This window comes from Heterodontus francisci, chromosome 1 (genome assembly GCF_036365525.1).
Source record: "Heterodontus francisci isolate sHetFra1 chromosome 1, sHetFra1.hap1, whole genome shotgun sequence".
Taxonomy (NCBI): Eukaryota; Metazoa; Chordata; class Chondrichthyes; order Heterodontiformes; family Heterodontidae; genus Heterodontus; species Heterodontus francisci.
Window position 1 is genome coordinate 169,448,943 of NC_090371.1, and position 288,358 is coordinate 169,737,300.

General features: G+C 44.5%; 2 protein-coding genes across 4 annotated transcripts; both read right to left on the reverse strand.

Moving 5' to 3' along the window:
• Positions 1 to 52,575: 52,575 nt before the first annotated feature.
• On the reverse strand, positions 52,576 to 191,723 carry plac8.2 (placenta associated 8, tandem duplicate 2). 2 transcript variants are annotated; one of them, XM_068014071.1, is made up of 5 exons: positions 191,669 to 191,723; positions 61,110 to 61,260; positions 57,062 to 57,186; positions 53,368 to 53,496; positions 52,576 to 52,726 (listed from the first exon to the last, which is right to left on the reverse strand). In XM_068014071.1, exons 2-4 carry the CDS (start codon positions 61,216 to 61,218, stop codon positions 53,398 to 53,400), a joined length of 333 nt encoding a protein of 110 aa, XP_067870172.1. In that variant the 5' UTR covers positions 61,219 to 61,260; positions 191,669 to 191,723; the 3' UTR covers positions 52,576 to 52,726; positions 53,368 to 53,397. The 2 variants fall into 2 exon arrangements, with proteins under 2 accessions (XP_067870172.1, XP_067870117.1); XM_068014016.1 differs by lacking the exon at positions 191,669 to 191,723 and adding an exon at positions 78,423 to 78,460.
• A 21,928-nt stretch (positions 191,724 to 213,651) lies between these two features.
• Positions 213,652 to 287,103, reverse strand: coq2 (coenzyme Q2 4-hydroxybenzoate polyprenyltransferase). 2 transcript variants are annotated; one of them, XM_068014212.1, is made up of 7 exons: positions 286,804 to 287,103; positions 281,679 to 281,845; positions 240,741 to 240,862; positions 237,942 to 237,994; positions 226,771 to 226,904; positions 225,425 to 225,613; positions 213,652 to 213,867 (listed from the first exon to the last, which is right to left on the reverse strand). In XM_068014212.1, the coding sequence occupies exons 1-7, from the start codon at positions 287,021 to 287,023 to the stop codon at positions 213,709 to 213,711; spliced, it is 1,044 nt and encodes a 347-aa protein (XP_067870313.1). In that variant the 5' UTR covers positions 287,024 to 287,103; the 3' UTR covers positions 213,652 to 213,708. The 2 variants fall into 2 exon arrangements, with proteins under 2 accessions (XP_067870313.1, XP_067870265.1); XM_068014164.1 differs by lacking the exon at positions 237,942 to 237,994 and adding an exon at positions 237,375 to 237,460 and having other exon boundaries at positions 286,804 to 287,102.
• Positions 287,104 to 288,358: the final 1,255 nt, after the last annotated feature.

The window sequence follows — 288,358 nt, forward strand, 5'->3', positions numbered from 1 at the left end:
CGCTTTGTATGCCTTAGTTTTTGATTGGATACTCTCCTTGACCGCCTTTGTTAACCACGGGGGGTTCATCCTTCTCATCGAGTCCTTTTTGACCGGGATGAATTTTTGCTGAGTGTTTGGGTGGAAATAAGGAATAGCAATATAAAGAAACCACGGGTGGAAGTCGTCTCTAGGCCCCCGAGGAGCTGCCTCTCGTAGGACAAAGTATTAATCAGGAAATAATGGAGGTGTGTAAGAGGGGCACTGCAATTATCATGGGTGATTTAATCTGCATATAGACTGGACAAATCAAATTGACAAGGGTAACATGGAAGACAAATTTGTAGAGTGCATCATGGATTGTTTCTTAGAACAATAGAACCTACCTGGGAACAGGCTATTTTAGATTTGGTAATGTGTAATGAGGTAGGATTAATAAGAGATCTCGTAGTTAAGGATCCACTAGGGGGAAGCAATCATAACATGGTAGAATTTCAAATTCAGTTTGAGGGTGAGCAACTCAGGTCTCAAACTAGTGTCTTCAACTTAAACAGGGGCAATTACAGAGGTATGAAGAAAGAGTTGTCTAAAGCGGGCTGGGAAAATAGACTAAAGGGGAAGTCAGTAGATGAGCAGTGGCAAATCTTGAAGCAGATATTTCATAAAATTCAGCAAACATTTATTCCAGTTAGAAGAAAGGACTCGATGAGAACAATGAACCACCCGTGGATAACAAAGGAAGTTAAGGAGAGTATCAAATCAAAAACAAAGGCGTACAAAGCGGTGAAAATTAGTGGTAAGCCAGAGGATTGGGAATTTTTTAGAAACCAGCAGCAGATGACTAAAAAACTAATAAAGAGGGAGAAAATTGATTATGAGAGTAAATTGGCAAGAAATATAAAAACAAACAGTAAGAGTTTCTATGGGTATATAAAAAGGAAGAGAGTAGCTAAAGTAAGTGTGGGACCCTTGGAGGGTGAGACTGGAGAATTATTAACAGGGAAATGGCAGATAATTTAAACCAATATTTTGCATCGGTCTTCACGGTGGAGGACACTATAAACATCCAACAATAATAGATGAGCAAGGTGTAAATGAGAGGGAGGAACCTGTAGCAATCTCTATCACGAGGGAAAACGTGCTGGACAAACTGATGGGACGAAAGGCAGAAAAGTCGCCAGGGCCTGATGGGCTGCATCCAAGGGTTTTAAAAGAAGTGGCTGCAGAGATAGTGGAGGCATTGGTCATAATATATCAAAACTCACTGGATTCCGGGAGGGTACCAGTGGATTGGAAAACCGTGAATGTGAAGCCCCTATTCAAGAAAGGAGCAAGACAGAAAGCAGGAAACAGTTAGCTTAACATCTGTCATTGGGAAAATGCTTGAGTCCAATATTTAGGAAGAAATAACAGGACATTTAGAAAAACATAATTCAATCAAACAGAGTCAACATGGCTTTATGAAAGGTAAATCATGTTTGACAAATTTGTTAGAGTTCTTTGAGGATATAACAAGCAGAGTTGATAAAGGGGAACCGGTAGATGTCGTGTCTTTGGATTTTCAGAAGGTGTTCGATAAGGTGCCACATAAAAGGTTATTGCACAAAATAAGAGCTCAGGGTATTGGGGGTAATGTGTTGGCATGGATTGAGGATTGGCTAACACACAGAAGGCAGAGAGTCAGGATCAATGGGTCCTTTTCAGGTTGGAAAACCATAACTAGTGGGGTGCCACAAGGATCAGTCTTAGGGCCTCAACTATTTACTATCTATATTAATGACTTGGAAGAAGGGACAGAGTGTCGTGTATTCAAATTTGCTGACGATATAAAAATAGATGGGAAGGCATGTTGTCATGAGGACACAAAGAACCTGCAAGGGGATATAGATAAGTTAAGTGAGTGGGCAAAAACTTGGCAGATGGTGTTCAATGTGGGAAAGTGTGAGGTCATCCACTTTGGTAGGAAGAATCAAAAGGCAGATTATTATTTAAATGGAGAAAGACTGCAAAATACTGCAGTACAGAGGGATCTGGGTGTTCTTGTACATAAAACACAAAAAGTTAGCATGCAGGTGCAGCAAGTAATTAGGAAGGCAAATGGAATTTTGGCCTTTATTGCTAGGGGGGGTTAGAGTTTAAAAATAGGAAAGTCTTGTTACAACTGTACAGGGTGTTGGTGAGGCCGCACCTGGAGTACAGCGTACAGTTTTGGTCCCCGTATTTAAGGAAGGATATACTAGCATTGGAGGCAGTTCAGAAAAGGTTCAGTCGGCTGATTCCTGGAATGAAGGGGTTGTCTTCTCAAAAACGGCTAAACAGGTTAGGCCTTTATTCATTTGAGTTTAGAAGAATGAGAGGTAATCTTGTTGAAACAGATAAGATTCTAAGAGGGCTTGACAGTGTAGATGTTGAGAATATGTTTCTACTAGTGGGGGATTCTCAAACTAGGGGACTTAGTTACAGAACAAGGGGTCACACATTTAAAACTGAGGTGCAAAGGAATTTCTTCTCTCAGTGGGTGGTGAATCTCTGGAATTCTCTACCCCAGAAAGTTGTGGAGGCTAGGTCACTAAATGTATTTAAGGAGGTGGTAACTAGATTTTTGAAATCTCGGGGTGTCGAGGGTTATGCAGAGCAGGCCCGAAAGAGGAATTGAGGCCTCGGCCAGATCAACCATGATCTTATTGAATGGCGGGGCAGATTTGAGGGGCTGAATGGCCTACTCCTGCTCCTATTTCTTATGTTATGAAATATCTGCTTAAATGTCTGCCACTGCTCATCCACTGATCTTCCCCTTAGTCTATTTTCCCAACCCGCTTTAGACAACTTTCTTCATACCTCCGTAATTGTCCTTGGTTAAGTTGAAGACATTGGTTTGAGACCTGAGTTGCTTGCCCTCAAACTGAATTTGAAATTCTACCATGTTGTGATCGCTACCCCCTAGAAGATCCTTAACTACGATATCTACCTCATTACACATTACTAGATCTAAAATAGCCTGTTCCCAGGTAGGTTCTGCAATATATTGCTCTAAATAACAATCCCTGATGCACTCTACAAATTCAACTTCCATGTTACTTCTGCCGATCAGATTTGTCCAGTCAATATGCAAATTAAAATCACCCATGACAATAGTAGCGCCCTTCTTACACGTCTCCATTATTTTCTGATTTATACTTTGTCCTACAGTGAGGCAACTCTTCGGGAGCCGACAGACAACTCCCACAGTGACTTCCTCCCCTTGCTATTCCTTATTTCCACCCAAACTGATTCCAAATCATGATCTATTGCACCTACATCACTATTCACCACTGCACTGATCCCTTCCTTTATCAACAAAGCTACCCCACCTCCTTTTCCTTTTTGCCTATTTTACCCGAACGTTGAATACCCTTGAATATTGAGTTCCCAGTCTTGGTCACCCTACAACCATGTATCTGTAATAGCTATCAAGTCATATTCATTTATTTGTTTTGATGCCGTCAACTCATCTATCCTGTTACAAATGCTGCATACATTCAGATAAAGAGCCTTAAGCTTTGACTTTTTGCCATTATTACTCATTCTGGTTCTAATTTCTGCTGCACTCTTCTGCTTATATTTTCTACCCCTTCCTGTCACACTTTGATTACTGTTCGCCCCTTCACTACCCTGCACCTCTGCTCTCTCGTTTCTTTTTGATTTTTTAAACTTCCCTTCAATTGAACCCTCCGCTCTCCCCTCCCCCCCCCCCCCCCCCCCCACTAATTAGTTTAAAGTCCTATCTACTACCGTAGTTATACCATTCGCCAGAACACTGGTCCCAGCATGGTTCAAATGAAGCCCGTCCCAGCGGAACAGCTCTCTCCTTCCCCAGTCTTGGTGCCTGTGCCCCATGAATCAGAACCTATTTCTCCCACACCAATCTTTGAGCCACGCGTTTACCTCTCTAATCTTATTTACTGTATGCCAATTTGCACATAGTAATCCAGAGATTATTACCTTTGTGGTTCTGCTTTTTAATTTAGCCCCGAGCTGCTCATAGTCCCTCAGCAGAACCTCTTTCCTAGTCCTACCTATGTCGTTGGTATCTACGTGGACCACGACAACTGGATCCTTCCCCTCCCACTCCAAGTTCCTCTCCAGCCCAGAAGAGATGTCCTTAACCTTGGCACCAAGTAGGCAACACAGCCTTCGGGACTCCCTGTCTTTGCTGCAGAGAACAATATCTACTCCCCTAACTATGCTATCCCCTATTGCTACTACATTTCTCTTTTCTCCCCCACCCCCCCCCCCACCCCACTTGAATACCGCTCTGAACCACGGGGCTGTGGTCAGTTTGCTCATCCTCCCTGCAGCCTGTGCCCTCGTCCACATCGGGAGCAAGAAGCTCGTACCGATTGGATAAGGGCACTGAGTGAGGCTCCTCCAAAGCTAAATTCTGGATCCCCATACCTGCCTCACTCGCAGTCACACCCTCTTGTCCCTGACCACGGTCCACAGTTGATGTAATTTATCTAAGGGGTGTGACTGTTCCCTGAAACACAGTATCCAGTTAACTCTCCCCCTCCCTGATGTGTCGCAGTGTCCTCAACTCGGACTCCAGCTCATCAACTCTGAGCCGAAGGTCCTCGAGCAGCCAACACTTGCTGCAGATGTGACCACCATGGATCACACTGGCGTCCACCAGCTCCCACATACTACAGCTGCAACACATCGCCTGCCCAGCCATCTCTATTCTATTTAATTAATTAATTTGAATGTTAAATATTTGGATGTTTGATGCTATGTTTGATTTAAAGTAAATTAAATTAAAAGTACCTGTTTAAACAATCAATTGTAATTAATACTTCAAGTCCTGCTCTGTGTTTATACTCTTATCATAACACTTACTGTTACACTACCACCATTGAAAACATTTTAATTATCCAGCTCCTAATTTGAACCAATGCCCTCCCTGCTGGTCCCTCTCTCTATATTTTATAATATATATGGCAAATTATAAAATTCGCCATAGTTTTTAGTTTTTATACTAATGAATCGATCAAGTCTTATTTTATATTTGATTCAGTTTGATTAAATTAAAAACTTACAGGTATACTCACCCCGGCCTGCTTTTTGTTTCCCTGCGCTCTCTGGTGATTGTGATGCCACTTTTCGATTTTTGATTTGCCTTCAAACCTCCCGCTCTTCTACCGTTGCTTCTCTCCAGCCACCCTTGCTGTTTTTGCATGGTTTAGGGAATTAGCAGGAATAGTTGCTGCTGGGAAAAGGAAGAGAAAGGCTGAGGGGAGAGTAGGAAGCAGGCCAGCACACAGCCAGAGACACAGCATAGCTGAGGGAGCACGCAGAAAATCAGGCAACCGTTTAAAAGAGCACCGGCCCAGAGAGCAGAGGCGAGAGAAAGAGACTGAGAGAAGGGGGAGAGAGAGGGAGAGAGATGGACACAGAGGGGGAGAAAAAGAGATCACGATCACTCATGTTTTAAATCGGATGGTGTTTTGATGGCATTAGGTTGACTATACACTTTACATACAGATTAATTGCCCCATGTCCGTGGCTGAGTCAATTTTATCAAATGTCCGTGGTGTAATATGTTGGTGCCTATCCCTGTTCAAGGCCCAGCTGAAATCAGCTGACTGACCATGGAACCTGATAGTTCCTGTGGTTTATCAATTTACAAACTGACCTATTGATGGGACAAGTGCTCCTCTGCTTTATCAGATGGGATCGGAACTTGTTCTCTGGAGATTCTTGGATGCAAACCCCTTTCCTGCTTTAATATTTGGTTGTACTGTGTATGTCAACGTATTATAGGTTTGTGTTTTTTTAATGTTAAGTTATTTTATGCTTTCTCTTGTTGAACACAGAAGCAAGTTTTTATTTATTTGTTCATGGGATGTGGGGGTCGTTGGCAAGGCTAGCATTTATTGCCCAGCCCTAATTGCCCTTGAGAAAGTGGTAGTGAATCACTGCCTTGAACCACTGCAGTCCATGTGGTGTAGGTACATCCAGGAGGGAGTTCCAGGATTTTGACCCAACGATGATGAAGCAACTGGGATATATTTCCAAGTCAGGATGGTGTGTGACTTGGAGTTAACTTGGTGCTTCCCTCGTTCTTCTAGGTGGTAGAGGTTGCAGGTTTGGAAGGTGCTGTTGAAGGAGTCTTGGTGAGTTGCTGCAGTGCGTCTTGTAGACAGTACACACTGCTACCACTGTGCGCCGGTGGTGGAGGGTGTGAACGTTTAAGGTGATGGATAGGGTGCTGATCAAGTTGACTGTTTTGTCTGGATGACGTTGAGCCTTTTGGGTATTGTTGGAGCAGCACTCATACAGGCAAGTGGAGCGTATTCCATCATACGCCTGACTTGTGGTGTATAGATGATGGACAGACATTGGGCAATCAGGAGGTGAGTTATTCGCTACAGAATTCCCAGCCTCTGATCTGCTCTTGTAGCCACAGTATTTATGTAGCTGGCCCAGTTAAGTTCTTGATCAATGGTGACCCTTGGGATGTTGCTGGTGGGGCAGTCAACAATGGTAATGCTGTTGAATGTCCATTGCAGCAGCTTATTCGGAAGCAGAGAGTGCTGAGCGAGTGATCAGCTGGGAAGGTCAGTTTCAACTTAAACTTAATTTTCCTTTTGTTTTCGGCGGACCAGGGGGCTGCTGGGTAAGTAAAAACCTATATATTTGGGCTGTTTCTGAACCCGAGACACTACACCTGCAGTGTCTTCCACCCGCCCTCCTCCTCTAACCAAAAAAAAGGACTCGGTGGTGTGTAGATAAGGTAAGGCTTTTTCTATTTCTCTTTTTTTTATCGTGAGATTGGTAAAAACTTGTCATTCCTTTTTCATTTATCTAAGTTAAGCTTAAGATTAAAAATGGCAGGAGATCTCAGACCCGTCTTATGCTCATCTTGCTCAATGTGGGAGCTCAGGGACATGGCTGATGTCCCTGACTCCTTCACGTGCAGGAAATGTGTCCAGCTGCAGCTCTTGTTAGACCGCATGATGGCTCTGGAGCTGCGGATGGACTCACTTTGGAGCATCCGCGATGCTGAGGAGGTCGTGGATAGCACGTTTAGCGAATTGGTCACACCGCAGATTAGGATTGCTGAGGGAGAAAGGGAATGGGTGACCAAAAGGCAGAGAAAGAGCAGGACGGCAGTGCAGGTGTCCCCTGCGGTCATCTCCCTCCAAAACAGGTATACCGTTTTGGATACTGTTGAGGGAGATGGCTCACCAGGGGAAGGCAGCAGTAGCCAGGTTCATGGCACCGTGGCTGGCTCTGCTGTTCGGAAGGGCGGGAAAAAGAGTGGAAGGGCGATAGTCATAGGGGATTCGATTGTAAGGGGAGTAGATAGGTGGTTCTGTGGTCGAAAACGAGACTCCCGAATGGTATGTTGCCTCCCAGGTGCACGGGTCAGGGATGTCTCAGATCGGCTGCAGAACATTCTGAAGGGGGAGGGTGAACAGCCAGTTGTCGTTGTGCACATAGGCACCAATGATATAGGTAAAAAACGGGATGAGGTCCTACAAGCAGAATTTAGGGAGTTAGGAGCCAAGTTAAAAAGTAGGACCTCAGAGGTAGTAATCTCAGGATTGCTACCAGTGCCACGTGATAGTCAGAGTAGAAATGAAAGAATAGTCAGGATGAATGCGTGGCTTGAGAGATGGTGCAGGAGGGAGGGGTTCAGATTTTTGGGACATTGGGACCAGTTCTGGGAGAGATGGGACTATTACAAATTGGACGTTCTACACCTGGGCCGGACTGGAACCAATGTCCTTGGGGGTGCTTTTGCTAACGCTGTTGGGGAGGGTTTAAACTAATGTGGCAGGGGGATGGGAACCAAATGAGGAGGTCAGTGGACAGTAAGGAGGTAGTAACTAAAGCCTGTAAGGAACTCGATAATGAAGTCAGCGTGACTAAGGGAAAGAGTAGGAAGGGAGCAGATGATGTACGCAAAGGGACTGGTGGTCTGAGGTACATTTGTTTTAATGCAAGAAGTGTAGTAGGTAAGGCAGATGAACTTAGGGCTTGGATTAGTACCTGGGAGTATGATGTTATTGCTATTACTGAGACTTGGTTGAGGGAAGGGCACGATTGGCAACTAAATATCCCAAGATATCGATGCTTCAGGCGGGATAGAGAGGGAGGTAAAAGGGGTGGAGGAGTTGCATTACTGGGGAAAGAGGATATCACAGCTGTGCTGAAGGAGGGGACTATGGAGGACTCGAGCAGTGAGGCAATATGGGCAGAACTCAGAAATAGGAAGGGTGCGGTAACAATGTTGGGGCTGTACTACAGGCCTCCCAACAGCGAGCGTGAGATAGAGGTACAAATATGTAAACAGATTATGGAAAGATGTAGGAGCAACAGGATGGTGGTGATAGGAGATTTTAATTTTCCCAACATTGACTGGGATTCACTTAGTGTTAGAGGTCCAGATGGAGCAGAATTTGTAAGGAGCATCCAGGAGGGTTTTCTAGAGCAGTATGTAAATAGTCCAACTCGGGAAGGGGCCATTCTGGACCTGGTGTTGGGGAATGAGCCCGGCCAGGTGGTTGAAGTTTCAGTAGGGGACTACTTTGGGAATAGTGATCACAATTCCGTAAGTTTTAGAATACTCATGGACAAAGACGAGGGTGGTCCTAAAGGAAGAGTGCTAAATTGGGGGAAGGCTAACTATACCAAAATTCGGCAGGAGCTGGGGAATGTAGATTGGGAGCAGCTGTTTGAAGGTAAATCCACATTTGATATGTGGGAGGCTTTTAAAGAGAGGTTGATTAGCGTGCAGGAGAGACATGTTCCTGTGAAAATGAGGGGTAGAAATGGCAAGATTAGGGAACCATGGATGACAGGTGAAATTGTGAGACTAACAAAGAGGAAAAAGGAAGCATACATAAGGTCTAGGAGGCTGAAGAAAGACGAAGCTTTGAAAGAATATCGGGAATGTAGGACCAATCTGAAACGAGGAATTAAGAGGGCTAAAAGGGGTCATGAAATATCTTTAGCAAACAGGGTTAAGGAAAATCCCAAAGCCTTTTATTCATATATAAGGAGCAAGAGGGTAACTAGAGAAAGGATTGGCCCACTCAAAGACAAAGGAGGAAAGTTATGCGTGGAGTCAGAGAAAATGGGTGAGATTTTAAATGAGTACTTTGCATCGGTATTCACTGAGGAGAGGGACATGACGGATGTTGAGGTTAGGGACAGATGTTTGATTACTCTAGGTCAAGTCGGCATAAGGAGGGAGGAAGTGTTGGGTATTCTAAAAGGCATTAAGGTGGACAAGTCCCCGGGTCCGGATGGGATCTATCCCAGGTTACTGAGGGAAGTGAGAGAGGAAATAACTGGGGCCTTAACAGAAATCTTTGCAGCATCCTTAAACACAGGTGAGGTCCCGGAGGACTGGAGAATTGCTAATGTTGTCCCCTTGTTTAAGAAGGGTAGCAGGGAAAATCCTGGCAATTATAGACCGGTGAGCCTGACGTCAGTGGTAGGGAAGCTGCTGGAGAAGATACTGAGGGATAGGATCTATTCCCATTTGGAAGAAAATGAGCTTATCAGTGATAGGCAACATGGTTTTGTGCAGGGAAGGTCATGTCTTACCAACTTAATAAAATTCTTTGAGGAAGTGACAAAGTTGATTGATGAGGGAAGGGCTGTAGATGTCATATACATGGACTTCAGTAAGGTGTTTGGTAAGGTTCCCCGTGGTAGGCTGATGGAGAAAGTGAAGTCGCATGGGGTCCAGGGTGTACTAGCTAGATGGATAAAGAACTGGCTGGGCAACAGGAGACAGAGAGTAGTAGTGGAAGGGAGTTTCTCAAAATGGAGATGTGTGACCAGTGGTGTTCCACAGGGATCCGTGCTGGGACCACTGTTGTTTGTGATATACATAAATGATTTGGAGGAAAGTATAGGTGGTCTGATTAGCAAGTTTGCAGACGACACTAAGATTGGTGGAGTAGCAGATAGTGAAGGGGACTGTCAGAGAATACAGCAGAATATAGATAGATTGGAGAGTTGGGCAGAGAAATGGCAGATGGAGTTCAATCAGGGCAAATGCGAGGTGATGCATTTTGGAAGATCCAATTCAAGAGTGAACTATACAGTAAATGGAAAAGTCCTGGGGAAAATTGATGTACAGAGAGATTTGGGTGTTCAGATCCATTGTTCCCTGAAGGTGGCAACGCAGGTCAATAGAGTGGTCAAGAAGGCATACGGCATGCTTTCCTTCATCGGACGGGGTATTGAGTACAAGAGTTGGCAGGTCATGTTACAGTTGTATAAGACTTTGGTTCGGCCACATTTGGAATACTGCGTGCAGTTCTGGTCGCCACATTACCAAAAGGATGTAGATGCTTTGGAGAGGGTGCAGAGGAGGTTCACCAGGATGTTGCCTGGTATGGAGGGCGCTAGCTATGAAGAGAGGTTGAGTAGATAAGGATTATTTTCATTAGAAAGACGGAGGTTGAGGGGGGACCTGATTGAGGTGTACAAAATCATGAGAGGTATAGACAGGTTGGATAGCAAGAAGCTTTTTCCCTGAGTGGGGGATTCAATTACGAGGGGTCCGAGTTCAAAGTAAGAGGGGAAAAGTTTAGGGGGGATATGCGTGGAAAGTTCTTTACGCAGAGGGTGGTGGGTGCCTGGAAGGCGTTGCCAGCGGAGGTGGTAGAAGCGGGCACGATAGCATCTTTTAAGATGTATCTAGACAGATACATGAATGGGCAGGAAGCAAAGAGATACAGACCCTTAGAAAATAGGCGACATGTTTAGCTAGAGGATCTGGATCGGCACAGGCTTGGAGGGCCGAAGGGCCTATTCCTGTGCTGTAATTTTCTTTGTTCTTTGTTCCTTGTTCTTTGACAAGAGGTTAGATTCTCTCTTGTTGGAGATGGTCATTAACTGGCACTTGTGTGGCATGAATTTTACTTTGCTACTTAACTGCCCAAGACTGGATGGTGTTCAGGTCTTGCTACATGCGAGCATGGATGGCTTCATTATCTGAGGAGTTGCAAATGCAACTGAACATTGTGCAATCATCAGCAAGCATCTCCACCTCTGACCTTATGAGGAGGGAAGGTCATTGATGAAACAACTTAAAATGGTTGGGCCTAGGAAACTATCTTGACCTCCTGCAACGATATCCTGGGACTGAGATGATTGGCCTCCAACAACCACATCCGCCATCTTTTGTGCTAGGCATGACTCCAGCCAGTGGACAGTTTTTCCTGTTTCCCACTGACTTCAATTTTGCTAGGATTCCCTGATGCCACACTTGGTCAAATGCTGCCTTGATATCAAAAGTAGTCACTCTCACTTCACCTCTGGTATTCATTTCTTTTGTCTATGTTTGGATCAAGGCTGTAATGAGATCAGGTGCTGAGTGATCCTGGCGGAATCCAAACTGAGCATTGGTGAGTAGGTTATTGGTGATTTAGTGCCACTTGATAGCATTGTTGATTGTGCCTTCCATCACTTTGCTGTTGATTGAGAGTCGACTGATGGGGCAGTAATTGGCTGGATTGGATTTGTCCTACTTTTTATGGACAGGACATACCTGGCAATTTTCCACTTTGTCAGGTAGATGCCAGTGTTGTAGCTGGACTGGAACAGCTTGGCTAAGTGCATGGATAGTTTGGAGCACAAATCTTCAGCACTACAGCTGGGACGTTGTCAGGGCCCATAGCCTTTGCTGCATTCCAGTGCGATTTGCAGTTTCTTGATATCACGTAGAGTGAAGCAAATTGACTGAAGATTTACCTTTGATCAAGCTTTTGGTCACCTGTCTTAATAATAAGAGAACAGGCCATCTTTGGTTTAGTAATGAGTAACTAGTCTGAAATAGTTAATAATCTAACAGTAAGAGAACACCTAGCTAACAGTGACTATAATGTGATAGAATTTGGTTTTAGGTTTGAGAGTGAGTGGTGAGTCATGAACCAAGGCTTTAATTGAATGAGGCAGGAACTGACCACAATAGACTGGGCAGAACTATTAATGGATAAATCTATGGATGAACAGTGGGAGATTTTCAGAAGTGTTTGGTAAAATGTAATACTTGAAATACCCTTAAAGGGAAGGAGCTCTGCACGTGTAATTACACAACTTTGGTCAACAAGGGAAGAGAGGGATAGTATGAAAGTAAACGAAAAAGGTTTATAAGAAGGCAAAGGACAGTAGAGATCCTGCGGAATTGGAGAGATATAAAGGACAGAAAAGAGATATAAAGAAAGTGGTAAGAGCTGCCCAAAGGGAATATGAGAAAAAGTTTGTGAGGGATATCAAGGACAAGACTAAATATTTTCACAAATATTTTAAGAGAAAGAGGTTGGTTAAGAGTAATACGGGCTTCTGAATGACAGACACAGGTGATATAGGTAATTGGAAGTCAGAAAATGACAGACTTTCTAATAGCTACTTTGTACCAGTCTTCACAGATAATGAAGATAAAGTACCAGAGATGCAAGAAAAATCAAAGGGAGGAACTAACAAGATATGTTTTTAAAAAAGGTGCTGGAAAAACTGATAAGACTAATGATAGATGAATCTCCAGGGCTTGATGGTTTTCATTGCAGGAAGAAGTAACTTCCTTGATTTTGTTTTGAACAGCTTAATCAACCTGTCCTGCCAACTTCAAAGATTTGTGTATGTGAACCCCAAGTTTCTGTTTCTGTGCTCCATTTAAAATTGTTCCATTTCCTTCCAAATTGCATCATTTTACACTTCTCTGCATTAAATTCCATCTACCGTTTCACCAGTCTGTCTATGACGTTCCAAAGTCTGCAACTGTCCTCCTCATTGTTTACTACATTTCCAAGCTTTGTGTCATCTGTAAACTTTTAAATCATGCCCCGTTCCTAAATCCAGGTTATTAATATATATCAAACGAGCAGTGATCCTAATATTGACCTCCGGGGAACACCACTGAATACTACCCTCCAATTTACTACTTCCTGCTTTCTGCCTTGCAGACTATTTCATATTCATGCTGCCACTGCTCCATTAATCCCAGGTCCTTCAATTTTGTTAACCAAATCTATTGTGTGACACTTATGAAACACCTTTTGAAAGTCCATGTATGCAACATCAACTTCATCATTCTTCGTTATTTCATGGAAACACTCAGTCAAGTTAGTGAGATACAATTTGTCTGTGACAAATCCATGTTGGCTATGATTTATTAATCCATGTTCTTCCAAATGGCAATTAATTTTCTTCCGGGTTGTGGTCTCTGGAAGTTCCCCCAGCACTGGTGTTAGGCAGACTAACCTGTACTTGCCTGGTTTAGTACTCTCCCCATTTTTGATCAGGTTGTAACATTTGCAACCCCCCAGTCCTCTGGTATTTAACAAGTATTGAAAAATTGTGACCAAAGCCATTACTTCCACCCTTACTTCCCCCAGCAACCTGGGATGTATCCCATCTATTTCCAGTACCGTCAACTATTCTATTTCCTCCTTCATCTATCTTTATCCTATTCAATTTCTCTAAATCCTATACCAATGACTTAGATGAGGAGAGCAATGACATGGTAGCTAAATTTGCAGATGACACAAAGGTAGGTAGGAAAATATGTTGTGAAGAGGACATAAGGAGGTTGCAGACCGATATAGGTAGGTTGAGTGAGTGGGCAAAAATATGGCAGATGGAGTATAATGTGGGGAAATGTGAAGTTGTTCACTTTGACAGGAAGAATAAAAAAAGCAGAGTATTACTTAAATGGAGAACATCTGCAGAATTCTGAGGTGCAGAGGGATCGTGGTGTTCTAGTGCATGAATCACAAAAGGTTGGTATGTAGGTACAGCAAGTAATAAAGAAGGCTAATGGAATGCTATCCTTTATTATGAGAGGAATTGAAAATAAAAGTAAGGATGTTATGCTTCAATTATACAGGCAGTGGTGCGACCACATCTTGAATACCAAGGGCAGTTTTGGTCTCCTTATTTAAGGAAGGATGCAAATGCTTTGGAGGCGGTTCAAAGGAGGTTTACTAGATTGATACCTGGGTTGTCTTATGAGGAAAGGTTGGACAGGCTGGGTATTTTTTCACTGGAGTTTACAAGAGTGAGGTTTATAAGATCCTGAATGGTCTTGACAAGGTGGATGTGGAAAGGATGTTTCTCTTGTGGGTGAGTCCAGAATTAGGGGGCAATGTTTTAAAATTAAGGGTTGCCCTTTTAGGACAGAGATGAGGAGAAACGTTTCCTCTCATAGGGTGTGCGACTTTGGAACTCTCTGCCTCAGAAGGTGGTGGAGGTGGGGTCATTGAATATTTTTAAGGCGGAGGTGGACAGATTCTTGTTAGGCAAGGGAATCAACGGTTATTGGAGGTAGATGGGAATGTGGAATTCGAAACACAATCGGATCAGCCATGATCTTATTGAATGGCGGAGCAGGCTCAACATGCAGAATGGCCTACTTCTGATCCTAATTCCTATGCTTAAATGTTTGTCCTCCTTTACTGTGGTATTGGCAGCATCTGTTACAACCAGGTGAGGAAGGGTTCTAGGGCTCCCCTCTTGACCTTTTCCTGGTTTGGCTGTAACAGGATTTAACTTTTAGAGCGCAGTGTTTCTAGCTTCCCATCAGTGAGTCCTTGCTCACCGCTCTCTAATTGTAATCGTAAAAGAATCAACCAGACAGGTTATCTTAGGTTTAAACAAGAAAGGTGTAAGTTTATTAACCTTAAAACTCTAACTCTGTTAAAATACTAAAAATACGCGACACAACGATGCTAGCATGCATACGCGATAAACACACACACAAATAGAAAAAGAGCAGGAAAAATAATTAAAGGGGAAAGGTTTGAAGTAGTAGATGGAATTCAGCTACTGGTTTTGGGTTGGATGTAAAGTCTTAGCTTGAAGTTAAGTCTTTCAGTTCTCATTGGGGACGAGTGCACACTTTCAAACTCATTTAGATAGTACCAGAAGGCTGCAGGATTCTTCTGCCTTGCGGCTTGAATTACTTCTGTGGATCTCTGGAATTTTGCATGAGAGAGAGAAAGAGGTCTTGCTTCCTTCTTGAAGTTCAATTGCAGTCTGTCGCAAAACTTTTCTGTGAGCACTATTCAATTAACTCCCAGTTTGACCAGCAGCTTAGTCATGTGACCATCTGTTTGTTTGCAACAGCAGCTTCTTGAGGGTTGATGGATTTCAAAGCTTTCCAGACATCACTGATCATCACTATTGACAAAACCCATCTGGAGAGCCTTAGATTATAGGACGATCCAGATGGGCTGGTAAGATGGACGGAGCAGTGGCAAATGGAATTTAAACCTGAGAAGTGTGAGGTCAAGCATTTTGGGAGGACTAACAAGGCAAGGGAATATTCAATGGATGGTAGTACCCTAGGATGTACAGAGGGTCAGAGGGACCTTGGTGTACTTATCCATAGATCACAGAAGGCAGCAACACAGTTAGATAAAGTGGTTAGGAAGGCATATGGGATACTTACCTTTATTAGCTGAGGCATAGAATATAAGAGCAGGGAGGTTATGATGGAGCTGTATAAAACACTAGTTAGGCCACAGCTGGAGTACTGTGTACAGTTCTGGGCACCACACTATAGGAAGGATGTGATTGCACCGGAGAGGGTGCAGAGGAAATTCACCAGGATGTTACCTGGGCTGGAGAATTTCAGCTATGACGAGGGACTGGATAGGCGAGGGTTGTTTTCCTTAGAGCAGAGAAGGCTGAGGGGGGACATGATTGAGGTATACAAAATTATGAGGGGCATTGATAGGGTAGATAGGAAGAAACATTTTCCCTTGGTGGAGGGGTCAATAACCAGGGGGCATAGATTTAAGGTAAGGGGCAGGAGGTTAAGAGGGGATTTGAGGAAAATCTTTTTCACGCAGAGGGTGGTTGCAATCTGGAATTCACTGCCTGAAGTGGTGGTAGAGGCAGGAACCCTCACAACATTTAAGAAGTATTTAGATGAGCACTTGAAACACCATAGCATACAAGGCTACGGCCAAGTGCTGGAAAATGGGATTAAAATAGATAGGTGCTTGATGGCCAGCACAGACACAATGGGCCAAAGGGCCTGTTTCTGTGCTGTATAACTATATGACTCTATGACTGTGACTCTTTCTCCATTGGACTGGAAACATGCTAATCCAAGCTTGTTCTCCAGTGCACATTTCAGGAATTCCTCCCCATGCTTGCCCTTTACACTCTCCCCCCAGTCTATACTAGGATAATTGAAGTCACTATAATCACTACTCTGTTATTTTTGTATGTTTCTGAAATTTGGCTGCAAATAAACACCTCCGTCTCCTTCCTGCTATTACCTATGGCTGCGTTTGCTGTCAATGCAACTACTAGGTGGTGCAGTACTGGCACATGTGCAAACGCAGCCTCATCCACTGAAACATCACTGTCTGCGACGTCTCAAGCAGTTGCTGGTAATAAAGATGGCGCTGCTCAATTTATCACAAAAAACAAATTAAACCCAACCCGCCTCAATGGTTGCGCTCACCGCCTCCATCCCACGCCCAACTGTACCCTGCTCCCTCCCACCATTGCCGCAACCTCATGCGCCTGTCTTCTTGCCACTTGCTCCCCGCTGCCTTCCCTCAGCCACTCACTCCCGGCCTCCCCATTTCCCCGCCCCCTCCACCACCACCCCCCCCCCCCCCCCCCCACTCAGCTACACGCTCCAACCTGCGCCGCTTCCCTCCTTTCAGCCATTCATTTGCGCTCCAGTGGCACATTCCCCACTGCTTCTTCAGACAGTGCGGTGAGAAACGATCAGCCGAGGGAAAGGGGTGGAGCAGCCGAGGGGGGGAAGTGGTGATTGAAGCAGGGATGGCAGGACGGAGTGTGGCACTGTTCGGGTGGAATGGAGGTAGCTATTGAGGGGGGAGGACGTCATTGCTTGGTGGCATCATTTGTAGGCATGTGCGCATTCATACTGGCAAGCTGGCAAATGTTCACACACACTGATGATGTCCGCGATCGCTCTGTGCACGCTCTGCACTGTCAGGAGTCACTTTAATTACAATAGTATGTAATCAGCGGTGTAACTTCTTCTGCTCCTTAACTCTAATCAATTAGATGCTGTCTTTGAATGCTCAAGTATGTCATCCCTTTCCAGGGCTGTAACAGTATCTCTATCAACTATTTCATGGTTTGCATTAATTTTCTAGAGGTAACTTTTAAATTTGAAATTGAATTTTTTAATGCAAGACAAATGATCACACCTGGTTTGAGAAGCTGACAAACAAATCTGGGGTGGTTACAAATCAAAGGGTAGCCCATGTTTATTTAGTAACATCATAATGGGGGCCATCAGAGTTTAAATTATTCGTACAATTTCCCAAAACAATGAGAAGATTTAAAGTTGGAGGTAATAAGCTTAAATTGGTATCTGGGACATCCCATTATATCACATTTCTATTGAGATAGATGTTGCTAGGGAGATGGGTCAGAGGTGCTTTTTGATCTGTGTGTTTGCTGAGGCAGTCAGTTGACTTTGGGACAAGCAGTTTGGCTTTTGGAAACGCAGGTTGCATTTTAGAAAGGCCCATGCTCAAGCTGGGAAATCCAGATTTGCCCGGTGTTAAAGGTGATCTGAAGGATTTGTCTTGTGGCGTAATTCGTTCAGAAATAACTGGGAATTTGATTTTCTCCTTTTATAAGTTAAAGTCCCCAACAGCATCAGAACAACTGGCACCCATCTCTTTTTTTACTTCCTTATTTCTCCTGAGTACATTGTAGCCAGGAATGTTAAGCTCCCATTTCTGCACTTGTTTGAGCCAGATATTTCTAATTGCCACTATATCATAATCCTATGTGGCAGCTTGTATCGACACTCGGTGCATTTATGCAGATTCAGTCTAAACATATCTTCGTCTGCCTTAGATTGCTACCTGGTCTGGCCCTTTATTGTTACACTGGTATGAGGTGACTCTGGAGATCTTCCCTCTACAACTTCCAACGTCATAGTCCCACAAACTCTGGACTGCCCACTTCTACCACCATCCCAAAATCCACAACCAGGACTGTCCTAGTAGATCCATCGTTTCAGCCTGTTCCTGCCCACTGAACTTATTTCTTTCTATCTTTCCTCCCCTGGTTCAATCTCTTCCCACCTACATCCGTGACTCTTCTGGCACCCCACGGCATTTCCACAATTTTCAGTTTCCTGGCCCTAGCCGCCTCCTCATCACTATGGACATCCAATCTCTCTACACCTCCATCTCCCGCCAGGACAGTCTGTGAGCTCTCCATTTCTTCCTTGAACAGAGTCCCAACCAGTCCCAATCCACCACCACCCTCCTCTGCCTGGATGAACTTGTTGCACATTGAACAACTTCTCCTTCAACTCCACTCACTTCCTTCAAATAAAAGGTGCTGCTATGGGTATCTACATGGGTCCTAGTTAAGCCTGTCTTTTTGTGGGGTATGTTGAATATTCCTTGTTCGAGTCTTACTCAGGCCCCCTCCCCAACTCTTTTTCCGGTACACTGATGACTGTTTCAGTGCCGTGTCCCTGCTCCCACCCTGAACTGGAAAACTTCTTCAACTTTGCTTCCAATTTCCACCCCTCTCTCACCTTCACATGGTCCATCTCCGACACTTTGTTTCCCTTCCTCGACTTCTCCGTCTCCATCTCTGGGATAGGCTGTCTACTAATATTCGTTATAAGCCCAGTGACTCCCATGACTACCTTGACTATACTTCTTCACACTCTGCCTCCTGTAAGGACTCCATTCCATTCTCAGAGTTTCTCCATCTCTGACACATCTGTTTTTAGTTTTTTTTAATCCTACACTAATCCCATATTCCTACCACATCCCCACCTGTCCCTATATTTCCCTACCACCTACCTATACTAGGGGCAATTTATAATGGCCAATTAACCTATCAACCTGCAAGTCTTTGGCATGTGGGAGGAAACCGGAGCACCCGGAGGAAACCCACGCAGACACAGGGAGAACTTGCAAACTCCACACAGGCAGTACCCAGAATTGAACCCGGGTCGCTGGAGCTGTGAGGCTGCAGTGCTAACCACTGTGCCACTGTGCCGCCCTAATGAATGCTCTGATGAAGCAACCTTCCACAACAGCGCTTCTGATATGTCTTCCTTTTTCCTCAACTAAGGATTTCCCCCCCACTGTGGTTGACAGGGCCCTCAACTGTGTCTGACCCATTCCCTCCACTTATGCCCTCACCCCTTCCCCTCCCTCCCAGAACTGTGACAGGATTCCCCTTGTTCTCACTTTCCACCCCACCAGCCCCCACATCCAAAGGATCATCCTCCACCATTTCCACTACCTCCAGTCTGATGCCACCACAGAACACATCTTCTCCTCCCCTCCCCTGTCAGCCTTCCAAAGGGATCATTCCCTCCGCAACACCCTGGTCCACTCCTCCAATACCCCTGACACCTTGCCCCCTTCCCACAGCACCTTCCCATGCAAACGTAGGAGGTGTAATACCTGCCCTTTTGCTTCCTCTCTCCTCATCATCCAAGGCCCCAAGCACTCCTTCCAGGTGAAGCAGCAAGTTACTTGTACTTCCTTCAATTTAGAATACTGTATTTGCTGCTCACAATGCTGTCTCCTCTACACTGGGGAGAACAAATGCAGATTGGGTGACCGCTTTGCGGAACACCTCCTCTCAGTCCACAACTAAGACCCTGAGTTTCCGGTTGCTTGCCATTTTAATTTGCCACCTTGCTCTCATGCCCACATTTCTGTCCTTGGCCTGCTGTAGTGTTCCAGTGAACATCAACGCAAGCTTGAAGAATAACACCTTAACTTCCGATTAGGCACTCCACAGCCTTTAGGACTCAACATTGAATTCAACAATTTCAGACAATGACTGGCCTTTTTATAATATGATTTTATTTTATTTCTTTTTTTACCATGTGCCTGTCTTAAACTTGGTTTTTCATGTTTGTACTTTTGGACAGAGCTGTTCATTATTCTGCCATTAACACTCTTTCTGGACTAATGATTTGTCTTTCACCACAACTATTAGCACTCCCTTTGTCTTTGTCCCATGACATCTTTGTCATTTAATCTCTCCTGCCCTCTGCCCTATCACACACTTTTCCTTTTGTTCTCTTCACCACCACCGCCCCCCACTCCACCTTCACTTGCTTAAACCTATTACATTTCTAACCTTTGCCAGTTCTGATGAAAGGTCACAGACCTGGAATGTTAACTCTGCTTCTCTCTCCACACATGCTGCCAGACCTGCTGAGTATTTCCGACACTTTCTGTTTTCATTTCAGATTTCCAGCATCCACAGTATTTTGCTTTTATTTTACTATTTAATGTGTGTTGGACTTTGGTGGTTTAGACAGTTAAGTGTTCTGGGTGGCGATGCAGTTATCTTAAACTTGAGTCATAAGGTCAATCATTTTGTTACCTTTGAAACCTAAATATCTTTACTCCCCTTCTGATGTGCATGGGATGAATGGAATTTTATTACTTTACAACCTGGCTTATGGTTTTCATGAGTAAGTACATAGTTAGATATGATCAATAAATTTTGATATCATTTCCTTTATGTGTATGTCCAAATTATTTAGTTAAGAGAACAAAATAAGTCCCAACACAGATCCATGGGATATGCACGAGCAAAGAAAGAAAGTCACTTACACATCGCCTTTCATCTCAGGAGGTCCCAAAGCATTATACAAAAAATGAAGTACTTTTGAAGTTCTTTTGCAGTGTAGTCACTGTTGTAATATATGAAACATGCCAGCCAATTTGTACACTGCAAGATACCACCAGCAGCAATGTGATGATGATCAGATTATCTGTTTTAGTGATGTTGGTTGAGGAATAAATATTGGGCAGGACACCGGTGATAATTCCCCTGCTGTGCCATGGGGAATTCAATGCTCACCTGTGAGAGGAGTCAGGCTCTTGGTTTAACATCTCGTTTGAAAGATGGCACATCCAACAGTGCCTCACCCCCTCAGTGCTGCACTGAAGTGTCAGCTAGATTTTGCGCTCAAGTCTCTGGACTTCTGACTCAAGAGGTCGGTGTGCTACCACTGACCACAGCTGACATGTAGTCACAATGGATTGAATGACCTCTTTCTGTTCAGTAAATTTCTAAAATTCTATGGATCCATACATAGTACATGAAGGACAGAAACAGGCCATTCGGCCCAACCAGTTCATGCTGGCATTTATGCTCCACTCGAGCCTCCTCACATCTTTCTTCATCTAAATCTATCTTCATAACCCTCTATTCCCTTCTCCCTCAAATGCTTGTCTGGCTTTGATTTAAATGCATCTATACTATTCGCTTCAACCACAAATTGGCACAAAAATGAGCAAAAAGGCTCATGAGAAACCTAGTGCCAGCTGAAAAAGGGTTATTAAAGAAAAACATCTGTGTAAAAATGGTCTTAAAACATTGAATGAATATTCTCACTAGATCTTTTCAATTTACTGGTGTATGCTGCTCAGTGTCCAAACAACCCAATTTACATGGGCAAGATTTTTATTGCTGTGATTATCACAAGTCGAAGTAAATAGATGTTTTTGGATTGACAATATGAAGCTCATGCATATCCCATGGATCTGTGTTGGGACTTATTTTGTTCTCTTAACTAAATAATTTAGACAGACACATAAAGGAAATGATATCAAAATTTATTGATAATATTTCACTATGTAACAAGGAAAAAGGAAGACGAATGCAAGAGACTGTACCTCTTTGACTAAGCTTTTGGTTATCTGACCCAAAACGTCCTTATTTGGCTCAGTGTCATACTTTGTTTTATAATGCTTCTATAAAGCACTTTAAGACATTTTATTATGTTAATGGTGCTATATAAATACAAGTTATTGTTGTGAAGAGTGCAAATCCCTGGGCAACACCACTTGCAACATCCTGCCAATTGGAGAATAAACCCTTTATCCCTAGTCTCTGTCTTCTACCTCCCAAACAATTACCAACTCATGTCATAAGGTTCCCTCCATTTAAATGTGTCTCATTTTGCTAATCTCTTGTGCTAATCTTATCAAATGTCTATATGGACTTCCGGAAGACAACATTCAGAGATATCCCTCTATTCACCATGCTAATGGCTTTACAAATTCAACTAGTTTCATAAGATGTGACCAACTGTTCACAACTCCATGCTGATTCTCTGATCAAATGATACTTGTCCAAGTGTTCAGCCATTCAGTCTATTATGATAGATTTCAATAACTTTCCCACAATTGATGCTAAACAGGTCTTTAGTAAACATGTGTGGCACAGTGGCGCAGTGGTTAGCACCGCAGCCTCACAGCTCCAGCGACCCGGGTTCAATTCTGGGTACTGCCTGTGTGGAGTTTGCAAGTTCTCCCTGTGTCTGCGTGGGTTTTCGCCGGTACTCCAGTTTCCTCCCACCACAAAAGACTTGCAGGTTGATAGGTAAATTGGCCATTATAAATTGCCCCTTGTATAGGTAGGTGGTAGGGGAATTTCGGGACAGGTGGGGATGTGGTAGGAATATGGGATTAGTGTAGGATTAGTATAAATGGGAGGTTGATGGTCGGCACAGACTCGATGGGCCAAAGGGCCTGTTTCAGTGCTGTATCTCTAAATAAAAAAAAAATAAACTGGTTTCTCCTCCCTTTTTAAATAACAGAGTGATGTTTGCAATTTTCTAATCCAAAGACACCATTCCTAAATCTGGGGAGCTTTAGAAAATTATGACTAATGTATCTTCAGCTTCCTGCCCTATTTCTGTTGTGGGATGACCTTAAGAAGCTATAAGTAAAGGTCACCGGCAGAAATAATGTTGCATCATACATGACCAGGGAGTTGTGGGTGTAGTCCGACAGATTGAGACATGCATTGGTGTGCTCCTGCAGTAGTTGAATGTCTGTGTATGTATGTGTGTGTGTGTGTGTGTATATATATAAATATAATTTATAATGTTTCTGTTCCAGTTTAATTATCATAAAAATCCACATTTCCTTTGAATATTACTTGTAGTCCTATGAGTCTTACAATAGCTCACATATCAAAGAAGAAAGTAATATCACAGGGTGGCAATATTTGGGATTTATTTTTCTGACTACCACATATTACATCATGGCTACATTTGATTTTTTCTGAAGAATATATCAAAAGCAAACAAAGAACAGCTGATTTCCTACCTGGAATGGCTGAAGATTCAGGTGGAGAGTACAGACAGGACCTCAGGTGCTGTTGAAACTCTGAGTACAATAGATAATTTGCCAGGGGATTGGAACTTTCATCTGGCAGTGGGTCAAAATAATTGAAAAGAAGTAGCTACAGCCATAACTGCTTTAGTTTACCCACTTTTTTGCTTTGTGGGTGGGGCTTAAGCCAAAAAGAGTGGGAAGTGCTCAACAGCACCACTGGGGGTCTAGTACAAAGCAAAAGGCTGGCTGTGGCAGCTGCTGATATTGCAAGCTGCAGCCTTCTTTAAAAACAAATTGCTCTCAGTTTTTAAAAAAAAAGCTCACTGAGATTTTAAAAAAATCAGACAAACTGTATAAACAAAGAATAGCTCTTTTGGTTTATAAAAATACAAGCTGTGCGAACAAAATGCAGCTGTTGTCCTCTCACTCTTAAAAGGGACAGACCTGCAAAAAAGCAAACCCATCTGTATAAGGAAACCTGTAAAAAGTCCTATATCAGTAAAAAAGCAGAATCATCCTGAAAATGCCTTTCAGAACTGGAAGGCATCAGACATAGCATCTGAATTTAAATTGTTTTAACAAAGGATGGAACTGTGCTTTCTGGATCAATAAGTGAGCAAACCAGAGAAACAAGCTATCAAAATTAAGATCGCACTGGGCACGAGGGCCTGAAATGGATCAACACATCAGGATTGTCAGCTGAGGATCATAAGGACCCTAGCAAACTATGGACATTCCTGGAGGAGCAACTCAAGGTGAAAGTAAATTTCTGAGCTTGAGCTTATGACCTTCCAGCAAAGGCAAGATGAGTCCATTGACCAGTTTGTTGTAAGGTGCTGAGACAAAGCTCAAGAATGCAACTTCACAGATATTGAATTGCCAGAGTAGGTTATAGAGCCGGTAATGTCATCCACCCCACTAAAGGCCTTTCAAAAGACCTGCTGCCTACAATGGTTCTTCAATCAAGCGCTTTGGAGCGATAACCTTGCAGTGCAGGTATGAGAGCTCAGAATGGCTACCACACGTTTTATATTGTAGACACAACTGGACCAGCAGTCTATCAGAGACCTGAAATGGCTTTACCTGGACAGGTTTGATGCCATATTGCACATGAGGGAGGATGCAATTCCTACTATCAACACTCCATGGAAATGCAGTGTGCACATTCAAGAGAAGCTTAAAGTGGAGTTGGATGAGATGGAGCACAATGGAGTCATCCACAAGTGCACCAGCATTCTGATTGGTGCAGCTCTATTACCTGTGTGCTAAAGAAAGATGGCAATCTCAGGATTTGCTTAGCCCTGCAAGGACTGAATTTAGCCCTCAAGAGATGCCCACACAAAATCCTGACCCTGGAGGAGCTGAATCCTAAGTTTATTGGTGCTAAGTATTTTTCAAAGCTCGATGCAATGCACAGCTACTGGTTTGTCCAATTAACTAAAAAGTCACAATGTTCAGAATGCCATTCGGGAGATACTGTTTCAGACCGTTAACGTTTGTTCTGTGCATCAGCCGAGACATTTTCCAACAATAACAGAAAATGTCCTGGGCTGTACCTGTATGGCCGATGATATTGCAGTGATGGGGTGGACCAAGGCAGAGTATGACCAAAACTTGCATTTGCTAATGCTGGCTGCTCATCTTGAGGGCCTTGTGTTCAATAGCAAGAAGTGACATTGGGCGAATCAACTTCTTTGGGTTGATATATTCCACCACAGGGATATGCCCAAATCCAGCTAAGATTGAAGATGTCAGAGCCATGCCAACTCTTCAGGACCGGGAAGACCTACGACGGTGTCTAGGGCTGTTCAACTTTTTGGCCCCGTAAATCCCCAATTCCGCTGCGCGTGCAGCACTGCCTAGGGAACTGCTGTGTAAAGATACCCCTTACTGGTGGTAGCAACACCACCAGCAGGTGTTCGAGTCCTTAAAGTTAGCTCTGTCAAGTCAAGACAGCATGCTACAGCATTACGACCTGATCCAGAGACATTGCTCGAGGTTGACACATCCCAGAAGGGATTAGGTGCTTGCATCATGCAGGAAGGGAAGCCAATCACCTTCACCTCGAAGAGTTAGTGACAAATCCAATCCAATTCCTCTAACATCGAGTGTGAAACCTTAGCTTTGGTTTTTGGTATCGCTAGGTTTCACAGCTACTTGTTCCGAAAATATTTAACTATAGAGACTGACCACAAGACAATTGAAACCATATGGTTCAAACCGCTCATGAGTGCTCCTCCGTAGTTGCATAGACTTTTGGAGAAGGTTGAGGGCTACGATTGTGATGCACGATATAAACCGGGCAGCAAAATGGGCACATCCGATACTCAGAGCAGGTTACTGAACCCAAATAAAGATGCAGATATCTCACCAGATTTGTATGTCCATGGTATGGATACTGAGATTGAAGATGTCCTCAAGATCGACCTCATGAGTTTTGGACCCCACAAATGTGAGGAACTAAAAGATGAAACAGCACAAGACCCTAGCCTATCATTGTTATGGAAGGTGATTGTGGAAGGATGGCCTGGTACCAGCCAGGAAATAACCGAGTATCCATGCTGTTTCTGGTCGTATCGAGATAAGCTCGGTCTAGCACCAGGGTGATTTTCAAAGGGAAGCAAGTCCTGATACCTGAGGCTCTGCATTCTGATATTCTAACCCGACTGCATCAAGGGCATTGAGGAATAGAACGTACCAGATGGCTTGGCAGAGACGGTCTACTGGCCAGGAATCATCAGTGATGTTGAGATGGTGGTGAAATCCTGTGAGGTATGTCAAAGTTGTCAGCTAAATCAACAGAAGGAACCCTTGATCCCACATGAAACACCTTCAAATCCATGGGTGAATATTGGAACGGATTTATTTCACATTCAAGGTGATGATTTCCTCCTTGTTACGGATCACCTTCACCCAAGTTTCTGATCATCGGGCAGCTGCAAGATATGTCAAGTGCAGTGGTTGCTGTTACGGTCATTGCTCTGTTCAGCCTATCTGGCGTGCTGAAAGAAATCATCGCTGATAATAGGCCGCAATATGCAGGAAGACCATTCTAAGAGATGTGTGCCAGATGGGGAATCCATTAGGTGACATCGTCGCCGCATTATCCAAAGTCCAACGGCATGGCTGAACACAATGTGCGCACCATCAAATCACTAATTTTAAAGTGTAGGCAGACAGAAGAATATGTCAAGGTTGCAATGCTGCACCTCCCGGCTACTCTATTGGACATGGACTTAACGTCACCTGCAGCGTTGATGTTTGGAAGGCAGGTAAGAACTACCCTGCCCAGTCATTATCTCTCTCAGTTTTTCACAGTAAAGGATATACATCTTTCTAAACAAAGGAAGAAAAAGACATTGTATGACAGGCAAGCAGGACCAGAATTAGCTCGATTGCGAGTAGGACAGAAGGTCAAAATCCTCAATCATGCATCGGGAACTTGGTATCCTTCACAGGTTGCTAGGATATGCGACCAGCCAGATCGTACGAGGTCCAGACACACAGTGGTGCGATTCTCAAATGGAACCATTTGAGCTCTATGACAACACTGCATGTGACAACCCTGTGGCATCATGGACATGTTCAAAGACAAAGCCTGAAGATGAACGAACAGAGGCTACGAGCACAGAGGAAGAACATGCTAACCAGTGTTCCGAGTCACCTGAGTCTCAGAAGAGTCGTCAAAACGAGCTCAGCTCTGAGAAGAGGTTACAATAAGTAAGCAAACCTTCTCTATGTTTTAGAGAGTATTACATTTACTTACTTGTAAATAGTGCTTTGGTTTAATCATGTATAGTTATTCCAAACTGCAACATCATTCTAGAGTTTACATATGATTTTATCTTTAGAGAAAAGGGGGATAATGTGGCAGAAGCTGTAAGTGAATGTCACGGGAGGAAGTGATGTCATGTCACATATGACCTTGGAGTTGTGGGTGTAGCCTGACATAGTGAGATGTGTATTTGTGAGCTTCTGTATGGATATATATGTTCTAGTTAAGTTATAATAAATATCGATGTTTTCTTTGGATATTACTTGTAGTCCTGTGAGTCTTACAATAATTCACATACTAAAGGAACAAGTAATATTACAATTTCTTTTAATACCATGGGGTGGAAACCATCATGTGCTGGAGATTTGTCTGAGATTTGTCTATATTGAGTCCCATTAGTTTCTCCATTATCATTCTTTAAAAATTTGCATTAAATCTACTAAGTTCCTCCTCTTGGCATTTTTAGATTCCCTTCACTGCTGGTATTTTGCCCTCTGCTTCCATTGTGAAAATGGATACAAATTTTAATTTAACGAGTCTGCTATTTCTTTATTAGCTATCGTAGGCTAATTTGCATATATCTTTAATGCACCCACATTGCTCTTTTAACACTCCCTCTTAATAAATTTTTAATTTTTGTTAGCTTTAATATCCCATGCAATTTTGTTTTCATATTTCTTTTTGCATCTCATTACTTATTTATATTCCTTTGTTGCTTTTTATAGCTCTTCTAGTCTGCTGGGTTTCCATTTTTCCAAGCATTGTGTAAGCCTTTTCTTCTAACTTGATGCTGTCTTTATCGCATTTGTTGACCATGGTTGCTCAGCTACATAAGTGGAGCCTTTACCTTTCAGGGATGTGTGCTGGTTTTGTGTTGTACCAAATACTTTGAATATTTCTCATTAACAGTTCAGCCCAGTTTACTGTGGTGAATTCATTTTTCATCCATTCTTAGTTTACTTTATTTAAATTTAAAACCTTGGTTTGTGACTCTCCCTCCTCCCTCTCAAACCTAATATAAAACACAATGATATTACAGTCACTATTTGTAAGATGCTCCCTTACCATTAGATTGTTCGCTAACTCTGGTTCATTGTTCATCACTAAATCTATGATGGCTTGTTTCCCTATTGGTTCTAAAATACATTGGCGTGGAGTTTTCTCTCGATCGCATTTTTTTTCAGATCAATTCGACCAAAATTGACCAAACAAGCGCAAAAGATTGAAGAATTTCAAGCGCAGATTACTTCCAGTGCAAATTGAATTTCCGTGATCTTTTGTGCTAGTTTAATAACATTGCGCTAGAAGCTGACCCTGCCCAAAAAACTGAACATGCCCACAGATCAAATTAATCACCATGGCAGGTTGCTGCTAATTGCGCCCATTTGCGAGTTTTTGAAGAGGCTCTAAACATTACACTTTTTTTATAAATGCACAAGGACACTAAATAGGCATGTTGTAAAAGCTTTTGAGTTTTTTTAAATTTACAAATATAAATAACATTTCTAAATACCCAATGACATAAGGGGATGTGAGGATAGTGTGGGAAAAAGGCATTGAAGTGGATGATCAGCCATGATCATATTGAATGACGGAACAGACTTGATGGGTTGAATGGCCTACTCCTGCTCCTATGTTCCTATAACTAGGAAAAGGATCTCTATAGTTTTTTTGGTCATTTTAAGTGATTTAAAATGGTGCACTAGACACTGATTAAAAATACTTATTCTTTGTGATAAACCCCTTTTCAGCTGTTATCACTCTTAAATGTATTAAGGAATTATTTTAAAGCAAAATATTAAAATAAAGTTTTAAAACAATACCCAATTGTGCTGGTTCATGGCAGATTTTATGCTTGCTGATATGCAAATGAGTTTGAGTAGAAACTTGAGAAACTTTGCAAAACTAGCACAATTTTGGTTGCAATTTGCACCTGGATCTCTGATTGTGCCCAAAGCCAAAACTCCAGGCCATTGTTGTAGAAAATTCTCTTGAATGCATTCAAGAAATTCATTATTTTTACTACCTGAGCTGTTCTGCTTCTCCTACTCTACATAAAAATTAAAATCTTCCATTACAACATTGTTTTTGGTACCTGCATCCTGATCTCTGTATTTATACATCCCTCCCCCACCACTACATCACTACTATCAGGTGGTCTGTAGACAGGGTATACCAGAGTCTTGCATCTTTTTCTGTTCCATAATTCTACCCATAGTATTTCCACTGCCCAATCACCCTTATTGAAATTCCTTCTTTCAGCTGCTGTAACAGTGTCTTTCATATATTCTTGCACATCTCTGTGATTTCTCTGCAGATTTGTTCCTCTCTTTCTCTCTCACTATATGGAGGCCTGTAGAATACCCCTAGTATCATGATCACCCCCTTTTTACTTCCCAACTCTAAATAAGTGGATTCTGTCTTTGCCCCCTCAAGGACATCCTCCATTTTCAACACTACAATGTCTTCCCAAATCAGTACTGCCACCCCACTTCCCTCTTTGCTTCCCTGTCTTTTCTGGACACTTTCTATCCTTGTATATTAAACACCCAGTCCTCACCATTTTTAAGCCAAATTTCCATTATTGCCAACACATCATATTCCCATACTGCTATTTGTGCTTGTAGCTCACCAACCTTATTCACCACACTTTGCGCGTTTACACACATGTATTGAAATCCTGTCTTTGCATTCTTCATAGTCCTTCTCCGTCCACTCCCATCTAATACGGAACTACTCCCTTCTCTAGTACTGTCTAACACTATCACATTATGCACCTCTTTTCTAATTCTATATGCTGGTGCCCACCCACCCGCTAATTTAATTTAAACCCTCCCCAACCACACTAGTGAATCTCCCCACGAGGACATTGGTCCCAGTCCTGTTGAGTTACAACCCATCTCATTTGAATCGGTGCCTTCTGCCGCAGAACTGGTCCCAATGCTCCAAGATTCCAAAGTCCTCCCTCCTGCACCATGCTTCAAGCCACGCATTGAACCTCCCTATCTTCCTATTTCTACTCTCATTAGCACATTGCACTGGGAGTAATCCAGAGATTACTACCTTGGAGATCCTACTCTTTAACTTACTCCATAGTTCCTGAAAATCTGACCATAGGACCTCAATATCTGCCCTTGCTATGTCATTGGTACCAATGTGTGCCACAACTTCTTACCCCTGCAGAATATCCTGCACCTCTCCATGATGTCCTTTACCCTGGCACCAGAGAGGCAATGCAGAACTCACAATGGTTACAGAAATTCCTATCAGTTACCCAACTATGGAATCACCTATAACAGCTGCACTTTTGCACTTTGCTGTACAGTCCCTTGCCCATTGGTGCCATGGTCTGGACTGCACTTCTCTAAGGTGTCCTCACTCCCAGCCGTCTCCAAAGCTGAGTACCGGTTTGTGGGTAGCACACACCCCAAAGACTCCTGTAATTCCTGTTTCTTCCTACACTTCCGGATGGCCACCCACCTACTGCCTGTGGGGTGACCACCTCCTAGAATGTACGATCCAGGAAACTCTCCTGCTCCCTGATGCTCCGCAGTGATTCCAGCTGTCCCTCAAGATCAGAAATCCTGAGCACTAGCTGAAGCAGCTGGGGACACAACCTCTACGTGTGGTTCCCCCAAGACAAGTGAAGTGTCCTGAAGTTCCCACGTGGCACAGGAATTGCAAACAACAGGTTGCAGCTGCCCGTCCATGATCTAAAAAACTCCCTCTATTCCCTTTTTAAACAATCTGATTAGTATCCTGTTTATACTTTCGATTTTAATTAATACCTCTAGTCCTGCTCTGTGTTTACACTCTTATTACAACACTTACTGTTACACTACCCTGACAGAATATTTTAAATTTACCAACTCCTAGTTTGAACTATTACCCTCCTGCTGGTCTCGCTGGTTGTCTCTCTACGCCGTTCTTTTAAGCTCCCACTGGTCTCTCTCTCCCCCTCTCTCTATCTCTCTGTGCTGCCACTCTTTTAAGTTCCCTGCTGGTCTCTTCAACTATAGAGTGGTGATATTTGGGGACTTTAATTACCCAAATATCGATTGGGATAATTTTAGAGTAAAAGGTAAGAGGTGGGGGAGGAATTTCTGAAATGTGTTCAGGAGAACTTTCTTGATCAGTCTGTTCTCAGTTCAACTAGAAAGGAGGCATTTGCTGGATCTGGTGCCACGAGATGAGGTAGGCCAAGTGGACCAAGTGTCTGTGGGGAGCACTTGGGTAAGAGTGATCATTGTATCATAAGGTTTAGACTCGTAATACAGAAAAACAAGGAACAAAATAAGTTAGAACATCCAGATTGGAAGAAGTGTAATTTCAACGCGAAGAGAAGGGATCAAGCCAGGGTAAAATGGAATCAAAGACAGATAGGAAGAGATGTATGGGAACAACAGGTATCTTTAAGGAAGAGATGCTTCAGGTACAGGGTAGGAACAGTCCAACAAGGGTAAAAGGTAAGGTAACTAAAAACAGGGCTCTTTGGATAATGAGGGAGATAGAGATTATGATGAAACAAAAAAGGGGGTGTATGATGCATGTCAGATGAATTCTTCAAGTGAGCGTAGAGGAGCTGGACCTGAGTGAGAGCACAGGACTAAACAGCTTCAGGAGTTGAAGTGTGCTGACTGAATTTGAAAAAATTCAAACTGTGACATCACAGGAAAGCTGTAAGGTGATTGGTTGGTGAGTAACTGCTGTTAGGGATTATCTGTAAATAGCTAGTTTGTACACTACTGTTCAAGTGCATGTGTAAATAGTGTTAATAGCTGAAAATTAGAAAAACATAAAACTAAAATTTATGTAGCTACTTTATAATTAAGACAGGCAAGCAGAAAGGAAGTAAAAAGCTGGTGAGTCTACTGTTCTGTTTTATTTTAAGTGGTGAGGTTTATTGTATTACCAAGGTTTAAATTAGTGTAGTAAGTGCAGATGAGGAGAGGCATTAATTAAAAAGTATTTGAGCAATTAATTAATTATTTATTTAAAACACAGTAAGGATGACAGGGCAGGTGATGTGTTACAGCTGCACTATTTGGGAGCTTGTGGACACCAGTGTGATTCACAGCAACCACGTCTTTAGTAAGTGTCTATACCTGGAGGAGCTTCGGCTCAGAGTTGATGAGCTGGAGGCTGAGCTACAGACACTGAGATGCATCAGGGAGGGGGAAAGTTACCTGGACACTTTGTTCCGGAAGGCAGTAACACCCCATAGGACAGGGTCTTCTGATTTGGTCAGTGGTCAGGGACAGGAGGATGTGACTGCGAGTAAGGCAGATAAGGGGAATTGAGAAGGCAGAAGTGGAGGAGCCTCAGACATTCTTTCAGCTTGAATGGATGAGAGCGGGGGTTACAGGGTGGATGAGCAAACTGACTATGGCACCATGGTACAGGAAGCAATTCATGAGGGGAGAGTAAATAGGAATGTAGTGGTAGTAGAGGATAGTATAGTCAGGGGGATAGATACCATTCTCTGCAGCCAAGAGCGAGAGTCCAGAGGCTGTGTTGCCTGCCTGGTGCCAGGGTTCGGGCCATCTGCTTGGGGCTGCAGAGGAACTTGTAGTGAGTGGGGGAGAATCCAGTTGTCGTGGTCTATGTGGGTACCAATGACATAGATAGGACTAGGAACGAGGTTCTACACAGGGAGTATGAGCAGTTAGGGGCTAAATTAAAAAACAGAACCTCAAAGGTAATAACCTCTGGATTACTACCTGAGCCATGAGCAAATTGGAGGGTAAATAAGATTAGTGAATTAAATGTGTGGCTGAAGATTAGTGTGGGAGGAATGGGTTTCAATTCATGGGGCACTGGCACCAGTACTGGGGAAAGTGGGAGCTGTACCGTTGGGATGGTCTTCACCTAAACAGTGCTGAGATCAGTGTCCTGGTGAGTCGTATAACTTGGGTGGGATCAAGGGATCAAGTGAGGGAAAATATAATAAATTAAATAGAGAGGACAAGACAAGAGAGCAAGGTAGCAATAAGGGAAATAATAATCAGAGCATGGCAGGAAGGGACAGATGTACAGAATTAAGAGTGTGCAAGCAGCTAAGGCCAGAGGTTGTGTAAATCGTAAAAAAGACAGAACTAAAGGCTCTTTATTTGAATGCACATAACATTCAGAACAAAACAAATGAATTGATAGTTCAAATAGAAATAAATATGCATGATCTGATAGCTATTGCAGAGACATGGCTGCAAGATGACAAAGGCTGGGACTTGAATATTCAAGGGTAGATGACATTTTGGAAGGACAGGAATCTAGGAAAAGGTGCAGGGGTAGCTCTGTTAATTAAGGATGACATTCATTCAATAGAACCTTTATTCTAAAAATCAAGATGTAGAGTCAGTTTTGGTCGAGATAAAAAATAGCAAAGGTACGAAATCACTTGTGGGAGTAGTTTGTAGGCCCCCTAACAGTAACCGCACTGTAGGACGGGGTATACAGGAAGAAATATTGGGGCGTGTGTGAAAGGTGTTTTTTTTGTATTCATTTGTAGGATGTGGGTGTTGCTGGCTAGGCCAGCATTTATTAACCCATCCCTAATTGCCCTTGAACTGAGTGGCTTGCTAGGCCATTTCAGAGAACATTTTAAGAGTCAACTACATTGCTGTGGGTTTGGAGTCACATGTAGGCCAGACCAGGTAATGAAAGCAGACTTCATTCCCTAAAGGACATTTTTACAACAATGGACAATGGTTTCATGGTCATCATTAGACTAACTTTTTTTTTAATTCCAGATTTATTAATTGAGTTCAAATTTCACCAACTGCTATGGTGGGATTTGAATCCATGTCCCTAGAGCATTAGCCTGGGCCCTGGATCTCTAGTGCTGTGATATTACCATTACACCACCTCCTCCCCCAACTGGGATAAATATGGGTGATTTGAATCTACAGATAGATTAGAGGAATCAGATTGGCAAAGGTAGCCTGGAAGATGAGTTCATGGTGCGTTTCCAGGACAGTTTCTTAGAGCAGCACATTCTAGAGCCAACCAGAGAGCAGGCTACTCTAGATTGGGTAATGTGTAGGATTAGATAATGAACTCATAGTAAAGGTGCCCCTAGGTAGCAGTGATCACAACATGATCGAATTTCACATTCAGTTTGAGGTTGAGAAAAGTGGATCTAAGACCAGTATTTTAGACTTACATAAGGGTAATTATGAGGGTTTGAAGACAGAGCTGGCTAAAGTAAACTAGGAAATTAGGTTAAGGGATAGGTCAGTAGAGATGCAGTGGCAGACATTTAAAGAGATATTTTATAGCACCCAGCAAAGATGCATTCCAGTGAGAAAGAAAGACTCTAGGGGAAGGATGCACCATCCATGGCTAACTAAGGAAGTTAAAAATAGTATCAAATTGAAAGAAAAAGCGTAAGAGTATTGGCAGGTCAGAAGATTGGATGGGATATAGAAAAAGCAAAGAATGACAAAAGAATAATGAGAGAAATTAGAGTATGAGAGAAAGCTAGCTAGAAATATAAAAATGGATAGTAAGAGTTTCTACAGGTATTTAAAAAGGAAAAGAGCAAGTGAACTGATTGTAGGTCACCTTGTGAGTGAGTCTGGGGAGTTAATAATGGAAAATAAGGAAATGGTGAAGGAATGGAACAGGTTTTTTGCATCTGTCTTCACTGTAGAGAACAAAGAACAAAGAACAGTACAGCACAGGAACAGGCCATTCGGCCCTCCAAGCCTGCGCCGATCTCGATGCCTCCCTAAACTAACACCTTCTGCACTTCCGGGGCCCATATCCCTCTATTCCCTTCCTATTCATATATTTGTCAAGATGTCTCTTAAACGTCGCTATCGTATCTGCTTCCACCACCTCCCCTGGCAGCAAGTTCCAGGCACTCACCACCCTCTGTGTAAAAAAACTTGCCTCGCACATCCCCTCTAAACTTTGCCCCTCTCACCTTAAACCTATGTCCCCTAGTAACTGACTCTTCCACCCTGGCAAAAAGCTTCTGACTATCCACTCTGTCCATGCTGCTCATAACTTTGTAAACCTCTATCATGTCGCCCCTCCACCTCTGTCGTTCGAGTGAAAACAATCCGAGTTTATCCAACCTCTCCTCATAGCTAATGCCCTCCAGACCAGGCAACATCCTGGTAAAGGTCTTCTGTACCCTCTCCAAAGCCTCCACATCCTTCTGGTAGTGTGGCGACCAGATTTGCACACAATATTCTAAGTGTGGCTAACTAAGGTTCTGTACAGCTGCAACATGACTTGCCAATTTTTATACTCTATGCCCCGACCGATGAAGGCAAGCATGCCGTATGCCTTCTTGACTACCTTATCCAGCTGCGTTGCCACTTTCAGTGACCTGTGGACCTGTACGCCCAGATCTCTCTGCCTGTCAATACTCCTAAGGGTTCTGCCATTTACTGTATACCTCCCACCTGCATTAGACCTTCCAAAATGCATTACCTCACATTTGTCCGAATTAAACTCCATCTGCCATTTCTCCGCCCAAGTCTCCAACCGATCTATATCCTGCTGTATCCTCTGACAATCCTCATCACTATCCGCAACTCCACCAACCTTTGTGTCGTCCGCAAACTTACTAATCAGACCAGCTACATTTTCCTCCAAATCATTTATATATACTACAAACAGCAATAAATACTGTTTAATAAATAATTGTGAAGCAAGAGTTGAAAGGGAGGGAGAAAGTTAAAACAATTACCATCACCAGGGAAAGAGTACGGAGAAAATCATTAGAACTAAAAGCTGACAAGTCCCCAGGTCCTGAAAGATTTCATTCTAGGGTCTTAAAAGAAGTGGCTGCTGAGATGGTGGAAGCATTGGTTTTAATTTTCCAAAATTCCTTAGATTCTGGAAAGGTCCCATCAGATTGGAAAATAGTGAATGTACCTCTGCTATTCAAGAAAGGAAGAAGACAGAAAGCAGGAAACCACAGGCCAGTTAGCTTAACATCTGTCATGGGGAAAATGCCAGAATCTGTTATTAAGGAGGTTATAGCAATTCATTTAGAAAATCTCAGTGCAATCAGACAGAGTTTTGTGAAAGGGAAAACATGTTTGACTAATTTATTAGAGTTCTTTGGGGTGACTTAATTGAGGTGCACAAAATTATGAGGGACCTAGATAGAGTAGACAGGAAGGACCTGTTTCCCCTAGCGGAGAGGTCAGTTACCAGGGGACACAGATTTAAGGTAATTGGTAGAAGGATTAGAGAGGATATGAGGAAATACCTTTCACCCAGAGGGTGGTGAGTGTCAGGAACAGTGGAGGCAGAAACCCTCAACTCTTTTAAAAGGTACCTGGACATGCACCTGAAGTGCTGTAACCTGCAAGACTACAGACCAGGTGTTGGAAGGTGGGATTAGATTGGGCGACTAGTTTTTTTCAGCTGGGGCAGATATGATGGGCTGAATGGCCTCCTTCTGTGCCATAATTTTTCTATGGTTTCTATGATTTTTTCTAAGTACCAAGCAACGTGGATAAAGGGGAACCTGTGGATGTGGTATATTTGGATTTCCAGAAGGCATTTGACAAGGTGCCACATCAAAGGTTACGAACATACAAATTAGGAGCAGAAGTAGGCCATTCAGCCCATCGAGCCTGCACCGCCATTCCAAAAAATCATGATTGATCTGTTTGTGTTTCGAATTCCACACTCCCATCTACCCCCAATAACCTTTGATTAACAAGAATCTATCTACCTCGGCCTTAAAAATATTGAATGACCCCGCCTTCGCTACCTTCTGAGACTGAGTTCCAAAGTTACACAACTCTCTGAGAGAAAAAATTTCTCCTCATCCCTGTCATAAAAGGGCGGCCCCTAATTGTAAAATAGTGCCCCCTAGTTCTGGACTCACCCACAAAAGGAAACATCCTTTCCACATCCACCTTGTGGATCTTATATACTTCAATCAAGTCTACCCTCACTCTTCTAAACTCCAGTGAAAACAAGCCCAGTCTGTCCAATCGTTCCTCATAAGACAACCCACTCATTCCAGGTATCAATCTAGTAAACCTCCTCTGAACTGCCTCCAATGCATTTACATCCTTCCTTACATAAGGAGAACAAAACTGCACACAGTATTCGAGATGTGGTCTCACCAATACCCTCTATAATTGAAGCATAACCTCCTTAGTTTTATTTTCAATTCCTCTCATAATAAAGGAAAAGCATTCCATTAGCTTTCTTTATTACTTGCTGTACCTGCATACTAACTTTTTGTGACTCATGCACTAGAACACTTAGATCCGTTTGCATCTCGGAATTCTGAAGTCGTTCTCTGTTGAAGTAATACTCTGCTTTTTTATTCTGCATGACAAAGTGAACAACTTCACATTTTCCCACATTATACTCATCAACCTCCTCATCATACAACATACTTTCCTACCTATCTTTGTGCCATCTGCAAATTTAGCTACCATGCCATCGCTCTCCTCATCTAAGTCATTGATATAAATTATAAAAAGTTGAGGCCCCAGCACAGATCCCTGCAAGATTCCACTCATCACATCCTGCCAATCAGAAAGGGACCCATTTATGCATACTCTCTGTTTTCTGCCAGCCAGCCAATCTTCTATCCCCCCCATACCATGATCTCCTACTTTGCACAATAACCTTTAATGTGGCACCTTGTCAGATACCTTCTGGAAATCCAAGTACAGTACGTCAACGGGCTCCCCTTTATCCACGGCGCATGTTACTCCTTCAAAGAACTCCAACAAATTGGTTAAACATGATCTCCCTTTCACAAAACTATGCTGACTATTCTTGATTACCTTGAGTTTTTCTAAGTGCCCAGCTATAACCTCCTTAATGATCGATTCTAACAGCTTCCCCATGACAGATGTCAAGCTAACTGGCCTATAGTTCTCTATTTTCTGCCTCCCCCCAACCCCCCCCACCCCCCGGCTCCCGGCTTCTTGAATAGAGGGGTTATATTCATTACTTTCCAGTCTGAGGGAACCTTTCCAGAATCTAGTGAATTTTGAAAAATTAACACCAACACATCTGCTACTTCATTAGACACCTCTTTTACGACCCTAGGATGAAGCCCATCAGGACCCGGGGACTTGTCAGCCCGCAGCTCCATCAATTTGCTCAGTACCGCTTCCCTGGTGATTGTAATTTCACCAAGCTCCTCTCTTCTTTCTACGTCCTGATTTACAGCTATTACTGGAATGTTACGCAACAAAATAAGAGCCCATGGTGTCGGGAGCAACATATTATCATGAATAGAGGATTGGTTATCTAACAGGAAACAGAAAGTAGGCATAAATGGGTCATTTTCAGGTTGGCAAGCTTTAACTAGTGGAGTGCCACAGGGATCAGTGCTGGGGTCTCAACGATTTACAACCTATATCAATGACTTGGATGAAGAGAAGAATGGACAGTTGCTAAATTTACTGATGACACAAAAATAGGTAGGAGAGTAAGTTGTGAAGAGGGCATAAGGGGCTGGATTCTATGAGCTCGCTGCTGATCTCGGGCATTCCGTCCGCGACAATGGCATCAGCTGTCTGTGTGCAGGAGCTGATGCAATTATAAAGGGCAGTCATCCCTACCGGGATATTTAAATATTCAAAGACATGTCCACCCAAAATTAAATAAACAATTTTCCAACATCCCTTTCCCACCCACCCCCCATAATAATTACATTGACTATTTGCCCTTCCCCCCCACAAAAACATTTACCTTTAACATCTGACCTTCGCACCCCCCCCACCCCCAAACCTGCACAAATTTTAAAATACAACCCTTCCCACCATCCCCAAGACCAGTGACATTTATTTGACCCCTTCACCTCCACCCCCGCCTCCCGCACTGATAATCATACTTCCTCTCCCCCATCCCCACCAGTGTCGCGCCTTGTTTCCCCGGACAGGGATCTGAAGGCGCAGGAGTGCCAGCTGCCGTGCTGAAGATCGCGGTCGCCCCTCGAGATTGCAGGTAAGTATATGTTAATGTATTAATTTAATTAATTTGCATATGTTGATTGTGGTCTCATTGCCCAATGGCAGGATCGGGGTTGAGGTGGTGCACCACGATTCCTCGCTACTGCCGGGAGGATCAGGCCGGGCCCTGCTGATGTCAGGGCCATGGCGGGCTTCATCCAGAACCAACTTCAGACCACCCTCCTGCCACGGATCTCAACATCGAGGGCTGCTTAAAATCCAGCCCAAGGAGTCTGCAAAGGGATATCGATAAGTTAAATGAGTGGGCAAAGATTTGGCAGATGGAGTATAATGTGGGAAAGTGTGAACTTGTCCACTTTGGCTGGAAAAATAGAAATGCAACATATTATTTAAATAGATTGCAGAGCTCTGAGATGCAGAAGGATCTGGGTGTCCTAGTACATGAAACACAAAAGTTAGTATGCAGGCACAGCAAGTGATTAAGAAGGCAAATGCAATGTTGTTGTTTATTTCAAGGGGTATGGAATATAAAAGTAGAGATGTTTTGCAACAGGTGTACAGAGCATTGATGAGACCACATCTAGAGCATTGTGTACATTAATGATCTCCTTACCTAAGAAAGGATATAATTGCATTGGAAGCAGTTCAGAAAAGGTTCACTCGACTGATTCATGGGATGAGAGGGTTATCTTATGAGGAAAGGTTGGGCCTGTATTCATTGGAGTTTAGAAGGATGAGAGGTGATCTTATTGAAACATATCAGATCCGTGGGGACTTGACAGAGTGGATGTTGAAAGGATGTTTCCCCTTGTGGGGCAGACTAAAACTAAGGGGCACAGTTTAAAAATAAGGGTCGCCATTTAGGACAGAGATGAAGAGAAATTTTTTTCTCTCAAAGGCTCGTGAGTCTGTGGAACTCTCTTCCCCAGAGAGTGGTGGAGGCAGGGTCATTGAATGTTTTTGAGGCAGAGGTAGACAGATTCTTGACAAAGGGAGTCAAAGGGTATCAGATCGGGGGTAGGCAAGAATGTGGAGTTGAGTCCACAAACAGATCAGCCAAGACCTGATAGAATGGTGGAGGAGGCTTGAGGGGCCAAATAGCCTCCTCCTGCTCCTAGTAAGTACATTCATATGAGAAGGAGGCCATATACGTTGAGAGGGGAGGTGAAGAGGAAAATAAGACTGACAAAGAGAGAATATGAGAATAGAATGGCAGTCAACGTAAAAGGGTACCCAAAAATCTTCTTCTGGCATGTAAATAGTAAGTGGGTGGTGTAGGTGGGGTGGGGCCTATTAGGAACAAAGAGGGTAATATATGCTTAGAGGCATAGGACGAGGCTAATATACTTAATGAGAATTTTTTTTATCAGTATTCACTAAGGAAGAGGAATCTGACAAAATATCAGTGGAAATGAAGAGAGTAGAGGCAATGGATAGAATAAAAATTGAGAGGGGGAGGTACTAAAAAGTTGGCAATGCTTATAGTAGATAAGTCACCTGGTCTAGATGGTTTGTATCCCAGTTTGCAAAAGGAATTGGGGATGGATATAGCAGAGGGGCTTGCCATATTCTTCCAATCTTCCCTGGATACAGGAGAGGTACCAGAGGATTGGAGAGTGGCAAATGTGACACCCTTATTCAAGAAAGGATGTAAGGGTAGTCCCAGTAACTACAGGCCAGTTAGTTTAACATCACTGGTGCGTAAGGTTTTGGAAACAAAAATCAGGGGGAAAAATGGAAACAAAGATTTTATGGTGGGACAGTTGACGAGCAGTAGAGGACTTTCAAAGCAATTTTTCAAAGTGCTCAGCAAAAGTATATTCCAGTGAAAAGGAAGGACTGGAAGAAAAGGGGTAATCTGCCATGGGTGTCTAAGGAAATAAGGGAGGCTATCAAATTGAAAGAGAAGGCATACAAAGTGGCCAAAAACAGCATGAAACTAGAAGATTGGGAAAACTTTAAAGGTCAACAGAAAGCCACAAAAAGAGCTATAAAGAAAAGTAAGATAGAACATGAGAAAAAACTAGCACAGAATATAAAGACAGATAGCAAAAGTTTCTATAAATATATAAAACGCAAAAGAGTGGCTAAAGTAAACGTTGGTCCTTTAGAGGATGAGAAGGGGAATTTAGTTATGGGATATGATGAAATGGCCGAGGCATTGAACAGGTATTTTGTATCTGTCTTCACAGTGGAGGACACTAATAACATGCCAGTAATTGACAAAGAGACGAACGTAGGTGAGGACCTGGAAACAATCATTATTACGGAAGAGGTAGTGTTGGGCAAGCTAATGGAGCTAAGGATTGATAAGTCTCCTGGCCCTGATGGAATGCATCCCAGGGTACTAAAAGAGATGGCGGGAGAAATAGCATGTGCACTGGCGGTAATTTTCCAAAATTCGCTGGACTCTGGGGTAGGCCCAGCAGATTGGAAAACAGCAGATGTGACGCCACTGTTTAAAAAGGGAGGTAGACAAAAGATGGGGAATTATAGACCGGTTAGCTTAACCTCTGTAGTGGGGAAGATGCTTGAGTCCATTATGAGGGAAGAAATAGCAGGGCATCTCGATAGAAATTGTCCCGTTGGGCAGACGCAGCATGGGTTCATGAAGGGCAGGTCATGCTTGACATATCTTTTGGAATGCTATGATGACGTTACGAGCAAGGTGGACAATGGGGACCCAGTGGATGTGGTGTACCTAGATTTCCAAAAGGCCTTCGACAAGGTGCCGTACAAGAGGCTGCTGCATAAGATAAGGATGCATGGCATTAGGGGTAAAGTATTAGCATGGATAGAGGATTGGTTGACTAACAGGAAGCAGAGAGTGGGGATAAATGAGTGCTATTCTGGCTGGCAATCAGTCACTAGTGGTGTGCCTCAGGGATCGGTGTTGGGACCGCAATTATTTACAATTTATATAGATGATTTGGAGTTGGGGACCACGTGTAGGGTGTCAAAGTTTGCAGATGACACTAAGATGAGTGGCAGAGCAAAGTGTGCAGATGACTGTGAAACTTTGCAGAGGAACATAGATACATTGAGTGAGTGGGCAAAGGTCTGGCAGATGGAATACAATGTTAATAAATGTGAAGTCATTCATTTCGGTAGGAGTAACAGTAAAAAGGATTATTGCTTGAATGGTAAAAAGTTGCAGCATGCTGCTATGCAGAGGGACCTGGGTGTCCTTGTGCATGAATCGCAGAAGGTTGGTCTGCAGGTACAGCAAGTAATTAGGAAGGCAAATGGAATTTTGTCCTTCATTGCTAAAGGGATTGAGTTTAAAAGCAGAGAGGTTATGTTGCAGCTGTATAGGGTACTGGTGAGGCTGCACCTGGAGTACTGTGTGCAGTTTTGTTCTCCTTACTTGAGAAAGGATGTACGGGCACTGGAGGGGGTGCAGAGGAGGTTCACTAGGTTGATTCCGGAGTTGAGGGGGTTGGTTTATGAGGAGAGACTGAGTAGATTGGGATTATATTCATTGGAGTTCAGAAGAATGAGGGGGGATCTTATAGAAACATATAAAATCATGAAGGGAATAGATAAGATACAAGTAGAGAGGATGTTTCCACTGGCAGGTGAAGCTAGGACAAGAGGGCATAGCCTCAAGATTAGAGGGAGCAGATTTAGGACTGAATTGAGAAGGAACTTCTTCACCCAGAGGGTTGTTAATCTATGGAATTCCTTGCCCAGTGAGGTAGTTGGCGCTACTTCAGTAAATGTTTTTAAAGCTAAGGTAGATATCTTTTTGAACAATAAAGGAATTAAGGGATATGGTGAGAGCGCGGGTAAGTGGATCTGAGTCCACGAAAAGATCAGCCATGATCTTATTGAATGGCGGAGCAGGCTCGAGGGGCCGGACGGTCTACTCCTGCTCCTAGTTCTTATGATCTTATGAAATCAACAGACACTTGGAGAGGTTCGAGTTAATTAAGGATAGTCAGCATGGATTTGTAAAAGGACGTTCATGCTTGACTAATCTCATTGAATTTTTTGATGAAGCTACAGTGAAGGAGAATGAAGGGAATGCAGTGGATGTTGTTTATATGGATTTTAAGAAAGCATTTGATAAGGTATCACATAAAAGGCTGGTTAACAAAATTGAGGCTCATGGAATAGGAGGGTCAGTGTCCAATTAGATTTTTAAAAATTGGCTTAAGGACAAATACAACAGCGAGTTGTAGTAAATGTTTTTCAAACTGAAGGAGGTAGACAGTGGTGTTACTCAAGGGTCAGTACTGGGACCACTACTTTTTTTGCTGTATATAAATGACTTAGATCTTGGAATACAGAGTAGAATCTCAAAATTTGCCAATGACACCAAACTTGGAGGTGTGGCAAACAAAGAGAACAAAGAACAAAGAAAATTACAGCACAGGAACAGGCCCTTCGGCCCTCCAAGCCTACGCCGCTCCAAATCCTCTATCTAACAGTGAGGATCATCTGAACCACCTGCAATAGGACATAGATAGGCTAGCAGAATGGGCAAAGAGGTGGCAGATAGAATTTAAGGTGATGCATTTTGGCAGAAGGAATAGGGAGAAGTAATATATACTTAATGGCACAGTTCTAAAGAGTGTGCAGGGATAGAGGCAGCTGGGGGTGCATGTGCATTCATCTTTAAAAGTGGCAGGACATATTGAGAGATTGGAATCTTGGCTTCATAAATAGAAACATTGAGTACAAAAGCAGGAAAGTTATGCTGAACCTTTATAAAGCTCTGGTTGGGCCCCAACTGGAGTATTGTGTCCAGTTCTGGTCACCACACTTTAGGAAGGATGTGAGGGTTCTTGAGAAGATGCAGAGGAGATTTACCAGAATGGTTCCAGGGATGGGAGATTTTACTTACAAACTTAGGTTAGAGAAGCTGGGGTTGTTCTCCTTAGAACAAAGGAAATTGAGGGGAGAATTAATAGAGGTGTACAAGATTATGACAGGCTTAGATAAGTTAGACAAAGAAAGGCTGTTCCCATTAACTAATGGTACCAGGACTAGGGGACACAGATTGAAGGTTTTGGGCAAGAGATGCAGGGGGAATATGAGGAAAAACTTTTTTATGCAATGGGTGGTATTGACTTAGAACTCGCTGCCCACGAGGGTGGTGGAAGTGGAGACAATCAATGATTTCAAAAGGAAATTGGATGGCCACTTGAAGGAAATAAACTTGAAGGACTACAGGGATCGAGTGGGGGAGTGGGTCTGACTGAATAGCTCCATGGAGAGTGGCATTGACTCGAAGGGCCAAATTTGCCATAAATGACTCTATATTCAATTTTCATATTCCTCTTCCTTTCTGAATTTTCTCAATATTTAGCTCTCAATTATGTTCTTATGTTCAGGTTGTAGCCAGGTCTCTGTAATGGCTAGTACATCATACACTTTCAGCTGAATTTGTGCTTCGAATTCAGTTGTTTTATTTCTTGTGCCACATGCATAAGTGCATATCACTCTTATTAATCTGTGTAACTGTTGCACGCTGCCCATACATCCTCCTGATCTTATTCTCATACTTTTGGACTGAGAGTGTGGATTTTCCAAGAAGAGTTAAAAAAACCTAAGGCTGTATTTAATAGAGAAGGGAAAATTAAGGAAAAATCTGAAAACTGTTCAAATTTCTGAAAGGGCTTGAGAGAATAAATGATCAAAGATTATTTTCGCTGATCACTGATTGATGCAGAGGGGCATGGGTGGGGGGAGAGAATTTTTTCCCGCACAATTGTGCAATGTGTCTTCACAAGTGACTGCAACTCAAAAGAATGTTAAATACATGAAAAGGAAACATAATGGACCACGATTTGTTGTAGCAAGGCAATGAACTGCATCTACTGCTAGTTAGAGATGTCCTTGCCTGCTAAATGCAATAATATTTTGTGCTGCAAGTTGCTGAAAGTGCAAACTGATAACATCACAATGAAGGAAACTGGGCATCTGGAACCTGAGTGAACAGGAAAGCAGCTGTCTATCTCCATAACCAATCAAATTGAAGGATTGGGAAATTAAAAGCGCATGGGCTGAGAAAGAAGTGTAAATTAGTGTGTGTGAATTCAGTGCCAACACAAGAAATAGGGGCAGAAATAGACCATATGGCCCATTGAGCCTGTTCCACCATTCAATATAATCATGGCTGATCTTGGGCTTCAATTCCACTTTCCTGCCTGTTCCCCATATCCGTTGATTCCCTGTGAGACCAAAAATCTATCTATCCCAGCCTTAAATGTATTCGATGATGGAGCATCCACAATCCTCTGGGGTAGAGAATTCCAAAGATTCACAACCCTTTGAGTGGAGTAATTTCTCCTCATCTCGGTCCTGAATGATTGGCCGCTTATCCTGAGACTGTGCCCCCACGTTCTAGATACTCCGACCAGTGGAAACAACCTCTATCAAGCCCTTTCAGAATCTTGTATGTCATAGAGTCATAGAGTTATACAGCACAGAAACAGGCCCTTTGACCCACTGTGTCCGTGCCGACCATCAAGCCTATCTATTCTAATCCCATTTTCCATTACTTGGCCCATAGCCTTGTATGCTATGGCATTTCAAGTGCTCATCTATGATGTCTCAATTAGATCACCTCTCATTCTTCTAAACTCCAGAGAATATAGGCCCAATTTACTCAGCCTCTCATCACAGGACAACCCCCTTATCCCAGGATCCAATTTAGTAAATCTTTGCTGCACCACCTCCAGTGCAAGTATATCCTGTCTTAAATGTGGAGACCAAAACTGCACACAATATTCCAGGTGTGGTCTCACCAAGGCCCTGTACAATTTTAGGAAGACTTCTTTATTCCTGTACTCCAATCCTCTTGCAATAAAGCCCAACATGCCATTTGCCTTCCTAATAGTCTGCTGCACCTGCATGTTAACTTTGTGCATTCCTTGTACGAGTATCCTCAAGGCTCTCTGAACATCAACACTTACCAGTTTCATACCTTTTAAAAAATATTCTGCTTTTCTATTTTTGTGACCAAAGTTAACAACTTCACATTTCCCTATACTATACTCCGTTTGCACTGGAGTGCTGACTTGGGTTGCATTAGAGTGCTATCGTGGAACTTTGGTAACTGAGGAAGTTCGGTAAGGAGGGAGCGAGGAGCTCCTTTATTTCCTACCTGTCCTCAGAGTGAGGGGAGCCGAGAGCTTCCAAAAAGCACAGCTGACTGGGAGAAGACTCGGAGGGCGGAGTTCCAGACCGGTAAGTATAAAAAAACTTACCTCTGGTAAAAAAAACCTGAAAGGAATGTCACAGGAAAGCTGTGACCTGATTGGCTGGTAGGGAATTTTATTTTACTGAATTTGAAAATAAAACATTGATAAAAATTGATTAAAACCCTAATTAACTAACAAATAGAGTAACTAAACCAGAGGGAGGAGATTAAAGTATTTACTTAGCATTTAATATTTATAGTAGGAATCTAGCACTAGGGACCATATAGTTAATTATAACAATTTAGTAAGGATTTAATAAGTATTTATTTATTTTAAATTAATTTATTAATTAGTGCTAGAAATGTCAGTTAGAGGGGTGAAGTGCTTCACCTGTGAGATGTGGGAGGTCTGTGACGCTTTCAGCGTTCCGGACGACTACATCTGCAGGAAGTGTACCCAGTTGCAGCTCCTCACAGACCGTATGGATCGGTTGGAGCGGCAACTGGATGCACTTAGGAGCATGCAGGTGGCAGAAAGTGACATAGACATGGGTTTTAGAGAAGTGGTTACACTCAAGGTGCAGGCAGATAGATGGGGGACCGCTAGAAGGGGCAGGCAGTCAGTGCAGGAATCCCCTGTGGCTATCCCCGTCTCTAACAAGTATACCGTTTTGGATACTGTTGGGGGGAATGGCCTATCAGGGGAAAACAGCAGCAGCCAGAACAGTGCACCACGGCTGGCACTGTTTTTCAGCAGGGAGGGACAAAGCGCAGAAGAGCAATAGTTATAGGGGACTCTATAGTCAAGGGCACAGATTGGCGCTTCTGTGGACATGAAAGAGACTCCAGGATGGTATGTTACCTCCCTGGTGCCAGGGTCAAGGATGTCTCTGAATGGACAGGGGGCTTTCTGAAGGGGGAGGGTGAACAGCCAGAGGTTGTGGTACACATTGGTACCAATGACATAGGCAGGAAGAGTGACGAGGTCCTGCAGGGGAAGTTTAGGGAGTTAGGTAGAAAGTTAAAAGACAGGACCTCTAGGGTTGTAATCTCTGGATTACTCCCTGTGCCATGTGCCAGTGAGGCTAGAAACAGGAGGATAGTGCAGTGAAACACGTGGCTGAACAGCTGGTGTAGAAGGGAGCGTTTCAGATATCTGGACCATTGGGATCTCTTCAGGGACAGATGGGACCTGTAAAAGAAGGACGGGTTGCATCTAAACTGGAGGGGCACAAATATCCTGGCTGCGAGGTTTGCTAGCATCACTCGGGAGAGTTTAAATTAGTGTGGTAGGGGAGTGGGAACCAGAGCAGTAGGACAGCAAGTGAAATAAATGAGGGGGAACGAGTAAATAAGGCCAGTAAGACTGAGAGGAAGAGCAGGCAGGGAGATGTTGCGGAGCACAGCGGGACTGGTGGTCTGAAGTGCATTTGTTTCAATGCGAGAAGTATAACAGGTAAGGCAGATGAACTTAGAGCTTGGATTCGTACTTGGAACTATGATGTTGTTGCTATTACAGAGACTTGGTTGAGGGAAGGACAGGATTGGCAGCTAAATGTTCCAGGATTTAGAAGCTTTAGGCGGGATAGAGGGGGATGTAAAAGGGGTGGGGGAGTTGCATTGCTTGTTAAGGAGAATATCACAGCTGTACTGAGGGAGGACACCTCGGAGGGGTCGTGCAGCGAGGCAATATGGGTGGAGCTCAGGAATAGGAAGGGTGCAGTCACGATGTTGGGGGTTTACTACAGGCCTCCCAACAGCCAGCGGGAGGTAGCGGAGCAGATATGTAGACAGATTTTGGAAAGATGTAAAGGTAACAGAGTTGTAGTGTTGGGTGATTTTAACTTCCCTTATATTGACTGGGACTCACTTATTGCTAGGGCTTGGATGGGGCAGAATTTGTAAGGAGCATCCAGGAGGGCTTCTTGAAACAATATATAGATAGTCCAACTAGGGATGGGGCTGTACTGGACCTGGTATTGGGGAATGAGCCCGGCCAGGTGGTCGAAGTTTCAGTAGGGGGGCATTTCGGGAACAGTGACCATAATTCCTTAAGTTTTAAGGTACTTGTGAATAAGGATAAGTGTGGTCCTCGGGTGAAGGTGCTAAATTGGGGGAAGGCAAATTATAACAATATTAGGCAGGAACTGAAGAATTTAGATTGGGGGTGGCTGTTTGAGGGTAAATCAACATCTGACATGTGGGAGTCTTTCAAACGTCAGTTGATTGGAATCCAGGACCAGCATGTTCCTGTGAGGAAGAAGGATAAGTTTGGCAAGTTTCGGGAACCTTGAATAACGTGGGATATTGTGAGCCTTGTCAAAAAGAAAAAGGAAGCATTCGTCAGGGCTGGAAGGCTAGGAACTGACGAATCCCTTGAGGAATATAAAGACAGTAGGAAGGAACTTAAGCAAGGAGTTAGGAGGGCTAAAAGGGGTCATGAAAAGTCATTGGCAAACAGGATTAAGGAAAATCCCAAGGCTTTTTATACGTATATAAAGAGCATGAGGGTAACCAGGGAAAGGGTTGGCCCACTCAAGGACAGAGAAGGGAATCTACGTGTGGAGCCAGAGGAAATGGGCGAGGTACTAAATGAGTACTTTGCATCAGTATTTACCAAAGAGAAGGACTTGGTGCATGATGAGCCTAGGGAAGGGAGTGTAGATAGTCTCAGACATCTCATTATCAAAAAGGAGGAGGTGTTGGGTGTCTTGCAAAGCATTAAGGTAGATAAGTCCCCAGGGCCTGATGGGAGCTACCCCAGAATACTGAGGGAGGCAAGGGAAGAAAATTGCTGGGGCCTTGACAGAAATCTTTGCATCCTCATTGGCTACAGGTGAGGTCCCAGTGGACTGGAGAATAGCCAATGTTGTTCCTTTGTTTAAGAAGGGTAGCAAGGATAATCCAGGAAATTATAGGCCGGTGAGCCTTACATCAGTGGTAGGGAAATTATTAGCGAGGATTCTTCGGGACAGGATTTACTCCCATTTGGAATCAAATGGACTTATTAGCGAGAGGCAGCATGGTTTTGTGAAGGGGAGGTCATGTCTCACTAATTTGATTGAGTTTTTTGAGGGAGTGACAAAGATGATTGATGAAGGAAGGGCAGTGGATGTTATCCATATGGACTTCAGTAAAGCCTTTGACAAGGTCCCTCATGGCAGACTGGTACAAAAGGTGAAGTCACACGGGATCAGAGGTGAGCTGGCAAGATGGATACAGAACTGACTCGGTCATAGAAGACAGAGGGTAGCAGTGGAAGGGTGCTTTTCTGAATGGAGGGATGTGACTAGTGGTGTTCCGCAGGGATCAGTGCTGGGACCTGTGCTCTTTGTAGTATATATAAATGATTTGGAGGAAAATGTAGCTGGTCTGATTAGTAAGTTTGTGGGCGACACAAAGGTTGGTGGAGTTGCGGATAGTGTTGAGGATTGTCAGAGGATAGAGCAGGATATAGATCGGTTGGAGACTTGGGCGGAGAAATGGCAGATGGAGTTTAATCCAGACAAATGTGAGGTAATGCATTTTGGAAGGTCTAATGCAGGTGGGAAATATACAGTAAATGGCAGAACCCTTAGGAGTATTGACAGGCAGAGAGATCTGGGCGTCCAGGTCCACAGGTCACTGAAATTGGCAACGCAGCTGGATAAGGTAGTCAAGAAGGCATACGGCATGCTTGCCTTCATCGGTCGGGGCATAGAGTATAAGAATTGGCAAGTCATGCTGCAGCTGTGCAGAACTTTAGTTAGGCCACACTTAAAATATTGCGTGCAATTCTGGTCGCCACACTACCAGAAGGACGTGGAGGCTTTGGAGAGGGTACAGAAGAGGTTTACCAGGATGTTGCCTGGTCTGGAGGGCATTAGCTATGAGGAGAGGTTGGATAAATTCGGATCGTTTTCACTGGAATGACGGAGATGGAGGGGGGACATGATAGAGGTTTATAAAGTTATGAGTGGCATGGACAGTGTGGATAGTCTGAAGCTTTTTGCCAGGGTGGAAGAGTCAGTTACTAGGGGACATAGATTTAAGGTGAGAGGGGCAAAGTTTAGAGGGGATGTGCGAGGCAAGTTCTTTACACAGAGGGTGGTGAGTGCCTGGAACTTGCTGCTGGGGGAGGTGGTGGAAGCAGGTACGATAGTGACGTTTAAGAGGCATCTTGACAAATACATGAATAGGATGGGAATAGAAGGATACGGTCCCCGGAAGTGCAGAAGGTTTTATTTTCGGCAGGCATCAAGATTGGCGCAGGCTTGGAGGGCCGAATGGCCTATTCCTGTGCTGTACTGTTCTTTGTTCTTTTGTTCTTGTTGCTCGCTCACTTAACCTGTCTGTCTCACTTTGCAGCCTCTCTAAGTCCTCCCTGCAGCTTACCTTTCCACTGAGCTTTGTATCATCAGCAAACTTAGATACATTACTCTCTGTCTCTTCATCCAAGTCATGAATATAGACTGTAAATAGCTGAGGCCCCAGTACTGATCCTTGTGGCACCCCACTGTTCACTGCCTGCCAACTTGAAAATGCTGTATTTATGCCCACTCTTTACTTCCTCTCTGTTTACCAATCCGCTAACCATATTACCCCCAACACCATGAGCCCTTATCTTGCCTATTAGTTTTTTGCGGCACCTTATCGAATGCCTTTTGAAAATCCAGGTATACTACATCTACTGCTTCCCCTTTATCTACCTTTGTTACAGCCTCAAAAAACTCTAATAACTTTGTCAAACTGGATTTCCCTTTAGTAAAACGACGCTGACTTGTTCTAATCATACTATGCTTTCCCAAGTGCAATGTCAAGACTTCTTTAATAAAAGCTTCCAGCATCTTCCCAATGACTGATGTTAGGCTAACTGGCCTGTTGTTCCCTGTTTTCTCTCTGCCTCCTTTCTTGAAAAGCGGTGTAACGTTTGCCAACTTCCAATCTGATGGGACCATTCCTGAATCTAAGGAATTCTGGAAAATCATAGCCAGCACATCCACTATCTCTGCAGCTATCTCTTTTAGAACCCTAGGATGAAGGACATCTGGTCCTGGGGACTTGTCAGATTTTAGTCCCTCAAGTTTCGCCAATACTTTTTCTCGGCTGATATCAATATCCTTAATTTTCTCACTCTTTTTAGCACCTTTGTGACTGCCTATTTCTGGTATGGAACTTGTGTCTTTTACTGTGAAGACAGACACAAAATATTTGTTCAATGCCTCTGCCATTTCTTAATTCCCCATGATGATTTCTCCATCTCTGCCTCTAAGGGACCAACATCTACTTTAGCTACTCTCTTCCTTTTTATGTACTTATAAAAGCTCTTGCAATCTGTTTTTATATTGCTGGCTAGTTTCCTCTCATTCTATTTTTTTTCCTTTTTATCAACTTTTTGATTCCAGGTACAGAAAGAGAAATGAAGAAAGGGAAAGAAATATTGGATTAAGAGAGAGTGAAAAGATAGAAAGGAAAAGTTAAAAAATTTGCGATTTTAAATGTTAATTTTTTAAAATATCCAACTAGCATTAAACTTGAAGGAATGATGGTCCACAATTGCAATAGTTCATTTTCATTGCCAGAGGTGTTCAGTGGGAATAACACTTAGCACATCGTTGAAAGAATATCTGACAGCTAATCAGGCTTAATTAAATATGCACACTTCAGACTGTATCTGGAAAGAGCAAGGAAATGGGATTAGAATAGATAGTTCTTATGTGAGCTCGCACCAGCACAGGCACGATGGGCTGAATGCCTTCCATTTGTACCAACATTTCTATGATGTTCTGGTCTCATAGCACCCACCATTCTAAATGATTCTTATAGTAAAACATACAAAGTTAAATTTGTATTGTTTTTATTTGAATACAAAATTAATTACACTGGATTTGCTGTAATCTGCAATTTCTCAAAACAGTTGTACACAATAATAACCATTTTTCTCTTTTCTTGGTTTATTGGGTATTCTAAAGATGACATAAGGAGGCCGTTTTCCTTCTGTATTGCAGAATTTAACAGAAACTCAGTATGCTGCGAGAGGACATTTAAGGATAGAAATTCCAGTCCTGGGTGGGAGGTGGGGTGGGTTGGTCGGGAGAAATTGCATTTTGGGGCAGATTCAGCAATGTAGCAGTCATCATTTTTTTATACTGTCAATGTGATCATTCAGGTCATTCGAATTGTTGCTGTACGAGTGACTTTTCTTTGAAAAGCATTATTTTTGTTTTAATTTCATGATCTATGTGCTATTAAATATGAAAAAAACAACAAAGAATGTTCATTGAATGAAACTAGTTTCACATTTGGGGGCTTCATGGGAAATGACTGCAAAATAATTCTAGAAAATTGCAGATTTGAGATCTGACGTGAAGAAATGAATTCTCAGTTTGAAGCAAGTTTAATTGGGCTATTCTGGGTTCATTCACTAACATCTGATTTTTGTCTAACTTGGATCAGCCTGGTTTTGAGTTGGTCTGTTTCTTTCAACAACATTGATTTTATCTACATTTTGGGGAAATGAACTCTTCCATCAGAGAGAAAATCTGTGGCACTGTTCTGTACATCTCGAGAGCAGATCCAGAGCATCGCTGGTACAAGCTGAGGAGAGTTCCCATGCAGGCTATGAAATAGTATGTGACTCTGGGGATAAACATCTCAGGGCGATGACTAAAAAATTTTAAAGGAAAAAGAAATTACTGAAATATTGTGTGTCAGATTTTAATCAGTTGTTGCTGCAATGTTTGATTTGTTTGCTTCCGTTGCTCATTCCATCAATCTTCATTTTGTATCAGAGGAATTATACCTGCCAGTAAAGAAAGCTCATTAGTGGAAAGTAAGAATAAAATCAAAGTAAAGCATTTTGTATGAACATTTACAGAACATAAGAAATAGGGGCAGAAGTCGGCCATTCAGCCCTTTAAGCCTTCTCCACCATTCAATATAATCAAGGCTGATCTACGACCTCAATTTCACCTTCTGAAACTGATAGAAAAGTACTCCTCTTCCCTTCTAACTCTTCTGTTGGCGCTGACCTTATGCTTCCACAGGCACTAGCAGTCTCTGGTACTTTGCCTAACTGCACATCCTTCATGTATCAGTCTAAACAGAGCAGACTTTTGTGCACGACTAAGTCCCACAAAGAATAATAAGATGAGTGATCAGTTAATCTGTTTTGCTGGAGATGATAGGGAAAAAGGGAAGTTCCCCAGGAGAATCTTCCCACTATTTTCTGAATAGTACCATAGAATCTTTAACATTTCACTGATTGAGCAGATGGAACCTTAGTTTATTGTCTTATCTGAGATATTAATCTCATGTTGATCTTGATTTTCTATGTATATCCTGAAGTGGGTCTTGAATCCTCAAGCTTTTGATTCAAGATGACAGTACTGCCAATTGAGCCAACCTGACACAGAAGATTTTTAACTGGTTTCCTCTACTTACCATATGATCTGCAATATATCCAGAAAACCTCTATCTAATTCGGCCTTGATTATTTATTTCTCTTTTAATTTGGCAAAGAGAGCATGGGAGGCAACATACAGAGTTCCAGTAATCATTGCAGAGGGATCCCTGTAAAAAAATTTAAAAAGTACAATAAATAAACACTAACATATTCACAGCTACTCGTACTTATTTTTATATATTTCCGCAATCTCTCTTTATTTTGTCATCAATCCACTTCTTCTTGTGCAGCTTGGGTGTGGGAGAGGGAAACAATGGGTTTAGGTTGATCTGGGCTCTAGACTTCATTGTTATTCCTTAGTCTGAGAGGAATGCCAGCTGATAATGTCACTTTTTCCTGTATCTAAAATTGAATTTTTCACCCTTCCAATATAATGCAATAATTAATTGTATTTATATGGCACCTTGTTACCACACAGCATTCAAAGTCCTTCGCATAAGAAATGTTTTTGCAATGTCCTGCCTGTTGTTACATAGGCAAATGCATTAAATATTATGCAGACATCATGCAAAATTCTAATATATCAGATTAGTGTGTTAGAAGTGATTAATGATTTGTTATATCCTATGCCAGATAAGTTATCATGCCTGGACTTGGAGACGTAGTTGACCAAAATCCTAGTGAACCCAAGATGCTGCAGATTTCTCTGGTATATTAGTGATTTAAGATTAGAAGGTAAAAACTGTCATCAATACTACTGCTTTGCTCTGTTAAAGATTACATCTGATGGTCTTTGCATCAATCCAGTGGACTTCTCTCATGGGCATGAGACTCCCTCATTAGTGATCATTGTGTCCTCTGATGGGTGTTCCTGGGTCCTTAGCAACAGCTTGCAGATTTCCAGGTTTCTTCTGCTGGATATTCCAGTCTCCATTAGGAACTGTCCTGTTTTTCCCTTAGTTGAGGCTCCATTATCAATAGTCCATGCTTCTTCTAGTAAATGAACCAGCCTCTCTGAAGGATGCTTACTCCAAGACCACCCACTTCCTATATACAATTGTTTCTTAGGAAACTAGTTTATGTATATCTGTGACATCACTGAAAGACTTACATTAAATAAAACTGTGAAATTTTGCCATTTAAATTATGAGGAAAGAAGGGAGAGAAACCTGAAAAACCTAAAAATGAAGGAGAACTAAAAATTTCCCCTATACTGTTTTGCTTTTCAGTTGAGGGATTTATATTACTTTCTTTCTGACCTGTTTCTAGACAAAGTTGGGTTTACGTTCAGGATTACAAGCTATGTACAGATAAAGCTGTACCCTAGTTTCATTGGTGGAGCTCTTTCATAATATTTGAAAAAGGAAAATGCTGTATTGTTTTATGTGTCATCTCCTATAATTCTCAGTTAAATATTTACCCATTTATTCCCAGTCATTTGTATCACTCTCAGGCTTCAGTCCCAAGTTTCTTATCACTATCTTGCTAGTCCTCAAGTTCTGGTTTAACCATGCTTGTACTGATAGACTTCTGGTTTGTATGCATTTCTTTCATTGTTAATTTTACTGGATTGTATAAAAAATTAAATAAAAATATGTTAAAATAATAAAGTAATAAGGGATTACCGAAAATTATGAAGTCTTTTGAAGACATTAATGCCACAACAAACCAGCCTTGCTTTATGGTGTTGGTTGTCAGTATGCAACCGTATGTACTTACTGACTGCAGGAACACAGAGCTACAGTATGTGCTCTGAAATGGTTCAATCATTGTATTATGAAACAGTAAAACTTCAAACAGACATTGATATGTTAGAGAGGGTTCAGGAAGAGTGACAACAATGATTCTGGAACATAAAATTCAAATTTATACAACTTGCATTTATATTGCATCTTTAATATAGTAAATGTAGCAAGGCACTGTACAGAAGTATAATCAAACAAACATTGACACAGTGAGCTTAAAGTCTAGATGACAAGGTACACTTGCCAATGGTGGAGAAAAAGAAGTGGGGAATACACAAGAGGTGAGATTTGGAGGAATGCAGAGTTCTGGGAGGATTGTAGGACTGGAGGACGTTACAGAGATAGGGACGGGCAAAGACATGGAGGGATTTGAAAACAAGAATAAGGATTTTAAAAATCAAGGTATCGGTGGACCTGGAGCCCATGCAGATCAGCGAGTACAGGGGTGATGGGTGTATGGGACTACATCCTTTAAAAAGTCCTTGGATGAGCACTTGGCACGTCATAACATTCAAGGCTATGGGCCAAGTGCTGGCAAATGGGATTAGGTAGACAGGTCAGGTGTTTTAATGCATCGGTGCAGACACGATGGGCCAAAGGGCCTCTTCTGCACTGTATTATTCTGTGTGTGTGACTAGATATGAGTTAGAACATGGGTAGTAGAGTTTTGGCTGAGCTTAAGTTCATTGAGGATGGAAGATGAGAGGCTGACCGGGAGAGCATTGGCATAGTCACGTCTGTAGGTAGCAGAAGTATGGATGAGGGTTTCAGCAACAGATAAGCTGAGGCGAGGTGGAGACAGACAATAGTAAAGAGGTGGAAGTAAAGGTCTTTGTAATGGAGAGGATATGAGGTTGCAAGTTCAGGGTCAAATAGGACAAGGTTATGAACTGTCTGGTTCAGTCTGACATAGTGACCAGGAAAGGGCTGGAATTGGTCACTAGGGGATAGAGTTTGTGGTGGGGTTCAAAGACAATGGCTTCAGTATTCCCAGTGATTAAGTCAAGGAATTTTCAGCCCATCAAGGACTGGATCTGACAACATAGAGTCAGTGAAGGGCTTGAAAGAGGTGGCGATGAGGCATAGCTGAGTGTCGTCAGTATACATGCGGAATCTGATATGTTTTTGGATGATGTTGCTAAGCAGCGGCATGTAGATGAGAAATAGGAGGGGGCTAAGGATAGATCCTTGGAGGAATCCAGAGCTGCCAGAGGGGGGTGAGAAGAGAAACCATTGCAGAAGGTATTCTGACTATGACTCAATAGTTAAGAATGGAACCAGGTAAATACAGTCCTACTCAGCTGGACAATGAAGGAGAGGAGTTGGAGGAGGATGGTGTGGTGCAAAAAACTTGCAGAGCTGATATTGTTTTCATTGAAAAAGAAAATGAGAAAGGGACATGATCCATATATTTAGAATACTGAAGGGCAGAGGTGATGTCTCTGTAAATAAGCTATTTGATTTAATTTGCAAATGCAAAACTAAATGGCCCAGGTTTAAAAAGGATGAGCTTCATGCAAGACTAAAGATTAGAAGAAACATTTTCCATATAAAGTGGTAGATATGTAGAATAACTTTCTAGCAAAAGCATTTGTGGATTATATCTTCAGATAGGAGCTGGATAAGTATCTGTTGGGAATGGGATCGGTAATGATAGGGATAGGTACAGATTGACATGACAAATTCTCCACAAGTTCCTGTGCTATTGTGTTGGGGGCTGGTGGTTGGAGTAAGAATGGTTTCTGGAGATTGGCAGGTCAAAGTTTAATTATGAACATGTGACAATAAATAAATATTCTGGAGTTTTGCTTATTTATCTTTGGGAATCAAGGAATATTTATGCAGAATTTTCCCTCAGGAAATTAAATGAGAAGGGTAGCATCTATAATAGGATAGATGTTCTGTTTTAAAAAAATATGGGCTTAAGAACCAAATGGCTTTTTCTTATTTCATCCTTTTATATATTTTTATAATCTGACCTACTTACAGAAATGTTGTATTTTGTTCTGACGAGAGTTCTCATGGCCATGGAAGTACCACAGAGACAACACTCGCCCATGTTTCCTGCAATTTGACAGCCAAGGCAAATTGTACAGAACAAACCACAGCAACCTAGAAATAACAAGAGACAGCATAAAATACAAAGATATCTCAAATTCTGTTGGAGAGAAATTAATGTTTTGGGTGCAGATTATACTTCAAAACACAAATTTGAAAAAAACATCCTCACTCAAAATGATGGTGCATTTTCCACTGATGCTGCTAAACCTGCTGAGTGTTTCTAGCATTTTCTGTTCTTTTTCAGATTTGAACATCAGCAGTATTTTGTTTTTTGTGTACAAACTCTCATTACTGTAACTGAATGAGATGCACCATTTAACTGACAGTAGTGACCAAGCCTTACTTTTCTGCTTCAGTAAAATTCCTGTCTTTAATAGCTGGCACTGGGCAGGGGGTGTAGTGGGGGGGTGGGGAGGCAGGGGGTGGGTGGTGGTCTCAGTTGGCTGGCTAGCTAGTATGTAATGTAGAAAACCACCAACAACCTGGGTTCAGTCCCCATACTAGCTGTGGTAGTTCATGGAGGCCTAGTTGCTCACCTTACCCCACACTTGAGGAGTAGTGACTCTCAAGCTATACATCACCAACTGTCTCTCTTTAATAGAGAGCAATGACTCTGGCTAGAACAACAATAGTTTGTACTTTTTTTCCCTGAAGAATTGATGTTTCTTTTACACAAGAAAGTAGGATTTTGTCTTTGTTAAAATCAGATATTTTTAAACAAGTTGCATTTATATAGTGTCATTAATGTAGAAAAACATCCCAAGGTGCTTCACAGGAGCATAATCAGACAAAAAGTGACACCATCAAAGAGGATATTAAGATGGGTGTCTAAAAGCCTGGTAAAAGAGGTAGGTTTTAAGTTGAATCTTATAGAAGCAGCGAGAGAAACAGAGCTGGAGAGACAGCGAGGGATGGAAGATCATTCCAGAGCTTAGAACCTAAATGGCTGAATGCACAGCCATCAGTGCTGGGGTGAAGTTGGGGATGTACACAGGCCAGAGTTGGAGGAACGCAGAGTTCTCAGAGGGTTGGAGAGCTGGAGGAGGTTATAGAGATAGAGAGGGGTGAGGCCATGAGGGATTTGGACAGGAGGATGAGAATTTTAAAATGAAAGCATGAGTGGACCGGGATCCAATGTCGTTTAATGAGCACAGGGGAAATGGATGAGCGAGACTTGGCGTGGGCTACGATAAGGGCAATAGAGTTTAAAATGAGCTTACGTTAATGGAGGTGGAAGATTCGGGGCCAGCCAGGAGAACATTAGAATAGTTGAGTCTGCAGGTACAAAAGCCTGGATAAGGCTTTTGGCAACAGATAAGCTGAGGCAGAAGCAGAGAGAAGCGATGTTATGGAGTTAGAAGCGGGCAGTCCTAGTGATGGTGAGGATATGGGATCGGAAGCTCAGTACAAGGTCCAAAAAGGATGCTGAGGTTGCAAACAATCTGGTCCAACCTGAAACAATGGCCAAGAGGAGGGATGGAATCAGTGGCAAGGGAACAAAACTTGGGTTGGGGGCTGAAGATAATGACTTCAATCCTGAAATTGTAGCTTGTCTACAATGGATGTTGGTGGCAATGGAGGGGTTGAGAGAAGTAGTGATGGTAAGATTTGCATTAATTATATACCTTTCATGACCTCAGGACATCCCAAAACAATTAAGTACTTTTGAAGTGTAGTCCCTGTTGTAACATAGGAAATGCAGCAGCCAATTTGCATCCCACAAGGTCCCACAGACAGCAACAAGTTAATGACCAGATAATCTGTTACGTTGTTGAGGGATAAATATTGACCAGGACACTGGGGAGAAGTCCCAGTGCTTTTCTTCCACTAACACTAAGATTATTTACAGCCACCTGAGGGAAGGCAGGGCATCTGTTTAATACCTAATCCAAAAGGTAGAACCTCCAGCAGTGCAGCACCAGAGTATCAGCATAGACTTTGTACTCAAGTCTCAGAAGTGGGATTTGAACCCACAAAGCTCTGATCCAGAGGGGATAATGTTACCACTGAGCAATGAGTTGACACCTACATATGTGCATGGAGTTTAGAATGGTGGTTTCTAACAACCAAGTAGTAGTCCAATGGCAGAAGTTAGTTGTATTGTAGTGGGAGTCGAGATAGAACACTTTACAATGAAAGGAATGTTGTCCTTATTTTACAGCCTATGATGCAAATGCTTAATGTACTCCTATCAAACTCCTTTCACTGTTTTTTTTGATTGAAGAATTTGATAGACACACGTTAAGCATGAATATAACCATACCTACAGTCATTTGCAGGGTTATATTTGCAGTATAGAAAAATATTGAAATTAGTCTTTTCAATCAGTTCCCAGGCACAGTTCTAAAGTTTATAGTGATCAATAGAATGGGACATTGTGCCTTGATCCTGTCCGTATACAGATTACAAATTGAGAAAATATTGTCCAAAGCATTTAAAGAACTTGGGATGGAATTTCCATGGGAGTTTTCCCAATCGCCTGCCATTTCCAGTGGAAACCCTATAGTAACACTGCAGTTTATGCCGTTTCTCCAAGGTATCCACCAATCTTCCAATAAAGTTACGGCAGGAGATTGAGAAACCCTGATGGAAATTCTGGGCATTTATTCTGTATAAATTGAATCATAAGTTGGGCTGCTGAGCTTTCAAAATATTTTGAGGGAAGGATTTTTCGTCCAATTTTCCTCCTATTGCTCATTTCTTTATCTTTACTAGGTTATAATTCTTCAGGTATTAGCAGCTCCTCAGTACATCATTCACGGAGCCATTCTTCATGCTTGAGTCCAGACAATGAGCTCAATCCTATCCTTACCAGACATCCACAGATGCACTTTCAAGTTGGAGTTGCTGACAGTAGCCAAGGTTGGGAATGTTGTCCAATTTTCTTGTCCTTAGTCATATTTCTGAGGTAATTTGCTGCACCCCAACTACTGCTGTGGCTGAGATCAACTAACTCTATTTGAGATTTTCTTGATTTTCTTGTTTATTTGCCTTTGTGTCACAACTTGTGATATGTTCACCCACTAAGTCATCAGGGGAGCTGTGGGGAGTTTCTGAATGAATTGAAAGTCAAGAAAAATCAAAAACTCTAACCCAAACAGTTGGAACTTCTGTTGCCCCACCCACGCTTTACTTGCTTAAAATCCTTTACATTTCTGATAGTTGCCAGTTCTGAAGAAGGTTCACTGACCTGAAACGTTAACCCTGCTTCTCTCTCCACAGATGTTGCCAGACCTGCTGAGTTTTTCCAGCACTTTCTGTTTTTATTTCAGATTTCCAGCATCTGCAGTATTTTGCTTTTATTGTAATAAGTATTCGTGTAACATACTCTTTTGACTTCCTCCAGGGCTGGAAACAGATACAGTTGGCCCTGTATAATGCTCTTACAGGCAAATAAAGTTAATCAGTGGAGCGAGGGTGGAGGGTAGGATCACAGATCCTACCACTACCATGAGGATCACCACTAATATATTGTACAGCCCCAAGGCAAGGGGACAGGCTGCACTCAGCTAATTTACATAATCCTTTCTTAATGGGATAGTCTTTTACTTAAATTTTGTTTGCATTAAAATATTTTGACTTTTTTGAACTGCAGTTACTATTTGAATGGCCTTGTAGTGGAAAGAATCTAAATAATTAATGAAACAACAGCTCCGTATATTGTACAGGCATGTCAGATAAACAGCCATAGGCTGGTTTGGTTACTGGGTGATTTGTATGCAGCTTTTTAAGACTTTTGTATACAGAGTGGCCATAGTCACATAAACAAAAGGAAAACAAATTGCATTTATGTAGCGCAATTCACGTCCTCGGGATGTCCCAAACACTTTACAGACAATGAGGTACTTTTGTAACATAGGAAAGGATAAAGGATGTTTGAAAGAACAGAAAATGAACTAGAGAACAGAAAAGACATTTAAATATGACTATGTCAGACGTTCCAAAACTATATACATAGATAGGGATTTTCTTACATATTCCAAAATCATCGCAACAGCTGCACAGTCCGGTGCTCCAATCCCTTTGTCCTGTGGAGACAGGCTGGGTCATTATCACTACGTTTCCTGCTCCAAACCGTGCCATTTTGTTTTTTTTCTTTTTGTTTCAAAGGGACACACACAAAATCTAGAAACAACAAAGAACTATTTTCGTGAAAAATGGGTGATAACAATGAATTCTGATACACAGCTCTAAAACTCTATTTCACTGCATTCTCCTAAGCCAAATATCTCAAGCAACCCCTCTTACTAAACATTTGCATCTACAGTCATTACTCTTCTCCTTAGAAAAAAACATTGGACTTGTGGGGAAAGCAACCACAATGGCAGTGCATTGGACTCAGCTAGAAAATGTGACCCTTAGTCCCAGCTAATAACACATTCACATCCAACCTTTCCCAAACTGGTGAGTGTCATCTGGGACAATTACCTGAAAAATGCCGCCTACCTTTCGTAGTGGTGGGGAGGGGCAGCTGGTGTTGTGAACAAGGACAATGAACCGTAACAGTTTAATTCATGAAATTAGTGTCATTGTGAAGAATTAATTTTAGTTGAGATGAAAGTCAAGAAAAATCAAGTTAAATTCACTGTCTAAATGAAGACAGACAGCAAGTGAAACACTGAGCACAGCAGTGCTCCAAGAAACAAGTTACAAGTGTGTGTTATCTTTCCTAGGGAGGTAATAATTTATTTATTCTTTCTTTCTTTTGGGCCTCCTTATCTCGAGAGACAATGGATACGCGCCTGGAGGTGGTCAGTGGTTTGTGAAGCAGCGCCTGGAGTGGCTATAAAGGCCAATTCTGGAGTGACAGGCTCTTCCACAGGTGCTGCAGAGAAATTTGTTTGTCGGGGCTATTGCACAGTTGGCTCTCCCCTTGCGCCTCTGTCTTTTTTCCTGCCAACTACTAAGTCTCTTCGACTCGCCACAATTTAGCCCTGTCTTTATGGCTGCCCGCCAGCTCTGGCGAATGCTGGCAACTGACTCCCACGACTTGTGATCAATGTCACACGATCTCATATCGCATTTGCAGACGTCTTAAAAGCGCAGACATGGACGGCCGGTGGGTCTGATACCAGTGGCGAGCTCGCTGTACAATGTGTCTTTGGGGATCCTGCCATCTTCCATGCGGCTCACATGGCCAAGCCAGCTCAAGCGCCGCTGACTCAGTAGTGTGTATAAGCTGGGGGTGTTGGCTGCTTCAAGGACTTCTGTGTTGGAGATATAGTCCTGCCACCTGATGCCAAGTATTCTCCGAAGGCAGCGAAGATGGAATGAATTGAGACGTCGCTCTTGGCTGGCAAACGTTGTCCAGGCCTCGCTGCCGTAGAGCAAGGTACTGAGGACACAGGCCTGATACATTCGGACTTTTGTGTTCCGTGTCAGTGCGCCATTTTCCCACACTCTCTTGGCCAGTCTGGACATAGCAGTGGAAGCCTTACCCATGCGCTTGTTGATTTCTGCATCTAGAGACAGGTTACTGGTGATAGTTGAGCCTAGGTAGGTGAGCTCTTGAACCACTTCCAGAGCGTGGTCGCCAATATTGATGGATGGAGCATTTCTGACATCCTGCCCCATGATGTTCGTTTTCTTGAGGCTGATGGTTAGGCCAAATTCATTGCAGGCAGTCGCAAACCTGTCGATGAGACTCTGCAGGCACTCTTCAGTGTGAGATGTTAAAGCAGCATCGTCAGCAAAGAGGAGTTCTCTGATGAGGACTTTCCGTACTTTGGACTTCGCTCTTAGACGGGCAAGGTTGAACAACCTGCCCCCTGATCTTGTGTGGAGGAAAATTCCTTCTTCAGAGGATTTGAACGCATGTGAAAGCAGCAGGAGAAGAAAATCCCAAAAAGTGTGGGTGCGAGAACATAGCCCTGTTTCACACCACTCAGGATAGGAAAGGGCTCTGATGAGGAGCCACCATGTTGAATTGTGCCTTTCATATTGTCATGGAATGAGGTGATGATACTTAGTAGCTTTGGTGGGCATCCGATCTTTTCTAGTAGTCTGAAGAGACCACGTCTGCTGACGAGGTCAAAGGCTTTGGTGAGATCAATGAAAGCAATGTAGAGCGGCATCTGTTGTTCACGGCATTTCTCCTGTATCTGACGAAGGGAGAACAGCATGTCAATGGTCGATCTCTCTGCACGAAAGCCACACTGTGCCTCAGGGTAGACGCGCTCGGCCAGCTTCTGGAGCCTGTTCAGAGCGACTCGAGCAAAGACTTTCCCCACTATGCTGAGCAGGGAGATTCCACGGTAGTTGTTGCAGTCACCGCGGTCACCTTTGTTTTTATAGAGGGTGATGATATTGGCATCGCGCATGTCCTGGGGTACTGCTCCCTCGTCCCAGCACAGGCATAGCAGTTCATGTAGTGCTGAGAGTATAGCAGGCTTGGCACGCTTGATTATTTCAGGGGTAATGCTGTCCTTCCCAGAGGCTTTTCCGCGATCTAGAGAATCAATGGCATCACTGAGTTCCGATTTGGTTGGCTGTATGTCCAGCTCATCCATGACTGGTAGAGGCTGGGCTGCATTGAGGGCAGTCTCAGTGACAGCATTCTCCCTGGAGTACATCAGAGACGCCATCTATGAGTCAGCTTTGACCACCTTTGCAGCAGCTTTTTCGGGAGCAGAGTGTGAGCGAGTGAGCAGCTGGGAAGGTCAGTTTGAAAGTAAATTTAATTTCCTTTTGTTTTTCGGCGGAGGCCAGGGGGCTGCTGGGTAAGTAAAACACTATATATTTGGGCGGTTTCTGAACCCGAGACACCACACTTGTCGTGTCTCCCACCCGCCCTCCTCCTCTAACCAAAAAAAAAGGACTCGGTGGGGTGTTTATAAGGTAAGGCTTTTTCGATTTCTCTGGTTTTATTGTGATTGGTAAAAACTTTTCGTTCCTTTTTCATTTAACTAAGTTAAGCTTAAGATTAAAAATGGCAGGAGATCTCAGACCCGTGTCATGCTCCTCTTGCTCAATGTGGGAGCTCAGGGACATGGCTGATGTCCCTGACTCCTTCACGTGCAGGAAGTGTGTCCAACTGCAGCTCTTGTTAGACCGCATGACGGCTCTCGAGCTGCGGATGGACTCACTTTGGAGCATGCGCGATGCTGAGGAGGTCGTGGATAGCACGTTTAGCGAATTGGTCACACCGCAGATTAGGATTGCTGAGGGAGAAAGGGAATGGGTGACCAAAAGGCAGAGAAAGAGCAGGAAGGCAGCGCAGGAGTCCCCTGCGGTCATCTCCCTCCAAAACAAGTATACCGTTTTGGATACTGTTGAGGGAGATGGCTCACCAGGGGAAGGCAGCAGTAGCCAGGTCCATGGCACCGTGGCTGGCTCTGCTGTTCAGAAGGGCGGGAAAAAGAGTGGAAGGGCTATAGTCGTAGGGGATTCGATTGTAAGGGGAGTAGATAGGCAGTTCTGTGGTCGAAAACGAGGCTCCCGAATGGTATGTTGCCTCCCAGGTGCACGGGTCAGGGATGTCTCAGATCGGCTGCAGAACATTCTAAAGGGGGAGGGTGAACAGCCAGTTGTCATTGTGCACATAGGCACTCATGATATAGGTAAAAAACGGGATGAGGTCCTACAAGCAGAGTTTAGGGAGTTCGGAGCCAAGTTAAAAAGTAGGACCTCAGAGGTAGTAATCTCAGGATTACTACCAGTGCCACGTGATAGTCAGAGTAAAAATGAAAGAATAGTCAGGATGAATGCGTGGCTTGAGAGATGGTGCAGGAAGGAGGGGTTCAGATTTTTGGGACATTGGGACCGGTTCTGGGGGAAGTGGAACTATTACAAATTGGACGGTCTACACCTGGGCCGGACTGGAACCAATGTCCTTGGAGGTGCTTTTGCTAACGCTGTTGGGGAGGGTTTAAACTAATGTGGCAGGGGGATGGGAACCAATTGAGGTCAGTTGACAGTAAGGAGGTAGTAACAAAAGCCTGTAAGGAACTAGATAATGAAGTCAGTGTGACTAAGGGGAAGAGCAAGCAGGGAGCAGATGATGAATATAAAGGGACTGGTGGTCTGAGGTGCATTTGTTTTAATGCAAGAAGTGTAGTAGGTAAGGCAGATGAACTTAGGGCTTGGATTAGTACCTGGGAGTATGATGTTATTGCTATTACTGAGACTTGGTTGAGGGAAGGGCATGATTGGCAACTAAATATCCCAGGATATCGATGCTTCAGGCGGGATAGAGAGGGAGGTAAAAGGGGTGGAGGAGTTGCATTACTGGTCAAAGAGGATATCACAGCTGTGCTGAAGGAGGGCACTATGGAGGACTCGAGCAGTGAGGCAATATGGACAGAACTCAGAAATAGGAAGGGTGCGGTAACAATGTTGGGGCTGTACTACAGGCCTCCCAACAGCGAGCGTGAGATAGAGGTACAAATATGTAAACAGATTATGGAAAGATGTAGGAGCAACAGGGTGGTGGTGATAGGAGATTTTAATTTTCCCAACATTGACTGGGATTCGCTTAGTGTTAGAGGTCCAGATGGAGCAGAATTTGTAAGGAGCATCCAGGAGGGTTTTCTAGAGCAGTATGTAAATAGTCCAACTCGGGAAGGGGCCATACTGGACCTGGTGTTGGGGAATGAGCCCGGCCAGGTTGTTGAAGTTTCAGTAGGGGACTACTTTGGGAATAGTGATCACAATTCCGTAAGCTTTAAAATACTCATGGACAAAGACGAGAGTGGTCCTAAAGGAAGAGTGCTAAATTGGGGGAAGGCCAACTATACCAAAATTCGGCAGGAGCTGGGAAATGTAGATTGGGAGCAGCTGTTTGAAGGTAAATCCACATGTGATATGTGGGAGGCTTTTAAAGAGAGGTTGATTAGCGTGCAGGAGAGACATGTTCCTGTGAAAATGAGGGATAGAAATGGCAAGATTAGGGAACATGGATGACAGGTGAAATTGTGAGACGAGCTAAGAGGAAAAAGGAAGCATACATAAGGTCTAGGCGGCTGATGAAAGACGAAGCTTTGAAAGAATATCTGGAATGTAGGACCAATCTGAAACGAGGAATTAAGAGGGCTAAAAGGGGTCATGAAATATCTTTAGCAAACAGGGTTAAGGAAAATCCCAAAGCCTTTTATTCATATATAAGGAGAAAGAGGGTAACTAGAGAAAGGATTGGCCCACTCAAGGACAAAGGAGGAATGTTATGCTTGGACTCAGAGAAAATGGGTGAGATTCTAAACGAGTACTTTGCATCGGTATTCACCGAGGAGAGGGACATGACGGATGTTGAGGTTAGGAACAGATGTTTGATTACTCTAGGTCAAGTCGGCATAAGGAGGGAGGAAGTGTTGGGTATTCTAAAGGGCATTAAGGTGGACAAGTCCCCAGGTCCGGATGGGATCTATCCCAGGTTACTGAGGGAAGCGAGAGAGGAAATAGCTGGGGCCTTAACAGATATCTTTGCAGCATCCTTAAACACGGGTGAGGTCCCGGAGGACTGGAGAATTGCTAATGTTGTCCCCTTGTTTAAGAAGGGTAGCAGGGATAATCCAGGTAATTATAGACCGGTGAGCCTGACGTCAGTGGTAGGGAAGCTGCTGGAGAAGATACTGAGGGATAGGATCTATTCCCATTTGGAAGAAAATGGGCTCATCAGTGATAGGCAACATGGTTTTGTGCAGGGAAGGTCATGTCTTACCAACTTAATAGAATTCTTTGAGGAAGTGACAAAGTTGATTGATGAGGGAAGGGCTGTCGATGTCATATACATGGACTTCAGTAAGGCGTTTGATAAGGTTCCCCATGGCAGGCTGATGGAGAAAGTGAAGGCGCATGGGGTCCAAGGTGTACTAGCTAGATGGATAAAGAACTGGCTGGGCAACAGGATACAGAGAGTAGCAGTAGAAGGGAGTTTCTCAAAATGGAGACGTGTGACCAGTGGTGTTCCACAGGGATCCGTGCTGGGACCACTGTTGTTTGTGATATACATTAATGATTTGGAGGAAAGTATAGGTGGACTGATTAGCAAGTTTGCAGACGACACTAAGATTGGTGGAGTAGCAGATAGTGAAGGGGACTGTCAGAGAATACAGCAGAATATAGATAGATTGGAGAGTTGGGCAGAGAAATGGCAGATGGAGTTCAATCAGGGCAAATGCAAGGTGATGCATTTTGGAAGATCCAATTCAAGAGTGAACTATACAGTAAATGGAAAGGTCCTGGGGAAAATTGATGTCCAGAGAGATTTGGGTGTTCAGGTCCACTGTTCCCTGAAGGTGGCAACGCAGGTAAATAGAGTGGTCAAGAAGGCATACGGCATGCTTTCCTTCATCGGACGGGGCATTGAGTACAAGAGTTGGCAGGTCATGTTACAGTTGTATAGGACTTTGGTTCGGCCACATTTGAAATACTGCGTACAGTTCTGGTCGCCACATTATCAAAAGGATGTGGATGCTTTGTAGAGGGTGCAGAGGAGGTTCACCAGGATGTTGCCTGGTATGGAGGGCGCTAGCTATGAAGAGAGGTTGAGTAGATAAGGATTATTTTCATTAGAAAGACGGAGGTTGAGGGGGGACCTGATTGAGGTGTACAAAATCATGAGAGGTATAGACAGGGTGGATAGCAAGAGGCTTTTTCCCAGAGTGGGGGTTTCAATTACTAGAGGACACGAGTTCAAAGTGAAAGGGGAAAAGTTTAGGGGGGATATGCGTGGAAAGTTCTTTACGCAGAGGGTGGTGGGCACCTGGAACGCATTGCCAGCGGAGGTGGTAGATGCGGGCACGATGGAGTCTTTTAAGATGTATCTAGACAGATACATGAATGGGCAGGAAGAAAAGAGATACAGAAACTTAGAAAATAGGGGACATGTTTAGAGAGAGGATCTGCATCGGCGCAGGCTTGGAGGGCCGAAGGGCCTGTTCCTGTGCTGTAATTATCTTTGTTCTTTGTTCTTTGTACCTACGGCAAAAGTGCGAAGAGAAATGCAGACTGGTTTCAATCTCATAATGAAGAGCTGGAACCTGTCATAGCCGCTAAGCGCATTGCACTGTTGAACTACAAGAAAGCCCCCAGCGATTTAACATCCGCAGCACTTAAAGCAGCCAGAAGTACTGCACAAAGAACAGCTAGGCGTTGCGCAAACGACTACTGGCAACACCTATGCAGTCATATTCAGCTGACCTCAGACACTGGAAACATCAGAGGAATGTATGATGGCATGAAGAGAGCTCTTGGGCCAACCATCAAGAAGATCGCCCCCCTCAAATCTAAATCGGGGGACATAATCACTGACCAACGCAAACAGATGGACCGCTGGGTTGAGCACTACCTAGAACTTTATTTATTACATTGTCACTAATCCATAGTAAAAAGTTTTGGATTAACAAACAGGCTTGTTTTGGTTTTGCACATTTTTATTCCTCTTCCAGATCAGGACAGCTCCCTGCATTTGTTTTTTCACGTTAAACAAATAGTACATATCAACCTGTTATACTGGAGGCAGGAAACTGTGACATTCCCATCTTGTGCTGTGCTATTCAACTCCCTGGTGATCAGCCCTTCCCAGAATAGATATAGTGGAGAATTTAAACCCCGAGCATGTGTGGGTTGGGGGAAGTAAATATTTTCAAAATCTCCAACCCTGACTCCAAACCACCTTTAACCCGCCTACTCACTTTAAGTTGGAGGGTGAGAAACCCATCCACTCTCTGGATGTGAGTTGGTCGTTGAAATCTTTTAAGGCAGCTGTGTGTCTTTATTTTAATGGAATTTATTTATTTATATTCTTCTGGTTTCTGGAAGATAAAAGGAGAAGAAAAGGGCTGGATTCATGAGGTAAGTGCTTTTATTGCACTACTTGTGGATCAGCAGGAGTAGGAATGTTTCCTCCAGGTCCAACAAGCTTAACTTCACATGATTAGAGTCCCATGATGTCCGATTCATTCCCCACACTCCCCTGCGATGTTCGTTTTCCTCTGCACTTCCCCAATCCCAATTACCTGGCATTTACTCCCTGGCTGCTTTCCTGTCCAATAGGCAGCAAGCCTGTCAAACAGAAAACCTGTTGAGAACATGTAAAAGATGTCCGACAATTAATTTCTGCAGGAAGTCCAGGAATTCTATACTTCTGGGTTTCCCATCTGAAAACACAGCCCTTTACTCTCCTCCCGGCCTCAAGTATATATCAGGGTAATGGATTCAGTGTTGGGAAATACTCTTTTTCCTGCCACTAGTGTTCAGGATCAGTTAATAAATTGAAGTAATGTGCAGTGTAAGGACCTTCAAATTCAATCATGTTCGATGTTGCAACAAGCTGAATGTATGAAGAATTACACTTGTTAACAATTGAAAATATATATGGCCCAGGTTGTTATTTTTCAGCAGCATCTACCTTTGCTTAATTGTCATTAATTAAATATTTTCACAACACAGCTAGGGAGACAGTTATTTTCTGTAAATGGAAATGCTCCCCATTGGGAGCCATTGATTACCACACCACCAAATTGTGCCTTTCTTTTTAAAACACTCCTAAGTTCAAAGGTTCAGGAAGCTTTTCTCTCATTTTCTTTCTCTTCTCCCTTACAAATTGGAGTTTTCGAACGCAGCTCAATTGGTTGTGACCTGATACCTCAAGTCACTTTGGCAAATCTAATTGACCCAATACAGAAGCTGTATATTAACATGCCTCTGTCCTGCTTCAAAGAATCATAATAATAAAATGTGAGCAAAGAATATGTCTCAATTAGAAAAGGAGAACCATCCTTTGGCGAACATTACAGCGCAGTACAGGCCCTTTGGCCCGCGATGTTGCGCCGACCTGTGAAACCATCTGACCTACACATATGTCTATCCAATGACCACTTAAATGCCCTTAAAGTTGGCGAGTCTACTACTGTTGCAGGCAGGGCGTTCCACGCCCTTACTACTCTCTGAGTAAAGAAACTACCTCTGACATCTGTCCTATATCTATCACCCCTCAACTTAAAGCTATGTCCCCTCGTGTTTGCCATCACCATCCGAGGAAAAAGACTCTCACTATCCACCCTATCCAACCCTCTGATTATCTTATATGTCTCTATTAAGTCACCTCTCCTCCTCCTTCTCTCCAACGAAAACAACCTCAAGTCCCTCAGCCTTTCCTCGTAAGACCTTCCCTCCATACCAGGCAACATCCTAGTAAATCTCCTCTGCACCCTTTCCATAGCTTCCACATCCTTCCAATAATGCGGTGACCAGAACTGCGCGCAATACTCCAGGTGCGGTCTCACCAGAGTTTTGTACAGCTGCAGCATGACCTCGTGGCTCCGAAACTCGATCCCCCTACTAATAAAAGCTAACACACCATATGCCTTCTTAACAGCCCTATTAACCTGGGTAGCAACCTTCAGGGATTTATGCACCTGGACACCAAGATCTCTCTGCTCATCTACACTACCAAGAATCTTCCCATTAGCCCAGTACTCTGCATTCCTGTTACTCCTTCCAAAGTGAATCACCTTGCACTTTTCCGCATTAAACTCCTTTTGCCATCTCTCAGCCCAGCTCTGCAGCCTATCTATGTCCCTCTGTACCCTATAACATCCTTCGGCACTATCCACAACTCCACCGACCTTAGTGTCATCCGCAAATTTACTAACCCACCCTTCTACACCCTCTTCCAGGTCATTTATAAAAATGACAAACAGCAGTGGCCCCAAAACAGATCCTTGCGGTACACCACTAGTAACTAAACTCCAGGATGAACATTTGCCATCAACCACCACCCTCTGTCTTCTTTCAGCTAGCCAATTTCTGATCCAAAGCTCTAAATCACCTTCAACCCCATACTTCCGTATTTTCTGCAATAGCCTACCATGGGGAACCTTATCAAACGCCTTACTGAAATCCATATACACCACATCCACTGCTTTACCCTCATCCACCTGTTTGGTCACCTTCTCGAAAAACTCAATAAGGTTTGTGAGGCACGACCTACCTTTCACAAAACCGTGCTGACTATCGCTAATGAACTTATTCTTTTCAAGATGATTATAAATCCTGTCTCTTATAACCTTTTCCAACATTTTACCCACAACCGAAGTAAGGCTCACAGGTCTATAATTACCAGGGCTGTCTCTACTCCCCTTCTTGAACAAGGGGACAACATTTGCTATCCTCCAGTCTTCCGGCACTATTCCTGTCGACAATGACGACAGAAAGATCAAGGACAAAGGCTCTGCAATCTCCTCCCTAGCTTCCCAGAGAATCCTAGGATAAATCCCATCTGGCCCAGGGGACTTATCTATTTTCACACTTTCCAAAATTGCTAACACCTCCTCCTTGTGAACCTCAATCCCATCTAGCCGAGTAGCCTGAATCTCAGTATTCTCCTCGACAACATTTTCTTTCTCTACTGTAAATACTGACGCAAAATATTCATTTAACACTTCCCCTATCTCCTCTGATTCCACACACAACTTCCCACTACTATCCTTGATTGGCCCTAATCTAACTCTAGTCATTCTTTTATTCCTGATATACCTATAGAAAGCCTTAGGGTTTTCCCTGATCCTATCCGCCAATGACTTCTCGTGTCCTCTCCTTGCTCTTCTTAGCTCTCCCTTTAGATCCTTCCTGGCTAGCTTGTAACTCTCAAGCGCCCTAACTGAGCCTTCACGTCTCATCCTAACATAAGCCTTCTTCTTCCTCTTGACAAGCGCTTCAACTTCTTTAGTAAACCACGGCTCCCTCGCTCGACAACTTCCTACCTGCCTCACAGGTACATACTTATCAAGGACACGCATTAGCTGCTCCTTGAATAAGCTCCACATTTCGATTGTTCCCATCCCCTGCAGTTTCCTTCCCCATCCTACGCATCCTAAATCGTGCCTAATCGCATCATAATTTCCTTTCCCCCAGCTATAATTTTTGCCCTGCGGTATATACCTGTCCCTGCCCATCGCTAAGGTAAACCTAACCGAATTGTGGTCACAATCACCAAAGTGCTCACCTACATCTAAATCCGGGTTCATTACCCAGTACCAAATCCAATGTGGCATCGCCCCTGGTTGGCCTGTCTACATATTAATTTCTAGGTAAAGTAGAGACTTCTTTGATTACTTAGAAAGATAATCTGTGAGCCTCATGACAATCAATTTTGCATTAATCATCTAACTGTGTTTCAAAATTACAATTCAGTTCTTATGGTTTGTTAGTTTTGTCAAAAATTCAGTTGACTAGAGCATAAAACCATCTTATCAACTATTACACAGTGGCAGTTTTTGTGACAATTTGCAATACTATATTATCAATGTTGTGGTGAATTTTGTGATATTAGGAATGGCTCCCTCTTATCAGAAGCTGGCTTTGTGGTTCTGAGATGAGGCAAGCTTCTTAACACAGAAGCATGTCCGTGAACTTTTTTTTAACCTTTTCGGAAGATGAATCCTTTTATAAAATTTTTAATGCCTCATTCATAGGAAAATAAATCTTTTACTTTATAACCCCTCATTATGGCCAGATTCTTTTCCAGTGCAAGGGTGAACAGTTCAGTTTTGTATATATTATTGGAAGCATTGTTGGATAAAGTTGTTATGGAATAGTTTTTATTTGTGGTGTCTTTTATTTCAGGGTTTTGTCTAAGTGGACACTGAGATGGTCCATAGCCGGGGAATAGAAAAGTGGGAAATTATGGAGCAGCGGTGATGTGGGGATGATTTCAGGGAAATTGGAGTCTGATTAGCCCCTCATGGACAGTCCGCCTGGAATGAAAGTGTCCCAGGTGCATCCTCCTCTTCCTCCTCTTCCTCCTCTTCCTGTTTCAGAATGCTGATAGTTTGCTCCATTATATTCCTGATCGCAGCATTGCTCTCATTGTTTGAACACTATCATGTGTAATCGAATGACAGAGGGGAGTCATGGGCCACATGTATAGAGGGTAGTCCTTGACACCAAGCAGCCACACTGTGGTTCATTGTGTTGACTCGATGATGGCGAAAGAAGCTGACTGGTGCAGAATAAAAGCATCATGGCTGCTTCCAGGATAGCAAACACTCACCAACCTGGAGCTCTGTGCCTGGTCATGCACCAACTGCATGTTGAGGGAGTGGTACCCTTTGCGATTTCAGTACATCTTCCCATTGAGATATGGTGCCTGCAAAGCCACATGCGTGCAGTCCATGGCTCCCTGCACTATTGGGAATCCCCCTATCCTGGCAAAGCCATATATCCACTCCTCCTGCTTCTCTCTGCTTATAGAGAAGACTATGGCGTCCCCTATCTTTGTGTACAGGCCCTGATGCAGTGATGTGCAGTGACCTGGAAGATGTTGGCGATGTTGCCAGCTCCAGCCTGGAAGGATCTGAGGCGTAGAAATTGAGGACGACGGTGATCTTGACGGCTGCTGGCAGCACCTCCTTGCTCTGTTCTGTGGCTGCAGGTCCGGTTCAAGAAAGTTGCAAAATTCAGTGACTACCTGCTTGGTGAATTGCAACCACCTCAGACATTGCTCCTAGCTGAGGTGGAGGTAGGAGAAGTGCTCTCTGAATACCCTGGGTGGGTAAGGCATTCTGTTGCGAGCTCTCCTCCTCCTCGCTTTGCACACAGCTTCCCCTCTCTGATGCCTGTCCATTTCCCTGTCGTGCTGCAGCCCAAGAGGGACTGTAACTATAGCCCCATGGCTAAGAGTAAGCTTCCTGCTTAGAGGCCTTCAAACTCCACACAATTTGCAAAGGTCCAGCAACTTCTAACTGAAAGAACTAGTGTGAGCTCCTCCAGCAGCACAGTACACAGTACTTTCACTAACTTTGCAGCAGCAAAAGAAAGTCAAAAGCACCTCACCTGGAAGTCCCATGCTGATGCCTTTAAATAGTGCTTAGTGGGGGGTGGGGTGAGGGGAGATCCCTTGAGCAGCTGAACGCATTTCCAGCTGTGCATTTACGAGAGAGTGTTAACAGGATCTGCGAGGTTCAAAATTGCAGGTCTGGCCTCAATCAGTGTTAGATGCTGAGTGAATCATAATCTGCCCACTCTGCATGTTTCTGGTGCAAGCATTGCATGCCCATGCTATTGCCCTTCCAAGCATGTCGTTTGGCAGCGCTAAAAGTGGTTGCAAATGGATCAGACGCCATTTTTAGCCTCTTGGTTCTCTCATCGTGCCAACACCAGTGACGCTATGGAGCTCATTATTATAGCCAAACAATCCAAGAAGAACCTACATTATAGGCTGTATCTATATAGTTCAATTAAACAACCAGGAAGATATATTGACCTTGGAGGAAGTGCAGTGGGGATTTACCAGCATGATACCTGGACTCTAAAGGTTAAATTACAATGAGAGATTACACACAATTGCGTTGTATTCCCTGGAACTTAAAAGGCTAAGGAGTAGTTAGGATATTAAGGGGAACGGATAGTTTATCTCTATGGTATTTCCACTGGTTGATGAGTTAAGGGGTTGAATTTTATCAGCCCTCCGACGTCGAAAGTTGTGGCAGGGGGGGCCCTGAAAATTCTTCCAGGAGCGGCCCATCACGACCCCTGACGCTGGGAAGGCCCCGCCGCATTTTACCAGCAGCGGCAAGGCCTCAGTGCCACACCCCACCACCCCCCCCCACCCGCCACTTGGCGGCAGGGCTTTCATTTTAATATTGAAATCAAATTAAATAAATGCAAATTACCTTACCTTAACCCGACGGCTGTCCCATACCAATATTCTGCCCGGTGGCTGGAACTCCCACGCCTTCGGATCTCCATTTGGAGGTCCGAGGTATGACACTGGTGATGAGGGGGAAGGACTGACATTTTCAAGTCAGGAAAGGGGAGTGCGTGGGGGTGCGGTGAAAACCGTTCCGATTGTTCATGGGGATGGTGGGAAGGGGTTGAGGGTCAAAGGTGCTGAAGTTGGGGAGTGAACATTCAGCATAGCAGAAGGTGGTTTTTTGGGGGGGATAGGTCATTTTATTATTGTTTACTCAGTGGGGGGCGGGGGTGGGAGAGGGGTTTCAAAGTTACAGTTAAATTTAATTTCCATTTTTAATTGCAGCAGCACCTTTAAATATTACAATTACCAGTAAGGGCTTGAAGCCCTTTAAAAATGGCTCCAGCGCCTGCGCAGTGGCGCCGGACACCATTGCCGGGGACAAAGCGGCCACCCCCTCTACATCATCAGGGGTGGCCGTTCCGCCCCCTCCATTTAAATGATCCCCACGTGAAATATCGCGGGGGCTCAGCAGTGCACAAGTCGTGCGTGCGCCATGCCTTCTTTCAAGAGCTTATAAAATTCAGCCCTAGGACTAGAGGGCAAAGTCTAAAAATTTTATTTATTTTATGATACAGCACTGAAACAAGCCCTTCAGCCCGCCAAGTCTGTGCTGACCAACAACCACCCATTTATACCAATCCTACAGTAATCCCATATTCCCTACCACCTACCTACACTAGGGGCAATTTACTAAGGCCAATTTACCTATCACCTGCAAGTCTTTGGCTGCAGGAGGAAACCGGAGCACCCGGCGAAAACCCACACAGTCACAGGGAGAACTTGCAAACGCCACACAGGCAGTACCCAGAATTGAACCCGGGTCCCTGGAGTTATGAAGCTGCAGTGCTAACCACTGCACCACTAGACCTTTTAGGAGTAAAATTAGGAAACACTTCTACACATTAGGGTAGAAGTTTGGAACTCTAACACAAATGGCAATTGATGCTAGATCAATTATTGATTTTAAATCTGAGATTGATAGATTTTTGTTAACCCAAGTTATTAAGGGATATGGGGCAAAGGTGGGTATATGGTGTTAGGTCACAGAAGATCAGCCATCATCTTATTGGATAACAGAACAGTGGCTAAACGGCCTACTCCAGTTCTGATGTTTCTAAAGCGTATAACTACCTTAACAGATACTGGCAAAAAATTGCTGCAAATACTCAGCAGGTCTGGCAGCATCTGTGGAGAGAGAAGTAGAGTTAATGTTTCAGGTCAGTGACCTTTCATCAGAACTGGCAAAGGTTCGAAATGTAATAGGTTTTAAGCAAATAAAGCGGGGGTGAGGCAAGAGATAACAAAAGGGAAGTTGTTGATGGGACAGAGTAGAGCATGGCTACCCAATCCGACCCGAACCCAATGGGACCCGACGACATGGGTCGGGTCGGGTCGCTCTTCTGGGTCTGGCATTCGGACTTGGGTCGGGTCGGGCCAGGTTGGACACACTCTATCACCACCTCCGGTAAGTGTCTCCAATGTTAATGTACAGTTTGGACTTGAAAGGTTGTTTAGTTATAGTTATTTTAAGCTTGTGCAGCTAAGCAACAAAGTGAAAAATGGATGCTAGGTTAACTGATGGTCGGGCGCGGGAAAAAATGAAAGGACTCGGGCTGGGTCTGGTTCGGGTCAGATGTGGTTCTGTCGGGTTGGGTTTCATTTGCAGACCCGAGCCGGCCTTTAGGGCAGAGGGTCACAGAGAATAACTGGCAAGAAGGTCATGGAGCAAAGGCAAAGGATGTGTTAATTATATGCTGAAAGACAAAGTGTTAGTGCAGAGAGGGTGTTAATTGACAGAAAAAGAACAGCCCTGGCCAAAAGCACAAGCATGAAAAAAAAAATGGGCAGGTACATGGCAAAAAAAATGGATGATGAAACAAACTCTCCTCACTATCCAAGGCCACAAACAATCCTTTCAGGTGAAGCAGTGATTTACGTGTACAGCTTTCAATTTAGTATACTGTATTTGCTGCGCACAATGTGGTCTCCTCTGAGTTCCGAAGAAGGGTCACTGACCCGAAACGTTAACTCTGCTTCTCTTTCCACAGATGCTGCCAGACCTGCTGAGTGAATCCAGCATTTCTTGTTTTTGTTTGTGGTCTCCTCTACATTGGGGAGATCAAACGCAGATTGGGTGACTGCTTTGTGGAACACCTCTGCTCAGTCTGAAAGCATGATCCCAAGCTTTCAGTTGCTGGCTATTTCAACACTCCCCCCTGCTCTCATGCCCACATATCTGTCCTGGGCTTGCTGCAGTGTTCCAGTGAACATCAACGCAAGCTCGAGAAACAGCATCTCATTTACTGATTAGGCACGCTACAGCCTGCTGGACTGAACATTGAGTTCAATAATTTCAGAGCATGACGGGCCGCCCCTTTTTATTTTTAGTAATATTTTTTCTTTTTTCTTTTTTATTTGTTTATTTTATTTTAGTCATTATTCATTTTTTTCTACATGTTTGTGCTTTTGGCCAGAGCTGCTCTTTTTTCTGTCAATTAACATCCTCTCTGCACTAACGCTTTGTATTTCACCACACCATTAACACACCCTTTGCCTTTGCTCCATGACCTCCTTGTCAGTTATTCTCTGTGATCCTCTGTCCTATCAACAACTTCCCTCTTGTTATCTCTTGCCCCACCCCTGCTTTATTTGTTTAAAACCTATTACATTTCTAACCTTTGTCAGTTCTGATGAAAGGTCACTGACCCAAAATGTTAACTCTGCTTCTCTTTCCACAGATGCTGCCAGACCTGCTGAGTATTTCCAGCATTTTTATGTTTTTATTTCAGATTTCCAGCATCTGCAGTATTTTGCTTTTATATTAACAGATACTAGACTGTTCTCACTGCCTGATTCACAAATTAAATGCTTATTACAACATCAGCTCCAGAATCTATTTCTTATCACAATTTTAATCAAACATACAAAGCTAAATTTTCCCTAAAATATGCACAAGCTTTATAATATCTTTTTAAAGTTGCTTTTGCATAACTTCTGACTTTGAGACTCTAATCAATTCACTGGTGTGTGTTTATCTTGGTCAAATTAAGGAACCTCCAGGTTGTACCATATAATAACCAGACAGGTTTCTCTTACAGTGAGATGCAAACAGTATTCACTTTCTTCAACTTGATCCCCAGCGCAGACTCTACCAGCCTCTTCTCTTGAGAATAAGTATCCTCACTGCACACCCAAAGTTCAGAGTCAAGGCAAGGTACTATGAAAGCCCTGTTCATATTGAGGGCACTTCAATTTGCTTAGGACAGATCAAGGTTTAAAGCTATTTTTATGAATCTCTAAGACTAAAGTGCAGACTCTGATTCCTCCATTAACTTTCTGTAGTTCAGCTGCCCCAGCACTGAAAAATCTCAAGGCTGCCTTTTTCAAGAAAGAGTCAGAAATAAGCTTATCCAGAAAAAAATGAAACAGATTTGAATTAATTCCATTCGAACCCATTCTTTGCTGATATACTAGGTACATTAACACATTGGTAAACATTTAATACATTTCCCATGATGTCGGCTGCATCTTACTTCAAAAAATCTAGATCTGGTTTAATTTTTTAGTTGCCAATGTTTATTAAAAAACTCACCGCCTTTAGTAAGGAAATGGATCCTGGAGAAGCTTCCCTCTCTACTACGTTGAAAAATAAGTTACGTTTTCTATCCGCACTTTTATATAGGCTTAGTAAAGCAAGGGGTTGGCCCTTTGCCAATTAGCTTTTCTTGTTAGATTATTAAGCTTAACACATGTTTGCGCAATGAGAAATCATGGTGGTGACACACCCCATTTTTGCAATATTTGCATTGAGTACTTTTATAATGTTATACCTTACAATATAGTATGAAGCAGCTGAAGAGATTCAACATGCGGGGCTAGGGGCTCCACCAGGACTCTGCCTGAAATCGGGCAGTGGACAATGAGGGGAAGTTCTGCCAATAAGCTCAGCTGCTGCCTCCCCTCCATGATCTGGACTTTCCTCTTTCCAACTCTTGCTGAGAATGCTGCTGGCCACTCCTTTCCATTTTATCACCTGCAAATGTCAATGGGCAGGGCTTTCATACCTATAATGAAGACAAAGCTTCCATGATGTTGCTGCAAATGAAGGGGGTAGACTGCAGAGTCACAGCTGTCAGTTACCACTTGTCTTTGGAGACTGAGCTCAGATGCTACACGTAAGTACAATGTTCCTCAAAGATTCCTCTTTTCAGGTAAGTACCCATGCATTGTGAGCCCCACAATTCCAAAGCCATACATAGGTAGACTTCACCTTGGCCTCCTTTGGAAAGGTGGCACATCCTGAGCCACTTCCCTGGCTCCATCACACAGTGCCACATTATCACTAACACTCAAAATTTTCCCCCAGGTGAAAGTATCTGAAGTGTTTCATGAGATTGAAAAAACAAGTAACACAGAGGCAAGATTGAGAAGGTGGTGGCAAAGGAACATGAGACAGGATCTTGATTTGGGAACTCATGGGTGGGCTTCACGTCCGTATCCTGCCCCTCATCATCATCCTCACCCTCATCATCAGAACCATCATTGTAGTTGACAAATACAGTTGACCTTCTCTCCTTTTCCTGCCCCCTCTGTTGCTGTGTCATGATGAATCTGCAGGAAAAGAGCATTTAAGCTAATGTCAGGCAAACCCCCAACCTGCCAAGACTGAGGCACACATTATTTCACCACATGAGCAAAAACTTAAAATTGCAAGCCCTGACTGGAAGGACATTTGCGCAGTACCAGACAATGTTGAAACAATAGGGACCCAGCAGTTGCTTCCCCAATACACAGAAGTGGTCAGACCAGTTTTAGTCACATGACTAACTGGCTGTTGCAGAGAATTTGAACTTCCAACAAAGGATTTGAAGAGACAAAGCCATGTGCTCATGGAGTGAGGATGGCTGTGCTCCTGGAACTGAAGCAGAGCCCTCTCTGCCTGCCTCCATCACTTTTCCACGGAACTGAATCTTGTGAAAACATGTGAAACTCAAACGGAGAAAGGTTTCCTACGTGAACAAGGTTTTAAAAAGACTACTGGGTCCCAATGAAACAAGGACTACAGCAAGCTTGAGAAACAGGAACAAAATATTGCCTCAAACTGTTCTACTTATCTTTTCTTCTGCTCTTTTCTATCCCTTTTCTCATGTGTGTATCGCGTGTGCATGCTAACGTGGGCGCGTCGTATATCCGTAGGTGTTAACCATATTAGAGTTTAAGTTTAAGGTTTAATAAATGTAATCTTTCTTCTTTAAACCAAAGAAAGCCTGTTTGTGTTCATTTCTTTGCCCTATAATTGGAAAGTTGTGAACAAGGATTCACAAAGGGGGAGCTCAAAACACAGTGTGTTTAAAATTAAACCCTGTTACACTAAGACCAGGTGAAGATAGTAAGAGACCCCTAGACACCATTTGCAGCTGGTTGTAACACGAAGAATAGATGAGCATTGGGATTCTGGAGACAAAAAAGGGTTTGGAAGCTAGTGGCTGTGTGTCATTTGACAGGGATTCCATGACACTAACCTGGCACCACCAATGTCCTACTGATCTCGTCATCTCCCATAAATGGAGAACAGAGTGCCACCCCAGCAGCTCCAAGGCCTGCTCTTTGTATGGTTGAGTTATTTAGCATCAGAGATTTCCCCATACATCCCTTACTTCTGACGGACATTGGGCTGTATTTTATAGAGCCCAGGACATTGGGATCTGTGGTGGGGCTGGCCTGAAGATGGCACCAGATGAGGCCTGCCACGGACCTCGACGCCGGCAGGGCCCGGCCCAATATTACTGGCGCAGCGAGGCCTCGTGGTGGCCCAACCCCTCCCCACCGCTTGGCGATGGGACCGCTATTTAAATAAACTGAAGTACCTGAATTAATTACTCTGCTGTCGCCTCCAGATGTTCCGTTGCAATCTTTGGCCCGGAGTCCAGCACTCCGGAGCCTTCGGATCCCCATCCAGGGAAATGAGGCGCAACACTGGTGGGGAGGGGGGAGGAGGTAAGTTTCTGAATGCGGGGGTGGGGGGGCGGGGATGGGGTCAAATTAACGTCATGTGTGTAGGGGATGGTGGGAAGGGTTATAGTTTAAAGTTTGTGCAGCTTGCGGAGGGGAGGTCATATGGTAAAGGTAAGTGTTTTGGGGGAAGGGCAAATAATTAATTTAATTGTTATTGGGGGTGGGAGAGGGGCAGAGAGATGTATTCATTTAATTTCAATAAATCTTTCTTTAAATATGTCAATTTGCCAATAAGGCTAACAGCCCTTTAAAAATGTTGTCAGCTGCCTGTGCATTGCCGGGGACAGACAGCTCGCCCCCTCCTCGTGATCGGGGCGGCTGCCCGCCCCAGCTATTTAAATGAGCCACTGCGCTTGGAATCGCGGCGGCTCTTTGGTGTGTGGCCTACGTTGGCGGCGGGCTTATAAAATCAGCCCATTGTGTGTAAATTTCTTCTGCAACAAAATTGCATGTATTTAATGAAGGCTAGCAACTGAGGGTGCCTTCCAGGTGGCATCAGACAACTGATGTAAGAGATCTTACTCTGTTAAAGGGGAGAAGTGGTTTTAAGATTTTTTCTACAAGTAGCTGTTGGTAGGAGAAATAGCAACACATACTGTAATATCGCATGTTAGTGTCCCACTTCAATAAAGTATGAAGGGTTACTTGTGCAACTGTGGGATTTCTGGTAACACTCTTGCCTCTGTCAGAAGGTTGTAGATTCAAGGTCCACTCCAAAGACATCAGCACCTAATCTAGGTTGGCACTTCGGTGTGGTACTGAGGGAGTGCTGCATTGTCAAAGATGCTGCTTTGCTTCAAATGCAGTAGTATTTCCTTTTTCTTAGTTCAGCATATTTGTATTTATTTTCTAGCCACTGGAAATTTCCATTAGGACAGGGGAGCACAGATAAATCAGTATCTTATTCTCTGGAGTGAGGTGACCTCCAAATCTTCCATTATCTTAAAGTGTGCACCACAGGTATGCAAAATAATCTGTTTTATCCTTCATAGGAAAAGGAGTAGGCCATTCACCCCCTTGAGCCTGTTCTACTATTTAATTAGATCATGACTGTTCCGTAACTCAACTCCATTTTCCTTGCCTTTGCTCCATATTCCTTGATTCCCTTACCTTATAAAATTCTGTTGCTCTCTTGAAAATTTCAATTGACCAAGCATTCACAATGTTTTTAGAGTCATAGAGAGATACAGCACTGAAACAGGCCCTTTGGCCCACCAAGTCTGTGCTGACCGTCAACCACCCATTTATATTAATCCTACATTAACCCCATATTCCCTACCAGCTACCTACACTAGGGGCAATTTACAACAGCCAATTTACCTATCAACCTGCAGGTGTTTGGCTGTGGGAGGAAACCAGAGCACCTGGCGGAAACCCACGTGGTCACAGGGTGAACTTGAAAACTCCACACAGACAGTACCCAGGTCGCTGGAGCTGTGAGGCTGCGGTGCTAACCACTGCGCCACTGTGCCACTCCCTTTTGGGGGAGAGCATGCTCGATTTCTACTCCCCGTTCTATGAAAAAGTGCTTCCTCATTTAACTCTTGAATAAAGTGGATGCCTTGGATCTCTGGTGCCACTCTTGCCTCTGAATCAGAAGGTGGTGGGTTCAAGTCTCAGTCCAGTGACTTGAGCACATAGTCTAGGATGTTGCTTCAGTGCAGTACTTAAGGAGCTCGACTGTTTTTTGGTTGAGACATTAAACTGAGGCCTATCTGCCCATTCTGCTGCATGTAAAAGATCCGAGGACACTATTTGAAAAATATTGAGGACTTCTCCTGGTGTCCTGTACAATATTTCTCTTTCATCCAAGACCACTAAAACAGATTATCTTGTTATAGTTTCATTGCTGCTTGTGGGATCTTACTTGTCAAATTGGCTGCCAATTTTCACGACATTAATGTAGTGACTGCACTTCAAAAGTACTTAATTGTAAAGTGCTTTGGGACATCATGAGATTGTTAGAGGTGTTACATTTTTTAAAATTCATTCATGGGATGTGGGCGACGCTGGCTAGGCCAGCATTTATTGCTCATCGCTAATTGCCCTTGAGAAGGTGGTGGTGAGCTGCCTTCTTGAACCGCTGCAGTCCATTTGGGGTAGGTATACCCACAGTGCTGTTAGGAAGGGAGTTCCAGGATTTTGACCCAGCGACAGTGCAGGAACAGTGATATAGTTCCAAATCAGGACGGTGTGTGACTTGGAAGGAAACCTGCAGGTGGTGGTGTTCCCGTGTATTTGCTGCCCTTGTCCTTCTAGTTGGTAGAGGTCGCGGGTTTGGAAGGTGCTGTCTAAGGAGCCTTGGTGCATTGCTGCAGTGCATCTTGTAGATGGTACACACTGCTGCCACTGTGCGTCGGTGGTGGAGGGCGTGAATGTTTGTTAATAGGGTGCCAATCAAGTGGGCTGCTTTGTCTGGATGGTGTCGAGCTTCTTGAGTGTTGTTGGAGCTGCACCCATCCAGGCAAGTGGAGAGTATTCCATCACACGCCTGACTTGTGCCTTGTAGATGGTGGACAGGCTTTGCGGAGTCAGGAGGTGAGTTACTCACCTCAGGATTCCTAGCCTCTGACCTGCTCTTGTCGCCGCGGTATTTATATGGCTACTCCAGTTCAGTTTCTGGTCAATGGTAGCCCCTAGGATGTTGATAGTGGGGAAGTCAGCGATGGTAATGCTGTTGAATGTCAAGGGGAGGTGGTTAGATTCTCTCTTGTTGGAGATGGTCATTGCCTGGCACTTGTGTGGCGCGAATGTTACTTGCCACTTATCAGCCCAAGCCTGGACATTGTCCAGGTCTTGCTGCATTTCTACACGGACTGCTTCAGTATTTGAGGAGTCACGAATGGTGCTGAACATTGTGCAATCATCCGCGAACATCCCCACTTCTGACCTTATGATTTCCGCACAATTATGCAATGTGTCTTCACAAGTGACTGCAAATCAAAAGAATGTTCAATACATGGAAAGGAAACATAATGGACCATGATTTGTTGTATTAAGGCAATGAACTGCATCTACTGCTAGTTAGAGATGTCCTTGCCTGCTAAACGCAACAATATTTTGTGCTGCAAGTTGCTGAAAGTGCAAACTGATAACATCACAATGAAAGAAACTGGGCATCTGGAACCTGAGTGAACAGGAAAGCAGCTGTCTATCTCCATAACCAATCAAATTGAAGGATTGGGAAATTAAAAGCGCATGGGCTGAGAAAGAAATGTAAATGAGTGTGTGTGAATTCAGTGCCAACACAAGAAATAGGAGCAGAAATAGACCATATGGCCCATTGAGCCTGTTCCACCATTCAATACAATCATGGCTGATCTTGGGCTTCAATTCCACTTTCCTGCCTGTTCCCCATATCCGTTGATTCCCTGTGAGACCAAAAATCTGTCTATCCCAGCCTTAAATGTATTCAATGATGGAGCATCCACAATCCTCTGGGATAGAGAATTCCAAAGATTCACAACCCTTTGAGTGGAGTAATTTCTCCTCATCTCGGTCCTGAGACTGTGCCCCCGTGTTCTAGATACCCCGACCAGTGGAAACAACCTCTATCAAGCCCTTTCAGAATCTTGTATGTCATAGAGTCATAGAGTTAGACAGCACAGAAACAGGCCCTTTGACCCACCGTGTCCGTGCCGACCATCAAGCCTATCTATTCTAATCCCATTTTCCAGTACTTAGCCCGCAGCCTTGTATGCTATGGCGTTTCAAGTGCTCATCTATGATGATCTATGATGTCTCAATTAGATCACCTCTCATTCTTCTAAACTCCAGAGAATATAGGCCCAATTTACTCAGCCTCTCATCACAGGACAACCCCCTTATCCCAGGATCCAATTTAGTAAATCTTCGCTGCACCGCCTCCAGTGCAAGTATATCCTGTCTTAAATGTGGAGACCAAAACTGCACACAATATTCCAGGTGTGGTCTCACCAAGGCCCTGTACAATTTTAGGAAGACTTCTTTATTCCTGTACTCCAATCCTCTTGCAAAAAAGGCCAACATGCCATTTGCCTTCCTAATAGTCTGCTGCACCTGCATGTTAACTTTGTGCATTCCTTGTACGAGTACCCTCAAGGCTCTCTGAACATCAACACTTACCAGTTTCATACCTTTTAAAAAATATTCTGCTTTTCTATTTTTGTGACCAAAGTTAACAACTTCACATTTCCCTATACTATACTCCGTTTGCACTGGAGTGCTGACTTGGGTTGCATTAGAGTGCTATCGTGGAACTTTGGTAACTGAGGAAGTTCGGTAAGGAGGGAGCGAGGAGCTCCTTTATTTCCTACCTGTCCTCAGAGTGAGGGGAGCCGAGAGCTTCCAAAAAGCACAGCTGACTGGGAGAAGACTCGGAGGGCGGAGTTCCAGACTGGTAAGTATAAAAAAACTTACCTCTGGTAAAAAAACCTGAAAGGAATGTCACAGGAAAGCTGTGACCTGATTGGCTGGTAGGGAATTTTATTTTACTGAATTTGAAAATAAAACATTGATAAAAATTGATTAAAATCCTAATTAACTAACAAATAGAGTAACTAAACCAGAGGGAGGAGATTAAAGTATTTACTTAGCATTTAATATTTATAGTAGGAATCTAGCACTAGGGACCATATAGTTAATTATAACAATTTAGTAAGGATTTAATAAGTATTTATTTATTTTAAATTAATTTATTAATTAGTGCTAGAAATGTCAGTTAGAGGGGTAAAGTGCTTCACCTGTGAGATGTGGGAGGTCCGTGATGCTTCCAGCGTTCCGGACGACTACATCTGCAGGAAGTGTACCCAGTTGCAGCTCCTCACAGACCGTATGGATCGGTTGGAGCGGCAACTGGATGCACTTAGGAGCATGCAGGTGGCAGAAAGTGTCATAGACATGGGTTTTAGAGAAGTGGTTACACTCAAGGTGCAGGCAGATAGATGGGGGACCGCTAGAAGGGGCAGGCAGTCAGTGCAGGAATCCCCTGTGGCTATCCCCGTCTCTAACAAGTATACCGTTTTGGATACTGTTGGGGGGAATGGCCTATCAGGGGAAAACAGCAGCAGCCAGAACAGTGCACCACGGCTGGCACTGTTTTTCAGCAGGGAGGGACAAAGCGCAGAAGAGCAATAGTTATAGGGAACTCTATAGTCAAGGGCAAAGATTGGCGCTTCTGTGGACATGGAAGAGACTCCAAGATGGTATGTTGCCTCCCTGGTGCCAGGGTCAAGAATGTCTCTGAATGGACAGGGGGCTTTCTGAAGGGGGAGGGTGAACAGCCAGAGGTTGTGGTACACATTGGTACCAATGACATAGGCAGGAAGAGTGACGAGGTCCTGCAGGGGAAGTTTAGGGAGTTAGGTAGAAAGTTAAAAGACAGGACCTCGAGGGTTGTAATCTCTGGATTACTCCCTGTGCCATGTGCCAGTGAGGCTAGAAACAGGAGGATAGTGCAGTGAAACACGTGGCTGAACAGCTGGTATAGAAGGGAGCGTTTCAGATATCTGGACCATTGGGATCTCTTCAGGGACAGATGGGACCTGTACAAGAAGGACGGGTTGCATCTAAACTGGAGGGGCACAAATATCCTGGCTGCGAGGTTTGCTAGCGTCACTCGGGAGAGTTTAAATTAGTGTGGTAGGGGAGTGGGAACCAGAGCAGTAGGACAGCAAGTGAAATAAATGAGGGGAAACTAGTAAATAAGGCCAGTAAGACTGAGAGGAAGAGCAGGCAGGGAGATGTTGCGGAGCACAGCGGGACTGGTGGTCTGAAGTGCATTTGTTTCAATGCGAGAAGTATAACAGGTAAGGCAGATGAACTTAGAGCTTGGATTCGTACTTGGAACTATGATGTTGTTGCTATTACAGAGACTTGGTTGAGGGAAGGACAGGATTGGCAGCTAAATGTTCCGGGATTTAGAAGCTTCAGGTGGGATAGAGGGGGATGTAAAAGGGGTGGGGGAGTTGCATTTCTTGTTAAGGAGAATATCACAGCTGTACTGCGGGAGGACACCTCGGAGGGGTCGTGCAGCAAGGCAATATGGGTGGAGCTCAGGAATAGGAAGGGTGCAGTTACGATGTTGGGGGTTTACTACAGGCCTCCCAACAGCCAGCGGGAGGTAGAGGAGCAGATATGTAGACAGATTTTGGAAATATGTAAAGGTAACAGAGTTGTAGTGTTGGGTGATTTTAACTTCCCTTATATTGACTGGGACTCACTTAGTGCTCGGGCTTGGATGGGGCAGAATTTGTAAAGAGCATCCAGGAGGGCTTCTTGAAACAATATATAGATAGTCCAACTAGGGATGGGGCTGTACTGGACCTGGTATTGGGGAATGAGCCCGGCCAGGTGGTCGAAGTTTCAGTGGGGGAGCATTTCGGGAACAGTGACCATAATTCCGTATGTTTTAAGGTACTTGTGAATAAGGATAAGTGTGGTCCTCGGGTGAAGGTGCTAAATTGGGGGAAGGCAAATTATAACAATATTAGGCAGGAACTGAAGAATTTAGATTGGGGTTGGCTGTTTGAGGGTAAATCAACATCTGACATGTGGGAGTTTTTCAAACGTCAGTTGATTAGAATCCAGGACCAGCATGTTCCTGTGAGGAAGAAGGATAAGTTTGGCAAGTTTCGGGAACCTTGAATAACGCGGGATATTGTGAGCCTCGTCAAAAAGAAAAAGGAAGCATTCATAAGGGCTGGAAGGCTTGGAACAGACAAATCCCTTGAGGAATATAAAGACAGTAGGAAGGAACTTAAGCAAGGAGTCAGGAGGGCTAAAAGGGGTCATGAAAAGTCATTGGCAACAGGATTAAGGAAAATCCCAAGGCTTTTTATACGTATATAAAGAGCATGAGGGTAACCAGGGAAAGGGTTGGCCCACTCAAGGACAGAGAAGGGAATCTACGTGTGGAGCCAGAGGAAATGGGCGAGGTACTAAATGAGTACTTTGCATCAGTATTTACCAAAGAGAAGGACTTGGTGCATGATGAGCCTGGGGAAGGGAGTGTAGATAGTCTCAGTCATCTCCTCCTTTTTGATAATGAGGTGTTGGGTGTCTTGCAAAGCATTACCTTGCAAAGGTAGATAAGTCCCCAGGGCCTGATGGGATCTACCCCAGAATACTGAGGGAGGCAAGGGAAGAAATTGCTGGGGCCTTGACAGAAATCTTTGCATCCTCATTGGCTACAGGTGAGGTCCCAGAGGACTGGAGAATAGCCAATGTTGTTCCTTTGTTTAAGAAGGGTAGCAAGGATAATCCAGGAAATTATAGGCCGGTGAGCCTTACATCAGTGGCAGGGAAATTATTAGCGAGGATTCTTCGGGACAGGATTTACTCCCATTTGGAAACAAATGGACTTATTAGCGAGAGGCAGCATGGTTTTGTGAAGGGGAGGTCATGTCTCACTAATTTGATTGAGTTTTTTGAGGAAGTGACAAAGATGATTGATGAAGGAAGGGCAGTGGATGTTATCTATATGGACTTCAGTAAAGCCTTTGACAAGGTCCCTCATGGCAGACTGGTACAAAAGGTGAAGTCACACGGGATCAGAGGTGAGCTGGCAAGATGGATACAGAACTGGCTCGGTCATAGAAGACAGAGGGTAGCAGTGGAAGGGTGCTTTTCTGAATGGAGGGATGTGACTAGTGGTGTTCCACAGGGATCAGTGCTGGGACCTTTGCTGTTTGTAGTATATATAAATGATTTGGAGGAAAATGTAGCTGGTCTGATTAGTAAGTTTGCGGACGACACAAAGGTTGGTGGAGTTGCGGATAGTGTTGAGGATTGTCAGAGGATACAGCAGGATATAGATCGGTTGGAGACTTGGGCGGAGAAATGGCAGATGGAGTTTAATTCGGACAAATGTGAGGTAATGTATTTTGGAAGGTCTAATGCAGGTGGGAAGGATACAGTAAATGGCAGTACCCTTAGGAGTATTGACAGGCAGAGTGATCTGGGCGTACAGGTCCACAGGTCACTGAAAGTGGCAACGCAGCTGGATAAGGTAGTCAAGAAGGCATACGGCATGCTTGCCTTCATCGGTCGGGGCACAGAGTATAAGAATTGGCAAGTCATGCTGCAGCTGTACAGAACTTTAGTTGGGCCACACTTAGAATATTGCGTGCAATTCTGGTCGCCACACTACCAGAAGGACGTGGAGGCTTTGGAGAGGGTACAGAAGAGGTTTACCAGGATGTTGCCTGGTCTGGAGGGCATTAGCTATGAGGAGAGGTTGGATAAACTTGGATTGTTTTCACTGGAATGACGGAGGTGGAGGGGCGACATGATAGAGGTTTATAAAGTTATGAGTGGCAAGGACAGTGTGAATAGTCAGAAGCTTTTTCCCAGGGTGGAAGAGTCAGTTACTAGGGGACATAGATTTAAGGTGAGAGGGGCAAAGTTTAGAGGGGATGTGCGAGGCAAGTTCTTTGCACAGAGGGTGGTGAGTGCCTGGAACTTGCTGCTGGGGGAGGTGGTGGAAGCAGGTACGATAGTGACGTTTATGAGGCATCTTGACAAATACATGAATAGGATGGGAATAGAAGGATACGGTCCCCGGAAGTGCAGAAGGTTTTAGTTCCGGCAGGCATCAAGATCGGCGCAGGCTTGGAGGGCCGAAAGGCCTATTCCTATGCTGTACTGTTCTTTGTTCTTTTGTTCTTGTTGCTCACTCACTTAACCTGTCTGTCTCGCTTTGCAGCCTCTCTAAATCCTCCCTGCAGCTTACCTTTCCACTGAGCTTTGTATCATCAGCAAACTTAGATACATTACTCTCTGTCTCTTCATCCAAGTCATTAATATAGACTGTAAATAGCTGAGGCCCCAGTACTGATCCTTGTGGCACCCCACTGTTCACTGCCTGCCAACTTGAAAATGCCGTATTTATGCCCACTCTTTACTTCCTCTCTGTTTACAAGTCCGCTAACCATATTACCCCCGACACCATGAGCCCTTATCTTGCCTATTAGTTTTTTATGCGGCACCTTATCAAATGCCTTTTGAAAATCCAGGTATACTACATCTACTGCTTCCCCTTTATCTACCTTTGTTACAGCCTCAAAAAACTCTAATAACTTTGTCAAACTGGATTTCCCTTTAGTAAAACGACGCTGACTTGTTCTAATCATACTATGCTTTCCCAAGTGCAATGTCAAGACTTCTTTAATAAATGCTTCCAGCATCTTCCCAATGACTGATGTTAGGCTAACTGGCCTGTTGTTCCCTGTTTTCTCTGCCTCCTTTCTTGAAAAGCGGTGTAACGTTTGCCAACTTCCAATCTGATGGGACCATTCCTGAATCTAAGGAATTCTGGAAAATCATAGCCAGCACATCCACCATCTCTGCAGCTATCTCTTTTAGAACCCTAGGATGAAGGACATCTGGTCCTGGGGACTTGTCAGATTTTAGTCCCTCAAGTTTCTCCAATACTTTTTCTCGGCTGATATCAATATCCTTAATTTTCTCACTCTTTTTAGCACCTTTGTGACTGCCTATTTCTGGTATGGAACTTGTGTCTTTTACCGTGAAGACAGACACAAAATATTTGTTCAATGCCTCTGCCATTTCTTAATTCCCCATGATGATTTCTCCGTCTCTGCCTCTAAGGGACCAACATCTACTTTAGCTACTCTCTTCCTTTTTATGTACTTATAAAAGCTCTTGCAATCTGTTTTTATATTGCTGGCCAGTTTCCTCTCATTCTATTTTTTTTCCTTTTTATCAACTTTTTGATTCCCAGTACAGAAAGAGAAATGAAGAAAGGGAAAGAAATATTGAATTAAGAGAGAGTGAAAAGATAGAAAGGAAAAGTTAAAAAAATTTGCGATTTTAAATGTTAAATTTTTAAAATATCCAACTAGCATTAAACTTGAAGGAATGATGGTCCACAATTGCAATAGTTCATTTTCATTGCCAGAGGTGTTCAGTGGGAATAACACTTAGCACATCGTTGAAAGAATATCTGACAGCTAATCAGGCTTAATTAAATATGCACACTTCAGACTGTATCTGGAAAGAGCAAGGAAATGGGATTAGAATAGATAGTTCTTATGTGAGCTTGCACCAGCACAGGCACGATGGGCTGAATGCCTTCCATTTGTACCAACATTTCTATGATGTTCTGGTCTCATAGCACCCACCATTCTAAATGATTCTTATAGTAAAACATACAAAGTTAAATTTGTATTGTTTTTATTTGAATACAAAATTAATTACACTGGATTTGCTGTAATCTGCAATTTCTCAAAACAGTTGTACACAATAATAACCATTTTTCTCTTTTCTTGATTTATTGGGTATTCTAAAGATGACATAAGGAGGCCGTTTTCTTTCTGTATTGCAGAATTTAACAGAAACTCAGTATGCTGCGAAAGGACATTTAAGGATAGAAATTCCAGTCCTGGGTGGGAGGTGGGGTGGGTTGGTCGGGAGAAATTGCATTTTGGGGCAGATTCAGCAATGTAGCAGTCATCATCTTTTTATACTGTCAATGTGATCATTCAGGTCATTCGAATTGTTGCTGTACGAGTGACTTTTCTTTGAAAAGCATTATTTTTGTTTTAATTTCATGATATACGTGGTATTAAATATGAAAAAAACAACAAAGAATGTTCATTGAATGAAACTAGTTTCACATTTGGGGGCTTCATGGGAAATGACTGCAAAATAATTCTAGAAAATTGCAGATTTGGGATTTGACGTGAAGAAATGAATTCTCAGTTTGAAGCAAGTTTAATTGGGCTATTCTGGGTTCATTCACTAACATCTGATTTTTGTCTAATTTGGATCAGCCTGGTTTTGAGTTGGTCTGTTTCTTTCAACAACATTGATTTTAACTACATTTTGGGAAAATGAACTCTTCCATCAGAGAGAAAATCTGTGGCACTGTTCTGTACATCTCGAGAGCAGATCCAGAGCATCGCTGGTACAAGCTGAGGAGAGTTCCCATGCAGGCTATGAAATAGTATGTGGCTCTGGGGATAAACATCTCAGGGCGATGACTAAAAAATTTTAAAGGAAAAAGAAATTACTGAAATATTGTTCGTCAGATTTTAATCAGTTGTTGCTGCAATGTTTGATTTGTTTGCTTCCGTTGCTCATTCCATCAATCTTCATTTTGTATCAGAGGAATTATACCTGCCAGGAAAGAAAGCTCATTAGTGGAAAGTAAGAATAAAATCAAAGTAAAGCATTTTGTATGAACATTTACAGAACATAAGAAATAGGGGCAGAAGTCGGCCATTCAGCCCTTTAAGCCTTCTCCACCATTCAATATAATCAAGGCTGATCTACGACCTCAATTTCACCTTCTGAAACTGATAGAAAAGTACTCCTCTTCCCTTCTAACTCTTCTGTCGGTGCTGAAATTATGCTTCCACAGGCACTAGCAGTCTCTGGTACTTTGCCTAACTGCACATCCTTCATGTATCAGTCTAAACAGAGCAGACTTTTGTGCACGACTAAGTCCCACAAAGAATAATAAGATGAGTGATCAGTTAATCTGTTTTGCTGGAGATGATAGGGAAAAAGGGAAGTTCCCCAGGAGAATCTTCCCACTATTTTCTGAATAGTACCATAGAATCTTTAACATTTCACTGATTGAGCAGATGGAACCTTAGTTTATTGTCTTATCTGAGATATTAATCTCATGTTGATCTTGATTTTCTATGTATATCCTGAAGTGGGTCTTGAATCCTCAAGCTTCTGATTCAAGATGACAGTCCTGCCAATTGAGCCAACCTGACACAGAAGATTTTTAACTGGTTTCCTCTACTTACCATATGATCTGCAATATATCCAGAAAACCTCTATCTAATTCGGCCTTGATTATTTATTTCTCTTTTAATTTGGCAAAGAGAGCATGGGAGGCAACATACAGAGCTCCAGTAATCATTGCAGAGGGATCCCTGTAAAAAAATTTAAAAAGTACAATAAATAAACGCTAACATATTCACAGCTACTTGTACTTATTTTTATATATTTCCACAATCTCTCTTTATTTTGTCATCAGTCCACTTCTTCTTGTGCAGCTTGGGTGTGGGAGAGGGAAAAAATGGGTTTAGGTTGATCTGGGCTCTAGACTTCATTGTTATTCCTTAGTCTGAGAGGAATGCCAGCTGATAATGTCACTTTTTCCTGTATCTAAAATTGAATTTTTCACCCTTCCAATATAATGCAATAATTAATTGTATTTATATGGCACCTTGTTACCACACAGCATTCAAAGTCCTTCGCATAATAAATGTTTTTGCAATGTCCTGCCTGTTGTTACATAGGCAAATGCATTAAATATTATGCAGACATCATGCAAAATTCTAATATATCAGATTAGTAATGATTTGTTATATCCTATGCCAGATAAGTTATCATGCCTGGACTTGGAGACGTAGTTGACCAAAATCCTAGTGAACCCAAGATGCTGCAGATTTCTCTGGTATATTAGTGATTTAAGATTAGAAGGTAAAAACTGTCATCAATACTACTGCTTTGCTCTGTTAAAGATTACATCTGATGGTCTTTGCATCAATCCAGTGGACTTCTCTCATGGGCATGAGATTCCCTCATTAGTGATCATTGTGTCCTCTGATGGGTGTTCCTGGGTCCTTAGCAACAGCTTGCAGATTTCCAGGTTTCTTCTGCTGGATATTCCAGTCTCCATTAGGAACTGTCCTGTTTTTCCCTTAGTTGAGGCTCCATTATCAATAGTCCATGCTTCTTCTAGTAAATGAACCAGCCTCTCTGAAGGATGCTTACTCCAAGACCACCCACTTCCTATATACAATTGTTTCTTAGGAAACTAGTTTTATGTATAGCTGTGACATCACTGAAAGACTTACATTAAATAAAACTTTGTGAAATTTTGCCATTTAAATTATGAGGAAAGAAGGGAGAGAAACCTGAAAAACCTAAAAATGAAGGAGAACTAAAAATTTCCCCAATACTGTTTTGCTTTTCAGTTGAGGGATTTATATTACTTTCTTTCTGACCTGTTTCTAGACAAAGTTGGGTTTACGTTCAGGATTACAAGCTATGTACAGATAAAGCTGTACCCTAGTTTCATTGGTGGAGCTCTTTCATAATATTTGAAAAAGGAAAATGCTGTATTGTTTTATGTATCATTTCCTATAATTCTCAGTTAAATATTTACCCATTTATTCCCAGTCATTTGTATCACTCTCAGGCTTCAGTCCCAAGTTTCTTATCACTATCTTGCTAGTCCTCAAGTTCTGGTTTAACCATGCTTGTACTGATAGACTTCTGGTTTGTATGCATTTCTTTCATTGTTAATTTTACTGGATTGTATAAAAAATTAAATAAAAATATGTTAAAATAATAAAGTAATAAGGGATTACCGAAAATTATGAAGTCTTTTGAAGACATTAATGCCACAACAAACCAGCCTTGCTTTATGGTGTTGGTTGTCAGTATGCAACCGTATGTACTTACTGACTGCAGGAACACAGAGCTGCAGTATGTGCTCTGAAATGGTTCAATCATTGTATTATGAAACAGTAAAACTTCAAACAGACATTGATATGTTAGAGAGGGTTCAGGAAGAGTGACAACAATGATTCTGGAACATAAAATTCAAATTTATACAACTTGCATTTATATTGCATCTTTAATATAGTAAGTATAGCAAGGCACTGTACAGAAGTATAATCAAACAAACATTGACACAGTGAGCTTAAAGTCTAGATGACAAGGTACACTTGCCAATGGTGGAGAAAAAGAAGTGGGGAATACACAAGAGGTGAGATTTGGAGGAATGCAGAGTTCTGGGAGGATTGTAGGACTGGAGGACGTTACAGAGATAGGGACGGGCAAAGACATGGAGGGATTTGAAAACAAGAATAAGGATTTTAAAAATCAAGGTATCGGTGTACCTGGAGCCCATGCAGATCAGCGAGTACAGGGGTGATGGGTGTATGGGACTACATCCTTTAAAAAGTACCTGGATGAGCAGTTGGCACGTCATAACATTCAAGGCTATGGGCCAAGTGCTGGCAAATGGGATTAGGTAGACAGGTCAGGTGTTTTAATGCATCGGTGCAGACACGATGGGCCAAAGGGCCTCTTCTGCACTGTATTATTCTGTGTGATTCTGTGTGTGTGACTAGATATGAGTTAGAACATGGGCAGTAGAGTTTTGGCTGAGCTTAAGTTCATTGAGGATGGAAGATGAGAGGCTGACCGGGAGAGCATTGGCATAGTCACGTCTGTAGGTAGCAGAAGTATGGATGAGGGTTTCAGCAACAGATAAGCTGAGGCGAGGTGGAGACAGACAATAGTAAAGAGGTGGAAGTAAAGGTCTTTGTAATGGAGAGGATATGAGGTTGCAAGTTCAGGGTCAAATGGGACAAGGTTATGAACTAAAAGCAAAATACTGCAGATGCTGGAAATCTGAAACAAAAACAAGAAATGCTGGAATCACTCAGCAGGTCTGGCAGCATCTGTGGAAAGAGAAGCAGAGTTAACGTTTCGGGTCAGTGACCCTTCTTCGGAACTCGAAGTTCCGAAGAAGGGTCACTGACCCGAAACGTTAACTCTGCTTCTCTTTCCACAGATGCTGCCAGACCTGCTGAGTGATTCCAGCATTTCTTGTGTTTGTGTTTTGGTCAAGGTTATGAACTGTCTGGTTCAGTCTGACATAGTGACCAGGAAAGGGCTGGAATTGGTCACTAGGGAATAGAGTTTGTGGCGGGGTTCAAAGACAATGGCTTCAGTATTCCCAGTGATTAAGTCAAGGAATTTTCAGCCCATCAAGGACTGGATCTGACAACATAGAGTCAGTGAAGGGCTTGAAAGAGGTGGCGATGAGGCATAGCTGAGTGTCGTCAGTATACATGCGGAATCTGATATGTTTTTGGATGATGTTGCTAAGCAGCGGCATGTAGATGAGAAATAGGAGGGGGCTAAGGATAGATCCTTGGAGGAATCCAGAGCTGCCAGAGGGGGGTGAGAAGAGAAACCATTGCAGAAGGTATTCTGACTATGACTCAATAGTTAAGAATGGAACCAGGTAAATACAGTCCTACTCAGCTGGACAATGAAGGAGAGGAGTTGGAGGAGGATGGTGTGGTGCAAAAAACTTGCAGAGCTGATATTGTTTTCATTGAAAAAGAAAATGAGAAAGGGACATGATCCATATATTTAGAATACTGAAGGGAAGAGGTGCTGTCTCTGTAAATAAGCTATTTGATTTAATTTGCAAATGCAAAACAAAATGGCCCAGGTTTAAAATGGATGAGCTTCATGCAAGACTAAAGATTAGAAGAAACATTTTCCATATAAAGTAGTAGATATGTAGAATAACTTTCTAGCAAATGCATTTGTGGATTATATCTTCAAATAGGAGCTGGATAAGTATCTGTTGGGAATGGGATCGGTAATACAAAGATAATTACAACACAGGAACAGGCCCTTCGGCCCTCCAAGCCTGCGTCGATCCAGATCCTCTCTCTTCATGATAGGGATAGGTACAGATTGACATGACAAATTCTCCACAAGACCAATGGTTCCTGTGCTATTGTGTTGGGGGCTGGTGGTTGGAGTAAGAATGGTTTCTGGAGATTGGCAGGTCAAAGTTTAATTATGAACATGTGACAATAAATAAATATTCTGGAGTTTTGCTTATTTATCTTTGGGAATCAAGGAATATTTATGCAGAATTTTCCCTCAGGAAATTAAATGAGAAGGGTAGCATCTATAATAGGATAGATGTTCTGTTTTAAAAAAATATGGGCTTAAGAACCAAATGGCTTTTTCTTATTTCATCCTTTTATATGTTTTTATAATCTGACCTACTTACAGAAATGTTGTATTTTGTTCTGACGAGAGTTCTCATGGCCATGGAAGTACCACAGAGACAACACTCGCCCATGTTTCCTGCAATTTGACAGCCAAGGCAAATTGTACAGAACAAACCACAGCAACCTAGAAATAACAAGAGACAGCATAAAATACAAAGATATCTCAAATTCTGTTGGAGAGAAATTAATGTTTTGGGTGCAGATTATACTTCAAAACACAAATTTGAAAAAAACATCCTCACTCAAAATGATGGTGCATTTTCCACTGATGCTGCTAAACCTGCTGAGTGTTTCTAGCATTTTCTGTTCTTTTTCAGATTTGAACATCAGCAGTATTTTGTTTTTTGTGTACAAACTCTCATTACTGTAACTGAATGAGATGCACCATTTAACTGACAGTAGTGACCAAGCCTTACTTTTCTGCTTCAGTAAAATTCCTGTCTTTAATAGCTGGCACTGGGCAGGGGGTGTAGTGGGGGGTGGGGAGGCAGGGGGTGGGTGGTGGTCTCAGTTGGCTGGCTAGCTAGTATGTAATGTAGAAAACCACCAACAACCTGGGTTCAGTCCCCATACTAGCTGTGGTAGTTCATGGAGGCCTAGTTGCTCACCTTACCCCACACTTGAGGAGTAGTGACTCTCAAGCTATACATCACCAACTGTCTCTCTTTAATAGAGAGCAATGACTCTGGCTAGAACAACAATAGTTTGTACTTTTTTTCCCTGAAGAATTGATGTTTCTTTTACACAAGAAAGTAGGATTTTGTCTTTGTTAAAATCAGATATTTTTAAACAAGTTGCATTTATATAGTGTCATTAATGTAGAAAAACATCCCAAGGTGCTTCACAGGAGCATAATCAGACAAAAAGTGACACCATCAAAGAGGATATTAAGATGGGTGTCTAAAAGCCTGGTAAAAGAGGTAGGTTTTAAGTTGAATCTTATAGAAGCAGCGAGAGAAACAGAGCTGGAGAGACAGCGAGGGATGGAAGATCATTCCAGAGCTTAGAACCTAAATGGCTGAATGCACAGCCATCAGTGCTGGGGTGAAGTTGGGGATGTACACAGGCCAGAGTTGGAGGAACGCAGAGTTCTCAGAGGGTTGGAGAGCTGGAGGAGGTTATAGAGATAGAGAGGGGTGAGGCCATGAGGGATTTGGACAGGAGGATGAGAATTTTAAAATGAAAGCATGAGTGGACCGGGATCCAATGTCGTTTAATGAGCACAGGGGAAATGGATGAGCGAGACTTGGCGTGGGCTACGATAAGGGCAATAGAGTTTAAAATGAGCTTACGTTAATGGAGGTGGAAGATTCGGGGCCAGCCAGGAGAACATTAGAATAGTTGAGTCTGCAGGTACAAAAGCCTGGATAAGGCTTTTGGCAACAGATAAGCTGAGGCAGAAGCAGAGAGAAGCGATGTTATGGAGTTAGAAGCGGGCAGTCCTAGTGATGGTGAGGATATGGGATCGGAAGCTCAGTACAAGGTCCAAAAAGGATGCTGAGGTTGCAAACAATCTGGTCCAACCTGAAACAATGGCCAAGAGGAGGGATGGAATCAGTGGCAAGGGAACAAAACTTGGGTTGGGGGCTGAAGATAATGACTTCAATCCTGAAATTGTAGCTTGTCTACAATGGATGTTGGTGGCAATGGAGGGGTTGAGAGAAGTAGTGATGGTAAGATTTGCATTAATTATATACCTTTCATGACCTCAGGACATCCCAAAACAATTAAGTACTTTTGAAGTGTAGTCCCTGTTGTAACATAGGAAATGCAGCAGCCAATTTGCATCCCACAAGGTCCCACAGACAGCAACAAGTTAATGACCAGATAATCTGTTACGTTGTTGAGGGATAAATATTGACCAGGACACTGGGGAGAAGTCCCAGTGCTTTTCTTCCACTAACACTAAGATTATTTACAGCCACCTGAGGGAAGGCAGGGCATCTGTTTAATACCTAATCCAAAAGGTAGAACCTCCAGCAGTGCAGCACCAGAGTATCAGCATAGACTTTGTACTCAAGTCTCAGAAGTGGGATTTGAACCCACAAAGCTCTGATCCAGAGGGGATAATGTTACCACTGAGCAATGAGTTGACACCTACATATGTGCATGGAGTTTAGAATGGTGGTTTCTAACAACCAAGTAGTAGTCCAATGGCAGAAGTTAGTTGTATTGTAGTGGGAGTCGAGATAGAACACTTTACAATGAAAGGAATGTTGTCCTTATTTTACAGCCTATGATGCAAATGCTTAATGTACTCCTATCAAACTCCTTTCACTGTTTTTTTTGATTGAAGAATTTGATAGACACACGTTAAGCATGAATATAACCATACCTACAGTCATTTGCAGGGTTATATTTGCAGTATAGAAAAATATTGAAATTAGTCTTTTCAATCAGTTCCCAGGCACAGTTCTAAAGTTTATAGTGATCAATAGAATGGGACATTGTGCCTTGATCCTGTCCGTATACAGATTACAAATTGAGAAAATATTGTCCAAAGCATTTAAAGAACTTGGGATGGAATTTCCATGGGAGTTTTCCCAATCGCCTGCCATTTCCAGTGGAAACCCTATAGTAACACTGCAGTTTATGCCGTTTCTCCAAGGTATCCACCAATCTTCCAATAAAGTTACGGCAGGAGATTGAGAAACCCTGATGGAAATTCTGGGCATTTATTCTGTATAAATTGAATCATAAGTTGGGCTGCTGAGCTTTCAAAATATTTTGAGGGAAGGATTTTTCGTCCAATTTTCCTCCTATTGCTCATTTCTTTATCTTTACTAGGTTATAATTCTTCAGGTATTAGCAGCTCCTCAGTACATCATTCACGGAGCCATTCTTCATGCTTGAGTCCAGACAATGAGCTCAATCCTATCCTTACCAGACATCCACAGATGCACTTTCAAGTTGGAGTTGCTGACAGTAGCCAAGGTTGGGAATGTTGTCCAATTTTCTTGTCCTTAGTCATATTTCTGAGGTAATTTGCTGCACCCCAACTACTGCTGTGGCTGAGATCAACTAACTCTATTTGAGATTTTCTTGATTTTCTTGTTTATTTGCCTTTGTGTCACAACTTGTGATATGTTCACCCACTAAGTCATCAGGGGAGCTGTGGGGAGTTTTTGAATGAATTGAAAGTCAAGAAAAATCAAAAACTCTAACCCAAACAGTTGGAACTTCTGTTGCCCCACCCACGCTTTACTTGCTTAAAATCCTTTACATTTCTGATAGTTGCCAGTTCTGAAGAAGGTTCACTGACCTGAAACGTTAACCCTGCTTCTCTCTCCACAGATGTTGCCAGACCTGCTGAGTTTTTCCAGCACTTTCTGTTTTTATTTCAGATTTCCAGCATCTGCAGTATTTTGCTTTTATTGTAATAAGTATTCGTGTAACATACTCTTTTGACTCCTCCAGGGCTGGAAACAGATACAGTTGGCCCTGTATAATGCTCTTACAGGCAAATAAAGTTAATCAGTGGAGCGAGGGTGGAGGGTAGGATCACAGATCCTACCACTACCATGAGGATCACCACTAATATATTGTACAGCCCCAAGGCAAGGGGACAGGCTGCACTCAGCTAATTTACATAATCCTTTCTTAATGGGATAGTCTTTTACTTAAATTTTGTTTGCATTAAAATATTTTGACTTTTTTGAACTGCAGTTACTATTTGAATGGCCTTGTAGTGGAAAGAATCTAAATAATTAATGAAACAACAGCTCCGTATATTGTACAGGCATGTCAGATAAACAGCCATAGGCTGGTTTGGTTACTGGGTGATTTGTATGCAGCTTTTTAAGACTTTTGTATACAGAGTGGCCATAGTCACATAAACAAAAGGAAAACAAATTGCATTTATGTAGCGCAATTCACGTCCTCGGGATGTCCCAAACACTTTACAGACAATGAGGTACTTTTGTAACATAGGAAAGGATAAAGGATGTTTGAAAGAACAGAAAATGAACTAGAGAACAGAAAAGACATTTAAATATGACTATGTCAGACGTTCCAAAACTATATACATAGATAGGGATTTTCTTACATATTCCAAAATCATCGCAACAGCTGCACAGTCCGGTGCTCCAATCCCTTTGTCCTGTGGAGACAGGCTGGGTCATTATCACTACGTTTCCTCCTCCAAACTGTGCCATTTTGTTTTTTTTCTTTTTGTTTCAAAGGGACACACACAAAATCTAGAAACAATAAAGAACTATTTTCGTGAAAAATGGGTGATAACAATGAATTCTGATACACAGCTCTAAAACTCTATTTCACTGCATTCTCCTAAGCCAAATATCTCAAGCAACCCCTCTTACTAAACATTTGCATCTACAGTCATTACTCTTCTCCTTAGAAAAAAACATTGGACTTGTGGGGAAAGCAACCACAATGGCAGTGCATTGGACTCAGCTAGAAAATGTGACCCTTAGTCCCAGCTAATAACACATTCACATCCAACCTTTCCCAAACTGGTGAGTGTCATCTGGGACAATTACCTGAAAAATGCCGCCTACCTTTCGTAGTGGTGGGGAGGGGCAGCTGGTGTTGTGAACAAGGACAATGAACCGTAACAGTTTAATTCATGAAATTAGTGTCATTGTGAAGAATTAATTTTAGTTGAGATGAAAGTCAAGAAAAATCAAGTTAAATTCACTGTCTAAATGAAGACAGACAGCAAGTGAAACACTGAGTACAGCAATGCTCCAAGAAACAAGTTACAAGTGGGTGTTATCTTTCCTAGGGAGGTAATACTTTATTTATTACATTGTCACTGATCCATATTAAAAGGTTTTGGATTAACAAACAGGCTTATTTTGGTTCTGCACATTTTTATTCCTCTTCCAGATCAGGACAGCTCCCTGCATTATTTGTTTTTTCACGTTAAACAAATAGTACATATCAACCTGTTATACTGGAGGCAGGAAACTGTGACATTCCCATCTTGTGCTGTGCTATTCAACTCCCTGGTGATCAGCCCTTCCCAGAATAGATATAGTGGAGAATTTAAACCCCGAGCATGTGTGGGTTGGGGGAAGTAAATATTTTCAAAATCTCCAACCCTGACTCCAAACCACCTTTAACCCGCCTACTCACTTTAAGTTGGAGGGTGAGAAACCCATCCACTCTCTGGATGTGAGTTGGTCGTTGAAATCTTTTAAGGCAGCTGTGTGTCTTTATTTTAATGGAATTTATTTATTTATATTCTTCTGGTTTCTGGAAGGTAAAAGGAGAAGAAAAGGGCTGGATTCATGAGGTAAGTGCTTTTATTGCACTACTTGTGGATCAGCAGGAGTAGGAATGTTTCCTCCAGGTCCAACAAGCTTAACTTCACATGATTAGAGTCCCATGATGTCCGATTCATTCCCCACACTCCCCTGCGATGTTCGTTTTCCTCTGCACTTCCCCAATCCCAATTACCTGGCATTTACTCCCTGGCTGCTTTCCTGTCCAATAGGCAGCAAGCCTGTCAAACAGAAAACCTGTTGAGAACATGTAAAAGATGTCCGACAATTAATTTCTGCAGGAAGTCCAGGAATTCTATACTTATGGGTTTCCCACCTGAAAACACAGCCCTTTACTCTCCTCCCGGCCTCAAGTATATATCAGGGTAATGGATTCAGTGTTGGGAAATACTCTTTTTCCTGCCACTAGTGTTCAGGATCAGTTAATAAATTGAAGTAATGTGCAGTGTAAGGACCTTCAAATTCAATCATGTTCGATGTTGCAACAAGCTGAATGTATGAAGAATTACACTTGTTAACAATTGAAAATATATATGGCCCAGGTTGTTATTTTTCAGCAGCATCTACCTTTGCTTAATTGTCATTAATTAAATATTTTCACAACACAGCTAGGGAGACAGTTATTTTCTGTAAATGGAAATGCTCCCCATTGGGAGCCATTGATTACCACACCACCAAATTGTGCCTTTCTTTTTAAAACACTCCTAAGTTCAAAGGTTCAGGAAGCTTTTCTCTCATTTTCTTTCTCCTCTTCCTTACAAATTGGAGTTTTCGAACGCAGCTCAATTGGTTGTGACCTGATACCTCAAGTCACTTTGGCAAATCTAATTGACCCAATACAGAAGCTGGATATTAACATGCCTCTGTCCTGCTTCAAAGAATCATAATAATAAAATGTGAGCAAAGAATATGTCTCAATTAGAAAAGGAGAACCATCCTTTGGCGATTACAACTGCATTTGATCGGCCACACTCCCCAATGCTTGTGTGACCCCAATGAGTGTCATATTTTATTATTGTCATAAAAACAGAAAATGCTGGAAACACTCAGCAGGTATTGGCAGCATCTGTGGAGAGAGAAACAGTTAACGTTTCAGTTCTGATGAAGGATCGCAGAAATTGAGCTTTCCTGAAATTTATGTTTTTATTTCAGATTTCCAGAATCTGCAGTATTTTGCTTTTGTATTTGTTTTCTTATTGATCTGGTTAGGAAATTAGCTGAGTGTCAGGAGACAGGGAGTAGGCATAATGGTCAGGCACTCAACTTTGTAAGAGATGAATAATGATGTCCCACAGGGATCTTTGTTGGGGCCTCAATTATTCACAATATTTATTAACAACTTCGATGATAGGATAGACAACCAGAAATCCAAGTTTGCCAGTGACACAAAGATAGATGGCATTGTAAGCAGTGCAGATGGGAGTATAAAATTACAAAGAGATATTGATAGATTAACTATGCAAAACTGTGGCAAATGGATTTCAATGCAGGCAAAAGTGAGGTCATGCACTTTGGCCCTAAAAAGTTTGGAATTCTAAATGGTGAAAAGCTAGAAACAGTGGAGGTCCAAAGAGACTTAGAGGTCATGAACAGATACAGAAAATAATGAAAAAGGCAAATGGAATGGTGGCCTTTGCATCTGGAGGAGTAGAATACAAGAGGGTAGAAGGCATTCTATAACTATACAAATCCCTAGTTAGACAAGACCTGGAGTACTGTGTGCAGTTCTGGGCAGCACACCTTAGGAAGGATATATTGGCCTTGGAGGGAGTGCAGTAGAGATTTACTAAAATAATACCTGGACTCCAAAGGTTAAATTATGAGGATAGATTAAACAAACTAAAGTTGCATTCTCTGGAATTCAGAAGATTTTACTTCCCATTTCCTTTGCCCTACTATTTTCCTCTCCCTCTTAATCCCACCTTTCTTTCTTCCTTTCTTTCTCTGTATTTCACTTTCTGCACATGATTTCGTATTGAATTCAATGTTGTAGCTGACACTTGCCATTTCAGACACAATTTTACTAGCCCCTTGACATCAGGAGTCATCGTGGGGGGCCTTGTAAAATACCTGAAGGATCAGCCTGCCATGACCCCTGACGCCGAGAAGGCCTCGCGCATTTTACCGGCGGTGGCGTGGCCTCGGTGCGTTCCCCCCCCCCCCCTTCTGCTTGGCGAAGGGGCCTTCATTTAAATATTAAAATTAATACAGATAAGATGCTAATCAATGTACCTCGTCCTGGTCCCTCCATTGCCAGGGTCGCAGCAGCCGCCCCCTCTACGTCATCGGGGGTGGCCGCTCTCCCCCTCCACTTAAATGAGCTCCCGCACAAAATATCGTGTGGGCTCAGCGGCAGCACCTTCATGTCGGAAGGCTGCCGAGTTCAAAGCACGCCATCGCGATATGCGGCATGCTAATAAAATTCAGTGCTGTACACCTCTTTAATGATTCTTTAATCTGATTGGTTAAGGAGATACACAATTGCTTGCCCTGTTCATACAGATCCCAGATTCCCTATAGAGCAGGGTTGTCCAACTTACGGCCTGCAGGCCAGAATCCGGCCTGCCAAAGGTTTCCATCCGGCCCGCGGATTTAAACTGTTCCCAGGGCCGTTCCTCATCCTCACCATGCCAGAACCGGCTTTTAAACTATTGCGCTGTCAGTTTCACAGGTTGCAGAGAGTGGAATCCTCTTTTAAAGTTCTTTTTAAAGTCAGTTCTTTTAAAAAAAGATCATTATCAGTTTCACAGGTGACAGTCACTTACATCAGGAACAGTCGTTTCCCAATAGACTCGGGGTTTTCCAGCGGGTTCTGACTATTTTTTTTTAAAACCCGCTCACAGCCACCAGCTTAGATACTGGCATCGTGCATACATTAGAGGGTCGTATTGAGGAGGGATTGGCACGTAGTGAGTCACTGGGCATGAATGGGCTGCAGACAGGCCAGGGGAAAGGTTAGCATATGTGCCAGCTCCCTGGAGGGCGAGGTCACAGACTGGTTCTGCCGCAGAGAGCTCAGCTGAAGGCTTCGATGGGGCAGTGTACAGAAGAACACATGAATATGCACACAGAGATGCACTGGCAGGCCTGCCGTAGAGCCTGTTGTCACTGTCAAGGAGCACAGCGGAGTCTGGCTGCAATATGGAAGCACAGAGCTTGTAGCCCATTCTTTTTAGTTTGGAAGTGGAAATCAACTCCCGAGCAGAGACCCAGCAATGATGCAGCATCTGATGGCTGATGTCTCAGTTTCCAATGCAGTACAGGGAGAAGCCACCTGACATCCCTGCTGTAGTGGCAGATCAGACTGAGGTCATTACAGTCTGAAGGCCCAGAGCTGCTTGAGGTCATCCTGCAAAACCATTTACAGCCTTCCACCAGCCATGCTGCAGCCAGTGGGGTAACACTGCTTAGGAGAACTAGGCCAGGCAAAGGCACCCACAATACAGGCGCTAAAGGAAATTGCTGTAGTGGATTATAATCTTAGCCCCTTTCTGGGGCTGTCCCAGATCAGGTATACTTCTCAGATGATCACTCTCAATTTAAGATTGAGAAAGACAGATCCCAAAGACACATGAATGGGTCTGAAGGACTGATCTAACTCTCCCTAAAGCAAAGGAACCAGCTGAGAATATTATCATCCTCCAAATGACCTTTTTAACAAGTTTCAGCCAGATTATAATAACCTGGATATTATGAGGGTGCAGGCATCTCTCCTCAGTAATATACCTCCCCACTAAAGAGGTGGGTTCAAGAACTAGCAATACAGAAGACTATGTGAGACAATATAAATTCTAATTTATATCCAAGTTTATTAAAGAACCTAAAGGGCGGCACAGTGGCGCAGTGGTTAGCACCGCCGCCTCACAGCTCCAGAGACCCGGGTTCAATTCTGGGTACTGCCTGTGTGGAGTTTGCAAGTTCTCCCTGTGTCTGCGTGGGTTTCCTCCGGGTGCTCCGGTTTCCTCCCTCAAGCCAAAGACTTGCAGGTTGATAGGTAAATTGGCCATTAGCAATTGCCCCGAGTATAGGTAGGTGGTAGGGAAATATAGGGACAGGGTGGGGATGTGGTAGGAATATGGAATTAGTGTAGGATTAGTATAAATGGGTGGTTGATGGTCGGCACAGACTCGGTGGGCCGAAGGGCCTGTTTCAGTGCTGTATCTCGAAACTAAACTAAACTAACATGCAATTCACAGTCCTAGGCACAACCATCTTCAATGACCTTCCCTCCATCATCAGGTCAGAAGTGCGATGTTTGCTGATGATTGTACGATGTTCAGTACCATTTGCAACTCTTCAGATACTGAAGCAATCCATTCCCATATGCAACAAGACCTGGACAACATTCAAGCATGGGTTGATATGTGGCAAGTATCATTTGTGCCACACAAGTGCCAGGCAGTGACTATCTCCAACAAGAGAGAATCTAACCATCTCCCCTTGACATTCAAAAGCATTACCATCACTGAGTCCCACACCATTAACATCCTGGGGGTTACCATTGACCAGAAACTGAACTGGATCAGCCACATAAATACTGTGGCTAAAAAGAGCAGGTCAGAGGCTGGGAATCCTGTGACGAGTAACTCACCTCCCGACTTCACCAAACCCTGTCCACCATCTACAAGGCACAAGTCAGGAGTGTGATGGAATACTCTCCACTTTCCTGGATGAGTACGCTTCTAACAACACTCAAGAAGCTCGACGCTATCCAGAACAAAGAAGCCTGCTTGATTGGCACCCCATCTAAAACATTCACTCCCTCCACCACCAGTGCACAGTGGCAGCAGTGTGTACTATCTACAAGATGCACTGCAGCAATTCACCAAGGCTCCTTTGACAGCACCTTCCAAAGCTGCAACCTCTTCTGCCTAGAAAGATAAGGAGAGCAGATGCATAGGAACACCACCATTTGCAAGTTCCGCTCCAAGTCACACCTCATCCTGACTGGAAATATATCACCGATCTTTCACTGTTGCTGGATCAAAATCCTGGAACTCCCTCTCCAACAGCACTGTAGGTGTACCTGCACCAGATGGATTGCAGCGGTTCAAGAAGGGAGCTCACCACCACCTTCTCAAGGGCAATTCGAGATGGGCAATAAATTCGGTCCTAGCCAGCGACACCAACATCCCATGAAACGAATAAAAAAGAAAAGTTGGTGAGACAGTCAATTGCAATGTTAATAGTTCTGGGAAAAGATAGAAAGTACAATCTTGTTTCTAGTAGAGAATTCAATTTTAAAATCTAGGTATTGTTACAGTAAAATATTTAAGTAGGATATCCAATTATTAAAGGAACATTTATTTTAAACTTCCAAGTAGAAAACTATTGAGTTAGCATGATATTTCTGTCCCAGTTAAGCTGAGAATTATCATCGCCTCACTCCAATACTCATACCTTTACAGTGAGAGACGTCCCCAATGAATCTAAAAATCCAATGTGTGCTTCTAATATTTATATTGTTTTCCAAGTCGCATGACTAATTTCTTACGTATGAGGGTGTTGCCTCAACTGCAAGTAACTTTGTTCCCCCATAATTTCCCAAATAAGGCTGGATAACAGTTAATTTATAGATAAGATCCACCCTCTTTAATTCTACGAAAAGTTTTATGACAATTAGAATTAGAATTAGAACATTACAGCGCAGTACAGGCCCTTCGGCCCTCGATGTTGCGCCGACCTGTGAAACCATCTGACCTACATTATTCCATTTTCATCCATATGTCTATCCAATGACCACTTAAATGCCCTTAAAGTTGGCGAGTCTACTACTGTTGCAGGCAGGGCGTTCCACGCCCCTACTACTCTCTGAGTAAAGAAACTACCTCTGACATCTGTCCTATATCTATCACCCCTCAACTTAAAGCTATGTCCCCTCGTGTTTGCCATCACCATCCGAGGAAAAAGACTCTCACTATCCACCCTATCCAACCCTCTGATTATCTTATATGTCTCTATTAAGTCACCTCTCCTCCTCCTTCTCTCCAACGAAAACAACCTCAAGTCCCTCAGCCTTTCCTCGTAAGACCTTCCCTCCATACCAGGCAACATCCTAGTAAATCTCCTCTGCACCTTTTCCATAGCTTCCACATCCTTCCTATAATGCGGTGACCAGAACTGCACGCAATACTCCAGGTGCGGTCTCACCAGAGTTTTGTACAGCTGCAGCATGACCTCGTGGTTCCGAAACTCGATCCCCCTACTAATAAAAGCTAACACAGCATATGCCTTCTTAACAGCCCTATTAACCTGGGTAGCAACCTTCAGGGATTTATGCACCTGGACACCAAGATCTCTCTGTTCATCTACACTACCAAGAATCTTCCCATTAGCCCAGTACTCTGCATTCCTGTTACTCCTTCCAAAGTGAATCACCTCGCACTTTTCCGCATTAAGCTCCATTTGCCATCTCTCAGCCCAGCTCTGCAGCCTATCTATGTCCCTCTGTACCCTACAACATCCTTCGGCACTATCCACAACTCCACCGACCTTAGTGTCATCCGCAAATTTACTAACCCACCCTTCTACACCCTCTTCCAGGTCATTTATAAAAATGACAAACAGCAGTGGCCCCAAAACAGATCCTTGCAGTACACCACTAGTAACTAAACTCCAGGATGAACATTTGCCATCAACCACCACCCTCTGTCTTCTTTCAGCTAGCCAATTTCTGATCCAAAGCTCTAAATCACCTTCAACCCCATACTTCCGTATTTTCTGCAATAGCCTACCATGGGGAACCTTATCAAACGCCTTACTGAAATCCATATACACCACATCCACTGCTTTACCCTCATCCACCTGTTTGGTCACCTTCTCGAAAAACTCAATAAGGTTTGTGAGGCACGACCTACCCGTCACAAAACCGTGCTGACTATCGCTAATGAACTTATTCTTTTCAAGATGATTATAAATCCTGTCTCTTATAACCTTTTCCAACATTTTACCCACAATCGAAGTAAGGCTCACAGGTCTATAATTACCAGGGCTGTCTCTACTCCCCTTCTTGAACAAGGGGACAACATTTGCTATCCTCCAGTCTTCCGGCACTATTCCTGTCGACAATGACGACATAAAGATCAAGGACAAAGGCTCTGCAATCTCCTCCCTAGCTTCCCAGAGAATCCTAGGATAAATCCCATCTGGCCCAGGGGACGTATCTATTTTCACACTTTCCAAAATTGATAACACCTCCTCCTTGTGAACCTCAATCCCATCTAGCCGAGTAGCCTGAATCTCAGTATTCTCCTCGACAACATTTTCTTTCTCTACTGTAAATACTGACGCAAAATATTCATTTAACACTTCCCCTACCTCCTCTGATTCCACACACAACTTCCCACTACTATCCTTGATTGGCCCTAATCTAACTCTAGTCATTCTTTTATTCCTGATATACCTATAGAAAGCCTTAGGGTTTTCCCTGATCCTATCCGCCAATGACTTCTCGTGTCCTCTCCTTGCTCTTCTTAGCTCTCCCTTTAGATCCTTCCTGGCTAGCTTGTAACTCTCAAGCGCCCTAACTGAGCCTTCACGTCTCATCCTAACATAAGCCGCCTTCTTCCTCTTGACAAGCGCTTCAACCTCTTTAGTAAACCACGGCTCCCTCGCTCGACAACTTCCTCCCTGCCTCACAGGTACATACTTATCAAGGACACACAGTAGCTGCTCCTTGAATAAGCTCCACATTTCAATTGTTCCCATCCCCTGCAGTTTCCTTCCCCATCCTACGCATCCTAAATCCTTTCCCCCAGCTATAATTTTTGCCCTGCGGTATATACCTGTCCCTGCCCATCGCTAAGGTAAACCTAACCGAATTGTGGTCACAATCACCAAAGTGCTCACCTACATCTAAATCTAACACCTGGCCGGGTTCATTACCCAGTACCAAATCCAATGTGGCATCGCCCCTGGTTGGCCTGTCTACATATTAATTTCTAGGTAAAGTAGAGACTTCTTTGATTACTTAGAAAGATAATCTGTGAGCCTCATGACAATCAATTTTGCATTAATCATCTAACTGTGTTTCAAAATTACAATTCAGTTCTTATGGTTTGTTAGTTTTGTCAAAAATTCAGTTGACTAGAGCATAAAACCATCTTATCAACTATTACACAGTGGCAGTTTTTGTGACAATTTGCAATACTATATTATCAATGTTGTGGTGAATTTTGTGATATTAGGAATGGCTCCCTCTTATCAGAAGCTGGCTTTGTGGTTCTGAGATGAGGCAAGCTTCTTAACACAGAAGCATGTCCGTGAACTTTTTTTTAACCTTTTCGGAAGATGAATCCTTTTATAAAATTTTTAATGCCTCATTCATAGGAAAATAAATCTTTTACTTTATAACCCCTCATTATGGCCAGATTCTTTTCCAGTGCAAGGGTGAACAGTTCAGTTTTGTATATATTATTGGAAGCATTGTTGGATAAAGTTGTTATGGAATAGTTTTTATTTGTGGTGTCTTTTATTTCAGGGTTTTGTCTAAGTGGACACTGAGATGGTCCATAGCCGGGGAATAGAAAAGTGGGAAATTATGGAGCAGCGGTGATGTGGGGATGATTTCAGGGAAATTGGAGTCTGATTAGCCCCTCATGGACAGTCCGCCTGGAATGAAAGTGTCCCAGGTGCATCCTCCTCTTCCTGTTTCAGAATGCTGATAGTTTGCTCCATTATATTCCTGATCGCAGCATTGCTCTCATTGTTTGAACACTATCATGTATAATTGAATGACAGAGGGGAGTCATGGGCCACATGTATAGAGGGTAGTCCTTGACACCAAGCAGCCACACTGTGGTTCATTGTGTTGACTCGATGATGGCGAAAGAAGCTGACTGGTGCAGAATAAAAGCATCATGGCTGCTGCCAGGAGAGCGAACACTCACCAACATGGAGCTCTGTGCCTGGTCATGCACCAACTGCATGTTGAGGGAGTGGTACCCTTTGCGATTTCAGTACATCTTCCCATTGAGATATGGTGCCTGCAAAGCCACATGCGTGCAATCCATGGCTCCCTGCACTATTGGGAATCCCCCTATCCTGGCAAAGCCATATATCCACTCCTCCTGCTTCTCTCTGCTTATAGAAAAGACTATGGCGTCCCCTATCTTTGTGTACAGGCCCTGATGCAGTGCTGTGCAGTGACCTGGAAGATGTTGGCGATGTTGCCAGCTCCAGCCTGGAAGGATCTGAGGCGTAGAAATTGAGGACGACGGTGATCTTGACGGCTGCTGGCAGCACCTCCTTGCTCTGTTCTGTGGCTGCAGGTCCGGTTCAAGAAAGTTGCAAAATTCAGTGACTACCTGCTTGGTGAATTGCAACCACCCCAGACATTGCTCCTAGCTGAGGTGGAGGTAGGAGAAGTGCTCTCTGAATACCCTGGGTGGGTAAGGCATTCTGTTGCGAGCTCTCCTCCTCCTCGCTTTGCACACAGCTTCCCCTCTCTGATGCCTGTCCATTTCCCTGTCGTGCTGCAGCCCAAGAGGGACTGTAACTATAGCCCCATGGCTAAGAGTAAGCTTCCTGCTTAGAGGCCTTCAACCTCCACACAATTTGCAAAGGTCCAGCAACTTCTAACTGAAAGAACTAGTGTGAGCTCCTCCAGCAGCACAGTACACAGTACTTTCACTAACTTTGCAGCAGCAAAAGAAAGTCAAAAGCACCTCACCTGGAAGTCCCATGCTGATGCCTTTAAATAGTGCTTAGTGGGGGGTGGGGTGAGGGGAGATCCCTTGAGCAGCTGAAAGCATTTCCAGCTGTGCATTTACGAGAGAGTGTTAACAGGATCTGCGAGGTTCAAAATTGCAGGTCTGGCCTCAATCAGTGTTAGATGCTGAGTGAATCATAATCTGCCCACTCTGCATGTTTCTGGTGCAAGCATTGCATGCCCATGCTATTGCCCTTCCAAGCATGTCGTTTGGCAGCGCTAAAAGTGGTTGCAAGCGGATCAGACGCCATTTTTAGCCTCTTGGTTCTCTCATCGTGCCAACACCAGTGACGCTATGGAGCTCATTATTATAGCCAAACAATCCAAGAAGAACCTACATTATAGGCTGTATCTATATAGTTCAATTAAACAACCAGGAAGATATATTGACCTTGGAGGAAGTGCAGTGGGGATTTACCAGCATGATACCTGGACTCTAAAGGTTAAATTACAATGAGAGATTACACACAATTGCGTTGTATTCCCTGGAACTTAAAAGGCTAAGGAGTAGTTAGGATATTAAGGGGAACGGATAGTTTATCTCTATGGTATTTCCACTGGTTGATGAGTTAAGAGGTTGAATTTTATCAGCCCTCCGACGTCGAAAGTTGTGGCAGGGGGGGCCCGGAAAATTCTTCCAGGAGCGGCCCATCACGACCCCTGACGCTGGGAAGGCCCCGCCGCATTTTACCAGCAGCGGCAAGGCCTCAGTGTCACACCCCCCCCTCCCCCCCACCTGCCACTTGGCGGCAGGGCTTTCATTTTAATATTGAAATCAAATTAAATAAATGCAAATTACCTTACCTTAACCCGACGGCTGTCCCATACCAATATTCTGCCCGGTGGCTGGAACTCCCACGCCTTCGGATCTCCATTTGGAGGTCTGAGGTATGACACTGGTGATGAGGGGGAAGGACTGACATTTTCAAGTCAGGAAAGGGGAGTGCGTGGGGGTGGGAGAGGGGTTTCAAAGTTACATTTAAATTTAATTTCCATTTTTAATTGCAGCAGCACCTTTACATATTACAATTACCAGTAAGGGCTTGAAGCCCTTTAAAAATGGCTCCAGCGCCTGCGCAGTGGCGCCGGACACCAATGCCGGGGACAAAGCGGCCACCCCCTCTACATCATCAGGGGTGGCCGTTCCGCCCCCTCCATTTAAATGATCCCCACGTGAAATATCGCGGGGGCTCAGCAGTGCACAAGTCGTGCGTGCGCCGTGCCTTCTTTCAAGAGCTTATAAAATTCAGCCCTAGGACTAGAGGGCAAAGTCTAAAAATGTTATTTATTTTATGATACAGCACTGAAACAAGCCCTTCAGCCCGCCAAGTCTGTGCTGACCAACAACCACCCATTTATACCAATCCTACAGTAATCCCATATTCCCTACCACCTACCTACACTAGGGGCAATTTACTAAGGCCAATTTACCTATCACCTGCAAGTCTTTGGCTGTAGGAGGAAACCGGAGCACCCGGCAAAAAACCACACAGTCACAGGGAGAACTTGCAAACTCCACACAGGCAATACCCAGAATTGAACCCGGGTCCCTGGAGTTATGAAGCTGCAGTGCTAACCACTGCACCACTAGACCTTTTAGGAGTAAAATTAGGAAACACTTCTACACACAAGGGTAGAAGTTTGGAACTCTAACACAAATGGCAATTGATGCTAGATCAATTATTGATTTTAAATCAGAGATTGATAGATTTTTGTTAACCCAAGTTATTAAGGGATATGGGGCAAAGGTGGGTATATGGTGTTAGGTCACAGAAGATCAGCCATCATCTTATTGGATAACAGAACAGTGGCTAAACGGCCTACTCCAGTTCTGATGTTTCTAAAGCGCATAACTACCTTAACAGATACCGGCAAAAAATTGCTGCAAATACTCAGCAGGTCTGGCAGCATCTGTGGAGAGAGAAGTAGAGTTAATGTTTCAGGGCAGTGACCTTTCATCAGAACTGGCAAAGGTTCGAAATGTAATAGGTTTTAAGCAAATAAAGCAGGGGTGGGGCAAGAGATAACAAAAGGGAAGGTGTTGATGGGACAGAGTAGAGCATGGCTACCCAATCCGACCCGAACCCGATGGGACCCGACGACATGTGTCGGGTTTGGGTCGGGACGGGTCGCTCTTCTGGGTCTGGCATTCGGACTTGGGTCGGGTCGGGCCAGGTTGGACACACTCTATCACCACCTCCGGTAAGTGTCTCCAATGTTAATGTACAGTTTGGACTTGAAAGGTTGTTTAGTTATAGTTATTTTAAGCTTGTGCAGCTAAGCAACAAAGTGAAAAATGGATGCTAGGTTAACTGATGGTCGGGCGCGGGAAAAAATGAAAGGACTCGGGCTGGGTCTGGTTCGGGTCAGATGTGGTTCTGTCGGGTTGGGTTTCATTTGCAGACCCGAGCCGGCCTTTAGGACAGAGGGTCACAGAGAATAACTGGCAAGAAGGTCATGGAGCAAAGGCAAAGGATGTGTTAATTATATGCTGAAAGACAAAGTGTTAGTGCGGAGAGGGTGTTAATTGACAGAAAAAGAACAGCCCTGGCCAAAAGCACAAGCATGAAAAAAAAAATGGGCAGGTACATGGCAAAAAAAATGGATGATGAAACAAACTCTCCTCACTATCCAAGGCCCCAAACAATCCTTTCAGATGAAGCAGTGATTTACATGTACTGCTTTCAATTTAGTGTACTGTATTTGCTGCGCACAATGTGGTCTCCTCTACATTGGGGAGATCAAACGCAGATTGGGTGACCGCTTTGCGGAACACCTCTGCTCAGTCTGAAAGCATGATCCCAAGCTTTCAGTTGCTGGCTATTTCAACACTCCCCCCTGCTCTCATGCCCACATATCTGTCCTGGGCTTGCTGCAGTGTTCCAGTGAACATCAACGCAAGCTCGAGAAACAGCATCTCATTTACTGATTAGGCACGCTACAGCCTGCTGGACTGAACATTGAGTTCAATAATTTCAGAGCATGACGGGCCGCCCCTTTTTATTTTTAGTAATATTTTTTCTTTTTTCTTTTTTATTTGTTTATTTTATTTTAGTCATTATTCATTTTTTTTTACATGTTTGTGCTTTTGGCCAGAGCTGCTCTTTTTTCTGTCAATTAACATCCTCTCTGCACTAACGCTTTGTATTTCACCACACCATTAACACACCCTTTGCCTTTGCTCCATGACCTTCTTGTCAGTTATTCTCTGTGATCCTCTGTCCTATCAACAACTTCCCTCTTGTTATCTCTTGCCCCACTCCTGCTTTATTTGTTTAAAACCTATTACATTTCTAACCTTTGTCAGTTCTGATGAAAGGTCACTGACCCAAAATGTTAACTCTGCTTCTCTTTCCACAGATGCTGCCAGACCTGCTGAGTATTTCCAGCATTTTTATGTTTTTATTTCAGATTTCCAGCATCTGCAGTATTTTGCTTTTATATTAACAGATACTAGACTGTTCTCACTGCCTGATTCACAAATTAAATGCTTAGTACATCAGCTCCAGAATCTTTTTCTTATCACAATTTTAATCAAACATACAAAGCTAAATTTTCCCTAAAATATGCACAAGCTTTATAATATCTTTTTAAAGTTGCTTTTGCATAACTTCTGACTTTGAGACTCTAATCAAATCACTGGTGTGTGTTTATCTTGGTCAAATTAAGGAACCTCCAGGTTGTACCATATAATAACCAGACAGGTTTCTCTTGCAGTGAGATGCAAACAGTATTCACTTTCTTCAACTTGATCCCCAGCGCAGACTCTACCAGCCTCTTCTCTTGAGAATAAGTATCCTCACTGCACACCCAAAGTTCAGAGTCAAGGCAAGGTACTATGAAAGCCCTGTTCATATTGAGGGCACTTCAATTTGCTTAGGACAGATCAAGGTTTAAAGCTATTTTTTTGAATCTCTAAGACTAAAGTGCAGACTCTGATTCCTCCATTAACTTTCTGTAGTTCAGCTGCCCCAGCACTGAAAAATCTCAAGGCTGCCTTTTTCAAGAAAGAGTCAGAAATAAGCTTATCCAGAAAAAAATGAAACAGATTTGAATTAATTCCATTCGAACCCATTCTTTGCTGATATACTAGGTACATTAACTCATTGGTAAACATTTAATACATTTCCCATGATGTCGGCTGCATCTTACTTCAAAAAATCTAGATCTGGTTTAATTTTTTACTTGCCAATGTTTATAAAAAAACTCACCGCCTTTAGTAAGGAAATGGATCCTGGAGAAGCTTCCCTCTCTACTACGTTGAAAAATAAGTTACATTTTCTATCCGCACTTTTATATAGGCTTAGTAAAGCAAGGGGATGGCCCTTTGCCAATTAGCTTTTCTTGTTAGATTATTAAGCTTAACACATGTTTGCGCAATGAGAAATCATGGTGGTGACACACCCCATTTTTCCAATATTTGCATTGAGTACTTTTATAATGTTATACCTTACAATATAGTATGAAGCAGCTGAAGAGATTCAACATGCGGGGCTAGGGGCTCCACCAGGACTCTGCCTGAAATCGGGCAGTGGACAATGAGGGGAAGTTCTGCCAATAAGCTCTGCTGCTGCCTCCCCTCCATGATCTGGACTTTCCTCTTTCCAACTCTTGCTGAGAATGCTGCTGGCCACTCCTTTCCATTTTATCACCTGCAAATGTCAATGGGCAGGGCTTTCATACCTATAATGAAGACAAAGCTTCCATGATGTTGCTGCAAATGAAGGGGGTAGACTGCAGAGTCACAGCTGTTAGTTACCACTTGTCTTTGGAGACTGAGCTCAGATGCTACACGTAAGTACAATGTTCCTCAAAGATTCCTCTTTTCAGGTAAGTACCCATGCATTGTGAGCCCCACAATTCCAAAGCCATACATAGGTAGACTTCACCTTGGCCTCCTTTGGAAAGGTGGCACATCCTGAGCCACTTCCCTGGCTCCATCACACAGTGCCACATTATCACTAACACTCAAAATTTTCCCCCAGGTGAAAGTATCTGAAGTGTTTCATGAGATTGAAAAAACAAGTAACACAGAGGCAAGATTGAGAAGGTGGTGGCAAAGGGACATGAGACAGGATCTTGATTTGGGAACTCATGGGTGGGCTTCACGTCCGTATCCTGCCCCTCATCATCATCCTCACCCTCATCATCAGAACCATCGTTGTAGTTGACAAATACAGTTGACCTTCTCTCCTTTTCCTGCCCCCTCTGTTGCTGTGTCATGATGAATCTGCAGGAAAAGAGCATTTAAGCTAATGTCAGGCAAACCCCCAACCTGCCAAGACTGAGGCACACATTATTTCACCACATGAGCAAAAACTTAAAATTGCAAGCCCTGACTGGAAGGACATTTGCGCAGTACCAGACAATGTTGAAACAATAGGGACCCAGCAGTTGCTTCCCCAATACACAGAAGTGGTCAGACCAGTTTTAGTCACATGACTAACTGGCTGTTGCAGAGAATTTGAACTTCCAACAAAGGATTTGAAGAGACAAAGCCATGTGCTCATGGAGTGAAGGTGGCTGTGCTCCTGGAACTGAAGCAGAGCCCTCTCTGCCTGCCTCCATCACTTTTCCATGGAACTGAATCTTGTGAAAACATGTGAAACTCAAACGGAGAAAGGTTTCCTACATGAACAAGGTTTTAAAAAGACTACTGGGTCCCAATGAAATAAGGACTACAGCAAGCTTGAGAAACAGGAACAAAATATTGCCTCAAACTGTTCTACTTATCTTTTCTTCTGCTCTTTTCTGTCCCTTTTCTCATGTGTGTATCGCGTGTGCATGCTAACGTGGGCGCGTCGTATATCCGTAGGTGTTAACCATATTAGAGTTTAAGTTTAAGGTTTAATAAATGTAATCTTTCTTCTTTAAACCAAAGAAAGCCTGTTTGTGTTCATTTCTTTGCCCTATAATTGGAAAGTTGTGAACAAGGATTCACAAAGGGGGAGCTCAAAACACAGTGTGTTTAAAATTAAACCCTGTTACACTAAGACCAGGTGAAGATAGTAAGAGACCCCTAGACACCATTTGCAGCTGGTTGTAACACGAAGAATAGATGAGCATTGGGATTCTGGAGACAAAAATGGGTTTGGAAGCTAGTGGCTGTGTGTCATTTGACAGGGATTCCATGACACTAACCTGGCACCACCAATGTCCTACTGATCTCGTCATCTCCCATAAATGGAGAACAGAGTGCCACCCCAGCAGCTCCAAGGCCTGCTCTTTGTATGGGTGAGTTATTTAGCATCAGAGATTTCCCCATACATCCCTTACTTCTGACGGACATTGGGCTGTATTTTATAGAGCCCAGGACATTGGGATCTGTGGTGGGGCTGGCCTGAAGATGGCACCAGATGAGGCCTGCCACGGACCTCGACGCCGGCAGGGCCCGGCCCAATATTACTGGCGCAGCGAGGCCTCGTGGTGGCCCACCCCCTCCCCACCGCTTGGCGATGGGACCGCTATTTAAATAAATTGAAGTACCTGAATTAATTACTCTGCTGTCGCCTCCAGATGTTCCGTTGCAATCTTTGGCCCGGAGTCCTTCGGATCCCCATCCAGGGAAATGAGGCGCAACACTGGTGGGGAGGGGGGAGGAGGTAAGTTTCTGAATGCGGGGGTGGGGGGGCGGGGATGGGGTCAAATTAACGTCATGTGTGTAGGGGATGGTGGGAAGGGTTATAGTTTAAAGTTTGTGCAGCTTGCGGAGGGGAGGTCATATGGTAAAGGTAAGTGTTTTGGGGGAAGGGCAAATAATTAATTTAATTGTTATTGGGGGTGGGAGAGGGGCAGAGAGATGTATTCATTTAATTTCAATAAATCTTTCTTTAAATATGTCAATTTGCCAATAAGGCTAACAGCCCTTTAAAAATGTTGTCAGCTGCCTGTGCATTGCCGGGGACAGACAGCTCGCCCCCTCCTCGTGATCGGGGCGGCTGCCCGCCCCAGCTATTTAAATGAGCCACTGCGCTTGGAATCGCGGCGGCTCTTTGGTGTGTGGCCTACGTTGGCGGCGGGCTTATAAAATCAGCCCATTGTGTGTAAATTTCTTCTGCAACAAAATTGCATGTATTTAATGAAGGCTAGCAACTGAGGGTGCCTTCCAGGTGGCATCAGACAACTGATGTAAGAGATCTTACTCTGTTAAAGGGGAGAAGTGGTTTTAAGATTTTTTCTGCAAGTAGCTGTTGGTAGGAGAAATAGCAACACATACTGTAATATCGCATGTTAGTGTCCCACTTCAATAAAGTATGAAGGGTTACTTGTGCAACTGTGGGATTTCTGGTAACACTCTTGCCTCTGTCAGAAGGTTGTAGATTCAAGGTCCACTCCAAAGACATCAGCACCTAATCTAGGTTGGCACTTCGGTGTGGTACTGAGGGAGTGCTGCATTGTCAAAGATGCTGCTTTGCTTCAAATGCAGTAGTATTTCCTTTTTCTTAGTTCAGCATATTTGTATTTATTTTCTAGCCACTGGAAATTTCCATTAGGACAGGGGAGCACAGATAAATCAGTATCTTATTCTCTGGAGTGAGGTGACCTCCAAATCTTCCATTATCTTAAAGTGTGCACCACAGGTATGCAAAATAATCTGTTTTATCCTTCATAGGAAAAGGAGTAGGCCATTCACCCCCTTGAGCCTGTTCTACTATTTAATTAGATCATGACTGTTCCGTAACTCAACTCCATTTTCCTTGCCTTTGCTCCATATTCCTTGATTCCCTAACCTTATAAAAATCTGTTGATCTCTTGAAAATTTCAATTGACCAAGCATTCACAATGTTTTTAGAGTCATAGAGAGATACAGCACTGAAACAGGCCTTTCGGCCCACCAAGTCTGTGCTGACCGTCAACCACCCATTTATATTAATCCTACATTAACCCCATATTCCCTACCACCTACCTACACTAGGGGCAATTTACAATAGCCAATTTACCTATCAACCTGCAGGTGTTTGGCTGTGGGAGGAAACCAGAGCACCTGGCGGAAACCCACGTGGTCACAGGGTGAACTTGCAAACTCCACACAGACAGTACCCAGGTCGCTGGAGCTGTGAGGCTGCGGTGCTAACCACTGCGCCACTGTGCCACTCCCTTTTGGGGGAGAGCATGCTCGATTTCCACTACCCGTTCTATGAAAAAGTGCTTCCTCATTTAACTCTTGAATAAAGTGGATGCCTTGGATCTCTGGTGCCACTCTTGCCTCTGAATCAGAAGGTGGTGGGTTCAAGTCTCAGTCCAGTGACTTGAGCACATAGTCTAGGATGTTGCTTCAGTGCAGTACTTAAGGAGCTAGACTGTTTTTTGGTTGAGACATTAAACTGAGGCCTATCTGCCCATTCTGCTGCATGTAAAAGATCCAAGGACACTATTTGAAAAATATTGAGGACTTCTCCTGGTGTCCTGTACAATATTTCTCTTTCATCCAAGACCACTAAAACAGATTATCTTGTTATAGTTTCATTGCTGCTTGTGGGATCTTACTTGTCAAATTGGCTGCCAAATTTCACCACATTAATGTAGTGACTGCACTTCAAAAGTACTTAATTGTAAAGTGCTTTGGGACATCATGAGATTGTTAGAGGTGTTACATTTTTTAAAATTCATTCATGGGATGTGGGCGACGCTGGCTAGGCCAGCATTTATTGCTCATCGCTAATTGCCCTTGAGAAGGTGGTGGTGAGCTGCCTTCTTGAACCGCTGCAGTCCATTTGGGGTAGGTATACCCACAGTGCTGTTAGGAAGGGAGTTCCAGGATTTTGACCCAGCGACAGTGCAGGAACAGCGATATAGTTCCAAATCAGGATGGTGTGTGACTTGGAAGGAAACCTGCAGGTGGTGGTGTTCCCATGTATTTGCTGCCCTTGTCCTTCTAGTTGATCGAGGCCGCGGGTTTGGAAGGTGCTGTCTAAGGAACCTTGGTGCATTGCTGCAGTGCATCTTGTAGATGGTACACACTGCTGCCACTGTGCGTCGGTGGTGGAGGGTGTGAATGTTTGTTAATAGGGTGCCAATCAAGTCGGCTGCTTTGTCTGGATGGTGCCGAGCTTCTTGAGTGTTGTTGGAGCTGCACCCATCCAGGCAAGTGGAGAGTATTCCATCACACGCCTGACTTGTGCCTTGTAGATGGTGGACAGGCTTTGCGGAGTCAGGAGGTGAGTTACTCACCTCAGGATTCCTAGCCTCTGACCTGCTCTTGTAGCCGCGGTATTTATATGGCTACTCCAGTTCAGTTTCTGGTCAATGGTAGCCCCTAGGATGTTGACGGTGGGGAATTCAGCGATGGTAATGCTGTTGAATGTCAAGGGGAGGTGGTTAGATTCTCTCTTGTTGGAGATGGTCATTGCCTGGCACTTGTGTGGCGCGAATGTTACTTGCCACTTATCAGCCCAAGCCTGGATATTGTCCAGGTCTTGCTGCATTTCTACACGAACTGCTTCAGTATCTGAGGAGTCACGAATGGTGCTGAACATTGTGCAATCATCCGCGAACATCCCCACTTCTGACCTTATGATTGAAGGAAGGTCATTGATGAAGCAGCTGAAGATGGTTGGGCCCAGGACACTACTCTGAGGAACTCCTGCAGTGATGTCCTGGAGCTCAGATGATTGACCTGCAACAACCACAACCATCTTCCTTTGCGCTTGATATGACTCCAGCCAGCGGAGGGTTTTCCCCCTGATTCCCATTGACTCCAGTTTTGCTTGGGCTCCTTGATGCCATACACGGTCAAATGCTGCCTTGATGTCAAGGGCAGTCACTCTCACCTCACCTCTTGAGTTCAGCTCTTTTATCCATGTTTGATTCCAGTCTGTAATGAGGTCAGGAGCTGAGTGGCCCTGACAGAACCCAAACTGAGCGTCACTGAGCAGGTTATTGCTAAACAAGTGCCGCTAGATAACACTGTCGATGACACGTTCCATCACTTTACCAATGATTGAGAGTAGACTGATGGGGCGGTAATTGGCCAGATTGGACTTGTCTTGCTTTTTGTGTCTAGGACATAGCTCGGCAATTTTCCACATTGCCGGGTAGATGCCAGTGTTGTAGCTGTACTGGAACAGCTTAGCTCGGGGTGTAGCAAGTTCTGGAGCACAGGTCTTCAGTACTATTGCCGGGAAGTTGTCAGGGCCCATAACCTTTGCAGTATCCAGTGCCCTCAGGCGTTTCTTGATATCACGCGTAGTGAATCAAATTGGCTGAAGGCTGGCATCTTTGATGCTGGGGACTTCAGGAGAACGCCAGCAGGTTTAACCTGACAGGGAAGACACCACTGTTCCACTACTTGTGACTCAGGTCTGACATTAGCAGAGCCCGATCTCCTCATTTAAAGAAACTGTTAGTTTTACATTGAAGTCAATGAAAGTAAAAATCACATGCTATCACCTGTTTTACATTATCACAGAAAGTCAAGAGCCACACCTTTGTCTTTGCTCCTTTCTGTGCCTTTCACAAATAATTATTTTTAGTCATTACGCTCCTTTGACCTTTTTGTGCAGCCAATTTATCGACAGGTCTACTGTACATTTAGTACATATAAATTTCCTGTGTTTCTTTGTGCAATCGTTAATTTAGCATCTATGCTTTTATTTCTTTTATTTTCTTGTGTTTGTTGAGCAGGTATTTTCACCATCCCCAAAATTGATCTGAATTAATGTGATCAGTGAGAGCTGTTCCATAATCTATTCACTAACATGGATTAACTTATTTATTCCAGGAGTTACACACCTAGACGAAGCAAAATATCACACACAGAATGATAAGTTACAGGTTTATTTTTTGCAGAGTTTCAAAAGAAAACTATAATTCATGGCAGTATTTGTGAATTATTTATTGACCAAGCACAGTGTCAACAAAGAGCAGTTTACTTTGGACTAAAATACATGCTTATCTTTTGCTCACTTACTCAAGTTAGAATCAAAGATGTACTTATTTGGTGCTGATCACTCAATCAGGAAAAGATTATTGACACACGCATGTAGGGCTTAGGAGGGTTCCTTTATTTGAGGGTAGGGAAGAAGGAAGTAACGTACTGGTGTCAAAGAGAGTCTGTGTTAAATAGAAGAGAAAATATCAATGATTAGATGTGCCCTGATGCCCCATTGCAGCAGTGAACAGGAGTCATTTGAGTGAGCATCATCATGTTTTCCTCCAGGCTACAATTATAGATGACATAGAAGCACACTGCATTGCCCCTTTGAAATTGTATCGGCCACGAAGGCGTCTGTTTAAAACCCCAATGGTATTCTCCATTACCACTTTGTAGAGGCATGTGCCTTGCTGTAGTGTTCCTCTGCTGCTATTTGGGCCATTCTTAGTGGGATCATTACTCATAGGAGCAGGGGGTAGGCCTTGCCACGCACAAACTTTCTATTGGTCATTATTGTATCGCTGTTTGTGGGATCTTGTTGTGCATAAATTAGCTACCGCATTACCTACATTACAATTGACTATACTTTGAAAGTATTTCATTGGTTGTAAAACACTCTGGAAAATCATGAGGTTGTAAAAGGCACTATGTAAACGCAAGTCTTTTTTCTTTATTGACATAATTTTCTTCTCCGAAGAGGGTTGGATTTGAAAAAAATGCATTGTGACAACCTCCAGCATATCTCATGTGGTATCCTTTGCATATTGTCACATACAATATGTATATTCAAGGAGTGGTGAGCCTTTTTATTGAGGTTGTTGAGGGGATCTTCTGTAGGAGCTGGCAAAGCAACATGGCTGCCATGGATTGCACCTTGCGAAAGCCAACAACTCTGTAAAGCTGGACAGCCCTATCTCCTGGTGCCTTATTGTGATGGAAAATCCTGGCAACAGCTACAGCTTATAACTCTCTGTCTAACTTATCCTGAGTGCATTGCAAGTGTACAAGCAGGAAACTTGGAGCTGCTGCACCATTGGTCCTCGTTATAATATATTGAAATGACCTCGCTCGGGACTTACTGATCGGAAGAGCAAAAAAGCACAATGAAAATCTGAGCTGATTTTGCGGCAGAAAACCAGCATTAATGCCTTCTGACTCATTTTGTTGCTAAAAAATGTTACTTTCTTGAATATAAACCGAAATTATATTGAAAGTGGTGTGAAAATTCCACGCTTCTAACTGGTGCTGTATTATGGTTTCATGGGTCCAAGCTACCCCCACAACTTCACTCGAGTAGCCATTCATCATGTATGAGCTCAGAGAATGAGTATTGCAAGCTATTTGACAATGGAAGGCATTATAGCTGCGTAACAGGCATTATAGCTCTGTCCTTAATGGCGTTCATTTACAAGCAATTTCCAAGGGGTAAGAAGTATGATCCCTGGCCGTTTCTTCTGCTCCTAGCCTGAATTGTAATGACCAGAATGGGTAAACCATTGGTATTACGACTAGTGCATTTCTTGTTATATATAAATGATCTGGACTTGGGTATAGGGAGCACAATTTTGAAATTTGCAGATGATACAAATCTTGGCAACTAAGTAAATAGTGAGCAGGATAGGAGTAGAGCTTCGGAGGACATAGACTGGTGAAATGGGCAGACACATAGAAGATGCAGTTTAATGTGGATAAGAATGAAGAGATGCACTTTAGGAAGAACAACACGGACAGGCATTACATTCCATATTGAGGGGGTGCAAGAATAGATGATGCATATTCACACATTTCTGAAGGTGGCAGGGCAAATTGATAAGGTGGTTAAGAAAGCATATGGGATACTTGGCTTTGTAAATAGGGGTAATGACGTTATGCTAAACCTGGAGTACAGTTCTGGGCACCACACTTTAGGAAGGATGTCAGGGCCTTGGAGATGATACAGAGGAGGTTTACTAGGATGATACCTGGCACGAGGGACTTCAGTTATGTAGGGAAACTGGAGAAGCTAGTACTGTTCTTCATAGAGCAGGGAAAGTTAAAGGGACACCTAATCGAGGCACTCAAAATTATGAGGGAATTTGATAGAGCAAGCAGAGAGAAACTGTTTCCTCTGACAAGTGGGTTGGTAATCTGAGATCATAGATTTAAATTGGCAAAAGAACTACAGGGATATGAGGAGAATATTTTCAAACAGAAGGTTGTTAGGATCTGGAATGCACTATCTGAATGGGTGGTTGAATCAGATTCCATATAAACTTTCAAAAGGTAATTGGAGGTGTACTTTAGGAGGATTCATTTACATGGTTATGGGGTTAAAACTGGGGTTTGGGACTCAATTGGACAGCTCTGCACAGGCATGATGAGCTGAAAAGCCTCCTTCTGTGCTGTAAGATTCTATGGGCGTTAAATTGGATCGCCACCAAAAATGGGCACAGTTTTCACGACGCAAATTAAAACCCGTTCATTCGTGTTGCCTGATCATTTGAACAATTGCTGCATGCAGTCAGCACTAATGATGCTGTTCATTGCCTGATGCATCAGCAGGGGGGCCCAAAATCATAACTGCTTAAAGCTAGTCTGCACTTCTTAAAGGAGAGGCCCATTGTGGTTGGAACAGGTGCTGGCAGTCATGTTGGAATAAAATGATCTGGGAACCATTGAAAAATGGCACAACGTGGGAGAGAAGAGGCTTTTTGGACCCTGCATTGGAGGCCTTGGTAGTGGGCATGGAAAGTAGGAGCAATGTCCTATATTGGCAGAGGGCTAGGAGGTCCTCCAGACATATGCTCAAAAGGCAGTGGGAGCAGATAATCATGGAAGTAATCAAGATAACCAAGCGCCTGGGATCTTGATGCTGTGCCATAAGAAGTTCAAAGGCCACGCACGAATGGTCAAAGTCTGTGAATGCATCTTCAAATCCTTTATCCTACCAACTGCACCACTAGCCTCAGGCACTTCTCAATTCACCACAGCTCCATCACTCACCTGCCAATAATCTCTATCAATCATGACTCATACCTAACATTCATATGCTCCATCGCATCCTCACATACTTTGCATTGTTGCAAGCCTCAGACCCACGCAACTGCCAGCTATTCAACCATATCAGCCAAACAGATTGCACAACACTCATTGCGCACTTCCCTCTCTCTTACACAATAAGGTGGCACGCAACTACAAGCAGCAAGAGCTAACCAGAAGGGGGATGGTACACCTGCATGTCCTAACCCCCATGAAGGAGACAGTGCTGGCCATTACTGGGATGCCCATTGCTAAAGGCCATGGCCAGTTGCGGGGCTAAAAGCACTGAAAATGACAGTTTAGGAATGGGGTTTGCAGGATGGGGGCTCGGTAGGAGAAAAGGAGACAGGGAAACGTAGGGATGAGAGATATAGAAGCTGGGGAATGGGGCTTGGGTGGGGATTTGGGGTTGGGGGATTGGGGCTGAGCTCTGAGGAGAGAAGGGTTTGGGGTTTAGAGGATTCGACCACGGGCATTATGGAGATTGGGATAGGTGTGAGGCCCAGGATTTCCCGCAAAACCAAGAGCAGCAGCAATGTGGTGAGTGGAGAGGCACTGAGACAGGAGCAGTCAATAATGGATGGGCAAAACCTAGGGATTTTACTGTTGCCAAACAGTAAACTGGAGACCAAGACAGAGAGAGAGAGAGGAGCACGGCAGGAGCAACAGGAGAGGAGCAGGAAAAAAATCGAAAAGTGACATCAGAGTGCTGTCACAATCGACAGTGAGAGCAGGGAAACAGAGAGCCACTGGGGTGAGTATACAGGTAAGCTTTAAATTTAATTTAATCAAACAAAGCATAACACGTGATTGATTTATTAGTATATAAACTAAAAAATAAAGTGAATTTTAATTTATAATAGAGTGAGAGGGAAACCAGTAGTGAGTGTATTAATTCAAATTCGGACTACTTAATACATAAGTTGTATTATTAAGTATTATTAGGGTTTATCAGTATTTGTAAGATTTACTAATGGTAGTAAGGTTTATTAGTATTGGCAAAGCTTTATTATCATTGGTAACGTCTATTAGACTCACTGAGTGCAGATTAAAAAATGAGTGTGGAGATTCGAGTTTGGTGAGTGGTGAGTTCGGTGAAGGGGGCAGAGGTGCTCCATTTTTCCTTTTTTTTTATGCTCTTTTAACCCTCCAGAATTTGGTTCTGGCTTTGGTGCAGTGGAAGGAAATGTTTGCTGAGTACATGGTAAGCTGTGACATCACATGCAAGCAGGTAGGTGATTGGTTTGGGAAGAAGCTACCTGTTTGGTGAGTATCTGGTAAGTGATTAAGGTCCATGCTAATCCGAACATTTAAAATAGAAAGGAACTAGTGGTAATCTTAATAAAATATATAAAAAAAGGAAAATAAAATAAATAATTAAATAAAATAATTAAGTAGTTAATTAAAGCACATTAAGGATGGCAGGACAGATGATGTGTCATGGCTATAGCATGTGGGAGTTCCTGGATGCCAGTGTGATCCAGGGCAAACACGTCTGCAGTAAGTGTTTGCGGCTCGAAGAGCTTCGGCTCAGAGTCATTGAACTGGAGTCTGAGCTGCAGACATTGCGACACATCAGGGAGGGGGAAAGTTACCTGGACACTTTGTACCAGGAGACGGTCACACCCCTTAGGATAAGGTCATCTAATTTGGTCAATGGTCAGGGACAGAAGAGTGTGGCTGCAGCTGAGGCAGGTAAGGGGACCCAGAGGGCAGGAGTGCAGGAGCCTCAGCTTTTGCGATTGTCCAACAGGTTTGAGGTTCTTTCAGCTTGTTTGGATGAGAGTAGGGGCTGCAGGGTGGATGAGCAACCTGACCATGGCACCATGGTATAGGAAGCCATTCAAGTGGAGGGAGAAAAAAAGGAATGTAGTGGTAGTGGGGGACAGTATAGTTAGGGGGATTGACACTGTTCTCTGCAGCAAAGAGTGAGAGTCCATACGGCTGTGTTGCCTGCCCGGTGCCAGGGTTCAGGACATCTGCTCAGGGCTGGAGAGGAACTTAGAGTGGGAGGAGGAGGATCCAGTTGTCGTGTTCCATGTAGGTACCAACGACATAGGCAGGCCAAGGAAAGAGGTTCTGCATAGTCAGTATGAGGAACTAGGGGCCAATTTAAGAAGCAGAACCTCAAAGGTAATAATCTCTGGATTATTACCTGAGCTACGTGCAAATTGGCATAGGGCAAATAAGATTAGAGAAATTAATGTGTGTCTCAAAGACTGCTGTGGTAGAAGTGGGCGCTGGCACCAGTACTGGGGAAAATAGTGGCTGTACCATTGGGATGGTCTACATCTGAAACATGCTAGGGCCGGTGTTCTAGTGAGCTGCATAACTAGGGAAGTAGAGAGGGTTTTAAACTCAGTAGTGGGGGCAAGGGATCAAATTTGGGACGATATGGTAAATCAAGGAGTAGAGACAAGGCAAGAGAGAAAGGTATTAATATGGGAAATGATAAACAGACTGTGACGGGAAGGGACAGTGTACAAATCTAAGAGTAAATCAACAGTCAAGGCTAGAGGTTACAAAAATAATAAAAGGACAAATCTAAAGGTTCTGCATCTGAATGCACATAGCATTCGAAACAAAACAGATGAACTGAGAGCGCAAATATAAATAAATAAGTACGATCTGATTGCCATTACAAAGACATGGCTGCAGGATGACATAGATTGGGACATGAATATTGAAGGTACATGGCATTTAGGCAGGACAGGAAGCTAGGAAAATGTGGAGGGGTAGTTCTGTTAATTAATGATGGGTATTAGCACGATAGAGAAGGATGAGCTAAGTTCAGGAGACCAGGATGTCGAAGCAGTTTGGGTAGAGATGATAAATCATAAAGGCAAGAAGTCACTTGTGGGAGTGGTGTACAGGCCACCTAACATTAACCACAGTAGTATGGGGTATAAAGGAAGAAATAATGGCAGCTTGTCAGAGAGGTACAGTGATAATTATGGGGGATTTTAACCTACATATAGACCGGAAAAATCAGATGGGCAGTAGAAGCCTAGATGACGAGTACATAGAATGTTTTCAGTATAATTTCTTGAAACAATACATCTGGAGCCAACCAGAGAGCAGGCTATACTAGACCTGGTATTGTGCAATGAGATAGGATAATTAATGATCTCATAGTTAAGGGGCCCTTTGGTAGCAGTGACCATAATATGATTAAATTTTACATTCGAGTTTGAGGGAGAAGAGTGGGCCCAAGACTAGTATTTTAAACTTAAATAAGGGCAATTATGGGGGCATGAAAGCAGAGTTAGCTAAAGTGAACTGGCCAGTGAGGTTAAGGGATAGGTCAATAGAGATGCAGTGACAGACATTTAAGGCGATAGTTCAGAATACACAGAATAGATACATTTCAACGAGAAAGAAAAATTCCAAGGGTGAGGTCCGCCATCCGTGGTCAACTAAAACAGTTAAAGATAGTATCAAATTTAAAGAAAAAGCCTATATTTGCGCAAAGATGGGAGGCAAGTCAAAAGATTGGACAGAATATAAAAAACAGCAAAGAATGACTAAAAGATTGATAAGGAAGGTAAAATTAGAGTACGAGAGAAAACTAGCTAGAAATATAATGACAGATAGCAAGAGTTTCCAGAGATATTTAAAAAAGAAAAGTTAACAAAGTGAGCGTTGGTCCTATAGAAAGTGAGTTTTGGGAATTAATAATGAATAATAAGGAGATGGCAGATGAATTGAATAGATATTTTGCATCGGTCTTCACTATTGAGAATACAAGTAACATCCCAGTATTAGTTGTAAGTCAGGAAATGGAAGGGAGGGAGGAACTCAAGAAAATTACATACACGAGGGAAGTGGTACTGAACAAATTGTTGGAGCTGTGGCTGACAAGTCCCTGGGTCCTGATGACTTCATCCAAGGGTCTTAAAAGAAGTGGCTAGTGAGACAGTTGATGTCATAGTCATACAGTCATAGAGAGATACAGCACTGAAACAGGCCCTTGTTAGTTAGTTTTAAATTTCCAAAATTCCCTAAATTCAGGGAAGATTCTGTTAGATTGGAAAATAGCGAATGTAACTCCTTTTTTCCAAAAGGGAGACAGAAAGCAGGAATCTATAGGCCAGTTAGCTTAACATCTGCCTTAGGGAAAATATTAGAAACTATTATTAAAGACGTTCTGCAGGGCATTTAGAGAAATTCAAGGTAATCAGGCAGAGTCAACATATGAAAGGGAAATCATGTTTAACCAATTTATTGGAGTTCTTTGAGGGAGTTACATGTGCTGTGACTGAAGAGGAACTGGTGGATATAGAGTCATAGAGTTATACAGCACAGAAACAGGCCCTTTGGCCCATCGTGTCTGTACCGGCCATCAAGTACCTAACTATTCTCGTCCCATTTTACAGCACTTGGCCGGTAGCCTTGTATGCGATGGTGTTTCAAATGCTCATCTAAATACTTCTTAAATGTTGTCAGGGTTCCTGCCTCTACCACCACTTCAGGCAGTGTATTCCAGATTCCAACCATCCTCTGGGTGAATTTTTTTTTTCACATCCCCTCTAAACCTCCTGCTCCTTACCTTAAATCTATGCCCCCTAGTTATTGACCCCTCCGCTAGGGGAAAAGTCTCTTCCTAAATAACCTATCAAAGCCCCTCATAATTTGTATACCTTAATCATGTCCCCCCTCATCCTTCTCTTTTCTAAGGAAAACAACCCGAGCCTTTTCAATCTCTCTCCATAGCTGAAATGCTCCAGCCCAGGCAACATCCTGGTGAATCTCCTCTGCACCCTCTCCAGTGCAATCACATCCTTCCTATAGTGTGGCGCCCAGAACAGTACTCCAGCTGTGGCCTAACTAGCGTTTTATACAGCTCCATCAGAACCTCCCTGCTCTTATATTCTATGCTTCAGCTAATAAAGGCAAGTATCCCATATGCTTTCCTAACCACGTTATCTACTTGTGCTGCTGCCTTCAGTGATCTATGGATAAGTACACCAAGGTCCCTTTGACCTTCTGTACTTTCTAGGGTCCTACCATCCATTGTATATTCCCTTGCCGTGTTAGTACTCCCAAAATGCATCACCTCACACTTCTCAGGATTAAATTCCATTTGCCACTGCTCCACCCATCTTACCAGCCCATCTATATTGTCCTGTAATCTAAGGCTTGCCTCCTCACTATTTATGACACCACCAATTTTCATGTCGTCTGCGAACGTAGCTTATCATACCTCCTATATTCACGCTTAAGTCATTGATGTACACTACAAACAGCAAGCGTCCCAGCACAGATCCCTGTGGTACACCACTGGTCACAGGCTTCCACTCGCATAAACAACCTTCGACCATTACCCTCTGTTTCCTGCCACAAAGCCAATTTTGGATCCAATTTGCCAAATTGCCCTGGATCCCATGGGCTCTTACCTTCTTAACCAATCTCCCATGCGGGATCTTATCAAAAGCCTTACTGAAGTCCATGTAGACTCCATCGACTGCTTTACCCTCATCTACACATCTAGTCACTTCCTCGAAAAATTCAATCAAGTTAGTTAGACACAATCTCCCCCTGACAAAGCCATGCTGACTATCCCTGATTATTCCCCGCGTCTCCAAGTGGAGATTAATCCTGTCCCTCAGAATTTTTTCCAACAGTTTTCCAACCACTGATGTTAGACTCACCGGCCTGTAATTACCTGGTCTAACCCTGCTACCCTTCTTGAATAATGGTACCACATTCGCTGTCCTCCAGTCCTCTGGCACCTCTCCTGTGGCCAGAGAGGATCTGAAAATTTGTGTCAGAGTACTTAGAATTCCAGAAGGCATTTGATAAGGTGCCACATCAAAGGTTATTGCAGAAAATAAAAGCTCATGGTGAAGGGGGTAACATATTGGCATGGATAGAAGATTGGCTAGCTAACAGGAAACAGAGAGTAGACATAAATGGGTCATTTTCTGGTTGGCAAGATGTAACCAGTAGTTTGCCACAGGGATCGGTGCTGGGGCCTCAACTTTTTACAATTTATATAAATGACTTAGATGAAGGGACCAAAGGTATGGTTGCTAAATTTGCTGTTAACACAAAGATAGGTAGGAAAGTAAGTTGTGAAGAGGACATAAGGGGCTACAAAGGGATATAGATAAAGTGTGTGGGCAAAGACCTGGAAAATGGAATATAATGTGGAAAAGTGTGAAATTGTCCACTTTGGCAGGAAGAATAAAAAAGAAGCATATTATCTAAATGGTGAGAGATTGCAGAGCTCTGAGATGCAGAGGGATCTGGGTGTCGTAGTGCATGAATCGCAAAAGGTTAGTATGCAGGTACAGCACGTAATTAGGAAAGCTAATAGAATGTTATCAATTATCGCGAGGGGAATTGAATACAAAAGTAGGCAGGTTATGCATCAGCTATACAGGGCATTGGTGAAACCACATCTGGAGTACTGTGTACAGTACTGGTTTCCTTATTTAAGGAAGGATGTAAATGCGTTGGAGGCAGTACACAGAAGGTTTACTAGACTAATACCTGGAATGGACAGGTTATGTCACGAGGAAAGATTGGACAGGCTAGGCTTGTATCCGCTAGAATTTAGAAGAATAAGAGGCGACTTGATTGAAACATATAAGATCCTGACGGGTCTTGACGGGGTGGATGTGGAAAGGATGTTTCCCCTTGTGGGAAGATCTAGAACTAGGGGTCACTGTTTAAAAATAAGGAGTCGCCCATTTAAGACAAAGATGAGGAGAATTTTTTCTCTCAGAGGGTTGTGAGTCTTTGGAATTCTCTTCCTCAAAGGGCGGTGGAAGCAGAGTCTTTGAATATTTTTAAGGCAGAGGTAGATAGCTTCTTTAAAAGCAAGGGGGTGGAAGGTTATCGGGGGTAGGTAGAAATGTGGAGTAATCAGTTCAGCCATGAACTTATTGAATGGTGGAGCAGGCTCAAAGGGCCGAGTTGCCTACTGTCATGGTCCTGCAGTTTTTTTTCCGGAATATGCGGTTTGCCTTTAAGGCTTGCAAGGGATCAGTACTGCTTTAAGAGCTGGCAAGCCTTAGGAGTTATAGGAAGGTGCCTTTTCATTGCCTTAGAAACAGGCATTTGGAGACTGCGATTCAAAGGGTGCATTCTCGTTACCATAGATATAGCCACTGGGAGTGAGTCTGATGCAATACATTTGTTACAATTCAGTTTTGAACTGGCTTTTAGTGGAGACAGTTTGTTCTAACAGACACCATCACAGATAGCTGGGATGAGCACACCTGAAAAAGAGCTCTCAACCATTTAAACTGAAGGAAGAGGATTTTAGTCTGTTTAATATTATCTCTCAAAATTCTAAAAAAAAAGTCAAGCCAAAACAGAGACCTCTGGTAATTTAAATTGAAGAAAAGGAAGTTAGATTCTGACAATCTTTTATCTCTCAAAAACTCTAAAGTCAGATTGATTCTGTTGAAAGTGTTTGCAAGTTGTTAATTGTTGAAATTTGCTGGAGAAGGAAAGCAACATTCTATGAGGACTTCCAGCAACATCCTGTGAGGACTTCATGCAACATTGGACTGTAAATTTGCAAGGACTCTAATTTTTTCTATTTTAAATGTTGTTTATATCTTCAGAGTGTTTAAGAATTTAGTTCTTCGAATTAAAGAGTTAATTTATTGATTTAAAGACACCTGGTTTGATTAGCTTCATTCGGGGGTTAATAGATGGTACAATTTGGTTTGGTCTTTCTTTAATTTGGAAAGTTTTAAATGATATGTTAGCTGAACTGTGGAGTGACGGGATTGAATTAATCAGAATCATATATTTTGACTGGGGGCTTCGACTGGAGCCGTCGGTCGTAACACTACCCCTGCTCCTAATTCGTATGTTCGTATGTTTCCACTGGTGGAAGAATGGGGAACAATGGGATAGGGACTGAGGGTTATGTGGAAGTCTCTAGAAATGGAAGATTAATCTCCCAGAGTTAGACATGAGCATAAACTTCCTGGAATACCTCCAAACAAAGATGACAGCACTACTGCCTGCTGATTGCTGCCTACAGCTGAATAGAAAGATTAATATTTTCTCTCTTAATTAGCTGATTTGGTGTGGGAAATTTAGCAACCATGAACTGAAGGTGGTGATACAGTGGTGGTGATCTGCCCAAGGGCAGGTCCTCTGCTCATTTCTCCACAACTCACAGTCCTGCGCTTTCCTCTTCAGTTGCTCTTAAGAGCCTCCCATTTTTTAACTTCCATGAGAAATGAGCAATGTGACTGTGGAGAAAGTCCCTGAGGTAGTTTTCCATTGCCTTTCTCATGTGTGATTTAAAGGAAACACAAATCCACTTCCTGAAGGATGCTCTGGCTTGAGGTTCTAGCTCTTCCTCCTTCACCACCGAATAATTGCTGGTTGGCCGTTGGCCATGGCTTGTAACCCTGTGCATGGGACCCTTACCTGGACTTTGGGGACTTGCAAAATGGTAGGGACAACCACCCCCTGAGGTCTTAAATGCCCCTGCTACCCTAGATACAGGAAGCAAGGCAGCAGAAATTAATTCTGACTTGATGTCATGAGACTTCATGGGGTCTGGAGTCAATGTTGAGGACTCCCAGGAACATTCCCTCTCCACTGTATACCATTGTGCTGCCATCTGCTGTGGGTCTGTCTCAGCAACAGGCCAGGACATACCCAGAAATGGATGAGTCTGGGACATTGGCTGTAAGGGGATGATTCAATGAGGATGACTATGTCAGGCTGTTGCTTGAGTAGTCTGTGGGACAGCTCTCCCAATTTTGGCACCAGCCCCCAGATGTTAGTTAGTTGAGGAGGACTTTGCAGGGTTGACTGGGCAGCAGGTGCCTTTGTTGTGTTCAGTGTCTAGGTCAATGCCAGTTGGTCCATTAGGTTTTATTCTTATTTGACTTTTCTGCAGCAGTTTGATACAACTAATTGGCTTGCTGAAATTGACATTTCAGAGGGCAATTAAGAGTCAAACACATTGCTGTGGGTCTGGAGTCACATGTAAGCCAGATCGGGGAGGCACAGCAGATTTCCTCCCCTGAAGGACACGAGTGAACTTGATTATTAATGAGACTAGCATTTCATTCCAAATTTTATTAATTAATTGAATTTAAATTCCCCCAGATTTGAACTCATAGCTGGAATTTTACGCCACCCCAATGAGACAGATGGTGGCAGGGGGGTTGGCGTTAAATTGAGTGGGAGGCTCTCGGAGGCCTTCCCAACCCGCTCTCGCTTCCGCCCCACTATACATGGGCCCGGGGAGGGCGAGAAATGGGCCACCCGCCCCAGGCCAATCAAAGTCCTTAATGGCCACTTTAGGGCTTTCGCCCTCCTCCACGGGGAATTTACCTGTGGCAAACGGGCATCCGGGAGACGTGAAAAGCCACCCAATAAAACCTGGCAGCCTCTCAGAGCACCGGAGGGGGGCCCGAACAAACTGGCACGGGGGGCCTGGACAAACGGGCACAGGATTGAGTGCTGCCCCCGCTTCCTCAACCACCACCAGGACCCAAGACACCCCCTTCCCTTCCCTTCATATGACCACCCTTGCCTCACCAGGACGCAACCAATCACACCAGTGAGGCATACCAAACTTACCTGTCGTCCTGGCTCCATGTCCTCGGCTGGGCTGCAGTCACAGCAGTGGCCACTGCTCCTGGTGGCGCTGCTGTGACTAAGAGCTGCCGGCCCGATGATTGACTGGCAGCTCAATGAGGTGGGACTTCCTCCCTCAAGCGGGTGGAAGTACCGCCTCGGAACAATTAAAGCCCGGAGACCCGTAAAATGTGGGTCGGATCCCCGGGCCGGGCGGAAGCGGGCTCGCCGCCGATTTTTACGTCGGTGGCCAGCTCCTGTCCGCCTGACGTAAAATCCAGCCCCATGTCTCCAGAGCATTAGTCCAGTAACATTACCACTATGCTACTGCCCCCTATACAGGCAAAGAAACCTTCTGCTGATTACCACCTGCCGCCCTCCCTCAACTGATGAATAGTACTCTGCCATGTTGAACAACACTTGGAAGAAGCACTGAGGGTAGCAATGGCACAAATTGTACCCTGGGTGATGGACTTCAATGTCCAACACCAAGAGTGGTTCGGTAGCACCACTACTGACCCGCTGACCAAGTCCTGAAGGACATATTTACCAGACTGGGCTTGCGGCAGGTGGTGAGAGAACCAACAAGGGGGAAAAAACCACTTGGCCTTCACCTCATCCTCACCAATCTACCTGTTGCAGATGAATCTGTTTATGACAATATGGTAGGAGTGACAACCACACAGTCCTTGTGGAGACGAATCCTGTCTTCGTACTGAGGATACCCTCCATCATAATAAAAGCAAAATACTGTGGATGCTGGAAATATGAAATAAAAACAAAAGTGCTGGAAATACTCAGCAGGTCTGTCAGCATCAGTGGAGAGAGAAGCAGAGTTAATGTTTCAGGTCAGTAACCTTTCATCAGAACTGGTAAAGGTTAGAAATGTTATGGGTTTTAAGCAAATAAGGCGGGGATGGGGGAAAAGAGAACAAAAGGGAAGTTGTGTGATAGGACAGAGGGCCGGAGAGATTAACTGACAAGGTAGTCATGGGGTAAAGGCAAAGAGAGTGTGCTAATGGTATGGTGAAAGACAAAGCATTGTGCAGAGTGAGTGTTAATAACAGAATAATGAGCAGGCCTAGCCAAAAGCACAAACATGAAAAAAAACAGTAGGCAAAAAAGATGTAACAAAATAAAATGAAATAAAAATAAAAAGGGACCAGTCATGCTCTGAAATTATTGAACTCAATGTTCAGGCCGGCAGGCTGTAGCGTGCCTAATTGGTAAATGAGATGCTGTTCCTTAAGCTTGCATTGATGTTCACTGGAACACTGCAGCAGGCCAGGACAGAGATGTGGGCATGAGAGCAGGGGTGTGTGTTGAAATGGCAAGCAACTGGAAGCTTGCTGTCATGTTTTCGGACTGAATGGAGGTGTTCCACAAAGCGGTCACCCAATCTGTGTTTGATCTCCCCAATATAGAGGAGACTGCATTGTGAACAGTGAATACAGTATACTAAATTGAAAGAAGTACAAGTAAATCGCTGCTTCACCTGAAAGGAGTGTTTGGGGCCTTGGATAGTGAGGAGAGAGGAGGTAAAAGGACAGGTATTACACCTTCCATGGGAAGGTGCCATGGGAATTGGACAAGGTGTCGGGGATAATGGAAGAGTGGACCAGGGTGTCGCGGAGGGAACAATCCCTTTGGAATGCTGACAGGGGAGGGGAGGAGAAGATGCGTTTGGTTGTGGCATCACACTGGAGGTGGTGGAAATGGGGGATGATAATCCTTTGAATGTGGAGGCTGGTGGGGTGGAAAGTGAGGACAAGGGGAACCCTGTTGTGGTTCTGGGAGGGAGGGGAAGGGGTGAAGGCAGAAGTGCGGAAAATGGGCTGGACATGGCTGAGGGCCCTGTCAACCACAGTGGGTGCCGGGGTGGCGGTAGGGGGGGGATGCGGGGAAATCCTCGGTTGAGCAAAAAGGAAGACGTATAAGTGCTGTTGTGGAAGGTTGCATCATCAGAGCAGATGCACGGAGATGGAGAAATTGGGAGAATGGAATTGAGTCCTTACAGGGAGCAGGGTGTGAGGAAATGTATTCGAGGTAGCTGTGGGAGTCGGTGGGCTTATAATGAATGTTTGTGGACAGTGTATCCCCAGAGATGGAGACAGAGAAGGGAAGGGAAGTGTTGGAGATGGACCATGTAAATGTAAGAGAAGGGTGGAAATTGGAAGCAAAGTTGGAGAAGTTTTCAAGTTCGGGGCGGGAGCAGAAAACAGCACCGATACAGTCATCAATGTACTGGAAAAAGAGTTGGGGGAGGGGCCCTGAGTAGGACTGGAACAAGGGATGTTCAACATATCCCACAAAAAGACAGGCATAACTGTGACCCATGTGGGTACCCATAGCAACACCTTTTATTTGAAGGAAGTGAGTGGAGTTGAAGGAGAAGTTGTTCAATCATAGAGTCATAGAGCTATACAGCATAGAAACAGGCCCTTTGGCCCATCGTGTCTGTGCTGGCCATCAAGCACCTAATTATTCTAATCCTGGACAAGTACACCAAGGTCCCTCTGACCCTCTGTACTTCCCAAGGTCCTACCATCCATTGTATAGTCCATTGCCTTGTTAGTCCTCCCAAAATGCATCACCTCACACTTCTCAGGATTAAATTCCATTTGCCACAGCTCCGCCCATCTTACCAGCCCATCTATATCGTCCTGTAATCAAAGGCTTGCCTCCTCACTATTTATGACATCACCAATTTTCGTGTCATTTGCGAACTTACTGATCATACCTTCTGTATTCAGGTCTAAATCATTAATGTACACTACAAACAGCAAGGACCCAGCACCTTATCCCTGTGGTACACCACTGGTCACAGGCTTCCACTCGCAAAAATAACCCTCGACCATTACCCTTTGTTTCCTGCCACTAAGCCAATTTTGGATCCAAATTGTCAAATTGCCCTGGATCCAATGGGCTCTTACCTTCTTAACCAATCTCCCATATGGGGGCTTATCAAAAGCCTTACTGAAGTCCATGTAGACTACACCAACTGCTTTACCCTCATCTACACATCTAGTCACTGCCTCGAACAATTCACTCAAGTTAGTTAGACAGGATCTCCCCTTGACAAAGCCATGCTGACTACCCCTGATTAATCCCTGCCTCTCCAAGTGGAGATTAATCCTGTCCCTCAGAAATTTTTCCAATAGTTTCCCAACCACTGATGTTAGACTCATTGGCCTGTAATTACCTGGATTATCCCTGCTACCCTTCTTGAATAATGGTACTACATTCGCTGTCCTCCATTCCTCTGATACCTCTCCTGTGGCCAGAGAGGATTTGAAAATTTGTGTCAGAGCCCCTGCAATCTCCTCCCTTGCCTTACATAACAGCCTGGGATACATCTCATCTGGGCCTGGGGATTTATCTACTTTTAAGCCCGCTAAAACAGCTAATACTTCCTCCCTTTCAATGCTAATATGTTCAAGTATATCACAATCCCCTTCCCTAATCTCTACACCTACATCGTCCTTCTACATAGTGAACACAGATGAAAAGTAATCATTTAAAACCTCACCCGCGGAAGCAGAATACTATAGATAGAGCTAAGCGATCCCACAACCAATAGATCGGATCACAGCTCTCGCAGTCTTGCCACATCCAGTAATGAATTGTGGTGGACAATTAAACAACTAACCGAAGGAGGAGGCTCCAGAAACATCGTGATCTTAAATGATGGGGATGCTGAGCAGGTCAGTGCAAAAGACAAGGCTGAAGCACTTGCAACCATCTTGAGCCAGAAGTGCCGAGTGGATGATCCTCACTATAACAGAAGCCAATCGTCAGGCAATTCGATTCACTCCACCTGATATCAAGAAATCACACAGTGCACTGGATACAGCAAAGGCTATGGGACCTGACAACATCCGACTGTAGTACTGTGGGAACAGATCAAAAGTAAGCTCATCAGCTAACAAACTAACTGTGAAGCTGTGGAGCCAATTTATAAAAAATAACAAGCAGAAGCTAACAGGACAGCTGCAGATAGCTTAATAGTAGCCTATTGTTTAATAATCAGCCTAACAGTTCAAGGAGGGGGGATGTGAAACTACTGAAATAAAATGCAAGAATAAAATGCTGGGACGAATGAACCAATCATGCACTGATAATAGAAGTCTGCAAAACACTCAGAAACAAGGAGGGGACGTTACTAGTTTTGTTTGAATAACTATAAGAAAGGCTTGCTGTAGTGAGCACATGTTCTTTTGTTTTGTTCTTTTGCATGTTCTTTGTTTTGCTTTTTGTTCCTTTTGTATCCTTGCAATGTAACAACCATATACTGCAATAAAGTTTCTAAAAGTTACAGTCGGACGTCGTCTCTCTTCGTAACTGATGGGATCCAACAGTACTGACGATATGTACTTCAAAACTAACCACACCCCTAGCCAAGCTGTTTCAGCTACAACACTGGCATCTACCCAACAACGTGGAAAATTGCCCAGGTATTCCCTGTCCACAAGAAGCAGGACAAATCCAATCTGGCCAATTACTGTCCCAACAGTCTACTCTCGATCATCAGCAAAGTGATGGAAGGTGTCATGACCAGTGCATCAAGCGGCACCTACTCAGTCACAACCTGCTCACCAATGTTCAGATTGGGTTCCACCAAGGCCACTCCGCTCCAGACTTCATTAGAGCCTTGGTCCAAACATGGTCAAAAGTACTGACCACCAGAGATGAGGCGACAGTAACAGTCCATGATATCAAAGCAGCATTTGACCCAGTGTGGCATCAAGGAGCTCTAGCAAAATTGAAGTCAATGGGAATCGGAGGAAAATGCTCCACTGATTGGAATCATATCTAGCACAAAGGAAGATGGTTTTGGTTGTTGGAGGCCAATTATCTCAGCCTCAGGACATTGCTACAGGAGTTCCTCAGGGTGTACTAATCCCAACCATCTTCATCTGCTTCAACAATGATCTTCCATCTAACATAAGGTCAGAAGTGAGGATGCTCATTCATGATTGCACAGTGTTCAGTGCCATTCGCAACTCCTCAGATACTGAAGCAGTCCATGCCCACAAGCAGCAAGACCTGGACAACATTCAGGCTTGGGCTGATATGTGGCAAGTAACATTCATGCCACACAGGTGCCAGGCATTAACCACCCCCAACAAGAGAGAATCTAACGATCCTCCCATGACGTTCAACAGCATTACCATCGCTGAATCCCATCATCAACATCCTGGAGATTACCATTGATCAGAAACTGAACTGAACCAGCCATATAAATACTGTGGTTACAAGAGCAGGTCAGAGGCTGGGAATCCTGCAGTGAGTAACTCACCTCCTGACTTCCTGAAGCCTGTCCACTACCTTCAAGAGATAAGTCAGGAGTGTGATGGAATACTCTTCACTTGCCTGGACGTGTGCAGCTCCGACAACATTCAAGAAGCTTGACCCTTGACAAAGCAGCCTGCTTGATTGGCATCCCATCCATCATTTTAAACATTCACTCCTCCCACCACCAACACAGAGTGGCAGCAACTTGTACCATCCACAAGATGCAATACAGCAACTTGCCAAAGCTCCTTTGACAACACCTTCAAACTCACGACCTCTACTACCTGGAAGGACAAGGGCAGCAGACACATGGGATCACTACCACTGCAAGTTCCCCCCCAAGTCACACACCATCCTGACCTGGAACTATATCGTCCTTCCTTCACTGTCGCTGGGTCAAAATCCTGGAACCCCCTCCCTGACATGTACCTACACCACATGGACTGCAGCAGTTCAAGAAGGCAGCTCACTACCACCAAGTCAAGGGCAATTAGGGATGGGCAATAAATGCTGGCCTTGCCAAAGATGCTCACATCCCAAGAACGAATTAAAAAAAGGAGAAATTAATTCTTCCAGAAACACACAGTTTGTCCCCTAGGACTGCAACAACAATAATTTCTAGACTGTGGGCAGCCCTGGGACTTCCTCAGCAATGTAAATGAGGTTTGTTAGACATGACCTACCCTTTATAAATGCATGTTAGCTACTCTGCTCAAATTTCTCTCAGTGCTAAGTCACCCTGTCCTTAATTCTAGATTCCATTAACTGCCCCACAACAACTGTTATAATAGTCTTATAATTCCCTGTTTTTTCTCTCATCTTTCTTAAATAATGGAGTTACGTTTGCAGTTTTGCAAATGAAAAGGACAATTCCCGAATTGAGACAACGTTGGAAGATTATGGCTAAAACATCTTCAATTTCATAACTTTCTTCTTTTAAACCCTGGGCTGGAAACCATCAGGCCCTGGGCATTTGTCAATGTCTAGTGCCATTATTTATTCTAATACTGTTTTCTTGCTTATGTTAACTTTAATGAGTTCCAGTCTTTGATTCATTATTAGTTTCCCTGGAATGTCATGTATATTATCCTATTCCTCTACTGTGAAGGCTGACACAAAATAATTATTCAATGAGTCTGTCATTTCTTTATTTTCATTTGTAGTAGTACCCTATCTGTTTTTAAAGATCCCAAATTACCCTTGACTATCCTATTCCTTCTAATATAATTGTAAAACTTTTTGTATTAATCTTGATATCCTTCGCAAGCATAGCACAGGACCATCGGCAATGCAGGTCGAAGTGACATTTACCTGAGAGAGACCACTCAACAAATGTTATGCTTTTTTTTGCAGGTTTCTTTGGTAGAGGTTTGCTGGTTGATGTGTTATGTAGTAAAACTACAGCTTTGTTGCACTTTAGCGTGTCTCTAGAAAATAAAATTACATTGTATGCTAATCCAGGAATATATGCAAATAAATCATGTTATATTAAGTTTTGTTGTGGAAAAGGACAAGGAACAATCCAATATGAAAACACTCAATGGAAGAGGGCTAATTTAAGTGAATTGAAAGTGAATCTGGCCCAAGTGGATTGGAATTAAAGATTGGCAGGGAGGTCTTTAAAGATGATGAGACACATTCCCATCATGGGGAAAGGATGGGCATCCAAAGCTAGAGCCCCCTGGATGACTAAAGATGTGGGGGAGAAATTTGTTTACATGCAGCTGGTTCTAGCAACGCTACGCGGACTTAACTCAACTCCCCTGGTGAAAACTGTGCTGTGGGCCACTACCTGCACTATCTGCAATGCTTAGAAGCAGCATTACACAAACGACTTTCTCTCCCATAGCGATTAAAATTAAACCAAAAAACAAGACTTATCATAAATGTCAGGCCCATAATACAGTGGTGTCCTCCAGGGGTCACAGTTAGGACCATGCTCTTTTTGGTATATATTAATGATCTGGACTTGGGTATACAGGGCTTCGTTTCAAAGTTTGCAGATGACACAAAATTCAGAAATGTCATAAACAATAAGGAGGACAGTAATTAGACTTAAGGAGGACATAAACTGGTGAAATGGGCAGACACATGGAAGATGCAATTTAACAGACAAGTATGAAGTGATACATTTTGATAGGAAGAGGAAGAGAGACAATATAAACTAAATGGCACAATTTTAAAGGGGTGTAGGAATAGAGACCTTGGGGGTGCATGTACACAAATCTTTGAAGGTGGCAGAACATGTTGAGAAGGGTGTTAAAAAAGCCAATGGGATCCTTGACTTTAGAAACAGAGGCATAGAGTACAAAAGCAAGGAAGCCATGCTAAACGTGTATAAATCACTGGCTGGCCCCAGCTGGAGTATTATGCCCAATTCTGGCCTACACACTTTAGGAGGGATGTCCAGGACTTAATGATGAATGCAGAGGAGATTTGCTAGAATGGTTCCAGGGATGCAGGACCTCAATTACATGGAGAGACTGGAGACGTTGGGGTTGTTCTCCTTAGAGAAGAAAAGGTTAAGGGGAGATTTAATAAAGGTGTTCAATATCATGAAGAGTTTTGATAGTGTAAATTGTCATGGTCCTGTAGTTTTTTTTTCTCCGGGGAATATGTGGTGTACTGCTTTAAGAACCAGCAAGCCTCAGGATTTAGAGAAAATGCATTTTGGTTGCCGTTGGATGCAACCATATGGAGAGGGAACCAACCAGCTTCAGAGAATGCATCCTGGTTACCTGGCAACTGCCATTTGTAGACTGCGATTCAAAGGGTGCATTTGTGTTACCTTGGTTACAGCCACTTGGACTCAGCATCAAGCGATACATTTGTTACAATTCAATTTTGAACTGGCTTTTTAGTTGAAGACACTCTGTTCTAACAGAACACAGACAGACAGCTGGTGTTAGCACCTGAAAGAAAAGCTCTCCGCTATTTAAACTGAAGGAGGAGAATTTAGTCTGTTTATTTATTGTTATTCTCTCAAAATTCTAAAAAAGTCAAGCCAAAATAGAGGTCGGTCGTAACAAAATAAAGAGAAACAGTTTCTAGTGGCAGAAGCATCAATAACAAGAGGACACAGATTTAAGGTAATTGACCAAAGAACCAGGTGCGAGTTGAGGAGAATATTTTTTACATAGCAAACTGTTATGAACTGGAATACACTGCATGAATGGATGGTTCAAAGAAGAACTGGAGAAATACTTGAAAGGGTAATATTTGCAAAGCTATAGGGAAAGAGCAAGAGAAAAGGACTAATTGGATAGCTCTTTCAAAAAGCCAGCATAGCTAGCTATGATTTTATCCAGTTCTCTGGTGTGATTTATTTAGTTCAAATAAAATTGTATTTCCTTGTTCCTGGTCCAGTGCATTTGCATTAGTTTTACTATTATCCACTGGAATATTATATTGGGACGGTGGTGCAAAGATAAAGTATCTTACAAAAACAAGAAAAACACTGTTAAAAGTAGAAACCTGAAATAAAAACTGAAATAGTTGAAACGTTCAGCAAGTCAGGCAGCATCTGTATTTTTCTCTCTTTGCAGATGCTGCCAGACAACAATTTCAGTTTTTATTTTAAATAAGTACCTTGTTCTCTGGAATGAAATGACCTCAAAATCTTCAGTTCCCAGCAGTTGTTGATGATTTCCATTATGTAAATGAGTGCACTACAGGTATAAAATATTATCCATTTTATCCTTCTGTAGCACCAAACTAATTAGATAACATGGAAAGTTTTACATTTGTGATGTAAACAAATTTGTGATATTAACCAATGGGTCAGTTAGGAAACCAGATCTCAGGGATCAATACTACCCTAACCTTCCAGTTAGAGCTAATTCAATGACAACTGCTCTGACTGGTACAGCCAAGTCTGTTTAAATGAATAACTGATAAAATGGTTTAAAATTGCCACACAAAAATCTCTTTTCTATCTTTTCCAGTGACAGCTGTCCTGTTAAATAAATAAAATATTTATAACAGTATATTACAAAATTTTGGAATTATTCGTGTAAACATTGTACTGACTCGCTAAAGCCAATGCGTTTAAGCCCTTTTTTGTCCATAAACCGTGTCAAACTCTTTTTACAATCATTTTTGTCTAGGTATGAAAAATGCATAGTACAGTGCAGTGTTGCTTCGGAGACAATTTCCACCTCAGCAACTGCTAGTGCTCAAGCATGTTTGATAATCAATGTGACAAACACTTTTGATTAGGTGTGTAAACCACTTCATCAGACGTTAATGCTCATGTTTTGTGATATGTACAACTTACCAATGTTTTAGCCTTTGGCAACAAACTGTGACAGAAATTCTGGCCTCGAAGTAGGAGGTGGGAAGGATGTGAGGTGGGAACCCTGTAGCAGTCGATAAAAAATTGGCAATGTGGAGTCCACTCCGATCTTAATGGCAGGGATTCATCTTGATAAATCTCTGCCACACAGATCGACTACCTGGCTGGCAGGCAGGAGTCATAGAGTCATAGAGTTATACAGCACAGAAACAGGCCCTTCGGCCCACCGTGTCCGTGCCGGCCCTCAAGCCTATCTATTCTAATCCCATTTTCCAGCACTTGGCCCGTAGCCTTGTATGTTATGGCGTTTCAAGTGCTCATCTAAATACTTCTTAAATGTTGTGAGGGTTCCTGCCTCTACCCTGCCTCTACCACCACTTCAGGTAGTGTGTTCCAGATTCCACCCACCCTCTGGATGAAAAAGAATGTCCTTAGATCCCCTCTAAACCTCTTGCCCCTTACCTTAAATTTACGTCCCCTGGTTATTGACACCTCCGCTAAGGGAAAAAGTTTCTTCCTTTCTATGCTCATCATAATTTTGTATACTTCAATCATGTCCCCCCTCAGCCTTCTCTGCTCTAAGGAAAACAACCCTAGCCTTTTCAGTCTCTCTTCATAGCTGAAATGCTCCAGCCCAGGCAACATCCTGGTGAATCTCCTCAGCCCCCCTCCCCAGAGCAATCACATCCTCCCTATAGTGGGCATCTGGTGGCTGGAGGCCACAGTTGGGAATCTATGTGAATGGTTTGTTACGGGAAGGCCCTTGGCAGGATTAGGAGTGGGGAGAAGACTCACCAACAATTGGGAGCGAGAAGAACTCTGTGGCAGGATTGGAAGGAATGAGAAGGCTGCAGGCAAAGATTGGGAGAGGGTAGCCAGGGACTGAGGAGGCCCAAGGCTTCATTGTGAGGTGCAGAAGAGCATTCCTGCCCCTCCTGGTCCATGAGGAAATCTAAAATAAAACTTTTAAACTTGCCTCAGGGCTGCTTCTGGCCCATGATTCTGCTCTCAACTGGTTTTACTCACTTCCCAACCCACTGATCATGCCTTCAACTAAAATTTCAGTTCAGGTCCTGATGACATTATCAGGTCCCATGCTTCCTTTCGGTGGGTATCCAGCTAGCCTGCTCAAAGAGCAAGTGAAGATCTGGACATGGCTGTCATGCAGTGAGACGATGGGAGTTTCTGCCAGTTAAAAGTGCAGCCTCTGTTTCTGTGAATAAACTGGAAACCGCACCTCTAACCAAGTTCCAACTCTTGTTCGTAAAAAAGAGAGATTTGCATTTATATAGCACCTTTCATGACAAGAGGATGTTCCAAAGCACTTTACAAAGAACAAAGAACAGTACAGGACAGGAACAGGCCATTCGGCCCTCCAAGCCTGCGCCGATCTTGATGCCTGACTAAACTAACACCTTCTGCACTTCCAGGGCTCATATCCCTCTGTTCCCTTCCTATTCATATATTTGTCGAGATGCCTCTTAAACGTCTCTATGGTACCTGCTTCCACCACCTTCCCCGGCAACAAGTTCCAGGCACTCACCACCCTCTGTGTAAAGAACTTGCCTCGCACATCCCCATCTCACCTTAAACCTACGTCCCCTAGTAACTGACTCTTCCACCCTGGGAAAAAGCTTCTGACTATCCACTCTGTCCATGCCGCTCATAACTTTGTAAACCTCTATCATGTCGCCCCTCCACCTCCGTTGTTCCAGTGAAAACAATCTGAGTTTATCCAACCTTTCCTCATAGCTAATGCCCTCCAGACCAGTCAATATCCTGGTAAACCTTTCTGTACCCTCTCCAAAGCCTCCACATCCTTCTGGTAGTGTGGCGACCAGAATTGCACGCAATATTCTAAGTGTGGCCTATCTAAAGTTCTGTGCAGCTACAACATGACTTGCCAATTCTTATACTCTATGCCCCGACCAATGAAGGCAAGCATGCCGTATGCCTTCTTGACTACCTTATCCACCTGCGTTGCCACTTTCAGTGACCTGTGGACCTGTACGCCCAGATCTCTCTGCCTGTCAATACTCCTAAGGGTTCTGCCATTTACTGTATACTTCCCACCTGCATTAGACCTTCCAAAATGCATTACCTCACATTTGTCCGAATTAAACTCCATCTGCCATTTCTCCGCCCAAGTCTCCAACCGATCTATATCCTGCTGTATCCTCTGGCAATCCTCATCACTGTCCGCAACTCCACCAACCTTTGTGTCGTCCGCAAACTTACTAATCAGACCAGCTACATTTTCCTCCAAATCATTTATATATACTACAAACAGCAAAGGTCCCAGCACTGATCCCTGCGGAACACCACTAGTCACATCCCTCCATTCAGAAAAGCACCCTTCCACTGCTACCCTCTGTCTTCTATGACCGAGCCAGTTCTGTATCCATCTTGCCAGCTCCCCTCTGATCCCATGTGACTTCACCTTTTGTATCAGTCTGCCATGAGGGACCTTGTCAAAGGCTTTACTGAAGTCCATATAGATAACATCCACTGCCCTTCCTTCATCAATCATCTTCATCACTTTCTCAAAAAACTCATCAAGTTAGTGAGACATGACCTCCCCTTCACAAAACCATGCTGCCTCTCGCTAATAAGTTCGTTTGTTTCCAAATGGGAGTAAATCCTGTCCCGAAGAATCCTCTCGAATAATTTCCCTACCACTGACGTAAGGCTCACCGGCCTATAATTTCCTGGATTATCCTTGCTACCCTTCTTAAACAAAGGAACAACATTGGCTATTCTCCAGTCCTCTGGGACCTCACCTGTAGCCAATGAGGATGCAAAGATTTCTGTCAAGGCCCCAGCAATTTCCTCCCGTGCCTCCCTCAGTATTTTGGGGTAGATCCCATCAGGCCCTGGGGACCTATCTACCTTAATGCTTTGTAAGATACCCAACACCTCCTCCTTTTTGATAATGAGATGACTGAGACTATCTACACTCCCTTCCCTAGGCTCATCATGCACCAAGTCCTTCTCCTTGGTGAATACTGATGCAAAGTACTCATTTAGTACCTCACCCATTTCCTCTGGCTCCACACATAGATTCCCTTCTCTGTCCTTGAGTGGGCCAACCCTTTCCCTGGTTACCCTCTTGCTCTTTATATACATATAAAAAGCCTTTGGATTTTCCTTAATCCTGTTTGCCAATGACTTCTCATAACCCCTTTTAGCCCTCCTGACTCCTTGCTTAAGTTCCTTCCTACTGTCTTTATATTCCTCAAGGGATTCGTCTGTTCCTAGCCTTCCAGCCCTTACGAATGCTTCCTTTTTCTTTTTGACGTGGCTCACAATATCCCGCGTTATCCAAGGTTCCCGAAACTTGCCAAACTTATCCTTCTTCCTCACAGGAACATGCTGGTCCTGGATTCTAATCAACTGACGTTTGAAAGACTCCCACATGTCAGATGTTAATTTACCCTCAAACAGCCAACCCCAATCTAAATTCTTCAGTTCCTGCCTAATATTGTTATAATTAGCCTTCCCCCAATTTAGCACCTTCACCCGAGGACTACTCTTATCCTTATCCACAAGTACCTTAAAACTTATGGAATTATGGTCACTGTTCCCGAAATGCTCCCCTACTGAACTTCGACCACCTGGCCGGGCTCATTCCCCAATACCAGGTCCAGTACGGCCCCATCCCTAGATGGCCTATCTACGTATTGTTTCAAGAAGCCCTCCTGGATGCTCCTTACAGATTCTGCCATATCGAAGCCCCTAGCACTAAGTGAGTCCCAGTCAATATAGGGGAAGTTAAAATCACCCACCACTACAACCCTGTTACCTTTACATCTTTCCAAAATCTGCTCCTCTACCTCCCGCTGGCTGTTGGGAGGCCTGTAGTAAACCATCAACATCGTGACTGCACCCTTCCTATTCCTGAGCTCCACCCATATTGCCTCGCTGCATGACCCCTCCGAGGTGTCCTCCCACAGTACAGCTGTGATATTCTCCTTGACTAGTAATGCAACTCCCCCACCCCTTTTACATCCCCCTCTATCCCGTCTGAAGCTTCTAAATCCTGGAACATTTAGCTGCCAATCCTGTCCTTCCCTCAACCAAGTCTCTGTAATAGCAATAACATCATAGTTCCAAGTACTAATCCAAGCTCTAAGTTCATCTGCCTTACCTGTTATACTTCTTGCATTGAAACAATGCACTTCAGACCACCTGTCCCGCTGTTCTCTGCAACATCTCCCTGCCTGCTCTTCCTCTTAGTCTTACTGGCCTTATTTACTAGTTGATTTATTTCACTTGCTGTCCTACTGCTCTGGTTCCCACCCCCCTGCCACACTAGTTTAAACCCTTTCGCGTGACGCTAGCAAACCTCGCAGCCAAGATATTTGTGCCCCTCCAGTTTAGATGCAACCCGTCCTTCTTGTACAGGTCCCATCTGTCCCTGAAGAGATCCCAATGGTCCAGATATCTGAAACCCTCCCTTCTACACCAGCTGTTCAGCCACGTGTTTAGCTGCACTATCTTCCTATTTCTAGCCTCACTGGCACATGGCACAGGGAGTAATCCCGAGATTACAACCCTAGAGGTCCTGTTTTTTAACTTTCTACCTAACTCCCTAAACTCCCCCTGCAGGACCTCATCACTCTTCCTGCCTATGTCGTTGGTACCGATGTGTACCACAACCTCTGGCTGTTCACCCTCCCCCTTCAGAATGCCCTCTGTCCGTTCAGAGACATCCTTGACCCTGGCACCAGGGAGGCAACATACAATCCTGGAGTCTCTTTCACGTCCACAGAAGCGCCTATCTGTGCCCCTGACTATAGAGTCCCCTATAACTATTGCTCTTCTGCGCTTTGTCCCTCCCTGCTGAACAACAGTGCCAGCCGTGGTGCACTGTTCTGGCTGCAGCTGTTTTCCCCTGATAGGCCATCCCCCCCAACAGTATCTAAAACGGTATACTTGTTTTACAGCTGATTAAGTACTTTTGAAATGTCATTGTTGTAATATCAGAAGTGAGGCAGCCAATTTACAAACAGAAAGATCTCACTAACAGAAAAAAAAAATGACCAGATCATCTCTTTTAGAAATAAACAGAAAGTGCTGGAAGTACTCAGCAGGTCTTTGGAGAGTGAAGCAGACTTAACATTTCAGGTCAGTAACCTTTCAGCAGAACTGGCAAAGGTTAGAAATGTAATCGGTTTTAAATAAATAAAGTGAGGGATGGGGGAAAAGAGAACAAAAGGGAAGGTGTGTGATAGGACAGAGTGTTGGAGAGATTAACTGAGAAGGAGGTCATGGGGCAAAGGCAAAGAGAGTGTGCTAATGGTGTGGCGAAAGACAAAGCATTAGTGCAGAGGGAGTGTTAATGACAGATTAATGAGCAGCTCTAGCCAAAAGTACAAACATGAAAAAAACAGTTCGAATCCTACCACAGCAGCTGGGAGAATTTAAATTCAATTAATTAATCAATTTCTGGTCACTTTAGGAAGGACGAGACGGTGCAGAACAAATTTACTAGAATGATTCCAGGGATGGGGGATTTTAGTTACAAGGTTAGGTTGGAAATATTGGGGTGCCTCGCCTTAGAACAAGGAAGATTTAATAGAAATGTACAAGATTATGACAAGATAAGGAAAAACCTTTCCCATTAACTAATGGTACAAGGTCTAGGGGACACAGATTGAAGGTTTTGGGCAAGAGATGCAGGGGGATAATATGAGGAACAACTTTTTTATGCAGCGAGTAGTAATGACCTGGAACTCGCTGCCCACAAGGATGACAATCAATGATTTCAAAAGGAAATTGGATGGCCACTTGAAGAAAATAGACTTACAGGGCTATGGGGATAGAGCGGGGAAGTGGGACTGACTAAATAGCTCCTTAGAGAAACGGCATGGACTTGATGGGCCGAATGGCCTCCTTCTGTGCCGTAAATGACTCTATGACTCTATTAAATCTGGAATAAAATGCCAGTCTCATTAATAATGATCATGAAGCTACTGGATTGTTATAAAAAAATATTCATCGGAGAGGAAGTCTGCTAGCCGACATGTGACTCCAGACCCACAGCAATGTGGCTGACTCTGAACTGCCCTCCGAAATGGCCTAGCTAGCAACTCAGTTCAAGGGCAATAAATGCTGGCTTTATGAGTGATGCTCACATCCAAAAAACTAATACAAAAACATATTGTTTAACTCTTATTACGACATCGATGATTCAGACATTACGGAAGTTTTTGTAGGTTAAATATTTACATACTCTAAATATTGATTGTAACTATGTACTTTACATGGAGGTCATTGCAACAGCCATTTCTATTTATAAGTTACATAAAGTCATGAGATGTGTAACAGGACACCAATATATAGCAGTCCTTAACAAGCAGTGTGGAAGCATTTTAGATTGAAAAAGATCTAAGGATAAAGTAAGTGTTTACTGGTCCAGTGAGTGGGTCTGATCACAGAGCCCGTGAAACACTGGCAGCTCTTTCATTTCAAAACAGACGCAACTCCAAATGTTGGCGTTAAAATAAAAGCAAAATACTGCAGATGCTGGAAATCTGAAATAAAACAAGAAATGCTGGAAATACTCAGCAGGCCTGGCAGCATCTGTGGAGAGTGGAAAGTTAACGTTTCAGGTCAGTGACCCTTCCTCAGAACTGACAAATATTCGAAATGTAAAAGGTTTTAAGCAAGTAAAGCAAGGGGTGTGGCAAGACATAACAAAAGAGTAGGTGTTGATAGGACAAGGTCACAGAGAATAACTGACCAGAAGGTCATGGAACAAAGGCGAATGGTATGTTAATGGTATGCTGAAAGACAAAGCGTTAGTACAGAGAGGGTGTGAATTGACTGTAAAGAACAAAGCACTCCAAGCATAAACATTAAAATTTCTTTTTAAAAAAACAGAAACAGTGGGTGGGCACAGCAGAAAGAAACTAACCAAACTAAAAAAACTAAAATAAAATACCCAAATTTTAATGTTCCTCGGACTGCTGTTCTCGCCGCATCCTGAGATCCACACTCAGTGCCATGCGCCGCCACATGTATTAACTGGACCTCTCTCTCCAGAACCACCGCCCCACCTTATGTCAAAGCTGTTCTATTCCGCAGTTTCATTTAATCCTTCGTCTTATCCGCGCATTAACAAAAAACTTTTTTTCTTCCTTTCAGGCGTTAAGGAACACAAGCTCCAGCAGCTGATGGGGACTAATGCCCCTCCAGATCCTTCTTCCCCTTCACTTCCCTCTGACCCCACCGCTTCTGATCTGACCCCTTGCCGTGCATTTACTATGCCCTCTGACCTTCCCCTCTCTGACGCTGAATGTTCTATACTCAACAAAGGTCTCCGTTTTATCTCTTTACACCCCCACCTCAATTAATTTTGCGCTCGGCATGACGTTGAACTCTTCTTCCGTAGCCTCTGCCTCCGGGCTCACTTCTTTGACTAGGAGTCCTCCCCCCAACCAGCGGACCCATTCACCCGCCTCCAGTATTCTCCCTCTACCTGGACCCCTCCCTCTGGCCTCTTACCTGCTCTTGATCTTTTAATTGAAAACTGTCGGCGAGACATCGGCCGTCTCAATTTCTCAGCCCCCCCCCCTCACTCACTCTAACCTGTCCCCCTCTGAACTTGCCGCACTCCGTTCTTTCAGGTCTAACCCTGACATTGTCATCAAACCTGCAGATAAGGGTGGTGCTGTTGTTGTCTGGTGTATCGACCTCTACCTTGCAGAGGCTCAGCGCCAACTTTCAGACACTTCTTCCTACCTCCCCCGGACCATGACCCCACCACCGAACATCAAGCGACTGTCCACAGGACTGTCACTGATCTCAATATCCTCTGGAGATCTTCCCTCTACAGCTTCCAACCTCATAGTCCCACAACCCCGGACAGCCCGCTTCTGCCTCCTTCCCAAAATCCACAAATAGGACTGTCCCAGGTGACCCATTGTTTCAGCCTGTTCCTGCCCCACTGAACTTATTTCTTTCTATCTTGACTCTATCTTTTCTCCCCTGGTCCAGTCTCTTCCCACCTACATCCGTGACTCTTATGACTCCCTACGTCATTTGACAATTTTTAGTTTCCTGGCCCTAACAGCCTCCTCTTCACTATGGACGTCCAATCTCTCGACACCTTCATCCCCCACCAGGATGGTTTGAGGGCTCTCCACTTCTTCCTTGAACAGAGGTCCAACCAGTCCCCATCCACCACCACCCTCCTCCGCCTGGCTGAATTTGTTCTCACATTGAACAACTTCTCCTTCAACTCCACTCACTTCCTTCAAATAAAAAGTGTTGCCATGGGTATCTACATGGGTCCTAGTTATGCCTGTCTTTTTGTGGGATATGTCGAGCATTCTTTGTTTCAGTCCTACTCAGGCCCCCTCCCCCAACTCTTTTTCCAGTACATTGATGACTGTATCGATGCCATTTCCTGCTCCCGCCCGGAATTAGAAAACTTTATCAACTTTGCTTCTAATTTCCAACCTTCTCTCAACTTCACATGGTCCATCTTTGACACTTCCTTTCCCTTCCTCGACTTCTCTGTCTCCATCTCTGGAGATTGGTTGTCTACTAATATCCATTCTAAGCCCACCGACTCCCACAGCTACCTCGACTACACTTAGAATGATACAGCACTGAAACAAGCCCTTCGGCCCACCGGGTCTGTGTCGACGATCAGCCACCCATTTATACTAATCCTACATTCATCCCAACTTTCTCTCAATTCTCCTACCACCTACCTCCACTAGGGGCAATTTACAATGGCCAATATACATATCAACCTGCAAGTCTTTGGTTGTGGGAGGAAACCTGAGCACCCGGCAGAAACCCACGCAGTCACAGGGAGAACTTGCAAACTCCACACAGGCAGTACCCAGAACTGAACCTGGGTCGCTGGAGCTGTGAGGCTGCGGTGCTAACCACTGCGCCACTGTGCAACCCTGTGCACTTCTTCACACCCTGCCTCCTGTGAGGACTCCATTCCATTCTCCAGTTTCTCTGTCCACGATGCATCTGCTCTTATGATGCTACCTTCCATGACAGCGCTTCTGATATGTCTTCCTTTTTGCTCAACCTAGGATTCCCCCCCGCCACTGTGGTTGACAGGGCCCTCAACCGTGTCCAGCCCATTTCCCGCACCTCTACCCTCACCCCTTCCCCTCCCTGCCAGAACTGCGACAGGGTTCCCCTTGTCCTCACTTTTCACCCCACCAGCCTCCAGATCCAAAGGATCATCCTCTGCCACTTCCACCACATCCAGTGGATCCAGCAATGCCACTACCAAACGCATCTTCCCCTCCCTTCCCCGTAAGCATTCCGAAGGGATCGTTCCCTCTGTGACACCCTTGTCCACTCCTCCATTACCCCCACCACCTCGTCCCCTTCCCACGACATCTTCCCCTGCAATCGCAGGAGGTGTAATACCTGTCCATTTACCTCCTCTCTCCTCACTATCCCAGGCCCCAAACACTCCTTTCAAGTGAAGCAGCGATATATTTGTACTTCTTTCAATGTAGTATACTGTATTCACTGCTCACAATGTAGTCTCCTCTACATTGGGGACAGCAAATGCAGTTTGGGTGACCGCTTTGCGGCACACCTCCGCTCAGTCCGTAAGCATGACCCCGAGCTTCCGGTTTCTGGCCATTTCATCACCCCCCCCAACCCCGCTCTCATGCTCACCTCTCTGTCCTGGGATTGCTGCAGTGTTCCAGAGAACATCAACGCAAGCTCAAGGGACAGCATCTCATTTACTGATTAGGCACACTACAGCCTGCCGGACTGAACATGGAATTCAATAATTTCAGAGCATGACGGGCCCCCACTTTTCATGTTTAGTTATTTTACCTTTTTTCTTTGTTTATTTTATTTTAGTTTTTTTAGTTTGGTTAGTTTGTTTCTACCGTGTCTACCCACTGTTCCTGTTTTAAAAAAAAAATAATGGTTGTGCTTGGAGTGCTTTGTGCTTTACAGTCACACCCTCTCTGCACTAACACTTTGTCTTTCAGCACACCATTAACATACCGTTTGCCTTTGTTCCATGATCTTCTGGTCAGTTATTCTCTGTGACCTTATGCTATGAACACCTTCTCTTTTGTTATCTCTTGTCCCCCCCACTTTACTTGCTTAAAACCTTTTACATTTCTAATATTTGTCAGTTCTGAAGAAGGGTCAGTGACCTGAAACATTAACTTTGCTTCTCTCTCCATAGATGCCGCCAGACCTGCTGGGTATTTCCAGCATTTCTTGTTTTTATTCCAAATATTGGCAGCTTGACGTCAGCACTGCCTCTGCTTTGATCACCTGACTTGTAGTCACTGAGTGACATTACCCTGAACCAATAGAAGGATGGGGTGGTGGGTCTGGATTGGAAGGACCAATGGTCAAGCTGATTCCCTATTGATTGACACCACCATCCAGTGCCTTCAATTCTAACAGCCTTCGGTTGCACAACCCACGCTGACTCAAATGTCAGAGGAAGCCAAAATCTGCTACTACGATTAGCCAAATTGTGATGATATGCAAATTAACAGCACCTGCACTTTCGGCTAAAGAAAACAGTAAATATAGTTAGCGTTGAAATATAATTTTTGCATAGATTTTGGTTTCCAATGAGATACACAGTTTAAGAACTTTTTTAGGATCAGCAAATAGTCAGGCCAACCTTAAAAGCGACGGTTTTGGAAGACAGGAGTGGGTGGACCCAATTTTAATGAAAACAATGTTCTAATGTTTAAACAGGAGAGAGAACGTGACTGGGGAAGAAACCATGATCAGTGGCCTTTTATCCTGTTCCAGGTAGGTTTTGAGTAAAATGGCTGTAACCAATTCTAGAGCTTCAGGCCAGGGAGTGCGTAACACCGTTCAGGTGGTAATGAAGGAGATGCATGGGTTGACTGTACCTTCTTCATCAAGAAAATCCTCATTGATTGCTGTGGATTCCTAGCTACAGACATCTTCTGCCTACAGGACTTCCCCAGCAGTGGATATTTTGATGTGATGTTCAAGAACGTGGTGGGATGCATCAAGTTCCTGAAGGTGTTCAAGAACAAGGGAAACCAAGAGCTGCTGTCGATCCTCACAGTGGAGCCACTCTTCACGCTGCCATCACAATGTGACCGGGTGGTGACAATTCACCTCTATAACCCCCATGTTCCTGTGGTGGATGCACTCACCTTCCTTGCCAGGTACGTCGAGGTGGCCGGCAGCAGCACTGATGTCAAGGACCCATTTGGGATTTGGACCAGCAAGCGGCAGGTCAAGGTGACCTTGAGCGTTGATGCCAACGGAGCCATCATCCATCCTCCATCCAGCTTCGCTATCGGGGGAAGTCGAGGCTTCTTAGTCTACGCTGCAACGAAGCATCTGGCGCACTCCAGCTCCGGAACACCTGTGGCAAATCTGGTCACGTGGCAGCTAATTGCAGCACAGTCATCTGCAAGAACTGCAAGAAGGAAAGCCATCAGACCAAGGACTGTAAGCAGAGTAAGTGCTGCAATCTGTGCAGTGAGGCAGGCCACCTCTACAAAACCTGCCCCAAACGCTGCCTCCGTTATGCTCAGGCGGCAAGGTCCAAGGAAAGGCTGGGAGAAGGAACGGTGAATGCATCTGGTGCTGGGAAGGAGATAAGCAACCTTCTCCGCAGTGAGGAAAGTCTACCTCGGAAGGAGAAGAAAGGGGAGGCAGCTGCAACCAACAACCCAACACCTATCCTGTGCCCGGAAATGCCTCCTCCACAGACAGAATCAATGGAGGAGGAGGCAGCAGATGGACAAACAGGTTAATGGCAAGTGGTACAAAGGAAAATCACAAAGAAAAAACCTCCAATAAAGGAACAGCCCACCACCCAAACCAGTGGCAAGTGGAGGTTACCGTCTGAGACAGATTACGGCAGCTCCTCCTCACTGGACAAGGAAGGGCCGGAATGACGGCACCTGCAAAATAAGCGACAGAACTCAAAGGAGCTGGAAGATAAAGCTCCCCAGATCTGGGGCACTGGAAGCTGTGATGGGCCCAGCATGCCCCAAACCCAAAGCGCTGAACCTAGCGACATGCCCAGCGCATCTCAGCTCTGGGACACCGAGAGCAACGAAGCATCTGGCGCACTCCAGCTCCGGAACGCCAGGAGCAGTGATGTCTTCGAGGAGGAACAGAGGGGAAAGACACCAACAGCAGAGGACAGCCCAATCCTTGCTGCCTACAAGACCCCCCTCCCCGATGTCACCCCAGCGGAACAAACCTCCCATGAGAAACCAGGAGGGGTTTCTGAGCCCAACGATTGTGAAACAGCTTGTGTACTCTGAGTATGCAGGAACATACCCAAGGACTGGGACTAGCAAGGGCAAATGGTGTGGGAAGCAACCCCTAACTTTAAAATGGATATAAAGATTGCTTTGATTAATGTGCGTAGCATTAAATCCACTACACAATGTGTTTCAACCTTGGACTACCTCGCCAAGGTCAAAGCCGACCTGCTGTTTCTGCAGGAGTGTGGAATACCACATCTCAGCACCTACAGGCAATGGTTGTGATGGTGGTCCCATGGGCCATCGATCTGGTCAGGGGGTAATGATTGCCATTCCTCCGGCCTGGGTATTCTGCTGCGGGGAGGCAACCTCATCATCTCCGAAGTTAAGGAGGTGGTAGGCGGCCGCATCCTTGTAGCAGATGTAATGTACAACAACGCTCCGCTCCGGTTGATCAATTTGTATGCCCCGGCTCAATGCAGCGAGCAGCTGACATCCTCCAGCAGCTCCCACTGCTGCTGGCAACATCCAGGCCGGTCATTCTAGGCGGTGACTTCAAATGCATCATCGATGCAGCTGGACGATCCGGCAGTGATGACCGCAAACTGGACACTACGTCCAGATTCCTAATGGAAACAGTAAAAGATGCCAAGCTGCACGACATCTTCGGCAACCCTGCAGATGGAGCGCAGCGTAGATACACCTGGTCAAGATCGGACATGTCTGCTCATTCCAGGATTGACTTCCTGTTTGTGTCCCGTACTGTCACAGTCAGATCCACTAATGTCAAGCCGGTGTTCTTCTCTGACCATTGGCTCTTACTGGCCAACTGTCACTTACAGGACGACCAGCAGGTTGGCAGGGGGACATGGAAGCTCAATGCTACACTGCTTACCCCAGAGAATGTTGAGGAACTCAACAGGAATTACAAAGGTTGGAGAACCATGAAACCTTCTTTGAGTCTCTGGTGCACTGGTGGGAGGTGATCAAGGCAAACATCAAGAGGTTCTTTATCTTCAAAGGTGTTCAGAGGGCGAGAGAGAGACAGAGGGAAATGACCTGACTCCAGAAAAGTATGCAAAATCTGCTCTGGCTGCAGTCGATCGGGGTCGAGGTCAAGGAAGATCTCAAGAGATGAAGAGCCAGCAGGACTCGCTCTTTGCACAGAGGCCTCCAAGATCATCTTCTGGTCCAGAGTCCACTCCATTGAGCAGGATGAGACGTGCTCGCGTTACTTCTTCCAAAAGGTACACAGAGAGAGCTCTGTGATCAGCAGCCTGAAGGAAGAGGATGGCTCGGTTACGTCTTCGCAGTCCGACATACTAATGATCAGCAAATCCTTTTATGCTGGGCTGTACGACGTGAAACCCATGGACAGCACGGCCTCCCAGTCTTAGATGTCATCTATCATGGAAGTCTTAGATGAAAGCATGCGAGAGAGTCTGGACAAACTGCTAACTCTGGACGAGTTGACAAACGCTTTCAGGTCCTTCGAGACGAGTAAAACTCCCAGAAGCGATGGCTTACCGGTTAAGTTGTATTCGGCTCTGTGGGACTGAATCGGCCCAGATCTGCTGGAAGTATATGAGAGTATGCTTCTGGCCGGCAGCATGTCAGAATCCATGAGGAAAGGCATCATCACCCTCATCTACACGCGGAAGGGGGAGAGGGCGGAAATCAGAAATTGGCAGCCCATCTCACTGCTTAATGTAGACTACAAGATTCTGTCCAAAGTTATCGGCAGTCAGGTCAAGTCTGCTCTGGAGTTGGTGATTCACCCTGACCAGACCTGTACTGTACCCGGCAGGAAGATCTCTGATTGTCTTGCGCTACTCAAGGATACGATCGCCTATGTACAGGACAGGAGGGTGGACACCTGCCTCATCAGCTTGGACCAGGAGAAGGCTTTTGACAGGATATCGCACACCTACATGATGGACATACTCTCCAAAATGGGGTTTGGGGAGGGAATCTGCAATTGGATCAAACTGCTCTACACAAACATCAGCAGTGCAGTCTCAATCAATGGGTGGGAATCAGAAAGTTTCCTGATCCAATCTGGAGTCAGACAGGGCTGTCCTCTCTCCCCTGTTTTGTTTGTTTGCTGTATGGAACATTTTGCTGAGTACATTAGGAAGGATGCGAGCATAAGAGGGGTGACAATCCCAGGCAGTGGAGACACTCAAGTTAAAACCTCCCTGTACATGGATGACGTCACTGTCTTCTGCTCGGACCCCCTGTCTGTGTGCAGACTGATGAGCATCTGCGACCAGTTCAAACTGGCCTCGGGAGCCAAAGTTAACCACGGTAAGAGTGAGACCATGTTCTTTGGGAACTGGGCCGACCGATCCTTTGTCCTCTTCACCGTCAGGTCAGACTACCTGAAGGTGTTGGGGATATGGTTTGGAAGGGCCGGGGCGTGCGCCAAAACCTGGAAGGAGCGAGTAGCCAGGGTACAACACAAGCTGAGCATGTGGGAGCAACCATCTCTCTCCATTGTGGGTAAGAACCTGGTCATCAGGTGCGAGGCACTCACATTGCTGTACGTGGCGCAGGTCTGGCCCATACCCCACTCCTGCGCCGTGGCAGTCACCCGAGCTATTTTCCGCTTTATCTGGAGATCCAAAATGGACAGGTCCAATGTTCAAACATCTGAATAAGGGCGGGAAAAATGTACCTAACGTCGCCCTCATCCTGATGACCACCTGCGTGTGCAGCTACATCAAGCTATGCGTAGATCCCCAGTATGCAAACACCAAGTGTCACTACGTGCGGAGGTTCTATCTGTCCCCGGTGTTGTGAAGGATGGGTCTGGTCACATGGCCGCGGAACGCTCCATCCTGTTGGACCGTGCCGTATTACCTATCCTTCGTGGAAAGGTTTCTGCGGAAAAACACCTTTGACCACCAATCCACCAGACAATCGTCTACACGGAATGTCCTCAAGGCCCTACGGGAAAAGGAGATGGTGGATCCTGTCGGATGGTTCCCCGAGCAGACTGTCAATCATTTGGCAGAATGCCTCATCACCAGAACAAGCACCAAGATGTAGCTTGGCTGGTGGTGAGAAGAGCCCTCCTCGTCAGATCTTTCCTGGAATGTGTCTTTGCAAAGGAGGTGTGGCAAGAGATGCAGTGGTGTTTGTTGAGGTTCATCCCAAGCAGCTCCGTAACACAGGAGTCTGTGCTTTATGGGCTGTTCCCAGGGATGCAAACTGAAATAAACAATTGGAGGACCATCAATTCGGTGAAAGACGCCCTTTGGTCTGCCCGAAACTTGCTGGTCTTCCAGCGCAGTCGTCCACGACTGAGTGTTGCAGACTGGCACATTCCAAGGTCCAGGACTACGTGCTGAGGGACGCACTAAAGCTTGAGGTAGCCGCCGCTAAGGGTCAATGGGGAAAGACCACTGTGTAAGGTCCTCCCACCATAGTGAACTGAGCGGATGGACCGATGAGAAACCCCTCGGGCTGTATACACCAAATATCGGTTTGCTGTAAAATGTATATAAGAACATAAGAACTGGGAGCAGGATTAGGCAATTCAGCCCCTCGAGCCTGCTCCACCATTCAATACGAGCATACCTGATCTCATCTTGGCCTCAACTCCACTTTCCTGCCCATTCTCCACAACCCTTCAACCCATTTCTAATTAAAAATCTGTCTACCTCCTCCTTAAATTTACATAATGTCCCGGCATCCACCACACTCTGGGGGTAGTGAATTCCACAGACTCACAACCCTTTGAGAGAAGTAATTTCTGCTCATCTCTGTTTTAAATCTGCTACCCGTTATCCTAAAACTATGATCTCTCGTTCTAGATTGCCCCACAAGAGGAAACATCCTCACTATGTCTACTTTGTCAATCCCCTTAACCATCTTATATACCTCAATTAGATCTCCTCTCATTTTTCTAAACTCCAGAGAATAAAGGCCTAAACTGCTCAATCTCGCTTCATAAGACAAGCCCCCCCATCTCTGGAATCAATCTTGTGAACCTCCTCTGAACTGCCTCCAATGCAACTACATCCTTTCTCAAATAAGGGGACCAAAATTGTACGCAATACTCCAGGTGCGGTCTCACCAATGCCCTGTACAGTTGCAGCAACACTTCCCTACTTTTATACTCTATTCCTTTAGCAATAAATGCCAAAATTCCATTTGCCTTCCTTATCATCTGCTGTACCTGCATACTAGTTTTTGCCATTCATGCACGAGGACGCCCAGATCCCTCTGCACCGAAGCACTCTGAAGTTTCTCTCCATTTAGATAATAATTTGCCTTTCTATTCTTCCGACCCAAATGAATAACCTCACACTTATCCATGTTAAAATCCATCTGTCAAATTTTGGCCCATTTATCTAATCTATCCATATCCATTTGTAAATTTCTTATTTCTTTGTTGCAACTTACTGTCCCACCTATTTTAGTGTCATCTGCAAATTTGGCTATAGTACCTCTATCCCTGCATCCAAGTCACTTATATAGATTGTAAATAGTTGGGGCCCGAGGACCGAACCCTGTGGCACCCCACTAGTTACATCTTGCCAACCAGAAAAAGCCCATTTATCCCGACTCTCTGTTTTAGACTCATTTATCCCGACCCTCTGTTTTAGCATGTAGAATGGAATGGGAAGGGTTGTGAGGCAACTCACTCCTGTATTGAAGAAAACTGATTTCCTTTGCACTTTCTGGAATGTCAACTTGGTGCCGTTTTGAACTGTTTTGTAATGTAGTTTTTACAGATTTTTACGTATAAAGTATAATTTTGGGAAACAAAAAAGACCAGTTGGACTGTGCCGTACCACCTATCTTTTATGGAAAGGTTTGTGCAGAAAAACACCTTTGACCACCAATCCAGCAGGCAGTGGTCTGCACGGAATGTCCTCAAGGCCCTACGCGAAAAGCAGATGGTGGATCCTGTCGGATGGTTCCCCGAGCAGACTGCCAAAATCATTTGGCAGAATGCCTCATCACCAGAACTTTCAAACAAGCACCAAGACACAGCTTAGCTGGTGGTGAGAAGGGCCTTCCTTATCAGATCCTTCATGCACGCCCGGAATCTCACCGCCTCCGCAGGCTGCCGTCGAGGTGGCTGTGGTGGGGAAGAGACTGTTGCCCACCTCCTTCTGGAATGTGCCTTTGCAAAGCAGATGTGGAAAGAGATTAGTGGTTTTTGTTGAGGTTCATCCCAAGCAGCTCTGTAGCACAGGAGTCTGTGCTCTACGGGCTGTTCCCAGGGACGCACACCGAGAAAAACATCAACTGCTGCTGGAGCACCAGCAACTCGGTGAAAGATGCCCTTTGGTCTGCCCGAATCTTGCTGGTCTTCCAGCGCAAAGAGTTGTCAATGACTGAGTGTTGCAGACTGCCGCATTCCAAGGTCCAGAACTACGTGCTGAGGGACGCACTAAAGCTTGGGCAGCCGCCACGAAGGCTCAAGGGGAAAGACCACTGAGTAAGGTCCTCCCACCATAGTGAACTGAGGGGCTGGACCCATGGGAAACCCTTTGAGCTGTATACACCAAATATGGTTTTGCTGTAAAGTATACATGGCATGTAAAATGGAATGGAAGGGTTGTGAGGCAATTCACTCCTGAATTGAAGAAAACTGATTTCCTTTGCACTTTACACTTTTTGGAATGTCAACTTGGTGCTGGTTTGAACTGTTTTGTAATGTATTTTTTGCAGATTTTTATGAATAAAGTATATTTTTTGGGGTAAATAAATCAGGTGCCTTTGATCCTGTTCCACGAAGGTTTTGAATGAAATGGCTGTAACCAAATCAAGAGCTTCAGGCCAGGGAATACGTAACACCGTTCAGGTGGTGATGAAGGAGGTGCACCTGTTGACTGTACCTTCTTCATTAAGAAAATCCTTATTGATTGATGTGGAATCCTAGCTACAGACATCTTCTGCCTGCAGGACTTCCCAGCAGTGGATATCTTGACGTGACTTTCAAGAACGTGGTGGGATGCATCAAGTTCCTGAAGGTGTTCAATGAGAAGGGAAACCAGGAACCGCTGTCGATCCTCACAGTGGAGCCACTCTTCACGCTGCCATCACAACGTGACCGGGTGGTGACAATTAACCTCTATAACCCCATGTTCCTGTTATGGATGTACTCACCTTCCTCGCCTGGTATGTCAAGGAAGCTGGCAGCAGCACTGATGTCAAGGACCCGGTTGGGATTTGGACCAGCAAGCAGCAAAATATGGTTTTGCTGTATAGTGTAAATGTACATTGCAGGTAAAATGGAAGGGTTGTGAGGCAACTCACGTTCTGTATTGAAAGAATCTGATTTCTTTTGCACTTTCTGGAATGTCAACTTGGAACTGTCTGGGAATGTATTTTTTTTTACAGATTTTTATGAATAAAGTATATTTCTTTTTAAAAAGAGCTCCCTCTGTTGGGGGAGACCATGGTGATAGCGCCTCTGTTCCATCTCTCTAATGATGTTAATGTGAAACAATAAATTATATGCAGTTATTTTCTTGTAACTTACCCAAGATTGGGATGAAGGTTCCAGAAATTAAAGATTGCTGCCATCAATCTGTAAGGGAGGCAGTGGCGAAGTGGTATTATCACTGGACTAGTATCCCAGAGACCCAGGGTATTTCTCTGGGGACATGGGTTCGAATCCAACCACAGCCGAAGGTGGAATTTGAATTTTATTAATAAATCTGGAATTAAAAGCTAGTCTAATGATGGCCATGAAACCATTGTCGATTGTTGTAAAAACCCATCTGGTTCACTAATGTCCTTTAGGGAAGGAAATCTGCTGTCCTTACCTGGTCTGGCCTACGTGTGACTCCAGACCCACAGCAATGTGGTTAACTCTTACATGCCCTCTGAAATGGCCTGGCAAGCCACTCAGTTGTACCTCGCTGCTACGAAGGCAATAAAAAGGAATGAAACTGGACAGACCACCTGGTATTGACCTAGGCACTGGAAATGACAACGGCAAACCCAGCCCTGTCGACCCTGCAAAGTCCTCCTTACTAACATCTGGGGGCTTGTGCCAAAGTTGGGAGAGCTGTCCCACAGACTAGTCAAGCAACAGCCTGACATAGTCATACTCATGGAATCATACCTTACAGACAATGTCCCAGATACTGACATCACCATCCCCGGGTACGTCCTGTCGCACCGGAGGACAGACCCACCAGAGGTGGTGGCACAGTGGTATACAGTAGGGAGGGAATGCCCTGGCAGTCCTCAACATCGACTCCAGACCCCATGAAGTCTCATGGCATCAGGTCAAACATGGCAAGGTAACCTTCTACTGATTACCACCTACCACCCTCCCTCAGCTGATGACTCAGTACTCCTCCATGTTGAATACCAGTTGGAGGAAGCACTGAGGGTGGCAAGGGTACAAAATGTACTCTGGGTGGGGGACTTCAATGTCCATCACCAAGAGTGGTTCGGTGGCACCACTACTGACCGAGCTGGCCACGTCCTAAAGGACATAGCTGCTAGACTGGGTCTGCAGCAGGTGGTGGGGGAACCAACACGAGGGAAAAACATACTTGACCTCGTCCTCACCAATCTGCCTGGCGCAGATGCTTCTGTCCATGACAGTATTGGCAGGAGTGGCCACCCCACAGTCCTTGTGGAGACGAAGTCCCGCATTCACATTGAGGATACCGTCCATCGTGTTGTGTGGCACTATCACCGTGCTAAATGGGATAGATTTTGAACAGATCTAGCAATGCTAAACTGGGCATCCATGAGGCGCTGTGGGCCATCAGCAGCAGCAGAATTGTAGCCAACCACAATCTGTAACCTCAGGGCCCGGCATATCCCCCACTCTACCATTACCATCAAGCCAGGAGACCAACCTTGGTTCAATGAAGAGTGCAGGAGGGCATGCCAGGAGCAGCACCAGGCATACCTCAAAATGAGGCATCAACCTGGTGAAGCTACAACCCAGGACTACTTGCATGCCAAACTGCGTAAGCAGCATGCGATGGACAGAGCTAAGCAATCCCATAACCAACGAATCAGATCTAAGCTCTGCAGTCCTGCCACATCCAGCTGTGAATGGTGGTGGACAATTAAAAAACTAACTGGAGGAGGTGGCTCCACAAATATCCCCATCCTACATGATGGGGGAGCCCAGCACATCAGTGCGAAAGATAAGGCTAAAGCATTTGCAACAATCTTCAGCCAGAAGTGCCGAGTTGATGATCCATCTCGGCCTCCTCCTGAAGTTCCCAGCATCACAGATGCCAGACTTCAGCCAATTCGATTCACTCCGCGTGACATCAAGAAACGACTGAAGGCACTGGATACTGCAAAAGCTATGGACCCTGACAATATTCTGGCAATAGTACTCAAGACCTGTGCTCCAGACATAGCTGGGCAATTTTCCACATTGCTGGGTAGATGTCAGTGTTGTAGCTGTACTGAACAACTGGGCTAGGGGCGCAGCAAGTCCTGGAGCACAGATTTTCAGTACTATTGCCGGAATGCTGTCAGGGCCCATAAGCTTTTGCAGTATCCAGCGCCTTCAGTCGATTCTTGATATCACGCGGAGTGAGTTGAATTGGCTGAAGACTGGCATCCGTGATGCCGGGGACTTCAGGAGGAGGCTGAGTTGGATCATCAACTCGGCACTTCTGGCTGAAATGGGTGCAACTGCTTCTGCCTTAGCTTTTGCACTGATGTGCTGGGTTCCCTCCTCATTAAGGATGGGGATAGTTGTGTGGCCACCTCCTCCAGTTAGTTGTTTAATTGTCCACCACCATTCACGGCTGGATGTGGCAGGACTGCAGAGCTTAGATCTGATCCGTTGGTTATGGGACTGTTTAGTTCTGTCTATCGCATGCTGCTTACGCAGTTTGGCACGCAAGTAGTCCTGGGTTGTAGCTTCACCAGGTTGACACCTCATTTTGAGGTATGTCTGGTGCTGCTCTTGGCATGCCCTCCTGCACTCTTCATTGAACCAGGGTTGGTCCCCCGGCTTGATGGCAACGGTAGAGTGGGGGATATGCCAGGCCCTGAGGTTACAGATTGTTGTTGACTACAATTCTGCTGCTGCTGATGGCCCACAGCGCCTCATGGCTGTCCAATTTTGCATTGCTAGATCTATATGAAATCTATCCCATTTGGCACAGTGGTAGTGCCACATAACACGATTAGAGGGTATCCTCAATGTGAAGACGGGACTTCATCTCCACAAGGACTGTGCGGTGGTCACTCCTACCACTACTGTCATGGACAGATGCATCTGCGGCAGGCAGATTGGTGAGGACGAGGTCAAGTATATTTTTCCCTCTTGTTGGTTCCTTCACCATCTGCCGCAGACCCAGTCTAGCAGCTATGTCCATTAGGACTCAGCCAGCTCGGTTAGTAGTGGTACTCCCAAGACACTCTTGGTGATTGAAGTCCCCCACCCAGAGTAAATTTTGCACCCTTGCTACCCTCAGTGCTTCCTTCAAGTGGCGTTCAACATGGAGGAGTACTGATTCATCAGTTGAGGGGGAGGAGCGGTAGGTGGTAATCAGCAGGAGATTTCCTCGCCCATGTTTGACCTGATGCCATGAGACTTCTTGGGTTCCGGAGCTGATGTTGAGGAATCCCAGGGCATTCCCTCCCAACTGTATACCACTGTGTTGCCACCTCTGCTGGGTCTGTCCTGCCGGTCAGGACAGGACATATCCAGGGATGGTGATGGCAGTGTCTGGGTCATTGTCTGTAAGTTATGATTCCATGAGTATGACTATGTCAGGCTGTTGCTTGACTAGTCTGTGGGACAGTTCTCCCAACTTTGGCACAAGCCCCCCAGATGTTAGTAAGGAGGACAGGATCGGGTTTGCCGTTGTCATTTCCAGTGCCAAGGTCAATGCCGTGGTCCATCTGGTTTCATTCCTTATTGACTTTGTCGTGGTTAGATACAACTGAGTGACTTGCTCGGCCATTTCAAAGGGCATTTAAGAGTTAACCTCATTGCTGTGGGTCTGGAGTCACATACAGGCCAGACCAGGTAAGGACAGCAGGGTTCCTTTCCCTAAAGGACATTAGTGAACCAGATGGGTTTTTACAACAGTCGACAATGGTTTCATGGTTATCATTAGATGAGCTTTTATTTCCACATTTATTAATTGAATTCAAATTCCACCTTCTGCCGTGGTAGGATTCGAACCCATGTTCCCAGAGCAATATTGTGGGTCTTTAGGTTACTGGTCCAGGGACAACACCACTATGTCACCGCCTCCCATGGCAACATGGATATGGGGTTGGCAGAGAGTGGTGATTGATGGATGTTTTTCAGACTGGAGGAGGGTTTGCAGTGGAGTTCCCCAATGGTCACTGTTGGGACCCTTGCTCTTCCTGATATATATTAAATGACCTAGATCTTGGTGTACAGGGCACAATTTCAAAATTTGCAGATGATACGAAACATGGAAGCATTGCGAACTGTGAGGAGGATAATGTTGAGCTTCAAGGGAACGTAGACAGGATGGAGTGGGCAGACAGTGGCAGAGGAGTTTCAGTGTGGGGAAATGCGAGGTGGTTCATTTTGGTAGGAAGAATGTGGAGAGACAATATAAAATAAAGGTGCACCTCTAAAGGGGGTGCAGGATCAGAGGGTATATGTGCATGAAGGTGGCAGGACAGGTTGAGAGACTGGTTAATAAAGTATACAGTATCCTAGGGTTTATTAATAGGACTATAGAGTACAGGAGCAGGTGAGGTTATGTTGAACATATATGGGACACTGCTTCGGTCTCAGCTGGAGTACTGCATCCAGTTCTGGACGCCGCACTTCGGAGGGGATGTGGAGACATTGGAGTGAGTGCAGAAGAGATTCACGAGAATGGTTCCAGGAATGAGGAACTTCAGTTATGAAGATAGATTGGAGAAGTTGGGACTGTTTTCCTTGGAGAAGAGAAGGTTGAGAGATGATTTGAAGGAGGTATTCTAAATCGTGAGGGGTCTGGACAGAGTAGATAGAAAGAAACTGTTCCCACTTGTGAAAGGATCGAGAACAAAAGGGCACAGATTTAACGTTATTGACAAAAGGGACATGAGGAACAACTTTTTCATGCAGCGAGTGGTTAAGGTCTATAATGTACTGCCTGAGAGTGTGGTGGAGGCAGGTTCAAACGAGGCATTCAAAAGGGAAATAGATAGTTATCTGAAAAGGAAGAAAGAGCCGGGGAATGGCATTAGGTGAATTGCTCATTTGGTGAGCTGATGCAGACAGCATGGGCTGAATGACCTCCTTCTGTGCTGTAAATGACTATGACTCAATGGTGTTTCTAAGTTACACCCAGTAATAACAGATCATTTATTCTCTTGCTGAGAGTGCAACAATTGAATATGCTGCTTTCTGTCTGTTTCAGTTTGATTCCAGTGAAATGAAGCAATGAGCAAATGAAGAAATGAAACATATAGGTTATCAGAGTACAGCAGAGGCAAAAACAGACTTTCTTTGGGCTGCTCCTCTTCCTCATGTACATGCTGCCTCTTAGTGTTGATATGGAGTCACCTTCCATATGTATGCTGAAGATACCAGCTATACTCTGCAACAATCAAATGTGCTGCTTTATGACAGTCACTACACTCACTTAGTTGCTCAATACTGACTCCAAACGTTTTAAAAGTAACATCAGAATAATTAAACCTTGGGATATTTTTCTACATGAAAGATACTATATAAATGCAAGTTACTGTTCTATGTTATTAATCGTTAAGTTCTATAATCCTACTAATCCAGCACATCTGACACAAAAGCAAAATACTGCAGGTGCTGGAAATCTGAAATAAAAACAGAAAATGCTGGAATTTTCAGCAGGTTAGGCAGCATCCGTGGAGAGAGAAACAGAGTTAACAAGTCGATGACCTTTTGTCAGAACCTTTCATCATCGATCTGCAAAGTTAAGTCTGTTTCTCTTTCCACAAAAGCTGCCTGACCTGCTGAATATTTCCAGCATTTTCTGTTTTTATTGCAGCATATCTGAATCTTGGCCTAATTCCGGGACCTACTGCTGTATTTCTGGCAAATTTACAGTGAGAACATTCTGCTGTTCTGTTGCTTGTTAAGTTTGGACTACACTATCTTAGCATGGCCTTCAACAGTCTGGACCACCTGGCTGATGGGCAAACTGCAAGTGCAATGGTGGAGTGGTGGAAAAGGAGCAATGCTGGCTTCTGGAAAGAGGCCAATAGGTTCCTGCTCAATAATTCCCACGCTGCTATCTTGAAACTTCTGTTCAGCCCCTTCATTGATATGGTAGTGGACAGATCTCTGGCCATCGGAGACACTCTGCAAGCCCTTTTTAACCAAGGAGCTACAGCTACCATGGCAGCAGCCTGAGCTTCCATTGCAGCACTTTGCTGTTCCATACAAGCTGCAATAATTGCATTGGAAGCTGTGATCTCTTTCATTAGACGCTGCACGATATCGGGTTTCACAGGTCGCTGGCTGGAATTGGGCAACCTCTCCATGCAGGAAAGGATGGGTTCTAGGTTCTGTATGAAAGGGTTAAGAAGAAATAACATGTGAGTTAGAAAGGCAACTTAGTAGTAATTACTCAAGTCAGGATGAGAAAAAGACAAAGAAGCTGCAAGAGCAAAGGACAAAGTTAGGGAGTGAATGTTGAAGCCGGAATTGGCCCAGGCTGCACAATCAGCAAACTGTGGAATGTCTGACTAATGTGAAACAAAGAGATCGAGGACCAAGGCTGGAGACATCTGTTGCGAGCACTGATAGGGCGGCACAGTGGCGCAGTGGTTAGCACCGCAGCCTCACAGCTCCAGGGACCCGGGTTCGATTCCGGGTACTGCCTGTGTGGAGTTTGCAAGTTCTCCATGTGTCTGCGTGGGTTTTCTCCGGGTGCTCCGGTTTCCTCCCACAAGCCAAATGACTTGCAGGTTGATAGGTAAATTGGCCATTATAAATTATCACTAGTATAGGTAGGTGGTAGGGAAATATAGGGACAGGTGGGGATGTTTGGTAGGAATATGGGATTAGTGTAGGATTAGTATAAATGGGTGGTTGATGTTCGGCACAGACTCGGTGGGCCGAAGGGCCTGTTTCAGTGCTGTATCTCTATAAAAAAAAAGACTAGAACTGTGTATTCATAAGAGTGCATGAAAAATCATCAATTATATGACCATATTGCGTGACAAGAACAGTATATAAGTTTGCATCTTTGAGTGTAAAATCAGAGTGCTATCCCAGACTGCCCGAGATGGTCTCTCCCTGCGTACACTTGAATAAACAATCGAAACCTGTACCTGAGTCTCCTTGTGTGGTGATTCAGTTGTCTCACAACAGTTTGGCGTAGTTGGCAGGATACCCACACTGGACCATTGGAGCGGCGCTGCAAGCGGGTGAGTATATTTATTTACCACCCATAGTTAGGGCAGTAAGCCTACCCGAATAAAGGTCAGGTTAATTACCCAAAAAATCTAAAGGAGGACTCAGGACAGGTAGTGCCGGGTAAGCCAGCAGAACCGTGCTGGCGGGATAGTGAAGCTGAAGTCATGTAGACTGGTCAGACCACTTACAGTTTACACGCGAAGCTGTGCTGGTCAGGAAACTAAGATCGTGCAGGATGGCGTTAAGTAGCTAGCTAAAGAGTGGAGCGAAGCCACGCTGGTCAGAGAACCGTGCAGGGCAACATAAACAAAGCAGGAACAAAATAAAATGGGAGAGAAAAAGGTGGAGAATGCCATGGTTTTGACTGGGGGTGGAGGGCTCCATGACTAAGTTTATGACAGAGCAACATAAAAGGCTATGTTTTTAGTGAAATTTCAGGTGAATAAAAACAAGTTACTGTGTCTTTGTTCGAGTCTGCATGAATCTTGGAAGCTTCCATTTGTCTGTGTAGCTGTGTGCTATGGAGCTGACAGTCGTTAACTCTTTGTTGTCTGGCTTTAATGTTGAAAGGATAACCCATTGCAGGAATCAATTTTTCCATGTTGTTTGGAATTGAATGAGTGGGAAAGTGATTGTTGAGTGTGTTCATTTCAATTTAAGATTGTGCACCCAGGAATGGGATATATAAATTGAATTATATTTTAAATTAAAGTTTTTATTTTTATTTTAAAAGTTGGTTTTGCAACTGTGAAAAGGCAATGAACAATTTTGTAAGAGATAAGCTTCAGCCTTGAATGTCTGAAGATGCCTGGCAGAAATCTAATTTGAAGTTTAAAACACCTTGTTTCTTTTGGGGAGATATTAAATGGAGCATTAATAAAACTTGTCGCCCCAGCAACACTGTTATTTGAATTTGGAATAATTTGAGATGTTGAAAATCCAGTGTAATTTAGCAAGTTACTTCTAAGAAATTAAAATGTCATCTAAGATGGAGGGAAAAAAAACAAAATATTGTAATGCCTGGAATCAAATGGGAACGTTTGATTTCTGTTTTAAAGAATTATGAATATTGGACTGCAAAGGTTCTCCGGGGCTCAAAAGGAAATAGAATTATTTGAATGAGTTGATTTTTTGATTTAGAGATACAGCAACATTTGTTAAGCCACAAATCAAGGTGGAGGTGGATTGCTCCACCCCTTGGCTCTAACCCATAACCTTTCAAGCAGGCTGTCCATTGCACCAAGCATTTGGTATATTGCAACCATCAGTCTTCTTCTGAAGCTTGGCCATGTGAGTCAACTAACTCCTCTACAGTAGAACTAGTATGCAACCTTTCTCCACCCACCTCCCTGAAAATATGGCAACTGTGGTGACCTTTCCACCTGATGTGGCTGCTGCCCACTAGTGCCCAGTGCATCCCACTGTGAGGATCCCTCTTCTAACTTAGCCTCTAAGTTGCATGTGGTGTCAGTCTCTGTGCTGTCCTTGTGACAGTGGTAGCCATTGATGCAAAGCATTTTCTCTTTCTCTCGTCTTCCTCAGGGGTCGGGGTGGGGGGCAATGGCAATGTGACAAGGTGGCTGTTGCTCATCTTGGTCCAGGGTCCTAGGGGCAAGGTGGATCTAGATTCTGGGAGCCTGCAATGATAAATCTAGAAGGGTGAGGGTGCAACATGGATGGCCACTGTGGATTTTGGAATGAGGATAGCTTTGGGGGATTAGGGATCAAGAATTGTGTGCATCTGTAAGGAAGCTGGAGTGGCCACATACCTCTAGGTGAGATGCCCACTACTCTATCTCTGGCCATGGAGTCTTCCATTTTCCTCCTGATCACTGCCGGCATTGCCTCCCCACAGGGAATGATCTCATGCAGACATGGTTGACCGTCCTCGATCAGGTTCTGTTGCCAACTGTTATCTGCCATCTTGTCCTGGAAGAGGAGTGATGATTGTGAACCAGTGTATTGACATGCATGTTTGTGTGTGTGTGAGATGCCTCACATGCAGGTGTATATTCAGATGATGGATGAAGTGTGTTGAACTTATGATGCTGGTGGTGGTGTGGTTATTGAGCAATATGTTTGTGAAATGGGATCTTACCTTGACCACATGTGTCAAATCATTACATTTCTTGTGGCACTGGTACCATGTCCTGGGGCTAGGGTTCCTGTCTGTCACTTCCTGGACAAACTCCTCCCACGTACACCACATTAGCTGCCTCTGTGGCCTTTTCTCCCACTGCAAGCACAGGACATCCCTCCTTCTTTGTACTTCCCCCACCAGGACCTTCAGTGCCACATTGGAGAACCCGGACGCCCTCTCTCTAGACCGCTAAGACATCCTTTCATGTTGGTTTCTCTCCCAGCAAGCACACTCCACATCTTCAGTAGAAGTGGGTAGACTGCAGGCTACACACACAGTTCCAGGAAAATTGCACCTAATCAGTGCTTGAATTCTAAATCTGCAGTTGTTTGTTTCAGGGCCTGCAGGGACATTTAAATCATGAACGCAGGAACACAGTAACATAGGAAATTGGAGCAGGAGTAGGCTATTTGGCCCACGTGCGTGCTCCGCCATTCAAACAGATCATGGCTGATCATCTATCTCTATGCCATTTTTCCCCACTATCCCCATATCCCTTGATGTCATTAGTATCCAGATAGCTATCGATTTCTGTCTTGAACATGCTCAATGATTGAGCTTCCACAGCCCTCTGGGGTTGAGAATTCCACAGAGTCACCACCCTCTGAGTAAAGAAATTCCTCCTCATCTCAGTCTTAAATGGCCTGCCCTTATTCTGAGACTGTGAACCCTGGTTCTAGACTCAGCAGCCAGATCCAGGTAATTATAGACTGGTGAGCCTGACGTCAGTGGTAGGGAAGCTGCTGGAGAAGATACTGAGGGATAGGATCTATTCCCATTTGGAAGAAAATGGGCTTATCAGTGATAGGCAACATGGTTTTGTGCAGGGAAGGTCATGTCTTACCAACTTAATAGAATTTTTTGAGGAAGTGACAAAGTTGATTGATGAGGGAAGGGCTGTAGATGTCATATACATGGACTTCAGTAAGGCGTTTGATAAGGTTCCCCATGGTAGGCTGATGGAGAAAGTGAAGTCGCATGGGGTCCAGGGTGTACTAGCTAGATGGATAAAGAACTTGCTGGGCAACAGGAGACAGAGAGTAGCAGTGGAAGGGAGTTTCTCAAAATGGAGACGTGTGACCAGTGGTGTTCCACAGGGATCCGTGCTGGGACCACTGTTGTTTGTGATATACATAAATGATTTGGAGGAAAGTATAGGTGGTCTGATTAGCAAGTTTGCAGACGACACTAAGATTGGTGGAGTAGCAGATAGTGAAGGGGACTGTCAGAGAATACAGCAGAATATAGATAGATTGGAGGGTTGGGCAGAGAAATGGCAGATGGAGTTCAATCAGGGCAAATGCGAGGTGATGCATTTTGGAAGATCCAATTCAAGAGTGAACTATTCAGTAAATGGAAAGGTCCTGGGGAAAATTGATGTACAGAGAGATTTGGGTGTTCAGGTCCATTGTTCCCTGAAGGTGGCAACGCAGGTCAATAGAGTGGTCAAGAAGGCATACGGCATGCTTTCCTTCATCGGAAGGGGTATTGAGTACAAGGGTTGGCAGGTCATGTTACAGTTGTATAAGACTTTGGTTCGGCCACATTTGGAATACTGCGTGCAGTTCTGGTCGCCACATTACCAAAAGGATGTGGATGCTTTGGAGAGGGTGCAGAGGAGGTTCACCAGGATGTTGCCTGGTATGGAGGGCACTAGCTATGAAGAGAGGTTGAGTGGATTAGGATTATTTTCATTAGAAAGACGGAGGTTGAGGGGGGACCTGATTGAGGTGTACAAAATCATGAGAGGTATAGACAGGGTGGATAGCAAGAAGCTTTTTCCCAGAGTGGGGGATTCAATTACTAGGGGTCACGAGTTCAAAGTGAGAGGGGAAAAGTTTAGGGGGGATATGCGTGGAAAGTTCTTTACGCAGAGGGTGGTGGGTGCCTGGAATGCGTTGCCAGCGGAGGTGGTAGACGCGGGCACGATAGCATCTTTTAAGATGTATCTAGACAGATACATGAATGGGCAGGAAGCAAAGAGATACAGACCCTTAGAAAATAGGCGACATGTTTAGATAGAGGATCTGGATCGAAGCAGGCTTGGAAGGCCGAAGGGCCTGTTCCTGTGCTGTAATTTTCTTTGAAACATCCTATCCACATCTACCCTGTCACGCTTGTAAGAATTTTTAAAGTTTCAATGAGATCACCTCTCATTCTTCAAAACTCTAGAAAATACAAGCCCAGCCTCCTCAATCTCTCCTCACAGGACAATCCTGCCATCCCAGGGATTAGTCTGGTGAACCTCCATTGCACTCCCTCTATGGCCAGTATATCCTTCCTTAGATAAGGAGACCGAAACTGTACACAATACTCCAGGTGCGGTCTTACCGAGGCTGTATACAACTGCAGCAAGACATCTTTACTCCTGTACTCAAATCCCCTTGCAATGAAGGCCAACATACCAACTGACTTCCTAATTGCTTGCTGTACCTGCATACTAGCTTTTACTGACGAGGTCCCTTTGGACATCAACACTTCCCAAGCTCTCACCATTTAAGAAATACTCTGCCTTTCTGTTTTTTCTAACAAAGTGGATCACTTCACACATGTTCACATGACGTCCATCTGCCATGTTTTTGCCCATTCACTTAGCCAATCCAAATCCCCTTGAAGCCTCCTCGCATCCTCCTCACAACTTACATTCCCACCTAGTTTTGTGTCATCAGCAAATTTGGAAATATTACATTTGGTCCCAAATCATTTATATAGATTGTGAACCGCTGTGGCCCAAGCAATGATCCTTGTGGTACCTCCCTAGTAACAGCCTGCCTTCCTGAGAATGACCCATTTATTCTTACTCTCTGCTTTCTGTCTGTTAACCAATTCTCAATCCATGGCAGTATATTACCCCCTATCTCATGTGCTCTAATTTTGTTTACTAACCTCCTGTGTGGGGCCTTCTGAAAATCCAAATACACCACATCCACTGGTTCTCTATCTATGCTACAAATAATATCCTCAAGATACTCCAACAGGTTTGTCAAACATGATTTCCCTTTCATAAATCCATGTTGACTCTGCCCAATCATGACATTATTTTCCAAGTGTCCAGTTATCTCATCCTTTATAATAGATTCTAACATTTTTCCTGCTACTGACATCAAACTAACAGGTCTGTTGTTCTCAATTTTCTCTCTCGTTCCCTTCTTAAATAGTAGAGTTACATTTGCTACTTTCCAGTCTGCAGGAACCTTTCCAGAATCTACAGAATTTTGAAACACTGCACTATCTCTATAGCCACCTCCTTCAGTACTTCAGATGTAGCTCATCTGGTTCAGGGGATTTATCAACTTTCAATCTAATTAATTTTTTGAGTACTATCTCTTTCTTGATACTAATTTCCTTCAGTTCATCATTTTTACAAGTCCCTTGGTTCCCTAGTATTTCTGGGAGATTTTCTGTGCCTTCCTCTGTGAAGACAAACACAAAGTAATTGTTTGGTCTCTCCGCCATTTCCTCATTCCCCACCACAAACTCTCCTGTCTCCACCTGCAATGGACCCACACTCCTCCTTGCTAATCTTTTCCTTCTCACATACCTAAAGAAGCTTTTACAGTCCGCCTTTACTCTTTTCTTTTCCCTTTCTTTATCAGTTTCTTGGTCCTCCTTTGTTGGACTCTAAATTGCTGTCAATCTTTGGGCTTACCACTTTTTCTGGTGACCTTATAAGTCGCTTCCTTTGACCTAATGCAATATTTAACTTCTATTGTTAGCCACAGTTGATTCACCTTTCCTGTTGGGTTTGTGTCTTAGAGGAATGCATATTTGTTGTAAACCGTGTAATACTTCTTTAAATACTAGCCATTGCCCCTGTCTACCATCAAATCTTTTAAAGTATTTTCCCAATCCACCATAACTGACTTGCCCCTCATATCTTCACAGTTTCCTTTGTTCAGATTTAAGACCCTAGTTTCAGAATGAACTATATCTCTTTCAAACTTAATGTAAAATTCTATCATATTGTGGTCACTATTTCCCAAAGGCTCCTTTACAGCAAGGTTATTAATTAGCCCTTTCTCATTCCATAACACTAAATCTGAAATAGCCCGATCCCTAGTTGGTTCTTCAACATACTGCTCCAGAAATCTATCTCGTAAACACTCCAGGAGTTCACCCTCCACAACATTAGTGCTAATTAGGTTTACCCAGTCTATGTGTAAAGTGAATTTGCCCATTACTACTGTATTTCCCATGCTACATGCAGCTCTAATTTCCTGATTTATACCATCCCCAACATTACCACTACAGATTGGTGGCCTAGAAACAACTCCCAAAAATGTTTGCTACCCCTTTCTGTTTCTTAGCTCCACCCAATCTGATTCTACATCTTGCTCCTTCGATCTAAGATCCTCTCTCACTAATTTACTGATCTCGTCCCTTATTAACAGCGCTACCCTATCTCCTTTTCCCATCCACCTATCTTTCCTAAATGACAAATATCCCTGAATATTCAGTTCCCAGTTCTAGTCACCCTGTAACCACATCTCCGTAATGGCAATTAAATCATACCCATTTACCTCTATTTGTGCCTTCAAATTATCTATTTTGTTGCGAATGCTGTGTGCATTCAGATAGAGTGCCCTTAATTTTGTCTTATCATTATTCCTCATTCCGATCCTATTTGATGTTTGCCTTCGTCACATCTGCCTTCTAAGTTCGCTTACTACTTTTCAACTTCCTGTTACCAGTTTTGGTTCCCTCCGATCTGAGCTTTCTCTAGGTTCCCATCTCCTGCCAATTTAGTTTAAACCCTCCTCAACAGCACCAGTAAATCTACCTGCGAGGATGTCAGTCTCGGTCTTGTAAGGTGCAATCTGTCCATCTTGTACTGGTCCCACCTATCCCAGAACAGGTCCCAATGCCTCAGAAATCTTAACCTGCAGTGTGACCACCTCCCTAAATGTGCTATCCATGTAGTTCTCTGTTTCGCAGATGTATCAGAGTGTCTCCAGCCATCGCTCGAGCTCCGAAACTGGAGCTCAAGCTTCTGCAGCTGGTGACACTTCATGCAGATGTGTTTGTCAAGGTCACATGGTGCGTCCACGAGTTCCCTCATACCATTCCACTTGGCTGAGCTGCCCTGCCATACCTTAACTTTACAAATTATTTATTGTTAGTGTAATAAGTAGAATAACTTACCAGTTACTCATCAATCACCTTGTTCCCCTGTATCTAAGTAAAAACCAAATACTGGAGGCTGAGACGGCAAAAAAAAGAAAAGAAAGAGACAAAAGAGCACCTCCTTCCCCATGTCACTGAACTCCTTCACGCACCAAACTCACAGCTTCACACTCTATCCAAGCAGCACTTGCTAATTAATAATTAGTAATAAATTACACTAACTAATATCTTAGTAATACTAACCTTACCTCATATAAAGGTAGATAATTGAGGGTTAAAATAAATAACTACTTTTTTCTTCTAATTCTCCAGCTATTTACAGACACTCTCTAACAGCAGTTACTCACCAACCAATCAGCTTATGGCTTTCCTGTGATGTCATAGGAACATAGGAAGATAGAAACAGGAGTAGGCCATTCAGCCCCTTGAGCCTGTCCCACCATTGAATGAGATCATGGCTGATCTGCAGCCTAACTCCATATACCTGCCTTTGGCCAATATCCCTTAATATCTTTGCTTAACAAAAATCTATCTATCTCAGATTTAAAATTAACAACTGTTTTAGCTTCAACTGCTGTTTGTGGGAGAGAGTTCCAAACCTCTACCACCCTTTGCGTGAAGAAGTGCTTCTTAACATCTCTCCTGAATGGTCTGGTCCTAACTTTTAAACTATGCCCCCTAGTTTTAGAATCTCCAACCAGTGGAAATAGTTTATCTTTATCTAGCCTGTCTTTTCCTGTTAATATTTTGAATACTTCGATCAGATCACCCCTTAACCTTCTAAATTCTAGCGAAAACAGGCCTAATTTGTGTAATCTCGCCTCGTAACTTAACCCCTGTAGTCCAGGTATCATTCTTGTAAACCTACGTTGCACTCCCTCCAAGGCCAATATATCCTCCCGAAAGTGTGGTGCCCAGAACTGCTCCAAGTGGGGTCTAACTAGGGTTTTGTACAGCTGCAGCATAACCTCTGTGTCTTTATACTCCAATCCTCTAGATATGAAGGCTAGCGTTCCATTAGTCTTTTTGATTATTTTCTGCACTTGCTCGTGGCATTTTAAAGATCTATGCGCCTGAACCACCGAGTCTCTTTGGACATCCACTGTACTTAACCTCTTTCCATTTAGAAAGTACCCTGCTCTATCCTTTTTTGGTCCAAAATGGATAATCTCACACTTGCCCACATTGAAATCCATCTGCCACAGTTTTGCCCACTCACTTAGTCTGTCAATATCTCTTTGCAATTTTATGCTATCATGTGAACTGTCTACAATGCCGCCTAACTTTGTATCGTTAGCAAATTTGGATATATGACTTACTATGCCATCATCCAAGTTGTTAATGAATAATGTGAATAATTGAGGTCCCAACAAAGATCCCTGCGGGACACCACTAGTCACATCCTGCCAATTGGAGTACTTACCCATTATCCCCACTCTCTGTCGCCTACCACTCAACCAACTTCTTAACCATGTCAATAATTTGCCCTCAACTCCAAGGGCTTCTACCTTAGTTAACAGTCTCTTATGTGGGACTTTATCAAATGCCTTCTGGAAGTCCATATAAATAACATCCATAGACATTCCCCTGTCCACTACCTTAGTCACCTCTTCAAAAGATTCAATGAGATTTGTCAGGCATGACCTTCCCGTCATGAATCCATGCTGCCTGTCCCTGATTAACTGAAATTTTTCTAGGTGTTCAGTCACCCTATCCTTGATTATAGACTCCAGCAACTTGCCCACCACAGATGTCAGGCTAACTGGTCTGTAATTTCCTTGGTTCCCCCTTTCACCGTTCTTAAAAAGTGGGGTGACATGTGCAACTTTCCAATCCAGAGGGACCACTCCTGAATCTATGGGCATCTACAATGTACTCCCCTACTTCCTTTAACAGCCTCGGATGGAAACCGTCAGGTCCTGGGGATTCCTCACTCTTTAGTTCCATTAATTTCCTTGATACTGATGTTTTACTTACATTAAATGTCAATGTCAGGGAAACCTCCCCACCTGCCAAGACTGAGGCACACATTATTTCGCCGCATGAATATTAAAACTTAAAAATTGCAAGCCCCTGACTGCAAAAACATTTACATAGTACCAGACAATGTGGAAACAAAGGGAATCAGTCCCTGCCCCAATACACAGAAGAGACCTGGTCAAATCAGATGGTCATGTGACCACCTGCTGGCCAACTAGGGGAGTTTTAAACTGGAAAAGCAGATTCTGAAATCAGAATGCCGTGCACTCATGGACTGAGAACATCTCCTCTCCTGTCTGCCTGCCTCCCTCCATCTCTTTCCCACGGAATTGAAGGTGAAGACGCGTAAACTCAGAAAGAGTGAAATCTCCTACGTGAACAAGGTTTGCAAAGAATAATGGGCCCCAACGAAACGCAAGACCATATCTTCAATCAAGGTCTACAGCGAGCTCGAGAAACAGTAACAAGATATTGCCTCAAACTGTTTTACTTATCTTTTCTGTCCCTATTTGCATGTGTGTATCGCATGTGCATGCTAGCGTGGGTGCATCGTGTATCCGTAGGCGTTAACCCTATTAGAGTTTAAGTTTAAGGTTTAATAAATTTCATCTTTCTTCTTTAAACCAAAGAAAGCCTGTTTGAGCTCATTTCTTTGTCTTATAATTGGAAAGTTGTGAACAAGGATTCACAAAGCGGGAGCTCAAAACACAGTGTGTTTAAAATTAAACCCTGTTACAATAAGACCAGGTGAAGATAGTAAGAGACCCCTAGACACCTTTCTCACCTGGGCGTAACATCACTGTTAGTTTTATTCCACTCTTTCTTCAAACCCAGTGCGCACCGACCTCCAGCTAGCCTGCCTCTCTGCCCTACCAAGTAAGTGGGGGCCCCAAGCCCTAAGCCCTGGTCTAGATTTATACTCTCCCTCTCTCCGGTGCGATTCCTCACAGGTCCACTGCCTCTCCGCTCTCCCAGGTAAGTGTGGGCCCCAAATCCCAGTCTGGATTTATACTCTCCCTCTGTCCGGTGTGATTCCTTACAGGTCCGGTGCCTCTCCGCTCTTCTAGGTAAGCGTGGGCCCCGAGTGCTGGTCTGGATTTATACTCTCCTTTGCTCCGGTGCGGTTCCTTACAGGTCTGCTGCCTTTCTGCTCTCCCAGGTAAAGGCAGGCCCCGAGCCTCAGTCAGGATTTATACTCTCCCTCTCTCCAGTGCGATTCCTTACAGGTCTGCTGCCTCTTGGCTCTGTCAGGTAAATGCAGGCCCTGAGCCTCGGTCTGGATTTATACTCCCCCTCTCTCCGGTGCGATTCCTTACAGGTCCACTGCTTTTCCGCTCTCTGATTCAGAGGTGAGAGTACTATCACTGAGCCAAGGGATAGGGCTGGCTATAAGTTGAGGCACCGGATCATAAAACTCTATTTAATTGAATTGTTTGGAGACAAAAAATAAGTTAATGTAAGAAATGGGTTAATATTGATTTATTTTATATTAACTTCTTTAATTTCTGGCTTTTGCTTGCTAAGTGAGTTTCTATTGAAAGGCTGAAATTGCCAATTTCAGTTTTGTTTTTAGTGAAAAACAGAGGCATGGGGAGAATTTTCAGGCCCCACCAAGGTCGGGAACAGAGGCAGATGGGGCCTGAAAATAACAGCGCTGGCTGGTCTGCTGGTTTTTCGATCCTGTTCCTGACGCTGGCCATTTTATGAGAGGCAGGTTCGGGGCCCAGCAGGGCTGCCCATCCTCAAGAAGCAAGCAACCAATTAGGCTCATCTGAAGTCCCTGATAAGTGTGGGCCCCAAGCCCCGGTCTGGATTTATACTCTCCCTTTCAGTTAAAGGAAGCCTCCAATTTCTTGATGCAACGGAGGCAGTTTAACTGCCTGGAGGTGGGCACCCAGTGGCAGGCTGGGGTGCCAGTGCTCCAGGCAGGCCTACAGGCACTCCCTGCCTGCTTGGATGCAGCCAAAGACTGTCCTGTAGAGGGATTACCCCCCACTACAGTGGTGGCCTATTTTTTTTTTATTTTTAAAAGGTTTGGTGACAAGGCAGCTTCATGTTGATGCACCCTCTCAGTTACTTTTATTGCAGCTCCTCTCAAGCTGAAAGGCCTCTGATTGGTCCACTAGCTTTGAGAGCTGGTCTGCTGCCTTTAATTGGACACGGAACCTGTCTCCATAGCAGTTAAGGGGGCGCCCCAGTCAAAATCCCAAAGAGTAACTGTTTCCTCCTGGGGGTGGGTTCGGGACCCAGAAACAGACCTGACTCCTGTTTTCCACCCACAAAACGAAAATTCATCCCATGTAGTTGATTGGAGCTCAGTAGAGGCAAAAACAGACTTTGGGCAGCTCCTCTTACTCAGGTACATGCTGCCCCTTAGTGTCATCGTCTGTAGACGTGGAGTCACCTTTCATATCACAAAGTCACTGAATTGTTACAGCACAGAAGGAGGGCATTCGGTCCATCATGTCTGCACCGGCTCTACGAGTGAGCAATTCCCTTAGTGCCAATCCCCGCCTTCTCCCCATAACCCTGTACATTCTTCCTTTTCAGGTAACTATCTAATTCCCTATTCCATCTGTCTTCACTATAGAGGATACAAAAAACATTCTAATAATAGCTGTAAATCAGCAGGTGGAAGGAAGAGAGGAACTTGGTGTAATTACAATCACCAGGGAAGCAGTACTGAGCAATCTAATGGAGCTGTGGGCTAACAAGTCCACAGTTCCTGATGGACTTCATCCTAGGGTCTTAAAAGAGGTGGCTAATGAGGTAGTAGATGCGTAGGTGCTAATTTTTCAAAATTCGGTAGATTTTGGAAAGGTTCCATCAGGCTGGAAAGTAACAAATATTCTCTATTCAAGAAGTGGGGGGCGCGGGGGGAGGCAAAAAACAGGTAACTATAGGCCAGTTAGCTTGATATCTGTCATTGGGAAGGTGTTAGAATCGGTAATGAAGGAGGCTATAGCTGGGCACTTAGAAAAACACAAGGAAATCAGAAATAGTCAGCATGGTTTTGTGAAAGGGAAATCATGTTTAATCAATTTATTGGAGTTCTTTGAAGGAGTAACATGCGCTGTGGATAAAGGGGAGCCCATTGACGTACTATTCTTGGATTTGCAAAAGGCATTTGACAAGGTGCCACATAAAAGGTTATTGCGCAAAGTAGGAGCTCAAGGTGTAGGGGTAACATATTAGCATGAATAGAAGATTGGCTGGATGGCAGAAAACAGAGAGTATGCATAAATGTGTCCTATTTTGATTGTCAGGATGTGATGAGTGGAGTCCCGCAGGGGTCTGTGCTGGGGCCTCAACTTTTTACAATTTATATCAATGACTTAGATGAGGGGAGCGATGGCATGGTAGCTAAATTTGCAGATAACACAAAGATAGGTAGGAAAGTATGTTGTGAAGAGGACATGAGGAGGTTGCGGACCGATATGGATAGGTTGAGTGAGTGGGCAAAAATCTGGCAGATGGACTATAATGTGGGAAAATGTGAAGTTGTTCACTTTGGCATGAAGAATTTAAAAAAAGAGTATTTCATCAATGGGGAACGACTGCAGAATTCCAAGCTGCGGAGGTGTTCTAGTGCATGAGACACAAAAGATTAGTATGCAGGTACAGCAAATAATAAAGGCGGCTAATGGAATGCTATCCTTTATTACGAGAGGAATTGAAAATAAAGTAAGGATGTTATGCTTCAGTTATACAGGGCATTGGTGAGACCAAATCTCGAATACTGTGTACAGTTTTTGTCTCCTTACTTAAGGAAGGATGTGAATGCGTTGGAGGCAGTTCAGAGGAGGTTTACTAGATTGATAAAAGCAAAATACTGCAGATGCTAGAAATCTGAAACAAAAATAAAAAGTGGTGGAAATACTCAGCAAGTCTGGCAGCATCTGTGGAGAGAGAAGCAAAGTTAACGTTTCAGATCTGTGACCTTTCTGAAACGGTAACTTTGCTTCTCTCTCCACAGATGCTGCCAGACCTGCTGCATATTTCCATCACTTTTTGTTTTTGTTTACTAGCTTGATACGTGGAATGAGCAGGTTGTCTTATGAGGAAAGGTTGGACAGACTGGGCTTGTTCTCACTGGAGTTTGGAAGAGTGAAGGGAGACTTGACTGAAGTATCTAAGATCCTGAACGGTCTTGACAGGGTGAATGTGGAGGGGATGTTTCCTCTTGTGGGGGAGTCCAGAACTAAGGGGCACTGTTTGAAAATTAGGGGTCGCCCTTTTACGACAGAGACGAGGAGAAAGATTTTCTCTCAGAGGGTTGTGCGACTTTGGAATCCTCTGCCTCAGAAGGTGGTGGAGGCAGGGTCATTGAATATTCTTAAGGCGGAGGTAGATAGATTCTTGTTAGGCAAGGGAATCAAAAATTATTGGGGAAAGATGGGAGTGTGGAACTCTGTGAAACAGATAAGCCATAATCTCATTAAATGGCGGAGCAGGCTCGATGGGCTGAATGGCCTACTGCTGCTCCTAATTCGTATGGTCGTATGAATGCCTCGATTGAACCTGCCTCCATCGCACTCTCTGGCAGAGCATTCCACATCCTGACCTCTCGCTGCGTGAAAGTTTTTCCTCATGTTGCCATTGCTTCTTTTGCCAATTACCTTAAATCTGTGCCCTTTTGTTCTTGATCTTTTCACGATTGGAAACAGTTTCTCCCTATCTACTCTGTCCAGACCCCTCATGATTTTAAATAAGTGCTATTAAGCAGCACCTACTCAGAAATAACCTGTTTACTGATGCTTAGTTTGGGTTCTGCCAGGGCCACTCATGGACTCCAAACATGGACAAAAGAGCTGAAGGTGAGATTCATTGCCCTTGACATCAAGGCAGCATTTGACTGAGTATGACATCAAGGAGCCCTAGCAAAACTGCAGTCGATGGGAATCAGGGGAAAACTCTCCACTGTTTGCATTCATACCTAGCACAAAGGAAGATGGTTGTGTTTGTTGGAGGTTACTCATTTAAGTCCCAAGACATCACTGCAGGAGTTCCTCAGGGTAGTGTCCTAGGCCCAACCATCTTCAGTTGCTTCATCAATGACCATCCCTCCAGCAACAGATCAAAAGTGGGGATGTTGATTGATGATTGCACAATGTTCAGTACCATTCCCGGCTCTTCAATTACTGAAGCAGCCGTGTCCAGATGCAGCAAGAACTGGATAACATCCAGGCTTGGGTCGATAAGTGGCAAGTAACATTTTTGCCACATAAGTGCCAGGCAATGACCATCTCCAACAAGAGAGATTCTAACCATCTCCTCGTGATGTTCAATGGCATTACGATCGCTGCCTCCCCCACTATCAACATCCTGGGGGTTACCATTGACCAGAAACTGAACTGGACTAGCCACATAAATACTGTGGCTACAAGAGCAGGTCAGAAGCTGGGAATTCTGCAGCAAGTAACTCATCTCCTGTCTCCCCAATGGATGTCCACCATCTATAAGGCACAAGTCAGGAGTGTGATGGAATACCCGCTACTTGGCTGGAAAGGTGCAGCTCCAACAACACTCAAGAAGCTTGACACCATCCAGAACAAAGCAGTCCACTTGATTGGCACCCCCATCCACCACCTTCAACATTCACTCCCTTCACCACCAACGCACAGTGGCAGCAGTGTGTACTATATACAAGATGCACTGCAGCTACTCAACAAATCTCCTTTGACACCACCTTCCAAACCCGCGATCTCTACCACCTAGAAGGACAAGGGCAGCAGATGCATGGGAACACTACCACCTGCAAGCTTCCCTCCAAGCCACACACCATCCTGACTTGGAATCGCCGTTCCTTCACTGTTGCTGGGTCAAAATCCTGGAACTCCCTCCCGAACAGCACTATTGGTATACCTACACCCCAAGGACTGCAGCAGTTCAAGAAAGCAGTTCACCACCACCTTCTAAAGGGCATAAGGGATGGGCAATAAATGTTGGCCTAGCCAGCGACACCCACATCCCATGAACCTACTTAGGGCATGTAGTGGATCAAGGGCAGGTGCTGCCCAGAACAGCAGAGTTACAGGCGTTGATGGATTTTCCCATCCCATGACTAAATCGGAAATAATGCAATTGTTGGGGATGTATGGGTGCAACCGCAAGTTCCACCCAAACATCAGCACTATAGCCGTCCCACTGACGGACTTGTTACAGAAAAGAGTGAAAGTAGTGTGCCAAGGATGAGGCATTATTAATTTTGCCACATGGGCATTAAATTTCAAAATGTTGCTGGGACGAAGAGAAGGCCTGTTACAAGGACTGCCAGCCTTGGCTGGAAAAAAGACATGTGCATATTAACAGACGGTGCTTGGAAAGGACAAAAGACCATTCCCTGACAAACAATACATAGAGCCAAGACATGGTCAGACCAGTTAGTCACATGACTAACCTCTTGGCAACCTAGGAGTTTCTGATTTGTACAGTTTGAACTGAGAGTCTGGAGAAAGCTGTTTACTCCTGGATTGAAAAGACTAGTCAAGCAACAGCCTGACATAGTCAAACTCATGGAATTATACCTGACAGACAATGTCCCAGACACTGCCATCACCATCCCCGGGTATGTCCTGTCCCACCGGCAGGACAGACCCAGCAGAGGTGATGGCACAGTGGCATACAGTCAGGACGGAGTTGCCCTGGGAGTCCTCAACATCGACTCCGGACCCCATGAAGTCTCGTGGCATCAGATCAAACATGGACAAAGAAAGCTCCTGCTGATTACCACCTACGCCTTCAGTACATGAGTCAATACTCCTCCATGTTGAACACCACTTGGAGGAAGCACTGAGGGTGGCCAGGGTGCAGAATGTACTCTGGGTGGGGGACTTCAATGTCCATCACCAAGAGTGGCTCGGTAGCACCACTACTGACCGGGCTGGCCGAGTCCTAAAGGACATAGCTGCTAGACTGGATCTGCGGCAGGTGGTGAGGGAACCAACAAGAGGGAAAAACATACATGACCTCGTCCTCACCAATCTGCCTGCCACAGATGCATCTGTCCATGACAGTCCTGGTAGGAGTGACTACCACACAGTCCTTGTGGAGACGAGGTCCCGCATTCACATTGAGGATATCGTCCATCGTATTGTGTGACACTATCACCGTGCTAAATGGGATAGATTTCAAACAGATCTAGCAATGCAAAACTAGGCATCCATGAGGCGCTGTGGACCATCTGCTGCAGCAGAATTGTACTCAACCACAATCTGTAACTTTATGGCCCGGCATATCCCCCACTCTACCATTACCATCAAGCCAAGAGACCAACCCTGGTTCAATGAGGAGTGCAGGGCGTGCCAGGAGCAGCACCAGGCATACCTCAAAATGAGGTGTCAAACTGGTGAAGCTACAACACAGGACTATCTGCATGCCAAACTGCGTACGCAGCATGCTATAGACAGAGCTAGGCGATCCCATAACCAACGGATCAGATCTAAGCTCTGCAGTCCTGCCACATCCAGCCGTAAGTGATGGTGGACAATTAAACAACTAACTGGAGGAGGTGGCTCCACAAATATCTACATCCTCAATGATGGGGGAGCCCAGCACATCAGTGCGAAAGATAAGGCTGAAGCATTTGCAACAATCTTCAGCCAGAAGTTGATGATTCATCTCGGCCTCCTCCTGAAGTCCCCAGCATCACAGATGCCAGACTTCAGCCAATTCGATTCATTCCGCGTGATATCAAGAAACGACTGAAGGCATTGGATACTGCAAAGGCTATGGGCCCTGACAATATTCCGGCAATAGTACTGAAGACCTGTGCTCCAGAACTTGCCGCGTCCCTAGCCAAGCTGTTCCAGTACAATTACAACACTGACATCTACCCTGCAATGTGGAAAATTGCCCAGGTTTGTTCGGTACACAAAAAGCAGGACAAGCCCAACCCAGCCAATTACCGCCCCATCAGCCTACTCTCAATCATCAGTAAAGTGAAGGAAGGTGTCATCAACAGTGCCATCAAGCTGCACTGGCTTAGCAATAACCTGCTCAGTGACGCTCAGTTTGGGTTCCGCCAGGGCCACTCAGCTCCTGACCTCATTACAGCTTTGGTTCAAACATGGACAAAAGAGCTGAACTCAAGAGGTGAGGTGAGAGTGACTGCCCTTGACATCAAGGCAGCATTTGACTGAGTATGGCATCAAGGAGCCCTAGCAAAACTGAGGTCAATGGGAATCAGGGGGAAAACTCTCCACTAGTTGGAGTCATACCTAGCACAAAGGAAGATGGTTATGGTTGTTGCAGGTCAATCATCTGAGCTCAAGGACATCACTGCAGGAGTTCCTCAGGGTAGTGTCCTCAGTTCAACCATCTTCAGCTGCTTCATCAATGACCTTCTTTCAATCATCAGGTCAGAAGTGGGGATGTTCGCTGATGATTGCACAATGTTCAGCATCATTCGCAACTCCTCAGATACTGAAGCAGTCCGTGTAGAAATGCAGCAAGACTTGGACAATATCCAGGCTTGGGCTGATAAGAGGCAAGTAATATACGCGCCACACAAGTGCCAAGCAATGACCATCTCCAACAGGAGAGAATCTAACCATCTTCCCTTGACATTCAATGGCATTCCCATCGCTGAATCCCCCACTATCAACATCCTAGGGGCTACCATTGACCTGAACCTGAAATAAATACCGTGGCTACAAGAGCAGGTCAGAGGCTAGGAATCCTGCGGCAAGTAACTCACCTCCTGACTCCCCGAAGCCTGTCCACCATCTACAAGGCACAAGTCAGGAGTGTGATGGAATACTCTCCACATGCCTGGATGGGTGCAGCTCCAACAACATTCAAGAAGCTCAACACCATCCAGAACAAAGCAGCCTGCTTGATTGGCACCCCAGCCACAAACATTCACTCCCTCCAACACCGACACACAGTGACAGCAGTGTGTATCATCTAAAGATACACTGCAGCAATACACCAAGGCTCCTCAGACAGCACCTTCCAAACCCGCGACCTCTACCAACTAGCAGGACAAATGCATGGGAACACCACCACCTGCAAGTTCCCCTCCAAGTCACACACCATCCTGACTTGGATCTATATTGCCGTTCCTTCACTATCGCTGGGTCAAAGTCCTGGAACTCCCTTCCTAACAGCACTGTGGGTGTACCTACCCAACATGGACTGTAGCGCTTCAAGAAGGCAGCTCACCACCACCTTCTCAAGGGCAATTAGGGACGGCAATAAATGCTGGCCTGGCCAGCGATGCCCACATCCCATGAATGAATTTTTAAAAAGTTGCACGACAACTGGATTCAGCCTGAAGCCAGTCGAATTACCAACCTGCACATAATGTATACCCCTTTTATTTCTCTGGACTCTAATTTGCCCAATCTATCCTCCACCACCCCCCCCCCCCCCCCCATTCTGTAATCTATGTGTGAGTATGAAACTAGAGCGTGTTTGTGTGTGTGTGTGTGTGTGTGTGTGTGTGTGAGAGAAAGTCGGAGTGTATTTTATTATTTTACTTAGACCTGTTTAAGTATAATACAGCTAATCCTTTTCTTTGTTGAAACTCAACAAAACCTGTCTGACTGGTTCTTTTATGATCACAGTGGGTAAACAGTTGGCAAGTATATGCTTTTCAAAAAATTAAATCTGTTGCGATTAAACATGGAGAGGGAAAAGAGGGGAACCATTAGATCCCTCCTCACCAGATTGTAACAAATGCATCTACTATTTCTGCAGCCACTGTTTTTAAGACCCTAGATCCAGGGGACGTGTCAGCATTTAGTTCTAATAGTTTTCTCAGTACATTTTCCCTAGCAATTGCGATTATTTTAAGTTCCTCCCTTCCTTTTACCTCTTGATTTTCAAGTATTCATGGGATAGTTATTTGGTAGTTCAGAACTTGAGTATTGCTTAAAATAGAGACATGTTGTCGAAGCTTTTCGTCTTGCACTCTCAGGACAATCTGCTAGAATACCAATGTAAGGGAAAACAACAACTTTCCACTGTATGAGAAGAGGGTGCTGATTGGTTAGCAAGTGAACTCTGATTGGTAGAGGTGTTGCTATGGAGAATGCACCATTGTACTCCCAAACTTGAATGGCTCCCTGCACCATGGTGCCATGGTTAGTTCGCTCATCCATCCTGCAGCCCCCGCTCTCGTCCATACAAGCTGCAAGAACCTCGAACCTGTTGAACAATTGCAAAAGCTGAGGCTCCTCCACTTCTATCTTCTCGATCCCCATACCTACCTCACTCACAGTCACACCCTCCTGTATCTGGCCATGGACCAAATCAGAAGACTCTAGCCTAAGGCGTGTTACTGCCTTCAGGAACACAGTGTTCAGATAACTTGCCCCCTCTCTGACGCATCGCATTTCCTCTGTCCTGTCCTCATGTCTTATTTCATTTTTCCCCTCTCAGGTACTTTGTCCTCTCAAATTCCTGCCCAAACCCTTCAACTCCCTCTTAGATAAGCCTTCAGTTTCCCTTTGTGGCTGAGCCACATAAAGCACTATTGGGTCCTGCTCTCCTCTGCCAAAAGGGCTCACTATTCGAGGATCATCATGAAATCCAAAAATAACCTCCGGCTTTTCTTTATTACAAACTACCTTCTTAACCCTCTCTCCCCTGCCTCTTCCACCCTAACCAATAAGTGCGAGGAACTCATAGACTGCTTTGTCACCATCCATTCAGCAGCCTCTGCCACGTGCCTCCCTTCCCCAGCCCACTTGACCAAAGATCCTCTCAGGTTACGCCCTGCCCTAGCCCTGAATACGCATCTTTCTCTAGTTCCTCTCCTACCTTCCCTCATGCCCTTTCTGAGCTCATCTTTTCCATAGACCCACCTCCTGCTCCCTTTACCTTATTTACACTGCTGACCACTCAAATTCCCTTCTTGGGCCCCATATCAGCTGATATTGTTAACAGTTCTCTCGGCTCAGGTACTTACCCTTCTCCTTCAAATCTGCCGCATCAGCCCGTCCTCAAAAAGCTTACCTTTGGCCCCTTTGTCTTGCAAACTACTGCCCTGCAAACTACTGCCCTTATCCAACCTCCCTTTCTTCTACAAACTCTTGAACATATTGCCTCCACCCAAATCAGTCTCTATCTTTCTTGGAACTCCATGTTTGAATTCCTTTAATCAGGTTTCAGCCCCTGTCAAAGTACCAAAATGGCTTTCATCAATGTCACAACAACTTGCATTTATATTGCACCTATAATGTTGTAAAAGGCCCCAAAGCATTTCACAGGTGCGTCATCAAAGAACATTTGACACAGAGCAACATGAGGAGGCATTAGGCAAATGATCAAAAGCTTGATCAAAGAGATAGGTTTTAAGGAGTGTCTTAAAGGAGGAAAGCTCTACCCCACCACCACTTCTCTCAACCCCTCCACTGTTTCTAAATTGTCAAGACTGCTTGTCTGATATCCAGCTAAATGTTGAGAAAATCAAAGCCTTTGTCTTCAGTCTTGGCCACGAACTCGATTTCCTAGCCACCAACTCCATCCTCTCCCTAACAACTGTCTGAGGCTGACTCAGACCTTTTGCAACCTTGCTGTGATACAAGACCCTGAGATGAGCTTCTGAACACATCTGCACCATCACTACAAGCTGCCTACTTCCACCTCCATAACATCGTTCAAATCCATCTCTCCCTCAGCTCATCTGTTGCTGAAACCCTCATCCATGCCTTTGTTACCTCTAAACCTGACTATTCTGACACACTCCTGGCCGTGTCCAATCTTCCACTCTCCATAAACTTAAGCTCATTCAAAATTGTGCTGTCCATACTTTAACTCACACCAAATCTTATTTACCTATCCCCCCCGTGCTTGCTGACCTACACTGACTCCTGGTCCAGCTAAGCCTTGATTTTAAAATTCTCCTCCTTGTTTCCAACTGTGTCAGCCATGGCTTAGTTGATAGCACTCCTTCCTCTGAATCAGAAGGGCGTAGGTTCAAGTTTCATTCCAGGACTTGAGCACAAAAGTCTAGGCTGACACCCCAGTACTGTACTGAAGGTGTGCTGCACTGTTGGAGGTGCTGTCTTTCGTAGGAGACGTTAAACTAGGACCCCATCTATCCTCTCAGGCGGATGCCACATCAACTTGCTTTGTTGAATGATAATTTTCTTTAATCCACTGACTGGAGATCTGAATTGAAATATTTTTTCAAAGACATTTAAAAAAAGACAGATAGAGGTTGAATTTGCTGGCATCTTAGGATGGCCACCTAATTTGCAACACTGTATCCTACCTTGCAAGGCTTGTGAGGTGAAGACGAAATGGCTGCTCATGCCCCAGCAATAACCAAGACCCAGGAAGTTTAAGGGAACTACTTGTTATTTTTATCAAGAAGAAGAAATACTGCTAACTACTATGTTTGAATCACTGAATGACTGTCATGTGACAAGCCCCTCCCCTTCTGTGGTTTTAAGCTTGTGTTTCTCTGCAGCAGAGGAGAAGCAACTGGACTCTGACACATGCAGACCCAAGTGGGGGTCTCTCTCTCTCCATTTCAACTTACAAGCTTCAAACTCTGCCTGTTGACTGACTACCTTTGCATACTCCAGCTACAATCAGAAACCCCGTTGGAGAAAATTCTCCATAGCGCTGTTTCCAAGAGACCCACCAAACCAGTCATCTACCTCTTCAAACCACAAGCCTCAGGACCACCAAATTCAGCTAGAAGTCAGGCGAAACCCCACAGACTCTGTACCCCTTTTTTCTATGGACTCTAACTCAACCAATTTACCTTCTGTGATGACCGACTGCTCCAGTCAAAGCCCCCAATCAAAATATACGATTCTGATTGTGGTGGGAGAAATGCACTGATAATTCAATCCTGTCGCTCCACAGATCGCCTAACATATCATTTAAAACTTTCTAACTTAAAGAAAGACCCAGCCAAGTTGTACCATCTATTAACCCCCGAATGAGGCTAATCAAACCAGGCGTCTTTAAATCAATAAATTAACTCTTTAAATAGAAGAACTAAATTCTTAAACACTATGAAGATATAAACAACATTTAAAATAAAAAAAACTTAAGAGTCCTTGCAAATTTACAGTCCAATGTTGCTTGAAGTCCTCACAGCCGTTCGATGCGGAAAAATGGTTCTTCCACAGTAGACAGTCCGTAGTTTAACTCGAGCAGTAGGTGATGCTTTCCTTCTCCAGCGAATTTCAACAATTAACGACTTACACTTTCAATAGAATCAATCTGACTTTAGGTTTTTTGAGGAATAAAAGATTGTCAGAGTCTAACTTCCTTTTCTTCAGTTCAAATTACCAGAGATCTCTGTTTTGGCTTGACTTTTTTAGAATTTTGAGAGATAATAATTAAACAGACTAAAATCCTATTCCTTCAGTTTAAATGGTTGAGAGCCCTTTATTCAGGTGCGAAACACCACAGCTGTCTGTGTCCTCTGTGTCTGTGTTCTGTTAGAACAAAGTGTCTTCAACTAAAAGCCAGTTCAAAATTGAATTGTAACAAATGTATCGCTTGCTATTCACTCCAAGTGACTGTATCTATGGTAACGAGAATGCACCCTTTGAATCGGAGTCTCCAAATGGCCGTTTCTAACAACAACCGAAAATGCATCTTTCTATAACTCCTGAGGCTTGCCAGTTCTTAAAGCAATACTGATCCTCTGCAAACCTTAAAGGCAAATGGCATATTCCCGAAAAAAAAACTACAGGACCATGACACTTTCCCCACTCTGTAACCTATTTGTGTGTATGTAAATCTACAGTGTGTATGTGAGTGGCAGTTGGCATGAAGTTTATTATTTTCATTAGTTCAGTTTAGGTACAATAACATTAACCTCTTTGTTAAACGCAAGAAAACCTGTTCGATTGGTTCTTGTAATGATCATTGCAAGTAAGTATTCAAACACCTACTGAATTGGCCAGTACATCCACTTTAAGAAAGAATTAAACCTGTTGTGGTCAAACAAGGAGGGAAAAGAGAGGAGCCCTTCAATCCCTCCTCACCTGACTGTAACAGAAATTTGGGGACTCACGTCTGGGATCAAACCCAAAGGCAAAAAGGAAATTGGAAGCGGGAAACCAAATTGATCCCTAGCAATAATTTAAAAACTTCAATACAGGTTTTCTTGTGGTTGTCACTGCTAGAGTACTAAAATTTCCACATTTGAGGCCTGTATCTTCCTAGAACAAAGTGTAGTAACTTGGACCAGGTTAAAAGCCCTATCTGTTGAAGAGTTTAGGAATGTAACTGGGCAGTTAGAGATTACTATCCGTACAAAAGCTAGGAAGCCTGAAATCCTAAAACTTGTGGCCAACCATTTTAAAATTGATACTGAAGAATTGGAGACAGGCATATAATCTGAAACAGACAAAGTAACATTAGCTGAGGTACAACGAGAACGGAGGAGACTAGAATTAGAATTCCAGAAGGAGAAAGAGTAGAGACAGTTTCAGGAAAGAGAGAAAGAAAGAGGAGAATTCCAGGAAAGGGAAAAGAAAGGGAGGCAAGAGAAAAAGAGAGGAAAGGGAAAAGGAGCTTTCCAAAGGGAGTTAAGGCAGCTCGTACTGAACAGGGGAAGACCCAATGTACCCAGTGAAGGTACCGCTAGTAAGGGAGTAACCCCTAGCTCAGGACCGGGTGCTGAGCTCTTAAAGTTCTCCCAGTTGATACCAAAGTTCAACGAGGGAGATATGGAAGCATTTTCGGTCTCTTTTGAAGAGCTTGCAAAACAGTTGAAGTGGCCAGTAAACAGCTGGATACTGTTATTGCAGAGCAAACTAACAGGAAAAGCCCTTGAGGTTTATTCACTGTTGTCTGATGAGTGTTCATCAGATTATGAGATGACTAAAAATGCTATCCTGAGTGTACATGAGCTAGTACCAGAAGTGTACTGCCAAAAATTCCGAACCCTCTGAAAGCAGCCTCGATAAACTTACTTTGCTTATGAAAGAGTTAAGCAGCTTGCTTTTTACAGTGGACATAGGCACTTAACATTGAGTCCACCTATGAAAACCTCACAGTGGTGATCCTCCTCGAGGAGTTCAAAAACTCGCTTTCCCTTTCCATAAGAAACCACATGGAGGAACAAAAGGTTCCAAGAGCCAGGCAGGCAGCAATCCTGGCTGATGATTACACACTTATTCACAAGCCCTTTCCCCAAGGGAAACCCTTCCCTAGTCACCTACAAAAATCTGAAAAAGATAGAAGACGGGAGGGTGATAGGAGTATGAACAGCCATGGGCGAGAAAGGAGAGCTGGAAACACAGGGGGCCCTCCTCAGGTCAAAAATGAAAGTGCTGACAGCAGTAGTCACGCCCGAAAGCCTGTATGTTTCCATTGTAACAAGGCAGGTCACCTTCCAGCTAACTGCTGGAAGCTACGGGGAAAACCCATGGGTTTAGTCAGGGTACACCAGACCAGTGCAGGAAAAAGGGCCCTGATGGAAAACACAGCAGACCAGGCTGTGGCTTTAACTGTGGCCGTAAAAACCAGTAAACCTACCACTTTTGAGTATGGGAAAACTTAACAAAATCCCTGAGAGTTACCAGGATTTTGCGTCCAGAAGAAAAGTGACCCCATACCCTTGAGTGAGGCGAGTAAGCCCATAGTCATACTTAGGGACACAGGCCAGCCAATCCCTTCTTCTGGGAAAAGGCATGACCTTTCCCCCCAGAGAGTGCACTGAATGCTAGAGTGCGAATAAACGGTATCAGAGGAAGGTATATGCCCATACCTTTATACCGGGTGCACCTGGAATGCGACCTTGTTTCAGGACCGGTAACCCTGGGGATTGTCCCTAGTTTACCTGTGGACGGGGTCGACCTGTTCCTGGATAATGATCTGATGGGGGCGAAGGTGGTAGCTTCCCCAGTGGTTTTAGAGAGACCAAAAGAGGTCAGGGAGACAGAGCAGTTACAGGAGAAGGTCCCTGGCATCTTTCCTGACTGTGTGGTGACACAGTCCATGGCCAAAAAAGCTCCGTCAGAGGAGGCTGAACTGGCACTGCAGACAGATAACTGTCTGGTTATCTGAAACCTTCTTTGGGAAGTTAAGAGAACTCAAAGGATGGGTCAAACAGGTCTTCCTTGGTCAAGGCTTAGCAAGCCGATTCAGGGTTAAAGAAGTTAGCACACATTGCCCAAACTGAAGCTGAATCAGAGGGAGTTCCAGAGATTACTATTTAAAGGATGAGGTGCTGATGAGGAAGTGGAAACCTCCTCACAGACCTGCAGATGAAGAGTGGACAGTGGCTCACCAGGTAGTGGTGCCAGCGAGGTACCATAGGGAAATATTGAGAATAGTCCACGAGATTCCAATGGCTGGACATGTCGGTGTCAGAAAAATCCAAGCCCATAAAAGACAGCATTTTCCCTGGCCACAACTCCACAAGGATGTTGTGGAGTTCTATAAGACTTGCTACATGTGCCAGGTTGTGGGGAAGCCTCAAACTGCAATAAAACCTGCACCCCTAATTCCCATACCGGCTGTTGGGGAACTGTTCAGCAGATGCTGGTACATTGTGTGGGGCCTTTGCCAAAAACAAAAGGGGGCTACCAGTATTTTCTCACCATTATGGATGTGGCTACCCAATTTCCAAAAGCTATCCCTCTAAGAGCTATCTTTGCCAAGTGGAGCGGCTAACCCAATTCTTCACCTGATATGGGCTGCTTGCCGAGATCCAGATCAGGGCACAAATTTTATGTCCAGTATTTTTTAAAAGGTCATGGGTAATCTGGGCATAACCTAGCTAAAGTCCTCAGCCTACCACCCACAGTCACAAGGGGCTTTGGAACGGTACTACCAAACCCTAAAGACAAGAATCAGGGTATACTGCTATGATCACCCCCATGACTGGGACAAAGGGCTGGGATTTCTTCTGTTTGCTACCAGGGATCACCCAATGAGTCCACTGGCTTTAGTCCCTTTGAATTAGTTTATGGACACGAGGTGAGAGATCCTCTAAAACTAATCATAGAGAGGTTTTTTATTTATTTATTTAGAGATACAGCACTGAAACAGGCCCTTCGGCCCACCAAGTCTGTGCCGACCAACAACCACCCATTTTTATACTAATCCTACATCAATCACATATTCCCTACCAGAACCCCACCATTCTCCTACCACCCACCTACACTAGGGGCAATTTACAATGGCCATTTACCTATCAACCTGCAAGTCTTTGGCTGTGGGAGGAAACCTGAGCACCCGGCGGAAACCCACGCAGTCACAGGGAGAATTTGCAAACTCCACACAGGCAGTACCCAGAACTGAACCCGGGTCGCTGGAGCTGTGAGGCTGCGGTGCTAACCACTCCACCACTGTACTGCCTTTTTGGTATACATAGAAGAATCTTCCCTGTTAGACTACATCTCCATGTTCCGAGGACAGCTTGTGAGAGCCTGTGCGGTGGCTCAGGAACACCTAAAACCTCCCAGACAGCTATGAAAAGGCAGGTGGATAAACATGACAAGGCCAGAACATTTCAGCTTGGAGACCATGTGTTAGTGCTATTACCAATACAGGGAGAACCACTGAAAGCCCACTTCAGTGGCCCATACAGAGTAATAAAGAGAATTAGCAAGGTGAGTTATATAATTGACACTCCAGATCGTGGGATAAAGCAAAGGCTGTGCCACATCAATATGTTAAAATGGTATCATAGCCGGGAAAGGGACAAACAAGCACAAGTCTGTCAGGCAGTCAGGAAAAAGAAGGGCGAAAGGGACAGTGAGAATCAGTTAAAGGAAGGCCGGGAGGATTCCTATATCGAACCCCCTACCGTCCATTTGGCTTAAAACTGAAATGTTAGGGAAATTAGATATCATGCTCTGCTATTTAAACACAGAACAGAGAGGAGACCTAACAGGTTTGCTCACAGCTTTTGAAGGGATCTGTAGGGACAAACCAGGGTGCACAACCCTAACCCTACACGATGTGGATATCAGAGAAAACCCTCCCATAAAACAAAATCCCTATCGTCTAGGTTCCAGGAAACTGATCCAGGTTCTGGAGGAAATTCAGTATATGCTCGTGCCCAATCCCGGATTAAAACAAAAACTGAACCAGAGTATGGCTATGACAGGAAGACTGATGAGTGTGTGTGTACTGTTTCTTTTTAATTTGTGACTGCATAATGAAATGTTCCAGTCTTCACATTTCATTTCGCATGGTGGGGAGATGTCACGCCAATTTGCTTTGTTGAATGGTAACTTTCTTTAATCCACTGACTGGAGTACTGAATTTATATATATTTTTAAAAGACATTTATAAAAAGACAGAGCGAAGATGACTTTGCTGGCAGATTAGGATGGCTGCATAATTTGCAACACTGTATCCGACCTTGCAAGGCTTGTGAGGTGGAGATGAAATGGCTGCTCATGCCCCAGCAGGAACCAAGACCCAGGAAGTTTAAGGGAACTACTTGTTCCTTTTAGCAAGAAGAAATACTGCTGCTATGTCTGAATCACTGAGTGACTGCCATGTGACAAGTCCCTCCCCATCTGTGGTTTTAAGCTTGTGTTTCTCCGCAGCAGAGGAGAAGCAACTGAACTCTGACATGTGCAGACCCAAGTGGGGGTCTCTCTCTCTCCATTTCAGCTTACAAGCTTTGAACTCTGCCTGTTGACTGACCAGCTTTGCATACCCTGGCTACAATCAGAAACCCTGTTGGAGGAAATCATCCACATCGCTGTCTCCAAGAGACCCACCGAACCAGTCATCTACCTCTTCAAACTACAAGCCTCAGGACCAACGAATTCAGCTAAAAGCCAGCTGAATCACCAAACCCCACATACTGTATATCCCTTTTTTCTATGGACTCTTAACTCAACCAATCTACCTTTCCCCTATTTCTAACCTGTGTGTAAACCTCTAGTGTGTGTATGTATTTGTGAGTGCAAGTTGGCATGCAGTTTATTATTTTCATTAGTTCGGTTTAGGTGCAATAAAGTTAACCTCTTTCTTTGTTAAACTTAAGAAAACCTGTCCGATTGGTTCTTGTTATGATCATAGCAAGTAAATAATCAAACACCTACTGAATTAGCCCGTAAGTCTATTTTAAGAAAGAATTACACCTGCTGTGGTCAAACATGGAGAGGGTAAAGAGGGAAGCCCTTCAACCCCTCCTCACCTGACCGTACCATAGACGTAAAAGATCCCATGGCACTATTTTGAAGAAAAACAGGGGAGTTATCCCCAGTGTCCTGACCAATATTTATCCCTCAATCAACATGCCAAAAACAGATTATCTAGTCGTTATCACATTGCTGTTGCTGGGAGCTTGCCGTGTGCAAATTGGCTGCTGTGTTTCCTACATTAAAACAGTGACTACACTCCAAAAGTACCTCATTGGCTGTAAAGCTGTTCTTTAGAAATGCACATTAGCGGATCCTATCAAAAGCTTTAAAACTGTCCAAAACAATAAGTTATTCCCCAAAAGGTTCAACAGCAGAGTTGTAGAAGTACGTAATTAACCCATTGAAACTGAGTGGCAGTGCAAAATGGATGTTATCGCATCAGCCGTCCATCATAGGACATACCTAGTACACGGTTCTATTGAAGTCAATGCAACTGAATATCAGGTGGAGTGCATAATGGCCGACCATTACGATACCTCCTGGTTTGTGTTCTTGCCAGTGTCCAATTTCATTCTCACCTTGTGCTGTCTTTCTCAGCTAGTCAAGTCTTCTGGTATCATTGAACCATAGCTCATGAAGCTCCATGAACCACTGTGAATCCCCATGTACAACCATTACAGCTGGGAAGCCAATCCAGGTTTCGTATTGCCAATAGAGTTAATAAAATTACAGAGATTTACCTTGTATAGGGCTTTAAACTAATAAAGTGGGGGTGAGAGGATTAAGGAAAGGGTAAATTCAAAAGCAGCATAGAAAATGTCAAGGCTTGAGAGCAGAACAGCTTTTTGGGTAATAATAAGCAGAATGGATCAGGAAGGGACAGTGAGAGTAACAAAGGTAATAGGGCATTAGTGGCTATGGTAACATCAGAGAAAATCAGAAAAAAGTCAAATCAAGGCACTACATCTGAATGCGCAAAGCATTCACAACAAATTAGATGAATTAATAGCAGACAGAAATGCATCAGGTTGATCTAATAGCTATTACGGAGACAAAGTGGTTGCAAAGTGACTAACATTATGAAATAAGTATTCCAGGATACTTACCTTTTAGAAGAGATAGGCAAAATTGAAAAGGAGGGGTAGCCTTGATAATAAAGGACAGGATAAAGACAGTAGAGAGAAAGGATCTTAGCTCAGAAGTAGAATCAGTTTGCAGTTAAGAAACACCAAGGGGTAGAAAACATTGGTTGGAGTTGTTTATAGGCCCCCTTACAGTAGTTTGTAGTGTAGGGCAGTGTATAAATCAGGAAATTAGAGGTTCATATAATAAAGATAATAGTCATAACGGCTCAGGAGGAGGCCATTCAGTCCATCAAGTCCATGCCAGCTCTCTGTAGAGCAATCCAGTCAGCCCCATTTTCCCACTCTATCCCCATTGCCCTGTAAGTTTATTTCCCTCAAGTGCCCATCCAATTTCCTTTTGAAATCATTGATTGTCTCCACTTCCATCACTCTCATAAGCAGCGAGTTCCAAGTCATTACCACTCGCTGCATAAAAATGTTCATCCTCACATCCCCCTGACTCTCTTGTCCAAAACCTTAAATCTGTGTCCCCCAGTCCTTGTACCATCAGCTAATGGGAACAGTTTTTCTTTGTCTATCTTATCTACTGTCATAATCTTGTACACCTCTATTAAATCTCCCTTCAATCTCTTTTGCTCCAAGTAGAACAACTCCAGCTTTTCCAACCTAACCTTCTAGCTAACATCCCTCATCCCTGGAACCATTCTGGTAAATCTCCTCTCCACCCTCTCAAGGGCTCTCACAGCCTTCCTAAAGTGTGGTGACCAGAACTGGATGCAATACTCTAGTTGTGGCCTAATCAGAACTTCATAAAGGTTCAGCATAACTTCCCTGCTTTTGTACTCAATACCTCTATTTAAAACAACCAATATACCATATGCTTTGCTAATTACTTTCACAACATGTCTTGCCACCTTCAAACACCTATGCACATAAACCTCCCAGTCTCTCTGTTCCTGCACACCCTTTATAACTTTGCCATTAAGTCTATATTGCCTCACCCTATCCCTTCTGCCAAAATGCATCACCTCATACTTCTCTGTACTAAATTCCATCTGCTACTTGACTGCCCCTTCTGCTAGCCTATCTATGTCCTGTTGCAGTCGACTGGAATCATCCTCACTGTTTGCCACACCTTCAAATTTGAATCATCAGCAAATTTTTAAATTTTACTCTGCATTCCAAGATCCAAGTCATTTTTATATACATCAAAAAAGTGCTCCTAGCACTGAACCTTGGGGAACACCACTACCAACCTCCAGAATGAAAAACAATCATTTACCACAACTTATTGTTTTCTGCCCTTAAGCCATTTTTAAAAATCCAAGCTGACACTAACACAATTCCATGAACCTAAATTTCATTAACTATCCTTTTCTGTGATTCTCTGACGAACACTTTCTTAAAAGCCATAGACAACATCCACTGTCTTTCCTTCATCAAATTTCTGTTAGTTCATCAAAAAATTCAATTAGATAAATCAAGCACAATCTGTCTTTTACAAATCCGTACTTGCTCTCCTTAATGAACTGAAACCTCTTCCGTCTGTTGATTTTTTCCATGATTATTGTTTCTAAAACCTTGCCCACCACTGATGTTAAACTGATTGTCCTATAGTTACTAGGTACATCCTTTCTTGATTAAGGGCGTCAGATTTGCCACTCTCCAATCCTCTGGCACCTCCCCCATATCTAGGGAAGATCGTAAGATTAGGGCAAGCCCTTCCATTATCTCCACTCCCAATTCCTTAGGGTACCTGGGATGCAAGCCATTCAGTATATCTAAGCATATTAATCCTTTACAGTACACCCAGCCTATCAATTTTCACCCTATTCTTAACCTCTACCATCTCCACTTCTACCAATATTTTGTCAGCATCCTCTTCCATATTAAACCCCGATACAAAGTACTCATTAGGTATTCTAGCCTTGCCCTTTGCCTCTAAGCATATAGTCATCCTCTTTGTCCCCAGTGGGACCCACCCCGCCTCTTATACCCATTTACTATTTACATGCCAGTAGAAGATTTTTGGTTACCCTTTTATGTTAACTTCCATTCTATTCTCATATTCTCTATTTAGCTGTCTTATTTTCCTCTTCACTTCCCCTCTAAACTTTGTATTTGGCCTGGTTCTCGCTTGAAGAATTCACCTGACATGCATCATACACCCTCTTTTTTTGTTTCATCATATACAGTAATCATTGCGGGGGGGGGGGGGGGGGGGAGGGGGGTGGTCTTTAATCCTCATATAGACTAGGAAAACCAATCTGCAGTAATACAATTTTAGAAGACGACTTTATGGAATGTATACAGGATAGTTTTCTAGATCAATATGTCAAGGAACCAACTAGGGAACATGCTATTTTGGATCTAGTATTGTGCAATGAGAAAGATTTAATTAATAACCTCATCATAAAGGGCTATCTAGGGAAGAGTAATCATAATATGATAGAATTTTATAGAGTTTGAAAGTGATTTAGTCAAGTCCAAAATTAAGGTTTTAACTCTGAACAAAGCAAACTATGTAGGTATGAGGGGCAAGTTGGCTAAGGTAGATTGGGAAACTACATTGCAAGATATGATGGTACACAAACAATGGCTAACAATTAAAAAACTAATACATAATTTGCAACAAATATACATTCCTTTAAGGCACAAAAGCCCCACAGAAAAAGTGGTCCAACTGTGGCTGATAAGAGAAGGTAAAGATAGTATTAGATCAAAGGAAGAGGTTTATAATGTTGCCAAAAATAGTAAGCCTGAGGATTGGGAGGATTTTAGAATTCAACAAAGGAGAACCAAAAATTGATCAGGAAAGAGAAAAGAGAATATGAGAGTAGACAAGCAAGAGACACAAAAACAGATTGTAAACATTTCTATAGGAATGTAAATAAGAAAAGATTACTGAAAGTAAATGTGAGCCCATTAGAGACAGAGACAGGTGAAATTATAATGGGGAATAAGGAAATGACAGACATTAAACAAATACTTTGCATCTGTCTTCATAGTAGAAGACACAATAAACATTCTAGAAATAATGATGAACCAAGGGTATAGCAAGAATAAGGAACTTAAAGTAATCGGCATAAGGAGATAGTATTGGAGGAATTAATGGGACTAAGTGGCGACAAATCCCCTGGACCTCATGACTTGCATTCCGAGGTTTTAAACGAGGTAGCTGCAAAGTTAAAGGATGTATTGGTTTTGAACTTCCAGAATTCCTTAGATTGAGGAACAGTTCCCAAGGATTGGAAGGTAGCAAATATAACCCTATTATTTAAGAAAGGGGGAAATAGACAAACAGGGGAACTTTAGGCCAGTTAGCCTAACACCAGTAGTAGGCAAAATGCTAGAATCTATTATCAGGTATGTGGTATCAGAGCACTTAGAAAATCATAATATGATTAAGCAGGCTCAACACGGATTTATGAAAGGGAAATCCTGTTTGACAAATCTGCTATGAGTTTTTTGAAGATGTAACGAGTAAGATGGATAAGGGGGAACCAGTGGATGTGGTGTATTTGGATTTTCAAAAAACATTCCATAAGGTCCCACACAAAAGGTTATTGGACAAAATTAGGACTCATGGGATTCAGGTAATATACAAGCATGGAATGAGGATTGGTTAATGACAGAAAACAGGGCGTAGGAATAAACATGAGATTTTCAGGCTTGCAGGCTATAATGAGCGGGGTACCGCAAGGATCAGTACTTGGGCCACAGCTATTTACAATCTATATTAATGACTTAGATGAGGGAAATGAATATGAAGTATCCAAGTTTGTCGAATATACAAAGTTAGGTGGGAAAGTAAGCAGTGAGGAGAATGCAAAGAGGCTGCAGAGTGATACAAACAGGTTGGTGAGTGGGTAAAAACACGGCAGATGAAATACAATGTGACGAAATGTGACATTATACACTTTGGTAGGAAAAATAAAAAGAATTTTTTTTTGAACGGTGAGAGACTGGGAAATGTTTACACTCAGGTGTCCGTGTACATGAATCACAGAAAGTTAACATGCAGGTACAGCAAGCAATTAGGAAGAAAAATGCAATGTCAGCTTTTGTTACAAAGGGATTGGAGTATAACAGTAAAGTGCCACACCTGGAGTACTGTGTGCAGCTTTAGGCTCTTTACCGAAGGAAGGACATACTTGCCCGAGAGGGAGTGCAACAAATGTTCACTGGACTGGTTCCTTGGATGAGGGGATTGTCCTATGACAAGAGATTAAGTAGACTAGGCCTATATTCCCTGAAGTTTAGAAGAATAAGAGACAATCTAATTCTTAAGGGGGTTGTCCACTTAGATGCTGAGAAAATACCCTGGCTGGGGAATCTAGAACATGGGATCACAGTCTCAGAATAAGGGGTTGGCCATTTAGGGCAGAGAAGAGGAGATATTTCTTCACTCAAAGGGTTGTGAATCTTTGGAATTCTCTACCCGAGGCAGAGGTTGATAGATTTTTGCGTACAAAGGGAATAAAAGGATATGAGAATAGCGCAGGAAGGTGGAGTTTAGGAAAAAGATCAGCCATGATCCTGTTGAATGGCGGAGGAGGGTCGAAGGGCCAAATGACCTACTCCAGCTCCTAGTACTTAGGTTCTATGTTCTTATGTATATACTGCACAGTAACAGGCCATCTGGCCCAACTGTGCTGGTGTTAATACTTCACATCAGTGTACTGCCATTCCATCTACATTCATCTCAACCTTTCAGCATATTTTTCTATTTGCTTTTCTTTCAGGTAATCGTCCAGTTTTCTTTTGAAAGCATCTAAGGTATTTTTCTCAACTACTTCCTGTGGTAATGAGTTCCACATTCTAACTACACCCTGACTCAAAAAAAATTATCATTTCCCTATTAGATTTGGGCGGCATAGTGGCGCAGTGGTTAGCACCATAGCTCCAGCGACCCAGGTTCGATTCTGGGTACCGCCTGTGTGGAGTTTGCAAGTTCTCCCTGTGACCGCGTGGGTTTCCACCGGGTGCGGACTTGCAGGTTGATAGGTAAATTGGCCATTGTAAATTGCTCCTAATGTAGGTAGGGGAATTGAGGGGATGTGGTAGGAATATGGGATTAATGTAGGATTAGTATAAATGGGTGGTTGATGGTTGACACAGACTTGGTGGGCCGAAGGGCCTGTTTCAGTGCTGTACCAATAAATAAATTCAAAAAATAATAAATTTATTAGTAACTACCTTGCATTTATGGCCTCTAGTTTTGGATTCTCCCACAAGTGAAAACATCCTCTCCGCACCTACCCTGTTTAACCCAATGATAATTTAAAAAACCTTTATCAGGTCTTCTGTCTTCTAAAGAAAAATAGCCCCAACCTGATCAATCTTTCCCAATAGCTGTAATCTTTCAATTCTTCTCAATCGTTTTTGCACTGTCGCCACTGCTTCTATGTCCTTTTTATAGTAAGGAGACCAGAACAATACTTCAATGCACCCTGTCCACCAGTGTCCTGTACAGATTTAACATAACTTCACTACTTTTGAATTCTATACTCCTAGAACTAAATCCCAGTACAATAATAAAAACAAAATACTGTGGATGCTGGAAATCTGAAATAAAAACAGAGAGTTCTGGAAATACTCAGCAGGCCTAGCAGCAACTGTGCAGAGAGAAGCAGAATTAACATTTCAGGTCTGAGACGTTTCATCAGAACTGGCAAAGGTTAGAAATGTAATGGGCTTTGAGCAAGTGAAAGGAGGGAAGAGGGAAAAAGAACAAAAGGGAAGGTGTGTGACAGGGCAGAGGGCAGGAGAGATTAACGATAGAGATATCACAGAATAAAAGCAAAGGGAGTGCTAATAGTTGTAGTAAAAGACAAAGCATTAGTCCAGAGTGTTACCGGCAGAATAATGAACAGCTCTGTCCAAAAGCAAAAACATAAAAATCTGATTTAAGACAGACACATGGTTAAAAAGTAAAATAAAATTTAAAACTTTATTTTAAATTGTGGAACTCAATGTCGAGTCCAGAAGGCTGTCGAGTGCCTAATTGGAAGCTGAGGTGCTGTTCCTCAAGCTTACGTTGAGCTTCATTGGAACACTGCAGCAGGCCAAGGGCAGAAATGTGGGCATGAGGGTAGGATTGTGAATTAAAATGACAGACGACCAGAAGCTTGGGGTCATGCTTGCGGACTGAGTGGAGGTGTTCCGCAAAGTGGTCACCCAACCTGCGTTTGGTCTCCCAATGTACAGGATATCACATTGTGAGCAGCAAATACAGTATACTAAATTGAAAGTAGTACAAGTAAATCGCTGCTTCACCTAAGAGGAGTGTTTGGGGCCTTGGATGGTGAGGACAGAGGAGGTAAAAGGGTAGATGTTACACCTCCTGCAATTGCATGGGAAGGTGCTGTGGAAGTGGATGAGGTGTCAGGTTGATAGAAGAGTGAACCAGGCCGTTGTGGAGGGAATGGTCCCTTCGGAATGCTGAGAGGGGAGGGGAGAGGAAGATGTGGTGGTGGTATCAAGTTGGAGGTGGCGGAAATGGCGGAGGACGATCCTTCGTTTGTGGAGGCTGGTGGGGTGGAAAGTGGTGGCAATAAATCCCAGTACTTTATTAGCCTATTCAATTATTTTGTTAACCTGTAATGCTGCTTTTAATTTGTTCATCTCTATCTGTAGATCCCTTTGCTCTTCTATGCAATTCAGTTTCTTATTTTCTAAGTGTCATGCAGGCCCCCACCTGACAAGAATGAGGCACATTAATTTCGCCACATGGACAATAAACTTCAAATTGCCGCTGGGAAGAAAAGAGGGCCTACTACAAGAAATTGCCAGGCCCCTAGCCGGAAAAACATTTTTGCATATGAGCAGACAGTGTTGGAACAAAGGAACAAGTCCCTGCTCCCAATACACCGAACGGACGTGGTCAGACCAGTTTAGTCACATGACTAACTGGCTGTTGCAGTGTTTTTAATTGGAGAAAATTAAAGACAGAAAGATCCTGGCTCCTGGTTTGAGAACATCTCTCTCCTGTCTGCTCCCATCTCTCTTTCACCAGCTTTGGAATCCATTGAAGACACATGAACTCTAAGAGAGAAAAGTCTCCTACAGTGAAAAAGGTTTAAGAAGAGTACAGGGCCCCAGCGAAAAGCAAGAATTATCTACAAGAACTATCTACAAAAGGACTCTACATGGAACTCGAAGCACTGTAACAAGAAACTCTTCAGATATTGCCTCAAACCTCTCCACTTTATTTTTCTTCTGGTCTTTTCTGTCCCTATTTGCATAAGTATATTGCGTATGCATGCTAGCCCGGGCGCGCCTGGATCCGTAGGCATTAACCGAATTAGAGTTTAAGTTTAAATAAATTTCACCTTTTTTCTTTAAGCCTAAGAAAGCCTGTTTGTGCTCATTTCTTTGCCTTATAATTGGAAAGTGGTGAACAAGGATTCACCAAGGGGGAGCGCAAAACACAGTGTGATTAAAAATAAAACCGTTATGGTAAGACAAGGTGAGGGCTGAAAGGGAACCCCTAGAACTCTTTCTCACCTGGTCGCAACATAAGGTATAGGTGATGTGTCCATTTTTCCTACCAAACTGCATTACCTCTCATTTACCTATGTTAAAGTTCATTTGCATCTTAATTGCCCAGTCTGTAAGTTTTTTTTTAATGTATTCTTGTATTATCTTACATTCTTCATCAGTGTTAGCTACACCTACCCAAGTTTGGTATCTGTAATGTTTGATTCAGAGGAATTTATTCCTAAACTGAAATCATCAATGTAAGTTATGAATAACAGTGGTCCCAGCACCAATCCTTCCAGAACTCCACTTTCTACCTTCCTCCAAATGATTAATTACCCTGCACCCTACTCTCTGTTTTTTTGTTTTAGCAAATTTGCTATCCATTCAGCTCTTTGGCCCTTGATTACACATGCCCTAATTCTGTTATACCTTATCAAAAGGCCCTTTGAAAATCCAAGGATTATGATATCTACTGTATTAAACATGTCTATGCTATCCATTACCTCTTCAAAAAAGTTCTATCAGATCAGTTCGCATGACATAGCCTTTTGGAATCCATGCATTCTTTTATGATATTTTCTGTCTCTAGATGCTCTTCTATCACTTCTTTTAAGAAAAAAATCCAGTATCTTTCCCATCACTGCCATTAAATTGATTGGTCTACAGTTCCCAGATTTAGTGCTATCTCCTTTTTGGTACAGGAACATCTGCTGTCTGCTGTTAATTGTTTTTAATCATACACAGGTGGAGGGTGTTAATTATGGTCTTATTTGAATGTAGATACAAGGAGACACTTACTGAAACTGGCTGAAGGTTTGAGTGAGGAGCTGCATGTTTGCAATCTTTTTACTTTGAAAAATAAATGCAAGACTGAGTAAAGATTGGCTCTAGCATAATCCTTCAATGACAAGCTTTCTGTAGTATAACATCCTATCACACTACCCCCTCTTGTATGGAACTTTTGTATATATAAACTACTGCTTCTACCTCCTCTCTAGTGTCCTTGAGTACATGTGGGTGTATATCACCAGACCCAAGGTTTTTATCTTTTAAGTTTGTTAGTTGGTCAATTATTTTATCCTTTTAATATTAATATTCTTTATATGCTGATCTGAAGCATCTATTTCATTCTCTTCTTTAGAAAAAACTGGGGCAAAGTAGTTATTCAATATTTCTGCCATTGAGAGTTTTTTCTTGCTTATCTGTGAGTAATCCTGTCCCTATGTTAATTTTCCTTTTATGTCTTGTTACAACTTTGCACACAGGGGGCTGAATTTTGTTGAGCTCCCAACGTGGTGCTCCGTGACAGGGGGCCGGAAAGTGGCAGCGGCCTACCATAGATCCCAACGCTGGGATTGCCAGGCCCAATCTTCCTGGCAGCAGCGAGGCTCTGTGGCGGCCACCCCTGCCACTCGGCAGCAGGACCTGACTTTAAATATTTAAATAAACCTCACAAATACAGTTACCTACAATTCCCCGCAATCTTACCGGCTGTCCAGGATCTTCCGTGCAACGGGTGGCACGCATGCGCCATCGAGGTGAGGAAGTGGGGGGGTGGAATTTAGGATTGTTAGTGTAGTGGAGGGTATCAACTCTGCACTTCTAGTGTAGCGGGGTGGGGGGGGGGGGGGGAAGAGAGGTGACTTCTGCACTTTGTGCAGTTGTGCAGGAGTGGAAAGGTCAAGTGTTTAATGTAAGTGTTTTTTGCTGGGGGGGGGGTAGAAATGGGGCAGCCATTTATTTTCATTGTATTGGGGAGGGTATGGGTCAGAAATTTATTTCCAGTGTATTGGGGGGTGGGGGAGTACGGGGTTCAACCGTGCAGGTCTGGCAGCCCTTTAAAATGGAGCCAGCGCCTGTGCAGAGGCAGCTGACATCATTCACGCATTGCAGAGCCCGCCCCTGCCACGTGAATGGGAGGGGGCCCCCCCCCCGCATATTTAAATAAACCGCCGCGTGGTGGCGTGCAGCCAGTGTGTGCAGGCCGCCATTTGTTTTGCAGAGCGGCAGCGGGAAAAGGAAGTTCAACCCAAGGAGGGAGCACAAATTAAAACTGATACAAACTGTTACATAACTTCATTGCTGTTTGTTACTTTTAATCGTTTGTTAAGAGTTTTTATTATTTTGCAACCAGAATTCTAGGTGATAAGGCCGTGTGTCATATCCAGTAATAAGTATTGCTGTTTCACCTATGTGCACTGATACATGACCAAATTCTTCTTTTTTCTTTCTTTTGGGCCTCCTTATCTTGAGAGACAATGGATACGCGCCTGGAGGTGGTCAGTGGTTTGTGAAGCAGCGCCTGGAGTGGCTATAAAGGCCAATTCTGGAGTGACAGGCTCTTCCACAGGTGCTGCAGAGAAATTTGTTTGTCGGGGCTGTTGCACAGTTGGCTCTCCCCTTGTGCCTCTGTCTTTTTTCCTGCCAACTACTAAGTCTCTTCGACTCGCCACAATTTAGCCCTGTTTTTATGGCTGCCCGCTAGCTCTGGCGAATGCTGGCAACTGACTCCCACGACTTGTGATCAATGTCACACGATTTCATGTCGCGTTTGCAGACGTCTTTATAGCGGAGACATGGACGGCCGGTGGGTCTGATACCAGTGGCGAGCTCGCTGTACAATGTGTCTTTGGGGATCCTGCCATCTTCCATGCGGCTCACATGGCCAAGCCATCTCAAGCGCCGCTGACTCAGTAGTGTGCATAAGCTGGGGGTGTTGGCCGCTTCAAGGACTTCTGTGTTGGAGATATAGTCCTGCCACCTGATGCCAAGTATTCTCCGAAGGCAGCGAAGATGGAATGAATTGAGACGTCGCTCTTGGCTGGCATACGTTGTCCAGGCCTCGCTGCCGTAGAGCAAGGTACTGAGGACACAGGCCTGATACACTCGGACTTTTGTGTTCCGTGTCAGTGCGCCATTTTCCCACACTCTCTTGGCCAGTCTGGACATAGCAGTGGAAGCCTTACCCATGCGCTTGTTGATTTCTGCATCTAGAGACAGGTTACTGGTGATAGTTGAGCCTAGGTAGGTGAACTCTTGAACCACTTCCAGAGCGTGGTCGCCAATATTGATGGATGGAGCATTTCTGACGTCCTGCCCCATGATGTTCGTTTTCTTGAGGCTGATGGTTAGGCCAAATTCATTGCAGGCAGCCGCAAACCTGTCGATGAGACTCTGCAGGCACTCCTCAGTGTGAGATGTTAAAGCAGCATCGTCAGCAAAGAGGAGTTCTCTGATGAGGACTTTCCGTACTTTGGACTTCGCTCTTAGACGGGCAAGGTTGAACAATCTGCCCCCTGATCTTGTGTGGAGGAAAATTCCTTCTTCAGAGGATTTGAACGCATGTGAAAGCAGCAGGGAGAAGAAAATCCCAAAAAGTGTGGGTGCGAGAACACAGCCCTGTTTCACACCACTCAGGATAGGAAAGGGCTCTGATGAGGAGCCACCATGTTGAATTGTGCCTTTCATATTGTCATGGAATGAGGTGATGATACTTAGTAGCTTTGGTGGACATCCGATCTTTTCTAGTAGTCTGAAGAGACCACGTCTGCTGACGAGGTCAAAGGCTTTGGTGAGATCAATGAAAGCAATGCAGAGGGGCATCTGTTGTTCACGGCATTTCTCCTGTATCTGACGAAGGGAGAACAGCATGTCAATGGTCGATCTCTCTGCACGAAAGCCACACTGTGCCTCAGGGTAGACGCGTTCGGCCAGCTTCTGGAGCCTGTTCAGAGCGACTCAAGCAAAGACTTTCCCCACTATGCTGAGCAGGGAGATTCCACGGTAGTTGTTGCAGTCACCGCGGTCACCTTTGTTTTTATAGAGGGTGATGATATTGGCATCGCGCATGTCCTGGGGTACTTCTCCCTCGTCCCAGCACAGGCATAGCAGTTCATGTAGTGCTGAGAGTATAGCAGGCTTGGCACTCTTGATTATTTCAGGGGTAATGTTGTCCTTCCCAGGGGCTTTTCCGCTGGCTAGAGAATCAATGGCATCACTGAGTTCCGATTTGGTTGGCTGTATGTCCAGCTCATCCATGACTGGTAGAGGCTGGGCTGCATTGAGGGCAGTCTCAGTGACAGCATTCTCCCTGGAGTACAGTTCTCGGTAGTGCTCAACCCAGCGGTCCATCTGTTTGCGTTGGTCAGTGATTATGTCCCCCGATTTAGATTTGAGGGGGGCGATCTTCTTGATGGTTGGCCCAAGAGCTCTCTTCATGCCATCATACATTCCTCTGATGTTTCCAGTATCTGAGGCCAGCTGAATATGACTGCATAGGTGTTGCCAGTAGTCGTTTGCGCAATGCCTAGCTGTTCTTTGTGCAGTACTTCTGGCTGCTTTAAGTGCTGCGGATGTTAAATCGCTGGGGGCTTTCTTGTAGTTCAACAGTGCAATGCGCTTAGCGGCTATGACAGGTTGCAGCTCTTCATTATGAGATTGAAACCAGTCTGCATTTCTCTTCGCACTTTTGCCGTAGGTGGTCAAAGCTGACTCATAGATGGTGTCTCTGATGTGGGCCCACTTGGTCTCAGCATCCCCTGTGGGAGTGTTTTGAAGGGCTGTTACAAGTGAATTTAGAAATTTTTGTAACAGCTGTGGGTGAGAAATTCTGCTCGTGTTGATGCGCGGGTGGCCCTTCTGCTTGGAATGATGCAACTTCTTTGGTCTGAGTCTAACCTTGCTGCACACCAGGGAGTGGTCGGTGTCGCAGTCCGCACTGTAGAAGCTGCGTGTGATTTGAACACTGTTTAAGGCGGCTCGCCTTGTGACAATGAGGTCTAGCTGGTGCCAACGACGCGATCTTGGGTGCCTCCATGAAACCTGGTGACAGGGTTTAGTGTGAAAGAACGAGTTGGTGATGCAGAGGTTATGATAGGTACACAACTCAAGCAGTCTCTGCCCGTTCTCATTCATCCTTCCAACGCCATAGCGCCCAAGGCAGGAGGGCCATGAGTCATGGTCGGCCCCAACCCTGGCATTAAAGTCCCCCAGCAGGAATAGGTGTTCGGTGTTGGGGATGCTGCTAATGATGTTATGGAGTTGTTCATAGAACTGGTCTTTAGCTTCAGGTGGGGAGCAGAGTGTTGGAGCATAGATGCTGAGTAGGTGTACTGGACCAGAGGTGGTGAGCAGTCGGATGGACAGTATGCGTTCCGAGCCATTTGAGGGAGGCTCTATCATGCTGAGCAAGGAGTTTCTGATGGCGAAGCCCACTCCATGCTGTCTTGGTTCTTCAGGATCCCTGCCCTGCCAGAAGAAGGTGTAGTCTTGCTCTGCTAGAGAGCCACTCGCGGGGAGGCGAGTCTCCTGAAGTGCTGCAATGTCCACATTGAATCTACTGAGCTCGTTGTTAATGATGGCGGTCTTCCGAGAATCGTTGATTTGTGTAAGGTCTTCCGACAGGCCAGGACACATAGTTCTGACGTTCCAGCTTGCAAAGCGAAGGGCTGGTACCTTCTTTCCTTTTTTCATGTTGTTTGGTGCGGTGTATCAGTCCACCTTTCGGGCAATGACCCTGAGCTCCAAGCACCCATTGAAGCAGGCAGACTGTGGCGGGACAGAACCTTATTGACCGGGGGCTGCCCGGTTTGAGGCGGGCGGTAGCTGTCCAGTGAGGTGCAATGACCTCTCCCACCGACAAAGGCAACCTGTGGCGCCCAGTTTCTACGCCAATTTATCTGGACTTATAACCCGTAACTGCTGCCTTCCGTGTTGTTTTAGTCGCTGTGAGGCAACTATGGAGTGACCTCTCCATGGCGCGTGCCTGGGCAAATTTATGGAGGTTGAGGGTTGCCCAGTCGTCAAAACCCCCCTCTCGGCCTTTCTGGTGGGGTCCAAAGGAGTGCAGGACACGACGTTTGGCACCAGTATGGCTGCAGGAACTGCCGGAAACATGCCAAAGGTGACACATGACCGCCTACGGGGTTCCGCTCCGGATTATCTGTTAGGGTTTACTCCCTTAGCCTTGGTCTCTCCCGAGACGCCCACAAGGCAGTGGGGTTGTTGGGGCCCTACACAGGTGTAGGATGGTGCCGGTGGGAGGAGGGGATGCAAGGGGGAGGGGTAGAGGGAGGGGGTGGGGGGTGCAGGGGAAGGGGGTGAGGGGTGAAGATGGTGCGAGGGGGGGGCGGGCTGGGACGGGGTTGTGAGGGGGTGAGCTGAGAGGGTGGAGCAGGGAAGGGGACGGGGGGGTGGTGGAAGGGGGGTAAAGGGGGGGGGGGGGGGAGGAAGCTGGTGCAGGTAATAAGCCATTTCCTCAGTGCCCACCATCGACGTCCGGAAAGCTCATCCACGTCCTTCGGGAGGTGAAGCATCATTTGGCAGACTTAGAGGTGACTTAGGATGACCAAATACTGTGTGTATAAAGTCACATTCTGGTTTGTAGTGAGCAAGGTTTTGTTTAAAGGAGTGGTTTCTGTTGTTGATCACAAGAGAAATATTTGGATAAAGCCTAAAGATGTAACAAGAGTAACAATCACTGAATTTTGACTCTTACTGATAAACAGTTGAATAATTCAAAAGTCTACTTAGAATAAATTGGTTCTGTGAGAAGAATACATTTCCATTCATACAATAGTAATAAAGATGCGATATGGACTATGGTATCTTTATCTGCTTTATTGCATCCTTTTGATTTCTGGTTTAAAGCCTTCCAATAATTACAGATCACCCTGTACCTTTTCAGTTTTATCAGTCTTATTCTTTCTTTTCCACAGATTTCCAAGAACAATGCCAGAAAACAGTATAAATCCCAATGTGCGATTCAAACAGAATTTCTTCCAGCAATCTTGAGGGTTATTTATGTCCAATGAGTATATCTGTTTTAGAAAGAACAGGGTTTACATTTAGATAAATCAGTATTGTAAAGGACACAAAATTTAGTTTCTTTCATACATTTTAATAAAATATTCTTATTTAAGGGAATAGTTGAAAGAGTGGTCATAAAAAAGTTTGTAGTATGGTTGATATATCATAACACTGTTTGTCAATGTTGATATGAAGAAACATTAGACCAGTTCCTTTTGATAACTTGATAATCTTAAAAGCCATCATCCCCTATTGTTATATTAATGCTGATTAGTCTTTAAAATGAGAATTTCTCAATATTTGAACAGGATTTTGTTTTTCTCTTGAGGGATTCCTACCTTCACAAGTTATTTTTCAGCAACAAGAGCAGGACAGTCTAGGTCACAAATGTCTCTATGATCAATACATGTTGCTCCTTGAATATCCAGAAGTCAAAGAGGTCACATTGCCTAATGTCTGGTTTATTCCATCCCTTGTGACACAACATTTTGGCCTTGACATTAATTCACATTGGCACGAACTGGATGCAAGAAACAATCTCTGTCCTGAATGATTAGACCCAAGTCACACTCGATATTGAGCTTTGAGCATCATTTACATAAGGCTGGCGAGCTGCAGATACCTAGGCATCCCTAGGCAGCTCACCAGTGAAGAAAATGCCAATTTTCAGCCACAGAAGTTTTGAGACTTAAAAAATTTACTATCCAATGTCTTAGTCTTATTTTCTCCAACAGAAACAAGTTCAATTCTTGGAATTTCTCCTCCGAATTTGGACTTGTAGGTGCCGGATTCACCATTGCTGTTCTTCTCTTACAGTCGGCTACAGCACAGAAAGAGGCCCATCGAGTCCATGCCAGCTCTCCACGGAGCCATGCAGTCAGTCCCACTCCCCCGCTCAATCCCTGTAGCCCTGCAAGTTTATTTCCTTCAAGTGCCCACCCAATTTCCTTTTGAAATCATTGACTGTCTCCGCTTCCACCATTTAGGGGTAGCGGGTTCCAGGTCATTACCATACGCTGCGTAAAAAAGTTCTTCCTCATATTCCCCCTGCAGCTGTTGCCCAAAACCTTCAGTGTCCCCTAGTCCTTGTACCATTAATTAATAGTATTACAAGAGGTTTTTTTTTGTACTCAGAACTTAGAATTCTGTGTTTTTTAAAAACTGAGAAAAGGATTTTTGCTCATTGGAGCACAGCTGCAAATAGTTGGAATTCCTGCAATGTTTTGAAAGGAATTTCATAACAAAAGTTGAACTTTATGGGTGCTTTAAAAGGAAGTTGAACTTGTACAAGGACAGGAAAGCAGGCAATTTCAAGGAAACCACAGGGGTTTGGCCTTCTTCAGAGCAGTTTTTTTTTGAAGGATAAGAGACACTGTGTCTGGACATCTGACCATGTTCAGGAAGGTTTTTTTCACTTTGGACCCTTTAAAAAGCCAGTGAGTTGGATAAAGGGCACGGCATTTGAAATCTTTGCTTTGACCTGCCTGGAGCAAGAGAGGAAGACCCAGAAGAGAATTACCTCTCTCTGTAAAGGAATCCTACATCTCTCGAGAAGAAACCCTGCATCCAGTATTCTAAGAAATCCTGAAATCTGAAGAGTTCTTCTACTGCTAGACGGCTGCTGACCTAAGCAGACCTGTTGCTAAACCCCGATGGAAGACAAATGTGACGCCTGCTGCAGTTAAATTGCCGTGAACATCTACCCATCACAGACTGTTCATCTGGAGAGACTGAGTGGCATCCGACTACTCGAATCTGGGACACCACACCATACCGAAAACATCCTACCAGAACGTGATAAACTCAATTGCTTTTATTATTCCTTCTATTCCTAAGAAAAAAGCTGTAAACCAAAATCCTTTTCCCCCGGTTAACCGGTTTTCTTTTTGAATGTATGTGCGTGCGCATGAGGGTTAAGGGATTAAGGAGTTTCTCATATATATAGATTTATCTCATTAGTAGTTAAGACGTATTATTTCTTTTCTAATAAATAGTTAATGTTGTTGTTGTTTAAAAAAACCTGGTTTGGTGCGCTTTATTCTGGAGGACAAATACAGTGTCTAATTTGGCTATTCTTTGGTAGGTGGAAAAGTATCTTGATATATTGTGACCTGTGTAGTGGGACTGTATTAACAGTGCATTACTCCCGCCTTGGTCGTAACAATGGGAATTGTTTTTCCTTGGATATCTTATCAAAGACTGTCATAATCTTGTACACCTCTATTCAATCTCCCCTCAATCTCCCTTGCTCTAAGGAGAACAACCCCAGCTTTTCCAATCTAACCATGAAACTAAAATCCCCCAAACCTGAAACCATTCTGGTAAATCTATCCTGCACCCTCTCAAGGACCTTCACATCCTTCCTAAAGTGTTGTGGTCAGAACTGGATGCAATACTACAGCTGGGACCTAACCAGAGCTTTATAAGGATTCAGCATAACCTTACAGTTGAATAATACAATCATAAAACAAGGTGTCATAGAGTCATACAGCACAGAAACAGGCCCTTCGGCCCATCATGTCTGTGCCAGCCATCAAGCACCTACCTATTCTAATCCCATTTTCCAGCACTTGGCCCGTAGCCTTGTATGCTATGGCGTTTCAAGTGCTCATCTAAATACTTCCTAAATGTTGTGAGGGTTCCTGCCTCTACCACCTCTTCAGGCAGTGCGTTCCAGATTCCAACCACCCTCTGGGTGAAAAATCTTTTCCTCAAATCCCCTCTAAACCTCCTGCCCCTTACCTTAAATCTATGCCCCCTGGTTATTGATCCTTCCACTAAGGGAAAAAGTTTCTTCCAGCTAATCTATCAATGCCCCTCATAATCTTATATACCTCAATCATGTCCCCCCCTCAGCCTTCTCTGCTCTAAGGAATACAACCCTAACCTTTTCAGTCTCTCTTCATAGCTGAAGTGCTGCAGCCCAGGCAACATCCTGGTGAATCTCCTCTGCACCCTCTCCAGTGCAATCACATCCTTCCTATAGTGTGGTGCCCAGAACTGCACACAGTACTCCAGCTGTGGCCTAACTAGCATTTTATACAGCTCCATCATAACCTTCCTGCTCTTATATTCTATGCCTTGGCTAATAAAGGCAAGTATCCCATTTGCTTTCCTAACCACCTTATCTACCTGTGTGACTCAGAATATATGATGACATAAGCAATAAACATAACATTAACTTACGTAACTTTCTTATTACTTTCCGTAAAAGATACAATTAACAGGATTCCAACTGCAGGAACATATTCAAGTGTTTTGTTATAACATAGTCATTTAGGTTACACAGAGGGAAAAGATACAGATGTATAGACATGCTTTAGAAGTAATAAAGTATACTTTGCAGTTTTTCAACAGTGATTCACTGAAGAAGGGAATTAACCTGATTTATGATTTCTGGAGGAGGCTTATAATATAAATTAAAGTGATTACAGTACAGAAAGTGAGATATCAAAAAGTTAAATTTTTAAAATATGTTCTCCTACCTCTTGCTCATAGTCATAATCATTCCATTCCTGCATGTTACAATTCCCTCATATCAATTAGATAATTCTGTGGCTCAAAAAACTCCTCACTTTCAATTGCCCTAGCTGACCCTGGCAACAACTGTCCCTTACAATTTTCGGCTTAATTTATACTGATTGCAATGCAAGGGTAAAAGTAGGAACTCAGAGCTGCAGTGCCACTGGCCCTCATTATAATATATGTATTATATACCCACCTCCCCACATGCACCAAGTGAAAATATACCCCATAAGATATGGGACTAGGTATACTGATTCCATGCCATTGGGTAGAATCTGAGGTTTGTAAGCAGCTTCCAAACTCAAAAGTTGCCTCAAGTTTTCAGGCAGATTCATATCCTGAAACTGTCAGGTACAGCCTGCTCTGAAAGCTCAGCTATGGAGTTGTCACATTGACTTCACTCCGGCATTAAATGGTCTTGTTTAAACATGTCTGATGTATTACATTGAAATAAGTTTCAATTTTAATTAAAATAAAAAATAGTCAACAGCATTAGATACTATTGGCTGGAAATTGCTAGAGCAGGGCATCTTTTGGCATGCCCAGTTAGTTAGAATTTTGTCTGCACCATTCAGCTCAAAATTGTTTTGCACTGTAAATTGTTGGAAGTGTGAGCTGATACCAGCACAGCAAGGGCAACGGGGCATCAGGGATTTTGGTGAACAACAGGATCAACAGTGTATCTTCCTTAACCAATGTGGTTAAAGGATTGAAAAATAAACTGAGAAGGAGGGTGAATTAGAGTGGTTGAACTTAACATCAAATCAGGTACAGAGAGAGAAATAAAGAGAGGGAAAGACTAAACTGAGAATGAGAGAGAGACACACACACAGAGAAAAGAAACATTTAAATTAAAATTTTAGATTTGACTAATCTCCAACAACAATTCACTACCCGAAGGAATGAGACTCCATACTTTTAATTGTTCATTTTCTGGGCAAGGGAGGTTGCTTAGCAGTCATTTATAATTATCATTGTTAAAATGGTGCTTATGCTATTAATCAGTAGACTTAACTTTCTGTGGCGGGTTTAACGAACAATTAATGTGCAAACGCAGCAACTTCATGAAACTCACAGCGAGGTTAGGTGCGCGATGTATTTTTGCAAAGCTAATGGCGAAGCAGGCAAAAACAACCAGCAACTTGTGGAGTAGCTCATCCTCACCACAAGTTGCTGACCAATGTGTACATTAATAACTGTGTGTGTTTAGATCACACTCCATTATTTTTTCAGGAAAATCCAGCTCATTGATATCAATCACCCTGTCACCCAGTTTATAAACACAAGACAAAGGGCTAAATCTTCGCACGGAGACAGGAAAGAAGTCGGGTTTGTTTTCGAGTCAGGAACCCGCCTCTGGTTGGGAACTAATTAAAGTCAAAATCTTCCACAGGGTTGAGCTCTTAATTCATGTGGAGACAGATTCCCTGCCCAATTAGAGCCAGCGAATGTGGAAAGAGCGAGGGAGGATTGATTCAGACTCCCCACGGCATCGATCACTGAGGTTGCTGGTTGTCCTAAGGGAGAAATCTGCTGATTGTGTCAAAGCCTTCCACTGCACCAGGGGGAAACGAGGTGTCACAGGAGAGCCTGAGGCCTGGAACCCAGGGCAGGGCTGCCCCTCACTTCAATGCCAACCTGGAACTAATGTTGGAGGCCATGAGGGAGGTTCTCTTCCCAGAGGGTAGCAGGAGGAGGCCATCAAGTTGTACGCAGCACTGACTGGGTCACTGGGCTGTGCTCTTATTGTCTCTGTCTACTGTTTTCCTCTCTGTGCACTGTATAAATGATGACACTTTATGTCACACATCTGGGGCTCCTTTTATTACTGCCATGACAGGAAACATGGTATGAGGTGGTGAAAGAGGTAACAGGATCCTCCACAGTGAGGGCAAAGCCTCTGGGCAGGTGTGCCTCCTTCATTGTCGGTAAGTGATTCGATGTTCCAGGTTGCATCTTCCATGCATGTGTTCATGTAGGTATCTCGGATTCCCTTCCATGCATTGCTCCTGAAGCTGGGTCAGAGGGGCTCAGTTGAAATGTCCCTGAATCAGGAGATCCCTGACCTTCATGGCATCCTCAAGAGCCCTTCATGCCCCGAGTCTTGCCCAGCCACCTCGTTGCGCAGCAGTGACACCGCTCAGTTCAGTGTCATCTCTCACCACCTCCAATTCCTCCTCTCTCATTTCTTGTTCCTGCTCCTCCATCAATGAACTGTCTCCTTCCAGGGCCTCACCATCCTAAAAGGTCCACACCTCTTTGGAGGGCCATGCTATGGAGAGCACAGCAGACCACCACAATGACAGAGACCCTTGCAGAAGGGTATTGCAGGGTGCCAGCCAACCCATCCAGGCACAGGAAGTGAATCTTCAGAAGCTTAATGGCCTGCTCAATGGTTGTCCTACTAAGCAGGTAGCATTGGTTGTATTGCCTCTGTGCCTCTGTATGCAGCTGTCCTAAAGGGATGAGTAGCCATGTCTTCCAGGGATATCCCTTTTCCTCTAGGATCCATCCATGCACTTTGGAGTGAAGATCTGAGGCAGCCGGACTGCTGGAGGATGAAGCAGTCATAGCAGCTACCAGGAAAGCATGTGCACATATGGAGAAGCTCTTGTTGTGGTTACCAACTTGTTGGACGTTGAGCAAGTGGGAGTCCTTGTGTTCATGAATCTGAGTGGGCAGTTGCTGGGTGCCTTACATAAGAACAAAAGAAATAGGAGTTGTAAGCCATTTGGCCCCTCATGGCTGATCTGATTGTGGTCTTAACTCCACTTTCCTGCCAGCCCCCATAACCCCTTAATCCCTTGTAGATCAAAAATCTGTCCAGCTCAGCCTTGAACTGAGGTAAAGAATTCCAAAGATTAATGACCCTCTGAAAAAAGCAATTCATCCTCAGCTCCATCTTAAATGGGAGACCACTTATTTTGAAACTGTAACCCTAGTTCTAGCTTCCCCCAAGAGGGAAAACATCCTCTCAGCATCTACTTTGTCAAGCCCCTTCAGAATCTTATATGTTTCAATGCGATCACCCCTCATTCTTCTAAACTCCAATGAGTATCAGCCCAACTTGCTCAACCTCACCTCATAAGACAACCCCTTCATCCCAGGAACCAATCTAGTGAACCTTCTCAGAACTGCCTCCAATGCAAGTATATCCTCCTTAGAACTGTATGAAGTACTCTAGGTGTGGTTTCACCAACACCCTATACGGCTGCAGCAAGACTTCCCTACTTTTATACTCCACCCCGTTACAATAAAGGCCAACATTTCATTGCATTCCTAATTACTTGCTGTACCTGCATGCTAACTTTTTGAGATTCATGTACTAGGACATTCAGATCCCTCTGTCCTACAGCATTCTGTAGTCTCTCTCCATTTAAATAATATTCTGCTTTTCTATTCTTCCCACTAAAGTGAAGAACCTCAGACTTTCCCACATTATACTCCAAATATCTGCCAAATTTTTGCCAACTCACTTAACCTATCTATATCTCTTTGTAGACACTTTGTGACCTCTTCACAATTTGCTTTCCTACCTATTGTCAGCAAATTTGGCTACTTGGTCCCTTCATCCAAGTCATTAATATAGATTGAGGCCCCAGCACTGATCCCTATGGCACTCCACTTGTTACAGTTTCCCAACCTAAAAATGACTCATTTATCCCAACCCTGTTTCCTGTTAGTTAGCCAATCCTCTATGCATGCTAATATATTACTCCCAACACCACGAGCTCTTATCTTGTGCAGTAGCTCTTATGTGGCACCTTATGAAATGGCTTTTGGAAATCCAAGTACACTATATCTACTGGCTGCCCTTTATCTGCCCTGATTGTTGCATTCTCTATTGACAAATAAATATGTCAAACACGATTTTTCTTTCACAAAACCATGTTGACTCTGCTTGATTGTATAATGATTTTCTAAGTGGGTCATTTTCAGGTTGGCAAATTGTAACGAGTGGGGTGCCACAGGGATCAGTGCTGGGGCCTCAATCTATATTATATACCCATTATTCCCCATCACTGCCCCAGCTATTATCTGAGAAAAACATCCCTCCTAGACCCCATTATTACCCTTTCCAAGTCACATTGGTGCCTGCTTCTGGCTTGAATAAGCTTATGATGTTACTGCTGGACCTGGGGAATCTTGAGCTTCGATTCAAAGAGAAAGGGTATTAAGGGTAATATATGCTTAGAGGTACAGGGTGAGGTTAGAATACTTAATGGATACTTTGTATCAGTGTTTACTAAGGAAGAGGTATCTGACAAAATATTGGTAGAAGTGGAGAGAGTAGTGGCAATAGAAAGCGTACAAACTGAGAAGGTGGTGGTACTGGAAAGGCTGGCTTAGGGTAGATAAGTCACTTGGTCTGGATGGCTTGCGTCCCAGGTTACTAAAGGAAGTGGGGGTGGAGAAAGCATGCCATAATTTTCCAATATTCCCAGAGAATTGGAGAGTGGCAAATGTGACCACCTTATTCAAGAAAGGGTAAAAGGACAGTCCTAGCATCAATAGGCCAGTTAGTTTAACAGCAGTGGTGGGTAAGGTTTTAGAAACAATAATCAGGGGGAAAAAATCAACAGACATTGGACAGGTTTGAGTTAATTAAGGATAACTAGCATGGATTTGTAAAAGGCAGATCGTGCTTGACTAATCTAATCGAACTTTTTGATGAAGTAACAGAGAAGGTTGATGAAGGGAAATCGGTGGGTGTTGTCTATATTGATTTTTAGAAAATGTTTGATAAAGCGCCACATAAAAAGCTAGTTAACAAAATTGAGGCTCGTGGAATAGGAGGGTCAGTGTCCAATTGTCCACCGCTCCTGGTGGTGCTGCTGGGACTAAGAGCTGCCAGCCCGCTGATTGGCCAGCAGCTCCAATAGACGGGACTTCCTGCCTCAAGGAGGTGGAAGTCCCGCCCAAGACCAATTAAAGGCCCGAGGAGTGAAAAATCCCAGTCTGGCTCCCCAGGCCCTTTGGAGGCAGGCTTGCCACAGACTTTTTGGACGGGGCCTCCTGCCCAATGAAAAATTCCGGCCCACATCTCTGCAATGGCTATCATATCATACCCATTTATTTCTATTTGTGCTATCAATTCATCCAGCTTGTTATGAATGCTGTGTGCATTCAGATAAAGAGTCTTTAATTCTCCCTTTTTATCATTTTCCCTAGTCTGGTGCACTCTTATGTTTGCATGCTCTATCCCTTCCTGTCACACTCTGATTATCATTACCCGTATCGCTACCCTGCACTATTGCCTTGTCCTTTCTCATTAACTTTCTAAATTTCTCCTCATGTGAATCCTCCTCCCCACTATTTAGTTTAAAGCCCTCTCTGCAGCCCTAGTTATACAATTCGCCAGGTCACTGGTCCAAGTGCGGTTCAAGTGAAGCCCGTCCCAATGGTACAGCTCCCTCTTTCCCCAGTATTGGTACCAGTGCCACATGAATCGAAACCCATTTTTCCCACACCAATCTTTGAGCTATGCATTCAACTCTCTGATCTTATTTACCCTACGTCAATTTGTTCGTGGCTCAAGTATTAATCCAAAGATTATTACCTTAGTGGTTCTGCTTTTTAATTTGGCCCCTAGCTGCTCAAACTCCCTTAGCTGAATCTTTCTTAGTCCTACCTACATTGTTGGTACCTATGTGGACCACAACAACTGGATCCTTCCCCTATGACTCCAAGTTCCTCTCTATCCCATGGAGATATTCTTAACCCTGGCACCGGGTATCCCTTGATGGCCACAATGATGCAATTGATGATGCTCTGCATCTGGGGGAATCCAGGGATGGCAGTGAAACCCACTGCCCTCTGTCCCTGCAAGGCTGTATCTGTCATGAAATGAATGTACTATCCAGCTCTAGCAAAGATGGTATCGGCGACCAGTCAGATGCAGTGATATTCTGCCATTTGAGAGATGCCACCAAGGTCCACAAGCCAATCCTTAAAAGGAGCCAGAGGCGAAGAATTTCAAGGCCAGAGTGACTTTGACAGCTACGGGCAGGGCATGGCGAGCAGTGCTGTGAGGTGTGAGGTCTACGGTGACGAGGGCACAAATCTCTATGACCACCCACCTGGAGAGCCACACTATCCTCCAGCACTAGGTCTTGGTTATTTCCAGGTAGCTCCATCTTCAGCAGTAGATCCTGTGGTGAAGGTATGGCCTCTGTTGCCTTCGTGCCTCACTTTCCTCTCCCGTGCCCTGCTGCTGCTTGGGGTTCTGCCCTTCCTGAGGAGGGTGTTGCCCCTCATCACCACCGGGCCCAAAACCTGACAGTGGTGCCACATTGCCAGTAGCAGCCTTTCTTGTGGACAGTGGCTGCCTTACTGCGATTGGCAGCCTTGCTCCCCACTCTCCTGCCTTCGCAATGCCAGGGGTGTGGGGGTGGTGGGGGGGTTGACAACCCTTTTCAATGCCCAAGCGCTGAGTGACCAATCTTTCCGCCAACTGTGCAGAGCTAAGGGCATCTCCTTTCCAAATGCCGAGTCCCCCTTTGCCCTGCTGATTCTCTTACAGGGCCGGGGAAATTCCCTGGGGCAGCCATGACTAGCTCCCCACTCTGTACCCGCCTTTCAGCAGGTCAGCAACGGACAGCGTGTGAAATCTGTGCACCCCCATAAAAATTTGACCTCTGACTCAAACAAATTGAGCTGTTTTAGTACTTTAATTGGCCTCAATCGGGAGGCAGACAGGATCACTGTCCCGCCTTCCCCATGCCCTGGTGAACATTGCCAGTGCTGGAAATGGTTTCTCGAAACTGACACGCCAGCCAGCGCCAGTATTTTCAGGCCTGGCAACACCCCAATCTGCCCTCCACCCCACAATGTTCCCAACTTCAGTGGGGGTGGGGGGGGGGGGGGCCTGAAAATTCAGCCCAAAGTATCCAAAGAGAGACTTTATCTTGACAATATGTGAGGAGTATACTATATCAGCAACAACCTGCTGCAAACAACATATTGGAACAGATTCCTTAAATCTTCATAGTCTTTATGACATGTGATTTACAACATATATATCTGAAATGTACAATATGGTAGTTAATGGGAAATCCAGAAAGAGTCAGGACATATTTTATCTCATTCACTTTTCGTTCACCCTTCCTCAAATACTTTCAGAGATTCTCCAGCTGAGGTGGTGGGAAGGCAACCTACTCCCAGGCGTCTGGCAATGATATGCTTAATCAACCACTAAAAGATCTGCCTATCATCTATATGATACTTGCGTATTCTCCCCCCACCCCAAAAAGTGCTTCATTTCCATTTGACAGGCAATCATAATCATAATGCAACTGAGAACCTAGCCTGTCAACAAATTAATATGCTGCATTACTTAGGTCATTTTACTACATTAAAGGCGCTATATAAGTTCATGCTGTTGGGAAGCAACCAAAACATTATTTTCATGAAAACTATATTTCTTGTGGTATAACACTGAAATATTTTCAATGAAGGTGCAAATAACTGGACAGTGCCATACAGAGAACAAATAGTATCTGCTTGCAGTATGAATTCTAATTCAATGGTTTATTTGTGGTAACTGATTACTCATTAATGACTAAAATGTTCAGCAATAACTGTTGTGAGCCGTTAAAGCTTTAAACTCTGAAAGACCAATTTCTGCTGTTCAAAACCGCAAGCCTAATTGCAAATTCATTGTTAAATTCATGCAGAATGAAACTTATGTAGTATTTACACGTGGCAATAGATCCTAAGTTAGCACATCTTCACACTCAAAGTACCTACCAATTATATGGTTTTGACAAAATTTGATAACAGTTCCCCTTAAATGCCATTATTTTTCTGTTATTTTATTATAGCCTTTTGTTGAAACTTATGACGGGGATTTTGCTTCATTAGAACAAATAAAATACTCTAAAGGGAATATCAATAACAAGCAAAAGTGCAGCTATTCTCAGTTTTGAGAAAAGGGACGGAAAGTAAAAATTAAAGTTATAATTCTGGCCTAACTCCAGCCTCATGTATTTTCAGAAGACATTGTTATTACCATTCACAAGTGAAATGTGCAAATGTTCATACCTGATGAGCCAGGTGAGCTCCAACTGTCGCTACAGCAGTGTAGTAAGGCAATGTCTGTTCGCTGTTTAGTCCTACCACCGTCAATCCTGTCAGCATGACTGTGCTAAATCCCATTAGCCATTGTTTGGTCTGTTCTTGAAACCTCAGTGCAGTTGATTTCACTCCTACTAGAAGATCATCTGTTTTATCCTAGATATAGAAACTCAAAATAAAACAGGCTCAAGAGTGGTCTATCATAACTCAAAATATTGCTGTTATTTATCATTTCAGGATGACTATGCACCCAGAATCAAGGAGTTCATAATGATAATAGGTGCACAGATATCTGGAAACAACACCCCTCCCTGGGAGAAAGGGAAAACAAGTTTACAAAGTTGACTTATACAGTATGCAAGATATGAAATACGAGTCCAACGGCAATACTTCAAAAATACTTCAAAAATAAAAATGTCTACATAAAAGTATACACTAAAAGCTATGGCAATTTCAACAGAGGTTGCTCAAATGCCACTGCTCCCTAAATTGTTAAAGGTGACGAACTTGTTTTAAATGCTATCTTCACTTGTAAAAGATGATTCATAAGCTACTAAATAAAACACAGCAGCCTCATAATTATACTTTGTTTTCACAAAAATTACATTGGATGAGTGGGAGAACTTCTGTAGAAATTCATTCCATGTCTGTATATATATTAGGTGGCATAACAGTAGGGTGTAGCCCATCAGCACTGAAACAGCAACAAAGGTCTCAAATTTGACCTTGCTTGTTGCTGGAAGCAACAAAAGCACCTGGAAGAATTGTACTGATTCCAATTAATAAGTAAATCACAAATTCACAACAGCCTTAAATCATGGTCCAGTAACTTAAATTTTGCAAGGAATAGTTAATTCTGCATTCGAACATAAAAAGACAAACATTTCTGGTTCCAGTACAATATATTTTGTGTGAAATACTGATGTTCCACAGGTTGTGCATTCATGGATGTGCCTTCAACTGCCTAGGTCCAACACGACTTCCACTAAACCCTCCTTCTTCCCACCTTCCTCTTCTCCTTTAAGCGCCTCCTTAAAACTCACCTCTAATCAAAACAACATCACCCTTAATCTGTTCCTTTCAATTTTCCTCCCACTTCCCTGAAGCACCTTGGGATATTTTTCTATTTAAAAGCTACATAAATGTAAGTTGTTTGTGTACTTTTTGGACTGCTACAGTATATTGAGATGTCGTTATAGCTGTTCATGACAAACGTGGTCTGATTTAGGTTTTAGCAACTCTTGTGGTACTGCATGTTCTAGACAAGAAGTTGGACAACTGAAATTTAGAATAATCTTAATTTATAATCTTACCTGATGTGCATAAATTGTATCATATATCAACGTCCACATGATACCAGAGATATAAAGTGGCAGGCAGATTGACCAATCACAGGAACCCTTCACAGCAGACCATCCTAAAAGTGCTCCCCAGTTGAACGCAAGACCTATATAGACAATAATTTAGCAGAAATCTAATATATATATAAATCTAATAATTTTTAAAACAGCAGTATTACAGCATTAAAGGCGAAGTTTGAGTCAGTTCAGTGATTTTGAATTGACTGCAGTGTGTGGGGATTTGAATGGCGTCGTGGAAAAGCATAGGATCACAGACAGCAACTTCAGGATTTCCACATTTAGCCGCACGTGTGCAGACTCCAGAAAGTAGTTGCCAGTAGCAGAGGAGTAATGACAGCAAACACTTGACAGTTTTGCATTCAATACTACTGCAAAATCCAGGCCAACATGTACAGGAATCTTCACCCAGTATGTAAAATGCAAAACAAGAAAGGAAGCTCTGCTGGATCTAGTAATGGTAAATGAACCAGACCAGGTAAGAGAAGTAGTCATAGTGGAACATCTCGGCAATAGCAATCACAACATTGTAAGTTAAGATAAAGATTGAGATGTAAGATACAGATGAAAGTAATAAGTTGGAAGAAAGCTGATTTTAAGGGGCTGTGAATGGAACTAGATAAAGTAAACTGGAAAAATTTATTGACAAACATAGAAATAGAATAACAGTGAGAAACATTCAAAACAGTGATCAACAGAATGCAAGACAAATGATACATCCCATTAAAAAGAACAAACTAGCCAGTAATGCCACACCACAGATGAGAAAGAAATAAAAGCGAAACTGAAACAAGAGAAATAGTAATGCATTCTGCAGACACATAAAAAAGCAAAAGAAAAATCAGGATAGGGATATGGCCACTAAGGGATACAAACAATAAACTCACAGGTAATGGCAGCAAAATGGCAGAAATATTGAATAATTATTTGCCCCCATAGTTACCAGGGAGACTAACATGGTGGGCATGACATTTGATGAAGGAGCTCAAAAAAGATACAATGACATTTAAAACAGGGGGGAGAATTGATTTTTTTTTTTTAATTTATTCATTCGTGGGATATGGGCATTGCTGGCTAGGCCAGCATTTATTGCCCATCCCTAATTGCCCTTGAGGTGGTGATGGTGAGCTGCCTTCCTGAACTGCTGCAGTCCTTGGAGTGTAGGTACACCCACAGTGCTGTTAGGAAGGGAGTTCCAGGATTCTGGCCCAGCAACAGTGAAGGAACGGCAATATTGTTCCAAGTCAGGATGGTGTCTGGCTTGGCGGGGAACTTGCAGGTGGTGGTTTTCCCATGCATCTGCTACCTTTATCCTTCTAGGTGGTAGAGATCACGGGTTTGAAAGGTGCTGTCGAAGGAGCCTTGGTGAGTTGCTGCAGTGCATCTTGTATATGGTACACACTGCTGCCACTGTGTGTCGGTGGTGGAGGGAGTGAATGTTGAAGGTGGTAGATGGTGTGCCAATCAAACGGGCTGCTTTGTCCTGGATGGTGTCGAGCTGCTTGAGTGTTGTTGGAGCTGCACCCATCAAGGTAAGTGGTGAGTATTCCATCACACTCCTGACTTGTGCCTTGTAGATGGTGGACAGGCATTGGGGAGACAGGAGCTGAGTTACTCGCTGCAGAATTCCCAGCCTCTGACCTGCTCTGGGAGCCACAGTATTTATGTGGCTGGTCCAGTTCAGTTTCTGGTCAATGGTAACCCTAGGATGTTGATCGTTGGGGATTCAGCAATGGTAATGCCATTGCTCAGGGGGAGATGGTGAGATTTTCTCTTATTTGAGATGGTTGTTGCTTGACACTTGTGTGGCGCGAATGTTACTTGCCACTTATCAGCCCGTGCTTGGGGCACTCCACTCATTGCACCCTGCCAACCCAAAACTGATATGTTTATTCCTACTCTCCACTTTCATTCCTTAAACCAATCCTCAATCCATGCTAATATATTAACCCCCTCTCCCCCGATGCCATGAGCCCCAATTAGGTGTAACAACCTCTTGTGAGGCACCTTCGCGACTGCCTAATGAAAATCCAAATATACTACATTCACTAGTTTCCCTTCATCTACCCTGCTAGTTTCATCCTCAAAAACTAATAAATTTTTCACATACTCTTTCCCTTTCATAAAACCATGCTGACTTTACTCAATCATCTTGTGATTTTCCAAGTGCCTTGTTACCACATGCTTAATAAATTCTAGCATTTCCCTACTACCGATGTCAGGCTAACGAATCTATAGTTCCCTGTTTTCTCTCTCCCTCCTTTCTTGAGCAGCAGGATAACATTTCCTAACTTTCACTCCACAAAGACAGTTCTAGATGCTAGGGAATTCTGGAAGATAAAAACTATTACAACTACCATCTCTGCAGCGACCTCTATTAACATCCTAGATATAGACCATCAGGTCCAGGGGACCTGTTGGCTTTAGTCCCATTAATTTCTCCGACACTTTTCTTTACTAATAATAATTACATTAAGTTTCTCACTCTCATTAGATCCTTGGGTCCCCACTATTTCTTTGCATTTTCTACTGTGAAGACAGATACAAAATATTTGTTTAACATCTCTGCCATTTCTTTATTTCCCATTATCTCAATTGCCTCTGCCTCTAAGGGATCCACATTTATCTCCACTAAAACTTTCTTTTTACATACTTGGTGTGAAAACGTGGACTTTTCATCACTGTTTGGCAAACTATTTAAAGCGATTGGTAGTTTTAAAACATAAGATAGGCTTGCATCCAGCAGGAATAAAACCATAAAAGAAAAAAAGATAGAACACAAATGCCATGCTTTGTTACAAAGAGAGAAGGAGACCACTTGCTACCTACAAAACCCTGTGGTGTAAACAGGCTTAGAGAAACCAGCTTCACAATTTCTCATTAAATTCATGCACAGTAAGTTTTGGATACAGTGCTGAGTTGCACTACTCTGTACAGTTGGTTAGGGTCTTTAAGACGAATGTTTTGTCAATAATAAATGAAGTAAATTATCAAACATATGACTTTCTCCAGTTGTAAGAATCTAATTAAAAGGGACAAAAGCCATTTACTCACAAAAACTTTTATAAATGAGTCAAAATGATTACTCAGACCCAAGAAGGAAAATGAAACAGTTGCCTTCAATAATTTAAGTCCTACCTTCCCTTTGCAAATTCTATTAACACCACAGGGCAAATTTCCAAAAGCAACAGGGGTGAGGCAGGAGGGTGTGGCATGGAGGTCAGTGGCTGATGCACACTTTTCCATCCATTAAATTGAAAAGAAGGATAATCCCAGTGCAAGAAGCTCAAAATATTTACTGTTATAAGTTTATTGGAGAGTGGAATTTGAATAGTTTATGCCCGGATAAAATGCTAGCACAGTTTGAACTCTGGAGCAAACCGTCAGGGAAACTCAACTACTTACCCATATCATTTGTGATAATTAGCTATGGAGCTGGAACAGTACAAATGACTTTACAAAGTTATTGCTGAATTTCTAAGCAACAAAACATTGCAGTTTCCAGGCAATGCCAAAGCTTGCAGTAGTATTAATAAGGTTAAGATGATAGAGTCATAGAGTTATACAGCACAGAAACAGGCCTTTCGGCCATCGTGTCCGTGCCAGCCATCAAGTATCTATCTATTCTAATCCCATTTTCTAGCATTTGGCCCGAAGCCTTGTATGCTATGGCGTTTCAAGTGCTCATCTAGATACTTCTTAAATGTTGTGAGGGTTCCTGCCTCTACCGCCACTTCAGGCAGTGTGTTCCAGATTCCAACCACCCTCTGGGTGAAAAAAATTTCCTCAAATCCCCTCTAAACCTCCTGCCCCTTACCTTAAATCTATGCCCCCTGGTTATTGACACCTCTGCGAAGGGAAAACTTTTCTTCCTGTCTACCCTATCTATGCCCTTCATAATTTTGTATACCTCTATCAGGTCTCCCCTCAGCCTTCTCTGCTCTAAGGAAAACAACTCTAGCCTATCCAGTCTCTCTTCATAGCTGAAATGCTCCAGCCCAGGTAACATCCTGGTGAATCTCCTCTGCACCCTCTCCAGTGCAATCACATCCTTCCTATAGTGTGGCGACTAGAACTGTATACAGTACTCCAGCTGTGGCCTAACGAGCATTTTATACAGCTCCATTATAACCTCCCTGCTCTTATATTCTATCCCTTGGCTAATAAAGGCTAGTATCTCATATGCCTTCCTAACTACATTATCTACCTGTGCTGCTGCCTTCAGTGATCTATGGACAAGTACACCAAGGTCCCTCTGACCCTCTGTACTTCCTATGGTCCTACCACCCATTGTATATTCCCTTGCCTTGTTAGTCCTCGCAAAATGCATCACCTCACACTTCTCAGGATTAAATTCCATTTGCTACTGCTGTGCCCATCTTACCAGCCCATCTATACCGTCCTGTAATCTAAGGCTTGCCTCCTCACTATTTACGACACCACCAATTTTTGTGTCATCTGCGAACTTACTGATCATACCAACTATATTCACGTCTAAATCATTAAAGTACACGACAAACAGCAAGGGTCCCAGCACCGATCCCTGCAGTACCCCACTGGTCACAGGCTTCCACTCGCAAAAACAAACCTCGATAATCACCCTCTACCTCCTGCCACCAAGCCAATTTTGGATCCAATTTGCCAAATTGCCCTGGGTCCCACGGGCTCTTACCTACTTAACCAATCTCCCATGCGGGACCTTATCAAAAGCCTTACTGAAGTCCATGTAGATTACATCAACTGCTTTACCCTCATTTACACATCTAGTCACCTCCTTGAAAAATTCAATCAAGTTAGTTAGACATCATCTCCCCCCGACAAAGCCATGCTGACTATCCCTGATTAATCCCTGCCTCTCCAAGTAGAGATTAATCCTGTCCCTCAGAATTTTCTTCCAATAGTTTCCCTACCACTGATGTTAGACTCACCGGCCTGTAATTACCTGGTTTACCCCTGCTACCCTTCTTGAATAATGGTACCACATTCACTGTCCTCCAGTCCTCTGGCACCTCTCCTGTGGCCAGAGAGAATTTGAAAATTTATGTCAGAGCCCTTGCTATCTCCTCACTTAACAGCCTGGGATACATCTCATCTGGGCCTGGGGATTTATCCATTTTTAAGCCCACTAAAACCGCTAATACCTCCTCCCTTTCAATGCTAATTTGTTCGAGTATATCACAATCCCCCTCCCTGATCTCTACACCTACATTGTCCTTCTCCATAGTGAACACAGTTGAAAAGTAATCATTTAAAACCTCACCTACGTCCTCCGGCTCCACACACACATTGCCACTTTGGTCCCTAATGGGCCCGACTCTTTCCCTGGTTATCCTCTTGCCCCTAATATACTTTAAAAAATGCCTTGGGATTTTCCTTTCTCCTGCCACCAGTGTTTTTTCACGTCCCCTCTTCGCCCTCCTAATTACTTTTTTTAAGTACCCCCCTACACTTTCTATACTCCTCTAGGGCCTCTACTGTTTTCAGCCCCCGGAATCTGCCATAATCCTCCTTTTTTTCCCTTATCCAATCCTCTATATCCCTTGACATCCAGGGTTCCCTGGACTTGTTGGTCCTACCCTTCACCTTTACGGGAACATGTTGGCCCTGAACTCTCAGTATTTCCTTTTTGAATGACTCCCACTGGTCTGATGTAGACCATTGCCACCTTTTGATCCTGGATTGCTGTGAAACAGTCCATTTTAAGGGATACATGCATGCTTCCGCACAGAACCAGACTACCCATAAAAAAACAGTTCCAGTGCAAATTGCATCTGGAACTTTTTCCACCCAGTGATACTTCTTAGCGGTTCAGCTGAGGCCACACACTCTGGATTGGTTCCCCCAGTGACTCCACCAAACATACTTGAAGCAGCCAGGCATCCAGATATGTGGAGTTCTTCCTACCTCTGTGAGGCTGCTACCAGAGAGAATATTACTTGTTGAAGCCACAATTATATGGAAAAATCTTTTTGTCCAAGATACTTCATGTGGGGTTCCCCGCTCCCGGTGCACATGTAGGGATCCTTCAGGTCAACTGCACATAGCCAGTCTTTCAGCCACATGATGTGGATGATCTATTGCAGAGTGACTGATGAGTTACCAGTCAGCCTAAAGACACCAAACATCCATACAAAAGCAAGATGCTGGAAGTTGTTGGAAGTGCATAGCAAATCATACAGCATCCAAGAGATGAAGGGGCAGTTAACATTTCAGACTGATGACCTCTTGTCTTGGGTTCTGACGGAAGGTCACAATCTGAAACATCCATCCACCTAGGGCTTCTAAGGAGCTCAACAAAGCAACAGAAAGCTTTGAAAGCCACACAAAGGAACAACAACCTTCCACTATCCACCGAAATGTGTTCCACCTTATGTGGAGCAATTGGATCCAGTCTCCCTCCTGTGGGGGAGCCAATGAGTGAGCTAAGGGAGGGAGGAGCAGTTTTATTTCTTTCTTCTCGATGGCCTGGCAAGGATATTTTGTTTACTGGCTGAATCCCTTACAGGGACAAAAAAGTAATTAAGTTGAGGCCCAGGGATCCAGAAGGGATGCTGATACTGCCTAAGCTGAGCCTTGGCTGACACGCTGTGGGCTGTGTGTATATTTTGCTAGTGCTTTGTAAATGTCTCCAGCTTTGACAAGCTCCTTGAAAAAGCTCCTGCCAGTAGAGATCCGATCTAGACACTGGAAAGCCTGGGATCCTTAAACTCTGCTCTGTTTAATATATTCTGTAAACTGTGTTCGATGATGGAGAGCTATGGAAACTGAACTTGCCTGGTGCTTTGATGTAAACAGAAGCAGACAGATGGGCTCAGGAATGGTGCTACTTGGAACTTTTGGCCACTCAGCACCAGTAGTTTCATTTGACTAACAGACAGATTAATTTAAATGGTCGGAAAATAGTGCACAATGCGTCCCAAAATTCCAACAGATACTGCCAGCAGTCGAGGCTCCATGCTTGTAGTCCAAAATCAGGAATATTATCCTTCTTATGTTTATAAGTTGGAAAGTAAAGTAGTGCTGTTCTAACCCAATAAAACTAAGCAGAATGAGACTCAACTGCATTTCACATTCTCAAAATAAAATGACTTGTTTTCTTTTGGAGACTTTCATTTTCTTACTAAATTTAGAAAAAAAAGTTTTAATTCTGTAATACCAGTGACATGTTTGTTTTTAGCTTAGAAGATAGATCTGAAACTTAATGGGATTTAATCAGGGAGTCTGATAAACAGAGAACATGCTTCCATGCATCTTTGCTTCAAATACCATTTTCCACTGCAACAGACAGAGAAACATCAAATAAAAGAGTGATCATCGTATCATAAGGTTTAGACTAGTAATGCAGAAAAGTAAGGAATGATGTAAGGTAAAACAGCTAGATTGGAAGAGGGCTAATTTCAATGCGATGAGAAGAGATCTAGCCAGGATAAAATGGAACCAAGATCTGACAGGAAAAACTGTAACGGAACAATCTTTAAGGAAGAGATGTTTCAGGTGCAGGCTAGGTACATTCCAACAAGGGCGAAAAGTAGGGGAACCAAAAACAGGGCTCAATGGATGATGAGGGAGATTATGATGAAACAAAAAAAAAAAGAGGTGTATGATGCATGTCAGGTGAATTCTTCAAGTGAGAACCAGGCTAAATACAATAAGTTTGTAGGGGAGGTGAAGAGGAAAATAAGACTGGCAAAGAGAGAACATAAGAATAGAATGGCAGTCAGCATAATAGGGAACCCAAAAATAATCTGCCAGCATGTAAATAATAAGCAGGTAGTAAGAGGTGGAATGGGGCCTATTAGGGACAAAGAGGGTAATAGATGCTTAGAGGCACAGGACAAGTCTAGAATACTTCATGAGTACTTTGCATTGGTCTTTACTAAGGAAGAGGAATCTGATAAAATTTTGGTAGAAGCGACGAGAGTAGAGGCAATGGATAGAGTAAAACTTGAGACGGAGGCGGTGCTGGAAAGGCTGGCTATTCTGAGGGTAGATAAGTCACTTGGTCCAGATGGCTTGCATCCCAGGTTGCTAAAGGAAGTCGGGCTGGAGATAATGGAAGGACTTGACATAATCTTCCAATCTTCCCGAGATATGGGGGAGGTGCCAGAGGATTGGAGAGTGGCAAATGTGACACCCTCCTTCAAGAAAGGGTATTAGGACAGTCCTAGCAAAAATAGGCCAGTTAGTTTAACATCAGTGGTGGGTAAGGTTTCATAAACAATAATCAGGGAAAAATATCAACAGACACTTGGAGTGGTTTGAGTTATTAAGGATAGCCAGCATAACTAATCAAATTGAACTTTTTGATAAAGTAACAGAGAAGGTTGCATGACGAGAATGCAGTGGATGTTGTCTATATGAATTTTAAGAAAACATTTGCAAAATTACCACATAAAAGATTGGTTAACAAAACTGAGGCTCAGCGCCCAATTGGTTAAAAAATTGGCTTAAGGACAGAAGACAGCGAGTCGTGGTAAATGGTTGTTTAAAAGACTGGAGGATGGTAGACAGTGGTGCTCCCCAAGGGTCAGGGCTAGGTCCACTGCTTTTCTTTGCTATATTTAAATTACTTGGATCTTGGAATACAGAGGATTTCATAATTCTGGCAATGATATGAAACTTGGAGGTGCAGCAAACAGTGAGGATGATACGAACTGCATGCAACAGGTCACAGATAGGCTAGCAGAATGGGCAGACAAATGGCAGATAGAATTTAATACTGACAAGTGTGAGGTGATGCATTTTGACAGAAGGGATAAAGTGAGGCAATATAGGCTTAATAGCGCACTTTTAAACAGCGTGCAAGAACAAAGAGACCTGAGGGTGCATGTGCATCAATCTTTGAAGGTGGCAGGACATATTGAGAGAGTGGCTCACAAAGTATATGGGATCTTGGGCTTCATAAATAGATCATAGAGTACAAAAGTAAGGAAGATATGCTGCAGCTTTATAAAGCTATGGTTAGGCCCCAACTAGAGTATTATCTGGTCACCACACTTTAGAAAAGCTGTGAGGGTCCTTGAGAGGACGCAGAGGAGATTTACTACAATGATTCCAGGGATTTTAGTTACAAGGTTAGGTTTGAAAAGCTGAGGTTGATCTTCTTGGAACAAAGGAGATTGAGGGGAGATTTGAATAAAGATGCACAAGATTATGGCAGCCTTAGATAAGTTAGACAAGGAAAAACTGTTCCCATCAACTGAGAGTAGAAGGACACAGATTTAAGGTTTTGGGCAAGAGATTCAAGTAGAATGTGAGGATGAACCTTTTTGTGCATCGAGTGGTAATGACCTGGAACTCGCTGCTCACGACGGTGGTGGAAGTGGAGAGAATCAATGATTTCAAGAGGAAATTGAAGGAAATAAACTTGCAGGGCTATGGGGATTGACGGTGGGTAGGTGGGGGGGGGCGGGGGGGGGGGCGGGGAAAAGAGTGGGACTGACTGGGCTGCTCCACAGAGAATCAGCATGGATTTGATGGGCCAAATGGCCTCCTTCTATGTTCTAAATGACTCTATGACTCTAAAACATTTCAATTCTTTTACTCCTTTGTTGATCATAAACTACAAAGTTAATGTAGAAGATCATAAAAGTCCATTAAACATATTTGGGTAAAAGAATTTGACATTACATGCAAGTGCGAACACAGTTCACCCACTTTCAACTTCAAAGAATTACAAATATGTTAATAAGTTAAACACCCGAGTGGAGCTCCAGTACAACTACAGGGATAAGTTCTTCTGGATTTCAATTTAAGGTACTTTCCATCTATGCTCTCGTATTTTGCAATAGTTTATTCTTCTATCCTTTGGGAGAAATCAAAGTTAAATCATTCCCAGGCAGCTTGATAGAAATGCATCACATTGGGTTTCAATTGGCAGATGTCCTAATCCCACCAACATACATGGCAAATGATTCATCATGTGGCTTCCAGTGAAGAAATATGGATGTCTTCTCCTGGGTGACCGGTTTAAGTAATGTAGACAAAGAAAAGCTGTTCCCACCAGCTAATGGTACAGGAACTAGGGGACACAGATTTAAGGTTTTGAGCAAGAGATGCAGGGGGACGTGAGGAAGAACTTTTTTTTAAACACAGTGAGTGGTAATGTCCTGAAATTTGCTGTCTCCAAGGGTGGTGGAAGCGGAGACAATTATTTCAAAATTACATTTTATGGGCATTTGAAGGAAATAAACTTGCAGGGGTACAAGGATAGAGCAGGGGAATGGGACTGATTGGATTGCTCTACAGAGAACCGGCACAGTCTCGATGCACAAAATGCCTGCTTCTGTGCTGTAATGATTCTATGGTACATAATGTAAATCTAGGAGTTGCAGAGTAATGAACTAAATATCAGTCTCAGTTTACTGAATTTTTGAATTGCTTTGGAGCTCATGAAGCCATTCGCTTCTCAACTCAACACGTGTCAGAAACTGAATGTGAACTTTAATTTTTTTTTAAAACCATCCCCATTTTAGGCATTTTATCTGCAGCTGTGGTTTTTAAAAGAGTTACTTATTTCCTGGAAGATGAGCTACTAAGAAATCAAAGACTTTCCGCACCCAGAATTAATTGTGGCCAATACGTTAGTCTCTTCATCAGGGGGTAAGTGACCACCAGTCCCAGTGATGCAGCTCCAAGCACAATGCTGTCAATAAAAAGAAATGGACATCCTTTAATATTTAGCAGAGTACAAGATTACTAGAGACTACTAGATTTAGACTGGTATTTTACTCTAACAGTTTTTAGATTGTTCTTTCCATAAACACATTCCCCTGTAATCTTACTGGGGCTGTGTGCGGCATTTCTCCAGGCTTTCTGCCAAGGTTGAAGCGGATTGGGGAACCCACAAAGAAATTCCGTTCAATTAAGTTTTGTGCTGCACACAGATTTGGTATAACGCATGACTGATCTTAGCTAACTTTAAAAAGAACAAACCAGTACAGTCCAAGCAGAAGGAATATTCAAATCTAAAGACACTTAACAAGTTGATACATGAATATAAAATATTCCCTTTTCACACAAGTCTTATCAAACAGGTCTTATAAAACATTATTTCTCTTTACATCACATAACTTAAAACCATCTGCAATATATCCAGCAAAGAAACTGATCTATTTTCTACTTACATAGTTGCATTGTTCGAGTCAATGATTCACCTAAAGTTGACGGAAAGTGGGTTCTGGAAAACAAAATGACTCCTGACAATGCAGCCCAGCACCGACGTCATCAGAGCGATCTCAGCTTCACACATGTGACCCTTGCTGGCAGTATGGTGCTGTGCATGCGCAGCCTCTGTCAGCACCTGGCTTGCCAGGACTAATTCACGCATGCGCGCGAAAACGTCATCGCGTACTGCAACGTCTGCTCGCCACTCACTCCCCGCCTCGCTACTTCTCCTCCCTCGGCCTCCCATTTCTGGTTCCTGCTCCCTCCCACGATCGCCACCTTTCTTTCCTGCACAGGGGAAGCAGGGGAGAGAGAGAGTGACAAGATAGGCAGGGGAGGGGAGGGAGATTGCAAGCGGGAAGCAAAAACGGGAGGGAGCGGGGAGCAGAGGCAGAGCAGAGGGGATGAAGTGGCGAGGCCTGGAGTAAGTAAGTGGCCCGCAGGTGAGGGGGGTGGGGGGGGGGGGGGGGAGAAGCGGGAATCGAGTGGCCGAGGGGGCTGAAGTGGCGAGGCGGGAAGCAAAGTGGTTGAGGGGGCAGAAGTGGTGAGGCGGGAGCAGGCAATGAGCAGACGGGCATGGAAGGCAGCGGCAAACAGAAGCACAATGGCAGGAGGGAGCAGGGTACTGCTAGGGGTCGGATGGAGGTGGCAATCGCAGCCACTGTGGGCATTTAGGTTTCATTTGTTTTTGTGATAAATTGAGCAGCGCCATCTTCATTACTGGCAGCTGCCATAAACGTCGCAGACAGTGATGTGTCAGTGCATGAGGCTGCATTTGTGCATGTGCAAGTACTGCACCACCTAGTGGTTGCGTTGTCAGCAAACGCAGCCTATAGAAAAAGGTGTTGTCAATTACACTGCTTTATCGGCACTTCATCCATTAGCCTGAATATCCACCCCCTTCAACACTGGCTGCAGTGTGTATTACAGGATGCATTGCAAAAGCTCTCCAAGGCTTCTTCAACAGCACCTCCTAAACCCACAACTTCCACTACCTAGAGGAACAAGGTGCTCAAGAATACCATCACCTCCATGTCACATACCATCTTGACCCGGATATATAATCACTGTTCCTTCATTTTTGCTGGGTCAAGACCCCTCACCTCACAGACTGTGGGAGTACCTTCACTGCACATACTGCAGTGGTTCAAGCAGAAGGATGACAACCATCTTCTCAAGGGCAACTAGTGTTGGGCAATAAATGTCCAAATGCCAGGAATGAATATAAATGCCTGAGAAACACTTGTAACGATATCCTGAGTCTGAGATGATTGCCCCACCCATCAACACAACCACTTTTCTTTGTGCTAGGTATTACTCCAGCCACTGGAGAATTTCCCCTTGATCCCTATTGACTTCAGTTTTGCTAGGGCTCCTTTGGGCTATATTCTGAAATTAAAATTAAATTACAAGTTCCTTGATTGTGTGTTGCTCTAAATATTGTAACATAAAGCTGTCAGTACCAAAATGAGGCATTACTGCTGATTGCCATTAACAGGGAGATACTGCCCACTTCAGGCCTTTTACAAAAGAACAATTTTAGAATTTATGTATTTACAATGTTATGTTACAAAGACAGCTGTTTAACTGCCATTGATAAAAATAGTATATTTTAATTAGAGTATTAACTGAAGAAATTATAAGTCTCAAGGCCCTCCCTGCAGCACGTAAGTCAGACTTCAATATTGTTTGACTCCTATAGGTACGATCTAATTTGCTAATCAATGATGAGCTGGTACATCTGGAATTCTCTTCCAACATTGAGCTTAAAAAAGGTAGAAAAAAATAATAAAAACAGAAAATTCTGGAAATATTCAGCAGGTCTGGCAGCATCTGTGGAGGAAGAAACAGAGTTAACGGGCTGACTTTTATGTAGGCAGCAGGGGTCCCAACGCTGGGCCAGAAAGGCAAGGGGAACCCCACCTCAGCCATTTGGGCGATCGCTGGCTGCATTTTACAACATCAGGCAGTTAACTGCCAGGTCCTGGGGTCCCCTGCCCTTTAAGGATGGGGGGTCCCGCTTCCAAAAGTTGCCAACCAATCTGAGGACTAGCAGTTCAGCAGTCCCACCAGGAGAAGTAGCCACTGTTCGGGACCAGCAGCAGTACTGGAGCCCTGGAGTGCAGGTAAGTGGACCAAGCTCACCGGGGTTGCTGAAGGTGGTGGCGGGCCTTGGTGCAGGGCAGCCTTTGCCACTAGGGGCTTCCATGGGCCTCAGACTGCCCAAGCAGGAGGGCCCCGTAACAACCCCCCCCCCCCCCCCCCACCCCCACCAAGCCCACAGAGAGGCCGCCTGGTTCTACTAGGTGGCTTCTCATATGGCGGGGTTCCCACCAGCTGCTGGTAAAATAATTGGCCACTTAAGGGTCTCAATTGGCCTCTGGGTGGGAAGGCAGTCCTTGGCCTTCCCTGCCCGACAAAATTGAATGGCATCAGGAAGCAGACGAGCACTCCACCACCCCGCCACCCCCACCCCCGGCCTTCCCTTGCTACTTTATGGGCATCCTCGCCACCCTGCCCATTCCTAGCTGAAAGATCTCTGACCTGAAACATTAACTCTATTTTGCCCTCCACATATGCTACCAGACTTGCTGAGTATTTCCAGAAATTTCTGTTATTTCAGATTTCCAGTATCCACAGTATTTTTCTTTTACCGAAAAAGTAGTAAATTTACATCTCTAATTACATTTACACTAATCAAAATATGTGTCAACATTTCACCTATTCCATGCATAGAAACAGATGCTTGCTTCACTTGCCTGTAATAATTTAAGCACAAGAGAACAACAAGTGCCAAACTCAGTTGACCGCCCAAAAACACGAAGGCCTGAAAACGATTGATTTCTCCAGCAGCTATGGGCCGATTTCCAGTTCTAGCAACCTATTCCAGAGCCATCAGAGGAAGACATGACAATTAACAAGAATCCTGGAGAACAGAGATTTTAAAGACAGGACAGGAAATGAAAGCAGGCATCAAGATGACTGTAGTTAGTATTCATTTACCAATAAAAACAGAAAATGCTGGAAATACTCAGCTGGTCAGGTAGCATCTGTGGAACTCAGGAGAGAAAAGAACTCTAACATTGTCTGCCCTACAGTGCCCCCCTCAAATTCTCTATTCCTGATTCTAGGTTTTTGTGCAACCCCCCCCACCCCCACCCCCCACCCTACTGTATTCATCAGTGCCTTCAGTTGTCAGGAAAGTGTTAAGTAACCCACCATGCTCCTGGCTTTTGACTGAGCGATGGTCATTGCCTGGCATCTGTATGGCACAAATGTCACTTGCCATTTATCAGCACAAGTCTGGATGCTGTCCAGGTCTTGCTGCATGCAGAGATAGACTGCTTCAATATCTGAGGAATTGTACATAGAATCATCAGCAAACAGCCCCACTGCTGACCTTATTATGGAAGGTATGTTATTGATGAAGTAGCTGAAGGTGGTTGGGCATAGGATGCTTCCCCGAGAAACTCCTTCAGTGACATCCTGTGGCCACTGTCTGAGGCTGAACCAGGCTTCCGACCCCATATCCTTTCCATCATAAAGACCACTTACTGCCAACTCCATAATATCACCTATCTCTGCACCTACTTCAGCCCATCTGCTGTTGAAATCCTCATTCATGCTTTTGCTACCTCCAGACTCAACTAGTCCAATACTCACCTGCTAGCCTCCCATCTCACACCCTCTGTAAACTTGAAGTCATCCAAAACTCTGCTGCCCCTATCCTAACTTACACCAAATCCCATTCACCCAGCATTCTGACCTACATCGGCTCCCGGTCCAGCAATTCCTTGACTTTAAAATTCTCATTCTTGTTTTCAAATCCTTCCATAGCCTCGCTCCTTCCTATATTTGTAACCTCTACAACCCTCCAAGAACACTGCATTTATCTAATTCTGGCCTTTTCTACATCCCAGATTTGCTTTTCAATTCTACTGGTAGGCGTGCCTTCAGCTATAGAGACTACAAGCTCTAGAACTCCCTCTTTAAATCTCTTCACCTCGCTACCTCTCTCTCCTCCTTTCAGACGTTCCTTAAAACTGACCTCTGACCAAGCCTTTTGTCACCAATCCTATTACTTCTTTATGCGGCTCAGTGTTAAAATTTGTTTGATAACATTCCTGTGAAGCACCTTGGGATGTTTTATCATGTTAAAGGCGCTATTTAAATGCACGTTGTTGAGATGATTGGTTTCCATCAATTACAACCACTTATTTTTGTTCTAGGTACATTTCCAGCCACTGGAATGATTTCTCCTGATCACCAATGACTTCAGTTTTACTAGCCTTTCTTGGTGTCACACTCAGTGGAGTACTGCCTTAATATCAAGCGCAGTCACCACACATTTCGTGATATCGTTGAACAGCATGGGGTCAGCTTCCACATGTATGTCAGCAACACCTAGCTTGACATCACCACCTCTCTTGACCACTCCTCTGCCTCTGTGCATCCCTCATTTAGTCCTGAGTCACAATTTTATCCAACCAAACACTGGGAAGGGTCAAGCAGAAGATCAAAGCCACACCAATAAACTCCATATCCTCACTATGAATTCTATCCACTTTCCAGCCAATGTCTTAGGTTGAACCAGACTATTGCAATCTTGGTATCCTAGTTGATGCTGACCTTAGCTTCCAACCCCCATATACTCTCCAGGCTGGATTTGGTGCTCCTGGCGCCAGGTCAAAAAGGCGGGGGGGGCCCCACCTCTGCCTCTCCCACCGGAGCAATGCTCCGTTTTTTTTGTCAAAGTTTTAGGAGGTGGGATCCCCGTCCCTTTAAAGTCTTTATAAAGGGACAGGATCCCACCTCCAAGAGCTGCTGGCCAATCACAGGGCCGGCAGCTCCACCGGTAGCGGTGGTCACTCGCTGTACTGCAGAGGCCTCGGACCCAGGCCCAGCGCTGGAACCCCGGAGAAGAGGTAGGTGAGGTGGAGTCGCCAGGGCTAATCTGGAAGGCCCCAGCGAGGTGGGTGGGGGTGGGCAGGAAGGCCGTCGTTGGCCTATCCCGCCCTTTGGAAGATCGCTGGGTAACAGGGAGGCGACAGGTCCTCCATCCCACCGCTTCCCCCACCACTTGCCCCGATTCTCCGTGCCGCTGCCTCCGGTCCTGCCTCGGGGAGGCCCGTAAAATCTCGCACTCCATCACCAAAGACTGCCTATATCCATCTATGTAACATTGCCTGTCCCCAAGAGCAGTCTTCAGGCTGTGCAATTGCATGAGGCCCCAAGTGGATCCAGTCCCTATAACTGGCTACCGCAGCAGCACTGGTCAATCCAAGCAGGTTGATCTCTCAGTCTAACATTTCTGTATGACTGGCGTGTACAGATCTTTCCCAGCATTGGCAATTTTAGGAGTGACATTAGGGCCGAGCAACTGCAATTGAGTCCCCGAGTGGATCCAGCCCCCAAACCAAAGCTTTGTATGGGACCTGCAAGACTGCCCCTTTATGTCTCTGCCCATTCCCTGCCTCATCCAAGTCTTTGTCACCTCTAGCCTCAATTATTGGAATGCTCTTCTGGCTGATAATCATCATCAACATCAACAACTTGCATTTATATAGGTATTTCACAGGAGCATTATCAAACAAAATGTGACACATGGGTGTGAGTCATAAGCTTTCTATGTAAGTAGACAGTATTTGCTACTGCACAGAATGGGTAACACAGTGCTTCATAAACAGAGTGCTAAAGTTGGGAATTTGGTGCAAGTGCGAATTCAGTGCAGAGGGTAAGGAGATGCTGCTTTTTACTTTACATTCACTAGCTGGTGAGTGCTTCTCTTTTGTCTCTAAGCTAGTAAACTGTAATTTATTACTTTACTTCACTAAATTAGTAACTAATAAAATAAATAAAGTTAGACGGACATGGCAGGGCAGGTGGTGTGCCGTATCTGCAACATGTGGGAGTTTGTGAAGAGCATTGCAATCCAGGACAGCCATTAAGTGTCTGCAGCTCGAGCCAATGTCGGCTCAGAGTTGTTGAGCTGGAGTCTGCGCTGCAGACATTGAGGGACATCAGGGAGGGGGAAAGTTACTTGGACACTTTATTCCAGGAGGCAGTCACACCCCTTAGGTTAAGCAGAACTTTAGAGTTAGCCAATGGTCAGGGACATGCGGGTGTCACTGTGAGCCAGGCAAGTATGGGATGACCCCTGACTTTGACCAACAGGTATGAGGTACTTGCTATCTCTGTGGATGAGAATAAGGATGAGGCTGGATGGGCAAACTGACACCATGACACCATGAAGCAGGACCTCATTCAAGTGGGGGGAGTGAAAACGAATGTGGTAGTGATAGGGGACGGTATAGTCAAGGGGATAGATACTGTTCTCCAGAGCCGCGGCCGTGAGTTCTAAAGGCTGTGTTGCCTGCCCAATGCCAGGGTTAAAGACATCCCCTTGCGGCTGGTGACAAACTTGGAGTGGGGGGGGTAGAACATAAGAAGAACATAAGAAATAGGAGCAGGAATAGGCCATTCAGCCCCTCATGCTTGCCCCACCATTCAATAAGATCATGGCTCATCTGTCCCAGGCCTCAACTCCTCTTTCATGCCTGCTCCCCATAACCCATGATTCCCCAAGATTTCAAAATCTATCTACCTCCTCCTTAAATACATTTAGTGACCTAGCCTCCACAACTCTCTGGTACAGAATTCCAGAGATTCACCACCCTCAGAGAAGAAATTCCTTCACATCTCAGTTTTAAATGTGTGACCCCTTATTCTGTAACTATGTCCCCTAGTTCGAGATTCCCCCACCAGTGGAAACATATTCTCAACATCTACCCTGTCAAGCCCCCTTAGAACCTTACATGTTTCAATAAGATCACCTCTCATTCTTCTAAATTCCAACGAATAAAGACCTAACCTGTTCAGCCGTTCTTGAAAAGACAACCCCTTTAACCCAGGAATCAGCCTAGTAAACCATTTCTGAACTGCTTCCAATGCTAGTATATCCTTCCTTAAATACAGGGACCAAAACTGTACACAGTACTCCAAGTGTGGCCTCACCAACACCCTGTACAGTTGTAACAAGACTTTCCTATTTTTAAACTCTAACCCTCTAGCAATAAAGGCCAAAATTCCATTGCCTTCCTAATAACTTGCTGCACCTGCATGCTAATTTTTTGTGTTTCATGTACTAGAACACCCAGATCCCTATGTACTGCAGTATTTTGTAGTCTTTCTCCATCTAAATAATAATCTGCCTTTTTATTCTTCCTACCAAAGTGGATGACCTCAAACTTTTCCACATTGAACTCCATCTGCCAAGTTTTTGCCCACTCACTTAACCTATCTATATCCCTTTGCAGACTATTTGTGTCCTCATCACAACATGCCTTCCCACCTATTTTTGTATCGTCAGCAAATCTGGATACACTACACTCTGTCCCCTCCTCCAAGTCATTAATATAGATAGTAAATAGTTGAGGCCCTAGGACCGATCCTTGTGGTACCCGACTAGTTACGGCTTTCCAACCTAAAAAAGACCCATTAATCCTGACTCTCTGCCTCTGTGTGTTAGCCAGTCCTCAATCCATGCCAACACATTATCCCCAATACCTTGAGCACTTATTTTGTGTAATAACCTTTGATGTGGCGCCTTATCGAAAGCCTTCTGAAAATCCAAATACACAACATCTACCGGTTCCTCTTCATCCACTCTGCTTGTTATATCCTCAAAGAATTCTTAACAAATTTCACAGAGAGGTCACTCTCTGAGAGAGAGAGAGAGGAGCCAGAATAGCCCGAGGAGCAGCAGGACCGGAGGTTTAAAGAAAACGAGCCAAAACCCGTGTGAGAGAGAGAGAGAGAGGAGGAGCCAGAACAGCCCGAGGAGAAGCAGGACCGGAGGTTTCAAAAAAACGCGCCAAAACCCGTGAGAGAGAGAGAGAGAGAGGAGCCTCTTGTGTGGAGGGTTTGGTAAGGTAAGGTTATCCTTTATTTTTTTTTAAATCTCTTTTGTCAATTTAGAGCAGAGGGGATGGAAGCTAGGGCAGTTGCATGCTCCTCTTGCAGGATGTGGGAGGTAAGGGTCACCACTTGTGTCCCTGCTGACTTCACCTGCGAGAAGTGCACCCAACTCCAGCTCCTCACAGACCGCGTTAGGGAACTGGAGCTGGATGAATTTCGGATCATTCAGGAAGCTGAGAGGGTGATAGAGAGCAGTTATAGGGAAGTAGTGACACCTAAGTTACAGGATAAAGGTAGCTGGGTGACCGTTGGGGGAGGGAAAGGGAATAGGCGCACAGTGCAGGGATCCCCTATGGCCGTTCCCCTCAATAATAAGTATACCATTTTGGATACGGTTGGGGGGTGGGGACCTACCAAGGGAAAGCCACAGCGGCCAGGTCTCTGGCACTGAGCCAGGCTCTATGGCTCAGAAGGGAAGGCGGGAGAATAGGAGAGCGATAGTGATAGGAGATTCAATGGTTAGAGGAACAGGCAGGAGAATCTGTGGTCACGAACGAGACTCCCGGATGGCATGTTGCCTCCCGGGTGCCAGGGTCAGGGATGTCTCGGATTGAGTCTACAGGATTCTTAAGGGGGAGGGGGAGCAGCCAGAAGTCGTGGTACACATCGATACCAATGATATAGCTAGGAAAAGGGATGAGGACCTGAAAAGTGAATATAGGGAGTTATGTTGGAAGTTAAGAGGCAGGACGAGCAGAGAAGTAATCTCAGGATTGATACCGGTGCCAAGTGCTAGTGAGGCTAGAAACAGAGAGCGAGTGCAGCTGAACACGTGGCTACAGAGCTGGTGTAGGAGGGAGGGCTTCAGATATGTGGATCATTGGGATACCTTCTGGGGAAGGTGGGACCTGTACAAGAAAGACGGGTTGCATCTGAACTGGAGGGGCACCAATATCCTGGGCGGGAGGTTTGCTAGAGCTCTTCGGGAGGGTTTAAACTAGTTTGGCAGGGGGATGGGAACCGGAGCTACGGATCAGTGGATGGGGTAGCTGTTGAACAGGCAGATACAGAGTGCAGAGAGTCTGTGAGGAAGGTTAGACAGTTGACAGGGCAAAGTTGCAGCCAGTATGATGGGTTGAAGAGTGTCTATTTTAACACAAGAAGTGTCAGGAATAAGGGTGATGAACTTAGAGCATGGATCAGTACTTGGAGCTACGATGTTGTGGCCATTACGGAGACTTGGATATCACAGGGGCAGGAATGGATGTTGGATGTTCCAGGGTTTAGATGTTTCAAAAGGAATAGGGAGGGAGGTAAAAGAGGTGGGGGAGTGGCATTGCTAATCAGGGATAGTATCACAGCTACAGAAAGGGAGGTCATCGAGGAGGGTTTGTCTACTCAGTCATTATGGGTGAAAGTCAGAAACAGGAAAGGAGCAGTCACTTTATTGGAAGTTTTCTATAGACCACCCAATAGCAACAGAGACACGGAGGAACAGATTGGGAGGCAGATTTTGGAAAGGTGCAGAAGTAACAAGGTTGTTGTCATGGGTGACTTCAACTTCCCCAATATTGATTGGAACCTCCTTAGTGCAAATAGTTTGGACGGAGCAGATTTTGTCAGGTGTGTCCAGGAAGGTTTCCTGACTCAATATGTAGATAGGCCAACTAGAGAGGAGGCTATGTTGGATTTGGTGCTTGGCAACGAACAAGGCCAGGTGGCAGATCTCTCGGTGGGAGAGCATTTCGGTGATAGTGATCACAACTCCCTGACCTTTACTATAATCATGGAGAAGGATAGGAGCAGACGGGATGGGAAAATATTTAATTGGGGGAGGGGGAATTACAATGCTATTAGGCAGGAACTGGGGAGCTTAAATTGGGAACAGATGTTCTCAGGGAAATGCACGACAGAAATGTGGAAGTTGTTTAGGGAGCACTTGCTGCAACTGCTGGATAGGTTTGTCCCGATGAGGCAAGGAAGGGATGGTAGGATGAAGGAACCTTGGATGACAAGAGATGTGGAACAGCTAGTCAAGAGGAAGAAGGAAGCTTACTTAAGGTTGAGGAAGCAAGGATCAGACAGGGCTCTAGAGGGTTACAAGGTAGCCAGGAAGGAACTGAAGAATGGACTTAGGAGAGCTGGAAGGGGACATGAAAAAGTCTTGGCAAGTAGGATTAAGGAAAATCCCAAGGCATTCTACACTTATGTGAGGAACAAGAGGATGGCCAGAGTGAGGGTAGGGCCAATCAGGGATAGTGGAGGGAACTTGTGCCTGGAGTCGGAGGAGGTAGGGGAGGTCCTAAATGAATACTTTGCTTCAGTATTCACTAGTGAGAGGGACCTTGTCGTTTGTGAGGACAGTGTGAAACAGGCTGATATGCCCGAACAGGTTGATGTTAAGAAGGAGGATGTGCTGGAAATTTTGAAAGACATGAGGATAGATAAGTCCCCAGGGCCAGACGGGATATACCCAAGGATATTACGGGAAGCGAGGGAAGAGATTGCCGCGCCTTTGGTGATGATCTTTGCGTCCTCACTGTCTACTGGAGTAGTACCAGATGATTGGAGGGTGGCAAATGTTGTTCCCTTGTTCAAGAAAGGGAATAGGGATAACCCTGGGAATTATAGACCAGTCAGTCTTACGTCGGTGGTGGGCAAATTATTGGAGAGGATTCTGAGAGACAGGATTTATGATTATTTGGAAAAGCATAGTTTGATTAGAGATAGTCAGCATGGCTTTGTGAGGGGCAGGTCATGCCTCACAAGCCTTATTGAATTCTTTGAGGATGTGTTAAAACACATTGAAGAAGGAAGAGCAGTGGATGTGGTGTATATGGATTTTAGCAAGGCGTTTGATAAGGGTCCCCAGGGTAGGCTCATTCAGAAAGTAAGGAGGCATGGGATACAGGGAAATTTGGCTGTCTGGATATAGAATTGGCTGGCCCATAGAAGACAGAGGGTGGTAGTAGATGAAAAGTATTCAGCCTGGAGCTCGGTGACCAGTGGTGTTCCGCAGGGATCTGTTCTGGGACCTCTGCTCTTTGTGATTTTTATAAATGACTTGGATGAGGAAGTGGAAGGCTGGGTTAGTAAGTTTGCCGATAACACAAAGGTAGCTGGAGTTGTGGATAGTGTTGCAGGTTGCAACAGGACATTGACAGGATGCAGAGCTGGGCTGAGAAGTGCCAGATGGAGTTCAACCTGGAAAAGTGTGAAGTGATTCATTTTGGAAGGTCGAATTTGAATGCAGAATACAGGCTTAAAGACAGGATTCTTGGCAGTGTGGAGGAACAGAGGGATCTTGGAGTCCATGGCCATAGATCCCTCAAAGTTGCCACCCAAGTTGATAGGGTTGTTAAGAAGGCGTATGGGGTGTTGGCTTTCATTAACAGGGGGATTGAGTTTAAGAGCCGCGAGGTTATGCTGCAGCTCTATAAAGCCCTGGTTAGACCACACTTGGAATATTGTGTTCAGTTCTGGTCGCCTCATTATAGGAAGGATGTGGAAGCGTTAGAGAGGGTGCAGAGGAGATTTACCAGGATGCTGCCTGGACTGGAGGGCATGTCTTATGAAGAAAGGTTGAGGGAGCTAGGGCTTTTCTCATTGGAGCGAAGAAGGATGAGAGGTGACTTGATAGAGGTGTACAAGATGATGAGAGGCATAGATAGAGTGGATAGCCAGAGACTTTTTCCCAGGGCGGAAAGGGCTATCACCAGGGGGCATAATTTTAAGGTGATTGGAGGAAGGTTTAGGGGAGATGTCAGAGGTAGGTTCTTTACACAGAGAGTGGTGGGTGCGTGGAATGCACTGCCAGTGGTGGTAGTAGAAGCAGATACATTAGGGACATTTAAGCGACTCTTGGATAGGTACATGGATGATAGTAGAATGAAGGGTATGTAGGTAGTTTGATCTTAGAGTAGGTTAAAGGGTCGGCACAACATCGTGGGCCGAAGGGCCTGTACTGTGCTGTACTGTTCCTATGTTCTATGTTCTATAAATTTGTCAAACATGATTTCCCTTTCATAAAACCATGTTTACTCTGTTGGATTGCATTATGTTTTTCTAAATGTCCTGCTATTTCTTCCTTAATAATGGACTCTAGCATTTTCCCAATGACAGACGTTAAGCTAACTGGTCTATAGTTTCATGCTTTCTGTCTCCCTCCTTTCTTGGATAGGGGTGCCACATTAGCGGTTTTCCAATCTGCTGGTACCCTACCGGAATCCAGTGAGATTTGGTATATTACGACCAATGCCTCCACTATCTCTGCAGCCACTTCGTCATATAGCCATACAGCACAGAATCAGGCCATTCGGCCCATCGTATCTGTGCCAGCCATCAAGCACCTACGTATTCTAATCCCATTTTCCAGCACCTGGCCCGTAGCCTTGTATGCTATGGTGTTTCAAGTGCTCATCTAAATACTTCTTAAATGTTGTGATGGTTCCTGCCTCTACCACCCCTTCAGGCATTGCGTTCCAGATTCCAACCACCCACTGGGTGAAAAAGCTTTTCCTCAAATCCCCTCTAACCCTCCTGCCCCTTACCTTAAATCCTGGTTATTGACCCCTCCGCTAAAGGAAAAATTTTCTTCCTATCTAATCTATCAATGCCCCTCATAATTTTGTATATCTCAATCATGTCCCCCCTCAGCCTTCTCTGCTCCAAGGAAAACAACCCAGCCTTTTCAGTCTCTCTTCATAGCTGAAACGCTCCAGCCCAGGTAACATTCTGGTGAATCTCCTCTGCACCCTCTCCAGTGCAATCACATCCCTCCTATAGTGTGGTGCCCAGAACGGTACACAGTACTCCAGCTGTGTCCTAACTAGCGTTTTATGCAGCTCCATCATAACCTCCCTGCTCTCATATTCTATGCCTCGGCTAATAAAGGCAAGTATCCCATATGCCTTCCTAACCACCTTATCTACCTGTGCTGCTGCCTTCAGTGATCACTTCTTTTAAAATCCTTGGATGCAGGCCATCAAGTCCTGGCGATTTGTCTGCCTTTAGTCCCATCAGTTCGTCAAGCAGCTTTTCCCTCATGATAGAGATTGTTACAAGTTCCTCCCTCCCATTTACACCTTGCTCATCTATTACTGTTGGGATGTTTATAGTGTCCTCCACTGTGAAGACCGATACAAAATGTTGGTTTAAATTATCTGCCATTTCCCTGTTCCCTGTTACTAATTCCCCACACTTACTTCAGCCACTCTCTTCCTTTTTATATACCTGTAGAGGCTCTTACTGTTTGGTTTTATATTTCTTGCCAATTAACTCTCATAATCAATTTTCTCCCTCTTTATTAGTTTTTTAGTCATCTACTGCCGGTTCCTAAGAAATTCCCAATCCTCTGGCCTACCTCTGGCTTTCGCCACTTTGTACGCCTTTGTTTTTGATTTGATACTCTTCTTAACTTCCAATATTATCCACGAGTGGTTCATTGTTCTGATCGAGTCCTTTCTTCTGATCGGAATAAATGTTTGCTGAGTGTTATGAAATATCTGCTTAAAAGTCTGCCACTGCTCATCTACTGACTTTCCCTTTCGTCTATTTTCCCAGCCCGCTGTTGACAACTCTTTCTTCATACCTCTGTAATTGCCCTTGTTTAAGTTGAAGACACTGGTTTGAGATCCAAGTTGCTCACCGTCAAACTGAATTTGAAATTCTACCATGTATGATCGCTTCCCCCTAGAGGATCCTTAACTACGAGATCTCTTATTAATCCTACCTCATTACACATTACTAGATCTAAAATAGCCTGTTCCCGGGTAGGTTCTGCAACGTATTGTTCTAAGAAACAATCCCTGATGCACTCTACAAATTCGTCTTCCATTTTACCCTTGCCAATTTGATTTGTCCAGTCTACATGCAGATTAAAATCACACATGATAATTGTAGTATCCTTCTTACACGCCTCCATTATTTCCCGATTAATATATTGTGCTACAGAGAGGCAACTACTCGGGGGCCTACAGATCACTCCCACCCGTGATTTCTTTCCCTTGCTATTCCTTATTTCCACCCAAACTGATTCTCCTTCACGATCTATTACACCTATATCATTACTCACAACTCCTTTAATAACAAAGCTACCCCACCTCCTTTTCCTTTCTGCCTATTCTTCTAGAACATCGAATATCCTTGAACATTGAATTTCCAGTCCTGGTCACCCTGCAACCATGTCTCTGTGAAAGCTATCAAATCATATTCATTTATTTCTATTTGTGCCGTCAACTCATCTATCTTGTTACAAATAAAACGTGCATTCAGATAAAGAGCCTTAAGCTTTGACTTTTTACCATTTTTACCTACTCTGGTTCAAATTTCTGCTGTACTCCTATGCTTGTATTCTCTGTCCCTTACTGTCACACTCTGATTAATGTATCCCCCTTCATTACCCTGCACCTCTGCCCTTTCGTTACTTTTCGACTTTTTAAACATCCCTTTAATTGAACCCTCCCCCCTACTATTTAGTTAAAAGCCTTATCCACAACCCTAGTTATACGATTCGCCAGGACACTGTTCCCAGCATGGTTCAAGTGAAGTCCAACCCAACGGAACAGCTCTCTCTTTCCCCAGTACTAGTGCCAGTGCCCCATGAATCGGAACCCATTTCTCCCACACCAATCTCTGAGTCACGCATTTACCTCTCTAATCTTATTTACCCTACGCCAATTTGCATGTGGCTCAGGTAGTAATCCGGAGATTATTACTTTGTGGTTCTGCTTTTTAATTTAGCCCCGAGCTGCTCATAGTCCCTCAGCAGAACCTCTTTCCTAGTCCTACCTATGTCGTTGGTACCTACGTGGACCACGACAACTGAAGAACAAAGAACAGTACAGCACAGGAACAGGCCATTCGGCCCTCCAAGCCTGCACCGATCTTGATGCCTGCCTAAACTAAAACCTTCCGCACTTCCGGGGACCGTATCCCTCTATTCCCATCCTATTCATGTATTTGTCAAGATGCCTCTTAAACGTCGCTATCGTACCTGCTTCCACCACCTCCCCCAGCAGCAAGTTCCAGGAACTCACCACCCTCTGTGTAAAGAACTTGCCTCGCACATCCCCTCTAAACTTTGCCCCTCGCACCTTAAACCTATGTCCCCTAGTAACAGACTCTTCCACCCTGGGAAAAAGCTTCTGACTATCCACTCTGTCCATGCCGCTCATAACTTTGTAAACCTCTATCATGTCACCCCTCCACCTCCGTCGTTCCAGTGAAAACAATCCGAGTTTATCCAACCTCTCCTCATAGCTAATGCCCTCCAGACCAGGCAACATCCTGGTAAACCTCTTCTGTACCCTCTCCAAAGCCTCCACGTCCACTGGATCCTTCCCCTCCCACTCCAAGCTCCTCTCCAGCCCAGAAGAGATATCCTTAATCTTGGCACCAGGTAGGCAACACAGCCTTTGGAACTCCCAGTCTTTGCTGCAGAGAACAATATCTATTCCCCTAACTACGGTATCCCCTATTACTACTACATTTCTCTTTTCTCCCTCCCCCAATTGAATGGTGCTCTGAACCACAGTGCTGTGGTCAGTTCGCTCATCCTCCCTGCAGCTTGTGTCCTTGTCCACACCGGGAGCAAGAACCTCATACCTATTGGATAAGGTCACTGGCTGAGGCTCCCCCAAAGGAAAATTCTGGATTCCCATACCTGCCTCATTCGCAGTCACACCATCCTGTCCCTGACCACGGTCCAAATTTGATGCAATTAATCTAAGGGGTGTGACTGTCTGCTGAAACACAGTGTCCAGATAACTCTCCCCTCCCTGATGTGTTGCAGTGTCCGCAGTTCGGACTTCAGCTCATCAACTCTGAGCCAAAGGTCCTCAAGCAGCTAACACGAGGGGTCAATAATCGGGGGGCACAGATTTAAGCTAAGAGGTGGGAGGTTTAGGGGGGATTTGAGGAAAAAAGTTTTCACTCAGAGGGTGGTTGGAATCTGGAACGCACTGCCTGAAGAGGTGGTAGAGGCAGGAACCCTCACAACATTTAAGAAGTATTTAGATGAACATTTGAAGTGTGTAACAAAGGCAATGTATTAATCATGGGGGACTTTAATCTTCATATAGGCTGGACAAATCAAAAAGACAAAAGGTAGTCAGGAAGATGAGTTTGTAAAATGCTTTCACAACAGCTTCCCAGAACAATACATTGTAGAAACAACAAAGGACAAAGCTAATTTAAATCTAGTATTGTGCAACAAGGCAGGGTGAATTAGTAATCTCAGTAAACGATCCTTTGCGAAAAAGTGATCATAATACAATTGAATACAAAAAAAGGAATGAAACTGGACGGACCACCCAGCATTGCCCTTGGCACCGGAAACGACAATGGCAAACTCAGCTCTGTCGACCCTGCAATGTGCTCCTTACTAACGTCTAGGGTCTTGTGCCAAAGTTGGGAGAGCTGTCCCACAGACTAGTCAAGCAACAGCCTGACACAGTCATACTCACGGAATCATACCTTACAGACAATGTCCCAGACACTGCAATCACTATCCCTGGGTATGTCCTGTCCCACCGGCAGGACAGACCCAGCAGAGGTGGTGGCACAGTGATATACAGTAGGGAGGGAGTTGCCCTGGGAGTCCTCAACGTCGACTCCGGACCCCATGAAGTCTCATGGCATCAGGTCAAACATGGGCAAGGTAACCTCCCACTGATTACCACCTACCGCCCTCCCTCAGCTGATGACTCAGTACTCCACCATGTTGAACACCACTTGGAGGAAGCACTGAGGGTGGCAAGGGCACAAAATGTACTCTGGGTGGGGGACTTCAATGTCCATCACCAAGAGTGGCTCGGTGGCACCACTACTGACCGAGCTGGCCGAGTCCTAAAGGACATAGTTGCTTGACTGGGTCTGCAGCAGGTGGTGGGGGAACCAACACGAGGGAAAAACATACTTGACCTTGTCCTCACCAATCTGCCTGCTGCAGAAGCTTCTGTCCATGACTGTATTGGTAGGAGTGACCACCGCACAGTCCTTGTGGAGACGTAGTCCCGCCTTCACATTGAGAATACTGTCCATCGTGTTGTGTGGCACTATCACTGTGCTAAATGGGATAGATTTTGAACAGATCTAGCAATGCAAAACTGGGCATCCGTGAGGCGCTGTGGGCCATCAGCAGCAGCAGAATTGTACGCAACCACAATCTGTAACCTCATGGCCCAGCATATCCCCCACTCTACCATTACCATCAAGCCAGGAGACCAACCCTGGTTCAATGAAGAGTGCAGGAGGGCATGCCAGGAGCAGCACCAGGCATACCTCAAAATGAGGTGTCAACCTGGTGAAGCTACAACACAGGACTATCTGCGTGCCAAACTGTGTAAGCAGCATGCGAAAGACAGAGCTAAGCGATCCCATAACTAACGAATCAGATCTAAGCTCTGCAGTCCTGCCACATCCAGCCGTGAATGGTGGTGGATAATTAAACAACTAACTGAGGAGGTGGCTCCACAAATACCCCTATCCTGAATGATGGGGGAGCCCAGCACATCAGTGCGAAAGATAAGGCTGAAGCATTTGCAACAATCTTCAGCCAGAAGTGCCGAGTTGATGATCCATCTCGGCCTCCTCCTGAAGTCCCCAGCATCACAGATGCCAGACTTCAGCCAATTCGATTCATTCCGCGTGATATCAAGAAACAACTGAAGGCATTGGATACTGCAAAAGCTATGGGCCCCGACATTATTCCGGCAATAGTACTGAAGACCTGTGCTCCAGAACTTGCCACGCCCCTAGCCAAGCTGTTCCAGTACAACTACAACACTGACATCTACCCTGCAATGTGCAAAATTGCCCAGGTATGTCCTGTACACAAAAAGCAGGACAAATCCAACCCAGCCAATTACCGCCCCATCAGCCTACTCTCTATCATCAGTAAAGTGATGGAAGGTGTCATCAACAGTGCCATCAAGCAGTACTTGCTTAGCAATAACCTGCTCAGTGACGCTCAGTTTGGGTTCCGCCAGGGCCACTCAGCTCCTGAACTCATTACAGCCTTGGTTCAAACATGGACAAAAGAGCTGAACTCAAGAGGTGAGGTGAGAGTGAATGCCCTTGACATCAAGGCAGCATTTGACCGAGTATGGCATTAAGGAGCCCTAACAAAACTGAGGTCAATGGGAGTCAAGGGGAAAACCCTCCGCTGGCTGCAGTCATATCTAGCACAAAGGAAGATGGTTGTGGTTGTTGGAGGTCAATCATCTGAGCTCCAGGACATCAAAGCAGGAGTTCCTCAGGGTAGTGTCCTAGGCCCAACCATCTTCAGCTGCTTCATCAATGACCTTCCTTCAATCATAAGGTCAGAAGTGGGGATGTTCGCTGATGACTGCACAATGTTCAGCACCATTCGTGACTCCTCAGATACTGAAGCAGTCTGTGTAGAAATGCAGCAAGACCTGGACAATATCCAGGCTTGGGCTGATAAGTGGCAAGTAACATTCGCGCCACACAAGTGCCAGACAATGACCATCCCCAACAAGAGAGAATCTAACCATCTCCCCTTGACATTCAACGGCATTACCATCGCTGAATCCCCCACTATCATCCTCCTACGGGCTACCATTGACCAGAAACTGAACTGGAGTAGCCATATAAATACCATGGCTACAAGAACAGGTCAGAGGGTAGGAATCCTAAGGCGAGTAACTCACCTCCTGACTCCCCAATGCCTGTCCACCATCTACAAGGCACAAGTTAGGAGTGTGATGGAATACTCTCCACTTGCCTGGATGGGTGCAGCTCCAACAACACTCAAGAAGCTCGAAACCATCCAGGACAAAGCAGTCCGCTTGATTGGCACCCCATCTACAAACATTCACTCCCTCCACCACCGACGCACAGTGGCAGTAGTGTGTACCATCTACAAGATGCACTGCAGCAATGCACCAAGGCTCCTTAGACAGCACCTACCAAACCCACGACCTCTACCAACTAGAAAGACAAGGGCAGCAAATACATGGGAACACCACCACCTGCAAGTTCCCCTCCAAGTCACACACCATCCTGACTTGGAACTAGATCGCCATTCCTTCACTGTCGCTGGGTCAAACTCCTGGAACTCCCTTCCTAACAGCACTGTGGGTGTACCTACCCCAAATGGACTGCAGCGGTTCAAGCAGGCAGCTCACCACCACCTTCTCAAGGGCAATTAGGGATGGGCAATAAATGCTGGCCTGGCCAGCGTCGCCCACATCCCATTAATGAATTTTTAAAAAATTGAATTCCATATTAAGTTTGAGAGCAACATACTGGAGTCCAAAACAAGATTAAACTTAAAACAAAGCCAATTACATTGGTATGAGGGGACAGCTGACTAAGGTTGATTGGGTAAATATGCTAAAAGGTATGGTGGTAAATAAGCTATGGGAAATATTTAGAGAAATAATTCAAAGTATTCAACAAAAATACATTCCATTAAAAAAACAAAAACTCAGCAATAAAGATCCATACGTGGCTAACTAGGGAAGTTAAGGATAGTATTAGATTATAAGAAAAGGCTTATAATGTTGCAAAGAATACTAATAGGCCTGAGGATTGGGAGAGTTTTAGAAACCTGCAAAGGATGACCAGAAAGTTGATAAAAAGGGAAAAAACTGAATGTGAGTGTAAATTGGTCAGGAATATGAAAACAGATAGTAAGAGCTTTTACAAGTATCTAAAAAGGAGAGTAGCTAAAGTAATAGTTGGTCTCTTAGAGGCAGAGACAGGAGAAATTATCATGGGGAATGAGGAAATGGCAGAGACATTGAACAAATATTTTGTGGTTATCTTCACAGTAGAAGACACAAATTACAGGCCAGAAATAGATGGTAACCAAGGGACTAATAAGACTTAGAAACTTAAGGTACAGTGGCGCAGTGGTTAGAACCGCAGCCTCACAGCTCCAGCGACCCGGGTTCAATTCTGGGTACTGCCTGTGTGGAGTTTGCAAGTTCTCCCTGTGTCTGCGTGGGTTTCCTCTGGGTGCTCCAGTTTCCTCCCACATGCCAAAGACTTGCAGGTTGATAGGTTAATTGGCCATTGTAAATTACCCCTAGTGTAGGTATGTGGTAGGGAAACAGGTGGGGATGTGGTAGGAATATGGAATTAGTGTAGGATTAGTAAAAATGGGTGGTTGATGGTCGGCACAGACTCGGTGGGCCGATGGGCCTGTTTCAGTGCTGTATCTCTAAAACTAAAACTAAAAACTAAATATCAGCAGAGAAAAAGTATTGGAGAAACTCAAGGGACTAAAAGCTGGAAAATCCCCAGCACCTAATGGCCTATATCTGAGGGTTCTAAAAGAGGTAGCTGCAGAGATAGAGGATGTACTGGTTATGATTTTCCAAAGTTCCCTAGATTCTAGAATGGTCCCAGTGGATAGGAAGTTAGCAAACATAATACCACTATTTAGAAAGAAGTGAGAGATAAAACAGGGAACTACAGACCAGTAAGCCTGACATCAGTCATCAGGAAAATGCTGGAATCTATTATTAAGGAAGTCTTAACAATGTACTTAGAAAATCATAGTATGATCAGACAGAAATGACATGGGTTTTATGAGAGGGAAATTGTGCTTGACAAATTTATTAGAGTCTGAGGATGCAACTCGTGGGGTAAAGGGAAGCAAGTAGATGCAGTATCCTTGAATTTTCAAAAAGCATTTGATAAGGTGCCACACAAAAAGTTAATAAATTAAGGGCTCATGAAGTTGGGGGTAATATTTTAGCTTGGATGGAGGATTGGTGGTTAATAGACAGGAAGCAAAGACAAGGCATAAATGGGGCATTTTCAAGTTGCAAGGCTGTAACTAATGGAGTGCCACAAGGATCGGTGCTGGGGCCTCAACTATTTACTATCTATATCAATGACTTCGATAAAGAGACCAAGAGTAATGTATCCAAGTTTGCTAATGCTATGAAGCTAGGTGGGAAGATAAGCTGTGAGGAGGACACAAAGAGGCTACAAAGTGATTTGGACAGGTTAAGTGAGTAGGCAACAAGGGGCAGGATTTTGGGGCAAAACCAAATGGAAGGGGTCCCAACACTGCACTGTGTGGAGAACAGTCATCCAGTAGCGATTTCCCCCCATATGGCCAATTAGTGGCCAGAGGGCAGCTGCCAACCAATTAAGGATGGTGGGCAGTCTCTTGAAGCTGGAGGGCCAATAGGAGGCCCTCCAGCACTGAAGAACCAGCAGTCTGCAGTTCAGGTAAGAGAGAAAGGGAGAAAAAGACAGAGCCCCTCCATCCAATTATTTAAAAATTGTAATTTAAAAATGGAATCAACAGTCAGGCCACCTTTGTGGAGGGGGAACACCTCCACAGGGCAGCCTGCAGCCACAGGTGTAGCCAGGCAGGTGGTGGGGAGGGCCTCAAAGGCTTCCTGGAATGCTGTCCTCCAACCCCCCCACGGGTCTGCTGCCGGAAGGTCGCCTCTGGGCAGATGGCCTAGGGCCTGACGCCTCGGGGGACCCAGAGGCTAACTGAAAAATTCCAGTCCACCTCTGACAATAGGCCTCAAGAGGTCTTTAATTCTTAATTGGCTATATGGTACTTGCGGGTGGGTAGCCCTGCCGACCCCCATCCCGCCTCCAGGAAAATGGCCTGCGGGGCGTGGGATGGCGCCAGCAAACTGACATGCCAGCCAGCAGCATGAACCTGTGCGCCCACCTACCTCCGTACTCGCCCCCATGTGGGGGCAAAAATCTTGCTAGAGGTGGCAAATGGAATATAATGTGGGCAAGTGTGAGGTTATTCACTTTGGTAACAAGAACAGAAAAGCAGAATATTCTTTTAAAAGTTTGAAACTGTTAAATGTTGCTATTCAGAGAGACTTGTGTGTACTCGTACAAGAAACACAAAGTTAGCACGAAGGTACAGCGGGCAATTAGAAGACAAATGGCATGTTGGTTTTTATTGCAATAGGACTGGAGTACAAGAACAAGGAAGCCTTGCTACAATTGTACAGGGCTTTGGTGAGACCACACCTGGAGTACTGTGCGTAGTTCTGTTCTTCATATCTAAGGAAGGGTATACTTGCCTGGAGGCAGTATAGCAAGGGTTCACAAGATTGATTCCTGGGATGACAGGGTTATTCTATGATGAGAGGCTGAATTCGGATCTGTACTCTCTGGCATTTAGAAGTTAGAGAGGTGGTCTCATTGAAACATACAAGATTCTGAAGGGGCATGACAGGGTCGATACTGAAAGGTTGTTTCCCCTGGCTTGGGAATCTAGAACACGGGGGCATAGTCTCAGGATTAAGAACAAAGAACAGCACATGCATAGGAACAGGCCATTCGGCCCTCCAAGCCTGCACCGATCTTGATGCCTGCCTAAACTAAAACCTTCCGCACTTCCGGGGACCGTATCCCACTATTCCCATCCTGTTCATGTATTTATCAGGATGCCTCTTAAACGTCGCTATCGTACCTGCTTCCACCACCTCCCCCGACAGCAAGTTCCAGGCACGCACCACCCTCTGTGTAAAGAACTTGCTTCGCCAATCCCCTCTAAACTTTGCCCCTCGCACCTTAAACCTATGCCCCCTAGTAACTGACTCTTCCACCCTGGGAAAAAGCTTCTGACTATCCACTCTGTCCATGCCGCTCATAACTTTGTAAACCTTTATCATGTCGCCCCTCCACCTCCATCGTTCCAATGAAAACAATCAGAGTTTATCCAACCTCTCCTCATAGCTAATGCCCTCCAGACCAGGCAACATCCCGGTAAACCTCTTCTGTACCCTCTCCAAAGTCTCCACGTCCTTCTGGTAGTGTGGCGACCAGAATTGCACGCAATATTCTAAGTGTGGCCTAACTAAAGTTCTGCACAGCTGCAGCATGACTTGCCAATTTTTACACTCTATGCCCCGGCCGATGAAGGCAAGCATGCTGTATGCCTTCTTGACTACCTTATCCACCTGCGTTGCCACTTTCAGTGACCTGTGGACCTGTACGCCCAGATCTCTCTGCCTGTCAATACTCCTAAGGGTTCTGCCATTTACTGTATACTTCCCACCTGCATTAGACCTTCCAATATGCATTATCTCACATTTGTCCGGATTAAAATCCATCTGCCATTTCTCCGCCCAAGTCCAACCGATCTATATCCTGCTGTATCCTCTGACAATCCTCATCACTATCCGCAACTCCACCAACCTTTGTGTTGTCCGCAAACTTACTAATCAGACCAGCTACATTTTCCTCCAAATCATTTATATATACTACAAACAGCAAAGGTCCCAGCACTGATCCCTGCGGAACACCACAAGTCACATCCCTCCATTCAGAAAAGCAGCCTTCCACTGCTACCCTCTGTCTTCTATGACTGAGCCAGTTCTGTATCCATCTTGCCAGCTCCCCTCTGATCCTATGTGACTTCACCTTTTGTACCAGTCTGCCATGAGGGACCTTGTCAAAGGCTTTACTGAAGTCCATATAGATAACATCCACTGCCCTTCCTTCATCAATCATCTTCGTCACTTCCTCAAAAAACTCAATCGAATTAGTGAGACACGACCTCCCCTTCACAAAACCATGCTGCCTCTCGCTAATAAGTTCATTTGTTTCCAAATGGGAGTAGATCCTGTCCCGAAGAATCCTCTCGAATAATTTCCCTACCACTGACGTAAGGCTCACCGGCCTATAATTTCCTGGATTATCCTTGCTACCCTTCTTAAACAAAGGAACAACATTGGCTATTCTCCAGTCCTCTGGGACCTCACCTGTAGCCAATGAGGATGCAAAGATTTCTGTCAAGGCCCCAGCAATTTCTTCCCTTGCCTCCCTCTGTATTTTGGGGTAGATCCCATCAGGCCCTGGCGACTTATCTACTTTAATGCTTTGCAAGACACCCAACACCTCCTCTTTTTTGATAATGAGATGACTGAGACTATCTACACTCCCTTCCCTAGGCTCATCATCCACCAAGTCCTTCTCTTTGGTGAATACTGATGCAAAGTACCCATTTAGTACCTCGTCCATTTCCTCTGGCTCCACACATAGATTCCCTTCTCTGTCCTCGAGTGGGCCAACCCTTTCCCTGGTTACCCTCTTGCTCTTTATATACGTATAAAAAGCCTTGGGATTTTCCTTAATCCTGTTTGCCAATGACTTTTCATGACCCCTTTTAGCCCTCCTGACTCCTTGCTTAAGTTCCTTCCTACTGTCTTTATATTCCTCAAGGGATTTGTCTGTTCCTCGCCTTCCAGCCCTTATGAATGCTTCCTTTTTGTTTTTGACTAGGCTCACAATATCCCGCTTTATCCAAGGTTCCCGAAACTTACCAAACTTATCCTTCTTCCTCACAGGAACGTGCTGGTCCTGGATTCTGATCAACTGACGGTTGAAAGACTCCCACATGTCAGATGTTGATTAAGGATCGATCATTTAGGACTGAGATGAGGAGAAATTTCTTCACTCAGAGGGTTGTGAATCTTTGGAATTCTCTATGCCAGAGGGCTGTGGATACTCCATTTTTGAATATATTCAAGGTTGGGCTAGGTAGGTTTTTGATCTCCCAGTGAATCAAGGGATATAGGGAGCAGGCGGGAAAGGGGAGTTGAGACAGAAGATCAGCCATGATCATACTGAATGGCAAACCAGGCTTGAGGGGCTATATGGACTAGTCCTGCTCCTATTTCTTATGTTCCTATGTTCTTACAAAAGGTGATATTAGGGCAGATGGCCAAAAGCTCTGTCAAAGAGATAGGTTTTAAGGAGTGTCTTAAATGAGGGAAGAGAGGGAGAGAGGCGGAGAGGTTTACGGAGGCAATTCCAGAGCTTAGGACCTGTACAGCTGAAGGCAAGACTGCCAATGGTGAAGTGATTAAAATTCAAGGATGCGCAAGAAGCCAGAAATGAATGAACACAGTGATCTCAAAGGGTTGTGGGGGGCTGGAGGAGGTGACAGAGATAGGGAGAGGCAGGGCTACAGAGGGATTTGAAAACAAGAATAGGAATTTTAAAATTCATCTAAAGTTCTGCTGCCCATATCTTAACCTATACTAACTCCCATTCACCCATCACCCCTATGCTCGCTGACCTACGCCGGTTCTCGGTCCCCAACACCTCAAAATTTTCAATTCTCAATCTCATGTTCAAAACCTATCAGGGCCTTGCCCAATCCCTATTTCTGTAACCTCCTCAAGCCCACAACCTTCTAAGAACTATGCATTCCTCCAATTTTGGCTTCTTGTGTAACCCCACTCCCTTGACCCCACCATATGCAGCTGTGCTATCAGTCATCAAAGCCCCAATTTCTAGAATTTGCTCCCTAAACTTCTCCACCTTCTTTTTCTCCTTTAAGGACCTCGTTAAAACACCCAGCACACCATGTCCAGACTTGGACAACAGTTTGTCAATACTCCGTGCAGACTTACACTACCTATGTCAACTTTATCCCACCATGGGACCTCTGTCTTTAACTCTGGACCCCTTCCTATTGTCTCCTCTCTACAGCCAGTTTCCAACCAGGATGTATGTATCCTAATAATTGCTAATTAACCAGGCCCATGAGTTTTCCGTGTATCCATTCACGTGAGCGTTTTGGCTGCCGCTTCGGAACTGAGCCCATCACTTCTATTCCCACTTTTTTCTCCCCTTTTTTAAAAAAACACTTCTCTGTTTACTCTCTAGACCCCTCCCTCCTGTTCTCATGTCTCCTTTCATTTCTTCCCTCAGGTATTCTGACTTCCCATATCCTTCTCCCAACCCTTCAGTACTCCTTGACCTGCCTACTTTCCTGCTCCCTTCCCCAGGCTTGACTCCTTATTAGGTAAGCCTATAGCTTCCCTCGGTGTCTCTCTTGGGATCCTCATGACTGTGCCCTTGCCAGTAGCAGCCCCAACTTCCTCATCCAATTCTCTCACCAACCTAACTGCCCGGCATACCTGCTTTTTTTATATATAAAGAGTTACAGCACTGAAACAGGCCCTTCGGCCCACCAAGTCTGTGCCGACCATTAACCACCCATTATATACTAATCCCATATTCCTACCACATCCCACCTGTCCCTATATTTCCCTACCTATACTAGGGGCAATTTATAATGGCCAATTTACCTACCAACCTGCAAGTCTTTTTGGCTGTGGGAGGAAACCGGAGCACCCGGAGAAAACCCATGCAGACACAGGGAGAACTTGCAAACTCCACACAGGCAGTACCCAGAATTGAACCTGGGTCGCTTGAGCTGTGAGGCTGCGGTGCTAACCACTGCGCTGTGGGCTAATCTTGCCAATCTCCTTCCCATCCAATTCAACCCTCCCAGTGCTGACTCTGAACTCTGCCAATGGATCAGCTATCAACACCCCATTTTGCATCTCCCTCCAGAACGTCAGTTCACCTGTGAACAAGGCCCATGCGATTCATGAGCTTGTTGTGGATGATGTCATCAACATCATGGCCTTAACCAAAATCTGGCTGAGGTGCTGATGCCATCTTCCTCTCGAAATGAAGCCTCCCCACCTGGCTATACCTTTTGCGACTTGCTCCGCCCAGACCATCACAGTGGTGGTGTGGCTCTTACGACAAAAATCACACCTTCTGTCTGTTCCCTTACATGTTCTCACTGTCTCCTCCTCTGGGCATCTCACCTTGTTTCACCCGCTTGCCTCAGATTTAAAATCCTTCTGCTCTACCACCCACCCAAGTACCATAAAAGTTTTCTTGCCAAGGTACCTTCACTGCTTTCCTCCCTCAGCCTCTGCACCAAGCGACTTCTTATTTTTAGTGAATTCAAACTCCATATCAACTCATGATGTTTTCTCTCCTCAAAGTTCACTGCCCTCCTATCCTTCCTTAAACTCTCCCACCATATTAGCTCTGCTACCCACAATCACAGCCACCTCCTTGACCTTGTCATCTCATGGCCTTGTGACTCCCATTGTATCAATCACAGATAAGGCCAGCTCTGATCACTTCCTTGTACCATTCTCCACACAAATCCCCTTTTCCCCCTGCTACTTCACTCTGTGTGCGCTCCTGGAAAAAACTCTCTCCCGACTCACTTACAACTGCACTTTCAAAATCCTAACTGCCTAGCCTTTAGCCCTCCTGTCATCATAATGGCTGGAATTTTACACTCCCCCGGGCTGCGAGGGGATGCATAAAATCAGGTAGGATAGTTGGGGGTGCCTTGTCCATCACCTACCCACCTCCACTGGTATTTTACCAGTGGCAGGGAGGTGGAGTGGGGGGGGGGGTGGTTAAGCCTGCCTGCCCTTGTACCAATTAATGGTCACTTAAGGGACCCTTCACGGCACCACCGATATTTTACCAGCAGCGGATGGGCACTTTGCCACCGGGGGAGGCTGCCCAGTAAAACCCGGTGAGCTCTTTGCAGGCTGGGGCTGGGGCCCCTCCAGATTGGGCACCTTGTGTACCCCACAGACGGCCCCCACAGCGCATGGGTCCTCCCTGCTGGAAGACCCCCTCCCCCCACCTCGCCAGGGCTTGACTGATAGGCCCAGGTGAGCCTTGATCCCATTTACATTCTTCTCTGGTCTGCATTGCTGGCTGGGTCCGGGGCCAGCTGCAGTCCCAGCAGTGGCCACTGCTCTCAGTGGCACTGCTGGGACTGAAGAGCTACCAGCCATAGAACCATAGAAAAATTACAGCACAGGAGGCCATTCAGCCCATCATGTCTGTGTCAGCTGAAAAAACTAGCCACCCAACCTAATTCCACCTTTCAGCACCTGGTCCATAGCCCTGCAGGTTACAGCACTTCAGGTGCATGTCCAGGTATCTTTTAAATGAGTTGAGGGTTTCTGCCTCCACCACCATTCCTGGCAGCGAATTCCGGATACCCACCACCCTCTGGGTGAAAAAAGTTTTCCTCATGTCCCCTCTAATCCTTATCCCAATCACCTTAAATCTGTGCCCCCTGGTAACTGACCTCTCCACTAGGGGGAAACAGGTCCTTCCTGTCTACTCTTCTAGGCCCCTCATAATTTTGTACACCTCTATTCAGTCACCCCTCAGCCTCCTCTGTTCTAAAGAAAATAACCCTAGCCTATCTAATCTTTTCGTATAGCTGCAACTTTCAAGCCCTGGCAACATTCTTGTAAATCTCCTCTATACTCTCTCCAGAACAACTATGTCCTTCCTGTAATGTGGTGACCAGAACTGCATGCAATACTCCAGCTGTGGGCTAACCAGTGTTTTATACAGTTCCAGCATTACGTCCCTGCTTTTCTATACTATATCTTGGCCAATAAATGAAAGCATTCCATATGCCTTCTTCACCACTCTACCTGTCCTGCCCCCTTCAGGGACCTGTGGACATGCACTCCAAGGTCTCTCACTTCTTCTACCCCTCTCGATATCCTCCCGTTCATTCTGTATTCCCTTGTTTTGTTTGCCCTCCCCAAATGCATTACCACACACTTTTCTGGATTGAATTCCATTTGCCACTTTTCCGCCCACTCAACCAAACCATTGATATAATTCTGGAGTCTACAGTTATCCTCTTCACTATCAACTACACGGCCAATTTTTGTGTCATCAGCAAACTTCCCAATCATGCCTATTACATTTAAGTCCAAATCATCAACACATACGACAAACAGCAAGGGACCCAACACTGAGCCCTGTGGAACACCACTGGAAATCACTTTCCATTCACAAAAAATCCATCAACAACTACCCTTTGTTTCCTGTCACGGAGCCAATTTTGGACCCAACCTGTCACATTCCCCTGTATCCCATGAGCTTTCATTTTTCTGACCAGTCTGTTATGCGGGACCTTGTCAAATGCCTTACTAAAATCCATGTAAACAATATCCACTGCACTACCCTCATCAATCCTCCTTGTTACTTCCTTAAAAGACTCAATCAAGTTAGTAAGACATGACCTTCCCTTAACAAATCCATGCTGACTATCCATGCCTTTCAAAGTGGCAGTTTATCCTGTCTCTCAGAATTAATTTAATAATTTACCCATCACTGAGGTCAGACTGACCGGCCTATAATTATTTAGCCTATCCCTCGCACCCTTTTTAAACAATTGTACTTTTGCAGACCTCCAATCCTCTGGCACCTCACCCGTATCAACTGAGGATTCGAAGATGATCCTCAACGCATTCACTATTTCCTCCCTGGCTTCCCTTAACAACCTGAGGTGCAATCCATCTGGCTCTGGTAATTTATCCACTTCCAAAGATGTCAGACCCTCTAGCACTTCCTCTCTTATTATGCTTATCGTATCTGATATTTCACATTCCTCCTCTTTTATTACAATGTCTGCGTCATCCCTCTCCTTTGTGAAGGCAGAGACAAAAAACTCATCAAGAACCCTGCCCACATCTTCTAATTCCATGTGTAAGTTCCTCTGTACATCTCTGATAGGCCCTACCCTTTCCTTCGTTATCCTCTTGCTCTTAATGTACTGATAAAACATCTTTGGGTTTTCCTTGATTTTACCTGCCAATAATTTTTCATGTCCTCTCTTTGCTTTTCTAATTTCCTTTTTTATTTCACCCCTGCACTTTCTATACTCCTCTAGGTTCTCTAAAATATTAAGTTTGTTGTGATTGTCATAAGCTTTATTTTTCTGCTTTAACTTACCCTATATGCTTCTAGATAACCAGGGGGCTCTAGATTTGGCCGTACCACCCTTTATCTTTGTGGGGACATGCCTACACTGTGCCTATAGAATCTCTCTTTTGAATGCCTCCCACTGGTTTACCACTGATTTTCCTTCAAGTCGCTGTATCCAGTCTACTTTTACTAGATCACCTCTCAGTTTCGTAAAATTTGCTTTCCCCCAATTTAGAACTTTACTCCTGTTTTATCTTTGTCCTTTTCCACGATTATGCTAAAACTAACTGTACTATGGTCACTATCTCCAAAATGGTCACCCACTGCTACTTCATCCACTTGCCCAGCTTAATTACCGAAGACTAAATCTAAAATCACGCCCCCTCTCATTGGGCTTGTTACGTGCTGGCTAAAAAAAGTTCTCTTGAATGTAGTTCAAGAATTTTGTGCCCTCTGTGCCCTTCACATTGTTTGTATCCCAGTTGATATTAGGGCAGTTGAAATCCCCAACTATTATTGCCCTATAGTTTTTGCACTCAGAAATTTGCCTACATATTTGTTCTTCTATCTCCCTCTCGCTATTTGGGCATCTATAGTACACTCCTAGTAGTGTGGCTGCCCCTATTTTATTTTTGAGCTAAATCCATATGGCCTCATTTGATGATTCATTTAGCATATCATCCCTCCTCACAGCGGTCATTGATTCCTTAACCAATAATGCTACACCCCCTCCTTTTTTATCCCCCTCTCTATCCCACCTGAAAACTATATATCCAGGGATGCCGAGCTGCCATTCTTGCCCCTCTTTAAGCCAAGTTTCCATTATAGCAATGATATCGTGTTGCCACGTGTCTATCCATGCCCTCAGCTCATCGGCTTTATTTACTATGCTCCTTACATTTAACACGGCCAAATTCCTGTGCTGCACACTTGTTAACCTTTACTTCTTCTGTCTTTCAGAGTCACTTGCTAATTCTCTGCCTCCCGTTCTCTGCCCTGAAATTGTCCGATCTGAAACTGCCCTCAGGTTCCCATCCCCCTGTCAATCTAGTTTAAACCATTCCCAACAGCACTAGCAAACTTTCCTACAAGGATGTTTCTCCCAGTCCTGTTCAGGTGTAGACCGTCTGGCTTGTACAGGTCCCACCTTCCCCAGAAGCTGTCCCAATGCCCCAGAAATCTGAAGGCCTCCCTCCTGCACCATCTCTCCAGCCGTGCATTCATCTGGTGTATTCTCCTATTTCTACACTCACCAGCACGTGGCCTTGGGAGTAATCCGGAGATTATTACCTTTGAGGTCCTGCTTGCTAATCTTTTTCCTAACTCCCTAAACTCAGTCTGCAGGACCTCATCCCTCTTTCCTCCTATATCATTGGTACCAATGTGGACCACGACCTCTGGCTGTGCACCCTCGCCCTTCAGAATGCTCTGTAGCTGCTTGGTGATATCCATGACCCTTGCACCAGGGAGGCAACATACCAGCCTGGAATCACGCCTGCGACCACAGAAACGCCTATCTGTTCCCATAACTATAGAATCCCCTACCATTATTGCTCTCTTGTCTTTTCTCCTCCCTCCCTGCACAGCTGAGCCACCCATGGTACTCTTGTCATGACTCTCGCTGCAATCTCCAGAGGAGCCCTCTCTCCCATTGGTACTCAGATGGTAGCTCTTGAAGGTGGGACATCCTGCCTCAGAGGGGCGGAAGCCACGACCTCAGACAATTAATTGCCTAAGCCATGCAAAATAGTATTGCGGCTTCCAAGGCTTCCCTGACTTTCCAGCTGGTGGATGCGGATACCACCTCCTCATTAAATCTCAGCTAACATTTCTGCAGCTACCAATCTGCTCAATCATACCCTCACCTTGTCTCCAGTAAAACCATTACTCTCTCTCACCCAGGCCATTCGCCTTGGTACGGCCCTCATATCTGCTCCCTTAAGTCCAAGGGACACAGACTTGAATGGATATAATGGACAACTGGTTTAGACACTCACAGTCAGATCTGGCTGGACCACATAAAGCACCATTGGGTCCTGCTCTCATCTGCCAAAACTGCTCACTATTACAGGATCGCCTAGAATGCAAAAATAGTCCCCAGCTTCTTTTCTCTACTGCAAACCATCTTCTTAAACCCCTCTCCCCGTCTCCTGCACCCTCTCCTCCAATGAAAGTGCAAGGATCTCCTGGACTTACTTGTCACTAAGATTGAGACCATCCATTCAGCTGCCTCCACCATTTCCCTCCCTTTCCCTAGCCCACCAGGCCAAAATTTCTCTAAGGTTCCACCCTGCCCTAGCACTGAATCACATCTTTCTCTAGTTCCTCTCCTCTCTGAGCTCATCTTGTCCAAGAGACACAGCTCCTACTGCCTCAACTGTATTCCCACCAAAGTACCACCCCCTCCTTCAAATCTGCTGTCATCACCCCTCAAAATAAAACCAACCCTCGACTCCTCCGTCCTTGCAAACTACCAACCCATCTCCAACCTCCCTTTCCTCTTCAACGTCTTTGAACGCGTTGTCACCTCCCAAATCATGCCCACCTTTCCTGCAACAGCTTCTCTTCCTGCTCCCACAATGTTACATCTGGTGTCCTCCAAGGATCTATCCTTGGCCCCTCCAATTTCTCAGCTACATGCTGCCCCTTGGTGACATTATCCAAAACCAGTGTCAGTTTCCACATGTACACTGATAGCACCCAGCTCTAACTCACCACTTCTCTTGACCCCTCCCAGTCTCTAAACTGCCAGACTGCTTGTCTGACATCCGGTACTGGATGAGCAGAAATTTCTTCCAACGGCACAGTGGCGCAGTGGTTAGCACCGCAGCCTCACAGCTCCAGGGACCCGGGTTCGATTCCGGGTACTGCCTGTGTGGAATTTGCAAGTTCTCCCTGTGTCTGCGTGGGTTTTCTCCGGGTGCTCCGGTTTCCTGCCAAAAGACTTGCAGGTTGATAGGTAAATTGGCCATTATAAATTGCCCCTAGTATAGGTAGGTGGTAGGGAAATATAGGGACAGGTGGGGATGTTTGGTAGGAATATGGGATTAGTGTAGGATTAGTATAAATGGGTGGTTGATGTTCGGCACAGACTCGGTGGGCCGAAGGGCCTGTTTCAGTGCTGTATCTCTAATCTAAATGTTGGAAAGACCAAAGCCATTGTCTTTGGTCTCTGCCACAAACTCTCTCGTTCTCTAGCCACCAATTTCATCCATCTCCCTGGCAACCATTTGAGGCTGAACCGAACTGCTCACAACCTTTGTGTCATGTTTGGCCCCAAGATGAGCTTCCAAACACATCTCCGTGCCATCACTAAGACCATCTTTTTCCACCTCCAAAACATTGCTCACCTCTGCCATTGCCTCAGCTCATCTGCTGCTGAAACTCTCATCCATGCCTTTGTTATCTCTACGCTTTACTATTCCAACACTCTTCTGGCTGGTCCCACACATTCAACCCTGCATAAACTTGAGGTCATCCAAAACTCTGCTGCCCATGGCCCAATTCACGCCAAGTCTCATTTACCCATCATTCCTGTGCTCGCTGAGCTACACTCACTCCCAGTTAAGCAACTCCTCAATTGTAAAATTCTCAGTCTTGTTGTCATGAGGTTTTTTTTTTAAAACTAGGAGGTCTATGTTCCTTTAAAACTGAAAAAAAAGACTATGAACAGTGACTGAATGTTGACATTTGGTGTTTGAAGCGCAGGTTGCAAGGCAATTTATATCCAAGCAACAGGAAGATTTTACGACAGTCTTATGACTTCTGCGGAAAGACCTTCAGTTTTAATTCTGCAGAGGGAAACAGAACAGCTAGCACTGGCTGGAGCGGTGATTTGCTGATAGACCAGAGAAAAAGACCTATTCTCTCTGAAAATAAGCTCTGCATTTCAAGGGAAAAGTGCTACATCTAAGGTGAGGTTTTGACCTGCCTGAAGAGACAGGAAAAGACCCAGAGAAAAGAGAACTTGCTACACTCAGTGGAGAAACACTGCTTTGCTGAAAAGAAGCCTGTGTTTTGGGTGTGTCAGGTTGCGATTGCCCCCAGTCGTGAATCCCTGCCTCAAGAGTGAGTTCTGCAGTTGCTGTGCTCTGTGGAGAAGGCTCCTTTGCTGAGAGCAAGTCCTGTTGACTTTTGTGTTTTGTAAGTTCTGGAATTCTCAAGGAAGTTTCTACTGTTAGCCTGCTACTTTAAAATTTAAATAGACCTGTCGCTACAACCTGTTGCTGAAAGATCTGTGTGAGGCCTGCTGCAGACAAACTACCTTTAACGCCTACACACCACAGACTGTTTATTAATTTCACCTGGAGAGACATTGAGTGGCATCTGAATAGCCAACTCTGGGACATCTCACCAATGCAGGAAAATATTACCAGAAGTTACAACCCAGTTATTTTATTATTCCTAAGGAACTGTCATAAAGTCAAAATTTCCGTTTTTCCCAGTTAACCGTAGATTTCAGAAAGATATCAATGGTTTGGTTGAGTGGGCAGAAAAGTAGCAAATGGAGTTCAATCCAGATAAGTATGACGTAATGCATTTGGAGAGGGCAAATAAAGCGAGGGAACATACAATAAATGGGAGGAGGGCAAATAAAGCAAGGGAACACACTGGACCACTCCAGCCAGAAGCACCGCCCCACCTTATCTCAAAGCTGTTCTACTCCGCAGTTTCATTTCACCCATCGTCTTATCCGACGCATTAACAAAAAACTTTTTCTCTTCCTTTCAGGCATTAAGGAACACAAGCTCCAGCAGCTGATGGGGACTAATGCCCCTCCAGATCCTTCTTCCCCTTCACTTCCCTCTGACTGCAGCAACTGCAGACCCCACCCCTTCTGATCTGACCCCTTGCTGTGTATTCACATACCCTCTGACTTTCCCCTCTCTGACACTGAACGTTCTGTACTCAGCAAAGGACTCCGTTTTATCCCCTTACACCCCCACCTCAATGAATTTTGCGCTTGGCATGACGTTGATCTCTTCTTCCGTCGTCTCCACCTCCGGGCTCATTTCTTTGAACAGGAGTCCTTCCCCCCGACCAGCAGAACCATTCACCCACCTCCAGCATTCTCCCTCTACCTGGAACCCTCCCCCTGGCCTCTTACCCGCTCTGGATCTTTTCTTTGAAAACTGTCGACGAGACATCAGCCGTCTCAATTTCTCTGCCCCCCTCACTCACTCTAACCTGTCCCCCTCTGAAATTTCCGCACTCCGTTCTCTCAGGTCTAACCCTGATATTGTCATCAAACCTGCAGACAAGGGTGGTGCTGTTGTTGTCTGGCGTATCAACCTCTACCTTGTAGAGGCTCAGCGCCAACTCTCAGACACTTCTTCCTACCTCCCCCGGACCATGACCCCACCACCGAACATCAAGCTACTGTCCACAGGACTGTCACTGATCTCATCTCCTCTGGAGATCTTCACTCTGCAGCTTCCAACCTCATAGTCCCGCAACCCCGGACAGCCCGCTTCTGCCTCCTTCCCAAAATCCACAAGCAAGATCAACCTGGCTTTATGGATTGTGTGTGTCAGGGAATGGTCCTTTGTCTACAAACAGTCTCTTAATATGCAAAAATGTCTTTCCAGCCAGGGGCCTGGCAACCCCTTGTAACAGGCCTTCTCTTTTTCCCAGCAACAATTTGAAATTTAATGTCCATGTAGCGAAATTAATGTGCCTCATTCTTGGCAGGTGGGGGTCTGCATGAAAGTGGGGGAGAAATGTTACGATAAACCTGCTGAATTCTCTTTAGACTCAAGTTCTAGATGGTTGCAGGCCTGAAATGATAGTAGATTTCTCTCTTGATTAAAGGTTCATTGAAGATGGTGGATCATTCCAACTCTCTCTGCTGTATAATATCGATGTTGCTTTTTTTCAGCAAGGCATGTGCTTTCTGGCTTGCTGGAATGTCAACTGCTACAAATGGCTTCACCTTCCAGGTCACTCTCTCTCTCACTCTGGCTGTCTTTTTTTAAAAAGGTAAAACTGTCACACCTCACCTCCTGTTAGGAGACACTCTGGCTTCTCCTCATGGTGACTGCACAATGGCCTACGACGTGGCTACTTCACACCTCCTTTGTTTTAGAAGAAGACAGTCAATTCTGAAATGTTTTTAGGATAGGTGTAAGAGATGGGTTTCATTAACACCTTTTGGCTTTGAAGATTTGTCTTTTGTCTTTGTCAGACTGGTTGGATACACAAAAGGCTTTTACTTTGGTGGCCATTTTTGACCATTGTTCACTTTTTAAAGACAAAGTCCATTTTTTCATAACTCTTAAGAGTTATTCTGCGAATGTTGTATCATCACACTTCCGACGTACATGACACTATTCTTCAAAGAAAAATGTATATCATTGGGTATAAAGTGCCTTACAATGTCCAGTGGTTGTGAAAGGTGCTATATAAACAAAGTGATTGATGACAACGCTACGTCATCAGGATGCGCCGCGGTGCGCACATGCGCACATGGTCTCAGGCCCTCTGCGCATGCGCTGCGGTCCGGATTGCCAGGACCAGTTTGCGCATGCGCAGATGACGTCATCGCGTAAATTCATCTTCCTCGGGGAACACGTCAGGTTTGCCTCTGCGCATGCGCAAACTGGTCCTGGCAATCCGGACCGCAGCGCATGCGCAGAGGGCCTGAGACCGTGTGCGCATGTGCGTCAATCTTCCGAAAGCTTCGGCGCGTGTTTTTGAAAATGGAAGGAGGAGAGGTTTCGTCGGGCATTTTATCTCAATTATTTAGTCATTTTGGACATTTGCCTCATTTTTATTAGACAGAGGAGATTGTTCCAAGGTAAGTTGCTCTGAAAATATTTACATTGTCTGGGGCACCGCATGGAGGAAAGGGAGGGGGGGGGAAAGGGAGGGGGGGGAAAGGGAGGGGGGGGGAAAGGGAGGGGGGGGGAAAGGGAGGGGGGGGGAAAGGGAGGGGGGGGGAAAGGGAGGGGGGGGAAAGGGAGGGGGGGGAAAGGGAGGGGGGGGAAAGGGAGGGGGGGGAAAGGGAGGGGGGGGGAAAGGGAGGGGGGGGGAAAGGGAGGGGGGGGGAAAGGGAGGGGGGGGGAAAGGGAGGGGGGGGGAAAGGGAGGGGGGGGGAAAGGGAGGGGGGGGAAAGGGAGGGGGGGGAAAGGGAGGGGGGGGAAAGGGAGGGGGGGGAAAGGGAGGGGGGGGAAAGGGAGGGGGGGGAAAGGGAGGGGGGGAAAGGAGGGGGGGAAGGGAGGGGGGGAAGGGAGGGGGGGAAAGGAGGGGGGGGAAAGGAGGGGGGGGAAAGGAGGGGGGGGAAAGGAGGGGGGGGAAAGGAGGGGGGGGAAAGGAGGGGGGGGAAAGGAGGGGGGGGAAAGGAGGGGGGGGAAAGGAGGGGGGGGAAAGGAGGGGGGGGAAAGGAGGGGGGGAAAGGAGGGGGGGAAAGGAGGGGGGGAAAGGAGGGGGGGGAAAGGAGGGGGGGAAAGGAGGGGGGGAAAGGAGGGGGGGGAAAGGAGGGGGGGGAAAGGAGGGGGGGGAAAGGAGGGGGGGGAAAGGAGGGGGGGAAAGGAGGGGGGGAAAGGAGGGGGGGAAAGGAGGGGGGGAAAGGAGGGGGGAAAGGAGGGGGGAAAGGAGGGGGGAAAGGAGGGGGGAAAGGAGGGGGGAAAGGAGGGGGGAAAGGAGGGGGGAAAGGAGGGGGGAAAGGAGGGGGGAAAGGAGGGGGGAAAGGAGGGGGGAAAGGAGGGGGGAAAGGAGGGAAGGGAGGGGGGAAAGGAGGGGTGAAAGGAGGGGGGAAAGGAGGGGGGAAAGGAGGGGGGAAAGGAGGGGGGAAAGGAGGGGGGAAAGGAGGGGGGAAAGGAGGGGGGAAAGGAGGGGGGAAAGGAGGGGGGAAAGGAGGGGGGAAAGGAGGGGGGAAAGGAGGGGGGAAAGGAGGGGGGAAAGGAGGGGGGAAAGGAGGGGGGAAAGGAGGGGGGAAAGGAGGGGGGAAAGGAGGGAAGGGAGGGGGGAAAGGAGGGAAGGGAGGGGGGAAAGGAGGGAAGGGAGGGGGGAAAGGAGGGAAGGGAGGGGGGAAAGGAGGGAGGGAAGGAAGGGAGGGAGGGAAGGAGGAAGGGAGGGAGGGAAGAAGGAAGGGAGGGAGGGAAGAAGGAAGGGAGGGAGGGAAGAAGGAAGGGAGGGAGGGAAGAAGGAAGGGAGGGAGGGACGGGGGGGAAGGGAGGGAGGGACGGGGGGGAAGGGAGGGAGGGACGGGGGGGAAGGGAGGGAGGGACGGGGGGGAAGGGAGGGAGGGACGGGGGGGAAGGGAGGGAGGGACGGGGGGGAAGGGAGGGAGGTCGGGAGGGAGGGGGAAGGGAAGTCGGGGGGGAGGGCGGAGCAGAAGGGGAGTGCCTTTTTCTGTGCATGCGCCATAAACACAAGGACTGGCTGATGAGATGGAGCCAATTAATTTGCCCAACAATTGCCCGGAAGCACCTTCGAATGGAGGTGGCCATGCGCTGGACATCAGTCGCGTGCCACAATCCATGGATCCTGAGCGTTTCACCCCCTGGCCTAATGATCTGATGGACCATACATACGCCTGCCTGTTCAAAGCTCCACTTCCCCCACCTGCGGTACCCTCTCCTTGCTGTTCAGTTACACAGTCACCTGTTCCTGCACCCATCCAAGCAGTGCACATGGACACACAGCCACCTGTTCCTGCACCCATCCGAGCAGTGCACGTGGACACACAGCCACATGTTTCCCCATCCGCCCTTGAAACAACCATGCAGAGCCTTGTGAGACTCTGCAATTGCCAGCTGCTGCCTGTCAAGCAGAGAAGGCGTCCAAAGGGGTCAAGCACTTGGGGAACATTCAGCAAGAAGAGACTGAGCACTAAAAGAAACAAGCATGCCGTGTCCAGTGGTAGCACAAATGTGAATGCTCTTGCTGCGTACACAACTGGTGAGGTGGGAGTGCAGCCACACCATTCTCCATCCTCAATGTTGCTTTAAGGCAAAGGTAGATAAGAGTGAAAGAAATGGAAGATGATGCTGATAGTAGTAGGCAGGATTAAATGGGAATGGATGGGAAGACGCACGAGTAGCATAACCATTAGCAGGGAACAGCTGGGCTAAATGGCCTGCTTTATGTTCATAGTCCAAAAGAAATGTGCTTCTTTTTCCAGCACCCTCACATCATTCATGTTTTCCCTGAGAGCAGCATTGAACCATCACGAGATAGGGGCAGTTACATCATCCTGACTCCTACAGCTGAGGTGGGTACTAAGTGATTCATTGGCCTATACTGCAGAGCATAAAGCATGCGCAACAGTAATTTCATTGGAGGGAGGGAAGCTCTGACACTGATGTTCTTTCATTATTTCCTTTCATGTAAAATGTGCCCTTGAGAAAACAATCCTTGACACTTAAGGACGGCATTCAAGCAAAGGAGGCAGTGCAGGAGATGACGCAAGGATGTGATGATTCCTGCATCTGAGGTGGGTAATAAGTGCTTCATTGGTGACGTTATCAATTGGTGCCTTCACTGCAGAACTTAAAAAGGTGTGCGCAACAGTAATTTCAGTGGATGGAGGGAGGCAAGCTCTGACTCTGATTTGCTTTTCTTCTTTTCATGTAAAACATGCCGTTGAGAAAACAATCCTCGAGACTTAAGGTCAGCATTCAAGCAACGAAGGCAACTGGATCATGCTGCGGAGCTCATCACGATGTGGAAAGGAACATTGCATTTATGGATGAATTGGGAATGCACATTGGGATGCGCTTGGGGAACATTCACCAAGAATAGACTGAGCTCAGACTCTTATGACTTTGCATTCTTCACATGGACAATACAGTAGTGGAATAGACAGCCAAGCGTTCATTCACCAGAAGGCTCTCCAGGAACAATCTCTTTAGCTGTGCATAGCAGAGACTCGGCCTGTCTGTCTAACGGGAATGCTGGACACAACACTCATGTATCCATGCACAGCAGTTCCTCGGATACTTAATGAACTTAATAAAACTTTTCAATATTTAAACCCAGAATTGTTGAGGTTTTGTTTTGCATGCTATTTCCCCGACTTTGCAACTGCGCTTCAGATATTCAACTATGGTGGAGGGGTGGAGGTAGGGGGGGTAGAGGGAGGGGTGGGTGAAGAGGGGGAGGGAGGGAGGGGTGGGTGAAGAGGGGGAGGGAGGGGTGGGTGAAGAGGGGGGAGGGGTGGGGAGAGTGGGGAGGGGTGGGGGAGAGGGAGCATGCAAAATGCAGGGACCAGACAGTTGCAATGCTGAAGTACTGTGGAGAAGTAGAGAAAGCAACTGGGTAGGGGAGAAAGCAACTGGATTGGGCATCCGCAGCTGGGAGGAACGGCTGAATGGAGAGGCCGGAAGCGAGAGGCCGTAGAGAGCCGCGGGGAGTGAGCGTGCGAAGACCTTGGTGTCACCGGGTCCAGGGACTGGCCAGTAAGTCTTTTGCTGTTGTGTTTATGGCGCATGCACAGAAAAAGGCACTCCTCTTCCGTTCCGCTGCTCCCCCCACCACCTCTCTCCCTTCCTCCCTCTCCCCCCTCCCCCCTCTCCCCCACTTCCCCCAGCTCTCCCCCTCCTCCTTGACCCCTCCCTTCTCCCCCCCTCCCTCTTTCTCCCCCCCTCCCTCTCTCCCCCCCCGTTCTCTCTCCCCCCACCCCCCCCCCCCCGTTCTCTCTCCCCCTCCCCCCCCCCACCGTTCTCTCTCCCCCTCCCCCCCCCCCCACCGTTCTCTCTCTCACCCACCCCCCCGGCACCGCTACCACTGGTCCCCCCCGCGCTGCTCGCCCCGCTCCACTCTCTCACTCCGGCCATTGTATTTCTGCCACGTGTTTGTTAGGTTTCATCTCTGTGATTCTTTGAGCAGCGCCATCTTTAGTCCTGGCAGCTGCTACAGTCGCAAGCTGTGACATTTTCGTGGCACGTGCTGGATTTGCGCATGTGCCAAAACAGCGCCACCTACCGATCGCATTGTCAACAATTGCAGTCCTATATAAATGCAAGTCTTTATTTGAAGTGCCTCTGGGTGTTTTTCTACATTAAAGGAGCTATGTAAACATAAGTTATTTTTGAAGAGATCCATGAACTCCTTGCACTTGGCGCTGATGTGAATGTGCGGGGAGAAGAATTTAAGGAGGTGGTCGTGCCTCATTTCATAGTAGATTCCACACAACATTCTAATGCACAGTCCCATAGGTCCTCCCACCTAACAAAGACTTTTTCCTGGATTTTGGCCTGGAAGTGAGGTCTATGCAGGGGCAGGGGAGGCTGTTGTGAGGTCAGGAAACCTGGAAAGACGGACTTCCAAAATGTCCTACAGAATTTAACTGCTTTTCTGTGCGGTTCCTGCCAACAGGCAGCCTGATTGACAGGCTGAAGACCCTTCCAGTGGGGAAGCCTGCTTCACATGGCCCAAGTCTATGAGAGCAGGTAGGTGTCTTGGGGAAGTGAGAGATCATGGAGGGGGGAGGGTGTGGTGCTATGATAGCTCCGGGAGCAGACAGATCACAGGGGTGGGTTACTGGGTAGCTTGTTAGAGCTAGGGGAATCACTCCTGCAATGGCTTCGCGTCTCGATGCTGCACCGTTACCTCCGGTATCCTCCAAGGATCTAGCCTTATTTCCCCTTGCATTTCTCATCTACGCGCTGCAACTTGGCAGCATCATCCAAAAACAGTGTCGTTTACATATATATGCTAACAACACTGAGCTCGGCCTCACCATCACCTCTCTCGATCTGTCCCATTGTCTCTAAATTGTCAGACTGCTTGTCCAATATCCAGTACTGAATGAGCAGAAATTTCTTCCAAATAAATACTGAAAAGACCAAAGCAGTTATTTTTAGTCCCCGCCTCAAACTCCATTCCCTAGCCACCGACTCCATCCCTCTCACAGGCAACTGTCTGAGGCTGCACCAGACTGTTTGCAACCTTGTATCATATTTAACGCCAAGATGAGACTCCAAACACATGCCTGTGCCATCACTAAGACCATTTATTTCTAACGAGGCAACATTGCCTGACTCCGCCCCTGCATCTGCTCATTGGCTGCTGAAACCCTCATCCATGCTTATGTTAGCTCTATTTACACTTGACCATTCCAACACACCCCTGGCTGACTTCCCATATTCTATCCTCTGTGACGGAAATCACACCTGCCAAATGGAAACACATTAATTTTGCATAAGGGACACTATTTGAACCTTTTTTACTGGACATTGCATATAACCTGTTTAAAAAACCAACAGAGCTAACCAGCTGAAAACATGGTTGCACATTTGCATTCTGAGAGACAGTTGAATAGAGAGACAATGGGAGTGTTCACTGATTCAGTTAACAAGACTGGTCTGAGCAATCATGATAATCAACATTCTTTGTCTGTGTAAGAGCCAGAACTCCACACCTCACTGAGTGTGTCTGGAGAGCTTTGAAATCCAACAACACTCCCAGAAGATGCTGTTTTAAACAAAGACATGGTCACATGACTTACCTGTTGGCCAGATTGGGAGCTTTTTGAATTGTGCCACACAGAAAGAGAACAAACTCCAAGTTGAGAACCAAGGAGGAAGGTCTCCCTCTCCAGCAAAGTCCCAGGAAAACCATGGTGCCAACATAAGCGTCAAGACTACAGAACTTTACAGGCTACCACCAAGATGACAAATGAAACCTCTCTTCGGCCTTCTAGTACCAGAGAAGTAAATCTGAAAGTGTGCACTGGGCCCCAGCGAGAACACCAAGATCTCAACTTCAACCAAGGGCTTTACATCAAAGATAAAAGACAGTAACTGAATTCCATTTATTGCCAACTCTACTTGAACTGTCCCCCCCCCCCCACCTAATTCTTTCTTCCCCTCTGTATCTAGTTGTGTGTGTGTTTATCCCATATGCATGCTAGCGTGGTTGCGTCACGTATTTTAGTAATTTTAACTGAGTTACAGTGGTAAGGCTAATAAACTTGCATCTTTCTTGTTGAAACCTAAGAAACCTGTCTGATTGTTCCTTTGCAATTACAATTAGAGAACAGTGAGCAAAGACTCACTTAGGTGACAAGCTAAAACTCTGTGTTTTTAAAAAGATAAACCCTGTTACGGCCAAACCAGGAAAGGGGCAAAAGGGGAGCCTGAGACCCCTTCCTCACCCGGTCGTAACACCTCCATAAGCTTGAGGTCGTCTAAAGCTCTCCTGCCCGTGTCCTTACTTACACCCAATCCCGTTAATTCATCACCCCTGTGCTCACTGACCTGCATTGGTTCCCAGTTAAATAATATCTCAATTTTAAAATTCTCATCTTTGTTTTCACATCTCTCCATGGTCTCGCCCTCCCTATCTCCTCCAGCCCCACAACCTTTGGAGATATCTGCACTCTTCTAATTCTGGCCACTTGGTGGCCATGCCTTCAGCTGCCAAGGCTCCAAGTTCTCGAATTTCCTCCCTAAACCTCTCCGCACCTCTACCTCTTTTGTCCTTTAAGACATTACTTACAACCTACCTCTTTGACCAAGCTTTTGGTCATTTGCCCTAATATCTCCTTATGTAGCTTGGTATCAACTTTTGCTTGAAAATGCTCCTGTGAAGTGCTTGAGATGTTTTATGATGTTAAAGCTGCTATATAAATGCAAGTGATTGATGTTGCTCCTCCTGACCCACAGCACTACTGTAAAGGCAGTTCCCTCATGGATTCAGTCCCTCTTGCTTCAAAGCTGCCCAATTTCCCGAGGCTTGGGAAACCTGGCTGCCTGCGGTTAAATAAAAACTTGTTAAAATGAAGGCACACAGCCTCATAATATTTAAATGATCAAGCTGCATCTCAGGAGCAGCTTGGTCGCATGCCCTTCATCCCACTCCCCTTAAAACCAGAAGCGGGCAGGTATGAGGCTAGTTCAGTTTCTGTTCCAGATTTGATTGCATTTTACCCTCTGACATAATCCCAACCCACCCATTTTTGGGAGTTATGGTTCAGCCTTCAGTATTCCAAAGCATGCATAATTCATTCCCCAGTGTTCAATATTCTTAAATTGGTTATTCAGTATAATATGACATGGAAACAATTTAAGATGATGTTTGTTTACAATGTCAGGGCAATTGCCAAGATGTTTAAAGAGCGTAGGAGGCTATATTTACACTGGTTAGTTTAAATAGAAAAATTACTAGGTTAATGAATGAAGTATCAAAAATGAGGAATCTATACATAAAAGAAAATTACCCTTGTTAATAGACACCATCGTCTTCTATATAAATAAATAGGTGGCATAGTAATATGTTCCTGTGGGGAAACTTACCTTTCTGTCGATGTCTTTGTCCCACATGTCATTGATTGTACACCCAGCTCCTCGCATCAGTAATGCCCCAGTTCCAAAAAGTGCAAGCATGGACAGATCTGGAAGACAGCCTGGTTCTGCTGCTAAACTGATACTCCAGGTGCAAGGCAAATACAACAACCAGGTTCCTGAAACATTAAATTGTAACAGATTAAACCTTTCTGTGCACCAGTACCTTGTTGTCACATTAAGATTGAAAAAATGAGTAACAAAAGTATCTCAAATGTTATACCAAATCACACATCTTTGTAAGAAATGAACTGGTAAACTAGCAGTGCAGAAATCACAGAACCATAGTGATTAGTCATAGAATGGTTACAGCACAGATGGCCATTTGGCCCATCATGTCCATGCAGGCTCTCTGCAACAGCAACTCACCTAGCCCCATTCCCCTGCCTTTTCTCCATAGCCCTGCAAATGTTTTCTCTTAATTATCCAGTTTTCTTTTGAAGGCTTGGATTGAATCTGCCTCCACCACACTCTCAGGCAGTGCATTCCAGCAATCACTTGAGGCGTAAAAACGTTTTTCCTCATGTCTCTGTTGCTTCTTTTGCCAATCACCTTAAATTGGTGTTCCCTGGTTCCCGATCCTTCTGCCAATGGGAACCCTTTCTTCACATCGACTCTGTCCAGACCCGGGCGGCACAGTGGCGCAGTGGTTAGCACCGCAGCCTCACAGCTCCAGCGACCCGGGTTCAATTCTGGGTACTGCCTGTGTGGAGTTTGCAAGTTCTCCCTGTGTCTGCGTGGGTTTTCTCCGGGTGCTCCGGTTTCCTCCCACATGCCAAAAGACTTGCAGGTTGGTAGGTAAATTGGCCATTATAAATTGCCACTAGTATAGGTAGGTGGTAGGGAAATATAGGGACAGGTGGGGATGTGGTAGGAATATGGGATTAGTGTAGGATTAGTATAAATGGGTGGTTGATGGTCGGCACAGACTCGGTGGGCCGAAGGGCCTGTTTCAGTGCTGTATCTCTAAAACTAAAACCCCTCATGATTTTGAACACCTCTATCAAATCTCCTCTTAATCTCTTCTCCAAGGAAAACAGACCCAGTTTCTCCAACTTATCCATATGACTGAAGTTCCTCATTCCTGGAGCCATTCCCATGAATCTTTTCTGCACCCTCTCTGATGCCTTAACATCCTTCTAAAAGTGTTGCGCCCAGAACTGGGCACAATACTCCAGGTGAGGCCGAACCAGTGTTTTATACTGGTTTAACATAACTTCTTTGTTTTTGTACTCTATGCCCCTATCAATAGTGTACAACATCCCGTATACTGTATTTACCGCTTTCTCAACCTGCCACCTTCAATGATTTGTCCACATATTCCCCCGGTTCCTCTGCTTCTGCACCCCCTTTAAAATTGTATCCTTTATTTTATAATTGCCTCTCCTCCTACCAAAATGAATCACTTCACACTTTTCTGCATTAAATTTCACCTGCCACTTGTCCACCCATTCCACCAGCCTGTCTATGTCCTCTTGAAGTTTATCACTACCCTCCTCACAGTTCACAATACTTCCAAGTTTTGTGTCATCTGTAAATTTTGAAATTGTGCCCTGTACACCCAAGTCTAGGTCATTAATATATATCAAGAAAAGCAGGAATGGCAACACCAACCCCCGAGGAACCCCACTGTATACCTTCCTCCAGTCTGAAATACAACCATTCACAACTACTCTCTGTTTTCTGTCATTCAGCCAATTTTGTTTCTACGCTGCTACTGTCCCTTTTATTCCATGGGCTCTATCTTTGCTTACAAGCCCTGTTATGTGGCACTTTATCAAATGAATGGAATATGTATACCGCATCATCCGCTTCACCCACATAACCCTGTTACTTCATCATAAAACTCAAGCAAGTTAGTTAAATACGACTTGCCCTTAAATTTGTGCTGACTTTCCTTAATTAATCCACATTTGTCCAAATGACTATTTATTTTGTCCCGAATTATTGTTTCTAAAAGCTTTCCCACCACTGAGATTCAACTGACTAGTCTGTAGTTGCTGGGCTAGCCCTTATACCCTTTTTTGAACAAGAGTTTAACATTTGCAATTCTCCAGTCCTCTGGAAGCACACCTGTATCTAAGGAGGATTGGAACATTATGGTCAATTCCTGCACAATTTCCACCCTTCCTTCCCCAAGTATCCTTGGGTGCATCTCATCCGGTGCTGGTAACTTATCAACTTAAGTACTGCCAGCCTTTCTAATACCTCCTCTTTATCAAGTTTTAGCCCATCCAGTGTCGCAAATACCTCCTCTATCACCATGACTCAAGCAGCAACTTCTTCCTTGGAAAAGGCGGATGCAAAGTACTCATTTAGTACCACAGCCCTGCCCTCTGCTGCCATGTGTAAATCCTCTTCTTAGTCCCTGATCGGTCCCACTCCTCCTTTTACCACCCTTTTACTATTTATATGCTTATAGAAGACTTTTAGATTCCCTTTTATGTTAGCTGTGAGTCTCTGCTCATACTCTTCCTTTGCTTCTCATTTGTTTTTTCACTTCCCCTCTGAACCGTCGATATTCAACCTGGTTTTCAATTGTATTATCCATCTGACATCTATCATATGCGTCCTTTCTCTGCTTCATCTTACTCTATCTTTTTTGCCATCCAGGGAGCTCTGGGTTTGTTTGTCCTACCTTCTCCCCTCGTGGGAATGTACCTTAACTGTACCCGAGCTATCTCCTCTTGAAAAGCAACCCATTGTTCAGTTACAGTTTTGCCTTCCGATCTTTGATTCCAGTTTGCTTGGGCCAGATCCGTTCTCACTCCATTGAAGTTGGACTTCCCCCAATTAATTATCTTTAATCTGGATTGCTCCTTGTCCTTTTCCACCCACAACTAACCTATATCCTATAGGGCTCTCCGGCCCCTCACTTCCCCCCACTTCCCTCCAGAGGCCAGCTCTAGGCCACAGGCCGCTTTTCTCCTCTCGGCCATTCACTCTGCCCGAAGAAGCAATCGAGCCGCGAGGGGTGACGGGGCAACTTAGGAGTGAGTGGCCGAGAGGAGGGAAGCGGCGCAGCCTACAACTAACGTCTGAGGAGGGATTGGCAGGGGGGGGGGGGGGGGTGGGCAAGAGTGGGGAGCGAGCTGCCAGAGAGCGGGATGGCACTGAAACCTCACAGAAATACACAGGGTGTACAGCACTGTCAGAGGTGCTGTCCTTCTGATAAGACTTTAAACAGCGCAACATTCTCCGTGTATCAAACATGTCCAATGTGTGCTGCTATGTGTTGAAGTTGCTTTTCTGTGATAAATTGAGCTGCGCCATCTTTAATGCTGACAGCTGCCTGAACGTCACAGTAATGTTTAAGTGGATGAGGCTACATTTGCGCATGTGCTAGTACAGCGCCACCTAGTGGTTGTATTGTCAAACACCTCCAAAATTGTAATTTCACCTCCAGCATGATGCCACTACCAAACGCATCTTCCCCTCCCTTCCCCTGTCAGCATTCCGAAGGGATCGTTCACTCCGCAACACCCTGGTCCACTCCTCCATTACCCCCACCACCTCGTCCCCTTCCCATAGCACCTTACCCTGCAATCGCAGGAGGTGTAATACCTGCCCATTTACCTCCTCTCTCCTCACTATCCCAGGCCCCAAACACTCCTTTCAGCTGAAGCAGCGATTTACTTGTACTTCTTTCAATGTAGTATACTGTATTCGCTGCTCACAGTGTGGTCTCCTCTACATTGGTGAGACCAAACGCAGACTGGGTGATCGCTTTGCGGAACATCTCCGCTCAGTCCACAAGCGGGACCCTGAGCTTCCGGTTGCTTGCCATTTCAACACTCCCCCCTGCTCTCATGCTCACATCTCTATCCTGGGTTTGCTGCAGTGTTCCAGTGAACATCATCGCAAACTCGAGGAACAGCATCTCATTTACCGATTAGGCACACTACAGCCTGCCGTACTGAACACTGAGTTCAATAATTTCAGAGCATGACAGGCCCCCCATTTTACTTTTATTTTAGTTACTTTTTCTTTTTTACATTTTTTTTGTATGTTTATTTTATTTCATCTTAGTTTGTTCAGTTTGCTTACCCACTGTTTTTTTCATGTTTGTACTTGCTGCTGTTCAATATTCAGTCCATTAACACCCTATCTGTACTAATGCTTTGTCTTTCAACACACTATTAACATATTGTTTGCCTTTGCTCCGTGACCTTCTGGTCAGCTAATCTGTGGCCTTGTCCAATCTACACCTTCTCCTTTGTATCTCTTGCCCCACCCTTGCTTTCCTTGCTTACAACCTTTGACATTTCTAACATTTGCCCGTTCCCAAGAAGGGTCACTGACCCGAAACATTAACTCTGCTTCTCTCTCCACAGATGTTGCCAGAGCTGCTGAGTATTTCCAGCATTTCTTGTTTTTATTCCAAAATTGTAATGTTGCCTTACAATGATTCAAAAATATCAAATTACCAGAAAACCTAGTTGGATGAAAGTTTGTGTGTCCAAATTTAATCCTCTGTCCTTTATCTTTAAATGCTCACTGACCTGTGTACATCCACCACCTTATAAAACCTTTACTTTGCCCATTACTGCAAATTTTTACATTCTCAGCAACTTATCGATTGGTAATAACCGATCAAGGGGCTCATAAAATTGGATGTCACTTGCACCATAGATCTTAAAGGATTTGCAAATAACTTGGCAAAATTAACATAAAATAAAGGCAAAATACTGCAGATGCTGAAAATCTGAAATAAAAACAAAAAGTGCTGGAAATACTCAGCAGGTCAGGTAGCAACTGTGGAGAGAGAAGCAAAGTTAACTTTTCAGGCCAGTAACCTTTCATGAGAAAGGTTCATCGTTCTGATGAAAGGTCATTGACCAGAAACGTTCCTCTCTTTATAGATGCCGCCAGACCTACTGAGTATTTTCAGCACTTTCTGTCCGTATGGCAAAACGTGCACTTGCTCTGGTCGATTATTGAGATTCCCCAAGAAATTTGCAAGCGGCGAGCTGCAAACTGGCATTCGCTGAGGTCAGCTCAGAGTCCCTGATTGACAGCTAATCCCGTCGGACAGACACCATCTTCCCCCCACCCCCCGGTATTCTGGTTGATTTACCGATGGGTTTGTCAAGTCTCATCAATTTAAGATAAGGTTGAACCGCCAGGGGCGCCGATTCCACCAGTCCCGCCGCCGATAGGCCGCTGCTATGCCTGAAGTCCCCACTCGGCAGAGCACAGACATGGCGAGCTGCAGTCGCGAGCGCGGCCGTTACCCAGCAGCTCCTCGGTGCCGCGAGGACGGCCAACCATCGCCGCGAGCTCGACCTCAGCAACATCTCGCGCGGCTCCTTTGCCTATTTGGCCAACCGCACATCACCGGGGATTCCCCAGCGCGTCATCAAGGACATCCTCCCGGGGACAACGTCACTCCTTCTTCTGTGAACTGGAGAGCATGCGCGGGACATGCATGCGCGATTCTGGAATGTGTCAATCAAAATTGGAATGATGGTCAAATGCAACAAAAGCCTTGAGAAGTCAGAGAAAGGAGATGGAGTTATGTTGGAGGAGGTGGAAGGTGATGTGGTGGCTTGTGGAGTGGAAGGTGAAGATGGATCCTGTGATGTTTGAGGGAGATGAAGCAGAAATACAGGAAATGCGATTGACTTGGTCAAGTCTACCATGGTGGAGGGGTGAGAAAATGGAGGTGGCGTCACAGCAACAGATGCGATGGAGCAACTGGGATAAAGTAATGGAGTTTTTACAGAAAACAGGATGGGAAGAAGAAGAGTCCAGGTCGTTCTGGGAATCAGTGAGCTTGTAATAGATGTTAGTGGATAGCCCATCCCCAGAGAGAGAAATCTAAGAGAGGGAAAGAGTTAGCCTGATTAACTGTTCCACCACCTCAATGCAAGCTCGAGGGAGAGCAACATATACAATAATTTATATTTATATAGCACCTTTAATGTAATAAAACTCTTCACAGGAGCATTGTAAAACAAAGTATGACACTGAGCCACAAAAGGCCACAAATGACCAAAAATTTGGTCAAAGAGGAGTGTCCTAAAGGAGGAAGCGAGGTGGTGGAGCGATTAAAATCAGGGATGCTCAAGAGGCCAGAATTAGAGGAGTGCAGATATCTTGGAGGGCTGTAGGGTCTGAGGAGATTGCAGAGATAGGGAGGGGTGAGGCCATGGAGGGATTTACAAACAAGGATGAGAATTTTAAAATCAAAATGTTGCTTGATCGGAAGCTAATATAGGTCAGCGAGCACAGGTGATAGGGGAATGGAACTTGTTGCGAGTTAAGACATGGGCATCAGAGTTTTGGATGACTTCAAGTTTACAGAGAGTAGAATGTGGGAGACCAACCAGGAAAGCATTGGAATAGTCAAGTCTAGAGGTGATGAAGGTAGGAATGCGGTTTCAGCAATAGATGAACTGAGACGGGCAGTCAGGCAATGTTACAGAGGTGGAAATAGGTAGCCTTAGTGATGGCACGAATATGAGGTCAGCAGCTCATCTTGGAGTCAAATGTGATACCTAGTTTGCGAACAGACTGGCTTAAGTGCAGACTGTTGCCAGGGAAAGGGATGGAAATTGCTAGCTAGGGATGCAGTTTGAAGTGGGCACTGAAAACAATGGCTTCAGTCTTCCCAAAATTTAATTGGAGGA

Bases quoted from the DNA above. Each gene is read 5' to 3' on its own strand.
- plac8.2 (XM_068014071.1), bottom strand. From the start codon at position 61,218: ATGGCACGGTTTGGAGCAGGAAACGTAGTGATAATGACCCAGCCTGTC. The intron at 57,187-61,109 runs GTAAGAAAATCC...TGTTATTTCTAG, and splicing joins TTGCGATGATTTTGGAATAT to GTTGCTGTGGTTTGTTCTGT. The intron at 53,497-57,061 runs GTAAGTAGGTCA...ATTTTTTTACAG, and splicing joins GAACAAAATACAACATTTCT to GGATCCCTCTGCAATGATTA.
- coq2 (XM_068014164.1), bottom strand. From the start codon at position 287,023: ATGTTGCTGAGGTCGAGCTCGCGGCGATGGTTGGCCGTCCTCGCGGCA. The intron at 281,846-286,803 runs GTAAATCAACCA...TTAATGTTTCAG, and splicing joins GAGACTTGACAAACCCATCG to GAACCTGGTTGTTGTATTTG. The intron at 240,863-281,678 runs GTAAGTTTCCCC...GCTCTGGAATAG, and splicing joins ACAAAGACATCGACAGAAAG to GTTGCTAGAACTGGAAATCG.